General features: G+C 43.1%; 4 protein-coding genes, 1 non-coding gene and 3 pseudogenes across 13 annotated transcripts; 3 read left to right on the top strand and 5 right to left on the bottom strand.

Annotated features, from left to right (window-relative positions):
* Positions 1-3788: 3788 nt before the first annotated feature.
* On the bottom strand, positions 3789-124446 carry SAXO1 (stabilizer of axonemal microtubules 1). 2 transcript variants are annotated; one of them, XM_077966040.1, is made up of 5 exons: positions 124074-124446; positions 121430-121527; positions 26433-26612; positions 17242-17444; positions 3789-5190 (listed from the first exon to the last, which is right to left on the bottom strand). In XM_077966040.1, the coding sequence occupies exons 3-5, from the start codon at positions 26453-26455 to the stop codon at positions 4187-4189; spliced, it is 1230 nt and encodes a 409-aa protein (XP_077822166.1). In that variant the 5' UTR covers positions 26456-26612; positions 121430-121527; positions 124074-124446; the 3' UTR covers positions 3789-4186. The 2 variants fall into 2 exon arrangements, with proteins under 2 accessions (XP_077822166.1, XP_077822167.1); XM_077966041.1 differs by lacking the exon at positions 124074-124446 and adding an exon at positions 123882-123996.
* Positions 61912-77395, bottom strand: LOC144334782 (uncharacterized; annotated as a pseudogene).
* LOC712769 (26S proteasome regulatory subunit 6A pseudogene) lies at positions 104825-106298 on the top strand (annotated as a pseudogene).
* RRAGA (Ras related GTP binding A) lies at positions 124137-125898 on the top strand. The gene is given in 1 exon segment (NM_001194800.2): positions 124137-125898. A coding segment is annotated over 1 exon segment (942 nt). The 5' UTR covers positions 124137-124527; the 3' UTR covers positions 125470-125898.
* Positions 125899-130598: 4700 nt separating this feature from the next.
* Positions 130599-179025, bottom strand: HAUS6 (HAUS augmin like complex subunit 6). 2 transcript variants are annotated; one of them, XM_001109504.5, is made up of 17 exons: positions 178633-179025; positions 172188-172283; positions 169527-169605; positions 168380-168512; positions 163988-164135; positions 161566-161631; positions 161211-161259; positions 157320-157493; positions 156628-156821; positions 153680-153806; positions 152075-152177; positions 145007-145088; positions 138439-138505; positions 137941-138123; positions 135012-135147; positions 132884-133924; positions 130599-131314 (listed from the first exon to the last, which is right to left on the bottom strand). In XM_001109504.5, the coding sequence occupies exons 1-17, from the start codon at positions 178758-178760 to the stop codon at positions 131253-131255; spliced, it is 2868 nt and encodes a 955-aa protein (XP_001109504.4). In that variant the 5' UTR covers positions 178761-179025; the 3' UTR covers positions 130599-131252. The 2 variants fall into 2 exon arrangements, with proteins under 2 accessions (XP_001109504.4, XP_028690971.2); XM_028835138.2 differs by having other exon boundaries at positions 178926-179025.
* LOC114672908 (small Cajal body-specific RNA 8) lies at positions 138581-138711 on the bottom strand. Its single transcript, XR_003723437.2, has one exon.
* On the top strand, positions 149308-149406 carry LOC114672885 (U6 spliceosomal RNA; annotated as a pseudogene).
* Positions 179026-184471: 5446 nt separating the features above from the next.
* On the bottom strand, positions 184472-218370 carry LOC712661 (perilipin-2). Of its 7 annotated transcripts, XM_077966035.1 has the most exons (10): positions 218221-218370; positions 211497-211626; positions 205730-205781; positions 205447-205642; positions 201394-201476; positions 198855-199140; positions 197641-197822; positions 195972-196106; positions 193996-194286; positions 184472-185144 (listed from the first exon to the last, which is right to left on the bottom strand). In XM_077966035.1, the coding sequence occupies exons 3-10, from the start codon at positions 205757-205759 to the stop codon at positions 185010-185012; spliced, it is 1338 nt and encodes a 445-aa protein (XP_077822161.1). In that variant the 5' UTR covers positions 205760-205781; positions 211497-211626; positions 218221-218370; the 3' UTR covers positions 184472-185009. The 7 variants fall into 7 exon arrangements, with proteins under 7 accessions (XP_077822161.1, XP_077822162.1, XP_077822160.1 ...); XM_077966036.1 differs by lacking the exons at positions 211497-211626; positions 218221-218370 and adding an exon at positions 207246-207550; XM_077966034.1 differs by lacking the exons at positions 211497-211626; positions 218221-218370 and adding an exon at positions 207289-207550.
* Between the last annotated feature and the right edge of the window lie 25907 nt (positions 218371-244277).

The raw sequence follows: 244277 nt of genomic DNA, 5'->3' as shown, positions 1-244277 counted from the left end.
AATGACATCATGAAGAAATCAGGAGGAATGACCTCAAAGGACAAGGGATTTCAAGAAACCTGAAGAAGGCAAGAGGTGAATGCTGGAGTGATGACTGACAAATGTATAAGAGGAAGCCACAGCCTGGAATGAAGACACTGCCAGGGAGCTGGAGCTGCAGGGAGTGGGGTCCGTAGAAGCTGGTGGGGCTCAGGATTCGAAATGACAGGTACCACAGAGGGCAGGGGAGCAAGCGGTGCTATAAACATGGGCATCACTGACAAGGGACCTATCCTTCCCCATCCTCCAACCACTGTCCAGCACAAGAGCTTGAAGCCAAGCCAAAAAAGGAGACTCATCTTTAAAGACATTGATTCCTGAGAAAATGCAGCCAGCAGTAGACTGAAGAGTACTTTAAGCTGATTTGGTGCTATATTCAGACCTTAACGGGGAAGGGGGTTGAAAAGCGAATTCCTGATCCCCCTCAAAAAGAAGGCAAAGTACCAGAATCTCCACCCACACAGGTGGCCCCAGTGTAACGTGAACCAAACAACAAGCCCCACCCTGGTCACCTAGCCTGCTGACAGGATGGCAGACCTGCCCACAGCCTGAGGTAGTCAGATACCACCATCTTAAGAGGACTGCATGCCCAACGGATGCCCCTGGCCACCATACCCTAAACCAGCAGACCACTTCCAGCCAGCCCAGGGCTCCACACAAAGCCCACTCTTCCCAGCCAATCAACCTCACTAGAGAATGTCCTTTCCTCTGATGGAAAAGAATTCACTATCTTTCAGTTGTAAAAGCTCAACTCTCATTTTCTGCCCCAGAACCTCATCCCCAAGAACCTACTCGATCCTGCATTGAAAGTTTTCCTGCATAGCTATAAAACTTTTTGCCTTGTGTTCTATTATATTAATATCTTTGACCTCTAGTCATTTTTATTTAATGGCACACCTAAAGTTTTGGGAACCCTGGGCTAGGGTAGGTGATTAAGCTCCCACTTCATTCTCCTAAGTGGACAATATGCAATATAAGCATGTGCACACATTTTTGAGAGAAGACTACATGTTTGAAGGTTTCCCATTGTCAGATTTGTTGAATGAGATCATACCAGGTATAGGGCAGTGCGTGCACATGTGTGTGCGTGTCCTTTCATCACAGAGCCTTTTACCCGCAAACTCAATATGGAAGCACAACACACAGACCTGCTAAGAAGGTGCTCAGATGAGAAATGAGGAGAAAACCAGTGCCCCATCTGCTCAGCTCCTCTTTCCTCCTCGTGGCCCAGCTGCTTTCTCAAACCAGATTTCTAGGAAACACAGTTAGCAACCCTGACACAAAACAACTAAAGACTAATTTACCTGTATAAGGAAAAAACACATATATTTTATTTTGTAAAATACATAAAATAAAAAATGAGCAGTTATCCTTACCTGCACACTTGTAAACACTGACTGATGAAATCATAAGTAGATTCAGCCAGTTTCAGTTCAGCAATTGTCTTCCTCATCCTCATCTACATTTAATGAGAGTTAACTGTGAGTCAGAGCTAAGTGACTGACGTATACACTATCAATCAATACAAACAGCAAAACCATGAAGCCAGGATTGCTATTATCCACATTTTCACACACTGAAGAATTTGACCAAGCTCTCATAGCTTGTGGTGGCAAGGGCCAAGGTGCAAAACCAGGTCTGGACTCCAAAAACCATGCATGCTCTTCACTACCATGTTTCACAAGGCCCCAAATAGGCGCTTTGTATTTTTTTTTTCTGTATTTTCTAAGTGTTTTACTTGTATTAATCACTTTCATAATATTAAGGACATTTTAATTTGGAAGCCAAAAAAAAAAAAAAAAGAAAATAGGTAGTAGGGGGAGAGTTGGTTTCTTAAGACCAAGAGGAACAGGCAAGGAAGGGATGCTGTAGGGCGGCCTCTCCAGCCTGGGGTCACCATGAAGATGGCCTCATTACAAAGGCAGAGCTCAGACAAAATTCTTCACTCCAACAGGGTCTGTGATCCTCGGTCAGCCAGTCAATCCCATCCTTGAGCTTCCTCCCTTCCTGGCAATTGATAACATTAGGAAAGCTTATTAGCCTTGATGTTACCAAACACTGTCATATAATTATACCGAGAGGCGAGAAACGGAGGGTGTATGAGAACCAAAATTCCTCATCTGCCAAAACAAATCATGTCTAAAGTCGATGAATCAGCACATAGCAGTATATGCATATTATTTAGGAATGTGAATAGAAGTATTATCAAAATAGATAATTTAAAGCTGTTCTCTCTGGGGAAATATCAATGGGGGAAGGCTAAGCAGCTGGGACATAAGAGATTGCTGTATTTTTATAAGCATTTTAGCACTATTTGGCTTTTCAAATCAAGTGTCAATTTTTTTTTGATTTGTTAAAACAAAGTAGTAATAATAAAACTTACCCTTCTTAGTGTAATCCTTTAGCTTAATGAACTCCAGTAGGCTCAGACAGAATGTGGTTTGATGTAGTTTGTGGAGCCAGGAGATCTGAGACACAGAAGATGGGAGGTGCCTGGTGTTGTGGAAGAGCCATGGGTCAGAAGACCTGGATTCTGACCTTGGTTCTGCTGCTCTGTGCTGTGTGGCCTTGGGAAAGGTGATTAACCACTCTGAGCCTCTCTACCCCTAAAGGCAGGCACTCAGACCCCATACAAACCAATGAGAGGATTAAATAACATAGATGCCAACCCAACAATGAAAACAAAGCTCATGGTGAGGATGCAAGGTATGGGGACCTGTGAGGCCTGCGTCAGGTGGGTGACAGCCATGGAAAGACAGAGCCCTAGATAGAAAGGAACAGACCCCTGGCCCCTCCACCAGGCCCTGAGCCCAAGCCCAAGGCTCCAGACATGAGCTGAACTCCCCTCACCTTCTCCATGCTGCTCCCAAGTTCCCTGAGACCAGGAAGTGTATTTTAGGCTTCTGTGAACTAGAGAGAGTCAAGTGTCCCAGACTGAAGTCTGCATCCCTCTGTGAGGCTCACGCAGACCCATGAGCTCATCTAACTGGCACAAAGTCTTTCCTCAATTCTGCCCAATTAAAAACAAAATCTGCAAGTTAATTGGCTGTATGGGACCCTCTTTAACAAAGTCCCTCCTCAATTTTGCTCAATTAAAAAAATATAAATAAAATAGCTTTAAATTACTTGGCCTTAGAAACAAACGTGGTAAAAAACCTTAGGCTCAAGAGAGAAACTCCAGGGTGGAATCTGGCTCACCACTGGGTCTAACTTTGCCACAGGTCTGGTCACAGCTGTCATTTTAGGACAAGCACATCCAGGCTCTCCAGAAACCAGGCCAGCCTGGGGCAATTTCTTCCAGGCTCTGAGCATTTAGAAGAGCCCACAGCTTTTGCTCACAGCTCAAGGACCAGGTGTTGACTGCCTGCTTGCCAAGGCTGCTTTTTCTCCCTCCTCTCCCTGGAATCATAGCCTGTACTGGCTTGGGGTTGGGGAGAGGTCTGGTAGGTTCATGCATCCCTGCCTCCCTTTCTTTCCCTCCATCACCTGTGACCAAAGACATCCACACCCCATCGAACAGCAGTATTCTTGCTGGTATGTCATGCAGTGAAGAGGTAGAAGGATGCTTTGTGAAGCAGCCCTGCACACAGAGAACCCAAAACAAGACACCAGACCAGGCCCAAGGCACCTCCACCAATACTGACACACAGTGGGGATGCTAACGTAAAATTTCCCAAAGGTCCCAAGCAATACAGACTAATGTCTGCACAGCCAGCACATGGGTGTAAACACACAGAGCTACAGATTCATTCCCCCCAAAATAAAATTTATTCTTTGGTGCTTCATACTTGGCAAGGGTTAATCATTATGTCCGTTCATACAATGATTAAATTAATAAAATACATCTGGATTAGAGAAAACCTCAGAGACCAATTTTGATTCCATAAGCACAAAGTAAAGAACCTGAAACGGAGTGGGGATGCAGTAAAGGAGAAGTTAAGGGGCGTTAATTAGCCGGTGATTAAATGTCATTTTCCCTGAGTCAAGTAATTCTCATTTTATTCAAGTGCTCTGGAAGTGGTGAAGGTTTTTTTTGTTTTTTGTTTTTTTCTGTCATTTTAGGGAATTCTTTTTTTGTCCAACAAATAATTCTCAGTTGTCTGCTTTTAAAAGTACTGTGTAATTTCTAAATTACAATTTTTCAAAATCAGGCTGACACTTCCAACTTCCTCTGGCTGGGGTTTTCTGAATCATCCACAGAAAGATGGCTGCTCTGCTGAGAGCCTGCCTGGGAAACCGGCTTGTATATCCTGTGCCCCAAAGCATCCACTTCCTCAAAGGTGTAGCCAGGAGGCTCAGGATATGAAGCTAGGCACCTGCTCATTTCCTTGGGAGTAAAGCTGATGGTGTAGGTGGTCTGGCCTTCCACAGGGACATTTCCTCGAGGGCCAGACCAATGAGGCTTACAGCTTTTGGTATTGATAGGCGGGTGGGGCACATAGTGGGCCCGAGTGGTGGTCAGGCAGTCCAAGGGCTCGGTGGGAAAGTCCAGCTGGGGAATGGGCTTGACTGGCTCTGTGCGCATGCTGGACCACTGCTTGTAGTCATCCTTGGTGGTGGAAGAGCCTTCAAAGCGACCGCTTTTCCTAATCTGAGGTGCAGGTCGGCAGGACCGAGCTGGGACACCCTTAGGGTATGTGTAATGGGCCTGCACTGTTGTCAGAAGATCCATGCTGTCTTCAGGAGGGACGTAGGTGATGGGAGCTTTGGAGAACATCTGGGGCGTTGGCCAAGCTTGGTACTTATCTCGAAACTCAGTGGTGTTAGAGAAAGGCATGTCTAGCCCAGGGGGCCTGGCTAGAGGTTTCAAGCTCTTAGCAGGCTCACCCATCAGGCCCCGATAGGATTGTTTATGAGTGGTAAGGCTTTCAAAGGGGATTTCACAGGGCCTGAACTTCTCTGCTTCGTGCACAAAGCGCTTCTCCACGGGGTGGGCCACGTAGCTCATCTTGTAGTTAGTCACATCCTCCAAGGGGATGTTACAGAGCTTTGGCATGGCCAGAGGTTTACAGCTCACAGTCTTCACAAGGCCTTTTATGGGGTAATCGTCCTGGTGTGTGGTCCTATTATCAAACCTGACTGATGCTGGCTGGTATTTGTGTTCCAGACGAAGTGGCTGTCGCCTTGGTTGGTTCCAAGGCAAATAATCAGCTGAAATTAAAGCAGAAGAGGTAATTAATAATAAATCAAGTCAACCAACTTGCATATATTCTACAGAGCCCGAAGGTCATAAGCCAGTCTCCAATGAAGTAGTCTTTGAGACAAAGGAACGACAGAGCACATCCCTGCTACCACTTGATATAGTGGGATAGGCAATTCACAACCCACCACTGGCGGGCCACCAGCCAGACGAACCAGGCCTACCTGGTCATCTGTGGGGTGACAGCCCACTGTGACCCTGTAATCCTCACATCTAATCCACATATATCAAATATGCTACTCCAAAGGAATAGGGCATTGTATTGGCTGGTGAGAGAAAAGTGGCTGCCACTTGTATAAAACTTATTACATAACAGGCAGTGTTCTAAGTGCTTTATATATCAACTCACTTAATCTTCAGACTGTCCTAATAAGGTGGGTACTATCAATGCCAGTTTTATAGATGCAGAAACAGATGCACAGAAAATGAGAGAATTTGTCCCAGCTCACTTGGCTAGAAGTGAAAAAGCACAAATGCAAATTCAGACCCAGAGCCCACGATCTGACCCACTCTACTCTCTGGTTCTAACAATTAAGGAATACCAACTACATGTCAGTCAATTGTGCTCAAGTCTTTCCATACATGATCTTGTTTCATCTTCACAATAACCCTTTGTGATGGGCATGATTCTCTCCATTCTACAGATTTCTAAAACAAGGCTCAGAGGAGCTAAGAAACTTGCCCGAAAGTCACATGGCTAGCGAGTTAAGTTGGAATTTAAACCGTATTGTTGACTCCAAAGCCATGTTCTTCTGATACCTCATATCACACACTTAAGGGCATTATATTTCCAGATAGAGTAAAGGTGAAAGAAAAAAATAAAGGGAAGATTTGCAGGAGGAAAAGAACTTCAGAATGTTTGAAGAATGAAAAGAATTGGCCATTCTAGATGTCCATCTCAAGAGGAACCTCTGCTGTGGGGCTAGAACTGCCAACACAAAGGGAGGCCTGGACTCCAAGGAAATATGCAGTAGAGATGGCCTCCAGGCATCTTGAGGACCAGACACTGTCTTCAGACAGCACTGTAAGCCTTTGAAACTGACTTTATCACACAGACCCTCAGGGCCAGCACTAAGACTGAACGTCTAGGTAAGAAAAATGGGACGACAAACCATGTGATTCAACTGCCTTGGCACTGCTGGTATTCTTTCAAAATACTTGACTGACATCCAAGACCTAGGTTGCCCCACTGGGCCCCATAAATTACCAGGTTTAAAGTAGCGCTAGTGAGCCCTCTAAATCTATAGGGAATTCTCTTGCTTACCACTTTACAAAAGGTTAGAAAAAAAAGCAGCTTCCGAGGAGCCTTAGGTATGTACACCAACACTAGTGGAGTCCACAGGCACAATTTGTAACAGCTTTATTGAAGTCTAATTTGCATAATGAAACATACCATCTTAAGTACACAATTTAGTGACTTTTATAGAGTTGTATATCCATCACCAAAATCCAGTTATAGAGTATTTCCATCATGCCAAACATACCAATTATCTTCATTTGTAGTCAGTCTTTACTCCCATCTCCAACCCCAGGCAACCATTAATTTGCTCTTGGTCTCTGTATCTGTGCATTTTCTGGACTTCTCATATAAATAGAATCACCCAATATGTAGCATTTTGCATCTGGCTTCTTTCACTTAGTGAATGTAATTGAGGTTCATCCATATTGTAGCTTGTATCAGCAGTTTACACCTTTTTATTGTTGAATATTACATGATACCAAATTTTGTTTATCCATTCACCAATTGATGGACACTTTGAGTTGTTTCTATTCTTTGGCTATTATAAAAAAATTCTGCTATGAGCCTTTGTCAAGAAGTGTGTGAACATATATTTTCATTTCTCTTGGGTAGATACTAAACTGAAATTTCTAGATTGTATGGAAAAATCTTATCTTTAGCTTTTTTTAAAAGATACTGCCAAATGTTCTCAAAGTGAAGAAGTAGATGTGCCATTTTACATCCCACCAGCAATGTATGAACATTCTCACTTCTCCATGTCCTCATCAACACTTGTTACCATCTGTGTTTTTAAATTATTGTAGACATTCCAATGGGTATTTAGTAGTATCTTGCAGTGTCATTTACATTTCTCTAATGACTAATGATGTTGAGTATCTCTGCATGTGCTTGTTAGCTCCTCATGTGCTTTCATTGGTAAAATATTGAAATATTTTGCCCATTTTAAAATTAGATTCTCTTATTGAGTTTGCATATTCTTTACATATTCTAAATACAAATCTTACACCAGGTATGTGATTTACAAATATTTTTTCCAAGTCTATCACTTCTCTTTTCATTTTCTTATTATTTTAACAAAACACTCACCTGACACCTGACCCTTTTCATTTTCTTAATGGTTTCTAAGTGCCCAAAGGTTTTGAATTTCAATAAAGTCCCATATATAATATCTTTAATAAATCATGCTTTTGATGCCATATCTAAATTATTTGTCTGTCCCAAGATATCATAGATTTTTCTCCCATGTTTTACTTTGAAACATTTATAGTTTTAGCTATTACATTTAGGTTTTTGACTCTTTTGAGTTTGGATGAGGTAATTTCATCTTTTTGCATGTGGATATCCAACTGTCCCAGCACCATTCATCAAAAAGACTATCCTCTCCCACACTGAAGTGCCTAGGCACCATTGTGAAAAGTCAGTCACAATAGGCACAAAGGCTTATTTCTGTACTCTCAGCTTAGTTGCATTGGTCATTTTACTTGTCTTTATGTCAGTATAACTGTCTCAATTGCTGTAGCTTTATAGTAAAGTTTTATAATCAGGAAGTTTAAGTTTTTCAACTTAGTTCTTATTTTTCAAAAATACTATCAGCTATTCCAGTTTATTTTGATTTCATACATAAAACCTAAAATTACTTTGCCAAGTTCTAAAAAGGAAAAGGAGTCTGCTGGAATTTTGATAGGAACCGCATTGAATCTACAGATCAACTTGGGACAACCCTACCTTAATAGTACTGAATCTTCCAATCCATGAACACAGAATGTCCACCATTTTTGTTCAGATTTTAATTTCTCCCAGCAATGTTTGGTAGCTTTCAGCATACAAGACTTGCACTTGTTTTTTTACATTTTATTCCAAGTATTTTATTTATTTTGAGGCTATTAGAAAGAGAACAGTTTTCTTGACTCCACTTTGACTGTCCATGCTAGAATATAGAAACAATTGATTTTTATATATTGTTTAGTACTGACATCTTGCTGAACTCATTTATTAGTTCTGGTAATTTTTGTGGATTCCTTTGAGTTATCTGCACACAGGATCATGTTGTCTGAGAATAAAGACAGCTTCGCATTTTCCTTTCGAACCTGGATACATTTACTTGTCTGCTTGCTTTTCTTACATTATTGCACTAGCTAGAACCTACAATACAGTATTGAGTTGAAGTGGTGAAAGCTGACATCCTAGCCCTTGTTCTCAATCAGGGGAAGCCATTTACTCTTTCACATTAAGTATGATGTTTTACAAGTACAGATTTTTTTGTGGATGCCCTTTATCAAGCTGAGGAAGTTTCCTTCTACTCCTAAGCTTGTTGAGAGCTTTTATGAATGTTGAACTTTGTCAAATGCTTTCTCTCAACCAAGTGGCTTTTTTCTGTTACTTTATTAATGTGGTATATTAATTGGTTTTCTGATGTTACACCAACTTTAAATTCCCAGAATCCCATAGTTTTATAAATATTGAGTCTGTAACTGTCTTTTAAAAGAAAAATTACCTTTTTAATGATTTAAGAATAAAACAAATAAAAGTATATATTTAATACATAATTACATTTACCAGTATGCTTTATTACTTTTTATAATATACTTTATGACTTTTGTGCTGCCATCTGGTATCATTCCCTTTTAGCCTGAAGGATTTCTTTTCGTACTTCTTGCAAGCTAGGTAGCTGTAACTTATCTCCATCTTTATCTGGGAATGTATTTTGCCTTCATTATTGAATCATAGTATCATTAGATATGAAATTCTTGGAGGATAGACTTTTTTCTTTCAGTACTGTGAATATGCAATCAACTGCCTTCAGTCCTCCATTGTTTCTGAAGAGAATTTAGCCATTAATAATGTCATTTTTGGGCCAGGCGCAGTGGCTCACGCCTGTAATCCCAGCACTTTGGGAGACTGAGGCGGGCAGATCACGAGGTCAGGAGATCCAGACCCTCCTGGCTAACATGGTGAAACCCCATCTCTACTAAAAATACAAAAAATTAGCTGGACGTTGTGGCGAGCACCTGTAGTCCCAGCTACTCAGGAGGCTGAGGCAGGAGAATGGCGTGAACCTGGGAGGTGGAGCTTGCAGTGAGCCGAGATTGCACCACTGCACTCCAGCCTGGGAGACAGAGCAAGAATCCAGCTCAAAAATAATAATAATGTCATTTTTCTGTACGTGATGAGTCATTTTTTTGCCTCTTTCCAAATCTTTGTTTTTGGCTTTCAACAAATTTGACTACGTTGTGAATAGATGTGGATCTCTTTGTACTTATTCTATTTGGGTTGTGCCATTTGAATGTATTAATACACATTTTTCATAAAATTTGGCAACTTTCAGCAATTAATCTAACATTTGTCTGCCCCCTTCTCCTTTTTGGGCCATCATTATGAGTATGTTAGTACACTTTATGGTATTCCATGAGTCTGAGTTTGGACTTTTCCCTTAATTTTTTTCTGTTCTTCAGATTGGGAATCCCTATTGAACTATCCACATTTTTGCTGATTTTTATACCAGTTCAAATCTGCTGTTGAGCCCCTCTAATCAATTTTTTATTTTAGTTATTGCCCTTCCAACTCGAGTTTTCATTTGGTTCTTTAATATTTCCCATTACTGATATTCTCTATTTGATGAGCAATTGTCATACTTTTATTTATTTAAACATGCTTTCCTGTTATTCTTTGAACATATTTATAATAGCTACTTTGAAATATTTGTCTGCTAGGTCCAACATCTGGGATCCTACAGAGATACTTTTTGTTGACTGCTTTTTCCCCTCCATTCATGGGTCATACTTCCCTTTTTCACGTCTTACAATTTTTTTGTGTAAAACTCAACACTTTAGATAATATGCTGCAGCAACTCTGGATTCTGATCCCCACTGGGAGTTGGTTTTACTTGTGTTTAGTGGCTTACCTGCACTAATTCCATAGAGTCTTATCTTCTCTGCAGCGTATGGCCACTGATATTTTTGTTCATTTTTTTCTTTTTAATCTGTTTTTGTTTTTACTTTGTTTGTTTGTTTTGAGATGGAGTCTCGCTCTTGTTGCCCAGGCTGGAGTTCAGTGGCACAATCTTGGCTCACTGCAACCTCCACCTTCCTGGGTTCCAGTGATTCTCCTGCCTCAGCCTCCCAAGTAGCTGGGATTATAGGCACCCACCACCACACCCAGCTAATTTTTTTTTTTTTTTTTTTTGTATTTTTACAAAAACAAACAAAACTTCCTGACCTTGTGATCCGTCCACCTGGGCCTCACAAAATGCTAGGATTATAGATGTGAGCCAACATGTCTGACTTCCTAAGGGTCACTCTGTCAGCATAGTTTAGTGGTCAGCCATGACTGGTCAGAAGTTAAACTTAAGAACTTTAAGCCAGTAAGGCATTCACACTTTGCCAATGGAACTGTGTGTGGGTTAGGAAAAACACATAGAAAGATCAGGCAGTTTATAAGTCTGATTTGGCTTTTACTTCCTACTGGACTTTCTCATGTCTTCCCTGCACAAGAACTAGGCCTAACCAGGGATGATTAAGGATGATGAGTTGATAGATGGGCTCCTTTCTGATTTCCCTTGAGCCTGCACACAGCCTTGCCCATGTGCACAGCCTTCCAGACTACTCAACCAGAGATGATGAGTTGATAGACGGGCTCCACTCTGATTGCCCTTGAGCCTGCACACAGCCTTGCCCATGTGCACAGCCTTCCAGACCACCAGGAACACATATGAGCTTATCAAGATCCACTGTGCCTATCTCATTCTCTGGATCTCCCTTCTTAAATTCCTAGCTGGTTTGCTGGTCTGTTGGTTGCCACAACTAGCACTGCAGCCTCAGACTAACTCAGAAGTTGTCTTCCCTGATTTCTTGCCATTAAGATCACTGCTGTTTTTATTGAAACCCCTGGGTATGCACTGTATTCCCAATCAAGTCAGGCCCCACTGACAGCAGAGCTGCTTGTTTCCACAGACTAGCCTGCTCAGGCAGAGCCACTACACAGATGCAACAGTGGGGGTGGGGATGGGGTGATGGAAGCAGCCCCAGAATAAAGCATCACAGACGCCTAGTGTTAATAACCAAGGTGCCATAGTTTTTCTTTAATAAATGCTTCTCAATTTTTTGCATACCAGTGGTTGATTCCCAGAGTCTAGAAATGGTTGGTTTTCACCATTTTGTCCAGTTTTGTCATTGCTTTTTGGGAAGAGGATTTGCCAAGCTCCTTACTCCTCCACTCCAGAAGTCCTGATATCTACCCCCACCACCCATCCCCCAGCACACTCTTCAGTTTATTTTAGGCTGATAATACTACCAACTATTTATCCAAAATTGGCTTCATCTTAATTGAAAATCTACTCTTTCTCCAAGAGCTATTAATGGCTCTATCTGCATCTTGAAAGCATTAGGGGGCCTTGGAGGGAACCATCTTGCTGAATATAAACCACATGTTTCCTCCCCACCCCCGCCCCCAGACTCTAGGCCTCACTTAAATGGAGGCATCTACCTGTAGAAACCTACACACTGCCTCAAGGTACTTGGGAGTGGGGAGGACAGGGCTTTTCTGGCTCTCTTCTGTGATGGATGAAGTGTTAAGAAAACAGGTTTCTAAGCTCAAAGTTGCCTCATGTGATTTCTGATACCCAACAATATAGTTGAAACCACATTGTTATCCAAGACTCCCGACTTCCTCCACCCAGCATTTATTACCAAAAACCTCCACAGGACCCTGAAAAACCTCAGAATTTCACATGACAAACTATTCACACGCCAGTAAAGCCCTTCAGGGCCAGAGTGTCATGTGGGTAATTGGCAAGAACTTCTTTAAAACGGATTCCATTCAATAATGTGCCTTAAAAAAAAAAAAAAGCTAAACCTAAAGCTGAGCATCAAGTAATTACACTCTCAATCTTTCCAATTGCACAGTGTTTTGAAAATGTCACAAATTACAACCAAATGCTGCTAAAGCATATTTTATTGGTGGTTTTCTGGACCCCAGTAAAGGTGCTGGCCATAGAGTGAAAAGGGGAAAAAAAGATTTCATATTTTTTCTGTGGAACAAATGTAAGCAGAGTATATAGACAAAATCTAGATGGCAACCATTGAAACATGTATTTAATAACCTTGGTCTTTGGTTTCTTTTTGGGTGGTGGAGGAGGAAGAGAATCAATGTATGGTCATAAAACACGAACATTGTTATGGAAAAGACTTACTAAAGCAGCAAATTTTCACAAGGCACAAACAAGTCACCCAAGGGGTGATATACCAAGAGATAAGGGTGTGACCCCTCACAAATGCATGGGGTTATTAAGGACTGATCCAACCACATGGTAAGTGGCATGGGCCTTCTCAATCCTCACTTCTGCTCCTGGCCAGGACCCATTGGGTAATAGCCTGGATAGGGATTTGTGTAGATGTTCCAACCTCTGTCACCTGGAGCCCTTGTAAACAATGGTTCAGAACCATTCACCCACTGATTCCCTCACTTGACACAACACCCTTGTAAACAATGGTTCAGAACTATTCATCCATTGATTCCCTCACTTGACACAACACCCTTGTAAACAATGGCTCAGAACCATTCATCCACTGATTCCCTCAGTTGACACACTTTGTTGTGTTATCCCCTGTGTTTGATGATGGGAATACAGATGTTGGGCATTTAAGGCAGTTTGGGAAGCCCTTCCATCACAGGTGAGTGACAGAACAAATAAACCACTTCAACTAATAGAATGTAAGTATTTGCTATAGTCTGAATGTGCCCCAAAATTGATGTGCTGAAACTCAATCCCCAATATTGTGGTATTAGGAGGTGAGGCCTTTTGGGAAATGATTGCATCATGAGGGCTCCACCTTCACGAATGGATTAGCACTGCTATACAATGGCTAGAGGGAGCCAGCCGAGGCCCTTTTTTTCTTCTGGCTTTCACCACATGAGGACACAGCAACAAGGCACCATCTTGGAAGCAGAGAACAGACCCTCACCAGACACCAAACCTGTCAGCACCTTGATCTTGAACTTCCCAGCCTCCAGAACTGTGAGAAATAAATGTCTTATTTATAAATTATTCAGTCTCAAGTATTTTTGTTATAGCAGCACAAACGAACTAAGAAAGTAGTATTCACAAAAAAAATCTCATAAGACACACATGTTGCTAACTGGTACCTATAGGTTCATCTAACTATAAATATGTTTCCTTTAGCTACATACTGATTTGTTTTAAAATCGGAATTGCAGAGGAAAATATGAAATCCAACCTCAAATGCACATGTTCCAAGAACAAAAACCCTGTCCATCTATGCATGCCTGGTTCTGAGCAGTCCAGTTGAGACTTGACTGGTGTTCATTTATCAACTCTGTTTAAGTAGGCAAGCAGTTAACAGGTACCAGAAGTTTGAGGCAAGTGAGAAAGAAAATAGGATTTTCTCAATTTTAACTTTGTCAGTAGGGAAGTCAGCCATTATATTAGTCAGTTCTTGCACTGCTATAAAGAAATGCCTGAGGTTGGGTAATTTATAAAGAAAAGCAGTTGAACTGGCTCATGGTTCTACAGGATGTACGGGAAGCATGGTAGCATCTGTTTCTGGGGAGGCCTCAGGGAGTTCTACTCATGGTGGAAGGCAAAGCATGAGAAGACATCTTACACGGCAGGAGCAGGACAGAGAGAGTGAGTCGGGAGGTGGGGAGGTGCCACACGCTTTTAAACAATCCTAGGAGAACTCACTCACTATACAGTACTAAGGGGGTAGGGGGGTGCTAAACCATTAGAAATCACCCCCATTATACAATCACCTCTCACCAGGCCCCACCTCCAACACTGAGGATTACAATTTGACATGAGATTTGGTGGGGGCAGAGAGCCAAACCCTGTCAGCCATGATTCAGTTTAAGCTGTGGAATATTCACTCTTCTGTAGTTTGAAGAGGACAGCCTGAGATGTAGCTATATGGACAAAGGGAGAGACAGGGGAAACTGGCAGTGAAAGAGATTAAAGAGTACTGGTGGGGTGTGGTGGGGTGCGTGCATGCATGTGTTTGTGTGTGTGTGTGTGTGTGTGTATGTTGAGTGGTAAGTAGTTTCCTGGGGATAAGTAGGGAGGACTTCTCTTTAAATACTACATGTAGACCTCCTCCATCCTTGCCAATCCCCAAGACAAGTAAGGAGCATTTTTCACTCGCGGACCTCTCCCTGCACCTAGGGAAAGGTGGAAGACAAGGAACTGAACTGACAGGCAGGAGCTCTGAAGAGTCTCTCCCTGTACAAAGATTCATAAACCAACAGGGCACACAAAGACAGTGTAGAGGAGAGGTGAGTCCGCCACTGGATGTGCCCTATCAGAGTCCCTTATCCCCTCCACCAATGGTGGAAAGCGCTTACTGCAGTTTCATTCCTCTATCCCACTTGCTCAATGTCTGTGGTGCCTTATTTCTGGTCTTCTTGTAAACACTGGATTAAAAGGGAGAAGAATGCATTCAGTAGAGGCAAAAGTGCCCCCCAACACCCTGCCCATGGTCATACACCTGGTTGTATGGACTACCTGTGTAGTGCCTGCTGTGAGAGGGTAATTGGCAAAGAAAAAGACAAACAGATTCCTGCCCCTTGGAGCTTACAGCCTGGCCATTATAGGAAGCATTAAAAGTACACAATGAATGACAAGACAGGGGAGTGCAAGGCACCCATATAGCATCCAGTCTGACATAGGGAAGGGCTCAGAATGTGATCTTTCAGCTGCTAGCTGAAAGGGTAAGTGCTCGATCAAGGAAGCAGAAGGATTCTATGTAGAAGACATCACATGTGCTAAACAAATGCCCTGAAGCAGAAAAGAAATGTAGGAAGGGACCTGAAAGAAGGCCCTGAGGCTGGAGCAGATGGGCTTAGACATCAGGACCTCCAAGGCATCAGAGGAGGCAGTCAAGGTTTGGGTTTTTATCATAATAGGATCATATGATTTGATAAAATAATGATTTTATCAAATGATTATCTGAGGAGTTTCATACACAGGAGAGGTCAGATCAGATGGCCATGTTTAGAAGACTGCTCTGCTCCCTTTCTGTGGAAAATGGGTAAGAGCTGACAAGACTGGATATATGCTCAGGTGTGTGCCCAGGTATAGACATGCAGAAAACAGGATTACGGCTTTGCCAGGAGGAAATAGCAAAAGGGCTGAAGAGAGAGGGAGTCTTGGCTATCAGTAGCAGATGGGCTCCAAAGATAGGCCATGGAGTAGACTCCGTGGGGGGGGGGACAGACACAGGAGGGGCTGGTGGTAAGAGGGAGGGTTGAGATGTCAATGGACTGGAGGTCCCAACAGGGCCAAGGACTAGCATGGTGGGAGGAGATAAGAGGACAAGCTCAGAGGACAGGATGCCAATGTGCACAAAGGCTTCAGAAGTGGGGCCATTTCGGGGTATGATAACATTCAGAATATTAATCAGTTTTTGTACTGCTGACAAAAGGTGGCTCGACCAAAAGTAGCCATGGGTGAGTGTTAGAGGAGGAAGCTAAAGAAAATAAAAGGGCAGAGCTCAGATTGCTGAAGAGGCCCATGCCAATCCAGTCCTCAGTTCCTGGAAGACTCAGAGAAACTCAACTAGGCACAGGGTCCTCCAGGATGACAGAATTAGAGGCCCTTCTAGGAGCTCACATCCCTCCAACCTCACTACCTCCACCACCATCTTCACCCTAAATGCTTGGCTTGACTAAAGAAAAGTGGCCCCCTCTCTTCACAGCATTGAGAGGTCTGTGAACTGTTTAGCATGTCCTCCTAGGGCAAAGGTGGGTATCATAAGCATGAGTTATTGATGACAAACCTGGTCTCCAGTCTCATGGTCTCAGTCTTTGCAGCTGAGCTCCATAGAGTGGCTGTCTGCTAGCACAACACATATGACCACATATCCTGTCTCTCCGCTAGGCCAGAAAGTCGAGGGCAGGCCATTATGCTTCCTTCAGTTTCTAGGACCACACCTCGTAGGTAATATCAATAGATACTCAATAAAGAAAGAAGCAATCCTGTTTATATAAAGTTCAAAACTGGCAAAACTAATTTAAGGTAAGGTATTAAAGGTTAAAATAACGGTTACATTCTCGTTGGGGAGGGTGACAGAAATGGGGTAGTAATGTTATATTTCTTGATCTGGGTACTGTTTACATGGATTTGTTCAGTGCAAATTTATTGATCTGTATAATTATAAATTGTATACTTTTCCATATGCATGTTACATTTTGATATATTTTTTAAACACGTGAATGATATATTTTTTAAACACGTGAATGAATCAATCACTTAATCAGTGGTAGAAACTAACTTAGCTTGAACTTGAAATGCTTCCCCCAATATAGGATTCAAACTGCAAGCTAAGGCAGGGGTTGGCAAATATTCTGTATAAGAGCCAGGTATTAAGTGTCTTATGTCTCACAGAATGTGGTGTCTCTGTCAACAACTACTCAACTTTGCTACTATAGTGCAAAAAGTAGCCATTGATACTGTGTAAGTGAATGAATATGGCTGTGTTCTAATAAAACATGAACACTGAATTTTGAATTTTATATCATTTTCACAGTCCTCAAATGATAGCCTTTTGATTTGTTTTTCAATTATTAAAAAAAAAAATGTTTAACCTTTCTTAGCTCTCCAGCTATACAAAAACAGGCTGCTGGCCAGATCTGGTCCGTAGGAAGTAGCCTGCCAACTCTTGCACTAAGTGACTTTGCACATTAAACACGTTTCCTGGCCCGCACACAGGCTCAGCCTGTCCTTCCCCCAATCTGCCCCTCTGTGCTCTCCCACCTTTATAAGTAGGCAAATACTCCATCTTGTTGCTATATGGATATTTACTGTCCCGAGGTTTGATGGGGTCCACTCGACAGACAGTGTAGGGATTGTAATCTTTCTTATACGTCGTGAGCAAATCCATATTCTCTTCACTTGGGACGAACTGGTCATACTGGTGGGCCTTCACTGGTGCCACTTTGTGAGGCCCAAAATCTCTCCTGTAAGGAAGCAAGTGCATGCTGTTGGGGTCCTTGGCTTGCAATAAGGCTTATGTTTTCTGCTCAACCCAACTCTATAAACATTTGCTGAGAAGTCATGTTCTACTCTACCTGCCTTCCCCGCTCCCCTGAACTGTTTCTCCTCTATTTCCCACCTTCGGGAAGGGTACCATCAATTATGTCTCACCCAACTCAGACACCTGTACACATCTTTGACCTCCTTTCCTCACGGCCCCAGAGCCTATCATTCACCAATGCCCCTCCACCCCATTGGTTTTTCTTTCCCCTTGGTCCAGACCCTGACCATTTCTCACTTGGATCAGGTAACAGCCTGCCACCTGAGCTTCCTCCTTCATCCCTACCACTTCTATTCAATCCCCATAATGTGGCCAGAATAAACTCTCTAAATAGAAATCAGATGGCTTTCCCCAGTTTAAAACTCTTCCAGGCAAAATTCAACTTCCTAGAATAATTTATAAGCCTTTCTGGACCTGGCTCCTGCCTTACTCACCCTTGTCTCTCACTATCCCCACCCCACCTGAGCACCCTGCACTCCAACCACAATGTCACTACTTCTACTCCTGCGCTCTCCACCTTCCTTCCACCCAACCCCTTCATTGTGGAGCTAACTTCCTTTCAGGTACCTCCACCACCTTCTCTGTGTTCCCAAAAGCTTCTCCTGCTAATGTTTATCTCCTTCTTCTGCTTAGCCTACAGAAAACCCAGAAGAGGAAAATAGCGAAATAATTGGAGACCCTAAGTCCTTCATTTCTCTGCTATCTGGTGTCAGCGCCCGCATTATTTCAGGGAGTACCAAAACAACAGGATCGAAAAAGTATAATGGTCTTCGCTAAACAGGAAGCAGTCCCTCTCCAAAGTATCCCAGATAAAAAGGCCCAGATGCTCACTGCAATGCCCACCAGGAACCGCCCTAAGGAGCCAGGGCTTAGCTCAGACTTGTGTTGCCCTCCAGGGCACTCGCAACTTCCCACCTCTCAATGCTAACATTTCCCTCTGAAGGGTGTCTGCTTCACACAACGAACTGTTTTTGCCTGGAACCCATTTATTCAACCGGACAAAGGGAGGTTAGATTTTCCCTGATGGTGCTTGCCAGAACAGCCCTGTCAAGGGAAGGGGAAGGTTTCCGGACAGGAAAACATTAGGCCCAAACACCAATAAAACCCACTTCCCGGCCAAAATCTGGAGCAGCATTACTGAGCCATGCTTGACTAGCAAAGGTAACACGCTCCACTGTAACCTGTCTTGCGTGAATTATACACATGATTGTCAGTAAACCCGAACCGGGTCCTGAAAATGCTTGGTGGGATGGGAGGAGGAAGTTAGGAAGCAGGAGAATTAGTCTCTCTAGGGCTCTAAGGAGGAAATGGGAGATGCTTCAGTTGAACTCCCCTAACACCCTCTGGGTAGATTTAAAAATATATCTTAGCAGCAGTTATAGGACATTCAGCCTGGACTTCCTTTGTAGGGGCCCTGCTGTTAGCCTGAAGTGTCTGGAAGCTGACTGTGTATATCGGGGCTTATGGAGGGAATGGACTGAACAAGAAGCCAAGGGTCAGCTCCTATTATCTACTGTTCTCAATGAACAAGTACTACACCCTGGTGTCTATTCAGCACTAAACCAATTGTAACAGGGAACTAAGAGGGTAAGTCCTTAGGCTACAAAGACAAATGGAAATGCCCAGAAAACTCCATCTGAAAACCAGCTGAGTGGAAAGGGACTCTTGGTCAGAGAGTGTACATTCTAAAGGGAGTGCTCCCAAGGGAAGTTGAGCTCTCCTCACTCCCAGAAGGGATGGACAGATTTCAAGGCAGCCTGAGACCACACATTCCTAAACCCTTATAAAAGCCTGTGTTCCGTGATGGCTACCTAAGCCTGCACCCTATTCATTTCCAGGGAGTATCAGGAGGTACCAAGGGCAAGCAATGAGGAACAAAGCTGGGTGCCTATGGGTGCCTGAGCTGCTGCACTGAGCCCACCCAACCTCAAAGCACCTAGGAATGCTTTCCAGCTGTAAGCCTGCCACTCTCGGGGACCCTGCACCCAGAGTCGATGGCAGGCTCTTCTTCAGTTACTCTGACCAAGAGGACCAGCTTCCTCTCAGGGATGCCACAAAAACCTCCCTTCAAAGGCTGCCAGCCTCTTGAAAACTAAAGCACATTTACTGCCCATCTCCCACGGCTTCTACTGGAAAAGAGCAGACAAAAGCCCACAACCAAATTCACCAGTTCACAGACCATTCTGAAATTGGTTTCCCGAAGACAAAAGCCAATCATCTTTTCCAGTAGAAAATGTAAGTTCCTTTCTAAGTATTCCTCTATGGTTTAATTTATTGATCAGCTATAACTAAGGCAAATGACTACGGGGGGGTGGGGGGAGGCAATATCTACTTCTTAAGAGAAGAAAAATTTTAAAGTTTGACTTTTTTATAACCTACCTAAACATAGTTACTGTGGCTCAGGAGTGAATTTAATCAGAATTTATGTGTTTCCTCATTATGTTTTTATGTTGAGAACATTCACTGAAACCTGTCATTAACCACAACATAACTGCATGTCCCCAATCACACATAATCTTATAGCTTTTAAATTCACATAAAAGAAAAGTCTATATTTTAGTCTTCCCAGAATTGCTCAAACTAACTAGCTTTTCTTTTTAAGAACACTGGATCTCCCCTCTCTTTCTGTGGTACATTTCCCAGTCTCTGTGCACATGTGACGTGAACCAAGAAAAAGAAACTGGTGAGAGAAGTAAGTTTCTTTTTGGTAAGTAGCTATAAAAGTTATAGAGTAGGGAAGGCCAAGAGTTAAACTCAGAGTTAAGTGAAAGGTTGGAGTGGTCCTGCTGGGGAAGTCATAACAACTTGACTTCAAATCATTTGGCAAAGCTGAAGAAAGGTGTTTGACAAGACTCCGACAAAAGGAAAGAGGAAATAACCTAACAGTGAGCTAGGGTCCCGAGCCTGCAGTGGGAAATGAAGATTTTCACCATGACAAAAGGGCCATGCATCACATTTTTAAAACCTGTTTTTAATGTTTATTTATGCAAACTTCAAGATTTGTTAGTGTATCCAAGTAATCAATTATATTAAAATGGAATCCATCTTAAAAGGAGTTCCTCCTCTTGGCCAAAGCCAACCTCTCTCACCCCTGCCCTCTTTCTCGGGAACCTCATCTATAGACCATCTCCTAGGCCATGCTTTTCTCTCTTCCTCCCTACTGCCTCCTTTCTCCACTGAGTGTTATCTCCCAGCTTTAAAGGTAAAGAGCAAAATAAGACACAATCCTCACTGGGCTCCATTCTCCTCCGGTTTTCCCTTCTCTCTTCCAGAAAGTGTTGTCTACAAGTACAGACTTGCCTTCCTCTCCTCATGTCCCACCCATCAAATCTGATTCCCCTAACTCCTGGATACTCCAAGCATCACTTGTTTTCCAGACCCAACCACTGCTTCTCATCCTTATCCTACTGGGCTTGTTCAAAGCATCCATCCTCTCACTCAGTTTTTCAATTCTCTCTCCCTTGACTTCTGCGATACCACTCCTCATGATCTTTTCTCCATCTCCTCCATGGGGTTCTGCCCTTTGTCAGTTGATTTGACTTTGTCACTTCTACAGGTAATTCTCAAACTTCCCAATGTCAAAAGGCACACTTCTAGAGAAACCATTCTCCCATCCTAGGCAGCTTGGGGAGTCCATCCCAATGTGCTGCAAAAGATCCTTGGCTGAATCACAGGGCTTGATTCATGCCCCTGGTCCTTATGGGACACAGAGTCTGCCTTACCTTCACTATAACAGATGGGATTCCAAGCCCATGCACTCCAGCATCCAAGTTACATAGCACCTGTCTTCTCCTCTGCCCTCTGAGCCCCTCAACTCCTACTAAGGCTGAGGCAAATATCTGTCACCACTTCATATAAACTCCAGACAAACTATTTCAAATGACGTTAAAGCTCTAAAAAGGTGGATTCTGGAGAGAGCCAACAGGTGGAAGCAGAAAATGGCACTGTTTGAGGCTTCATTGCTTAATTTTCCATTAACTATTTAAGATTCAAAGCTTCTAGCCTAAAGGTCAGCTCCACTCTGTGCCAGGCAGGGCAACTAAAAGGCAGATCTCTATTGATTATCTTTTCTTGACTACAAAACCAGAGGGCTGGCTGGGCATGGTGGCTCATGCCTGTAATCCCAGCACTTTGGGAGACCGAGGCAGGCGGATCACCTGAGGTCAGGAGTATAAGACCAGCCTGACCAACATGGAGAAACTCCATCTCTACTAAAAATACAAAATTAGCCAGACGTGGTGGCACACACCTGTAATTCCAGCTACTTAGGAGGCTGAGGCAGGAGAATCACTTGAATCCAGGAGGCGGAGCTTGCGGTGAGCCCAGATGGTGCCACTGCATTCCAGCCTGGGCAATAAGAGTGAAAATCCATCTCATAAAAAAAAAAAAAAAGAGAACCAAGTTTGAGGCAACCACAGTTGCTGGAAAATGGTAAAGAAACCTGGAAATGAGAGAGCCAAAGACAGGAAGCCCTAAATTCTGTACATAAACTGGGCCCAAATCTCTGCATGACCTCACATATATGGGGTAGATTTCAAGCTAAAGAACTCAAGTGAGATTTGAGCTGCCAGCCAAGACACAGAATTTGCATTGTAAATCAAATCAGGTTACCTGACTGCCAAAGATAAAAACACTTTTTAGAGCAATGCATACAAGTATCTAAGGTGTCCACAACATAACAACATTCTTACTGTACAAAAATCAACCCAAAATCTGACCCATGCTCAAAAAAAAAAAAAAAAAAAAAAAAAAGATAATTATGGAGACCAACTCCAAGCAGACCAGACATTGGAATTAGCTGACACGGGTTTTAAAGTAGCTTTTTAAACCATGCTCAATAAGGAAAGTAAAGTAAGGCCATAATGAATTAAAAGATAGGAAATCAGGTAAAATAAATAGAAACTAGATAAAAACAGAATCAAATGCAAATTCTAAAACTGCAAAATATGTGAAGTAGAACATTCATTGGATGGGCTTAAATCACAAAATGGAGATAAGGGAGAAAAAGTTGGTGAAGTTTAAACTAGATTAATAGAAACTATCCAATCTGAAGAACAGAGGAGGGGAAGAAAAGACTGGGGAAAAGAAATGAATAGATCATCCATGAAAGAAAAATTACTTGAAGAAATAACGGCCAAAATGTCTACAAATTTAATCAGAAATACAGCATAAACAATTCAAAGGCTCTGAGATTGCCCAAGCAAGTCCAGTGCCGAGAACTCTATCTGCATTGTGTTCACACTAATTCTCAGGCCCAGGCTATGGAGGCTAAGTATATGCCCAGAGGTACAGCTCTGAGTAGGAGAGTCAAGTATCTATTTGAACAAATATATATATATATATATATACAAAATTCAATGGGTAGTGCAAGACTCAAGCCTGCTACTAACTCTCTTGTTTCTTTCCTGACCTTTGGAGAGGATACCAAATGCCCTTTCTCTCTTAGCTCTTCCCTCCCTTACTCTCCTTGGTTTACCAAGCAGTCTTGTCAATAAGTGATAGAGTTGATGCTACCAATTCCCTGCCCTCTGCCTTTCAGCCACACCCATCGAGTCTGAACTCAATTCTATCTCCTCACTCTGTGCCTCCATTCCACTCTACCCATGGTCCCACTCCCTTTAGGATAAAGGTCCAACACCATTGAAGACTCACCTCTTTCTTCCGATGCTGTTCATTTTGCCCATCTTTAGGGAGCTGGCTTAGCTAACAGAATGTCTCAAATTGGGTTCCCAGTGTTTTACATGTCACCATGCTGATGGGGAAATGAGGCTTGAAGTGCAAACCTCTTACTCATAAATTGATCTCAGGTCTATCTGAACTAAAGGCAGATTCTACACCAGAGAATTACCAAGGGCTGCAAGAAAGAGTTTCACACTAAAAATGCCTGGAAATCACAAGCATTCCCCTCATGGCACCTGCTGTAAATCCCCAAGATTTATGGTCAGTAAGAGTTGTGTGCAGCTGTAATCATGCCTCACGCTGGGATGATAACCTTTCCAGAAACCAGGTGTTTTTTTGTGTGTGTGTCTGGGCTTAATCACCAAACTCAGCAAAGCCCTGGACCACGTGACTTTTTCGTTCAGCAGGTGGGAGCCTCACGTCCAACATCAGAAACTAAGCAAGGTCAATGTTTAGATAAAGAAGTGGGTGGGATGTTCCAGTAATAAGAGTTCTAAGAGCAGAGGGGTGACGACAATCCGTGCAGACACAGGGGTATGCAGACACGGGGCTGCCGCATCCCTTCCCCTGTAAGCCTCCAGGGAAACACCAGATGGTAGCTTCCCTACATTTCCTGACAGTGGCATAATTTTGTTCTCAATCTACGAAAAATAGTGCCCGTCATGGCAGGCACAGGGTGGAGAAATAATGAAATTGTGGTAGAAAAGAGAACACAGATGTCTTCTACTCATTTCCCCCTTACTTCTCTTTTTAGGGTAGGAAATAAAAAGAGATCCATATCTGCTCTTTTTCCTCCCTGTGTATAACCTTGATCCTGCCACTTTTTCTTTTTAAGGCCCTTATGTTCATTAACAGCTTATTTTGGAAATTCTTGCACAGTCTGCTTTCCCCTACTTTAGCCACACTTGAGGTACATGATATTCATTGTTACTCTGGCTCCGGGAGAGGCAGAGGGGCCTTCTGGGTGATATGTTTATTGTTGTAAGTGACACAAGGCAAGGATAATTTAGGACAGGTCAGAGGGTAAGTTTTTGTTTAGCGAAGCACCATCAGGAGGAGGGAGGCTATCTGGAGTTGCATCTGGGGGCCTCAGAGCTAGGTGCTGGGGCAGGGCTTCCGCCCTAGACCAAGGGTTTGTCCTCATTCTCCTAAGCTTTGGGCAGCTAACAAAGCAACCTGCACCAACCAACCTTCAAATCATCCCCGTCTATACTTTCAGAATAGGAAATATATCAATGTCTGAAGCCAACTAGACATCTCACAAAGTGTTCTTCATTTCCTGCAAACTGGATATAAAGAGATAAAAAGACCCACCCCTGGAGACCGAACAAGATATTTGCAAGCCACCCCTCAGTACTACTCTTATCCTTTCCTACTGATTACATGTCCCTTATACAGGTGCCTAGGACTCTTACTCGGTGTTGACCAGGGCTTCCTAAAACAAAAGCAATGCTCAGAAATGGTTCACACTTCTTATTATGGTCTTCAGATTCTCAGAGACAAAGAATACTGTTTTCCTGGCAAAATGAAGCCCAAACTTTAGTGTTCATATTGTTTAATAAATCATAGGTTGAAAAAACAGCTGCATAAACTACAATGTTTTAATACATCAGGACCCAGAAACACTGTTTAAACCAAATCATTTAAGATGATTTGGAACACTCTGTTTAACCAGAGTGTTCCAAAACAGAAACACTGTTTAAACCAAATCATTTAAGATAAATGGTTAGAATAAACATAATCATCTGGCCTTAGCAATATAGCAAAACCTTATCTCTACAAAAAGTTTAAAGAATAGTTGGGCATAGTGGCCCATGCCTGTAGTCCCAGCTACTAGGAGACTGAGCGGGGAGGATCACTTGAGCCCAGAAATTCAAGGCTGCACTGAGCGATGCACACCATTGCACTCCAGCCATGGCTACAGAAGGAAACCTTGTTTAAAAAAAAATATTTTTAAAAAGTGGCCTGATTCAACTCAAGCATCAGACAAGGCCCTCAACTCCCTCTCATTCTCAAGCCCCTGTCCAGTGGTTTCCACTAAGCTCAGGAATCCTTTGGCTCCATTTCTCCCATTGTGGGTGCTCCTACCCCATTACCCAGACATGGACTTCCTGTGGATTTAGAAGATGGCAGTGTTGTGTAGAGAAGAGTACCTCCAACTCACAGTCTCAAGAGATGTTTCCAGTCCTATTCTGGAGCAAACCTGAAGGCAGAATGAATTAGAATGGTTCTGCTTCACCTAAACCATCTGGGACCTTTACTAGCACAAAATTATGAACCAAAGGGGAACAATAGGAAGAAAAGTCACCAAGTCTGAGGCACTGATGTGCAAGCACTGTGCTGGAACAGTCAACATTCACCATCATCTCCACCTCACAGCAACCCTGCCCTTTACAGGGATGAAGAACAGGGAAGGCAGAGAACACATCAATCTTTCAGGGCTCAGCTGAGGACAAAACTATACAATCTGAGACTTCCCAACTGCACTCAAAGATGTTTCTGCTCTACTAGATCACCAGTCACAAGTCACTCACTGAGTTGTCCACAGCAGAATCTGCAAGAGCCTTGCCTGTAGAACAACTCTGAACTGACAACTTTTCTGCACCCCCTCAGTACAAACACCTCTGCAACACTAATATACTGAACTGTGTGGCTCAGCCTCCGCACAGAACTAAACAACCTTAGTTTGGGAGTCAATAATAATTTAAAAGAAAAACATTATTTGTTCACATTTCTTGAAGAACATTCAGGAGAACCCCAATTCAAAATTTACAGCATAATCTTAAGGGGAAAAAAAAAGCTTACTTTTTCTCTATTGCCAAGTTCTCTTTCACCACCACCACCACCACCCACCACCTACCCAAGCTGGCCTGGAGCTTTTCATGTAACAAAGCCCAAAACTTGCTTTTCAGCAACATCCCCCACTCTTTCCATCCCTTAAATATTTTTCTTAACCTCCAATCCTTTATTATATAAATTAATCCAGCCTTTCCCCACCCTTTACTTCAGCAAGCAAGAATCCTTTCTCTTTAACAGAAAATTTGGAACAAACTGAGAAGGCTCATAAATGCAGGATTTTCTCTCAGAGACATAGTACATTAAGGCATTAATATTACATGCTGATACTGCATATTAATACATTAGCACTACACATTAATATTATACGTTAGCACAGCATGTTACTACATTAGTGTTGTATGTACCTGCATACATTAACACTGTTTGCCCTCACCTTGATGTAGTCAGGCCTTCCATTGGTATAGACCCTTTCTGGTATTCCCGCCTTGGCTTGAAGGACTCTCTGGGCAGGTAAGAGTGATAGCAAGGGTAGTTCTCGGTATATTCGGAGAGAAGACATGGTTTCTCTGTTTTATCATAAATCTTGGTAGGGAGATGTGGACAGTGATGCCGCCTATAAAAGACACAGAGTTAGGCTGATTACCTTCTTGGGAGAAATAAATTCAATTTGATAAGAGTACTTCTGCCAAATGTGACTCAGACTGCAAAATCATACGACTGCCAACACTGAAGACCAGAATTCAACCCTTACTTTTTTCCACTAAACTATGTGAAGTGGCCAGAATATAAAGGTAGTCTGTAACTACAATTGGTTAATAAAAATTCCTTGGATCACAGAATTACACACAAGCTGTTACAGATGCCACATTGCTTGTGTAAGCATGGAAATAATTCCATACTATAACAGAGAAATGGCTGTGTCCCCAGGCTCTCCGAGTGCCACCCAGCTGCCTCAGGTCCTCCCCTGAGGTCTCCCAACAGCCCAGGAATTCAGGGCTTACTACTGACCCAACAGGGTGCTCTAAGGCTCTCCAATAGGGCCAGCCAGTGTCTTTTCTAACTGGTTGACTCCTGAGTCAACTCAGAATATCATCAGTGTACACAAATGACATCATTTAAAGCAAAACCACCTTAGTTCTGAGTCCACCAAACACCACCGACTATGTGAAACCACTTTCACATCGAAAGTCTCCCTCATTCATTCTTTCAGGTCTCACCTCAGTTATTACAGCCTTAGAAAGACTTTCCCCAATCATCTTATACCCAGGAACCACCTCGCCGTTGCACCCTGTCTCCCCACCAATCTTCCCTGCGTGTGCACATATTTTCTCCCATCACCCTGCGTGTGCCTGTCCCATCACTTACAGCTACCTGTGATTGGCATGTCTGTTGGTGAGTTTGTTTATTGTCTCATCTGTCACGCTCAGGGCCTTTATCAACCTTGTTCACTGCTACACTGTACATGTACATTGTACATTTTTCAACCTTGTCCACTGTTCATTGTACATGATGTACATCTCTATGTATCATATCCTGAATTTTTCATTCAGTAAATATTTACTGTATACTAGCACATTCAGTAAATATTTATTGAATGAAAGACTGTGTGCATAAGTGAATGATTAAATAAAATTTATGCCCAGGGATGAATTGAACAAATGATAAATAGATAGTATTTAGCAGTTATAATTTATAGTGAGTTTTTCCATTTTACATGCTTGGTAGTAAATGAAACTTACTTACTTACCACTTACAGCTGGACTGAGGCAGCTGTTAAAGCTGTCAAAAACTAAGTGAAGGCAGTTAATCAATTTTGTATATGCCCACATACAATCTTCACAATCCAGCTGGGATCCCTCTCATCATTAGGCACCAGCACATCAGCAAAAACTCCATGCTGGTGTTTTCCAACTTAGCTACCTTCAGGAATGGCATAGAATTGTTTTCTCATTTTCACACTGAACTGATTTTTAATCACAGAAACTAAAATGCAATACTTTGGGGCAGTACATGGGGGAAGGGAGATAAAATCAGAGAAAGAAACCAAGAACTCCCCACTGCTCTAATGTAAAGCTATTTTCCAGGCAACAGCTGGCATGCTGCTCCTGTTAGTAAGTTCAACCTTTTATATAAATATTACTGCCACCACTGTTGTTACTATGTACCTCTCTTCAATCTACTCCCCAGAGAAAAATCATCAACACCTGTACTGTTCCTATGGCTAGAGTTGCATATTAACAAGTACCATTACAGATATCCCTACTTATTTTCTTCTCACCTATAGATTTGTTATCAGAAATGCCTTAAGATGGCATGAAATTGCCTCATTTACTTTTTATTTGTATTGTAAAAGCAGTATTGATTCATGGTAAATATTTTAGATATTCCTCATCATTGACAAGGAAATCTTTCACAAATATGCCGTCCTTATAGTATGAATATCTAAATTTCACAATGTTAAATACAATAGGTAAAAGTTTGGTTTTTCTTTTTCAGAATGCACATTCTTGGCATTTAATGTACAAAGCTATGTATTTCTGTTATACACCTTTAATAAAATATCTCCTAATTGTTGGCACATAAATTGAGTGCTTTAAAGTATCTTCTGTACATTCAAGAGATAAATTGTTATGTGTGCATAGTAAACAACCCATCTCCCACAGTAGATACATGTTAAGTATTATTGCCATTTTTGTGCTCACAATCAGTCCAACTACCTGAGATCTCAATTTGAGCCAACCAGTACCCTATCTTTTTAGGATTCCTACAAACCTCAAATCAAAAGCCAAGAAGCACTGGCTACCAAAAATACCTCTGCATGTATATTTTATTCACCCACACTCTAAAAGAAAAGTCAAGATTTTATTCAGGATAACTTAGTTTCAGGCACTTACAATAAAACAGGCTCCACAGGCAGAGTGGTATTTTCCCTTTTCAGTGCCCCTGTTTTTTAAACTGGTAAAACTACTTTCATATAACCCCCTTTCCATATTGTTACTTTTAAAAAATGTAACACACTATAAGGATTTATTCCAAAAGAAAAATACATTTAATGGCAAAATACTGCAATATGATCGGCATCATGAAAGGTGATTTCAGTAGAGCAACAAGCTTCTACCCAGACATTGATGTTCCATTAAATGGAATCATATCAACATATTTATAGAGCAGACTTTGACTTATTGCTGGTTAACTGAAACCTTGTCTCACTTTGAAATATCAAAAACTCTTATGCAAAAATAAATGTTTCATTGCCTGAGTGTGCTCATGGAGTCATCTCCTTTCCCTACCTGCACCATGAACGCCCTGAATACCCCTCTCAAGATACCCAGCACCATGTCTTCTCACTGGTGATCTACCCAACCCTCATTAACCAGGAATCCCTCAAGGATAAAGATCAAGTCCGACATCTTTTTGTTTTGGAAGCTAGCCAATATTATATATGTATTTAATAGATGGATGAATGGTGTATAAGAGGATGATCTGCTGAAAGAAAGATATCTAGAAGTTATCAAGAAACAGAAAATAATTCGTTCTAACGTTAGTAGAGTCAAAAAGGTAAAGACAGATTTCTCAATGTTTAAGAACCAATTACTATCTAAAGAAAGTTTGTAGAATTGCCCTGCCTAGGGTATTTAAAAGGAAGCCTGGAAGCCGTGATCCAAAGAACTGAAACTGCTTCAAGCTCTGTGATACTTGTGTCATTCCAAGAGCTCCCCTCACCACCTTGCTCAGGTACACCCGCAAACAAACCCAGACGGAGCCATAGGCCAGGAAGGAAAAGGGAGAGAGGAGGTTTATCTAGCCTACCAGAACAGAACTCTCTAAAGTCTTTCCACTCAAGAATTCACAATTCCCAGGGGTCAAAGGACATAACACTGACTTTCTGATACTTGGAAGAGAAAGTAGTAGAGACCTTACGATGGAACCCAGAAATAATTAACAATACTTGATTCTGAGCATTGGCTCCAAGCTAGAATCATAGAATTTTTTTTTTTTTTTTTTTTTTGGACAAGGTCTCACTCTGTCATCCAGGCTGGAGTGCAGTGGTGCCATCACAGCTCACTGCAGCCTCAACTTCCTAGGATCAAGCAATCCTCCCACCTCAGCCTCCCAAGTAGCTGGGACCACAGACATGCAAAACCATGCCTGGGTAATTTTTGTATTTTCTGTAAAGATGGGGTTTCACCATGCTTCCCAAGCTGGTTTTGAACTCCTGAGCTCAAGCAATCCACCTACCTCAGCCACACAAAGTGCTGGGATCACAAGCATGAGCCACCACACCTAGCCTAGAATCACAGAATTTTTAAATGGAAAGGGGGCATAGGGAATATCTGTTCTAGTATCTCCATTGTGTTATGTAGATGAAAAATCTGAAGTTCAGAATGGTGTACGTGAACCAATCATAGATATAGGATAGGTGTTTATCACTTCCAAATGACCAGGTACACTTCCTGACATACAATGAGCTCAAGTCATCTATGACTCTCAAGCAATCCTAGAATGGATAACAGAACTTTAAGAATGTAACAACTGCACTGGTACACCGGTAAGAAAAAAAAAGTTAAAAAAAAAAAAGAAGAAGAAGAATATGTTCCTCTAGAATAACATCATCCAATGGAAATACAATGCAAGCCATGTCATATATGTCATTTTTAATTTTCTATTATAGTAGCTATATTAGAAGGGTAAAAAAAGCCAGGCATGGTGGCACCTGCCTATCGTCCCAGCTGCTCAGCAGGCTGAGGAGGGTGGATCGCTTGAGTTCAGGAGTTTAAGGCTACAGTGTGCTATGACTATGACTGGGAATAGCCACTGCACTCCAGCCTGGGAGACGTAGTATCTCTAAAAAAACTAAAGCTTTTAAAACAGGTAAAAAGAAGCAAGTGAAATTAATGTATTAATGTTTCGTTTAACCCAATATACCTAAAATATCATTTCAACATCCATTTAAAAATTATTAATGAGATATTTTACTTTCTTACTATACTTCAAAATCCAACGTGTCTTGTACATTTCTTTCAGTTCAGACCAGACATATTCCAAATGGTCAACACATACAACAGATAGGTGCAAATGCAACCAACTAGCAGTCACTGCCTGAGCGCTATGCTGGAAAGATTAAGAGGCTACCACCAAGTTTAGTGAAAAAGACTACCTTGATCAATTAAGCCATGCCTGCCAAAACCCTGGGTTAGGACAGGGGGTGGGGTGAAAATCTGTGCAGGAAGGGAAAGGAAGAGAAGAGAATTCTGATGGAAATGTCCACAGGCTGTTGAACATGATGACTTGTAGAATCACACGTTTGGAAGACATCTGGAACAACAATGAAGCCATAAAAATATGAATTGGAAAGTGCAGATCTAAAATTCGAAGGTACAGACAAAAGAAACGCAAGCACTTGGGTACTGGAAGTTTTCTCTAAAAGTGTAGGAAAGATAAAGACACTAAAAAATATTTTTTGTTGATTAATACAATATCCGTCTCTTTCTTAAAATCTCTCTGACCTGTCTTCATATGACATAATCATAGTCATTAAAACAAATAAAAAATAAAGCAGTTTTTCTGACTTCCTTAATTCATCTCCATCTATAGCACCAAGTTTCAGTTTTATGCACTTGGAACACTAGCTGCAGCTGCTCACTTTCCTGCCACTCTCACTTTTCTCTGTCTTCAAGGCCCATCTTCAATGCTACCACTACCACCCCTGACTCCCCACAAAGCTGCTGAAGATCCCATGACACAGTTACTGGCTGTGACTCTTCTGCTCAGAGTGTGCATGGGATTATGTCCCCACCTCTTCTTCTACTGCACAGCCTTGCATGATCCTCTACTTTTAAACGTGTGTGTGTGTGTGTGTGTGTGTGTGTGTGTGTGTGTGTGTGTGTCTTTTAGAGACAGGGACTGACTTTGTCACCAGGAGTGGAGTATAGTGGCACAGTCATAGCTCACTGAAGCCTCAAAATTCCTGGGCTTAAGCAATCCTCCCACCTCAGCCTCCCGAGTAGCTGGGACTACAGGCATGCACCACTGTCCAACTTGGCTAATTTTTTTATTTTTTGTAGAGATGGGGTTTTGCCATGTTGCCCAGGCTGGTCTCAAACTTCTGGGCTCAAACAATCCTCCTGCCTCGGCCTCTCAAAGTGCTGGGATTATGGGTGTAAGCACCATGATCAGTCTCAACTTCCATGTTAAGAATTTTCTTGGCTGCAAACAAAGCTATTCATCAAAACAAACGCATGACCATTCTCCCTGCCACCAACTGGAAGCTTGAACAGTAGCTGGTATAACATGACTTTGGGCTTTTCAAACATATGAACTTTCAGTAGTTTTTTAGAATCTAATCTATAAAAAGGGCAGCATCTTGTAGGATACTCATGACTTGTCTTGCTTTCACCAGTCTTCTGGATCCCCTTCTGAGCCTAGCCTGATGTGGGCAGTGAAGAGGGTTCTCCTTCACTCGAGGAGGCAGGGTGCATAGTGGAAAGGGGCTCGGAGGCAGGAAGATCTGGTTTACAATCCTAGCTCTGCTACTGACTACTTGCGTAACACTGAGAAAGCCACTTAACTCCTCTGAACTTCAATCTTCTCCTCTTTAATCTGCAGATAACAATTTCTACTTATGTGGATGAAACCAGGTACTGGAGTTCAAATGCCTAGCCCTGTCCAAAGCAAGCACGCTGTAATTAATAGGCTAATTTATGGAACAATTACCATGCACCACACAGGCTAAGAGTTTTGTATACTATTGCATCTAATCTTCACAGCAATGCAATGGGCAAGGCACTATCATCACCATTTTACAAATAGGAAAACCAGTGCTAAGAAGATGTTATCCTGCTTAAGGCCACATAACCAGAAGGTGATGAAGCCATGATTGGACGCCCAGGTCAGCCTGATTTCAAAGCCTATGCTTTTAAATCACAGCCGTACATAACGTGGCTTGATGGATTGCCAGCCTGTACCAAATCTCTTTTCTAGCTGCTCTGATAAACCTAAGGGCAATCAATAAATAGTCTGTTTGCCCTTCCAAGTTCCCTCAGCTACACTCAGAATCTTCCAAGACATTCTCCTCTTTCCCACTGAGCGTAAAAATATCCCAATACAAACCAACAAATAGATATAACTCCACTCCTCTTTAAAATTCTGATTTCCTACAGCACTTTCTTTGCTGCTTAAACAAGAGTGTCATTAGATAAAGTAACAGTGGTAATAACCAGGGAAATAAAGAAAATGGAATGCTAGATCTAGGAGAACCCTAGAGACCAGCCAGCCCTACTGCTTCATTATACAGATGTGGATGCTGAGTTACTGCCCAAGGTCACACAGCTGGTCAGCAGCAGCCTTCACCCCAGGGCCCAATCACCTCCCACATGCCTGACTTCCACTTACAATCCAATTTCAAACCCAAAGTTCAGACTCTTAAAGGATTTGCAGCCCATTTTTCCTTTTACCCAGTAGTTAAGAGCTTGTGACCTGTCACAGCTGCTGTGCAAGGGAGGAAAGCAGTGCAAAAAATACATTCTCCATCTAGGAGAGGGGAAGCTACCCAGGATCGCCAAACACCAAGTCATAAAAGTCATCCTTCCATGCTAATAGCTTAGAATGATTCTAGGCTGCCTGGAATCGCAAAAACTCTGGATGCTACAGGCAAGGCCTTCTCAAAGGAGGATCTATGTCTCTGGAATGGTGTTTTGTCTTAACAACCCCACAATCCAATTAGCCTCAGGGAAAGAATAAAGCCCACACTTTTCCTAAAGTACATTTGTGTTTACCTGCAGTGCTTTATCAACTTTTAAAATATTTATTCACTAAAAGTTGTTCTCTTTTATTTATGATAGATCCGGAGGCCAAAGGACAAGTGAGAATAGTTTTGTGAATTGCAAACTAAGACAACTTTTGGACATAGATATACTTTACAGCAATCTTGAGGCAAGATACCTCACACTTTCTACCTACACCTTGTCTATTAAGATCTTTAAAGAATCAGAACAGTATGAGAAATCTGAATAACTCTGGCTTATACCCCACTCATGGTGCCAGTGAAATGATCAAGGATCATAAACCAGAACTTAGCCGGGTGTGGTGGCTCACGCCTGTAACCTCAGCACTTTGGGAGGATGAGGCAGGTTAATCACTTGAGGTCAGGAGTTTGAGACCAGCTTGGCCAACATGGTGAAACCTCATCTCTACTAAAAATACAAAAATTAGCCAGGTGTGGTGGTGGGCACCTGTAACTCCAGCTACTCGGGAGGCTAAGGTAGGACAATCATTTGAACCTGAGAGGCAGAGGTTGCAGTGAGCTGAAATGGCGACACTGCACTCCAGCCTGGGCGACAGAGGGAGACTCCCTCTAAGAAAATAAATAAGTAAACCAGAACCTCTGACAAGGACTAACCCCTCAGGCAACTAGAAATTGGGTAACAGAAAGCAGGGCCAACCCCTGAAATATAAGTCAGAGAAAAGCAACCTTAATGGTTATCTGGTACACATGTAACAAATAGGTGCAAATGATACACCAACTAGTAGTCACTGCCTGAGCGCTACGCTGGAAAGATTAAGAGGCTACCACCAGGTTCAGTGAAAAAGACTACCTTGATCAATTAAGCCACGCCTGCCAAAACCCTGGGTTAGGCTAGGGGGTGGGGTGAAAATCTGTGCAGGAAGGGAAAGAGAAGAGAAGAGAATTCTGATGGAAATGTCCACAGGCTGTTGAACATGACGACTTGTAGAATCACACGTTTGGAAGACATCTGGAACAACAATGAAGCCATATGAATGAAGTTGCCAGAACAGAAGAGGAAGGAATAAAAACAAAACCTTGGAGAAACCATATTTGCAAAGAAGGAAAATAAGTTTCTGGGGGGAAAACTGACAAAAAGTAAGAAAACTCTGTCACAGGGATCAAATAAAGAAAAGACTTCTACATGTTCGACAGTTTGATGCCACAGAAGAATCAAAAGTCATGAGGGCTGGGAAAAAGACATCTTATTTGGTGGCTAGAAAACAGCTTTAGTAGAGCAGCTGGGATGGGACCAAGGACTCAATGCTGAAGAAGTGATGCTAGAGACAAAAGACCATGATTCTGAAAAATCTGGTGGTGAAAGCAGCAAGAAATTACCCAGGAGGTACTCAAGAAATGTTAACGCTGGGGTGGTCATCATGGGGTAGTGGGTGGAAGAACTAAAATCAGATCACCTTGCAAATATAGAGGAACAGCTTCACAGATAGGAATACTCTGATGAACAAAAATAATTGGTGGAGAAAGAGCCTGGACTGGCAAGAAGGCATGATTAAAGAGGGCAGATGGATGATATTAAAGAGACATCTTGAGAGGGGAGAGAAGAATCAGAGCGAGGTCTGCTGGCCTCAACCCAGGGCATCTACAGACAGAGAGAGCACGAGGCAGGACTAGAAGCTAGGAAGAGATTCAAGGTGTGGTTCATGCCTGTAATCCCAGCACTATGGGAGGCCAAGGCAGGTGGATCACCTGAGATCAGGAGTTCAAAACCAGCCTGGACAACATGGTGAAACCCCATCTCTACTAAAAATACAAAAATTGGCTGGGTGTGGTGGTGGGCATCTGTAATTCCAGCTACTTGGGAGGCTGAGGCAGGAGAATCACTTGAGCCTGGGAGGCAGAGGTTGCAGTGAGCCAAGACCGTGACATTGCACTCCAGCCTAGGCAACAAGAGCAAAACTCTGTCAAAAAAAAAAAAAAGATTCAAGGTGTGTACAGGGTACTCTAGGGAGTGTGCTGAAAGGGATGTTAAAGAGTTGCAGACTAGATTCCAGGAGTAGTAATGCCAAGGAGAGGCCCTGCTGGACCCATCTGTCCCAGTGTTGGGACTTTGATCAGTAGAAATGCAAGGCTAAGGACAGGTGATGGCAGGTGCTGATTAGAGGAGCCCTGTTGGAATGGGCAAGCAGGCGTCAGGCTGAGTGGGCAGGAGGGATGCCAGCAAGAGCCAGAGCTAAGGGATGGGAGAAAGCAGCAAAGGATATGTTCAGTGGCTACTGGAGAGCACCTCATGGGCTCTTCCGGCCCCTCCCACCTTGGCAATCAAAAGGTAAAAGAATTTCTTCTGTGAAAAAATATTTAGATTAATTACAGAAACCTCTTCAAGAAGGTACAATTGGTCAAGGCATCCCTGGGAGGCATGGGGTAGGATTTTGGCAATGGCCTCATCGCCTCAGAGGGAGACACAGAAAGAAACATGTCTGCAACTCTTTCAATTCTTGGAGAGCCAATCCTCTGAGGAAAGGAAGGTGCAACTCTGGAATGTTCTAACTCTGCACTACTCCTTTTTATGAGGCCCGGGGAACACTCTGCCTGAAAGCCTATTCTTAGCCTTCCCTATTACTTCCTTGAAGTTTGATTTCAAAAATCCCTCCTACCAGGTCTTCCTGGACCCCCTGGCAAGTCTATATTCATGTTACTCTTCCCCACACTCACACACCACACACTTGCAGCCCCTGCTGAGAGTCTGGCTTCCCCACAGCGGGGGGTTCATGTACCACTGCCTCAGTGCATGGCACACGATGGGCACCATGATTGCGGAAAGCATGCAAAAACAGAGCAAGCTCATAGATGGGTCAGGGTCAGTTTTGTTCACTGGATTGCGGCCTGCCCCAGCAGCAAACTTGCAAACTGAGAAAAAAAACCCACCAGCTAGATTCCTATACATGTGTCCTGTGTGGCACTTCCTAAATGAACGAAAGGTGGAAACTGGATATAAAAACAAATCCCTGAACTTCAACCCTATCTCTCATACACATACATAATTTGAGCTAGATTATAAACCTAAATATAAGAGCTAGAATTATAAAGCTTTTAGAGGAAAATATAAGAGAATGTCTTTATGATTTGAAAGAAGGCAAAGATTTCTTAGATCCCAGAAAGTAATAACCATAATGGAAGGAATTGGTAAATTAGACATTTATCAAAGTCAAATACTTCCACTCATCGAAAGATATCATTGAGAAAATAGATAAGCCACACACTTGGACACAATGTTTGCAAAGGGCTGGTATCCAGGATATAGAAAGATCATCTACAACGGAGTAATAAAGAAAACCGAAAAGCTAGGCAAAGATTTGAATATACATATCACAAATATATACAAATGGCCAACAAACATATACAAAAATGCTTAACATCGTTAGTAATCACAGAAATGCAAATTTAAACCAAAATGAAATCCCACAACACATAGACCAGAATAGGTAAAATGAAAAAGAAAAACAACAACAAAACCTACTGTTGTTAAAGTGGAGAAACTGAAATTCTCACACATTATTGGTGACAATGTAAAATAGTACAACCACTTTAGGAAAGTATGGAGGTTTCTTATCCATTACTAGGTGTTTATCCAAAAGAAATAAAAACCATATATTCACAAAAAGAGTTGGATAAGAATGTTCACAGAAGCTCATTCATAAAACTGAAAAGGAGAAACAGCCCAGGTGGTCCATCAGTAGGAAAGTAGATAAACTGTGTTATTATCATTCAACAGGATACCACTCAGCAGTAAAAAGGAATGAACCACTTGCACAACCACAACAGCATAAACGAATCTCAAGAATATTTTGCTGGCTGGGTGTGGTGCACTCCTGTAATCCCAGCACTTTGGAAGACCAAAGTGTGCAGATCCTTTGAGCCTAGGAGTTTGAGACCAGCCTGGGTAACACAGCAAAACCCTGAATCTACAAAAAAACATACAAAAGTTATCTGGGTGTGGTGGCATGTGCCTATAGTCCCAGATACTTGGGAAGCTGAGGCAAAAGAAACACTTGAGTCCAGAGGACTGAGGCTGCAGTGAGCCATGTTCACCCCACTGCACTCCAGCCAGGACAACAGAGCGAGACCCTGTCTTAAAATTAAAAAAAAAAAAAAATTGCTGAAAGAATTAATCAAAAGAGTACACACTTTATGATTTAATTTATATGAATTTCTAGAACAGAAAAACTAATCTTTAGTGAGAAAAAAAAGTCAGATCAGGGGTTCCCACTGAGAGTGAGAGAAGGCAGTGAGGGCGAAGGGGCATGCAGAAACGTCCTGGAGCACTGGCAGTGTTCTTCATCTTCATAGGCACTTGGGTTAAATAGGCACATGATTTTGTCAAAACTCAGCAAGTGCACCTCAAGATTTGTTCATTAAATGCTGTTTCTTGAAAAAGAAAAAAACAATTATTGAACTGTAGTTAAGAAAACAAATCCTAAAGTATTTAAAGGAAAATTTTACTTGATCTCTTATTTACTTTGAAATTCTTTTTCTTTTTTTTGGAGGCGGTTCTTGCTCTGTCAGCCAGGCTAGAGTGCAGTGGTGCAATCACGGCTAAGTGCAGTCTCAACCTCCTGGGCTCAGGCCATCCTCCTGCTTCAACCTTTCCAGTAGCTGGGACTACAGGCATGCGCCACCATACCTGGCTAATTGTTTTTTGTTTTATTATACTTTTAGTTCTGGGATACATATGTAGAACATGCAGGTTTGTTACATAGGTATACATGTGTCATGGTGGTTTGCTGCACCCATCAACCCGTCATCTACATTAGGTATTACCCCTAATGCTACCCCTCCCTTTGCCCTCCACCCCTTAACAGGCCCCAGTGTGTGATGTTCCCCTCCCTGTGTCCATGTGTTCTCGCTGTTCAACTTCCACATATGAGTGAGAACATGCGGTGTTTGGTTTTCCGTTCCTGTGTTAGTTTGCTAAGAATGATGGTTTCCAGCTTGATCCATGTCCCTGCAAAGGACATGAAATCATTCTTTTTTATGGCTGCATAGTATTCCATGGTGTGTAAGTGCCACGTTTTCTTAATCCAATCTGTCATTGATGGGCATGTGGGTTGGTTCCAAGTCTTTGCTATTGCGAATACTGCTGCAATAAACATACGTGTACATGTGCCTTTATAGAATGATTTATTAATCCTTTGGGTATATATCCAGTAATGGGATTGCTGGGTCAAATGGTATTTCTGGTTCTAGATCCCTGAGGAATTGCCACACTGTCTTCCACAATGGTCAAATTAATTTACAATTCCGCCAACAGTGTAAAAGCGTTTCTATTTCTCTGCATCTGTTGTTTCCTGACTTTTTAATGATCACCATTCTGACTGGTGTGAGATGGTATCTCACTGTGTGTGTAATGGCAAGATCATCGCTCACCTCAATCTCCACCTCCTGGGTTCAAGTGATTCTCCCACCTCAGCCTCCTAAGTAGCTGGGATTATAGGCATGTGTCACCACACCTGGCTAATTTTTTTTATTTTTAGTAGAGATAGGGTTTCTCCATGTTGATCAGGCTGGTCTTGAACTCCCGAACTCAGATGATCCGCCTGCCTTGGTCTCCCAAAGTGCTAGGATTACAGGCATGAGCCACCACACCCGGCTCTCATTGTGATTTTGATTTGCATTTCTCTAATGACCAGGGATGAGCTTTTTTTCATATGTTTGTTGGCTGCATACATGTCTTCTTTTGAGAAGTGTCTGTTGACCCACTTTTTGATGGGGTTGTATTTTTCTTGTAAATTTAAGTTCCTTGTAGATTCTGGATATTAGCCCTTTGTCAGATGGATAGATTGCAAGAATTTTTTCCCATTCTGTAGGTTGCCTTTTCACTCTGATGATGGTTTCTTTTGCTGTGCAGAAGTTCTTTAGTTTAATTAGCTCCCATTTGTCAGTTTTGGCTTTTGTTGCCATTGCTTTTGGTGTTTTAGTCATAAAGTCTTTGCCCATGCCTATGTCCTGAATGGTACTGCCTAGTTTTTTTTCTAGGGTTTTCATGGTTTTAGGTCTTACGTTTAGGTCTTTAATCCATCTTGAGTTAATGTTTGTATAAAGTGTAAGGAAGAGGTCCAGTTTCAGTTTTCTGCATATGGTTAGCCGGTTTTCCCAACACCATTTATTAAATAGGGAATCTTCTCTCCATTGCTTCTTTTTGTCAGGTTTGTCAAAGATCAGATGGTTGTAGATGTGTGGTGTTATTTTTGAGGCCTCTGTTCTGTTCCATTGGTCTATATATCTGTTCTGGTATCAGTACCATGCTGTTTTGGTTACTGTAGACTTGTAGTATAGTTTGAAGTCAGGTAGCACAATGCCTCCAGCTTTGTTCTTTTTGCTTAGGATTGTCTTGGCTATACAGGCTCTTTTTTGGTTCCACAGGAAATTTAAAGTAGTTTTTTCTAATTCTGTGAAGAAAGTCAATGGTAGCTTGATGGGAACAGCATTGAATCTATAAATTACTTTGGACAGTATGGCCATTCGCACAATACTGATTCTTCCTATCCATGAGCATGGAATGTTTTTCCACTTGTTTGTGTCCTCTCTTATTTCCTTGAGCAAGTGGCTTGTAGTTCTCTCCTTGAAGAGGTCCTTCACATCCTCTGTAAGTTGTATTCCTAGGTGTTTCATTCTCTTTGTAGCAATTGTCAGTGGAAGTTCACTCATGATTTAGCTCTCTAATATTGGTATATAGGAATGCTTGGGGTTTTTGCACATTGATTTTATATCCTGAGACTTTGCTGAAGTTGCTTATCCGCTTAAGTTTTGGGGCTGAGACAATGGGGTTTTCTAAATATACAATCATGTCATCTGTAAACAGAGACAATTTTACTTCCTCTCTTCCTAACTGAATACCCTTTATTTCTTTCTCTTGCCTGATTGCCCTGGACAGAATTTCCAGTACTATGTAGAATAGGAGTGGTGAGAGAGGGCATCCTTGTTTTCTGCTGGTTTTCAAAGGGAATGCTTCCAGTTTTTGCCCATTCAGTATGATACTGGCTGTGAGTTTGTCATAAATAGCTCTTATTGAGATACGTTCCATCAATACCCAGTTTACTGAGAGTTTTTGAATTTTGCCGAAGGCCTTTTCTGCATCTATTGAGATAATCATGTGGTTTTTGTCATTGGTTCTGCTTATGTGATGGATTACGTTTATTGATTTGCAAATGTTGAACCAGCCTTGCATCCTAGGGATGAAGCCAACTTGATTGTGGTGGATTAGCTTTTTGATGTGCTGCTGGATTCGGTTTGCCAGTATTTTACTGAGGATTTTTGTATTAACGTTCGTCAGGGATATTGGCCTGAAATTTTCTTTTTTCGTTGTGTCTCTGCCAGGTTTTGGTATCAGGATGATGCTGGCCTCATAAAAGGAGTTAGGGAGTCATCCTTCTTTTTCTATTGTTTGAAATAATTTCAGAAGTAATGGTAAAAGCTCCTCTTTGTACCTCTGGTAGAATTCAGCTGTGAATCCGTCTTGACCTGGGCTTTTTTTTTGGTTGGTAGGCTATTAATTACTGCCTCAATTTCAGAACTTGTTATTGGTCTATTCACGGATTCCACTCTTCCTAGTTTAGTCTTGGGAGAATGTATGTTTCCAGGAATTTATCCATTTCTTCTAGATTTTCTAATTTATTTGCATAGATGTGCTTATGGTAGTTTGTATTTCTGTGGGATCAGTGGTGATATCCCCTTTATCATTTTTGATTGTACCTATTTGATTCTTCCCTCTTTTCTTATTAGTCTGGCTAGTGGTCTACTCTGTTAATCTTTTCAAAAAACCAGTTCCTGGATTCACTGATTTTTTTGAAGGGTTTTTCATGTTTCTATCTCTCTCAGTTCTGCTCTGATCTTAGATATTTCTTGGCTTCTGATAGCTTTTGAATTTGTTTGCTCTTGCTTCTCTAGTTCTTTTAATTGTGATGTTAGGGTGTTGATTTTAGATCTTTCCCACTTTCTCCTGTGGGCATTTAGTGCTATAAATTTCCCTCTACACACTGCTTTAGCTGTATCCCAGAGATTCTGGTACGTTGTCTCTTTGTTCTCATTGGTTTCAAATCACTTATTTATTTCTGCCTTAATTTCGTTATTTACCCAGTAGTCATTCAGGAGCAGGTTATTCATTTTCCATGTAGTTGTGTGGTTTTGAGTGAGTTTCTTAATCCTGAATTCTAATTTGATTGCATTGTGGCCTGAGAGACTGTTATGATCTCCGTTCTTTTGCACTTGCTGAGAAGTGTTTTACTTCCAATTATGTGGTCAATTTTAGAATAAGTATGATGTGGTGCTAAGAACGTATATTCTGTTAATTTGGAGTGGAGAGTTCTGTAGGTATCTATTAGGTCCACTTGGTCCGGGGTGAGTTCAAGTACTGAATATCCTTGTTAATTTTGTCTCATTGATCTAATATTGACAGTGGGGTGTTAAAGTTTTCCACTATTATTGTGCGGAAGTCTAAGTCTCTTTGTAAGTCTCTTAGAACTTGCTTTATGAATCTGGGTGCTCCTGTATTGGGTGCACATATATTTAGAATAGTTAGCTCTTCTTATTGCATTGATCCCTTTACCATTATGTAATGCCATGGTCTTATTTGATCTTTGTCGGTTTAAACTCTGTTTTATCAGAGACTAGAATTGCAACCCCTTTTCTTTTTCTTTTTTTTTGTGTGTGTGTGTGTGTGTGTGTGTGTGTGTGCGCTTTCCATTTCCTTGGTAGATCTTCCTCCATTCCTTTATTTTGAGCCTACGTGTGTCCTTGCACGTGAGATGGGTCTCCTGAATACAGCACACCGATGGGTCTTGACTATCCAATTTGCCAGTCTGTGTCTTTTAATTAGAGCATTTAGCCCATTTACATTTAAAGTTAATATTGTTATGTGTGACTTTGATCCTGTCATTATGATGCTAGCTGGTTATTTTGCACATTAGTGGATGCAGTTTCTTCATAGTGTCAATGGTCTCTACATTTCGTTATGTTTTTGCAGGGGCTGGTACCGGTTTTTCCTTTGCATATTTAGTGCTTCTTTCAGGAGCTCTTGTAAGGCAGGCCTGGTAGTGACACAATCCCTCACTATTGGCTTGTCTGTAAAGGCTTTTATTTCTCCCTCACTTACGAAGCTTAGTTTGGCTGGATATAAAATTCTGGGTTGAAAATCATTTTCTTTAATAATGTTGAATACTGGCCTCCACTCTCTTCTGGCTTGTAGGGTTTCTGCAGAGATCCACTATTAGTCTGATGGGCTTCCCTTTGTGGGTAACCCAACCTTTCTCTCTCAGTGCCATTTGCATTTTTTTCCTTCATTTCAGACTTGGTGAATTTGATGATTATATGTCTTGGGGTTGCTCTTCTCATGGAGTATCTTTGTGGTGTTCTCTGTATTTCCTGAATTTGAATGTTGGCCTGTCTTTCTAGGTTGGGGAAGTTCCCCTGGATAATATCCTGAAAAGTGTTTTCCAACTTGGTTCCACTCTCCCCATCACTTTCAGGTACACCAATCAAAAGAGGGTTTGGTATTTTCATATAGTCCCATATTTCTTGGAGGTTTTGTTTGTTTCCTTTCATTCTTTTTTCTCTAATCTTGTCCTCACGCTTTATTTCATCAAGTTGATCTTCAATCTCTGATATCCTTTCTTCCACTTGATCGATTTGGCTATTGATACTGGTGTATGCTTCACCAAGTTCTTGTGCTGTGTTTTTCACCTCCATCAGGTCATTTATGTTGTTTTCTAAACTGGTTATTCTAGTTAGCAGTTTCTGTAACCTTTTATCAAGGTTCTTGGCTTCCTTGAAATTGGGTAGGAACATGCTCCTTTGGCTTGGAGGAGTTTGTTATTACTCACCTTCTGAAGCCTACTTCCGTCAATTTGTCAAACTCATTCTCTGTCTAGTTTTGTTCCCTTACTGGTGAGGGGTTATGATCCTTTGGAGGAGAAGAGGCATTCTGGTTTTTGGAATTTTCAGCCTTTTTGCACTGTTTTCTCCTCATCTTCATGAATTTATCTACCTTTAGTCTTTGATGTTGGTGATCTTTGGATGGGATTCTTATGTGGGCATCCTTTTTGTTGATATTGATGCTATTGCTTTCTGTTTGTTAGTTTTCCTTCTAACAGTCAGGCCCCTCTTCTGCTGGTCTGCTAGAGTTTGCTGGAGGTCTACACCAGACCCTGTTTGCCTGGGTATCACTAGCAGAGACTGCAGAACAGCAAAGATTGCTGCCTGCTCCTTCCTCTGGAAGCTTCATCCCAGAGGGGCAACTGCCAGATGCCAGCTGGAGCTCTCCTGTATGAGGTGTCTGTCTACCCCTTCTGGGAGGTGTCTCCCAGTCAGGAGGCATGGGGGTCAGGGACCCACTTGAGGAGGCAGTCTGTCCCTTAGCAGAGTTCAACAGTTGTCCTGGGAGATCTGCTGCTCTCTTCAGAGTTGGCAGGCAGAAACATTTAAGTCTGCTGAAGCTGTGTCCACAGCCACCCCTTACCCCAGGTGTTCTGTCCCAGGGAGATGGGAGTTTTATTTATAGGCCCCTGACTGGGGCTGCTGCCTTTCTTTCAGAGATGCCCTGTCCAGAGAGGAGGAATCTAGAGAGGCAGTCTGGCTACAGCAGCTTTGCCACACTGTGGTGGGTTCTACACCCAGTTCAAACTTCCTGGTGGCTTTGTTTACACTGTAAGGGGAAAACTGCCTACTCAAGCCTTAGTATTAGTGGATGCCCCTCTCCCAACCAAGCTTGAGTGTCCCAGGTCAACTTCAGACTGCTGTGCTGGCAGCAAGAATTTCAAGCCAGTGGATCTTAGCTTGCTGGGCTCCATGGGGGAAGGATCTGTTGAGCAAGACCACTCAGCTCCCTGACTTCAGCCTCCTTTCCAGGGGAGTGAACAGTTCTGTCTCACTGGTGTTCCAGGCGTCACTGGGGTATGGAAAAAAAAAAAAAAAAAAAACTCCTGCAGCTAGCTCAGTATCTGCCCAAACAGCTGCCCAGTTTTGTTCTTGAAACTCAGAGCCCCAGTGGTATAGGCACACAGGACAATCTCCTGGTCTGCAGGTTGGGAAGACCATTGGAAAAACGTAGTATCTGGGCCAGATAGCACTGTCCCTCACGACACAGTCCCTCACGGCTTCCCTTGGCTAAGGGAGGAAGTTCCCCAACCCCTTATGCTTCCTGGGTGAGCAACGCCCCACCCTGCTTCTGCTCATCCTCTGAGGGCACAGCCACTGTCTAACCAGTCCCAGTGAGATGAAGTGAGTACCTCAGTTACAAATGTAGAAGTCACCTGCCTTCTGCATTGGACTCGCTGGGAGCTGCAGACTGGAGCTGTTTTTATTCGGCCATCTTGCCAGTCTTCCCTTTTTTGTTATTTGTAGAGATGAGGTTTCCTCGTGTTGCCCAGGCTGGTCTCAAACTCATGGGCTCAAGCTATCCACCTGCATTGGCCTCCCAAAGCACTGGGATTACAGGTGTGAGCCACTGCACCCGGACAGAAATACATTTTTAAAAGATGCATGGATAATGGAATGAATAGATGTAGAGATGTGTCAATGTTATGATAGAATCTAAGTGACAGATACGTAGCCATTCACTTTTAAATTCTCTTAAGTGTGTTATACACTTGAAGTTTCTCAAAGTAACATTTTGGGGAGAAATAGACAGTGAAAAAAGTTTTCTAAAACGCCTTGGATTTTTTGATGCGATAGATAGTGGCAACATGGTTCAGAAAATGTCTGTTTTTTTTTTTTTTTTTTTTTTTTTTGAGATGCAGTTTCGCTTTTGTTGCCTAGGTAGGAATACAGTGGCATGATCTCAGTTCACTGAAACCTCTGCCTCTCAGGTTCAAGTGATTCTCCTGCCTCAGCCTCTCGAGTAGCTGGGATTACAGGCACATGCCACTACACCTGGCTAATTTTTGTATTTTTAGTAGAGATGGGGCTTCTCCATGTTGGCCAGGCTGGTGTCGAACTCCTGACCTCAGGTAATCCACCCACCTCAGCCTCCCAAAGTGCTAGGATTACAGACGTGAGCCCCTGCACCCAGCTAAAAATGCCCCTACTTTTAGAGAAGCATAATAAGGTAGGTAGGGGTGAAAAACATGGCTGGCTGGGATTGATGCATGACTGGGATTGATGGATGAACCCAATGTGGCAAAACCCTGATCACTGTTGATGCTGGAAATGAGACACATGGGGGCCCACTCTGTTCTCTTTTTGCAGTTTTTTTTTTTTTTTTTTTTGGCCAAATTAAGGAAATATGAATACAAATCCCTAAGCAGTGGGGCCTACATGAAACAAGCATGTATCTGCTTAAGTAAGAGCTTCCCTTGAGGCTAATAGGCTTTAGTCCAACCACCTGGATATAACAAGATCTTGATTTAAGCTAATGATAAATGCAGAGCCAACAACCAAAGGAAGCGTCCCTTCTCACACTCTGAAGTTTGTGTCAGCTGCAGTAGGCTTGTTCCCACATGGCCTTTTAGTGTCCTCCAGCCAAAAACCAGCAAGCTCACTTGATTGGAGTTTCACTCTCTTCCCAAGCAATCTAGGACCCTGTGAATTTCGGACAAAACCCAACAGCTGTGCTAAACAAATCTTTCCAAGGCTCTCTTCCAGGCATTGCAAAAAAAAAAAAAAAAACCCAAAGCCCCTCTAATCCCTATTTTAAAACAGTAACTGTTCGTGACCCACTATCTCACCCCTACCCAAGACTGGGTTGCTTGCACAGCACACTGTAGATTACTTTTATCACAGCATTAATTCCACAATATTAAAAAATGCTTTTTTATCACCCAAACTAGATTCCTTGGTGAGAAAGGGGGTATCTTGTTCACTATTATATAAACAGCTAAGCACATTGCCTGGAACACCTACACACTTAATATTTTTGGATGAACAATTTGTGAAACACACAGTTTCTAGAGCTTTGCTATACAGTCTTATCTTATTCTTTCTGCAGCCCTGAGAGCTAAGCAGGGCAGAAATTATTACTTCTGCTACAGCTGCCGCCATCACCAATATCCCAGATGAGGAAGCAAGGCCAATGGGGTTAAGAACCTGCTCAATATCATAGAACAGTCCATTTTAAAACCAGGGCTAATGCCTCTTTTGCTGACTCCTAAAAGGATGTTCTTTTCATTACATCTCATTCCTTTCTGAGGAAAATTCAACTTGATCTCTCAGAATATAAGGACACTCCTCTACCCATAAGCACAGAGCTTGGAGTTGGGGATTGTATGGCCTCTGCCTTACTAAGCTTGCAAGTGGATGGGACCCAGTGAGCGTGGCTGATACTTGGAAAGTAGGGAGTGTAAACAGCTGGATAAATGCCACCATCCATATAGCCCCAGATGTTTGGCTTGATGTGTGAATATGTTAAATGTCTCATAAAATTAATTGACGTAAAAATGACAACAGTTATGCTATACACCATGTTAATTTCAACTAGCCAGCTGACATCAACCACTCAACATGTATTAATCTGCTTCCTCATTTTTCCCTCCACAAGTCCCTTTCCTCATCCTGCATAAATAACAATCAAGTGCTGTGTGTTCACTGCCCCTTTCTTGGGGATGCTTAGGTATTGGCGAGGATTACCCTCAGCTGTCACCTTCGAGGTCAGATTAACCCCAAGCAGCTCATAAAAGATTCCTCCTCTCCTCTCCTAGCTTCAAGTTCAGGCAAAGAACTGGAAGTTCTGGATGAGTCTTTAAACAAACACTGGCCCTAGGCTGTGGTCGCTGCCACTGCTCCCTACCCAAATCTATCTACACGCATATGAGACACAGCCCTAGAGTTGTGCTTTGTGTCTCAGCAGGTGAACTGGCGACAACTTGAGTGGGGCCAAAAGGCCCAAAGGAGAAGATTCCTGGAACAGTTGCATTTCATCTCCTTCAAGAGACTGTCCCAGTGTCCCAACAGTCTCTGGGGTACAAGCATGCGTTTTATGACACGGATGGAATTACTGGAAGTCCTGGAGTCCTCAAGTGCCTTCTGAATTACTATTGCTACGCAGCTTCCCCGGCATTTCAATGTTTTTAGTTGTCCCACTGCCTTGAGCCCCAAAACTTAGCCCAAGGTCTCTTAGCCTCCATGTCAGGTTTTCAGTGCCAAAGTCTCCCTGCGTTAAGGCTTCAGGAGTCTTTCCTTCTCTAAGCGTGGCCCTGTCTCATGCTGCAGGTAATGAGGAGGATAAATGGGTTCCCCTGGGCTTCCCTGTCCCCTCACCCCCAACCCCAGTCTGACCTGCACCAGCCCTCCTACCCAACCCATACCTTTTCCTACCTGAACAGCTACCAAAGGGAGTGATTTTGTCCCGAGTGGGGCCTTTCTGCAGCAGCAAGTGGTGGAGCAAGATGTGCAGACAGGAAGATCCTGACTTGATAGCCAATGCCGAATTCAACTGAGCAGCGAGGATTTTCCCCACTGCTTGTAAGCTGCCAAAACTGAATATTCCCCATGCCCCACTGCTGCTTGCTTCAATTCTCCAAACTTTCAGAATTCCAACAGATAACCAAAATCTCAACTGTCGCATCTTCCATCAAAATGTACCAGTGCTAATCTATATTTTCTGTCTCTATGGAGCTTTTCAAAATAGGAACCAAATCCCCTATAATGTCACTAAAGCAAAAGAAAGATAATTTAAACAATGAATGGCATGATTTTAGAAAAAATGTCCTCATTTCACTACGCCTGTTTCTTTGACTACCAAAAATATTCTTCAACAAGCATGTGATTCTTAGGGACCTAACTCACTGTTATAAGACACCCCCTACTTTCCAAAACAAGTAGGAGGCTGGACTTCAAGTTTGATTATTACCACAGCTGAGCAGCTGGAATGAAATTACTTCCCTGTGCTGTGTGTTCATAATTCGGTATGTCAAAGTTGTCTCTGATTTCACTAACGATTTTTTTCTCTACTTTTCCTCAGATGTTTAGCCCAAAGGGAAAATTTTTAAGTTACCCCTTTCCAACTGTACTTTTTCAATATATTCTCACTGGAAATTAAAATTTACAGATAGTGTAAAACGCACTCCTTCAATAAAATATAGCAATGTAAAATGTTAAAGGTAACCCACTCTCACCCCCAAATATCCTGTTTTATATTGATTCACTAGTAATCAATAACAAAAGAGCCAGGTTTTGCTTTTGTTACTTGACAAACACAAGAAGATTTCTAGTATAAAGAACAACGTTGGAAAAATTGTACTTTTGGTTTATATGTTTTCACTGAAGTCAGAACTTGTTAAACCCCTTGGGCTTCTGGAAGAATGCAGAGGATTTAAAGAGCATTTCCTACTGGACCTCCCAGATGCTGGCAAAGTTCAAGGGAATGAAGAGGTGTTAGGAGAAAACAGGCAGGGCATTCATTCCATTTTTTATTTCTGGTAGAAGATAGCCCTTCTTTACAAAAAATAAGATTCACAAAAATAAAATTCTCAGCTTACTCTCATCTTTGCAAAGTAGCCATCTTCTTGTTCTCATCTCAAATTACTGAAGAAACAAACACCATACGTTTCTATTAGACTGGCTGGAGACTGCTCTCCATGAGACCTTTGCCCTTTTGTTCATAAATGTATAGAATTTGTGCACCAATACATTTGTACAACTTCAATGATAACAATATGAATATTCGACATTTGCATTGACTGTGTGGCAGGCACAGTTCTTACCTGTTTATCTGTATTATCTCAATCTTTACAACCTTATTAGAACAGAAGGTCTACAAAAAAACTCAAAACCTGACGTGAGTCATGCTACACAAACAGTCTAGGGCTACAAAGGACCCTCATAGAACCAGATCAGACACAGAAGGGCATTCAAGAGGAAGTGGACCTGGAGTCTCCATCTCTGAGGCTCTAAGAAGCCCAAGGTACCAACAGCAGGGCCTCCTCCAGCTTCTACAAAATTCCATCTCTTTCCTTATGCTCTCCTCTTTGCTATTCCTTTGTCCAGCCCCTACGTCTTTTTCTCTTCTTTGTGCCTACACTGCACTAAGCCTCGAGTCCTTCTGGGTCTGAGGCCATGGCCATTTCCAACCTGGAGTACACATGGGGAGGCAAAGGCCATTCCCGAAAGCAGTGGCAGCAACCTCAGGTACTCAGGATCCCACCCTCTGCCACCAGACAAAGGAAAAGTGAAAAAAACACTCCCCACAGCCCTCTCACTGACTAAAATCAGGGCATAAAGCCACCCCCAGCTGCACAGGGAGCTGCAAAATCAAAGGTGTGGAGTCAGAACACCGGAAAATAGGCAAGAGAAATGGGGTTGGGAAAGTAGTTCAAGTGACCACCCAACAGAATCTGTTCTCAAAATGAGTCAACAAAATAATGTGTTATTTATTTATTGTCAGTGTCGTACAGGTAGTTACCATGTAAAGGTTGGTGAAAACTCTAATGGAATGATAACTGGTTTTAATTATGCATAAAATGAGCTTTGTGCATATTTATGTACAACTGCACACTACTAGAGAAGAATCATCTAAAGTACCAGCACCTTTAAAGTGGCATTCAATACAGTTGCCATACAGCTGCACATCTCAGCAGAGTTGTAGACGGGTATCATAGGACACTGCATGCCAAATGAAATTTCAGAAACACATAGGTAGATAGGAATGATTTCTCTAGAGTGTTGCCTTGTATTATCTCTAGAGCACACACACAGCAATCTCAAACAAAATGAAACAGCCAAAACCCAGACGTGTCTTGCCATTGTTATCATCATTACACATCCTGGTTAAATGGCTCTCATGTGCCTGGTGCTGCACTGGTAAGACAAACTGGGTGCCTCATCTGTCAACTAATTCCAGACCAGAGTTTCTTTCAGCTCATCTGGCTACTTAAGCAGGTATCCCTGGTATCTGATCCCTTTCCTCTGCAGCTTTCCAAAGCTACTCACTTGAGTGAAAAGAGACAAAAATCTTCTCAGATACAGAAAGTGCTTGGTCTTACCTATTATATCCTGATCCCGGTAATCCCTGTAATATTCACAAGTTAAACAATGTACCATTTTGTCTTTTCATGTATTTGCCCACTTATTCATTCATCCATATGACATTCGCAAAGCTCTTGTTATATGCCATGTACTGTGTTGGGTAATAATTAGAAAGAAAGATAATGTACATATTTCCTTGCCTTAAAGGAACTCACCTACCACGACCCATCTTCCCTTCTTGACATTGGTGCTCAGTATCTAAAAACTCGGGGTCCTTATGTCTTATGTTGGTGGCAGTGTGCCCTTATGGCCAAGGAAGCAGACAGTAAGGGGTTGTAGGTACAATGGGGCAGAAGAGGCATCCAGAATAGCTAGGAAGATTGGTTATGTTTTACAAATTAGTAAATATATTCAAAATAGAAGAAGCCGGGTTCTCATCCTCAAAATCTATTTCTAAACATGGAAAGAAGAAAGCTAGAAAGACCTCTGGAATGTTGAAATGGAATTTGAAGTATTGGTATGAACTGATGGGTTTTTCATATACATGCACAGGTATGGAAAGAGTTATTTTCCATGTGTTTGTGTGTATTATGTATATGTGCACATTGATATGCACGTTGGGTTGTGTATCTATATAGAAGCAACAAACACAGTGAACAATCAGACCTTGGTTTCTAAATATTAACCTCAAGTAAAAGGAGGCAGAGCTGTTAGAAAAAAGTTTGACGGTTGAGGTAGAGAAATACAAGATGAGCTTGGAATATCTTGTGTCAGAAAGTCAGGAAATGCTGAATGGATAAGGAACATATGTCAAAAGGACACGGGAGACAGCTGGAAGGAGCTCAAACGGAATAATGTGAGCATTAAAATAAATGATGATAGTAATAGGTTATAACCCACTGAACAAAATAGATCAATGAGTACATACTAAGATATATATATGTGTGTGTATATATATACGTATATATATACACATGTATAAATGGGGGAGAAGAGAAAGCTCTTTCTTACAGAATGCCAAATAATAAATGTAGAAGAAATGATTAAAATAAGCCATCACCATTTGGCAACCATGGTGGTGACAGTGGTAGATTCAGGTGGATTCATTCAACCATGGATGGATGCTAAGGCTGATGGGTAAAGTTTTGGTAAGAAACAGGATATTGGTATAATATCAGAATCTCTCTCCATCATAATAAGATACAAAGGGAACATGGTGATTTTACAGTGGAGAAATCTGGCAGACCCTCAACCTTGACCATATGATCAAGGTTGGCATCATCATGACCGTGTAGGTGTGGCTAAGGAGCAAAAAAGTGGGGAGGCTTCAAAGGCAGTAATACTTGAATCAGGTGTTGAAGGATGAGGCAGCCATGGAGAAACAACAGGCAAGAGATTTCCAGTGGAAGTTGGGCAGATGCAAAGCCATGCTGGAGTGACAGCACGGGTGCTGGGGAAGCGGAGAGGGTGCAGGCTGGGGAAGGATAAATAGTTCTGGACAGGTAGACAGAAACCAGATCAAGAAGAGTCTTATGGACCATGCTTAGAAGTTCAGACCTTGTCCTCTTAGTGATGAGGTGGCACACCTGCTGCTACTACCACTCTGCACATATATCAGACATGTCTATCATAGCACTTTATGCACTTCAGAGAGCACAAACTTCAGACACCCCTGCCAATTGGCACCTGAAATTGAATCATTTGCCCTCCCTACTCCAGGCAATGAGGAGGTTTAGAGGATTTTTAACAGGTGGCAGGTATGATTTGCACTTGTGTAACAAAGCTAGACCCTGACATCAGTGTCAATGGATCAAAGGATAAACTCTAGGCATAGTGACAAGTGAGAAGGCCTCCACAGCAGTCCTATGCATTGTACAAATGACAGCATACAAATTTATACATACACTGCATAAATGAGACCATACAAAGTCAGATTTGGTTCAAACCCCATGCTTTTCTCTAGCCATTATCAGAGCACATATTATGGTGGAGGGAGCACATAAAACATTCTTTGAACAAGAAAACCCAAGGCCCAGCAGAAGCTGAAAATTGTGCTGAGGGAAAAGTGAGACCCAAAAGAAAGAACGGCAGCTCAAGTGGAGCAGACAGACCAAGAGAGATGTAAGTTTCACTCACCCTGAAACTCCACACAAACACAGTTGCGAACTAACACAGCAGTACTTCAGCACCTTGGTGCTACTAGACTACTTATCTTTCCCTGCCATACTTAGGTGCTCACTGAAAGATTATCATCCAAAGGTAATCCAGTCACAGTGCCTATGTCTTAGGAAAAAACATAACATTCCAATATTTAAGTTAAAACACATAGATATGCCCATGTGTGCACACATATGACATAATTAGGAAGCACTCTAAGCCAGGTTATGGGCAAAAAAATTGTTCTCTTGGGTTTGAGGAGCAGTTGAGTACTAAGAGTAGAAAGAACTGCATGGAACTGGGGTTCATCTCTTCTCTAGGACTGAAAAATGTGAGGGCTGGAAAAGGTGGTCTTTTCTAACATAATAATGCCGACTCCTAACTTCCCTCTCAGCAGAAAATAGCAGAGAGATCTGGAAGCGAGCTCTTGCTACAAGCACAAGCAAGTCAGGCTAAATCCTTCTGCGTGCAGGTCTGTGAGGGTAGCAGCTCATGTCGTGGCCAGAAACTTGGTAATATGATTGAGAAAACTAAAAACACATTGTAAGTGAAGTCCTGGGGTGCATACAGCATTCTGCTTTAAGATGCTGACTGTTTTTGAAATAAAACTTTAAAACATGCCATAAAAAGCAACTATTCCTCTGGGGAAAGAGTGGCCTAAAGTGTCTTTGATTGTAACTATGGGAAAGACTTTCATCCGCACTCTTTACGAGGTTAATTGTAACTCTCCCCCAAGCTCAGGGATGCTTTCCTGAGTCTTGTGGTTGTAATCTTACACGTTGCATGATAAACTTTCATTTTCCAATGAGGACATTCCAAAATGTTAAAAGTCATGGCTCCAAAAGCAGTCAAATGAGTGAAAGCTGATAAGAAACTGGTTTAGCTAGTGCACACATGCACACGTGTGCACACAGCCTGCTATCCTCCAGCTACACCAAGTCAAAGTCCTCAAGCTTCATCAGGAAGGACCCCACAAAACCACAAACCAAAACAAATGTGAAGCACTTAGCACAATGCCTGGCACATGAAAAGCCTCACTAGCTCATGGCTGTTATCATCATCATCTTATCCTTTTTCTTCATTATTGCTAATGAATTATAGCTCAGTATTTAGCTGTCACTGAGAGAGATTTATTCCATCCAATGAGGTCATCTTCATGGACTATATAACCACTGAAACATCCCTATGGAATCCTGCTGTGGTTGCCTTCTTTTATAAACTGGCATGAGACAGTTATAATAAATTTGTTGCCTGTAACAGAAACCCCCACCATGCTGATTTCCACAATTCTTTCACATACAAAACCTCAACTGAAAACTGTGGTTCATACTTTCTTCTCAGATGCCAATAGGAATTACTGCCATACTTTAGTGTCTCCCTTATAGCAGGCTCACTAGTAATAATTTTATTACCATGTGTAGATCATTTACCATATGCTGGGCATACTGCTAATAATGGCTTTTTTCCTTATTAACTTATTTCGTCTTCATTACAACCCCATCAGATGCTGCTGCTATTATTCTCAGCTACCATAGGAGGTGTCTGTCTAAGGCTTACAGAGCTTAAATCATCCAAGATCTTTCATTCAGTGAGATACACAGCTGGGCCGGGCATGGTGGCTCACACCTGTAATCCCAGCACTTTGGGAGGCTGAGGCGGGCGGATCACGAGGTCAGGAGATCAAGACCATCATGGCTAACACGGTGAAACCCCTTCCCTACTAAAAATACAAAAAAAATTAGCCAGGCATGGTGGCGGGTGCCTGTAGTCCCAGCTACTCGGGAGGCTGAGGCAGGAGAATGGTGTGAACCCAGGAGGCAGAGTTTGCAGTGAGCCAAGATTGTGCCACTGCACTCCAGTCTGGGCAACAAAGCAAGACTCCATCTCAAAAAAAAAAAAAAGAAAAAGAAAAAGAAAAAGAGATACACAGCTGGTAAGGGGTGGAACACAAACTTGAAGTAAGTGTTTCTGAATGTAAAGTTCATGTTTATGTTTTCCACTAGATTTTAATTACTAAATAAAGGATTCTTAACTTGGGTTCCTTGAACTTCAGGGGACCCATGAGCCTCTTGGAATTGTATGTAAAATGGCATGTGTATGTACACGTTTTCCTCAGAGAAAGTCCACAACTGCAGGCGTGGTGGCTCACGGCTGTAAATTCCAGCACTTTGAGAGGCCATGGCAGTGGATCACTCAAAGTTGGGAGCTCCAGACCACCCTGGGAAACACGGCAAAACCCTGTCTCTACCAAAAAATACAAAAATTTACTTGGCATGATGGAGCGTGCCTGTAATGCCAGCTACTCGGGAGGGCTGAGGTGGCAGAATTGCTTGAACCCAGGAGGCGGAGGTTGCAGTGGGCCTAGATCATGCCACTGCACTTCAGCCTGGGTAAGAGAATGAGACCCTGCCAAAAAAAAGAAAGAGGAAAAACACGAAAAAGTCAAAAACGATTGTTCTAGACTCAGGTGGAACTAGATCTTATCATTAAATTCTGTGTCACCATTCCCCTCATTGCCCCTAGCACTCAAAAGCAGTACCTGGTCATAGTATGTACTCAACTGCCAGCTCTCCAATTGACCAAATTCTCTTCTCCGATCCTTTCTTGGATCCACCCCCAACCCCACAATGGAAATGCAATGAGAGTGATGAATTTGTTTTAAGGCCGCATTTCAAAGCCATGCACGTGTGACAGCTCCTAGCAAGCTTCCCAAAGCTCAACCTTTCACAGCCACTCACATTGTGAAAGAGCAAACAGGACCTTGTCCTGCCTTCTCACCCCAGAAAACCAAACATCTGCTTATTCTGGCCTGAAGAGCTCACCTGCTGGGGAGGAGATGCCCAGCTTGGAATAGCACAGCACATCTGGCCCTTCCTGCCTGAGCTCAAACTCCATTTTCAGGGTCAGCTGTCAAGTAATCTTCTGCTTTATAAACAATCTCACATTTTAATAAGAACCATTGTGCAAGGTGAGCTTTTGAAATAAGGTTAGTTTTCAGTCTGCAGCTGCACTTGCAGATGCCCCACTTTCTAACTGAACCCTGTGGAAGGGCTATGAAAATAATTGCCCATTATTGCATTTTTGGCATGCCCACTGTGCAACAGGCACTGTTCTAGACGCATACATCCATCATCCAAAATTTGCAAAATAACTTAGGCAGATATTATCAACAGTTTGCAGATGGAGAACCTGAGTCCTGTCAGAGAAGTCAAAAAATCTGCTCAAGAGCCAAGATCTAACCCCATGTTGAGCAGACACCAAAACCCTATACATCTCCAACTCTTCATGGGCTCCCACTTTCTCATGGACCTGAAGTTACTCTCTTTTCAAAGAAAGTTTACTCCAGTTGAAAAATAAGAAAGACTCCAAGGCCTCAGCATCTTAGTAGCTGCAAAGGAATATTTCAGAACACTCTACTAAAATGGGATAACATCAAATTTTTGCTTTTACTCTTCACAAATAAAGGTAAGAAAACTTAGATTATATACATTGAACCTGTTCTAGTACCTCATTGAAAGTCATGTTTGAATGTCTACTATTCAATTATATACAGCAACTATAGGTCCAAAGCACTAGGCTAGACAATATGAAAAAACCCAAGAACGAGATAGACTTGCAGCCTCCCCCGACAAATAGATTTCCCGATTAACTGAGCAGATTATTATATAAATCGTTAAATATACTACTAAAACAAGTGGAAGAATTCCATAGCATGCTAAGTGGACCTCAAAGGAAGGAAATAAGGACATACTTGTTTTCATGTGAGGATAGGAAAATGTGTAATAAACTCAGCCTTTGTGAGGAAATTTCACCAGAGCTGAGAATGGTCAGATTTTACACCTCAGGCATGACTGGACAATGGTGAATGTAGGTATCTGTGCAAAGACAGGGATTTGAGCAAAGGCTCAGTTTGGAGAAGGCAGGGGGCACTTGGTGGGACAGTCCAGAGCCTTTGGCCTAGGGATATGCATGAGGCTGAAAATCACACCAGGAAGGGCTGACTCAGCTGCTGACTTCAGACTCTGGATTGGGAGTGATCTGACCAGCCCTATTTTCCAAGGAGACTATTCCAGCAAGAATGCATGGGCTGAGAGGATAACAGCATAGAACTGGAGCCAGCAGAGTGGCCCATATCTATAATCCCAGCTACTAGGGAGACAGAGGCAGGAGGATGGCTTGAGCCTAGATGTTCAAGGCTGCAGTAAGCTATGATTGCACTACAGCCTGGGCAAAAGAGAGAGACCTCATTTTTCTTTTTTTTTTCTTTTTTTTTTTTTTTTTAAAGAGTGTAGAAGTGGAGAAACCAATGACAGTTGTCTGGCTATGAGATGATGAAGGCCTACACTAAAGTGTGAAAAAGAGAAAATAAAGAGACATTTCACCAGGACTTAGTGACAGACTGTACTGGGCGAGTGAAAGAAAGGGAAACACAGCCTGGTGGTATAACTTTCTGAAATGGGGTGTTTAGAAAGGGAGTCTACTTGAGAAAGGAAAGGAGCTCAGGTTTTTGAACATGCTGACTTGCTCAAGTGTTTATTCTTCATGATTAACAAATTAGAATAATTAAAAAGCTGAATTTAGGCAGAGGCCTGAAACCTAGGTTATTCTAGAGTCATTTTCACGCTGTGAGACCGCTGAGCTCATTCATAAAGCTCTGTTTCTGGCACCTTTTGACAAACTCCCAGACTCCACGGTAGGAATTTGGGCGCTGCTTGGAAGTGTGTGTTGAAGCACACAAATCAGAAGTGTACTGGGAGGTGGCAGATGGCTGTGGTAGGTCATATTTGGAATCTGTAGTTTGAAAGGAAGCTTCAGGAGATGAAGAAGTTGAGTTTTAGCAGCTCATTAATCCTCCAGACTCACCAAAACTGGTATGTGACTTCCTTCATAAGGAAGGCCTTGCCAGAAGGAGAATGTTTTGTCCCAGCTCTGAGCAGCAGAGCGGGGGAGGGGGGGAGGAGGAGGGGGAGGGGGGAGGAGGGGGAGGGTGTGCACCAGGCTGGAGCTAAAGAAACGTTTCAGACTGGCTGGGCCCTGTCTGCCTTCTGGGATTTTTCAGATATACTAGCTCTCTTTAGTTTCCGGGCAAGTCACAAACTTTTTAAATCCTGTATTTCTTATAATATTAAATAATAGCACTACATTTGCTGTGTGGGAGGAGGGGCATATTTTTTAAAAACTGGAAAAAAAAGAAAAGAAAAAAAAGCCTGGAAAGCACAGAAGGGTATAAGGAAAATAAAAACTCATCCAGAACCCTCACCACTCATCCATCAGTTAACATCTTAGTATATTACCTTCCATTCTTTCCCATCTGCATTTTTTACATTTTTACATAAAGGGAGATTTTCACCTTTAAAATGTGCTTATCCTGGTAGAGCATTATCTAAGAGCTAAGGAATAAATTGACTCATGGACTTTTGAAATTCAAATCTGACCAGCTGCTAGCCCAATACCTGACAGCAAAGCAGGTGTAAAGTGTTAAACCAACTTCAAAGTCTTTCCTAGGAACCTCTGGAAATAAATCTGAAGACCTCTACAGGAAATCACTTTAACAGTAGTGCTTCTAGGTTATTTCTTTGTGATTGTGATAATTAAATACCTTGTTAATGGAAAGAAGGGAAAGGAGGGAAAGAAAGGAAGAGAAAGCCCCTACCCACCCCCACTCTTAGTTATAAAATACTTTCTAATAGTCTCATAACAATACTTTCATGTCTATTAAATTTCAAAGCTGGTCCACACCAATTTCCAAACAGGTCTGGAAACTGAGGCAAGTGATTTATCTAAGGTCATACTTGTGGTTGGTGGCAAAGCAAACACTAGAACTCAGGCTTCCTCCTGACCCTTACCCCCTTTTTCCAGAGGGGCCCCCTGAGCAGATCCTCTGGTTAAGAGGCCAGGCTAAAGCCCCTCACACAGAGCTCAGAGCCCTCACGACATCAATGTCATATTAGTGATTTTGGCCACTTCACTAAGCCAGCATGCAGAAACAAAAATCCACTCTCCCTTTCTGTGCCTCTGTATCTTTCTAATATACTGTTAGAACAGACATTCACAAAAGGGGGTGATAACTCCTGAGGGCCTGGAATGTGCCAGGAGTTCTGCCAAAATGCTCTCACTTTGCATCCTCACAGCAGGCCCACAGGGATCAGGAGTCCTACCTTACAAGTGAAAAAAAAAAAAAAAAAAACCTAAACAGAGGGGCTCAGCAATTTGCCCATGGTCCCACAGGAAGTGCCAGAACCAAAATTCCAATTCAGCTCTACCCAACTCCAAAACCCTTTTCCTCTACATCTTGCCACACTCAAGTTTAAAGGCATTTGGCTCTTGTAGCCTGGGTGAGCCAGACCCTGACACAAGAGAATGAAGAAAACCCCATCCCAGCACAGACTCCTCGCTCTCTAGGCCTCCCAGACCACACAAGAGCAACCAGTACCCTTGACAGCCCCTTACATGCTTCACTCCATGTTCTCCCTCCATTCTGAGAACCTTAGATCTTCACTCACCAGAGTGACCTGCAGGGTAAGAACGCACAGCCCCTCCACCCAGCTCAGCCAAAACCTGCCACAATCCTCAATACTAAGATTCCAACCAATGAAGATACAGTTGCCCCCAAATTTAGAGATAATGCAAACCCATTGGCCATTAGTCCCAGGCACCAAGACAAGAAAACATCACACGATAAAACAGCCTGATGAATTTCAATGTCACATTTCTTGGAATTCCGTGGCAATTTTTATTGGGTAATAAAATTCAATCCCCAGAGAAGGTGTACAAGGGAGCCCGAATCTGGGGCTCCGCCAGGAGCTCTGACACATCAGGGCAGGCAACCAGTCTCCTAGGAAAAGCTCTGCAAACTACAATGAAACACACAAAATGAAAGAGCCAGGGATAAGAGCTGCTGCCTCCAGGGTCTTGTGTCACTGGATGACTTCCAACAGAGTCACCATGGCAGAAAGGTTACTCTGAGCAGACCTTTCCTTCTGGTGACTTTGTATATAATGTCAGTTGGGAGGGAGAGCAATAAGCTGAGGCTGACCGAACTACTCAATTAGTTTTTCACTCAGATAACTTCTTTACCAAAGCCATTACATTCACCTATGTTAACTCACTGGATGTAGAAACGTCTGCTTTTGAATATAATGGCTTTTGAAGACTTGCTGAGCAAAATACCTTGGAAATCTTACCTTAATTCATTCATTGAATTTCTATATAGCAAGCCTGTGATCATTTATGGAGATACAAACTAAAAGCTACAGTCTCAGACTTCAGAGTCCAATCAGGAGAAATGAGTATTTATGCTACAAGGTAATTGTTTTGATAGATGTATTTTATCAAGCTCAGTGTGAGCACTAAGGATGCTGGGCACCTAAATCAGCAGAGGAAATCAGGAAGGGCTTCAAAGATGAGGTGACACTTGGGCTGAGTAGAGTTAGCCAGATGGACCATTAGCAGAAAGGTTATTCAAGGATGAAAAAAAGGAGATAAAAAAAAAAAAGGAGCAAAAACACCAAGTGTATTAGTCCATTTACACACTGCTATAAAGAACTACCTGAAACTGGGTAATTTATAACCTAGAGAGGTTTAATTGACACACAGTTCTGCAATGGCTGGGGAGGCCACAGGAAACTTAAAATCATGGCAGAAGGTGAAGGGGAAGCAAGGCATGTCTTACGTGGCAGCAGGAGACAGAGCAAGGCGGTAACTGCCAAACACTTTTAAAGCATCAGATCTTGTGAGAAGTCACTCACTATCATGAGAACAGCATAGGGGAAACCACCCCATGATCCAATTACCTCCCACCAGATCCCTTCCTCGACATGTAGGGATTATAATTCAAGATTAGATTTGGGTGGGGACACAGAGCCAAACCATACCAAAAAGTTTTTATAATATTCTAAATCCTTTGTTACTTCAACAATGTTCACTGCTTTCACCAGAAGTAGATTCCATCTCAAGAAACCACTCTTTGCTCATCCATAAGAAGTAACTCCTCATCCATTCAAGTTTTATCATGAGATTGCAGTAATTTATTCATGTCTTCAGGGTCCACTTCTAATTCTAGTTCTCTTGCTGTTACCAGCACAACTGCAGTGACTTCCTCTACTGAAGTCTCAGAGCCCTCAAAGTCATCCATGAGGGTTGAAATCAACTTCTTCCAAATTCCTGTTAATGTTGATATTTTGACCCCACTCCCACGAATCCCCACTCCACGAATCAATCCTCACCTCTTTCAGCCTTCACAGAACTGAAAAGAGTTAGGGCCTTGCTCCGGGTGTTAGGCTTTCGCTTAAGGGAATGTTGTAGCTGCTAAAACTTTCTCCGTATCAGCGATAAGGCTGTTTGCTTTCTTATCATTCGTGCCTTCACTGGAGTAGCACTTTGAATTTCTTTCAAGAACTTTTCCTTTGCATTCACGACTTGGCTGTTTGGCATAAGAGGCCTAGCTTTCAGCCTGTCTTGCCTTTCAATATGCCTTTAACTAAGCTTAACTGTTTCGAGCTTTGATTTAAAGTGATAGAGGTGCGACTCCTCCTTTCACATGAGCACTTAGAGACCACTATATTGTTATTAATTGCCCTAATTTCAATATTGTGTCTCAATGAATAGGGAGGCCCAAGGAGAGGGAGAGAGATCCGAGAATGGCCGGTTGGTGGAGTAGTCAGAACACACACATATTTATCAGCTGTTTGCTGTCTTATATGGGCATGGTTCATGGCACCCTAAAAGAATTAAAACAGTAACATCAAAGGTTATTGATCACAGATCACCATAACAGACATAACAATTAAAAAGCTTGAAATATTGTGAGAATTAGCAATATGTGACAGAGACATAAAGTGAGCACATGGTGTTGGAGAAACAGCAGACAGAATTCAACACAGGGTTACCACAAACCTACATTAAAAAAACACAGTATCTGCAAAGTGCCATAAAGCACAGCACAGTAAAACAAGATACGCCTCTACACACAGTGTAGCAATCGGAGCTAGCTAGGTTGTACACAGAGGTGAAAGCCATTTTTTTGTTGGCTTTTTCTAAATAGAACAGCAATGGACTGGAGTTACAGGGCTCCTCGACTGTACTCTCCTGGCAAAGCTGCCCGAGGACGGGCAGAGACCCAGCACCTCACGATGGAGCCCAAGGGCCTCTGCAAGGAAAGGAGGTGAGAGCAGGCAGAGCCACCACTCCGCCTCCCTTGCCCTTTCTGTTCCGGCAGCTGCATTCCAAAGACTAATGAGAACAAGGTGCAACATGGTTTAACAATTTTGATACATTCCTTAGCAAAACATAATTTCTTTAAAAACACATCGACTGCATTACAGTGACTCCATCAGGCAAGACACATGTCAGGGAAAAAGCATGAGAAAATTTGGCAGGTATGTCTAACGTGTCAATAAATTAAACGAAGTTTATTTTCACAAAACCAAATGGTCAGACTTGCTCATGGTTTCCTACCAAGAAGTAAGAATTACTCCCTAGAGACAGTAATCAAAGCACAATTAGACCAGGCCTGGAATTCTTTTAAATATACTATCCTTTCCTCACACATGATTGTACTTTCATTCTTAGCAGAGATCCTTAACTCAAAGAAATACTAATGGGCTTTTCTAGCTTTGGGTCTTTCTGTGATAATATGCAATCATAACACAGATTTAAAAAAAAAAAAAAAAAGCAATTCATTTACAGCTACTACTACATATCCCTTACAATGTGTCCATTCATTTATTCATTTAATAAATAATGGCACAGCCTGTTGGGTTGGTCTCTTTCATATACAGACAAACAGAAAAACTTTTTTTCTTAATAATGTCAAAATGTTTTAGCCCCTGGGCAGGAATTTATCACTGTTAGGATATTCCATTAAGGTCCTATTTGAGTAAAAGTTTTTTTAATAAAATGAAACTATTGTAACAGGATAACTCTATATTTTCAAAATGTAGTAAATGGTCAAAGAACAGAGAGACCAATGGAGGAAGGTAGACACAACTTTAAAACAAACCAGTTTTAAGATGAATGATAGTATTTGCCACAGCAAATAAAATGGGAATTTGATCCTATGAAAAGAAGTGACATTTTTCCTGTAGCATAACAGAACTCAAGTAGTCTTTTCCAAAAAAAAAAAAAAAGAAGAAGAAGAAAGGTGCCTCACTACATCTACGAAGACTGAAAATAAAGTTTACCTGAAAATATCTACAAAATTCCAGAAACATTCAATAGTAGGAAGCAAGGGGGCAAAGGGTGTCACACACAGTTGTGCAGGTTGTATACTGCACAAGAGTGACACATCTAAGAGGGCACTGCTCACTTCAAATACATTGTTAGGTTGTATATTTATTTTGACAATGTTTCAAGGGACAACAGCAAAGGGCATTCTTTTAATAAAATCAGCATGACAATTTTCTGACAAATGGAAGTAAAATGTATTGAGGAAGGGATGCCTGTTTCCAATTTGCACAAAGACTTCATGTGGGCTAGCCATGTCCCAAATAAAGAAATTATGGTTAATATACAACACAATTCAGGTGATTCCTTGGAACAAATTGCTGCATCGAATCAACTTTTCAACCCAATGCTTTGCACACAAGCATTCCATGAATGTTTATTAAATAAACAAAAAACCAGCAAGGTGATTGTCAGGCACAGTCCTCTCAAGTGATTAACAAGGATGTTACCGGAGACACTGTCATGATTTCATTGCTATAGAAGCCAATTATCTCAGCACACAGAAGAACTGGAAGACTTCAGATCACACCCCTTCACCCAGGGAGAGTCACATGTTTTCTCTCCCTCTTCCTCATACTCCAAGAACAAACTCCAAGATGACAGAACTGCAGGATAGCAACAGTGCTGATCACGTAGTCATGGCACAAAGAGAGCCTTTGATTTTGCATGATTAATAAATCTTCATTATAACTGAGATTTCAGAGTTTATTTGCGACTGCAGCATAGACTAGTATTACTTTACTAATATGCTAAGGCAAGGAAATACGATCCAGTTTTTCCTTTCCACGTGATTTCCTCAGGTAGTCCACCTGCTCAGCCTCCTGTGACTTCCTGTATTCAGTAATATTATGAGGGCAAGAGTGTGGGTAAACAAGAGCAAAAACTCAAGTCTCTTCCTTGGGCCTGGTATGGTAGCCCATGCCTGTAATCCCAGCACTCTGGGAGGCTGATGCAGGAGGATTGCTTGAGCTCAGGAGTTCAAGGCCAGTCTGGGCAACAGATGGAGACTCCACCTCTGCAAAAAAAACGAATTAGCTAGGCGTGGTGGCACATGCCTGTCGTCCCAGCTACTTGGAAGGCTGAGGTGAAAGGATTGCTTGGGCCAGGGAGGTTAAGGCTGCAGTGAGCTGAGATGGCACCACCTCACTACAACCAGGGCAACAGAGTGAGACCCTGTCTCAAAAAAAAAAAAAAAGAAAAAGAAAAAACAAACAGCTCTTCCTCTCTACATCTTCATAACTGAAGACCGAAGTCTTCTATGAGGACTCCACATTTTCAGGCTTTGTCATGGTTCCCTTCAAGGGTGATCCCAACTTCTTTAAACACTACTCTAAGATCCCTGAAATAATTTTACTAGCATCTGCTTAACTACAGAGAAAACAGCAGACCCTTATGGCTTATTTGAAAAAGCACAGAATGAGGAGTCACAGATTTTAGTTTGAGTTTTGCAACTTCCTAGCCACAAAGTGACTCTGAAAGTGAGTATCAGCAATAAAAAAGCATTTATCAGTGACAAACAGCACAGAATCCTCTGTGAGCATCAGTGTCCTACTCTTCGAAAAGGATTACATAATGAAACAAGTGAAAACGCTGTGAAACAGAACATACAAGAATAAAGAAATATTAACAACAAAAAGCATCCATTCAAATTTCCCTAGGTATCCAGAGCTATGAGTCACCCAAACCCCTAAATGTCCTTCCAAATCCTAAGGTGAGCAAAAGCGTTCCCAATTAGACATGCGGGAATGTCTTTATATGTACGTATTATGCTAAGCTATATGCACAAGGCTAATAAAATTTCAACTTACATCTGTATGGCATTCTACAGTTTATTAAGTTCTTTCATATACATTAAATCATGGCAAAGCTGTGCATTTTATATGTTGAATGTATATTTTATAAAGCACTTGGGCCCTTTGGATAATCAATGTATGCACTATATGCATGCCTATTGTATGCAACAAGGAGTATAATGCTATTATTTTAAATTATTACAGTGATGTAAATTGCAGTATCTTTACTTTTATATTAGTAACCACATATATGATTTATATGATGCTGAGCACTTTGTCAAGAATAAAACCCCTAATTAAAACTGGACTCCTATGGGAAAATATGATTCACTTTATAATGATTCACTTTACATTGACTTCCAGATCACACAGCAACCCAAATCATGGTGTACCTGAGCACAGTTTGTGAAAATAATTATTAATCAGAGGGGAGTATAAAAACCTTTGGGAACTACCCCTGTGTTGTGACCTTTCCCCTATAGGATGTATGCTTTTTTATTTTAGTAAGAAATAAGATCATTTTACTTTAAAGGGATCAAAAAAAGTTATAGAATGAGTTATATTGGTCAAAATAGGGTATGACTGATCTCTCCTATCATGTGTCATTACTTGGAAAATGGCAAATATCCCACCTCCTTTTAATGGCATCATCTGAGAGTGGCTTTGAGACTAGCAAATTAGCAAAACAAATAAAATGATGCCAAAACAGAACATTCGATGCCTCTTTCTTTTCCTTCCCTATTGCTTTTAAGTCAAACTGAAGACCAGTCTCCTACATCTGATACCAAGTGACTAATTCAATTAAGCTCAAACTGAAGTTCTGTTTTATATAGAGATTAATACTGTCTGCATTGATGTTTACAAAAAACCTTTGAAATTTTTTTGGTATATTGATGTTATCTGAAGCCCAAGTGCTCAAATAGCCATAGTTACTAATGCAGATTTATCATAGAGAACTTCAAAAATATACATTTAATGTATACAGATGACCAATTCATACAGAGCATGAGCTAAAGGAAAATTTACTTTTTTAGCTATCGCGCGCGCGTGCACACACACACACACACGCGCACACACACACCCATCTCGTGATACTTCATTCTTCAAATGTTTCGTACTTTCAGGCTTTTTAAAAAATAATAATAATAATAAACAACTCATAAGTTATACAATCACAAAAAAAGCTAAGAAGTCATACATCAAATTCACTTCAGACCATGTGGAAATAAAGTTTTTAATCCGAACTGTGTCACTCCAAGTGGGTTCTCAGCATGTAGGTGGCAGGCAGCTTTTCATGGTGTACAACTTGAGGGACATAAGCTCTTTACCTGTCCAAAAGGAACTGCAATATCACGAGTGAAGTGGCCAACATTTCAGCCATTGCTCTTACAGATTGTAACCACTGAGGAACGAGGGAGATGAGAGAAAAGGAATTAACCTTTGTTGAATATGCACCACATCAAAAAGGAGTTTCCTTACCTATGTTATCTTACTTGAACCATAAAACTGCCTCTTGGGCAGGTATTGCCACCTTTATTTTGCAAAGGAGAGAGAACAGATGTTCCAAAGGATTGAGCAATTGGCCCAGTGCCACATAGGTATGCTCAGTGGCAGGCTGAAGCCACATTTGATTTCGGTGCTGCGTACACTGCACACACCAAGCAGGAGCCATGGACGTTTTTTTCCCCTAACAACTACCAAATAATCCACACCCTACTTCCTATAGCCTATAATGACAGGCATTTAAAAGCAAGAAAATCAATATATTCAAAGGGTTTAACAAAAGCTCCCAGTTAAAATGGCAACTCCAGAGAGACCAGGGCTCAGCCAGTCAACACACATTAACTCATGACAATGGGACAATTTTACAGATATGACTTGTTTGTTGCTGAGCACTTTGTCAGGAAATTAAACCCCTAATTAGAACTAAATTCCTAGCAGGGCACAGTGGCTCATGCCTATAATCCCAGAACTTTGGGAGACCAAGGTAGAAGAATTGCTTGAATCTCAGAGGTTGAGGCTGCAGTGAGCCATGTTTGCACCCCTACACTCAAGTCTGGGTGACAAATATGATTTGCTTTACAACAGGGGTCCCCAACCCCTGGGCCATGGACCAGTACCAATCCATAGCCTGTTAGGAATCAGGCTGCACAGCAGGAGGTGAGCGGCAGGCAAGCAAGTGAAGCTTATTCTGTATTTACAGTCACTCCCCATTGCTCACATTACCACCTGAGCTCTGCCTCTTATCACATCAGCAGCTTCATAGGAGTGCAAACCCTATCAGTGAACTGCACATGCAGGGGATCTAGGCTGCATGCTCCTTATGAGAATCTAATGCCTGATGATCTGTCACTGTCTCCCATCATCCCTAGATGGGACCACCTTGTTGCAGGAAAACAAGCTCAGGGCTCCCCATTGATTCTACATTATGGTGAGTTGTATAATTATTATATATTACAATGTAATAATGATAAAACTAAAGTGCACAAGGCGGGGCATGGTGGCTCACGCCTGTAATCTTAGCACTTTGGAAGGCCAAGGCAGGTGGATCACCTGAGGTCAGGAGTTCAAGACCAGCCTGGCCAACATGATGAAACTCCGTCTCTACTAAAAACACAAAAATTAGCCATGCATGGTGGTACACGCCTGTAATCCCAGCTACTCAAGAGGCTGAGCCAGCAGAGTCACTTGAACCTAGGAGGCAGAGGTCGTAGTGAGCCAAGATTGCAGTACTACATTCCTCCAGCCTGGGCAACAGAGCAAGACTGATACATGTACACGTATGTTTATTGTGGCACTATTCACAATAGCAACAACTTGGAACCAACCCAAATGTCCATCAATGATAGACTGGATTAAGGAAATGTGGCACATATACACCATGGAATACTATGCAGCCATAAAAAAGGATGAGTTCATGTCCTTTGCAAGGACATGGATGAAGCTGGAAGCCGTATCTCTCAGCAAAGCATCACAAGGACAGAAAACCAAACACCGCATGTTCTCACTCATAGGTGGGAACTGAACAATGAGAACACCTGGACACAGGGAGGGGAACATCACACCCTGGGGCCTGTCATGGAGTGGGGGCATGGGGAGGGATAGCATTAGGAGAAATACCTAATGTAAATGATGAGTTAATGGGTGCAGCAAACCAACATGGCACATGTATACCTATGTAACAAACCTGCACGTTGTACACATGTACCCTAGAACTTAAAGTATAATAAAAAAAATTAAAATTAAAAAAGTGCACAATAAACGCAATATACTTGAATCATCCCCAAACCATCTCCTGCCCCTACTCACCAGTCCGCAAAAAAATTGTCTTCCACAAAACCATTCCCTGGTGCCACAAACTTGGGGGAATGCTGTTTTACACTAAGATTTTGAGATCTTATGGCCACCAAAACCTGACTGAAGAGGCTTCTGTAAAAACTCAAGAGACTACTAAGTTTAAAAGCGATCCAGGATGAGGAAGTCAGAGTCTATGGATGATAACATTGAATGAATGCTATTTTTTAACATCTATCCCAAAATGCCAGGCACGATTTAATCCTGAGAACCCCCCAATGAGATAGGTGCAATTTGTCACATCATCCCATTCTACAGATAAGGAAAATAAGGCTGAAAAGATTTATAAAGTTGCCTACTCCCCACTACATATCACTTTCCCAGGGCTGCCATAACAAAGTCCCAGAAACTGGGTGGTTGAACCAGAAGTTTATTGGCTCACAGTTCTAGGGGTTAGAAATCAATAATCAAGGTGTCAGTTCCTGTGAGGGCTGTGGGGGAGATTCTGTTCCATGCCTTGCTCCAAGCTTCTGAGAGGCTCAGGCGTTCCTTGGCTTGTAGCTGGGATTCTCCGTGTCTTCACATTGTCTTCCATCTGTCCATGTCTGTCTCAGTGTCCAAATTTCCTCTTTTAATAAGGATGCTACCCATGCTGGACTAGGGCCCACGCTAATGAGCTCATGTTACCTCAACTACCTCTGTAAAGACTCTTTACCAAATAAGATCATATTTGGAGGCTGGAGCATTAGGACTTCAACATCTTTTGAGGGGGTACAATTCAATCCATAACACACAGCTAGGAAGTGGTCAGGCTGCATGCAGTTAACCACTACTCTATAAACCTGGCACCTCCTCAGGGAAGTCAAGGTGAAGGGCAGAGGACCTCCAAGTGACAGAGTTTAGAGACAGACGTGGGCAGACTGGAAGCAGAAAGAATGAGGGAGATGGCTACCATCTCATGAGTATGTATATTCTAATGACTTAAGAGCAATTTTTTTTTTTTTTAGACGGAGTTTAGCTCTTGTTGCCCACGCTGGAGTGCAATGGTGCAATCTCGGCTCACCGCAACCTCCACCTCCCAGATTCAAGCAATTCTCCTGCCTCTGCCTCCAGGGTTCAAGCAATTCTCCTGCCTCAGCCTCCAGAGTAGCTAAGATTACAGGCATGCACCACCACACCCAGCTAATTTTGTATTTTTAGTAGAGATGGGGTTTCTCCATGTTGGTCAGGCTGGTCTCGAACTCCCAACCTCAGGTGATCCGCCAACCTCGGCCTTGCACAGTGCTGAGATTACAGGCGTGAGCCACCATGCCCAGCCAGAACAATTTTTTTTTTTAAGTTCTGGGATATATGTGCAGAGTATGCAGTTACGTTATATAGGTATATGTGTGCCACGGTGGTCTGCTGCACCTATCAACACGTCATCTAGGTTTTAAGCCCCACATGCATTAGATATTTGTCCTAATCCTCTCCATCCCCGTGCCCCCTACTCCCCGATAGGCCCCGGTGTATGTTGTTACCCTCCCTGTGTCCATGTGTTCTCATTAAGAACATTTTAAACAATTACACCTCACATCTGTTGAGGGCTCATCCACGATCATGCCTGCTATGTGGCCAGCACCGTGCTAATCCTGCCGAAGCTACAGGACTCAGCCTCAGCCTCTGCCTTCAGTCAGCTTTCCTTCTCATGGCTCAGCCAGCTTGGAGGGTGAGAAGGTGCAGACATGTCCCATGTCATCAACAGAGTGAAAGACATCACATCAAAGACTGTACAGGAGAGGTACGTTACAGTACACTATGAAAATACAGAGGAGCACAGCTTATTTCCATTCCAGACGGCTTCAAGAGAGAACAGGCTCTGCTGTGGGTAGGATTTCAACAGAAAGGGGGTATAAGGTAAAAACACAGAAGTCAAGGGGAACCAACACTCATCAAGACCTTCATATGGAGACCCTAGGCTGGGGCGTTCTTATGTAAGGTACCATATTCAATCCTTAAAGTCACCCTGTGCCATCAATATTATCCGCAATTTACGAGAGAAGCAGCTAAGGCTTGGGAAATTCCAGGGAGGGGTAAGTCCAGAATCCTAACCCCCAACTCAGCTGAAAAGCCAGAGGTCTTGGATACCACAGAACTCAGGTACCTGGCTCTCCAGAGGTTGAAAAGAAAGGCGAACCTACACTATGAGTTAAACCAAATCAACTTAACCATTTCTGACACTAAAACAAATGCGAAAGTATGGCCCAGAATGAAAACATTAGAGAATCCTTTTATCAAAAAATATCACGTCTGCTCAAATTTACTGCTGTAAAATAAAATAGGTTACTGTAGCCAAAATACAGGAAAAATTCAGAAAGGTGTCAAGTGGTCATGTTTAAAAATGGAAGCAATCATGCCGCCAGTAAGGGTAGCTATGCATATGTGGGTGTGTTTGTGTATGTGTTTTCACATGTACATTTTCTCCCTTAAGCCACTAAAACCTTAGGAAAATTTTATGACAACAATGTGCCATGTACGTAAAAGATGGATGGGTTAAAGTTACTGTTTTCTTAGGATCTGTCTGGCATTTGACAGCCATGCACCAGTGCACTATCTGGAAAGATTTAGGACTTCTGCTGTAAAATTATTTATTAGTTGTTATTTATACTACGTGCTCACTGGCAGACCACCCAGTGCTGTAACAATAAAAGCAGTCACGCTGCATCTTTCCAAAACAAGCAAAAGACCAAGAGGGCTGCCTCTGGGTGTCACCACTGAAGGATGTGGCTTCCGGCAGGGAAGTATGTTAAATGTTTTGAAGGTGCTGCAATCCTAACAGAGACCCCGGGAAATGGAAACCGCCTGGGCTCAGCAGGAGCACTCTGCTCGGGTAAATCGGCCTCCTCTCCTGGCCTCAGTTGTCATCTACAAAAGGAAGACCTGCCCCCAGAGTCCCTAAGATCCCTTTCCCTCTGAATTCTAGACTGTAAAAGACTGAAAGCTATTAGCAGTTCCACACTAACCCCCAGGATGCAATCTGGGGCTAATCTCAGTGCCTGGGGGACTCAGGATCTGACACGCTACCAGCATCTCCTCTACATCCCAATTGGACCTGTTAGTGAGCTAACAAGACATGTTTGAACATTCTTAAAGGCCTCAAAAGAAAAGTTCCTTGCGCAATGTTTAACTTTATTAAGTATGTCAAGGTTGTGGTTCCATTAGACCATCCAAGAAGAGCCTGTGTTTTTCTTTTTGCAATGTAGAAAATAACTATAAAATGTCACACTTCTACTACTTATGCTTATTTAAATAAATAAGCACCAAAAATAATTAATAAAGCAAGATTCTCCCTCCCTTTCCTCCCCCTCAAAAATACCTTTGGGGATTTTTAATTATTTCCCTGTCTAAAAACTTAACCCAACGCAGACACGCCAATATCCTCTTCTATAAGTACACAGGATTATTCCATATTAATCCCCTCCTTTCTGGCGATCAGTATCTATCTCTCTCTCTCTCTCTCTCTCTCGCAGGCTAAAGCTGGCATCAGCCAGTCTCGCTTGTGCGATAATTAACTCAGGGAGCTTTCCAGTGGTCTTAGGTTAGCCTCCTAATTTTTCCAAGGCTGAAGTAACCCAAAGCGGTTAAAAAGTTATCTGTCCAACCACGGTCACCTAGGCTTACTGTCTGAAGTAGAATTTGTGATTCCAAGCCCTGCTCCTCTCCCACTAAAGAAGAATGTTCTCCTGGCTTGCAAGAAAGAACACAAGGGATACTGCTGCTACTCCCTTTTTTAAGCCTTACTCCTATTTACAATTCCTAAACCTGGCTGCATCCCAGTCACTTCCAGGGACCAAGTCCCACCCCCAAGCCTGATGAATCTACTCACAGAATCTACAGTTTTTTCAAAGTCCCCCCAAATAATTCAGGTTTAGAAATTACTACACATTCTACATACTACATTTTGTATTTGTACCAAATACAAAAATAAACAAAATAAAAAGAACACAATATAGAGAACTTTAATAATATTTTTCCTTTCCAAAAGTTTTATTGCATAGGCTGGGTGTGGCGGCTCACACCTGTAATCCCAGCACTTTGGGAGGCCACATCGGGAGGATCACTTGAGGTCAGGAGTTTGAGACCATCCTGGCCAACATGGTGAAACCCCATCTTACCAAAACTACAATTAGCTGGAAGTGGTGGTGCATGCCTGTAATCCCAGCTATTCGGGAGGCTGAGACAGAAGAATCACTTGAATCCAGGAGGCGGAGGTTGCAGTGACCCAAGACCATGCCACTGCACTCCAACCTAGGCAACAAGAGTGAAACTATATCTCAAAAAATAAATTAATTAAAATAAAATAAAATAGGCCGGGCACGGTGGCTCACACCTGTAATCCCAGCACTTTGGGAGGCCAAGGCAGGTGGATCATGAGGTCAGGAGATCGAGACCAGCCTGGCTAACATGGTGAAACCCTATCTCTACTAAAAAGACAAAAAAATTAGCCAGGCGTGGTAGCGGGCACCTGTAGTCCCAGCTACTCGGGACGCTGAGGCAGGAGAATGGCGTGAACCCGGGAGGCGGAGCTCGCAGTGAGCCAAGATCACGCCACTGCACTCCAGCCTGGGCAACAGAGCGAGACTCTGTCTCGAAAAAAAATAAAAATTAAATAAATAAATAAGGTTTTATTATTTTTTTTTTTTTTTTTTTTTTTGAGACGGAGTCTGGCTCTGTGGCCCAGGCTGGAGTGCAGTGGCCGGATCTCAGCTCACTGCAAGCTCCGCCTCCTGGGTTCACGCCATTCTCCTGCCTCAGCCCCCCAGGTAGCTGGGACTACAGGCGCCCGCCATCTCGCCCGGCTAGTTTTTTGTATTTTTTTAGTAGAGACGGGGTTTCACCAAGTTAGCCAGGATGGTCTCGATCTCCTGACCTCGTGATCCGCCCGTCTCGGCCTCCCAAAGTGCTGGGATTACAGGCTTGAGCCACCGCGCCCGGCCAATAAGGTTTTATTATATAAATTTCCAAACATATTCAAAAGTAGAAATCATTTAATGAATCCCCAAATAAGTATCATCTATTCCTCACAATTATCCAGATTTTGCCACACTTGCTTTATCAATCCCCTTTTCTTCTTTGCTGCAGTATTTTAAAGTCAGTCCCAGAAATCATCCTTACATACAGCCATCCACCACTTAATGACAGGGATACATTCTGAGAAATGCATCAGTGAGCAATTTTATCACTGTGCAAACATCTCAGAGTTGACTTACACAAACCTACATGGTGCAACCTGCTACACACCTAGGCTATATGGTATAACCTATTGCTCCTAGGCTGTAAGCCTGTACAGCATGTTACTACACTGATTACTGTAGGCAATTATGTACCTAAGCATACAAAAGGCCAGTGAAAATACAGTATTAAATCTTACAAAACCATCATCATATATTCAGTCTTTTGTTAACCAAAATGTCCTTATGCAGCACATGACTGTACTTCAATATGCATCTCTACAAAAAAAAGCATTTGACACAATTCAGCATCCTTTCTCGATTAAAAAAAAAACACTCACTAAACTAGAAATAGAAACGTCATAACACGATAAAGGCATGGATGAAAAACTCACAGTGGACATCATACTTAATGATGAAAAACTGAAAACTTTTTCCTTAAGATCAGAAACAAGGATCCCCACATATACAACTCCTATTCAACATAGTATTGAATGCTCTAGCCAGAGAAATGAGGCAAGAAAAAAACCTAGTAAAAGGCATCCAATTGGAAAGGAAGAGGTAAAATTATCTCAGTTCACAAATGACATGATCTCATATGTATAACCCTAAAAAAAAAAAAAAAAAATCTAGGCAAATTTAGGAGGCACTTCCAAGATGGCTGAATAGGAGCAGCTCTGGTCTGCAGCTCCCAGTGAGACTGACGCAGAAGATGGGTGATTTCTGCATTTCCAACTGAGTTACCTGGTTCATCTCATTGGGACTGGTTGGATGGCGGGTGCAGTCTATGGAGGGCGAGCCAAAGTAGGGTGGGGCATTGCCTCACCTGGGAGCACAAGCGGTCGGGGGATTCCCCTTTCCTTACCAAGGGAAGCCATGAGTGACTACCTGGAGGAACCATACACTCCTGCCCAAATACTGTGCTTTTCCCACAGTCTTCACAACCAGCAGACCACGAGATTCCCTCCCATGCCTGGCTTGACAGGTCCCATGCCCACGGAGCCTTGCTCACTGCTAGCACAGCAGTCTGAGATCGACCTGGGATACTGGAACGTGGTGGGAGGAGGGGCATCCACCATTGCTGAGGCTTGAGTAGGTAGTTCTATGCTCATGGTGTAAACAAAGAGGCAGGAAAGCTCAAACTGGGCAGAGCCCACCACAGCTTAACAAGGCCTACTCCTCTCTAGATTCCACCTCTGGGCACAGGGCATATTTGAACAAAAGGCAGCAGACAGCTTCTACAGACTTAAACATCCCTGCCTGATAGTTCTGAAAAGAGCAGTGGTTCTCCCAGCATAGCATTCAAGCTCTGAAAACAGACTGCTTCCTCAAGTGGGTCCCTGATCCCCGTGTAGCCTGACTGGGAGACACCTCCCAGTAGTGGCTGACAGATACCTCATACAGGCAGGTGCCCATCTGGGATGAAGCTTCCACAGGAAGGATCAGTCAGCAATATTTGCTGTTCTGAAGCCTCCGCTGGTGACACCTAGGTGAACAAGGTCTGGAGTGGACCTCTAGCAAACTCCAACAGACCTGCAGCTGAGGGGCCTGTCTGTTAGAAGGAAAACAAACAGAAAGGAATAGCATCAACATCTACAAAAAGGACATCTACACCAAAACCCCATCTGTAGGTCACCAACATCAAAGACCAAAGGTAGATAAAACCACTAAGATGGGGAGAAACCAGAGCAGAAAGGCTGAAAATTCCAAAAACCAGAACGCCCCTTCTCCTCCAAAGGAATACAACTCCTCACCAGCAAGGGAACAAAACTGGATGGAGAATGACTTTGATGAGTTGACAGAAGTAGGCTTCAGAAGGTCAGTAATAACAAACTTCTCCCATCTAAAGGAGCATGTTCTAACCCATCACAAGGAAGTTAAAACTTTGAAAAAAGGTTAGATGAATGGTTAAGTAGAACAACCTGTATAGAGAAGAGCTTAAATGACCTTGTGGAGCTGAAAACCACAGGAGAACTGCATGAAGCATACACAAGGCTCAATAGCCAATTCGATCAAGCAGAAGAAAGAATTATCAGCAACTAAAGATCAAATTAATGAAATAAAGTGAGAAGACAAGATAAGAGAAAAAAGAGTGAAAAGAAATGAACAAAGCCTCCAAGAAATATGGGACTATGTGAAAAGACCAAATCTACATTTGATTGGTGTATCTGAAAGTGACGGGGAGAATGGAACCAAGTTAGAAAACACTCTTCAGGATATATCCAGGATAACTTCCCCAACCTAGCAAGGCAGGCCAACATTCAAATTCAGGAAATACAGAGAATGCCACAAAGATACTCCATAAGAAGAGCAACCCCAAGACACATAATTGTCAGATTGACCAAGGTTGAAATGAAGGAAAAAATGTTAAGGGCACCCAGAGAGAAAAGTCGGGTTACCCACAAAGTGAAGCCCATCAGACTAACAGCAGCTGTTTCTGCAGAAACCCTACAAGCCAGAAGAAGGGGCCAATATTCAACATTCTTAAAGAATTTTCCATCTAGAATTTCATATCCAGCCAAACTAAGCTTAATAAGTGAAGGAGAAATAAAATCCTTTACAGACAAGCAAATGCTGAGAGATTTTGCCACTAGGCTTGCCTTACAAGAGCTCCTGAAGGAGGCACTAAACACTGAAAGGAACAACCAGTACCAGCCATTGCAAAAACATGCCAAATGGTAAAGACCATGGAAGCTATGAAGAAACTGCATCAGTTAAGGGGCAAAATAACCAGCTAGCATCATAAGGACAGGATCAAATTCACACATAACAATATGAATCTTAAATGTAAATGGGCTAAATGCTCCAATTAAAAAACACAGACTGGCACACTGCATAAAGAGTCAGGACCTATCAGCGTACTGCATTCAGGAAACCCATCTTATGTGCAAAGACACACATAGGCTTAAAATAAAGGGATGGAGGCCAGGCGTGGTGGCTCACACCTGTAATCCCAGCACTATGGGAGGCTGAGGCCGGGGGATCACAAGATCAGGAGATCGAGACCGTCCTGGCCAATACGGTGAAACCCTGTCTCTACTAAAAAAACACAAAAAATTAGCTGGGTGTGGTGGTGGGCACCTGTAGTCCCAGCTACTCAAGAGGCTGAGGCAGGAGAATGGTGTGAATACGGGAGGCCGAGCTTGCAGTGAGCCGATATCACGCCACTGCACTCCAGCCTGGGGGACAGAGCGAGACTCTGTCTCAAAAAATAAATAAATAAATAAATAAAGGGAGCCGTCTGGGATCTGGGGAGTGCCTCTGCCCGGCCACCGCCCTGTCTGGGATGTGAGGAGAGCCTCTGCCCAGCCGCTGCCCCATCTGGCAAGTGAGGAGTGCCTCTGCCTGGTTGCCCTGCCTCTGGGATGTGAGGAGTGCCTCTGCCCAGCTGCCCCACCACCTGGGAAGTGAGGAGCGCCTCTGCCCAGCCACCATCCTGTCTGTGAAGTGAGGAGAGCCTCTGTCTGGCCGCCACCCCATCTGGCAAGTGAGGACCGCCTCTGCCTGGCCACCCAACTGACTGGGAAGTGAGGAGCGCCCCACCCCCACCCCCCGGCTGCCCACCGTCTGGGAAGTGAGGTGTGCCTCTGCCCAGCTGCCACACCGTCTGGGATGTGAGGAGCGCCTCTGCCCATCTGCCGCACCAACCGGGAAGAGAGGAGCCCCTCTGCCCTGCCACTGCCCTGTCTGGGAAGTGAGGAGTGCCTCTGCCCGGCCTCCGCACCGTCTGGGATGTGAGGAGCGCTTCCACGCAGCTGCCCACTGTCTGGGACGTGAGGAGTGCCTCTGCCCACCCACTGCCCTATCTAGGAAGTGAGGGGTGCTTCTGTGCAGCTGCCGCCCCATCTAGGAAGTGAGGAGGACTTTGCCCAGCCCCGGCATCATCTGGGAAGTGAGGAGCGCATCTGCCCGCCCGCCCCACCGCCTGGGAAGAGAAGAGCACCTCTGCCCCACCGCTGTGCAACCCTCCAAGTGTGAAGTGACAGCCTTTTGTGTGATCTTTCTGCCCTCCCCAAGTTTGCATTTTTGACATTAAAGTTTACTTTTTAATTAAAAAAAAAAACTAAAAAATTAAAGGGATGGAGGAAGATCTACCAAGCACATGGAAAGCAAAAAAAAAAAAAGGCAGGGGTTGCAATCCTGGTCTCTGATAAAGCAGACTTTAAACCAACAAAGATTAAAAGACACAAAGAAGGCCATTACATCATGGTAAAGAGATCAATTCAGCAACAGCAGCTAACTATCCTAAATATATATGCATCCAATACAGGAGCACCCAGATTCATAAAGCAAGTCCTTAGAGAACTACAAAGAGACTCAAACACCCACACAATAATAATAGAAGACTTTAACACCACACTGTCAGTATTAGACAGATTGAGACAGAAAATTAACAAGGATATCCAGGACTTGAACTCAGCTCTGGACCAAGCGGACCTAATAGCCATCTACAGAACTCTCCACTCCAAATCAACAGAATATACATTCTTCTCAGCATTACATCACACTTATTCTAAAATTGACCACATAATCAGAAGTAAAACATTCCTTGGCAAATGTAAAAGAATAGATATCACAACAAACGGTCTCTCAGACCACAATGCAATTGAATTAGAACTCAGGATTAAGAAACTCACTCGGCCGGGCGCGGTGGCTCAAGCCTGTAATCCCAGCACTTTGGGAGGCTGAGACGGGCGGATCACGAGGTCAGGAGACCGAGACCATCCTGGCGAACACGGTGAAACCCCGTCTCTACTAAAAAATACAAAAAATTAGCCGGGCGAGGTGGCGGGTGCCTGTAGTCCCAGCTACTCGGGAGGCTGAGGCAGGAGAATGGCCTAAACCCAGGAGGCGGAGCTTGCAGTGAGCTGAGATCCGGCCACTGCACTCCAGCCTGGGGACAGAGCAAGACTCCGTCTCAAAAAAAAAAAAAAAAAAAAAAAGAAACTCACTCAAAACCACACAACTACATGAAAACTGAATAACCTGCTCCTGAATGACTACTGGGTAAATAACAAATTGAAGGCAGAAATAAAGATGTTCTTTGAGGCCGGGTGCGGTGGCTCATGCCTGTAATCCCAGCACTTTGGGAGGCCGAGGTGGGTGGATCACAAGGTGCAGAGATTGAGACCATCCTGGCTAACACGGTGAAACCCCGTCTCTACTAAAAATACAAAAAATTAGCCGGGCATGGTGGCGGGTGCCCGTTGTCCCAGCTACTCAGGAGGCTGGTGTGAACCTGGGAGGCGGAGCTTGCAGTAAGTGGAAATCGTGCCACTGCACTCCAGCCTGGGCAATAGAGCAAGACTCCATCAAGAAAAAAAAAGAAAGAAAGAAAAGATGTTCTTTGAAACCAATGAGAACAAAGATACAACACACCAGAATCTCTGGGACACATTTAAAGCAGTGTGTAGAGGGAAATGTATAGCACTAAATGCCGACAAGGGAAAGCAGGAAAGATCTACAATCAGCACCCTAACATCACAATTAAAAGAACTAGAGAAGCAAGACCAAACAAATTCAAAAGCTAGCAAAAGGCAAGAAATAACTAAGATCAGAGCAGAACTGAAGGAGATAGAGACACAAAAAACCCTTCAAAAAAATCAGTGAATCCAGGAGCTGGTTTTTTGGGAAGATCAACAAAATAGATAGTCCACTAGCCAGAGTAATAAAGAAGAAAACAGAGAAGAATCAAATAGATGCAATAAAAAATGATAAAAGGGATATCACCACTGATCCCACAGAAATACAAACTACCATCAGAGAATACTATAAACACCTCTACACAAATAAACTAGAAAGTCTAGAAGAAATTGATAAATTCCTAGACACATACCCCCTCCCAAGACTAAACCAGAAAGAAGCTGAATCTCTGAATAGACCAATAACAGGTTCTGAAATTGAGGCAATAATAGCCCACCAACCAAAAACAGTCCAGGACCAGACAGATTCACAGCTGAATTCTACCAGAGGTACAAAGAGGAGCTGGTACCATTCCTTCTGAAACTATTCCAAACAACAGAAAAAGAGGGACTCCTCTCTAACTCATTTTATGAGGCCATCATCATCCTGATGCCAAAGCCTGGCAGAGACACAACAAAAAAAGAGAATTTTAGGCCAATATCCCTGATGAACATCAATGCAAAAATCCTCAATAAAATACTGGCAAACCGAATCCAGCAGCACATAAAATGCTTATCCACCATGATCAAGTTGGCTTCATCCCTGGAATGCAAGGCTGGTTCAACATATGCAAAATAATAAATGTGATCCGTCACATAAACAGAATCAATGACAAAAACCACAGGATTATCTCAATAGATGCAGAAAGGGCCTTCAATAAAATTCAACACCCTTTCATGCTAAAAACTCTCAATAAACTAGGTACTGATGGAATGTATCTCAAAATAATAAGAGCTATTTATGATAAACCCACAGCCAATATCATACTAAATGGGCAAAAACTGGAAGCATTCCCTTTGAAAACTGGTACAAGACAAGGATGCCCTCTCTCACCACTCCTATTCAACACAGTATTGGAAATTCTGCTAGGGCAATCAGGCAAGAGAAAGAAATAAAGAGTTTTCAATTAGGAAAAGAGGAAGTCAAATTGTCTCTGTTTGCAGATGACATGACTATATGTTTAGAAAACCCCATCATCTCAGCCCAAAACCCCCTAAGCTGATAAGCAACTTCAGCAAATCTCAGGATACAAAATCAATGTGCAAAAATCACAAGCATTCTTATACACAAAGAACAGACAAACAGAGAGCCAAATCATGAGTGAACTCCCATTCACAATTACTACAAAGATAATAAAATACCTACGAATACAACTTACAAGGGATGTGAAAGACCTCTTCAAGGAGAACTACAAATCACTGCTCAATGAAATAAAAGAGGACACAAACAAAGGAAAAACATTCCATGCTCATGAATAGGAAGAATCAGTATCATGAAAATGGCCATACTGCCCAAGGTAATTTATAGATTCAATGCTATCACCATCAAGCTACCATTGACTTTCTTCATAGAATTGGAAAAAACTACTTTAAAGCTCATATGGAACCAAAAAAGAGCCCGCATTGCCAAGACAATCCTAAGCCAAAAGAACAAAGCTGGAGGCATCATGCTACCTGACTTCAAACTGAACTACAAGGCTACAGTAACTAAAACAGCATGGTACTGGTACCAAAACAGAGATATAGACCAGTGGAACAGAACAGAACCCTCAGAAATAACAACACACATCTACAACAATCTTATCTTTGACAAACCTGACAAAAACAAGCAATGGGGAAAAGATTCCCTATTTAATAAATGGTGCTGGGAAAACTGGCTAGCCATAAATAGAAAGCTGAAACCAGACTCCTTCCTTACACCTTAAACAAAAATTAACTCAAGATGGCCTAAAGACTTAAACATAAGATCTAAAACAATAAAAACCCTAGAAGAAAACCTAGGCAATACCATTCAGGACATAGGCATGGGCAAAGACTTCATGACTAAAACACAAGAAGTAATGGCAACAAAAGCCAAAATCAACAAATGGGACCTAATTAAACTAAAGAACTTCTGCACAGCAAAAGAAACTATCATCAGAGTGAACAGGCAACCTACAGAATGGGAGAAAATTTTTGCAATCTATCTATCTGACAAAGGGGTAATATCCAGAATCCACAAAGAACTTAAATTTACAAGAAAAAAACAAACAACCCCATCAAAAAGTGGGCAAAGGCTACAAACAGACACTCCTCAAAAGAAGACATTTATGCAGCCAACAGACATATGAAAAAATGCTCATCATCACTGGTCATCAGAGAAATGCAAATCAAAATCTCAATGAGATGCCATCTCATGTCAGTTAGAATGCCATTCACTAAAAAATCAGGAAACAACAGACGCTGGAGAGGATGTGGAGAAACAGGAATGCTTTTATACCATTGGTAGGAATGTAAATTAGTTCGACCATTGTGGAAGACAGTATGGTGATTCCTCAAGGATCTAGAACTAACAATCCCATTACTGGGTATATACCCAAAGGATTATAAATCATGCTACTATAAAGACACATACACACGTATGTTTATTGCGGCACTATTCACAATAGCAAAGAGTTGGAACCAACCCAAATGTCTATCAATGACAGACTGGATAAAGCAAATGTGGCACATATACACCATGGAATACTATGCAGCCATAAAAAGGATAAGTTCATGTCTTTTGCAGGGACATGGATGAAGCTGGGAACCATCATTCTTAGCAAACTATCACAAGGACAGAAAACCAAACACAGCAGCTTCTCACTCATAAGTGGGAGTTGAACAATGAGAACACTTGGACACAGGTCAGGGAACATCACACCCTGGGGCCTGTCATGGAGTGGAGGGTAGGGGGAGATATAGCATTGGGAGAAATACCTAATGTAAACAACAAGTTGATGGGTGCAGCAAACCAACACTGCACATGTATATCTATGTGACAAATCTGCACATTGTACACATGTACACTAGAACTTAAAATAATGAAAAATGCAAATTTAACTCGAAAAAAAATTCTAAAAACTGTTTGAACTAACGAATGAACCCAGGAAGGAGGCGTAGGGTACAAAACCAACATGCTAAAGTCAGGTGAATTTCTGCTCACTAACAATGACAATCTGAAAATAAACAATTTCATTTACAATAATGTCAAAAAGAATACAACACTTAGGAATAAATTTAACCAAGGAAGCGAAAGACTTTCACATTCAAAAAACTACAAGACATTGCTGAAAGAAATTAAAGATGACAAATAAATGGAAAGACACCCCATGTCGATGGACTGGAAGTCTTAATACTGTTAAAATGACAATATTACCCAAAGTGATCTACAGATTCAATCAAGCTCTATGAAAATCTGTGGCCTTTTTGGCCGAAAATCCTTTTCCGAAGTTCATATTGAATCTCAAGAGACCCAAAACAGCTGAAATAATCTTGGAGAAAAAAAAATGACAAAGTATAAAGACCCACACTTCCTGATTTCAAAACTGATTACGAAGCTACGTAATCAAAACAATACTAGCATAAGGACAGACATATAGACCAGTGGTATAGAATAGAGCCCAGAAATAAACCCTCACATATATGGTTAAGTGATTTTCAACAAAGGTATCAAGACTATTCAATATGGGAAGGACAGCCTTTTTTAACAAATGACGCAGGAAAAGTTGGATATCCACATGCAAAAGAATGAAGTGGGACCCTTACCTAACACCTTGTACAAAAACTGACTCAAAATGGATCAAAGACCTAAGCATAAGAACTAAAACCATACAGACGCCGAGAAGAAAACATAGGAAAAATCATGACATTGGATTTGGCAATGATTTCTTGGCTATGACATCAAAAGCACAAAACCAAAAAAAAGCAAATTGGACTTCATCGAAATTAGAAACTTCTGTGTAAACAACACTATCGAGACAGTGAAAAGGTAAGCTACAGACTGGAAAAAAGTTTGCAAATCTGATAAGGGATTAATATCCAGAATATGTAAGAATTCCTACAACCCACGAAAAACAAAACCAATTTTAAAATGGCAAAAACAAAAAACAAACAAAAAAAAACCCACCTTGAGTAGACATCTCTCCAAAGCAGGTATACAAACGGCAAAAAGGACATGAAAAGATATTCAATATCGCTAGTCATTAGGGTAACTGCAAATCAGAATCACAATCAAATACCACTTCACACCCATTCGGACGGTTATTATTTTAAAAAAGAAAGGGAAGTGTTGGCAAGGCTGTAGAAAAATTAGAATCCTAGTGCTGGTGGGAACGTAAGATGGCGTAGCCTCTGTGCAAAACAGTATGATGGTTTCTCGAAAAGTTAAACATAGAATTACCCTATGATCCACCAACTCTACTTTCAGGTATATATATCCAAAAGAATTGAAAGCAGGAACTGAAACAGATACTTGTAGACCAATCACAGAAGCATTATTCCAATAGCCAAAAGCAGAAACAACTCAAATGTCCATCAACAGATAAACGGATAAACAAAATGTGGTGGTAAACACATACGACAGATAATTCAGTCTTAAAAATGTCCATCAACAAATAAACGGATAAACAAAATGTGGTGGTAAACACATACGACAGATCATTCAGTCTTAAAAAGAAATAAAATTTGGATGCATGCTACAACATGAGTGAATCTTGAAGACAAATAGGTAAGTGAAGTAAGTCAGTCACAACAGAAAAAATATTGTATGTCTCCACTGATGAGGTACCTGCAATAGGCAAATTCACAGACAGTAAGTAAAATAAAGGACACCAGGGCAGGATGGGAGGGAGGGGTAATGGGAAGTTATTTTTGTTTAAACAGGTACAGAGTTTGTCTGGGATGATGAAAAAGTTCTGGAAACAAATAGTGGTAACAGCTGCACAACATTGTCAATGTTTTGATATCACAGAATTGTACATTTTGAAACTGGTTAAAATGAGGCCAGGTGTGGTGGCCCATGCCTATAATCCTAGCCCTTTGGGAGGCTGAGGCGAGAGTATCACTTGAGGTCAGGCATTCAAGACCAGCCTGGCCAACATGTTGAAATCCTGTCTCTACTAAAAATACAAAAATTAGCCAGGTGTGGTGACATGCACCTATAATCCCAGTTACTCGGGAGGCTGACGCAGAAGAATCACGTGAACCTGGGAGGCAGAGGATGCAGTGAGAGGAGACTGCACCACTGCACTCCAGCATGGGTGACACAGCGAGATTCCATCTCAAAAACAAAAATAAAAAAATAGACCGGGTGCTATGGCTCATGCCTGTAATCCCAGCATTTTGGGAGGCCGAGGCAGGTGGATCACAAGGTCAAGAGATTGAGACCATCCTGGCCAACATGGTGAAACTCCATCTCTACTAAAAATACAGAAATTAACTGGGTGTGGTGGTGCACGCCTATAATCCCAGCTACTCGGGAGGCTGAGGCAGGAGAATCGCTTGAACCCGGGAGGCAGAGGCTGCAGTGAGCCAAGATCGTGCCACTGCACTCCAGCCTGGTCAAAGAGCAAAACTCCATCTCAAAAAAAATTTAAAAATAAATTGGTTAAAATGTTAAATTTTAAGTTACATTTGTATCACATTTAAAAAAACAAAAAAGTTCAACTTTTTAAAATACAGACTTTTTTGGATCTAGTAATATATCTTTAAACACTTTAGAATCTGTGACCTGAAAACTAAGTCTGACTCACTTCTTTTAAAAGTTCAGATTCTCCTTCCCTCTGTGCCATTCCAGAGTGTTACCCTAGGTAACCAACTTCTGTTTAGAACAGCAAAACATTACTTTCTTTTCTTAGGACTCATTTCTACAATCATCATCTAAAATCAGGAGTCAACAAACTATGGCCTTCGAGCCAAATTCAGCTTGCTACCTGTTTTTCTACAGCTTATGAGCTAAGAATGATTTTTACATTTTAAAATAGTTGAAAAATTAACAGGGATATTTCATAACACGTGAAAATTGTATGTAATTTCCATTTCAAGGTAATAAATTAAGTTTCATTGGAACACAGCATGCCTGTTCTTTTATGTATTGTGTATGGCTACTTTTGTACTACAAAGACAGACTTGAGTAGCCACAACACAAGGGAAACCGTCTGCAAGTCCTCAAATATTTACTACCAGGTCTTTTTTTTTTTTCGAGACAGGGTCTCTGTCACCCAAGCTGGAGTGCAATGGCGCCGTCTCAGCTCACTGTAGCTTCGACCTCCCGGGCTTAAACCATCCACTCACCTCAGCCTCCCAAGTAGCTGGGACTACAAGTGCATGCCATCACAACTGGCTAATTTTTGTATTTTTAGTAGAGACAGGGTTTCACTATGTTGCCCAGGCTGGTGATCTTGAACTCCTAAGCTCAAGCGATCTGCCCACTTTGGCCTCTCAAAGTGCTGGGATTACAGGCCTAAGCCACCGTGCCCAGCCTACCTGGTCCTTTATAGAAAAAGATTGGTGATTTCTGATCTAAATGATCAACTTGGAAAAGGACAAACTGCAATGTGAAATTCCACCGAACTTCCCTTTGAGCTAACACTCAGTTGTTATTTTTAAAGATCCAAACAGTATGGCCATTCTCAGATTGAACTGACCTTTACTTTCACAAATCAAAATGAAGATTTCTGGAAGGAGCAGAAAGCTATTTTGAAGCCCATGGTAAGAAATTGAGGGTGAACAGTGGAGGAGAGAGGCTTGCCATATTTGAAGAGTTGAGTGATTATGGCAGAAAATGCTAGATACCTACCCCAATATTTATCTTCCTCTTTTTCTTTAGCAAAAGAATCCCCAAATAACTGTGCCAGCTAGAAAGTCTTCTATGATACTTCCGTGAGGTCTCCTTAAAGTGTGTGCATGTGCTGTCATACTGACCCCACTCAGTCCGACTATGATCAGACACTGGATAAGAAACAGGACAAATCACAAAGGAGAAGGAGGGGACCCCCAGTCACTTCAGGGGACTTTTTCCAAGGGCAGGTCCAGGAGCAACTGTGTCCGGCAAACACACCTGTTCTCTGGGAGTTCTCTGGGAGCTCTTTTCAGCATGCATGCAACTTAGCAACTCAGCGAGGGGAAAGCTGATCACAGCACTGGAAGTTCATTAATCACCAGATTGAAAGCAATTGATCATCCAGCTAATTGATGGGTCAATTTAGTCCAAACTCATTCATAGATGCAGCAAATTATTATTTCCAAAATTGTCTAGTTTGCTTTCAAATAAACAAAGATAATTTATTTTAATCAGTACTCCCACACAGCAACAGCAGACAGAATTAAATCTGTCTTGCCTATAATTTTCCTTCCCTGTGTTCATGGAATAAAAACTACGCAAACAAGATTGGACTAAAACTATTTTCTGTATTTTTAGAGTAAAAAAAAAAAAATCTTCACATTGTTTTTCAAATCTGCCAAATTTTTTTTAAAAATTTAATCCCAGCAGAGCTAAGAAAGGTAAAAAGGGAGTTTCAAAACTAAGTCACCCCAACCATCACAGCAGAAAACCTTCCAAGCTGAGGTTAATATTTAAGCATGGGGAGTCCTGCCACTTCTGCGATTGCAGCTCCAGTTGAAACTAAAAACTCAACTAGAAATACCCAGAGATATAGCCATGATGACATAAACAGCTCAAAAAGAAGCCCCCAAGTTATAAGATGTGGCAAAAAGGGGGAAGCTGCAGATGCTTTTTTGGCTCTGTGCAAACTCCCGAGACCCCAGGTGGAAACTGTGAAGTAATAGAAGCAATTTGGTATTTAAATCTTTGCAGAAAGGAGTACACAGAATGAAATGGAACAAGCATCAGGGAAAATGGAGATTTCTTGTGGTGTGATTCCCTACGTGGAAGCACTTTGCCTACTAAAACAGCTGTGAGAAATCCTGACATGCTTACACTCTTTCATTACCAAAGCCAGTCAGATTTTCCTTTACTCATGCAATTTCCATCACCTCGAAAAGAATATTCACCTTCAAAAGAGGTGAAGTCCATCAAAGTTTTGGGGTTTTCTTTTAAACAATTTTTTTTGAGACAAGGTCTTGCTCTGTCACCAGGCTAAAGTGCAATGGCACCATCTCTGCTCACTGCAACCTCCACCTCCTGGGCTCAAGCGATCCTTCCACCTCAGCCTCCCAAGTACCTGGGACTAAAGATGCATACCACCATATCTGGCTAATTTTTTTGTATTTTTTTGTAGAGACGGGGTTTTGCCATGTTGCTCAGGCTGGTCTCGAACTTCTGGGCTCAAGACATCCACCAGTCAGGCATCACGCTACTTGACTTCAAACTATACTACAAGGCTACAGTAACCAAAACAGCATGGTACTGGTACCAAAACAGAGATATAGACCAATGGAACAGAACAGAACCCTCAGAAATAATACCACACATCTACAGCTATCTGATCTTTGACAAACCTGAGAAAAACAAGAAATGGGGAAAGAATTCCCTATTTAATAAATGGTGCTGGGAAAATTGGCTAGCCATAAGCAGAAAGCTGAAACTGGATCCTTTCCTTACTCCTTATACAAAAATTAATTCAAGACGGATTAGAGACTTAAATGTTAGACCTAATACCATAAAAACCCTAGAAGAAAACCTAGGTAATACCATTCAGGACATAGGCATGGGTAAGGACTTCATGTCTAAAACACCAAAAGCAACGGCAACAAAAGCCAAAATTGACAAATGGGATCTAATTAAAGAGCTTCTGCACAGCAAAAGAAACTACCATCAGAGTGAACAGGCAACCTACAGAATGGGAGAAAATTTTTGCAATCTACTCATCTGGCAAAGGGCTAATATCCAGAACCTACGAAGAACTCAAACAAATTTATGAGAAAAAAACAAACAACCCCATCAAAAAGTGGGCAAAGGCTACAAACAGACACTCCTCAAAAGAAGACATTCATACAGCCAACAGACACATGAAAAAATGCTCGTCATCACTGGCCATCAGAGAATTGCAAATCAAAACCACATGAGATACCAACTCACACCAGTTAGAATGGCAATCATTAAAAAGTCAGGAAACAACAGGTGATGGAGAGGATGTGGAGAAATAGGAACACTTTTACACTGTTGGTGGGATTGTAAACTAGTTCAACCACTGTGGAAAACAGTGTGGCGATTCCTCAAGGATCTAGAACCATAAATACCATATGACCCAGCCATCGCATTACTGGGTGTATACCCAAAGGATTATAAATCATGCTGCTATAAAGACACATGCACACATGTTTATTGTGGCACTATTCACAATAGCAAAGACTTGGAATCAACCCAAATGTCCATCAGTGACAGACTGGATAAAGAAAATGTGGCACATATACACCATGGAATACTATGCAGCCATAAAATAGGATGAGTTTGTGTCCTTTGTAGGGACATGAGTGCAGCTGGAAACCATCATTCTCAGCAAACTATTGCAAGAACAGAAAACCAAACACCACATGTTCTCACTCATAGGTGGGAATTGAACAATGAGATCACTTGGATATGGGAAGGGGAACATCACACACCAGGGCCTATTATGGGGAGCGGGGAGGGGGGAGGGATGGCATTGGGAGTTACAACTGATGTAAATGACGAGTTGATGGGTGCTGATAGGTGCAGTACACCAACATGGCACATGTATACATATGTAACAAACCTGCACGTTGTGTGCATGTACTCTAGAACTTAAAGTATAATTAAAAAAAAAAAAAAAAGAGATCCACCAGCCTTGGCCTCCCAAAGTGCTGGGATTTCAGGCGTGAGCCACTTTGCCAGGCCTACATTTTTAATCTTGAAACAAACAAACAAACAAACAAACAAAACCTTATGTAAAAGTTGAGACCTAGTAAGGTTTATTTTCACTTACCTGCACCTTACCCTTCCCAGGAGGTTCTAAACCTCCTCAGGTAACCAGTGCCACGTGTAGTAGAGGGGTGACCCTGGCACGCGGTCATGGCCACGTTTTTAGGGCCGGAACCCACATTTCCTGCATGCTTCTGAATCAGTCTTTCCATCAGTCTCCCTTCTGATGGGAAATAAAAGATAATCCAGGGGCTATTTGCTATTTCTTTACACACTTCTGGTCCTACTAAACAAATACCCCATATAACCAGGTTCCATATTTCTAGGAAAAAAAAAAAAAAAAACCCTATAGTCTTTTAGAACCTGGCCAAGAATGTTAGGAGCAGAAAGATCCTGACCACCCAAAACACTGAAGTTGTCCCAAAGCCTTTACATATGAGTCCTGGTACAGGCCCTTCTGTACTCTCTCCTCCTTTATACAGAAATATATTATTTGGCTAGCTGACTCTCGAGAATAGAAGCAACTAATTTTAAAAATAGGGGTTAAAAAAGACAATTACAGGCAGGTAAACTTTTCAAAGAAATCAAGAAAGTATACAACAGTATTCTAGGAAATTTTCTTTCCATGTGATTACCAGGGGCAGTAAGGAGGGGAAACTTTTCCTTTCTCAATAGGACCACATAAAGGAAAGCTTCTGTTAGACCCAATTACTATAATTAAAACCAAATATTGAACATTTAACTATATGCCAGGCTCTACATTAAGTGCTTGACATACATTACCTCATACAATCAATCTTTTCAACATTCCCATTTTACATATCAGGGAACTAAGGCCCAGAAAGGTTTTAAAAAGTTCACATCTGTCTAACCCAGAGTGTCTTCTCTAACCTCTTCACTACACTATAGTATCCTGCATTGCTTTCCAATTGTTTTATATAGCTGTTTCAGTTGCATAGATTTTAAACTCCCTAAAAAAGTAAAAATTAAGTCTTCTACTTATCCTAAGAGCACCCTAAACCTAAGCCAAGTTCAGAGCACTAAAAAAGCTTTTAAATACATGTGTGACTGAACTTCAGTATCAAATAATTCATTTTCTAACTGTCCTATTTCTCCTATCAAACGACCTGCTGAGGCATTTGAGCCCACTGCCACTTTCTAATGAGGAAGGCAAGAATGGGCACAACCCCACAGTGTCACTAAACACTCATGACCTGCTTCATCCCTTGTACTGGGAACCCGAAGGCCATAGATGACTTAAACAAAACATGGCTGAAGGAGACATGCCCGGTGCACATGCAGATTGCCCACTAAACTGAGTGCATGAATAAAACTTATCCAAAGTTCTTATAAGCATCCAAGTTCTTTGTGTGCCCAGAGCTAAGCCCTAAATTGTAGGGCCCAAGGCTAAGTCAACATCCTAACTATAGGCAAATTGGTGGCAACTAGGGTCAAAACTAGGATTCAGATAGATAGATACATAGATTCAGTATTAGTTTTACCTAAGGGAATATGGCTATGTTATTCAACCCAAACCGATGAAAAAAAATTACCAGTTTTAACAACCAAAGCCAGTTTTTAAATAACTCAAAATCTAACTATGCCACCTATGAACCACTTCAGCTCTTTCTTCCTCCCTCCTCTTTTTTCTCAAATTTCCATATTCTTACTAAACCATTTCAACTTTACCAGTATGAAGAAGAGATTTTTGATTTTTTTTTTTTTTTTTTTTTTTTTTTTGAGATGGAGTCTCGCTCTGTCACCAGGCTAGAATGCAGTGGCACAATCTTGGCTCACTGCAACCTCTGCCTCCTGGGTTCAAGCAATTCTCCTGCCTCAGCCTGCGAGTAGCTGGGACTACAGGCACATGCCACCACACCCGGATAATTTTTTTATTTTTAGTAGAGATGGGGTTTCTCCATGTTGGCCAGGATGGTCTCGATCTCTTGACCTCATGATCTGCCCACCTTGGCCTCCCAAAGTGCTGGGATTACAGGCGTGACCACCGCACCCAGCAAGGATAGATTTTTTTTAACAAGAGAGGAAAAAAGATGAGGCAAAGAGATGTTTGTTTTGTTTTGACCAAAGGCAAACAAAGAGGGAAAAAAAAGACAGAGAAAATAAGATTTAGAGCCTTTTTCATTCATCTATACCTACTTACCATCTGGGGGTTAAGAGCTAGTTTTATTTTCTGAAATCTTTGCGATCTCTTTAGGAGCAGTCAGAGTGCTAAGGAGCCTCACCCCTAATCCTCCCCAAATCCTTAGGCCTGAATTATTAAAATAATTTGTAATAGATAAGTATAAATAGGACGTGGAGTGAAAAATGCTACATGTGAATGTAATCAACTCTGTGGTGTTGGTGTATCTAAAGATACGTAAATGTGGCACGAACCATATGGGGGACGGTGGGCACAGAGTTATATGGGCCACTCTACCGAGGTACCTACAAGCACTGTCTGGATAAGGAGGCCTAGCAGAGGGGCTCAACCCATCCAGTCCCTAATCTCAGAAGGATACATCAGAACACCACGGCAGGACCTCAAACGTGCAAATGGCAGCATTCCTCTTTCTTAGAACTCGGACAAGCAACTTGTGATTATATTTTGGCTCCTACTTTTAATTTTTCTAAACAGAAAGTACACTGTGACCAGCAAAAATGAGTTTCTAGACACCCTCAGTAGATCTGTCTCATTCTAAATAAATTGGCATTTCAGTTTACACAGCAGTCTGTATTAGCCAGGGTAATATTAAGGGAGGCGCTGTGGAGTTCAGGGGCTGCTCTCACAGGGTACTGACAAAAATCAAGATTCTGTACCAACAAAAAGCACCATCAAGTAATGCTAGGCTGTGAGGTTGTTTCTACAGGTCACGCTTTTCTCTAGAAACAACCCTGCCTCATCAGGCCTCTGCCAACCTTCCACAACCTCCACCTAGGCTGAAGGTGGCTCCAGACGCTACACACAGGCACCTCTTGCATGCCTTTTCATCAACCTGGCCTTCCAGATAGATCCTGGAGGGGAACCACACCAAAAAAAAAGAATTTGTGAAAGACCAGTACAAGGCATAAGGCATGCCAATTCAGCACACAAAATGCAGGTAGGTGCCTAAAGATCTTCACCACTGGGTGGGTAACAAGTCAAGCTATAATAGCAGATTGTGCAATGCCAGTCCCTTTTACTTTCTTAGAGATTAGATTGCCCTCTTGTGGGAAATAGGAAGGTAAAATTTCACAGTATTTCCCCCTATCTTTTTCCATGATGGCTATAGATAGAACGCATCCTGTCTCAGGGCAAGAGCTGACCATTAGCATTTAGGAATGCAGTCACAATACTGTCATGTCTTTTGATTTTTCAGAAGAAACTAGAAGTATGGATTTTTTATTTTATTTAATTTTATTTATTTATTTATTTATTTTTGAGACAGAGTCTGGCTCTGTCACCCAGTCTGCAGTGCAGTTGTACAATCTCTGTTCATTGCAACCTCTTCCTCCCGGGTTCAAGCGATTCTCCTGCCTCAGCCTCCTGAGTAGCTGGAATTACAGGCATGAGTCACCACGCCTGGCTAATTTTTGTATTTTTAGTGGAGATGGGTTTTCACCATGTTGGCCAGGCTGGTATCGAACTCCTGACCTCAGGTGATCCAACCGCCTTGGCCTCCCAAAGTGTTAGGATTACAGGCATGAGGCACTGCGCCCAGCCCAGATATTTAAAACGCATGAGATTTTACATGTTACCAACCAATATCCACTCTTTAGAAAAAAATATTTAGCAGGCACCCAGTTCGTGAGCTGGGCATGTTAGTCTGTAACAGAGTCTGGTGAGTCTGAAATACAGGTTGTCAGTATAGTTAATAACAAGGTGTGAGTAAAGTTAGTATACAGAGAGTTAAGCGTCCTCCACATAGTTTGGTGAGCCTGGAACACAGGCAGCATGGTGGGGAATGACAGGGAAGGTAGACTAGGGGCTTAAGGGTAGACTTTGTTCTATAATCAATGGAGAACTATCAAAGTCTTTAAATTGGCAAAATCACCAGGTACGGTGGCTCACACCTGTAATTGCAGCACTTTGGGAGGCTTAGGCAGGCAGATCACTTGAGGCCAGGAGTACAAGACCAGCCTGGTCAATGTGGTGAAACCCCATCTCTACTAAAAATACAAAAACTTAGCCAGGCGTGGTGTTGGGCGCCTGTAATCCCAGCTACTCCGAAGGCTGAGGCACAAGAATCCCTTGAAACTAGGGGGCAAGGTTGCAGTGAGACGAGATCACGCCGCTGCACTCCAGCCTGGGCAATAGAGCAAAACTCTGTTTCAAAAAAAAAAAAACTTAATTAAATTTTAAAAATAAAAAATAAATTGGCAAAATTACCCGATCAGAGTTTTAGAAAAATTGCTGTTAGAAGTATCATTGACTAGCCCCAGATAAAGCAGGAGTGAAAATAGAAACAAGTAGCTCAAAGAAGCCACCAAACATACTTCAAAACTACAAGATGCTTTGTCAGTGGATGGGATCTTCTTTCACAGATTTAAGACTTCCTCTGAGAGGGGCTTAGAGGCTCAGGAGGTCCACAGCTTTGTCACAGGTATTACCTACCTGTTGTCTCCTCCATCCCTGGAGAACAACCAGAATGTTGGACAACATCCAATCATAGAGGCTCTACATGAAAAATAAAGTCAGTGCCGCTGAGGTTCAGTGTTCCCTCTTTATCCTGGGGTTAGGAAGTCAAGACCGTAAACAAGACCACTCAAGAGACCTGGGACATCAGGAAAGCATAGAAACCTCCCTGAGAGGCTTCTCTAATACTTAAGCGGGTGGAGAGTAAAAGGTCCTTTCCTGAAAAAGATATAAGGCAAATCAGAGCTCAAAACAAGAGAGAGTACTTCCTGCTGATGATGATGAAGGGCGATGAGTGCTGGTGTCATGTGTCAAAGCTGGTTCCACAAAACCCCTTCCAAAAAAGCCTAAGAACAGACAGCATCTTTACCTTGCTTCTTTTTAATCGATGAATAGAAAGATTTGGAAGTCTTAAAACTGTATCCCTTCCTATGTCAACCAACCTGGAGTACAATGGCAGATCATGGCTTACTGTAGCCTCAAGCTCCTGGGTTCCAGCAATCCTCATTCCACAGCCTCCAGGTAACTGGGACTACAAGTGTGCACCACCATGCCTGGCTAATTATTTTTGTTTTTTTGTTTTTTGTTTTTGAGACAGAGTCTCATTCTGTCACCCAGGCTGGAGTGCAGTGTTGTGATCCCTGCTTATTGCAAGCTCTGCCTCCCGGGTTCAAGTGATTCTGGTGCCTCGGCTTCCCAAGTAGCTGGGATTACATGCGTGTACCACCACGCCCGGCTAATTTTTGTATGTTTAGTAGAGACAGAGTTTCACCACGTTGGCAAGGCTACTCTCGAACGCCTAACCTCGAGTGATCCACCCACTTCTGCCTCCCAACGTGTTGGGGATTACAGGCGTGAGCCATTGCACCCGGCCCATTTATTTATTTATTTGTTTGTTTGTTTTTAAGAGACTGAGTATCACTATGGTGCTAGTGTCAAATTTCTGGCCTCAAAAGATCCTTCTGCCTCAGCCTCCCAAGTTGCTGGGATTACAGACATGAGCCATGGCACCCAGACACATTTCTTTAAAAAAAAAAAAAAAAAAGGCCGGGCGCGGTGGCTCAAGCCTGTAATCCCAGCACTTTGGGAGGCCGAGACGGGCGGATCACAAGGTCAGGAGATCGAGACCATCCTGGCTAACATGGTGAAACCCCGTCTCTACTAAAAATACAAAAAACTAGCTGGGCGAGGTGGCGGGCGCCTGTAGTCCCAGCTACTGGGAGGCTGAGGCAGGAGAATGGCGTAAACCCGGGAGGCAGAGCTTGCAGTGAGCTGAGATCCGGCCACTGCACTCCAGCCTGGGCGACAGAGCGAGACTCCGTCTCAAAAAAAAAAAAAAAACAAAAAAAAAAACACGCATCTTTATGTTTTGGGGGTTGACACTCAATGAAGTAGCCGTGTGTTTTTTAAAGTGTGGTCCATCACCCACCGGCATCTGAGTCACCAAGGTTGTCAAAACTTGCAGATTCCTGGGCCTCAGACCCACAGAATTAAAATCTATGAAGTAGGGACCAGAAATCGGCCTCCTTCAAACAGTTCTCCAGTTGATTCTCAGGTACAATGAAGGCTGAGAACACTGAAGATTCAGACATTCACATGCAGGGGAAGGGGACCATCATGAGAAAAGCTTTGTCACTCTCCAAGGACAATAATATAATATCCATTCCTGTGATAAAGCCATTAATGCAAGGCTATGAAAGCATAACCCAGCCAGGCGTGGTGGCTCATGCCTGTAATCCCAGCACTTTGGGAGGCCGAGGCAGGTCTCATGAGGTCAGGAGATAGAGACCATCCTGGCTAACACGGTGAAACCCTGTCTCTACTAAGAATACAAAAAAATTAGCCAGGCGTGGTGGTGGGCGCCTGTAGTCCCAGCTACTCAGGAGGCTGAGGCAGGAGAACGGCGTGAACCCAGGAAGTGGAGCTTGCAGAGAGCCAAGATCGTGCCACTGCACTCCAGCCTGGGCGACGGAGCAAGGCTCTTTCAAAAAAAAAGAAAAGAAAAGAAATTAGCTGGGCATGGTGGTGCATGCCCGCAGTCCCAGCTGCTCGGGAGGCTGTGGCAGGAGAATCACTTGAACCCAGGTGGTGGAGGTTGCAGTGAGCCGAGATTGCGCTACTGCACTCCAGCCTGGGTGAGGGAGCAAGACTCCATCTCAAAAAATAAATAAAAGCATAACCCACGGCTTGAGAATGCTTCTAGCCCAGTGATTCTCAACTGGGGTTCTCAAAACTGAGGTCAATTTTGACCCCAGGAAACATATGGCAACATGCAGACACATTTTTGATAGTCAAAAGTGGGGTAGGTGCCACTGGTATCCAGTGGGTAGTGGCCAAAGATACTGCTAAACACCCTACAATGCACAGGACAGGCCCCACAACAAAAATGCCCATTGGTGCCACAGATTAGAAACCATGCTGTAGCCTAAGTTGAGCCTTTTCATAAATGAACACAGAAATGTAAACAAACATTATTTTTAGCCAGCCATTTTCTTTTAGCTACCTAACATCTGAATTTTTTTTTTTAAGCTACCTAACATTTTTTGAGGTGCCTTTCATTTGATGAATTCCCACCACATTCATCTTGTGGCAGGCAGTGCTCACCTGCCACTACAGAAACCAAGAAGTGAGGCACCCCTCCCACTCCCCACCCTTCTTCTGTGAGGCCTGAGCATGTGACCAAGGCCTGGCCGGTAAGAAGCTCCCCTCTGCAACTTTAATGTAGACCAATAGGACCTGGCGAGGTGGCTCATGCCTGTACTCTCAGCACTTTAGGAGGCAGAGATGGGCAGATTACTTGAGCCCAGGAGTTTGAGACCAGCCTGGGCAATACAGTGAGACCCTGTCACAAGGCAAAGGCAGAAAGAAAAGAGAAAGAGATAGAAAAGAAAAAGAAAAAAAAAAAAAAGGCCAACTGATGCCAAAAAATCTAGAGTGACACTGGAGAATACAAGCAGAGGGACAAGAGTTGAAAAACTACCTATTGGGTACTCTGCTAACTTCCTGAGTGACAGGTTCAACCGTACCCCAAACCTCAGCATCACACAACATACCTTCATAACAAACCTGCACACTTGCTCACAGAATCTAAAATAAAAGATGAAAAAAGAATTTTTTTTAAAAAACTGGAGTGACAGTGAAGAACTCATTCTACAGACAGGGACACTGGCAGCACCAGGACATGGCCAGTGACAACTGTTGCAGATACAGCATGCTGCTCCAGAGCAGCCCTCAGCAGCCGGCTCACCAGTCTCTGCAGAGTGATTTGGGCTGTGGCTCTGGTCTCCTGACCTCTCCTGTACCTGTCCATATTCCAACCTTGCCTCTCCACACTTCTGCAAACTGCCCCACAGCCTTCTTCTTAAACAAGCCAGCGTCCATTTCAGTTACTTCAACCAAGAATCCTGAATAATATAACCATTCCAGGAGCTTTCCCTAGTCCATCATTTAAAAATATCCACGCCTGGTGGCGGGCGCCCGTAGTCTCAGCTACTGGGGAGGCTGAGGCAGGAGAATGGTGTGAACCCGGGAAGCGGAGCTTGTAGTGAGCCGAGATTGCGCCACAGCACTCCAGCCTGGGTGACACAGCAAGACTCCATCTCAAAATTAAAAAAAACCCACGGAACTATTCTCCATGTTTTCCCTTTTTATTGTACTGCATCATGTAAAGTTATTTATGATTCTTCAAATTCTTTTTGGGGAAGAAAAGCCTCTTAAAATTCACTTCTAGATAGAGCAGTGGAAGAGAAACAGGAAGGCTTGATTCATGTAAGTGTCAGAATTTCAGGAACTGCCATGGTTGGCAGGAAGGTGCAAAGAAGGCTTCCAAGACCAGAACCCAGTTTAGGAAAGGCTCCAAGATGGGTGTGAAGTGGGACATCTTAGAGAGCAACATGGGTCATTCCAGCTTTGCAACGGAACATGTTTCAAAAGTCAGTACACGGCTGTTGGAAGCCTGAAATACATTTCTCACAACGTATTGCTTCACGTCATGGCTAGAGTCCCAGGCTAGCCCACAAAAGCCTCCTTAACGTGAACTGCTACATGCAGACATAATCAGGGAAGTTGTGGAAGCAACAGATGAAGCTTTTTAATACACTACCCAAAAGTTATCCAACGGCTCTCAGGAAAGCAGAGGCACCAGGTAAAAAGGCAGATTCAGTAGGAGCAGTGCTTAGAGACAGGATGCTAAAGTCTGGTTATGTGCTTTATATGTTAAATATAGATGCCTTAAGAAGTCTCTTAATTTTCTTGTTTTTTCCGGGTGCATATGGATCTCAGCTTATTTTTCCTATCACATGTACCCATAGTTCTCTGTAAGAGCTTCTCAAGTCCAATAATCATATTAAAATAAATAATCTTCTTTGCTGAGACATTAATGACAAAAAAAAAAAAAAAGGCTCTTCTGTCTTTCCAGAAATCTGGGTTTCTAGTGTTGAAAGTGACCCTAGAGATAATTTTGTTAAACCTCCTGTCCAATGCCAGAGCCCTTTCCATAGCATCTCACAGACACACACCCAGCTCAAGGGTCAGAAAAATTCTATTTTGGCCAGACATGGTTCGCTCGCACCTGTAATCCCAGCACTTTGGGAGACTGAGGCGGGTGTTCAGCTTGAGGTCAGGAGTTCAAGACCAGCCTAGCCAAAATGGCGAAACCCCACCTCTACAAAAAATACAAAAATTACCCAAGCATGGTGGTGCGTGCCTGTAATCCCAGCTCCTTGAGAGTCTGAGGCAGGAGCAATCACTTGAACCCTGGAGGCAGAGGTTGCAGTGAGCCCAGACAGCACCACTGCACTCCAGCCATGGTGACAGTGAGACACTGTCTCAAAAGAAAAAAGAAAGAAAAAGTAGACCAATTCAGTTTCTTATGGTTCTAACTGCTACAAAATTCTTTATTAGTATTGACCCCAAATCCACATGGGTTTTGGTTCCACATTCTGAACAATCTAGAACAAGTAAAAGCCCTCTTCTATAGACTACAGCATTGGAATACTAGGTTATTATCCATCTATCTCCTGCTGTTGTCAAGTTCAAGTTTTCTCACTTTCAGAATGCATTCCCCATAACCTGGCCATCCTGGTCACCAGCAGGTATACCAAAAAAATAAAAAGTGTCCACATGGAAGAGCATCTTTCAGTTGTGGTCTGACAAGGCAAAAGTCCAGTGAAGTAATTACATCTGCTAACCTGGACACTCTAGCTCCATTTAGCATGAAACTAAGTTAATGCTTCTTCACAGCCACATCCTACCATCAGATCACATAAAACTGTAGCTAAGTAAAACCCCAAGACCTTTTCACAAACTGAAAAGGCCAAGATAAACCACCTCCATTATGACTATGTATAATTGATTTTTCATCCCAAATGTCAAACTTCATGCTTACTCTTGCTAAGTTCCAGCTTGTTTGGGGCCCAGCATTTCAGCCTGTCAAAATAATTTTTTTTGTTTTTTTGAGACAGGGTCTTACCCTGTTTCCCAGACTGGGATTCAGTGGTGCGATCTCAGCTCACTGCATCACTGCAACCTCCGCCTTCAAGGCTCAAGCCATCGTCCCACCTCAGCATCCCCAGTACCTGGGACTACAGGCACGCACTACCCATAACCAGTTAATTTTTTGTTGTTGTATTTTTTGTAGAAACAGGGTTTCACCATGTGGCCCAGGCTGGTCTTAAATTCCCAGGCTCAAGATTTGCCTACCTCAGCCTCCCCAAGTGCTAGGATTACAGGCGTGAGCCACTGGGCCTAACCAAGATAATTTTGAATCTTCATTCTGTCATCTATTATGCTTCCTATGTTCTTCTCATTTTGTGTTCTCAGCACATTTGATAAGGGTGTCTTCTGTGTCTTCATCCACGTTTTGATTAAAAATGAACAAGACAAAGCTAACAAGAGAGTTCTAGGGCATGGGGATATTGTTCCAGTATCACTAACAATGGTGATATTGTTCTAAGCAGGTAAAAAGCAATCCGTTGACACTCTTTTGGCCTGCTTGTTCAATGACCTGGGAATCCACCTAGCCTAATACTATCATCCAACCCATCTTTCACTAACTGTATCCACAAGGATATCTTGGCAAGAATCTTTGGAAGGCTAATTTTTTCCTCTTATTTTCTTCCTATCTACATCCTTATAACCTAAAACAGCTCTCCTCTAGCTGCCCAGTTTGTTCTATGTAACCCCACTCCTCCTGGTGCTCAGCTTATTAGACCACAGGAGACAGCCTGATGCCAGAAGAGCCACCTGTCACAGGCTGCACCCAACCAGGTGCTCTTTTCTTTGGAATTTGGAAACAGCACACTAAACTCTTCAGTTCTCTGAAATGAGAAGCGGTATGATGCTAGGGCTGGGGCAACCACAGCCAGCCAACATGCAGAGGAAGTCAGAGTGCCCAGAAGAAAACAGATCAGACACTCTAAGAGCCATGAGGTCCAAGAAAGACACATACTACCAACTAGCCATTCAATTCTGGAGAAGTCAGGAAAACATCTGTCCACCTTCAGGTCTGTGCCCCATGTCCCCTTTTCCCTGACTTCTCTGGAGGTCACCAGCTGAGGCCAGAGAAGACCTCTGCAGACACCTTCAGGGCCCTGACATGGAAGTTGTCTGGACCTGGAAAAACACCAGTATAGATGGTGGGAACCTCACTGCCTGAGGATCACTGATTTTTGAAAGTCTAGAGATGTTAAAGGTTCACAAGGCTTATAAGTAATTAAATCCAGGACTGCAATTCCAACAGTCATTGCATGTTCTTCCCCTAATATTACTCGCTGCCCTCCCATTTGAAGCAAGATAAAAGAACAAAGTATTCAATTGATTCTGCTCTTCATTTGGAGCTGTTGTTCACCGATGGTATGTAGATTTTCTTATTTGGAAAAGACTTGAAATGCATCATACTTGAAAGAGAAATTGGACTGTTATGGGGAAAGCTTGTGATTTTTTAAAATAGTTACTGCATAACGTAGTTTATAAAAGTTAGTTATTGACCAGCACTGGGAGCAACTTAACTGATTTTTTACATTACAAACCCAATTTGTTAACATTAGAATGAGGGGCTTTTGGATTGTCTAGATATTTAAAACATAAGGATGTATTTTGCTTAGTGGCTAATTTGACAGTCATTTAGAAACACTGTTCTTTCCTTTTAGAGAAACAACCAGAGAAACTTCAAAGTTTCTTTGAACAAGATGGTAAAGACAAAAAAAAAAAAAACAGTATAGTAGGGTATGCTATGCAGGGAGTTTGTCTTTAATCCCCAGAGTCATTGAATACTTACAAAGTTCTAAACTGAATAGCAACTTAACCTTATTGTTTGTTAATGTCAGTCTGAACTCACAAAGCCTAATAAATGCTAGACTCAAATGTAGACATCCCAGAAAGGGCAGAGAGCCTCCCAGAGTATAAAGAGCACATGAAGTCTTTGCAGACCATTCTTATCATCCAAATTTAATCAAGCCTCCCAAACACCAGATTACATCCCCCTGAGTTAATTCTTTGAGGGCATTTTGTATTACCTACAAGTTAGTAAACAAACGTAACTCTCTTCTCTAGAGTACCAGTTCCACAGAGCTTCTGGCAGGATCTCCCACTCAGACTCAAGTGTTCAGGCAAGTATGCTTCCTCAGGCTTCATTGCCTAGAACACAGACCTTTATGCTTATTTAGTAACATCTACCTATGCCTTACTGTGGATGTTATAGTTCTATAACAATATAACATTATTCTACCTGCGTATTTAATACTGATTCAATCCCCTCAATAACTCTGTGAGTCAGGTTCTATCTCCATTTTACTGATGAGAACACTGAGATACACGGAAGCAGAAACTTCACTGTGAAATGGTTCAACATGACACAGCTAGGGAGTGGAAAGGCTGGGATTTGAACCAAGATAGTCTGGCTCCACAATCTGCACTTGGAACCTCAATACTCTGCCACTTCTCATAGTAAATCATGACTTAATCATTTGTTGAATCAAGTTAATAAAAAGGACAAGAATGGAATGGAGATAAAATATATTTAATGAAGTATTAGCAAACTACAAATCCACTCAGAAAAACCAAAACATTAACAGATTTAAAGTCAACCTAATTCAGATATTGGGCATTTCTGAAGAAGCAAGAAGGAAAGAAGGAAAAAAAGAAAGGAAAGGAAAGGGGAGAGGAGAGAGGAGGGGAGGGGAAGGGGGGAGGGGAGGAGGGGGGAGGGGAGGAGGGGGGAGGGGAGGGGAGGGCAAGGGAGGGCAAGGGAGGGGAAGGGAGGGGGAGGAAGAAAGGGAAGAAGGGAGGAAGGAAGGGAGGAAGGGAGGAAGGAAGGAAGGAAGGGAGGGAGGGAGGGAGGGAGGGAGGGAGGAAGGAAGGAAGGGAGGAAGGGAGGGAGGGAGGGAGGGAGGGATAGATAGAAGGAGGGAGGGAGGGAGGGAGGGAGGAAGGGATAGATAGAAGGAGGGAGGGAGGGAGGGAGGGAGGAAGGGATAGATAGAAGGAGGGAGGGAGGGAGCCAGGCACAGTGGCTCACACCAGCACTTCAGGAGACCGAGGCAGGAAGATTGCTTGAGCCCAGGAGTTTGAGACTAACCTAGGCAACATAGTGACATCTCATCTCTGTATTTTAAAAAAGAAGAAGAAAAGAAATTCTACTCTTTTAAGGCTTTTTTGGGAGGGGAGAAGACTGTTTTATCTGTTTTACTATCAGCTCAAAATCCATCCATGGCTCTTTGCTGGTGAGTTCACATTCTGAGACATGTAAGGGTCCCTCTGCAACTTGCCTCCAGCAAGCTTCTGGCACAATCTCCTGGCAGGCTCAAGTGCTCCGGTGGCCATGATGTCTTCCATGTCTCTCTGACAGCCATGCCCTGCAGCAGAGGCAGTCTCACTCACCTCCAACACACCCTTTTCCTCCAGGGCCTGTGCTCCTCTCCCACCTAATCCTCACACCAACCTTAAGAATAAGGTATTGTTATCCCTACTTTACAGAAAGATAAAATGGTTTGCATATGCTCCCACAGTTAAAAAGTGGCAGAGCCAGCATTTGAAACCAGGCAGTCTGACTCCAGCTTCACTTTCTTCATTACTTCTCCATCCTAAAGCCTTCCTCGGCTACCCGCTCCCAAAGTGCCTCTCCCACTCCTCACATCCTACATCACTTGTTTTATTGGTCTCATTCATCTAAGGGTAGCTATTTCCGCCTCTCCACCACCCATCCCGAGACATGTCATCTTTCCAAATAAACTGTAAATCACTTGAAGGTCAGTAATAAATATTTTAATAGCGATGGAGGGAATGATGTTTAAAACTGCCCACTACAGAACAGAATTAGAACATGTTACTCTGAACGGATCCATCATCAGACTATAAGGTCAAATAGATCATATTTACTGCTGTAATTTGAATATGAAGTTGTACTCTAACAATATCTGAAATATGACATATACCCATTTGTACTCATTTTATAAGGTGAAAGGTATTTATGAACAATTAAACATTAATTCTGATATCAAAGGCCATTTTTAAGGAGCATAACATACTTAACATGAAAAGTACATGAAATCTACAATAAAAATTCAATCTTTTTTTTTTTTTTTTTTTTTTTGAGACGGAGTCTTGCTCTGTCGCCCAGGCTAGAGTGCAGTGGCCGGATCTCAGCTCACTGCAAGCTCCGCCTCCCGGGTTTACGCCATTCTCCTGCCTCAGCCTCCCGAGTAGCTGGGACTACAGGCGCCCGCCACCTCGCCCGGCTATTTTTTTTTTTTTTGTATTTTTTAGTAGAGACGGGGTTTCACCGGGTTAGCCAGGATGGTCTCGATCTCCTGACCTTGTGATCCACCCGTTTCGGCCTCCCAAAGTGCTGGGATTACAGGCTTGAGCCACCGCGCCCGGCTAAAAATTCAATCTTAAAGTGAAAGTTTTTCTTTTTTTTTTTTTTCTTGGCATTTCTATCTGGATTCTGCTAAAGATAAGTCATCAGCAAGTATCTGTTAAAGGCTGTTCTTTGTCTCTTTTTTCCTTAATCAGAATTTATGAAGTCAATTTTATTTAAATTAAAAATAAGAATTCTTCTTAAAACATGTAATATCAAACCAAGTCCTCAATTTTTTTTTTTCCTTCCTCTTAATTTGTAACAGAGACTCTAAGAAAATAAAATCTAAGGTTAAGGAAATTTCCATCAATGTGAAGAAAATATTTTCCAAAATTAAAATAACAAGTTCCTCCCTGGTTAACATAGCTGATTTAAGTTGCAGATACATGGCTGCCCCTGAGATCACCTTCCTCTGCAAGCTTTGTGAAAGGGCCAAATCCACATCCTTTTCAGCAATTTTTGAGTCCTCTATGGGACTACCTTTTTTTATGAAATGCTGCACATACTACCAATGCTTCATAAATATTTCATGATACATTACCCAGTCCTGGAATTTCCTGCAAGATTGCACAAAATCTTTAAAATTGTGCACTGTAAGCCATAAAATAATCAGATATAAAAGTAAGCTCTATCAATCCCTTCATTAACAATTTTTTTACAAGAATTTTAGAAAAAGCAGTGTTACTACATTTTATTCTCAGGAGTAAGATTCGCTATTTATATTACTTTACTAAAAGGCTTTTAGAATTACACTTATTTTTTTATATCAGATACTATTTTCTCAGTTGGACAAGAGCCTTCTTATGGTACTCTACAGTCAAAAATGGCCCATTGTGGGAGTTGGGGGCACTAATTAAGTTGGTTAATGGATACAAAAATACAGTTGGATAAAAGAAATAAATTCTAGTGTTCGATAATACAGTAGGGTGACTATAGTTATAATTTGCCATATATTTCAAAATAGCTAGAAGATTATTTGTAAGGTTCCCAATACAAAAAAATGATCAATGTGTGAAGTGACTGATATGCTAATACATGTTATATGCATATATCAAAATGTCACTTGGACCCCAGAAATATGTACAATCATTATGTATCAATTTTTTAAATGGTCCAGTGTGACTCAAAAATAGACTGGACTGTAAATTTTAACACCTAGCACAGTGTCTGATACCCAGTAAAAGATGAATAAAATTTAATTGATTGACCTAAATTGTGCCTGAAGCTTGACAAAACGTGTTCCCATATATTAAAATTAATCTCAATGTTTCTATTTCCTCATCTGTAAAATAGAGCTAGAGACCGCTAAGATCCCTTTCAGCTTTAAAAGGCTGATTAACATTTTACTTTATCTACAGCAGCCCTGCCTTGTGCCACCCACTCCCCACCAAACCATAGTTTCAAATTTAGTCATCTGGGAAAGAACAGCTCAATAGACTGAAAACATCCCCAGGGAAAAGACAGGCTAAAATCAAGGAATCGACTTTCCAAACTAAGCAATGCTTCCCATGTTGAGGGACTCACAGTAAGATATTAATATATGGGAAAATATTTTTTGAATTTTCAAAATACTGTAAAGATGGAAGGTGGTCTAATATTATAAAACTCTGGGCCAGGAGTGGTAGCTCACACCTGAAGTCTCAGCAGTTTGGGAGGCTGAGGTGGGTGAATCACAAGGTCAGGAGTTCAAGACCAGCCTGGCCAACATGGTGAAACCCTATCTCTACTAAAAAAACAAAAACTAGAAGAGAAGATGGCGACGGTGTGGGATGAGGCCAAGCAAGATGGAACTGGGGAGGAGGTGCTCAAGATGTCCATGGAGATCATACACACACACAGCTTCTGGACAGTGAGATCAAGATCATGAAGAGTGAAATGTTGAGAGTCACCCACAAGCTCCAAGCCATGAAGGACAAGATCAAAGAGAACAGTGAGAAAATCAAAGTGAACGAGACCCTGGTGTACCTTGTCTCCAACGTCATCAAGCTCCTGGATGTTGATCCCAATGACCAAAAGGAGGATGGTGCCAATATTGACCTGGACTCCCAGAGGAAGGGCAAGTATGCTGTGATCAAAACCTCTACACGACAGAGGTACTTCCTGCCTGTGATTGGATTGGTGGATGCTGAAAAGCTAAAGCCAGGAGACCTGGTGGGTGTGAACAAAGACTCCTATCCGATCCTGGAGATGCTGCCCACAGAGTACAACTCGCGGGTGAAGGCCATGGAGGTGGATGAGAGGCCCACAGAGCAATACAGTGACAATGGGGGCTTGGACAAGCAGATCCAGGAACTGGTAGTGGCCATTTTATTGTCAATGAACCACAATGAGAAGTTTGAGAACCTGGGGATCCAACCTCCAAAACGGGTGCTGATGTATGGGCCCCCAGGGATGGGAAAGACTCTCCTGGCCTGGGCCTGTAGGGCACAGACTAAGGCCACCTTCCTAAAGCTAGCTGGCCCCCAGCTGGTGCAGATGTTCACTGGATGGTGCCAGGCTAGTCTGGGATGCCTTCGCCCCGGCCAAGGAGAACGCGCCCTCCATCATCTTCACTGATGAGCTGGATGTCATAGGCACCAAGCACTTTAACAGTGAGAAGTCCGGGGACAAGAGGTGCAGAGGACGATGCTGGAACTTCTGAACCGGCTGGATGGCTTCCAGCCCAACACCCAAGTTAAGGTAATTGCAGTCACAAACAGGGTGGACATCCTGGACTCCGCCCTGATCCGCTAGGGCCGCCTGGACTGCAAGATCGAGTTCCCAATGCCCAACGAGGAGGCTCAGCCCAGAATCATGCAGATACACTCCCAAAAGATGAACGTCAGTCCTGACGTGAGCTATGGAGAGCTGGCCCGCTGCACAAATGGCTTCAATGGGGCCCAGTGCAAGGCTGTGTGCGTGGAGGCGCCTATGATCACACTGCGCAGGGGTGCCACGGAGCTCACCCATGAGACCTACATGGAAGACATCCTGGAGGTCCAGGCGAAGAAGAAAGCCAACCTACAGTACTACGCCTAGGGCGCAGCAGGCCAGCGCCAGAATCGCGGCTGAAGTGCGAAATAAAAGATGGTTTAGAGGCAAAAAAAAAAAACAAAAAACCGAAAAATACAAAAATTAGCCGGCTGTAGTGGCGGGTGCCTGTAATCCCAGTTGCTGTGGAGGCTGAGGCAGGAGAATGGCATGAGCCCGGGAGGCAGAGGCTGCAGTAAGCCGATATCGCACCATTGCACTCCAGCCTGGGTGAGAGAGCAAGGCTCCGTTTCAAAAAAAAAAAAAAAAAGTTATAAAACTCTGAAGGGTAGCATTTTTTCAATAACAGGAAATGCTGGGGATAATCAGATGCAATTGGAAGCATTATACTCCCATATACAAGTTATTCTATTCAAAGCACTCCCCCACCATGTGGCTTCTGAAGTCAAGATAATTAAGTGGTACATTACTTTCAAAAAAATTTGTAGATGCTGGCCTTACTGTATTTCTACAAACCACAAATACTTTGCTTATTTGGTGCTGATCATGTTGAAAATAGAATATTATGACATTTTATGGTAATAATTCCAATCGCAAGATTTTGATCATCAAGGAAAGGAGTAGTGTTGTTATGGAGGCAAAGCCTTGAGCTCGAAGCAGTAAAATACATCTGATTTTTTTTAGCCCAGCAAAGCTCATTACAAAGTTTTACCAGTGGTTGGAATCTTTAAATTTAGACATTTGAAACACTTTTCACTTTGTAATCTGTCATCTATTCCGAAAGGCATACCACTTTCCTGAGTTCTGCTAGACCCTAAACTCTAATTGCTCATTTTAGAAAACTTAAGATAAATCTATTTAAAAATAAAATAAAATCCAGAACTCCAAAGATTTTGCTTTTCCATTTAGGCTGATTTGTTTTAACTCGCAGTGAGAATTGATCAGGAAAAGTTTGCCATCTTGTGGCCAAATATAAGAACTTGCTCCAAGAGAGTCACCCATTGGTGGCTTTTCCCTAGCAGCCTTTGGCAGCTGCTCCTGCAGACGGACACCTTATTCAGGCCTCTGAGCATCTCTAGAGCCCCCTCACCAACAAGTACAATGTCCTCAAAAGTTAAAGTTGAAAGGACATTAAAGAATTATTTGCTCAAAAAAAAAACTTTGGAAGAAGAGAATGTGGGAGAGAAGGGGGAATAAATGTGCCTCTCTCCCTCCCTGGCAGCCCTGAGGGTCTCCACAAATCTCCAGTGATGCACTCAGGAACCCCGGTCTCCCCCTCCCACTCAAGGGCGCTGTCTCCGACTTCTTCACACACTCTTGTCCTCCAGACTTCCCATCACTTTTTCCCAGGACCTCAGACTGGAAAAGCCAAATACAGACTTCCACCGCTTAGAAAATACCTATAAAATTCCTCACTCCATCCCAACCAGTCACTGAGTGGATTTAATTAGAGTGGGAGAGATCAAGAGTTCCAAGATAATGAGACTCAAGATCAGTGTTGTCCAACAGAACTATCTGCAGTGATGGAAATACTCCATACCTGCATGGGCCGGTATGGGAGCTACTGAGCACTTGAAAGGTGGCTTGTGCAGTTGAGGAACTGAATTTTTAGTTTTATTTAACTTTCATTTATTTAAATGAAATTGCCACAGCTGGCTACCATACTGGACAGAACAGCTCTAAATCTTACTTTCCTAATCCAGTCCAGCATGTTATGACCTTGACAAACAAAAAACGCAATCCATTCATTCAAAAACATATGCATCGGCTGTTATAAAGAAAACAGTATGTTGCTGTAACACGATGCACACACAAAAATAGAAAATATCTGTTTTCCCAGCGTATATATAATTAATCAAGGATATAAAGCATGCTGATGCATAATTAGAGGATGAGAACACAGGGAGCGGGGTTCTTCTTTGATAGGGAGCCACAGGGCTGGGTTAATGGGGAACTTGCAAGTGAAACAGGACCTTACAAGTCCAGCAGGAGGAGGGAACATAGGTATTTTAGAGAAAGGGCAAGGGTAAGGATCCGAGAGGGGAGATCCGCAGGTCCGCTCGGGATGCCAAGAAACCTGATCCAATTCAAGGTGCAGTTTCATGTAAGGGAATCATGGGAGAAAAAAACTAGAAAGGTACTTTAGGACCAGTTTCCAAACATAAAAATGAGAGAACCAGGGGGGTTATAACGGGAATAAAAGGGAAGAGACCAATTAAAGAAAGATTATAATGGAGGAGGGACCCAGACTTTAGAAAAGACTCATATGTGCCAGGCATGGTGGCTCATACCTGTAATCCCAGCAATTTTGGAGGCCAAGGTAGGTGGATCATTTGAGGTCAGGAGTTTGAGACCAGCCTGGCCAACATGGTGAAACCCCGTCTCTACTAAAAATACAAAAATTAGCCCAGCATGGTGATGGGTACCTGTAATCCCAGCTACTTGGGAGGTTGGGGCAGAAGAATCGCTTGAACCCAGGAGGCAAAGGTTGCAGTGAGCAGAGATCGCACCACTGCATGACAGAGTAAGACTCCACCTCGAAAAAAAAAAAAGAAAAGAAAAAAGAGATTCAATGCTGTGGTTGAGGAAGAATAAGAGATGATTCAAAATTTTCACCCAGGGTGAATAGAAGATTGCTGGCACCATGAATGGGGCAGATACCAGAAGAATGTTTGAAGGTTGCTGAAGCTGAGATTAATGAGACAGATGGATCACCAAAGCGCTTTGAGAAGGTGACAATGAAACTGGAATTCAGAAGACAGGAGAGACTACTGGCTGAAACCATAAAGTGGAGGAGAAAATACAGGATGAGGAAAGAAGAAAAGGAGAAAAGACACAAGAACAGACCCTGCTTCCAATGGAAAGTGACTCCTTGGCAGGGACAGAATGAGAACAGAGTCAGAGAAGGAACACCCGAATGAGTTATACCCCTACTGCAGGGGCAGGAGGGAGACTTCTCACTACATATGCTCTGCATCTCTTAATGAGCATTCTGCCTTCCTACCTAGACTGCACGCTGTGCAAAGATGGAGATTATGTCTTATACATTTCAATCCTGATGCCTAGAACAATGCAGGACACAGGAAGGTAATGTAAAGGGTCCCAGGAGAAAGAAGGCCTTAGAGGCAGGGCATAGTGGCTCATGCCTGTAATCCCAGCACTTCGGGAGGCCAAGGTAGGCAGATCACCCAAGGTCAGGAGTTCAAAACCAGCCTGGACAATATGGTTGAAACCCTGTCTACTAAAAATACGAAAATTAGCCAGGCATGGTGGCATGTGCCTGTAATCCCATCTACTCAGGAGGCTGAGGCAGGAGAATCACTTGAACCCTGAGGCGTAGGTTGCAGTGAAGCGAGATGGCACCACTGCACTCCAGCCTGGGCAACAGAGCGGGACACTGTCTCCAAAATGAAAAAAAGAAAGAAGGCCTTAGAAGAAAAGGTTTTGCTGGGTAACATGTAGTCCTAGACTATACACTGCTCCGGCCCCACTTAACAAAGCTCAAAAGCAAGACCCACATTTGTACATGTTCTAGTTCAGTGAGTCCCAGTCCTAGCAAATGGTCAGAATCACCTTTAGACAGTTGGCAGGACCCACCCTGAGATTATAAATTCAACGGCCTGAGCAACTGATAGTTTTCAAACTCCCTGTGTGATTCTAATCAGCAGCCAGAGTTGGGAACCATGCATTGATGCCAGAGATGTAGAAGGTTGCTGATCCAGTTTGTAGAGTGCCCTTTAATTATCCACACTACTGATACCATTTTTATCTGCATGTGTCATATTTGCCCTTTTTTCAGATTTCAGGACACTAACATATTACGCACAGTCCATGTACCAGGACTCACGTACATGATCTTAACTCTTATCATAGTCCTATGAGGTAGGTATTGTTGGTACAGATGAGGCACCTGTGACCGAGAGTTTATTTACCAATCCAAGATCCCACAATTAATGACAGCCCAGGAGAACTGACCTCAGAACCCTCTTGCCTGTTGCTCCTCTGCTGCCCACTCCCTGCCCCAGCCAAGCAGAAACCCAGCTGTCCTGGGAAGCAGGTAGAAGGAACATCTAAGAGATCATGTGAGAGACAGCAGACCAGTCAGCCCGTGGGACTCTGACTAAAGCCCATGATTTCCCCCAGGACCACCTTTACTGTGCTTCCACCCAGACACGCTCCTTAAAGGTGAGAAGAGAGACCTGGCCAGGCCAGGCGACTGTGAAAGTAATGTTTTCATTATTCTCATTCAACTCTACACAATGTGGAAACAAGTTTTACTAATACCTTATACTTCTTTGACAAAGTAACAATCTCTCTGAATGAGAAATTCAGTTACACTACAGGAATTCTCCTCCCATCCTATCACTTTCCCAAAAGGAGCAAGACTGGTCCCACTGGGCCAGGTGTTCTCCCTCCTTGGCTGACACTTTCTGGGCTTCAGGGAAGGGAGTGCAGGCTGCCTGGCCACGCCCATTTCAGCCTTCCTGCAGTTCTGAAGTGAAGCGGCACAGAAGGCCCAAAAACAGCCACATTTGCCAGAACTGATGTTGCATCTGCGGGCACAATGCTAGTTGACAAAATTGTGGCCTAAAAAACGTGACAAGTGAACGAACCCACCGTGATGCCGCCTGATGAAGCAGCTGGGGGAGGCTTCCCTTCCTCGGGAGTCTGAAAGCCCAGGCTCCCCCAGCCTTGCCCTGAGCACAGCCACCTTACCCGCATGAGCACAGTTCACAGATGCACTTTGTCTTCATAGCGGCCATCCTGAGGCCCTGACGTCCCCTCAGAGCATCGCCAGCCGCAGCCGACTCCTGGACCCCAACCACCTGGCTTGGGGCACGCCCAGGCTCGAGGGCCTTGGCAGGTGTTCTGTTTACTCGAAGGAAAATTTAAGTGGCCCTTTTGCAATGTCCTGTCGTCTGTTGCCCTCCTGGAGCTGGCCTAGCGCGTGGGAGCAGCCAGGGAGACCTCACCCTGCATGCCACCGCCCCAGCCTCCGCAGCCCAGACTCAGGCACCTGGAGCTGCTGACTGGGCCCCAGGAAGCTGCGGGGTCCGTGCCCAGGTAGCCTCTGTGATGTCGCCAGGACCAGGAGGGGCACACCTCAGGTGACAATTACATCACAAGAGCCGTTTGTGAGGTCGGGAAGCTCCCAGCAACTCACTGGCAGGCCCAGGACGGGGGTTCCCCAGTGGACCTTGGAGAAACCTGGAAAAGGTGGAAGTCACTAGAAAGCTTCTGGTGCAGTAAATGGTCACACGTGCAGAAAAGATGAAAACTCCCTCACCATCACTTTGGGTGGCATTTGCTGTCTCTAGGATCCATGGTGCCCCCTCTTAGGGGAATACAGCCTTTGACTTCCAAAAGGCTTGCCTTGAATAGGGTTTCCAGATCTTCCTGTGGAAACCTAAGCCTTTGGCTTCAGATGTCTGTTAGAATTGCTCTCACCCACAGACTGAAGAACACAGCGGTTTAAGAGAGCCCAGGCCTTCTCTGCTCAGGTGGGTTCTCAATCACTTCTCCAGGTGCTGGTAATGATGCCTTGAAGCAGACGCGCTCAAATTTTAGTGGGCATCAGGACCACCTGGCTTGATGAAAACCAGATTGCCAGACCCCACCCCCATAGTTTCTGATTCACTGTTTCTAGGGTAGGCCAAGGACTTCTATTTCTTACAAGCTCTCAAGTAATGCTGGTTCTGCTGGGCCAGGGACCACACTTTAAGAACCACAGCTTTTGAGATTCCTTTACACCCCCTGAAATAGTGTTTCTTCCGCTTACCTGGTCCCGAGAGCACACCCCCAACCAGAAGGCTCCCCTGCATCAAAACCTCTAGTCCAGGAATCTAGCTTCAACAAGAAGCCAGGTGATTCTGGTCATGAAGCAAGTTCCAAAGACACTGCTCTGGCCAGTTGTTTGGACTTAAACCATTTTGGCTTCCTGCTTATGGGAAATGGGAACTTAAAGTATTGACAATCTTTATGCTTGTTTTTCTTTCCTATGCTTCCTAACTCTTTCCATTCATTTTAGTGAATGAGCCAGTCAGAGGCATCTTGGACTGCAAGACACTTAATATTCAGAGGGTTTTTTGGTGTTTTTTTTTTTTTTTTGGTTTTTAGGTTTTTTTCTTCAATATTAGGCTCTAGAATAGAGGTCAGCAAACTATTGTCTGCAGGTTGGCCACCTGACTCTATCTGGCCATTGAGCTAAGAATGGTTTTCATATTTTTTAATGGTTGAAAAAATTAAAATAATACTATTACATGACATATGAAACTTACCTAAAATTCAAATTTCAGTGTCTATAAATAAAGTTTTGAATTTTTTCAAAAAATTTGTGTAAACATTCCTGATTTTGCCTCTCGGCCCACAAAAGCTAAAATATTCACTATCTGACTTTTTACAGAGAGAGTGTTCCAACCCCAGGTACAGAAAGTCAACAAGGTAGATTCAGACAGGAGCAAAGCTTATTGATCATTCTTCAGAACAGTGGGTTGGGAAGCTGCTGCTTGCCTTCCCAGTAGGAAGTCAGAACGCTAAAGGGGACAATGGAAACCTGGCCAGACAAAAAACAGGTGGGAGCTGTTGGAAGTCAAAGCAAAGCCTGCATGCCATCCATCGCCATTGACAGAGAACATCACAAAGTCCTCACAGAGGAAATAGAGTGCTGGACACCAGCCTTCTCTTGATGGCTGCCTAAACGTTATCCATAAATCTTTCAGCAGAAGAATGCCTGTTCATTATCCCTGCCATTCAAACTGCCCTTGTGGGTGGCCACCTTGTCAACAATCACGGTACTCCCTACTTCCCCTATCCATGCCCTCAATAGAGGGTAGAGATCTAGAACGATGAAAATGGTGTGGATAAAAGCCTCAACAATGATATATCCAAAGATGCAGTGCTAGACAGTAGGGACAACCTCCCCTCACCTAGTTACACTTACTGTCCATTTTTTGTTACATCCAGCCAACCTTACCCTGACCCATCTGATACGGTTTGGTTCTGTGTCCCCACCCAAATCTAATCTTGAATTGTACGCCTGTAATTCCCACATGTTGTGGGAGGGACCCAGTGGGAGATAGTTTGAATCACGGGGGCGGTTTCTCCCATACTGTTCTTATGGTAGAGAAGAAGTCTCATGAGATCTGATGGTTTTATCTTCATTTTTTTCTCTTGCCACCCACCATGTAAGAAGGGTCGTCCGCCTCCCACCATGATTCTGAGGCCTCTCTAGCCATGTGGAACTGTAAGTCCAATTAAACCTTTTTATCTTCCCAGTCTCAGATATGTCTTTATCAGCAGCGTGAAAATGGACTAATGCAGTAAACTGGTACCAGCAGAGTGCGGTGCTGCTAAAAAGATACCCAAAAATGAGAAAGCAACTTTGGAACTGAGTAATAGGCAGAGGTTGGAACAGTTTGGAGGGCTCTGAAGAAGACAGGAAAATGTGAGAAAGTTTAGAACTTCCTAGAGACTTGCTGAATGGCTTTACCCAAAATGCTGACAGCAATATAGACAATAAAGTCCAGGCTGAGGTGGTCTCAGATAGAGATGATGAACTTGTTGGGAACGGGATCCAATTTTCATTTACTTCTTAATATGGACATCTTTGTTTAGTATTCTCCCTAAAATTTTTTAGTAAAATTAATACATAGTGGTGCTGCACAATTTTTATTCTGTGGCCTTATAACTCACCCAACCCCAAACTTATTGCTATATACCATCTGAAAAGCAACTCTTTACAGAACATTGTTTAAAGTGGTGAGATCACACCACTGCACTCCAGCCTGGGCAAGAGAGCAAGACCCTGCCTCAAAAGAAAAAAAAAGAAAAGAAAATATTAGCAAACTGAAACCAGCAACATATAAAAAGGATTAAATACCATGACCAAGAGGGGTTTATCCCAAGAATACAAGGTGGTTTTAATATTGAAAAACCAACTGTGGTTAAATGTTATTGCTGGTGCACTGCTTTATTTAATGTACTGTGGAACAAAATAAGGGTATTGTTGGGATGTGATTATGATAACTCTAGGCTTTTAGCTCTCCTCAAAGTTTGAAGTTAAAAAAATGTTAAAAGACGTGAGTTAAACTTAATGTGTATGATGTGATTTAGCTATGCAGAAAATATTTAAGTTGGATGTACCTGTTTTATGTACATCTACTGTACTTAGTCCCTCAAAGTTTAGTCCCTTATTAGTTTCTCAGTGTTCAAGTTACCTTGAGAAAGGCCATGCTTAGAGAACTGGATTTCTCCTTTGAGAACTTTTAGTATGGTTTGAAGAAATCAAGTGAGAAAGGAGTATGCTGAATATGCAATAATTTACTTCTACTGAGTGCTGCATTTTAAGAACCTAGATGAAACGAGTAGTTGGTTGGCTTTGTTATGTTTTTTGTCTTTGAAAGAGATGTATGTCTTGGAATTCACTTTTTTTTTGAGACGAAGTCTTGCTCTTGGCCCCCAGTCTGGAGTGCGATGGTGCGATCTCAGCTCACTGCAACCTCCACCTCCCAGGTTCAAGCAATTCTCCTGCCTCAGCCTCCCAAGTAGCTGGGATTACAGGTGCCTGCCACTATACCCAGCAAATTTTTGTATTCTTAGTAGAGACAGGTTTCACCATGTTGGCCAGGCTGGTCTTGAACTCCTTACCTCAGGTGATCTGCCCGCCTCGGCCTCCCAAAGTGCTGGGATTACAGGTGTGAGCCACCGCGCCTGGCCTGGAATTCACTTTTTAAATGTTATATTCCAACCTTATATGTTCCTTATATCTTATATTCAAGGTGCAGTGCACTGTGAATCTTTTATTTAAAAAAAATTGCAGGTGCTTTTATGTATAATTTGAATTATGCTAAATGAATTGTTTTTGTACTTAAGCATTGTAATCCAAAAGATAAGGGTAAAGTTTACATGCTTTTCAAAAATTTTTATTAAGAAATAGCAAATGAATGGTTTAGGATTTCAAATACTGATACCCTCCCAAGACATGAGCATTTGGGGAAGTCAAGCACCTAATACAACTCATTTAGCATGGGTGAAATTTGATTAAAGATGATAGAAAATTTTTTAAAAAAGAAAAAGGGCTGAGCACAGTGGCTCTGGGAGGCTGAGGCACGTGGATCACTTGAGGCCAGGAGTTTGAGACTAGCCTGGCTAACATTACAAAACCCCGCCTCTACTAAAAATACAAAAATTTAGCCAAGCATATTGGCACACACCTGCAATCCTAGCTACCTGGGAGGCTGAGGCATGAGAATCACTTGAACCAGGGAGGCAAAGGTTGCAGTGAGCAAGCTGGCGCCACTGCACTCCAGCCTGGGCAACAGAGTGAGATTCTTTCTCCAAAAAAAAAGAAAAAAGAGAGAGAGAAAGAAAGAGGCCATAAAACTATATATTATACGATTCCACTTATATGAAGTTTCTTGAGAAGGTAAATCTATACAGTCAGAAAGCAGACCAGCAGTTGCCTGGGTCTCAGGGTAGATCTACCAGCAGAGATCAAATGCAAACAGGGACAAGGGAACTTTGGGGGATGGTGGAAATACTCTAAAATTGAGTGGTGGTAACAGAACTATATACTTACATAAAATAAATGAATTTTCTAGAATTAAAATTATACCTCAATAAAGCATTTTTTTAAAATCTTGCAAAAATTCCCTTTCAGAATAAAGGGCATCCAAATTGAAAAAGAAAAAAAGTCAAATTATCCTTGTTTGCAGATGATATGTTCTTATATTTGGAAAAACCTAAAGGCTTCACCAAAAAACCTTTAGAATTGATCAACAAATTCAGTAACATTGCACGATACAAAATCAACCTACAAAATCAGGAGCACTTCTACATGCCAACAGTGAACAATCTGAAAAAAATGTAAAAAGTAATCCCATTTACAATAGACACAAATAAAATTAAATACCTACGAATTTACTTAACTAGGGAAGTGAAAGATCTCTACAATGAAAACTGTGAAACACTGATGAAAGAAACTGAAGAGGACACGAAAAAGTTGAAAAATATTCCATGTATATGGATTGGAAAAATCAATTTTGTTAAAATGTCCATGCCACCCAAAGCAATCTACAGATTTAATGAAATCCTTATGAAAGTACCATGACATTCTGCACAGAAATAGAAAAAACAATCCTAAAATGTATATGAAACCACAAAAGATTGAGAATAGCCAAAGCTTTCCTGAGCAAAAAGAACAAAATTGGAGGAATCACATTACCTGACCTCCAGTTATACTACAGAGTTATGGTAACCAAAACAGCATGGTACTGGCATAAAAACAGACACACAGACCAACAAAAGAGAAAAGAAAATGCAGAAACAAAACCATACATCTACAGTTAACTCATTTCAACAGAGGTGCCAAGAACATGCATGGGGTAAAAACAGTCTCTTCAATAAATAGTGCCGGAAAAACTGAATATCCATATGCAGAAGAAGGAAACTAGACTCCTATCTCTTGCCATATACAAAAATAAAGTCAAAATGGATTGAAGACTTAAATCTAAGACCTGAAACCATGAAACTATTACAAGAAAACATTGGAAAACTCTCCAGGACATTGGTCTGGACAAAAATTTCTTGAGTAATACCCCACAAGCACAGGCAACCAAAGCAAAAATGGACACATGGGATCACATCAAGTTAAAAAGCTTCTGCACAGCAATAGAAACAATCAACAAATCAAAGAGACAACCCATCGAATGGGAGATATTTGCAAACTACCCATCTGATAAAAAATTAATCAGAAAATATAAGGAGCTCAAACAACTCTATGGGAAAAAATCTAATAATCTAAATTTTTTAATGGGCAAAAGATCTGAATAGACATTTCTCAAAAGATAACATACAAATGGCAAACAGGCATATAAAAAGGTGCTCAAAATCATGGATCATCAGAGAAATGCAAATCAAAATGACAATGAGATATCATGTCACTCCAGTTAAAATGGCTTTTATCCAAATGATGGGCAATAACGAATGCTGGCGAGGATGTGGGGAAAAGGGAACCCCTGTACACTGTTGGTGGGAATGTAAATTATTACAACCATTATGGGGAACAGTTTCGAAGTTCCTTAAAAAACTAAAAATGGTACTATCATATGATTCAGCAATCCCACTGCTGGGTATATACCCAAAAGAAAGGGAACCAGTATATCAAAGAGATAGCTGCACTTCTGTGTTTGTTGCAGCACTGTTCACAACAGCCAAGATTTGGAAGCAATCTAAGTGTCTATCAACAGACAAATGGATAAAGAAAATGTGGGCCGGATGCAGTGGCTCACACCTGTAATCCCAGCACTTTGGGAGGCCGAGGTGGGCGGATCACCTGAAGTCGGGAGTTGGAGACCAGCCTAACCAACATGGAGAAACCCCGTCCCTACTAAGAATACAAAATTAGCCAGGCATGGTGGTGCATACCTTTAATCCCGGCTACTCGGGAGGCTGAGGCAGGAGAATCTCTTGAACCCAGGAGGCAGAGGTTGCAGTGAGCTGAGATCACGCCATTGCACTCCAGACTGTGCAACAAGAGCAAAACTCTGCCTCACTAAAAAAAGAAAAAAAAAATGTGGCCAGGTGCAGTGGCTATAGCCTGTAATACCAGCACTTTGTGAGGCCAAGGCGGGAGGATCACTTGAGCCAGGAGTTTGAGACCAGCCTGGGAAATACAGCAAAACCCTGTCTCTACAAAAAATACAAAAATTAGTCAGGCATAGTGGTGCACACCTGTAGTCCCAGCTACTCAGGAGGCTGAGGTGGGAGGATCACTTGAGCCTGAGAGGCAGAGGTTGCAGTGAACCAAGACTGCACCACTACACTCCAGCTTGAGCAACAGAGCAAAACTCTGTCCTCCCAAAAAAGAAAATGCGGTACATATACACTATTCAGCCATAAAAAAAGAATGAGATCCTGTCATTTGCAACAACATGGATGGAACTGGAGGTCATTATGTTAAGCGAAATACGCCAGGCACAGAAAGACAAACTTCACATGTTCTCACTTATTTGCGGGAGCTGAAAATTAAAACAATTGAACTCATAGACACAGAGAGCAGAAGAATGGTTACCAGAGGCTGGGAAGGATAACAGGGGGGTTAAGGGGGAAGTGAGGATGGTTAACAAGTACAAAAAGTAGTTAGAAAGAATGAATAAGACCTAGTAGGGGCCAGGCACGGTGGCTCACACCTGTAATCACAGCACTTTGGGAGGCCAAGGCGGGCAGGTCGCTTGAGCCCAGGAATTCAAGAGCAATCTGGGCAACATAGTGGGATCCCATCTCTACAAAAAATACAAAAATTAGCCAGGCGGCCGGGCACGGTGGCTCACACCTGTAATCCCAGCACTTTGGGAGACTGAGGCGGGTGGATCACGAAGTCAGGAGATAGAGATCATCCTGGCGAACACGGTGAAACCCCGTCTCTACTAAAAATACAAAAAAATAGCCGGGCGTGGTGGCAGGCACCTGTAGTCTCAGCTACTCGGCGGGCTGAGGCAGCAGGATGGCGTGAATCCGGGAGGCGGAGCTTGCAGTGAGCCAAGATCATGCCACTGCACTCCAGCCTGGGAGACAGAGCGAGACTCCGTCTCAAAAAAAAAAAAAAAAAAAAAAAAAAATTAGCCAGGCATGGTGGTATGTAAATGTAGTCCCAGCTACTCGGGGACACCAATGTGGGAAGGATTGCTTGAGCCCAGGAGGTAGAAGCTGCGGTGAGCAGTGATCACAACACTGCACTCCAGTCTGGGCCACAGAGTAAGACCCTGTCTCAAATAAAAAAACAAAAACAAATAAGCAAACAAAAAAGACCTAGTATTTGATAGCACAACAGGGTAATTATGGTCAATAATTTCATTGTACATTCAAAAATAACTAAAAGAGTATAATTGGGCCTGGCACAGTGACTCATGCCTGTAATCCCAGCACTTTGGGAGCTGAGGCAGGCAGATCACCTGAGATCAGGAGTTCGAGACCAGCCCGGCCAACATGGTGAAACCCTGTCTCTGCTAAAAATACAAAAATTAGCCAGGCGTGGTGGCGGGTACCTGCAATACCAGCTACTTGGGAGGCTGAGACAAGAGAATCACTTGAACCTGGGAGGTAGAGGCTCCAGTGTGTCAGGCCACTGCACTCCAGCCTGGGCAATGGAGTGAGACTTTGTCTTAAAAAAAAAAAAAAAAAGAATATAATTGGATTGTTTGCAACACAAAGGATAAATGCTTGAGGGGACGCATACCCATTTACCATGATGTGATTATTATGTACTGCATGCCTGTATCAAAGTATCTCATGTACCTCATAAATATATACACCTACTATGTACCCACAAAATTTCAAAACAAAAAAACTTTTCAATTCCCTTTCGGTATTACTTACTATCGAATTATTATTATTCCATTTGAGCATTTTAGATTAAGATCTCTCCTACTTCCAAGCAAGCGAGCAGACTGAACACATGCAATTATCTTTCTCCAGAATCCCACAAACATGAGAGAAATAGGATGAGATGGCAAGAACAAAAACGGGGTAAGAGATCATAAAACCAAAATTTTTGGAAGCAGGAATGCACAAGCAAGAATGGTAACTGACTTAGCTGACTCAAGAAAACTGAACCTTAGCCAATAGTAGGGAAAGACAAGGAGCAACATTTTTACCACAGAACCTCCAAATGATTCAAGAGTCGGTAGCATCAGTGAGAGCAGAGATTGCACTAAAAAAGGAGGGATTGTTTGAAGAGCCCTTTAAGATGCAATTAGACTTACAGATCCCCTCGCAATTTCACATAGCTGGGCAATTGCCCGTCTCTCATCTAAGACTAGCAGTTTTTATTCCCTGCCAAGAGTAAAACAGGGGGTCTCTGGACTAGGGAAACACCAGAGACACTGAGGACTGGATATCATATTGTAAACAGGATTAAGTTGGCCTATAAACTGAGTATTAGCAAACTAGCTTTCTTCTCCCACTTAGTAACCAGAATGCTATTTATCAGGCTTATACTCACCCCATCCCAGTAGAAGAATCGTGGGAGAATCTAACCAGCCAAAAGGAACAGGTCTAAAGGTGGCAGGCGGCAAGACTTTCTTCAAAGAAATGGCCCAGTCATTTCAATGAACCTGATAGTCTTCAGTGCTACCCACGGGTTTTAAATAACTTTAAATAGGAGCAGACAACCACTGATCACTGAACAAATGAGTAAAGTTTCTAACATGAAAATGCTCTATGATTTCCATAAACTACAGCAAAGGCCATTTTTGAACTTCTTTTACTGCCGGGCGCGGCGGCTCACCAACGTGGAGAAACCCCATCTCTACCAAAAATACAAAAGTAGCCGGGCGTGGTGGCGCATGCCTGTAATCCCAGCTACTCGAGAAGGGTGAGGCAGGAGAATCGCTTGATCGTGGGAGGTGGAGGCTACGGTGAGCTGAGATCGCGCCATTGCACTCCAGCCTGGGCAACAAGAGTGAAACTCCGTCTCAAAAAAAGAGAGAGAGAGAGAGAGAGAGAGAACATACAAACAAAAGAAACTTGGAAGAAACCAAGACTAAACAGGATAAAAACTTTTATTAATGTTACTATTATCCTCAGATAGATAAAAGAAGATATTTAATCCATGAAAAAAATAATTTTATGTTTTTAAAAAGAACAATTAGAACAGCCTGTGGAAATTAAAATATGATATTAAAATTTAAAACTCTGGCCAGGCGCGGTGGTTCAAGCCTGTAATCCCAGCACTTTGGGAGGCCGAGACGGGCGGATCACGAGGTCAGGAGATTGAGACCATCCTAGCTAACGCGGTGAAACCCCGTCTCTACTAAAAAAACACAAAAAACTAGCTGGGCGAGGTGGTGGGCGCCTGTAGTCCCAGCTACTCGGGAGGCTGAGGCAGGAGAATGACGTGAACCCAGGAGGCGGAGCTTGCAGTGAGCTGAGATCCCGCCACTGCACTCCAGCCTGGGTGACAGAGTGAGACTCTGTCTCAAAAAAAATATATAAATAAATAAATAAAATAAAATAAAATAAAATTTAAAACTCCAAAGAGTTGGAAAATTAAGATGAGAAAATTCTCCTGGAAAGTAGAACAAAAAGACAAAAATAGAAAATAAGAAAGGTTTACCCAAAAAATACTTAAAAATTAGGCAGGGCAGGTGCAGTAGCTCACGCCTGTAATCCCAGCACTTTGGGAGGCAAGGCAGGCGGATCACCTGAGGTCGGGAGTTCAAGACCAGCCTGACCAACATGGAGAAAGGAGAAACCCCGTCGCTACTGAAAATACAAAATTAGCCAGACAAGGAGGCACATACCTGTAATCCCAGCTACTTGGGTGGCTGAGGCAGAAGCATCGCTTGAACCCAGCAGGCGGAGGTTGTGGTGAGCTGAGATCATGCCATTGCACTCGAGCCTGGGCAACAAGAGCAAAACTTCGTCTCAGGAAAAAAAAAAAAAAAAATAGGCATAGTGGCACACACCTATAATCCTACCTACTTGGGAGGCTGGCATGTGAGGATCCCTTGAGCCGAGGAGATGGAGGCTGCAGTGAGCTATGATCTCACCACTGCACTCCAGCCTGGTTGACAGAGAAAGACCCTGTCTCTAAAAATAAATTTTAAAATTTTTTTAAAAAAGAAAAGAAGGCCAGGCGCGGTGGCACACGCCTGTAATCAGCACTTTGGGAAGCTGAGGCGGGCAGATCACTTAAGACCAGGAGTTTGAGACCAGCCTGGCCAACGTGGTGAAACCCCGTTTCTATTAAAATTCAAAAATTAGCCAGGCGCAGTGGCAGGCTTCTGTAATCCCAGTTACTTGGGAGGCTGAGCCAGGAGAATGGCTTGAACCTGGGAGGCGGAGATTGCAGTAAGCCGAGACAGTGCCACTGCACTCCAGTCTAGGCTACTGAGCAAGACTCCGTCTCAAAACAAAAACAAAAACAAAAAATGTATAAAACTTAGCCAGGCATGGTGGTGAAGGCCTGTAGTCCCAGCTACTTGGGAGGCTGAGGCAGGAGAATCTCTTGAACCCGGGAGGTGGAGGTTGCAGTGAGCCAAGATCGTGCCACTACACTCTAGCCTGGGCAACAGAGTGAGATTCTGTCTCCAAGAAAAAAAAAAAAAAGAAAGAAAAGAAAGAATACATTAGAGGAGACTCCATAAAATGTGATATCCAGACCTTAGGAATATTCACATGAGAGAATAGAGGAAATACATCATCAAACAATTCAAGAACATTGTTCAGAATTCAATGGCATGGTTTCCAAATTAAAAGACACATTGGAGGGTCCAGCACAATGCAAATTTGAGCTCAACAATGCCAATTATCATTAAATTTCAGAACACTAGAATAAGGAAATTTTGAATATGTTTTTAGAGAGGAAAGAATAGATCAAAACCAAGAAGCAGGCATCAGACTACTGGCAGCTAAAAGATGATGGAGCAACAGAGCAATGCCTCCAAGACTCTAAGGAAAAATTATGTCCAACCAATCAAGTGTGAGGGTAAAAACAAAGAAAATTTCAGACATCCAATGTCTTGAAATTTTTACTCTCCTCATACTTTTTATCTGGAAGCTATTGGATCATGTGTTCCACCAAATGAGCCAAAAATGAGAAGATGTGAAATCAGGAAAAAGAATACCCAACTCGAAAGAATGGGGAAGGGAAACCCCAGAATGGTGGTGAAAGATAAGAAGGCTCCAGAAGAGATATCACCAAGGAGATGAAATTGAATACACTAAGAGGAGATTTTCCACATACTATATTGTATTATGGAATTTCACTCTATGATTTCCATAAACTACAGCAAAGGCCATTTTTGAACTTCTACTGTACATGTTAACAGTAGGAATTTTTTTTAATAAATGAAAGAATGGAATACCTGAATTTGTACAGTACAGTATACACTTTGAAAAGGGCTTTAGGCCAGGCACGGTGGCTCATGCCTGTAATCCCAGCAATTTGGGAGGCCGAGGCAGGTGGCTCGCTTAAGGTCAGGAGTTCAAGACCAGCCTAGCCAACATGGTGAAACCCCGTCGCTACTAAAAATACAAAAATTAGCCGGGGGTGGTGGCAGGTGCCCATAATCCCAGCTATTTGGGGGGCTGAGGCAGGAGAATCGCTTGAACCCAGGAGGCGGAGGTTGCAATGAGCTGAGATCATACCACTGCACTCCAGCCTGGGCAACAGAGCAAGACTCCATCTCAAAAGAAAAAAAAAGGACTTTAAGGTAGATATAGAGGCTTCAGTATCCTGATGACTCTCATTCATTCTGTATGAACGATACTGGAGGACACTGATTCTCTTATCTACTTGAAGACTAAGAGCAGAATCACATTATGCTTTTAGAGGGGCACAGGGTGGCCTATTGTTAGGCAAATAGACTGCAGTCAGACTAAAACCAAATTCCATTTCATCATTTAGTATATGTGTAACTTGGTCAAGTGACTTAACCTCTCTAACCTTTGATTCCCTCACTTGAAAATAGGGTTATTAATTCACAGGGTTACTGTGAGGATGGAACTAATGCATGGGATTCCATATTATCGTTTCCTCGAGCTTTGGAATTCTAATTATAAATTCTAAACTCTGAGATTACGGGAAAAGCAGATGTGAGAAAGGAATTAAAAGCACCAACTGGAAGCCAGGATGTCTCTCAAGAGGGACTCGCTATCGTCTAGCTGCGCAGCGGTGGGCAATCGCTTAACTTGTCTAAGTCTCACTTTCCGCATCTGCACATTCTCCATCTGCCCTGCCCCTGTACTCACTGGGCCAGGGAACCTGGGGAGGCCTAAGCGGACTGGGAAGTTAGGCTTTCCCTCCACTTCATCAGTCGGCTGCCCCTGCGGAAACCCGCCCAGCACACCTCGCTCCTAAAGCCAGTTGCGGTAGTGGTGGTGGGTGGGGCTTTTTTTTGGCCACCAGAGGGCAGCATTTCCCCCTGCCAACCATACACGTACCCCTAGCAACCGCAAACCCAGCTGCAACAGAACAAAAGACCGCAGTCCTTGGGCTTCCCTTCCATCTTAGGGCTCACGCTGCCCGAGTTGGGTTTCATTAGAGTAGCAGCTTTTCAAAGCTCGTCGGGCAGGAGCGGCGGAGCGACGGAGCTCTCGCGAGATCGCCGCCGGAAGTGGGTGGTGGCGGGGACGCAGCGGTTCCCTCTCCGGAAGGCAAGCGCATCTCCCAAGCCGTTGCTACCGACAGCCGCAGGCGCTCCCTTCTGAGGAAGAGCCAGCCCCGCTGCGGCCTCTCCAGCCCCGGGTTCGCGCTCTCGCCTCTCCTGCCTGCCCAGCTGCGCGGCGGAGCGGAGCGAGGCACCGCCTGCGAGTCTCCGGCAGCCCCCGGACCCCTCCCTCGGCGCTGCGTGTAGGCCGCGCCCTCAGGCCCAGTCCGCGGCGGCCCCGGCGGGTGATGCCAAATACAGCCATGAAGAAAAAGGTGCTGCTGATGGGGAAGAGCGGGTCGGGGAAGACCAGCATGAGGTCGATTATCTTCGCCAATTATATTGCTCGCGACACCCGGCGCCTGGGGGCCACCATTGACGTGGAGCACTCCCACGTCCGATTCCTGGGGAACCTGGTGCTGAACCTGTGGGACTGTGGCGGTCAGGACACCTTCATGGAAAATTACTTCACCAGCCAGCGAGACAATATTTTCCGTAACGTGGAAGTTTTGATTTACGTGTTTGACGTGGAGAGCCGCGAACTGGAAAAGGACATGCATTATTACCAGTCGTGTCTGGAGGCCATCCTCCAGAACTCTCCCGACGCCAAAATCTTCTGCCTGGTGCACAAAATGGATCTGGTTCAGGAGGATCAGCGCGACCTGATTTTTAAAGAGCGAGAGGAAGACCTGAGGCGTCTGTCTCGCCCGCTGGAGTGTGCTTGTTTTCGAACGTCCATCTGGGATGAGACGCTCTACAAAGCCTGGTCCAGCATCGTCTACCAGCTGATTCCCAACGTTCAGCAGCTGGAGATGAACCTCAGGAATTTTGCCCAAATCATTGAGGCCGATGAAGTTCTCCTGTTCGAAAGAGCTACGTTCTTGGTTATTTCCCACTACCAGTGCAAAGAGCAGCGCGACGTCCACCGGTTTGAGAAGATCAGCAACATCATCAAACAGTTCAAGCTGAGCTGCAGTAAATTGGCCGCTTCCTTCCAGAGCATGGAAGTTAGGAATTCCAACTTCGCTGCTTTCATCGACATCTTCACTTCAAACACGTACGTGATGGTGGTCATGTCAGACCCGTCGATCCCTTCTGCAGCCACTCTGATCAACATTCGCAATGCCCGGAAACACTTTGAGAAGCTGGAGAGAGTGGATGGCCCCAAGCACAGTCTTCTTATGCGTTGAATATTGCCAAATGCTCTTTCTGAAAATGCTGAATTGCCTTTTTTTGTTTGCATCCTTTATTTTTAATATTCATAATGTCGTGTGCTTAAAAGTGGGCTTTGAAGTGTGTGCTGCTTACTCCTTTCATCTTTCTCCCCGGCTCCCCAGTCTTTAAACATTGGACGCTATTTACTCGGCTACCCAGTAGAGCTTTGAAGCTGGCCTTTCTGAGAAGTTGGTATGATGTAACACTAAAGTAGGTGGTTCGTGTGTGTTCTCATTACCTGGTTATAATAGATATGCACATCAAAGCCTTTACCAGTATCTCCTGTATTCCGTATCAGATTGCAAAGATGGAATGTTACTATTTTATCAGTAAGGTATTAAAATGCATTTATAAATTCTTCTTGGCTTCATTCCTGAATAAACGTGTTAGCAATTTAAAACATGGCCTTATTTGAAATAACTCGAAAGTGCTTAATATGTAAATCTAAAGATTCTGACTGCGCACAAGTATTGCTTGACTGGCAAATTTGATTCTGTGAGTTTAGCCCCCAGCATTTTAGTGATGTTTGGTAACAGCTGTAGAAGTGCTTATGCTATGGACTCAAGCTAGACCACTTGAGTTAGTATTCTGGTCCCTTCACTTACTAGCTCTGTGAACATGAGCAAGTACTTAATTTCACTACACTTGTTCCTTCATTGGTAAAATGTGGGTCAGAATACTACTTTATAGCCAGGTGTGGTGGCTCACACCTGTAATTCTAGCACTTTGGAAGGCTGAGTGGGAGGATCACCTGAGACCAGGAGTTCAAGACCGGCCTGGGCAACATAGTGAGACCCTGTCTCTACAAAAAAAAAAATTTTTTCATTAACTAGGCATAGTGGTGGGTGCCTACAGTCCTAGCTACTTGGGAGGCTGAGAAAAGAGGATTGCTTGAGTCCAGGAGGTAGAGGTTGCAGTGAGGTATAATTGTGTCACTGCCCTCCAGCTTGGGTGACAAAGCAAGACCCTATCTCAAAAACAGCAAAAAAAAAAAAAAAAAAAAAAAAAAACACCACTTGAAAGGATGTTTAAAAGGATTAAATTCAACATGGTATTTAGGAACGGTGCCTAGCGCATAGCGCGCATAGCGTCCTGTGTTAACTACCATTACCATCTACTGAGCCATTCTTCCCCAATTTACTGGATGTGAAACCTATTTGAATATTTGATCCCTTACTAAATGTCAGGTGTTCTTAAGCACGTGTGCATTTATCTTACTGAATCCTCACAACCTATGTGGTAGGTTACTTTGATCGCTATTTTAACAGATGAGCAAATTGCTATGACCTTATTAAGCTCATACAGCTAAACCCAGGCAATCTGACTACTGACTCTCCTCATCATTACACCCCATTACTTCCATTGAAAAGTTAACCGTAAGAGTCATAGCTTTTTATTTTGTTGTTGTTGTTGTTGTTTCTTTGAGACGAGTCTCACTCTTTTGCCCAGGCTGGAGTGCAATGGCGTGATCTCACTGCAACCTCCGCCTCCCAGGTTCAAGCCATTTTCGTGCCTCAGCCTCCCAAGTAGCTGGGACTACAGGCATGCACCACCACGCCCAGCTAATTTTTGGTATTTTTTAGTAGAGATGGGGGTTTCACCACGTTGGCCAGGCTGGTCTCGAACTACTAACCTCAAGTGATCCGCCCATCTCAGCCTCCCAAAGTGCTGAGATTACAGTCGTAAGCCACTGCACACGGCAATTTTTTTGTTCTTATAACTTGCACAGATCAGCACTGATGGGTCTTAGCTTTTTAAATGTGTATTATTCCTTCATATAATTCTGAATTTACATACTGAGTAAGCTGAAGCCCAGGAAGCTAAGTGACCTTCCTCAAGGAATAGGGTTTCACTCGTTTTGGGCAAGATCACTTTCCCATTTGCATTTCTCTGGAAATTGGATAATACTGAACCAGATTCTTGGATCACCTACTTTTAAGAAAGGATTTTGAGGTTCCTAATTTGGATTGGCAATGTGTAGTAAAATGGGCAAACAGATCTAAAATGTCCCATTCCAGTTCCAGCAATAGCTGCCTTATGAATTGTTTGAAAAGAAAGCTAAGTATTTTAGAGCCAAGAGACCTGTGATCAACTCTAAGCCTCTCATTTTACACCCGAGGTGCTATCTTTGTATGGACAGTATATATAAGTGATAGGGCTTTAGAATTTCTAAGGCTTTATAAAATTATTTAATATTTATTAAACCCTTTCTAGCAGCAGATGTGGATGACACTACTTATGAAGAGTAAGAAGCTATTCAGGTGTAATTTATAAAAAGTACCTAATTAGGGCCATTGGCAATACATTAGTGTAAAGACTCCATATGAGAAAAGTGACAGTATAGATATTACTTTAAAAATTCATTTTAAAATACTACGTACAGTAAATCTAGTAATTAAAATGGAAGTAACAAAACATGTTTACCTGAATCACTGAACCTCTCAAATGTGTTGATCAGGTTATTAATATACCTTTATATGTGATCATCTTAAGGTTTGCAGGGGCATAGTTCTTTTTGATATTATACAGGAAATTCCAGAGCCAGATAGTATAAAATATTTATTGAAAACAACAGTATTTAAAATATTTACAAAGACTCCCATAGAGGATTCTCAAATATTTTCAACTTAGGATGTGGACTTGCTATTCACGGTGCCTAAAGAAAAAGGTGATCTCTAGAGCAACTATGTATCTGCAACATAAAAGAAACATTTACTTCAATACTTCTACATTGAGGAAAACGTCATTAAACATATTTCAATTTTAGTACACTCACAGTAGGAAGATAATAGTCTGCTTTTACACAGATCTCCAGAATTCCTGTTTTTTCTTTAGATAAATTTGACTTCATAGTCAAGAGACTCATGGTAAAGAAAAGGTTTCAAAATACTCGTATTTTTGTTTTCAGTTCAATTTCCCCCAATTGTTAACTTCAGCTATTCTTTATTCCACTTGATGACATTTTTCATGTTTAGCAACATTATATGGTGGTTCTCTTTAAACATTTAAAATAACTAGAACATTTTAACATTATCTCAGGTTTCAAGCTGATGTAGAAGTCAGTTTATACACCTTTGTATCTTACAAACAGTGAACAAAACAGTACATTCTATATAATGTCTGATATGAATGTAATGAGAAATCCACTTACAGTAATGAATTAGCCCTCTTTACCATTTATTCCATGATATAGGAGGCAAACTAAACAATTCCAAAACTTAAACAATTGATAAAGATGACACATGGCCTTGGGGTATCTGTGTGTGAATACATACTCCCGACACACATTTACATAGGTGTGTATGTATGTATGTATGTATGTATGTATATATTGCTATAACTAGAGAGACCACATGCAACCATAAAAAATATATAATAAAATCAATTAGTGGGACATAAAATGAATAAAAAGTTAAGATACCATAGGAGATTTCAGAGAAGGAATAGGCACATGGATATAAAAAGCATGGATTAAGACTTCAAGGTGGAAGTGACATTTTTTCTGAGGCTTAAAAGAGAGCTGTAATTGTGGTAAACCAGTAGAGGAAGGCAAGGTATTCCTGCTTCAGAAAAATTGTAAACCAAGACCCCTAAAGACCCATGCTCACTGAAGCATTTCAGTAAAAAAAAAAGGGAGATTACAGTGGAAGGGGGAATAGAAGAAATCTGCTACAGGGGAACTTACATGCCTTTAAATTTGAACTCTGTTTTAGAATTAACAATGAACCATTAGTGGAATTTTAGGCAAGGAAGTGACCCAATCAACACAGTTCTTAAGATCAAAAGGTAACTATGCAGGAGATATTGGATAGGGAAAAGGCTGCAGGCAAAAAGCCGCAATCACTTTGGTTTAGGAGAAGAAAGTGACAGATCTGAGATATTTTTTGTTTATGTTACTGGCATATGAAGAACAGGAAAGAATGCCAAAAACTTTCAGCCTATCACAGGTATAACTCAACAACGTGATTTTTACAAATCCAAAATGTCTACAGACATTCTACTCATTTGATTCTCAGTAATTAAGGGTTTCTCAGACTTGAGTGGCGAACTTGAGCTTCCCTATCGATAGTTAACAATCTCTACTGAAGTATATACGTAACAACATACCTGCTTCTTAAAAGTACCACAGGGTTAAATGTGAATCTCTATTTCCTAGCGGCAGTTCTCAAACTTTCTTGAGCTTAAGAATTACTAGGGAAGCACATTTAAAATATAATTAAATGAAATAATACACATTAAGTGTCTAGCAATGGCCTTGGCACTTCTGCAGATGCTGATATGATAGCGTTACATGCTAAGATTTTCAGATACTGAGTTTTCTTAAAGCAGACTAAAGGTTTCCCCATAGACCTGCATAGTCCCTGATTTGTTTTATTAACTAATAAAAGAAAACAGCAACTTAGAAGATTTTTTTCTTCTCCTTTTCCATTGCAAAGAAGGTAGTTACATGTGCTTCATTTTGTCTTTTCTCACAAAAAGATGAGTCTTCACACTGGGACAGCACAAACAACTTAGAGAAAGGCAGTCCAAGATAAATGAAGAGAGATGAACTATTAAGCCATCTACTTCCATAAATTTCCCCTCCACCTTCTTTCCTTGCCAGTTTTTTGGGGGCTAGTGGACAAGATTTTGATGGTTGTGAGATGGGGACTACAAAGGGTATTGTAGGTACTATCACCCTTCCAGTGCCTGTTCCATTCCTCCTGGTTCACAGAGGGCAATAGTATGTGTTCACTTGGATGCTAGACCCAAGTCTTTTTCTAGGCAGGGCACCTGAAGGAGTGAGGCAGGAGACTACAAGTGTGACAAGTTATTTAACTCTAGGTTCAGTTTTCTCAAGTTATTGTGGGGCTATTCTGTAGGGACTGAGGAATTTTGATGGTTGTTCCTTGTTCCTTTCTCTCAACAGGGAGTACAAAATAACCCAACAACAATAAAACAGACTAATGAAAATTTTAATTTATATTTTTGTTAAAATATAAAAGTAGGATTAAGTTAAATTATCAAAGTCTAAATTAGACTAAATATAAATGTTATACAACCCACTGAATGGATTTATAGTTTGACAGTGTTCCTTACACGTGTCTACTCATCTTCTTCCATCTTTTTCCTTTTTTTAAATCATTCTGCCCCAGTCTTCACTTAATCATCACATGCACTTTATTCCACCAAACATCACTTCTCAGGATCATTCTACTTGAATAATCATTAAGCTTGTTTAGAGCTTTTCCAGTCTTAAAATTTGTCATCTTGACTACACATCCCAAGGTACTACTTTTCTCACTTTTTCTGGTCAGCCAGAATGTTCCATAAAGAAACAATAAAAGTTGTATAGTTCTCTACGATGAAAGATTAGTATATTCAATGGCTATTAACCACTTAGTGAACATACAACAAAAACTACTCATCCTTATATTCACTGACTGAAGTTATAACATAAGAAATTAGTTACACTACTACTTTGTCATTCACTTAATGCTTACAAGATTACTCAAGAAATCAAAATGGCTTCCCATTGCTTGACGTTTGTTTTCCAAATACTTCATATTTCAATCTCATATACCTACAAAGAGAAAAAATCCAAACATACTTTCCTTACCTAAAAATATTAAAGAAGGCTAAAAGGCATTTGGAATTTTTTTAAAACTTTGAAAAACAGTGTTACACTTCCAACATGTATTTAAGTTATAATTCAGTTTCTATCCCGTGGCATAGCTTCAATTTAAGTGCATCATAGTTATATTAAATAGGTATGTCTTCATCTTGTCAAGTCAGATGGTGGTTCTTTTGCATCAAGGCTCTTATTCAAAATGTCTTCTTCTGCAAATTGATTTTTAAAACAAAGTATAAGCAAACATTACAAAGAAAAATAAATAGAACAGATTCCAAGCAGTAGCAAATTTTAGTCGAGATAAAAAGTTCATAGTTTTGCAAATACTCAATTATGATAAAATTATCATTATTCTCACCAAAGTACTCTCTTTCTCCAGAGATCAATACATTCCTCCTAGAATACTTCTTTTTTTTTTTTTTTTTTTTTTTCTGTGACAGGGTCTTGCTCTGTCACCCAGGCTGGAGTGCAGTAGTGGCGCGATGGCAGCTTACTCCAGCCTCAAACTCCCAGGCCTAAGTAATCCTCCCACCTCCGCCTCCTGCGTACCTCGGACCACAGGCATGTGCCAACATGCCCAGCTAATTTTTTAATTTTTTGTAGAGACATAGTCTCCCTGTGTTGCTGAGGCTGGTGTCGAACTCCTGGGTTCAAGTGATCCTCCCATCTAGGCCTCCCAAAGTGCTGGGATTGCAGGCGTGAGCCACTGTGCCCAGCCAAATACTTTTCAATATAGCAGTCAGTGTATAACTATTATGGGCAAATCAGAGTGATACGTAATGAATCTGTATCACCAGATCCTTATCTCTCCTAATGAGCTACAAGAGCGATTTTTTTAACCTTTTATGAGGAAAACATTCAAACATACAAAACTGATGAAAACTATGATTAACTCAATGTATCCATCACCTAGCTTCAATAATTATTAATATTAACTGTTATGAACTGAATTAATACCCCATTGAAGTTCTAACCCCAGTAACTCAGAATGTGACCTTATTTGGAAATATGGTCATTACAGATACAATTAGCTAAGTAAGATGAGGTCATACTGGAGTAGGGTGACCTCTTAAGTAGCTAATATGACTGTGTCCTTATAAGACACATACACACACAAGGGAAGAATACCATGTGACAATGGAGGCAAAGATTAGAATTACACTGCCACAAGCCAAGGAATGCCTGGTGCTACCAGAGGCTAGAAGAGGCAAAGAAAGATCCTCTTCTAGTGGCTTCAGAGGGAACATGGCCCTGTCAACACCTTGATTTTGGACATCTAGCCTCTAGAACTTACTGTCTTCAAAGACAATAAATTTCTGCTGTTCCAAGCCACCCACTTTATGGTGCTTTGTTATGGCAGCCCTAGGAAACTAATACACTGACCTGGCTTCTTTTATTTCTACACCCCACTCCCAGATACTACACCATTACAGTAATGATATTTAAAATTGGGTTTCTCAAGTTTTTAAAAACCACCTTCCAGTGGGCAAGATTTTGATGACAACTACTTTTCAGTTATTTGTATTATAAAAGCAGTAAGTTTCAGGTTGGGGGGGCTTTTTTTCCCACCCCTGTCTCAAATCAATTGTAACTACATATACATAAACAGAGATTCTGAAAGGACCTTTACAGTGAGGGATCATTCCCCTCAACCTAAATGAAGGAAGGAGGAGCACATTAACAATAAAGGTCATGCAGCATCCATTGTGTACTGGTTTTATCAAAAGTTGAGAGAAAACTTCAACAGGTGAATATGCATAGGTCTAGTTAAACCTTACCTTTTAAATTAGGTAGTTCTCCAAGACTACATGATATTGTGGTCCTCAATCTTTGTTCCACTGGAGAAAACTTAATTAGTGGTGAAAGAGACCGTTTTCTTTCACCGATGGACATGGGTAAAGATGTCTTTGTATGGTCAGTATGCAAATCACGGGTGTCCAAAAAGTTAAGCACATCATCTGTTTGTACATTTTGGGGAGTAGGGCTCAATTCTGGTTTGTGTCTTTCGGGTGTTTGGGAATTCGAGAGGTAAGATTCTTCCCCTTTCTTGGAAAGAGATTTCTTCAGAGCCTCGTATCTACTGCGAAGAGCCTGTATATTGAAGTCTGATTCTGGAGTAGTCTGTCTCCCTCCCACAACATTTTCTAGAAGAATGCCACCATGCATAGGACTATTTGGCTCCAGTTTAAAATTGGCCTCTGAACTACTGGAACTATTAAAACTTAGGTGACCAACTTCTTCCGGAAGAGTTTCGTGTAATATGCCAAAATCATTATCTTTAAAACTCTTAGAACTAATTCCACTTGATAGCTGAAAAGAGTTCCACAACATAGTTTTATTTGTGGAAGGTTTGTTACAAGAAACTTCTAAGTGGTCCAATATTTTCATAAACTCCTCTTCACTGCCACCCATCACATCTATCCTATTGCCAACAGCTGGGGAGAATGTCTCCATTTGGCTAGTTTCTGAAAGCTTGGTGAAGGCTAAACATTCCAAATCTTGCTTGCAAATTACTTTCTTATTTAACAAATCTGACTGACTTTGTGTTGGTGGTTCATCTATGTGACTGGTCAGCACAGGTTTCTGAGGCACACACTTGCAATCTGAAACAACTTTCTCTTCAGTCGAACGAGACTGGCCAAAATCTGACACAGTGGTTTCTAAGAGAAAATCATCCATGCTAAATTCTCTTTGACTGTGCAACACAGGTAATGATTCTGGCAATACTTCTCTATGTTCAGCATCCATTTGAGTTGGTTCTGCAGTTCTGTTTTCTTCCATTTCAATAGCTTTTCTCCATGAGCTCCTAATTTCAGTTACTACAATTAAAGGGGAGAAAAACACAATTTACTAACATTCCCAAACATAGAGCATGCAATGAATCATATTATTTCTAACACTGAAGATAAAGCTCGACTCAGTATGTGTTCCATAAATATACTGGTTGGATGACAAGGCTCCACAATGTAACCAATCCCAACATCAAAGAACCCCATCTCCAACTGATCACACACAAATAAACACATAGAAAGAGAGTTGTTCTTAAAATGTGCATCAATTTTTACGCAGCACATATGAATTACATGTATTAAAAAGACCTTTTCTTGTCCATCTAAGCCACAGTTTGGCAAACATTTTCTATAAGGACCAGATAGTAATATTTTAGGCTTTGCAGGTCATCCATTCTGTCAACTACTTAACTCTGCCATGATAGCATGAAAGTAGCCATAAACAATGTCAACAAATGAAAATGCTTATGTTCAACATAATTTTATATACAAAAACACACAAGGTGGGGCCAAATTTGGTTCATAGGCTATAGTTTGCTGACCTAGGCTGTGGCTCAGTCCAAACTGAATTATATCAGCAGCAGAACAGAAATTATTTAGTTACTCAACCAAGATGATGTGCCTACCTAAGGACACCAATATCAGAACTTTGCCTACACAAATTACAAGTTATAGCAAAAAAGGTATTGGGCAGTTTGACTCATTTGGGAGGGGTAAAGACCTCCGCACACATGGTTTATGGCTAATGCTTCTGGTTGATGACTGGCAGAACACAGCCTATGTACTCTATAAATACGTGGATCACAGGTCAGACCAGGAGGCAAGAGATTTTTTTTTAAATGCTCAAATAAGATCTTTCTAGATAAAAGCAAAGTAAACAACAAAGACAAAATTGTATGTTATCAAAATTTTATATCTCTATATACTGAGTACACTAAAGGCACAAAATACTGCTAAAAGACTGTTATGTGAGAATGCCCACACTTAGTATGTCGAGTACAACAGCATAAATAAAGAACCATTGGCAACTAAGCTAAAAAGATCTGTCAGGTCATGGTTCTAACAGTGGTTATGTCAAAGAAACAAAAGAGAGTAACAGAAAGCATTATTAACTTACTCAAGTTTTCTGGAGTTCGGGGAATCTGATTCCTTGTTAAGAAGGGGTTAGAACCCAGAGAGTCAATTAGTTCCTCTAATTTTATTTCATTTCCTTCAGAGAGTTGTGGTGAATCAGATAAAACTGCTCTGGCAATCTAAAACAGAAAAGAAAAACTAAAGCAAAGATTACCAAGCCCATTGGTAAAGCAAAGATTACCAAGCCCATTGGCAGAATGCAACAAAACCCCTGATAAGGATAATAAGCACTTCACAGTCAGCAGCCCCTCCCATTGCAGACAACACAAAAAATAAACAACAAAGAAGTTCCCAAACAACTCTGTATAGACCATCTAGGTACAATCCTGTAAAATGAAACACTGAAGTATTTCCTCATCTTAAATGGATAGCCCATTATAAAGGAGAGAAGAGATAAGAACCTTTACACCGGGAAGATTTAGGGGCAGTTCCAATTCTGCAGTGACCTAAGCTGCTGTCCAACACAACTGTAAGCTTGCCAGCTCTGTATTCACTAAAATGACTAGTTTTAAAGGAAGCAGACTCTTCTCAATTATAATCAATTTGCACAGCAACACCTCTATTAAGAAACAGAATCATTCTGACAACATACCTCTTCACCAGAAACCTCATTATCAGATCTAAATTACTGAAAAAAGTATAGGTACATTCTAAAACAGAAACGTATCCAATATCAAAATAGTGCTCTCTATTAAGTATCAATAAAACTGAAAAAGAAAAAACATGCAAATTAAAAACTCTGCCCCCGACATCACTAAAAAATAAACTTCTGGAAGCCATAATTAAATTGGCCCAAGAGGCCGGGCATGGTGGCTCACGCCTGTAATCCCAGCACTTTGGGAGGCTGAGACAGGTGGATCACTTCAGGTCAGGAATTCGAGACCAACCTGACCAACACGGAGAAACCCCATCTCTACTAAAAATACAAAAGGAGCTGGGCATGGTGGTGCATGCCTGTAATTCCAGCTACTTGGTAGGCTGCGGCAGAAGAATCGCTTGAACCCGGGAGGCGGAGGCTGTGGTGAGACGAGATGGCACCACTGCACCCCAGCCTGGGCAACAAGTGCAAAACTCCGTCTTAAAAAAATAAAATAAATAAAATAAAAAATACAAATAAAATTGGCCCATAGAAAAAAAGGGCTTCTCCTTCAAGAAAACAGAGTGCTTCTGGAATTCAAACACTAAATATCCCCTGTCATAAATACTCTTAAAGAAAATTAATTTTACTTTCAGAGCTTCATGAAATTTTAAGACTTTCCTCTTCTATCTGATCCCATTGCTAATATAAATTCTTTTAATCAGAAAATGTGTTTTTCCTTTCAAAATTAGGAAAGTAAAAAAGACTAACCATCTTTTCTTTAGTGTAGAGTCAATGAAGAGAAACAAAAGAACTTTAGAGATTTAAAAGTACTTAAGGACCATGAAACTAGACCTGTTACAAACAAGAAAAATGACTGACATCCAGTCAGGCATGGTGGCTCATGCCTGTAATCCCAGCACTTTGGGAGGCCAAAGCTAGAGGATCACTTAAGGCTACGGGTTTGAGACCAGCCCGGGCAAAAGAGTGAGTCTCCAACTCTACAAAAAATAAAAAACTTATTAGCCAGACAAAGTGGTGCACGCCTATAGTCATAGCTATTTGGAAGGCTGAGGTGGAAGGATCCCTTGAGCTCAGGAGTTTGGGGTTACAGTGAGCTATAATTGCAAAACTGCACTCCAGCTTGGGTGACAGAACAAGACCCTGTCTTAAAAGAAAAAAGAAAAATGTCTGACATTCAGTTCTCTTATTTGGACAATGCTCATTTAGTTTGATCGGGAATGCAATAAAGGAGGGAAGTCTAATACCTGAATTAATATCCACTAAACCAAATTTTTTTCAGTCTCTCAGGAATAAAAAGTAACACTAATTTTCTGGCTGCTTAACCAAATCCAAGCAATGCTAAAGCATGTTATGGGAAATGTATTAAAAATAACATTAACAAATAACTTCAGAATTTAACTTGCGTGAACTGAGTTCTGTAATGCTGACCAATGGTAGCACTGTGTGGTCACTTACCAGTGAAAAGCAGAATAGTGTTAAGGGATGGGGCTGGTTAGGAAAATCAAGTTCATTAACAACAATGCATCTAATCACTTTTGAAATATTTTAGACAGCAAAAAGAACAAAACCTACACTCAGTGATATGATATTGCAACGTGTTCTAATATTCAAAAAAAGAGGAAACTCAGCTAAGCAACAAACAACACTGACAAAGTATTTTAATAAAGTATAAACCCTGGGTACATTTATCTAACTATGTAATGGTTAATCTCCAAAATTTCTCAAATGTATCATTTGTATACTTTCAGGTAATGTTTAAAGAATGGGAAGTGGGTTCTGCACCACAGTTGTAATATTAACTAAAAAAGTTTATATTGAATCTATTCTCACTTTGGAGGAAAACGAATTTTGCTTTAACCATAATTTTTATTATCCTTAGCCTTCTTTATCCCATATTACCTCAGGTAATCAATAATTAACTGTATTTCGCTTAGGATCCCAACACCATTGAGAAAATACTTGTTTTTGATTTTGTTTTTTGAAACAGGGTCTCAGTCTGTCACTCAGGATAGAGTGTAGGGATGCAAACACAGCTCACTGCAGCCTCAATAGCCTGGGCTTTAAGTGATCCTCCACCTCAGCCTCACCAGTAAGTAGCTGGGACTTCAGAGACGTACCACCATGCTCAACTGGTTTTTTTTTTAACTTTTTTGTAGAGATGGGTTTCACCATGTTGCCCATGCTGGTCTCGAACTTCTGGGCTCAAGTGTTCCTCTGCCTAAACCTCCCCAAGTGTTGGGATTACAGGCATGAGCCACTGTGCCCATCTAATAACTGATATTTAAGTATACTCATTATAGTCTTTTCTCACCTCTTCTACCAGATGATCTTGCTCTTTTTGAAATGGATCACTTTTTTTAGCTGGCAGAGACCCTCCAAATGTACTACTCTCTGTATTCGTTGCAACATCTGATAATGGAGAATTTTCCACTTCAAATTCTGGTATTTTCTTAGAAATTGCTTCATTTTTTTCTTTGGGAGTTATCTTTGTGTCCTGAAGAAGACAGATATGTAATGTTAAACCCTTAATAATCATGGCTGATCTTGAAGCTTTCTTCATTAGCAGTTCACTGGTTATCAGGAACCTATAAAAGGTTAACATTATTGTGAAATTGTATGTCACTGGCAGAATTAACTAATTCCAATATTCCCACTTAGCAATAAGGAATATATAAGTAGATAGGGTACAAAATATACAAATATTAGAAAATGTAAAAACAGACATTAAATTTAACTGTGGTATCAAAAAAATAAATAATATTTTATAATTTAGTATGGCTAGAATTAATTGAGACATTTTAAAATATACCTTTTCAAGTAGTATAACACTGTTTCTATCTGATGATGAAACTGACTGCAACAAGAAAGAGGCAGGGCTAAAAGGGAAAAAGACAACAAATCCAAGTTATAACGAGGAAAGAATTCCATTCCCTTTACAAGTCTACTCTAAAATCTGTCTGCCCCGTATCTGTCCGTTACGATTTCACTCAATTCGTCCCGGTCATCAAAAGGCAGTTCATTCTAGGGAGGCATGGTGACAAGCAGAGCAGTATTTCAGCCCAATTTGTGTATCAGCCTCCCAATTATGAAGACTTTACTTACCACATACTGAGTCAAGAATATGTTGATTTGAAAGAGTTAAATGACAATGAATACTCCACAACCTGAACACAGGTTAAAAACAGATTCAAAACAGAATTGCATTATTATAATGTCACAGGGTCCAAATCACAGTTTCTTTGTAGCAGATCCTTTTTTTTTTTTCTGAGACGGAGTTTCCCTCTTGTCGCCCAGGTTGGAGTGCAATGGTGCGATCTTGGCTCACCACAACCTCCGCCTCCCAGGTTCAAGCGATTCTCCTGCCTCAGCCTCCCGAGTACCTCGGATTACAGGCATGCACCACAACACCTGACTAATTTTGTATTTTCAGTAGAGACAGGGTTTCTCCATGTTAGTCAGGCTGGTCTCAAACTCCCAACCTCAGGTGATCTGCCCACCTTGGCCTCCCAAAGTCCTAGGATTACAGGTGTGAGCCACCACACCTGGCCCAGCAGAGACTTATTTTTAAGATACTTTTGATACTTCATATCCAAAATCAATTTCTCATATGCTAAATTTTACTCTACAGCAAACATGTTACACTTTCACAGTAACGTCATAAGGTTAGAGTTTTAGTTTGCCGCATTCTGTTATATTTCTTAATCTTTTGTATTCCCTTGCCCTTTTGGATAAATATTAAAACTTTATGCAGCTATTCATGCTAATTATAAAATGTTATTAAATTTAAAAATCTTCAAAGAAGTGGTAACTTTTTTACTTTGATCTTAAAAACCTTTAAAAGTTAAAAGCCTAAAGCTTTTCTACTCTAGTTAATATAAGACAGGATTATCAAGACCACTTTCAACAACATGCATGTTGGTACTTTCCTTTCTTCTTATAACTAGAAGTACAAAATTAATAGCATTGCAAATATTTTATATCATAGTAAATGTAATTTTCAAACTTTTTCAAATATGCACTCTTAAGAGTCTTTGTCTATGTTCCAAACATAATTCAAAATCACTGCAATCACTCAAGCTTCAACATAGCATTGACAAAATATAACCCAGATATCAAAGGCAAAGGATTGATCATCTACTAGATTTTGGGGTCTTACATTAAAATTATCACAAAGCCCCCTGAAACAGAGCCAGCAATCTATGGCCCAATGCCACTAAGGTGCCACCACCACAAGAAGGTAAGGACAAAGGCTATGTCCTTCCCTAAGGCTATTCCCAGAGACTAACACAGTGGTTGGTAGTACAACACATACATGTTAACTGTTTGATGAACTGATGGAATCGATGAGTAAATGCCACTTGAGAATGGGGTTCTACAGGTGACAAGTGTTTCCATTTGAATGATTCTTATGGCAGAGAACAATGGAAACATTCTGTACCCTCCCCTCTCTCATTTCTGAACTGGCAACATGCTATTAAGCCTGCTAACATCGTAATCTAAGACAACTTTAAAGCAGCCCTGGCTCAGTCTGTATACTTCATCCATTTGCCATGCCAAGATTGAGGCCCATGAAATTCTAACACTGTAACAAAACAAAGAAAAGACGGTGATCCCATTGTGGAAATTTATCCTAAGGGAAGAACATAGAGGAAAAAAGAGGAACACACTTTTTATAGTAGTAAAAAATAAAATTGAGAGAAAATTCAAATCTAAAAATAAATGCAGTGTTACAAAGCTATTATCAATGAAAATTGGTAAATATGTTATTTAAACATACAGCCAAAAAAATCACAACCATTTATACTATGTTAATGTTTTAAAATTTGGAGCTGGGCGTGGTGACTCACACCTGTAATCCCAGCACTTTGGGAGGCTGAGGCAGGTGGATCACCTGAGGTCAGGAGTTCCACCAGCCTCGCCAACATGGTGAAACCCCGTATCTACTAAAAATACAAAAATTAGCCAGGTGTGGTCATGGGTGCCTGTCATCCCAGCTATTTGGGAGGCCGAAGCAAAAGAATCGCTTGAACCCAGGAGGTGGCAGTTGCAGTGAGCCGAGATCGTGCCATTGCACTCCAGCCTGGGCAACAGGAGCAAAACTCCGTCTCAAAAATAAATAAATAAAATTTTGTACTTTAGAATTTTGCATTTTAAAATTTGTATTCAGATTGTATCCATCCTTCGATTACAGCTTTTTGGTTTTTTTTGAGACAGACTTTCACTTTGTCGCCCACGCTGGAGTACAGTGGCGGGATCCTGGCTCACTGCAACCTCCATCTCCTGGGTTCAAGCACTTCTCCTGCCCCAGCCTCCTGAGTAGCTGGAATTACAGGTGCCGACCACCACACCCAGCTAACTTTTGTAGTTTTAGTAGAGACAGGGTTTCACCCTGTTGGCCAGGCTGGTCTCAAACTCCTGACCTCAGGTGATCTGCCTGCCTCAGCATCCCAAAGTGCTGGGATTACAGGCATGAACCACCATTCCCAGCTAGAGCTAAATTTATATATGGTGGTATACAAAGCCTAGAAAAGTACTTGGCGGGGAAAAATGTTACAAGTGATTCCTTAAAAACTTTAACCAATTATTTCTCATTTTTATTTGCTGTTGTTGTTATATCAATAATTAGGAGAAAAATAAAAATAGAAACTATAAAAAGAGAAAGATATGAGACTAGAACTCAATTTCTAACACAAATGATGTTTAGCTGGCATGTATGCAAGATCATACTGCCCTCCTTGTCTTTGAAATGTGGTATAGGAGAAAACATAGAAGTTAGATGTCTAGAACAACAGCATCATTACCATTAGAAATATCATGGAACCCACCCACCCACACACACACACAGACACAGACACAAAAAGCCACTGCAAAGAAAGCTAATGCTCACAGTGTACAGCAAAGGCATCACCAATTGCTGAATTCTGGTTTTAAGTATAATGCAGCCTCCATGAGCTCACTCTGATCAGAAGCAGAAATGAAAGCCAGGCAAGGTGGCTCACGTCTGAAATCCTAGCATTTTGGGAGGCCGGGGTGGGAGGATCACTTGAGCTCAGAAGTTTGAGACCAACCTAGGCAACATAGTGAGACTTCATCTCTAAAAAAAAAAATTAATTAGCTGGGTGTGGAGGCGCATGCCTGCACTCCTAGCTACTTGGCTAGCTGAGATGTAAGGATCACTTGAGCCCAGGAGATCAAGGCTGCAGTGAGCTGTGATTGCACCACTGCACTCCTGCCTGGGTAGCAGAGCAAGACCCTTCTCAAAAAAACAAACAAAAAAAAAGCCAGCAATGAGATTTATGGAAAAGACTACATATCTTTTGGTATCCGTGAATGACAACTGCATGTGATAGGGCTAATAACACTCTAAAAACTACATTCTTTCCATTTTTTTAGTTGAATGGTTATATTGATCATATCCACATATGAATTTCCCAGTTAACTACATTGTTACTGATAAAAGATGATGTATTGCAGATAAAACAGTGTAATTGCTGAACTACATGCAAAAAAGGTATTCTTTTCTTTCATTAAGTACAGTCCATCTACGTTACATATTACTGATGGAACATTTAACTACATATACCTTTAACAGTGAAGAATTCTGAGCAGACTACTTCCATGTCCCAGGAACTTAGCTTTTCACAGTCCTTCTGTTCTGTCCCGCTATCTAGCAATAATAATCTTTCATATCCCATTAACCATTTATCCCTCACCACTAAGCCTTCCCCTTCCTCCCTTCAATATCTCAAATCTGTAATTAAAATAATCAGAATATAACTAAAAGATCCAGGAGCTTAGAAGACAGATATGGAAATCAAAGTATATCTAATATAAGTTATTTTTCCTATATTAAGAGTTTCCATTTGAACTAAATTATTAGGGATTGAGTTTCTGGCTCCTACAGAATTCTGAGAGTATCTTGGTACAAAATTCTTCAAAAAAAGAATCTTTTTTTTTCTTTCTTTCTTTTCAGATGGAGTTTCACTCTTGTTGTCCAGGCTGGAGTGCAATGGTACAACCTCAGCTCACCACAACCTCTGCCACCCGGGTTCAAGCAATTCTCCTGTCTCAGCCTCCCAAGTAAGTAGCTGGGATTAGGCATGCACCACCACACCCAGCTAATTTTTGTATTTTAAGTAGAGATGGGGTCTCACCATGTTGGTCAGGCTGGTCTCAAACTCCTGACCTCAGGTGAGCCACCCACCTCAGCCTCCTAAAGTGCTGGGATCACAGGCATGAGCCACCGCACCCGGCCCAAAAAAAAAAAAGTATTCTGAGGTTTAATGGGGTTCATGAATAAAATCTGCTATCTGTATTAATCTAGTATCCCCATCAATCTGTAGTACAGCAAAACACCTTAATCAAAATATTTAATTTGCTCTCAAGGAAAGACAAAATCAAAAACTTAATTGAGTTTAGGAAGCACCAATCATACCCTCCCCCAGCCTGCCATAAAAAGAATTCTGATATGAGTGTACAATGGGTAGGCCAGTAACTTTACTATCTCTTCAACACCAGGTCCTCACGGAAGATTTCATTATTTTTCTTTAGGCACTCAAAAAATTAACATCAAATCCAGGCAGACTAAAACATAGTTCTTCCACAACTAGTCCTGACTGCTATGAACTAGATCACTGCAGAACCAATTACCAATAACTCAATTTCACAAAAAAAGGCTTAACTTTGGTTAGTGTTACAGTTTTCACTAAGACCATATAGAATGATGAGTGCTTCAATTCATTTAAAATTTAGGATTTTCTTTTATAATTTTCCTAAGTATTTTACTTTCATCTGTCCCTCATCTACTTGGGAAAGTTGTAATGAAAGACACCTATGTAGGTTAAAAAAACAATAAAACAAAAAAACCCAAATACAGGAAAGTTTCTTCGTGTTTGATTGCTACTTAATAATGCTTAATTTCAATAAAGAACTAATATGTTCCCCAATCGGATTACAAACATTTAGTTCACAGATTTTTTGCTCATAAAATCTGTAATCAGTCCAAAATGGGATAATAGAGAAAAAAAAAAAAAGGCAATAAAGAAAATAGGAATATTACTGAAGGAAGTTAGAACAAAATTCGGTTTTTTCATATGTTAAATCTGGTAGTTACAGTAAATCAGAAGTTTTCCAATTTTTTTTTTAAGCATGGAACTCTTCTTACCAAATAGTTTACCAAACACCCCAATGTATAAAATATATAAAAGAGCAAGTTGCCCAGGCTAACGTAGGAAAAGGTTGGACCAGCCACGGGTTACGTTACATTCATCCACAGCACCAAATGGCACTATAGGATATAGTCTGAAAACTATCTGGACAAGATGATCTCAAAGGCCCCCAAACACTTGAACTTAGAGTAGTTTCAAAAAAGTTCACATACATAAAAAGGCAAAAACTCCCAAATTTGCATTAGATAATTTCCAAATAATCCCCATGAAACCCAATATTTAGATAAAGAATAGAAGGGGAAAAAATACCCATTATCATAAATTTTGGATCTTTTCTGAAAATGTGGGTCTATGGTAGAAAAATATTGTCCAGTTAAAAGGGCAAAATTGGCCGGGCGCTGTGGCTCACATCTGTAATCACAGCACCTTGGGAGGCCAAGGCAGGCAGATCACCTGAGATCAGGAGTTCGAGACCAGCCTGGCCAACATGGTGAAACCCCATCTCGACTAAAAATACAAAACTTAGCTGGGCGTGCTGGCAGGCACCTGTAATCCAGCTACTCAGGAGGTAGCTTGAACCCAGGAGGAGAACCGTTTGAACCCAGGAGGCAGGGAGGTTGCAGTGGGCCAAGATCGCGCCATTGCACTCCAGCCTAGGAGACGAGAGCAAGACTCCGTTTCAAAAAAAAAAAGGGGGTGGGGGGGCAAAATTATGCACTATCCCAGAGTAAGTAAGATTGGAAACTGTTTTAAGATGGGAACAAAATTAATATAGAAAAAAATAATATAAAAATCAATTTTGGGTCAGGCATGGGGGGTAATGACCATAATCCCAGCACTTTGGGAGGCCCAGGCAGGAGGATCACTTGAGGCCAAGAGTTAAAGACTAGCCTCTGCAACCCAGAAAGACCACACCTTTTGTTTTTACTTTTAGAACAGACAAGGTCTTGCTATGCCTGGACTGGTCTAGAACTCCTGGGCTCAAGCGATCTTCCCACCTCAGCCTCCCAAAGTGCTAGGATTACAGGAGTGAGCTACTACATCCAGTGACTGGTGCATTTTTACAATCCTCTTGTAAGACAGAAAAGTTCTCCAAGTCCCCATCCAACCCAGAAGTCCAGCTGGCTTCATCTCTCAGTCCCATCTCTATTTTTTATAAAATAAGAGTTTTTTTAAATGTTTAACAAAAGAAAATCAAATTTGTTTTACCTGTTGGCTAGATCATGTAGAGCTCCCAAGGTATTACTGTCTCCTCTGCAAACATTTTCTTGGTTATGTTGCTTATGTGTATCTAAAGAAAATTAAAAATTGATTACTCTTTAATTAGGTTTGTACATTCTAACATTCAAGGATCCCTTGAAATTCTAGAACAACTTCTAAACAGAAGAAAACAGAAAAACCAAAACACGAACACTAATAGGAAAAGATAATTATTCAATTGATAAGTGTAAAGTGATGAGCAGAAAAGTAATAGAGAATATCTAGCTTTTATAAAAGAAATGATGACTAATACTAAAACAAGTTTCTCAAAGAGTAAGAATCCATAATTCCCCAGTGTTACATGCTTCATGTTTACATACATAGATCATGAGATTATCACAAAAGCCAGCAAGGCCAAAAAGTTACAGTCTTAGCATATTTCAATGCACATTTATGATATCAGTCAACCTACATAATTATTCTTCAACCTATGACTGAATAACTACATGCTACTACCATACCCACATGCTACTACCATACCAACAATGGGAGAAAGAAATGAAAGATGGAGAGGTTGCCTCCGAAGAGTCAGTCTAGGAAAGGATAGTGATGTGTCAAGTGTTGTTATACTTCTACAGTATTATGACACAAGTATATACAGAGTTTAAGGAGGCAGAGGAGAGACATCCAGCCCAGACTGCGGAGTGGGAAGAAGGCATGAAGGTACTGAGGGAACGAGGTACAAGCTACTATGATGGAGCACAGGATACATCCAGTGGAAGCATGGTGAAATAAGACTGATGAAGAAAGCCATGGCTGGATTACAGAAGATCTGATATTCCAAGGGCTTGACCTCTTTCAACATGTTACCTTCTGAAAGGCTTTTCCCAGTTGTATGTGTCCAAAGTGGAACAGAATCCATAATGAAAGAAGATGACAACATGAAAACCAGGCAGTTACAGAAAAGAAGTAAGTAAGGATTAGAGAGGTAAAAAGTATATATCTATGACTACTAAATACTAGACAGACAGGTCAAAAAGCAAATTAAACATAACTAAAAGATAATCAGTGAGTTATAGGAGCGATCTAAAGAAAATACCTAGAATGAAGGCATGAGATACAAAAAAGTTGTAAATATGAATGAGAAGTTAAAAGATACGAAAGACAGAATCAGAAGTCCCAACAATAGGAGTTTCAGAAGGAAAGGATCAAAAGAATAAGACATAAAGTAATATTTTAAGAGATATTGGCCGGGCGCGGTGGCTCAAGCCTGTAATCCCAGCACTTTGGGAGGCCGAGACGGGCGGATCACAAGGTCAGGAGATCGAGACCATCCTGGCTAACACGGCGAAACCCCGTCTCTACTAAAAACACAAAAAATTAGCCGGGCGAGGTGGCGGCGCCTGTGGTCCCAGCTACTCGGGAGGCTGAGGCAGGAGAATGGCGGGAACCCGGGAGGCGGAGCTTGCAGTGAGCTGAGATCTGGCCACTGCACTCCAGCCTGGGCGACAGAGCGAGACTCCGTCTCAAAAAAAAAAAAAAAAAAAAAAAGAAGAGATATTGGTGAATAAGTTTCTAAAACTGAAGATACGAGCTTTCAGAATAAATAAGCACACACAAATCCCAAATAGGCTAAATAAAACAAAACTACATTTAGATATATCCTAATGAACCTGCGTAATACAAAAGAAGAATATTTTCTTTTTTTCTCTTTTTTTTTTTTTTTTTTTTGAGACAAGTTCTTGCTTTGTCACCCAGGCTGTGTGCAGTAGCACAATCATGACTCACTACAGCCTCGATTAACTGGGCTCAAGTGATCCTCTCACTTCAGCCTCCCAAGTAACTGGGGCCACAGGTGCGTGACACCATGCCCAGCTGATTTTTTGTGTTTTTTCTGTAGAGACAGTGTCTCACTATATTGCCCAGGTTGGTCTCCTAGGCTCAAGCAATCCTCCTGCCTCAGCCTCCCAAAGTGCTGGGATTACAGGTGTGAGCCACCACGCCCAGCCAAAGAAAAATCTTAAAAGCAACCAGAAATCAAAAATTAACTAACTATAAATGGGCCGAGCCCAGTGACTCATGCCTGTAATCCCAGCGCTTTGGGAGGCCAAGGCAGGAGGATCACCTAAGGTCAGGAGTTCGAGACCAGCCTGGCCAACATGGTGAAACCCCGTCTCTACTAAAAATACAAAAGTCAGCTGGGCATGGTAGCACATGCCTGTAATCCCAGTTACTTGGAAGCCTGAGCTAGGGGAAGAGCTTGAACCCAGGAGGGAGAGGTTGCAGTGAGTGGAGATCATGCCATTGCACTCCAGCCTGGGCAACAACAGTGAAACTCCCTCTCCAAAAAAAAAAAAAAAGAAAAGAAAAATTAACTAACTACAAATGGGCCAGGTACGATGACTCACGCCTATAATCTCAGCACTTTGGGAGGCCAAGGCATGCAGATCACTTGAGGTCAGTGGCTCAACATGGTGAAACCCCGTCTCTACTAAAAATACAAAAATTAGCTGGATGTGATGGCACATGCCAGGAATCCCAGCTACACGGGAAGCTTAGGCAGGAGAATTGCTTGAACCTGGGAGGCAGAGGTTGCAGTGAGCTGAGATCATGCCACTACACTTGAGCCTGGGTAATAAAGACTGTCTCAAAAAAAAAAAAAAAAAATTAACTAACTACAAATGAATGACAATTAGACCAACAGCAAAAAGCCTCAAAAACAACAGAAAACAATGAGATCATATCATCGAAGTCTCAAAGAGTGCCAATCAATCTAGAATTCTATATCCAACTAAACTATCATTCAAAAATTAGTGAAAATGAAGACATTTTCACAAAAAGACTGAGAATTTTACTATTCAGAGTTCAAGAACTAAGCATATACTTTGACATACACTTCTCAAAAGGAGAACAAAAGAATAGACCAAAAATGTCACCAATCATGTTGCTCAATTTAAACACAGTAATTGTTAAAAACAATTTTTATCAATGTCATTAAAAAAAGACAGGCATTATTCTAGAATAAAAGTTACTAAGAATAAAACAATCACATGTAATGAACTAACCCTCTCTGGATCCTGTTTTGAAAAGTACAAACATTAGCGGGCGCGGTGGCTCACGCCTGTAATCCCAACACTTTGGGAGGCCGAGGCGGGCGGATCACGAGGTCAGGAAATCGAGACCATCCTGGCTAACACGGTGAAACCCCGTCTCTACTAAAAATACAAAAAATTAGCCAGGCGAGATGGCGGGCGCCTGTAGTCCCAGCTACTCGGAGGCTGAGGCAGGAGAATGATGTGAACCCAGGAGGCGGAGCTTGCAGTGAGCCAAGATGGTGCCACTGCACTCCAGCCTGGGCGACAAAGCAAGACTCCGTCTCAAAAAACAAAACAAAAAAAAAAAAAACGAAAAGTACAAACATTAACAAAGAACCTTTTGGAAGATAATTTTTTAAATTTCATTTATAAACTTTAAAAAAGAGGAAGAACAATATTACATATTATTTATAGGTCTATACATAGGTAACAAATTTATTTTATAAACATACATCAGACTAAAGATTAGATTCAGAATAGTGATTACCTCTGTGAAATCAGTAAGGAAGGTGAAGAAAGGTGGATATCTAAGGATTAACTATATATGTACATTTTAAAAAACCTAAAGTGAATATTGCAAACCTTTGCCAAAAAGGTGTTTAATAAACAAGTATTTATAATATTATTCTCTGTACTTTTCAATATGCTGAAATATAATTTTAAAAAACATTTTTAAAGTAAATTAAGATGCAATATGAAAGGTACAGGAAGGCAGAAATGGTTGTTTTACCACAAAAAATATAATGTTTAAGTAGCCCAGCTCAGATCAAGGTTCTATACTAGGAGAAAAAAAAGGGGGGGACTCCCCAGAGTACCACTTCCAACTGGACTTCCTAAATGGACACATTTTCCCTCAGTGTAAAGGCAAGTAGAGAAACCTCCAAATGGACATGAGAATTTCATAGATTCGAAGGGGTAAACTAACCCTGGTGAGAGTGCAAAAGCCCTTTCCCAACTGAAATGAAAACACAACACAATGCGAAGAGCTCTGTTGACTAGTGGATTTGAAAAAAAAAAAAAGAGAGAGAGAGAAATAATTCAAAAATAAAAAATAAAAATAAAAGAGTTAAAAACGAAGCCAAGAGCTATCAAAAGAATTCTACCATAATTAAGGACTGTCCACAGCCACCATGGAACCAGAATGCTCTATCTGAAGCTCCTCTTCATTTATCAAACCATGCAGCCTTTTATTTTTTTTAAGAGACAGGGTCTCATGCTCACTTCAGCTGCACATATATTAAAATTGGAACAATACAGAGATTAACATGGCCCCTGAGAATGGATAACACTAATTTTTAATTTTAAAAAAAATTTGAATTTAAAATTTAAGAAAAAGGGCCAGGTGCGGTGGCTCACACCTGTAATCCCAGCACTTTGGGAGTCTAGGCAGGCAGATTGCCTGAGCTCAGGAGTTTGAGACCAGCCTGGGCAAAACGGTGAAACCTGATCTCTACTAAAATACAAAAAATTAGCTGGGCGTGGCGGCGTGTGCCTGTAATCCCAGCTACTGGGGAGGCTGAGGCAGGAGAATTGCTTGAACCCGGGAGGCGAAGGTTGCAGTGAGCCGAGATCACACCACGGCACTCCAACCTGGACGACAGCGTGAGATTCTGTCTCAAAAAAAACAAAAAAACTTAAGAAAAAGAGAAAGAGAGAGAGAGGGTCTTACTCTGTTGTCCAGGCTAGAGCATTGTGCAGTGGAGCAGTAATAGCTCATTGTGCCTTGAACTTCTGGGCTCAAATGATCCTCCTACCTCAGTCTCTTAAATAGCTAGGACTACAGACACATACCACCATGCCTGGCTAATTTTTCATTTTTTGTAGAGACTGGGTCTCACTATGTTGTCCAGGCTGGTCTCGAACTCCTGGGCTTAAGCAATCTTCCACCCTCAGCTTCCCAAAGTGCTGGGATTATAGGTGTGAGCCACTATGCACAGCCCCATGCAGACTTTTCTATGTCTTCTCTCATGGTTGCACCTAAACTGAGCCTTGCTCTCTGGTCTATAATCTTTCCCAACCAGTGTCCTCCCCAAATACACCTGACTCTCAAACCATTTACCTATCCCAGTGATTGAGTCCTGTGCTAACTGCTGTCATGACCTTTCGCCTGAGTGAACTACAGCCTACAACTATTACCTGCTCCAATTTGGCTGTATAATTTGTTTTTTATTCATTCATTCCTTATCTATCCTCTATTTACTGAACCTAATTGTCTTGTACACATGTGCTAATTAACACAGGTTAATTATTGTACTATTCTTTCATGTTAAAAAAAAATTGTGAGCTTCCACAAAAAACCTGTACAGAATGTTTATAGAAGCATTATTCATAATAGCCAAAAGGTGAAAACAACCCAAATGTCCATCAACAGACGAATGGATAAACAAAATGTGGTAGAGGCATACAATGGCATATATTCATAAAAAAGGAATGCAATACTGACTGATACATGCTACAACTTAGATGAACTTTGAAAACGCTATGCTAAGTGAAAGAAGCCAGTCACAAAAGTCTATATATGATATGATTCCATCCATATGAAAATCCAGAACAGGGAAATCTGGAGACAGAAAATATCTTCGTAATTGCTTTGAACTGGAGAAGTGAAGGGGGATTGGAGGTTAATAGCTAAAGGGTATGAGGTTTCTTTTTCAGGTGATGAAAATGTTTACAATTGTGATGATGGTTACACATATTTGTGAATTTAGCAAAAACCAAGAAATCATACATTTTCAATGAGTGAACTGTATGATATATGAATTATAACTCAACGAATCTGATTTTTAAAAATTGAAGGCTGATACATGCTACAAGATGTAAAAAACTTGAAAATACTGTACATGTGGTGCCTCACACCTATAATCCCAGCATTTCGGGAGGCCAAGGAAGGAGAATTGCTTGGAATCAGTTCAAGAAAACATTGTGCAAAGTTAAAAACAATGCAAGTGAAAGAAGCCAGAAACAAAAGGCCTCATATTATATGATTTCATTTATATGAAATATCCAGAACAGGCAAATCCATAGACATAAGAAGTACATTAATGGGCTGGGCGCAGTGGCTCACACCTATAATCTCAGCACTTTGGGAGGCCAAGACGGGCAGATCATTTTAGGTCAAGAGCTCAAGACCAGCCCGACCAACATGGTAAAACCCCGTCTCTACCAAAAATAAAAAAAAAAAAAATTAGCCAGGTGTGGTGGCACATACCTGTGATACCAGCTACTCAGGATGCTGAGGCAAGAGCATTAATTGCTTGAACCCAAGATGGAGGGTGCAGTGAGCTGAGATTGCACCACTGCATTCCAGCCTGGGCAACAGAGCAAGACTCCATCTCAGGAAAAAAAAAAAAAACAAGTACATTACTGGCTGCCAGGGACTAACGGGGAAAATGGAAGTGACTGGTTAATGGGTTAGAGGGTTTTTTTGAGATGATGAAAATATTCTGGCTGCTGGGGCTCAGTGGCTCACACCTGTAATCCCAGCACTTTGGGAGGCCGAGACAGGTCAATCATTTGAGCCCAGGAGTTCAAGACCAGCCTGGGCAATACAGTGAAATCCCATTTCTACAAAAAAAAAATTACAAAAATTAGCCAGGTGTGGTGGCGCACACCTCCAGTCCCAGCTATGTGAGAGGCTGAGGTGGGAGGATCACTTGAGCCTGAGGTAGTCAAGGCTACAGTGAGCTGAGATTGTGCCACTGCACTCCAGCTTGGGCAACAGAGTGAGACCCTGTCTCAAAAAAAATCAAAGATAAAGTTCAGAAACTAGATAGTGATGATGACTGCACAACACTGTAAATGTACTAAATGCCACTGAGCTGTATACTTTGCAATAACTGAAACTGTGAATCTTAGGTTACATGCATTTCACCACAATAAAAAAAAATGGAGGAAAAAGACAAGAAATATAAAGAACTATTATAATAATGAAAAAGAATGACAGAAAGGAGGTTTCAAAGAGAAAAACAAATAAATAACCAACCTGGAAGTGAAGCAGGATACTGACAAAGAATACTCTTTGCATATACTTCTTCTGAGGCAGGATCAAATGAAAGGGGAGACATTGGTGGTAAAAGATCTACAGACTTAAAACAGAAAATTCACAATTTTGAAGTAAACATATTTGCTAACTACTACAATAACAATGCTGAGTTAATCTATGAATAGATTATTTTCTCCCTAAGAAAGACAGAATTACCAAGCATGTATCAGATAACTATTTTTATTTGTTTATTTTTCTTAAAGACAGGGTCTCACTCCCTCGTCCAAGCTAAAGTGCAATGACATTATCATAGCTCACTGCAGCCTCAAACTCCTGGGCTTAAGCAGTCCTCCCACCTCAGCCTCTTGAGTAGCTAAGCCTACAAGGACATACCACAACACCCAGTTTTGGGGGTTTTTCTTAGTAGAGAAGGGGTCTCACTATGTTGTCCAGGCTGGTCTCCAATTCCTGGCCTCAAATGATCCTCCTGCCTCAGCCTCCCAAAACAATGGGATGACATGTGTGAGCCACCATGCCCAGCCCTATAACTATTTTTAAAGCAAAGTACAACATTAGGAGCAAGGGGGATTACTTAGTTCTTGAATTTCTCAAACATCACAGTACTTCACATCAAGAGGAGTCTTGCTTTCTGGTTGGGCACAGTGGCTCACGCCTGTAATCACAGCACTTTAGGAGGCAGAGGTGGGTGGATCACCTGAAGTCAGGTATTCAAGACCAGCCTGACCAACATGGTGAAACCCCATCTCTACTGAAAATAAAAAAATTAGCCGAGCATGGTGGCAGGCACCTTTAGCCCCAGCTACTCGGGAGGCTGAGGCAGCAGAACCACTTGAACCTGGGAGGCAGAGGTTGCAGTGAGCTGAGATCGTGCCACTGCACTCCAGCCTCGGCAACAGAGCAAGACTCCGTCTCAAAAAATAATAATAATAATAATTGTTTTCCTTTTAATACAATCCTTCAAATCTAAAAATATTAACTGTAAATGACAACAGCAACTTATGGATATTATATTATATATATATTTAGAAAAATTACAGAAACCATAACATAGAAACTTTAGACTCAAATGCAAAGATGACATACATACAACATTTCTAGGTCATTCATAACACAATAAATTCACAAATTGCCATTTATTAAACTATTCTCCAAAGGGCAAATTGGCTGAGTGCAGTGGCTCACACCTGTAATCCCAGTACTTTGGGGAGGCCGAGGCAGGAAGATCACTTGAGTCTAGGAGTTTGAGACCAGCCTTGGCAATGCAGGGAGACCCTATCTATAAAATTAAAGAAAAACTTAGCCAGGCTTGGTGGTGCACACCTGTAGTCCCAGCTACTCAGAAGGCTGAGGTGGGAGGATTGCTTGAACCCGGAAGTTCAAGGTTACAACAAGCTATGATCATGCCACTGTACTCTAGCCAGCTATGATCGTGCCACTGTACTCCAGCCAGCTATGATTGTGCCACTGTAGTCCAGCCAGCTATGATCATGCCACTCTACTCCAGCCTGGGCAACAGAGCAAGACACTGTCTCAAAAAAAAAAAAAGTGGGGCGGGGAGAACAGGGGCAAGTCAACATTACTTACTGGAGTCCAACCTTTAATTAGACTGAAAGGAGACAAACCAAGAAATTCTTTCCACTTTTTATGCCATTCTCCTTGCTTTTCAACAACAGATTGTCTTATAGTTGTGAGATCATCTCTTATCCTATACCTATAACAGCATAAAAAAACTTTATTCAACATATGAAGATACAAAAAAAGCACTGAGTCAAATTTAAGAAAATAACAATAGTTGTAGAGAAGTGGAAGGAAATGGAACTGAAAGTTCAATCAATATACCACATAAAAATTAACTTCTCACAGGTGAATATTCAGAACCTAAAATACCTTTCTCTTTTTATGACCATAAAGAAGGCAGGGAGCAGTGTCTCATGCCTGTAATCCCAGCACTGTGGGAGGCCAAGGCGGGCGGATCACCTGAGGCCAGGAGTTCAAGATCAGCCCGGCCAATGTGGTGAAACCTCGTCTCTACGAAAAATACAAAAATCAGCCACACAGGCTGGGCACGGTGGCTCACGCCTGTAATCCCAGCACTTTGGGAGGCCGAGGCAGGTGGATCACGAGGTCAGGAGATCGAGACCATCCTGGCTAGCATGGTGAAACCCTGTCTCTATAAAAATACAAAAAACTAGCAGGGTGTGGTGGCGGGTGCCTGTAGTCCCAGCTACTTGGGAGGCTGAGGCAGGAGAATGGCGTGAACCCGGGAGGCGGAGCTTGCAGTGAGCCGAGATCACGCCACTGCACTCCAGCCTGGGCAACAGAGCGAGACTCCGTCTCAAAAAAACAAAAAACAAAACAAAACAAAAAAATCGGCCGGGCGCGGTGGCTCAAGCCTGTAATCCCAGCACTTTGGGAGGCCGAGACGGGCGGATCACGAGGTCAGGAGATCGAGACCATCCTGGCTAACACAGTGAAACCCCCTCTCTACTAAAAAATACAAAAAAACTAGCCGGGCGAGTTGGCGGGCGCCTGTAGTCCCAGCTACTTGGGAGGCTGAGGCAGGAGAATGGCGTGAACCCAGGAGGCGGAGCTTGTAGTGAGCTGAGATCGTGCCACTGCACTCCAGCCTGGGCGACAGAGCGAGACTCCGTCTCAAAAAAAAAAAAAAAAAAAAAAAAATCAGCCACGCGTAGGAGTGGGTGCCTGTAATTCCAGCTACTAAGGAGGCTGAGGCAGGAGAATCACTTGAACCCAGGAGGCAGAGGTTGCAGTGAGCCAAGATCATGCCATTGCACTCCATGCACTCCAGCCTGGGAGACAAGAGTAAAACTCTGTCTCAAAAAATATATATAAATAAAAAAATAAATAAATAGTTTTAAAAAAAGTTAAAAAAAAAAAAAAAATCAAAAAGAGGCCGCGTACGGTGCCTCACACCTGTAATCCCAGACTCTGGGAGGCCGAGGCGGGTGGATCACGTGAGGTCAGGAGTTTGAGACCAGCCTGACTAACATGGTGAAACCCTATCTCTACTGAAAAACAATAATAATAATAATAATAATAATAATACAAAATTGGCCGGACGCGGAGGCGCGCCCCTGTAATCCCAGCTACTCAGCAAGCTGAAGCAGGAGAATCACTTGAAATTAGGAGGCAGAGGTTGCAGTAAGCCGAAATCGTGCTATTGCGCTCTAGCCTAGGCAAAAAGAGGGAAATGCCGTCTCAAAAGAAAAAAAAAAAAAAAAGCAATAATATATCTATTACTCTATTTTATTTATTCTTTTTTTTTTTTTTTTTTGAGATGGAGTCTCACTCTCTCACGCAGGCTGGAGTGCAGTGGCGCAATGTCAGCTCACTGCAACCTCCTCCTCTCAGGTTCAAGTGATTCTCCTGTCTCAGCCTCCTAAGTAGCTGGATTACAGGCAAATGCCTGGCTAATTTTTGTCTTTTTGGTAGAGACAAGGTTTCCCTATGTTGGCCAGAATGGTCTTGAACTTCTGACCTGAGGTGATCCACCTACCTCAAGCCTCCCAAAGTGCTGGGATTACAAGTGTGAGCCACCACACCCAGCTACTCCATTTATTTTTAAAATAGAATTTCTTCCTTGCTCTAAACTTGAGTAGGACTTTCACTCCCACTCTCTGTCCATTCCTATAAGCATACCATACTTTCTATTCTTTCTGCTCAATTAAAAAACTGTTCAAGTGGCTGAGGCAGGCCGATTACCTAAGGTCAGGAGTTCGAGACCAGCCTGGCCAACATGGTGAAACCCCATCCCTACTACAAATACAAAAATTAGCCAGGCGTGATGGCACATGCCTGTATTCTCAGCTACTCGGGAGGCTGAGGCAGGAGAATCGTGTGAACCCGGGAGATGGAGGTTGCAGTCAGGGGAGATCATGCCATTGCACTCCAGCCTGGGCAACAGAGCAAGACTCTGTCTCAAAAAAAGAGGCCGAGCTTGGTGGCTCACACCTATAGTCCCAGAACTTTGGAAGGCCGAGGCGGGTGGATCACCTGAGGTCAGGAGTTCGATACCAGCCTGACCAACATGGAGAAAACCCATCTCTACTAAAAATACAAAATTAGTAAGGTGTGGCGGCACATGCCTATAATCCTAGCTACTCGAGAGGCTAAGTCAGGAGAATCACTTGAACCCAGGAGGCAGGGGTTGCAGTGAGCCAAGATCGCACCATTGCACTCTAGCCTGGGCAACAAGGGCGAAACTCCATCTCAAAAAAAAAAACCTTTTCTAAGGCCCAGTTTTATAATTAGACCCAACAAAAGGAAAACTACAGAAAAGCTAAAATTATTTCATAAAAAAATTATCATTCAGGGCAAATCATTCATCCCACTAATTTTCCTTTTCCTTTCTGCTTCACATGTATCTCCAAGAGTTGATTATGTAAGGTTTTTGAGTACTAGAATTCTCATACTTGTTTGCCAAAGCTGAAGAGCTATTAAAGTTATACGAGTTTTGTTAAGAAAACCACCCTACTCCTCCCACAGTAAAATAACAGATCTTTTTAGAGTACCTCATATGCTTCAGATCTGATAATCTTTCCTTCTGAAATTTGGTCTCTTTTTCAAGGTAGTGAAGGTCTACCGTCAATCTTGCCTCATCAGCCTGACAACGTTCATATTTCATCACTTTCAAGACTTCATTTAATAACTGAATAACTGTTAAGAGGTTCAGTTTTCCAGCCTCATAAACATTTCCTATGTGCAACTAAGGAATCAGGAGGAGAAAAAAATTGGTGAACTATAGGTTATTATAATAATAAACTATTACATAAAAATACTTATGTTTTTTATCATTAAAGTTTATCTGAAAGAAAAGAGAAAGGCCAGATGCGGTGGCTCACGCCTGTAATCCCAGCACCTTGGGAGGCCGAGGGGGGTGGATCACCTGAGGTCTGGAGTTCAAGACCAGCCTGACCAACATGGAGAAACCCCACCGACTAAAAATACAAAATTAGCTGGGCGTGGTGGCACATGCCTGTAATCCCGGCTACTTGGGAGGCTGAGGCAGGACAATCGCTTGAACCCAGGAGGCGGAGATTACAGTGAGCCAAGACCATGCCACTGCCCTCCAGCCTAGGCAATAAGAGCAAAACTCTGCCTCAAAAAAAAGAAAGAAATTCTGAAAGCAGAAGAACACTGCAAGAAAATATACAATTACATCACAAGAGTTTTCTCAAAAGCTTCCTTAATATCAAATGCTTACCTGAAACATTTGTTTCTCAATCTTGTCAAGTAAGAGCCTTGGAATATTAATAGCAACATCAGTTCCATCTAAAGCATAATATTGGTTAACAAGACTAAGGACCGAACTAACAACTTCTCTCTCTTTTTCCAAAAACATGAGCGTTTCATTCACTGAAGCCCACAAAGACCGAACCTTTGGAAACAAAAAGAAAATATTAAAGTTCGCACATAATCCATATATATATTTTTTAAATGTAAATATATGTTCACTCTTAGTAACAAATTTCCTAGAATGATTTCTAGTAAGAAAATTAAATAATTATACTTTCATAGTTTAAAACTCCCTTTGGATTTTATTTCCAAAGGAAATTTTTGAAAAATGTATCAGGAGAATCTAGCTCACTATAATTTTCAAACAAATCTAAGAATTTTTTTGTTTTTAGAGATGGGGTCTTACTATGTTGCCCAGACCAGACTCAAATTCCTGGGCTCAAGCAATCTTCCCACATCAGCCTCCCAAGTAGCTGGGACTAAAGGCATGCACCACTGCACCCAGCTCCAAATCTAAGAAATCTTATGCAAGATACAGTTAGCCTTTTCTATATGCTGACATGTAATCAATCTACCAAAGATCATTTGGGGAGAAATAATTTTTAAAATTTCTCAAGAGAAGCCAGGCGCGGTGGCTCACACCTGTAATCCCAGCACTTTGGGAGGCCGAAGTGGGCAGATCACAAGGTCAGGAGATCGAGACCATCCTGGCTAACACAGTGAAACCCCGTCTCTACTAAAAATACAAAAAATTAGCCGGGCGTGGTGGCGGGAGCCTGTAGTCCCAGCTACTCGGGAGGCTGAGGCAGGAGAATGGCGTGAACCTGGGAGGCTGAGGGTGCAGTGAGCAGAGATCGCGCCACTGTACTCCAGCCTGGGGGACAGAGTAAAACTCCATCTCAGTAAAAAAAATAAAAAAATTTTTCAAGAGAAAAAAACTACTACATCTCAATTTTAAGTCATTCAGTTTGAGGAAGTTAAAGTGTGGGAAATTATGCCTCATTAAAAACAAAAAATCTTAGGCATATACTAATCTATATTCATTAAAATTGATATACAAGAATATTTAGGCAGGCACAGTGGCGCATACCTGTAATCCCAGTTACCCAGAAGACTGAGGTAAGAGGATCCCTTAAGCCCAGGATCCTTGCAAAAAAAAAAAAAAAGAATACTCATAGAATGTCTGTTTGTAATAATCAAAAAGTAGAAACAATCCAAAGGTCCATCTACAGTAAAAAGGGTACACTGGTGCTATGTCCATAAAATAGAACACTAAGCAGCAATGAGAATAAACACACTATGATTACACACAATAGCATGGATAAATACCATAAACAATGTTGAGCCAAAGTCAGACACAAAAGAATATATTCTATATACTCGCATTTATATGAAGCTCAAAAACAGGCAAAACTAATCTTTAGTGTAACACGTGAGGGCACTGTTTCCCCATGGGGGGAAACAGTGTAAACTAAACAGGTTCAAGGAGGATTCTAGGGTGCTGGTAACATTCTATTCCTTAAACGATATTGGTTACATGGACATGTTCACTTTGTGAAAATTTGTCAAGCTATATACTTATGAGTTACACATTTCTTGTATATACGTTATGCTTTAACAGAATTTACAAAAGAGGCAGGGAGGTGGAGAAATATAATTATACACATGTTCTTCCTGTATGATAAAAATACAGTATTAAATATCTCTAATTAGTTCACTTTTTTTTTCCTTTTTTCTTTTTTTTTTTTTGAAACAGGGTCTCATTCTGTCACCCAGGCTGGAGTGCAGTGGCACAATCTTGGCTCACTGCAACCTTTGCCTCCCAGGTTCAAGTGATTCTCGTGCCTCAGCCACCCAAGTAGCTGGGACTACAGGAGAATACCACCATACCAGGCTACTTTTTTTATTTTTGGTAGAGACAGGGTTTCACCATGTTGGCCAGGCTGGCCTTGAACTCCTGGCCTCAAGTGATCCGTTGTCCATCTTGGCCTCCCAAAGTGCTCGCAGGTGTGAGCCACTGTGCCCCCACCTCTTTTTTTTTTTTTTTAAGACGGGTCTCGCTCTGTTGCCCAAGCTGGAGTCCATTGACACAACAAGAGCACACTGCAGCCTTGAGCTCCCGGGCTCAAACAATCCTCCTGCCTCAGCCTCCTGAGTAGGTGAAACTATAGGTGTGTGCCACCCTAAGTATCTCTGACATGTTGCATGGCAAGGTAAAGCTGTTCCCAAAGGAACACTCATTGGCTAGCAGTCTAGAGGTCTCACAGGATGGCATTTCCTTGATGAATCTGTAATTATCTAGGATCTGGTTCTCAGATTTTCCAAGTCTAGATTTTTATCTTGTCAAGGGCTCAAAGTTGACTGTACTCAGAGAAAACAAATATGAACCAAACTCAGAAGAGACTGCTGTGAAAACTTTAATAGGTTCTGCAAATTATTTTAATTATATAATTTGCAATAAGAGATTCACTAAATGGAAAATACCATGAAGGAAGTGACTTTGCCTTGCCTGTTCTCCTCATTGTTTTGGCCCTAATATCTACAAGATACCTAGCACATATCAGATATCAATAAGCATTCACTGAATAAAAATATTTCCTTAAGAGGGCGCTCACCTTTACAAGTGACAATGTGCCTTGGAAGCCAAATTTATACCCACAGCAGCTTGGCGTGGCAATCACAGAATCACAATAAAGAGCTTGAGAGAAATTTTATCCAAAAAAAAAAAAGAAAACCTAAGAAAATACTTAACTCACATCAAAGTCAAACTCTGGAGGTCTCAGATCATTTTCATTTGTCAGAATCCTCCCTCCTGCCAAACCAGCCTCATTTTAATTCCTCATTTTCCTTTCATACTTAACATCTCCCTGCAGTTAACCCATTTTACTTAGATAAATTAATACCACTGACAAGTATAACCTTGTAACTGACAAGGTTATACTACAATCAAGCAGAGCTTTTTGTACTGGGGTGGAGAATTTTTAATTAATCATATCTAAAAACCCTTTTGAATATAATTAAGCTTATGAATTATAAGTTCATTTTTCCATTATATTCAAGTGTTTTAAAGGCACTCCATTAATATCTTTATACATACGACCTATGAGTTTAAAAAAAGAAAAAAGTAATAGTACTATAAAAAGAAATGGGACCGGGCGCAGTGGCTCACGTCTGTAATCCCAACACTTTGGGAGACCGAGGCAGGCGGATCACCTGAGGTCAGGAATTTAAGACCAGCTTGGCCACCATGGTGAAATCCTGTCTCTACAAAAATATAACAATTAGCTGCACATATTGGCATGCACCTGTAATCTCACCCACTAGGGAGGCTAAGGTAGGAGAATCGCTTGAACCCAAGAGGCGGAGGTTGCAGTGAGCCCGAGACCATGCCACTGCACTCCAGCCTGGGAGAGTGAGACTCCATTTCAGAAAGGGGAGGGGAAGGGGGAGGGGAAGGGAGGCTGGGCGTGGTGGCTCATGCCTGTAATCCCAGCACTTTGGGAGGTCAAGGCGTGCAGACCATCTGAGCTCAGGAGTTCAAGACCAGCCTGGCCAACATGGTGAAACTCTGTCTCTACTAAAAATACAAAATTAGCTAGGCGTGGTAGCGCATGCTTGTAATCTCAGCTACTCAGGAGGCTGCGGCAAGAATATCACTTGAACTCAGGAGTCGGAGGTTGTAGTGAGCCAAAATCTGTTGTACTCCAGCCCGGGCAACAGAGCGAGACTCCATCTCCAAAAAAAAAAAAAAAAAAAAAAAATTGTGCTAAATAGACTATAAGAGTCCCACCAACTGAGCAAACACTGCATATCACAGAATTTTAAAAGATTAAATTTCTCCTTTTATAAGTTGTCTCACCTTTTGAATTTTTTCTTCTATATTACTGTGGTCATCATAGGGTTCCATTCTAATAAAAATTAAATAACCTAGTTAGTCACATGAAAAATCACATGGCAATTTAATATCCAAAGAGCTAATCAGTGCAAACCCACCCACCAACAACCACCCCAACAAAAAATAAAATTTAATCTGAAAGCGATAATAATTTATTAGAAGAACTGGACTAGCAGTCATAACTATGCTCTAATCCTATCATCATCTGGCTATTGATATATTATTTTAATTAATGTTTGTGGGAATCTGTTTTCTCACCTGTAAAATGCAAATGCTAAACTAGTCTCTAAGGCAACTTCTAGCTCTAAAAGTCACTTACTTCTTTATTTGGTTTTCCAGTCCTACACATTCAGATCTCAAGTTTCGTACCTGCTTAACTGATAATCTGCAAGAAAACATACAAAATGACAACTATAATACCATTACAATTAATTAGTATAGCCCACTTCTCTATTTTCCCTTTGCATATCCTTGATCAAGGCCTCTGGGTACAGCCACCAGCAAGCTAAAGGACTCTAAACTCTCTTTATCACACAAGTGATTCAACATACAGGCTCCTACTGAGATGGACCTAGGACTCGTAGGTTAGTATACCCTCTCTGATTAGAATGATGGAGGTTAGTAAGACGACTCTGCTCTTATCCTTATCTCACATACCCAGGGGATAAATTTAAATGTTATCTAATACAGTCAGGCAACATTTCAGTTAATTTCAAAGGATTCTATAGCTTTAGTAAAATACAACAAAGCATTCTACAAAGTTATCCTACTGTAATTGTCTACAGTTGCAAAAAAGAAATTAGGCCAGGTGTGGTGGCTCACACCTGTAATGCCTATATTTTGGGAGGCTGAGGCAGGAAAGTGGCTTCAGGCCAGGAGTTTGAGACCAGCCTGGCTACAAAGCAAGGCCCTGTCTCTACAAAAAAATTTTAAAATTAGCTGGGTGTGGTAGCACACGCCTGTACTCCCAGACATGGCAGGAAGATCACTTGAGCCCCTGAACCTAAATATAAAATAGCATTAAGTGGTTTTAAAAAATGATGACTACCTACCTGAAAGAATATCTACTTAACGAAATACCCACTAATCGGACTAATGGACATTAAAAGTAATATACTGGCATGGTGCAGTGTCTCACACCTATAATCCCAGCACTTTGGGAGGCTGAGGTGGGTGGATCACCTGAGGTCAGGAGTTCCAGACCAGCCTGGCCAACATGGCAAAACCCCTTCTCTACTAAAAACTACAAAAATTAGCTAGGCATGGTGGCATGCGCCTGTAATCCCAGCTACTTGGGAGGTTGAGGCAGGAAAATTGCTTGAACCCGGGAGGGGGAGGTTGGAGTGAGCCAAGATTGTGACACTGTACTCCAGCCTGGGCAACAGAGCGAGACTCCATCTCAAAAAAAAAAAAAAAAAACATGGTAATACACTATGGCAATATGGAAAAATTTACAGAATGAAATATCAAGACAAAAAAGGATATGAAATAAAATAAACACTACAATTACAACTTTAAAATATATTTCCATATTTACAAAGCACATAAGAAAAGTGAACTTTTTCGGCCGGGCGCGGTGGCTCAAGCCTGTAATCCCAGCACTTTGGGGGGCCAAGATGGACGGATCACGAGGTCAGGAGATCGAGACCATCCTGGCTAACATGGTGAAACCCCGTCTCTACTAAAAAATACAAGAAACTAGCCGGGCGAGGTGGCGGGCACCTGTAGTCCCAGCTACTCGGGAGGCTGAGGCAGGAGAATGGCGTAAACCCGGGAGGCGGAGCTTGCAGTGAGCTGTGATCCAGCCACTGCACTCCAGCCTGAGCGACAGAGCGAGACTCCGTCTCAAAAAAAAAAAAAAAAAAAAGAAAAGAAAACTGAACTTTTTAAACTAAAGTGGGACGGGCACAGTGGCTCACACCTGCAATCCCAGCACTTTGGGAGGCCAAGGCAGGTGGACCACTTGAGGTCAGGAGTTCAAGACCAGCACGGTCAACATGGCAAAACCCCATCACTACTATAAATACAAAAAAGAAAATGAGCCAGGCGTGGTGGTAGGCGCCTGTAATCTCAGCTACTCAGGAGCCTGAGGCAGGAGAATCATTTGAACCCAGGAGGTGGAGGTTGCAGTGAGCCAGGATTCCACTACTGCACTCAAGCCTGGGCAACAGAGCGAGACTCCATCCCAAAATAAATAAATAAATCAATAAATACAGTGATCTTTTCTTTTTCTCTAAACTTACATTTATAGTATGCCTAAAGTTTTAAAATATTTTATGCAGAAGTTATCTGACTATAGCCACAGTGGCTCATGCCTGTAATCCTGACACTTTGGGAGGCTGAGACAGGCAGACTGCATGAGCTCAGAAGTTCGAGATCAGCCTGGGCAACATGGTGAAACCCCGTTACTATTAAAAACACAAAAATTAGCTGGGAATGGTGGCCTGCGCCTACAATCCCAGGTACTCTGGAGGCTGAGGTGGGAGGATGACTTAAGCCTGGGAAGCAGAGGCTGTGGTGAGCCGACATCACACCACTGAATTCCAGCTTAAGAGCCTAGGTGACAGAACCAGACCCTGTCTCAGATAGGGAAAAAAAAAAAAAAAAAAAAAGTTATCTGACTTTAAAATGGAAAAATAATCACCAGGGTTTTGAGGTAGGCATGGATTATTTCTGCTGACATTATATTGGTGACATCTGTTCAAAAGAAAGAAATTATTTTCTATCAAGGTACTACTTACTGCGCATTTTCCTGATATTTTTGGGTAACACAATCTTCTCTTTGCAAAATTTGTAAAAATCTGCTACGTGCGAAATGGCATCTGGCAATGCATTTGTGCAAGTCCTGTGGTTTTATGTTAAATGTCTCTACAAAATGATGAGAAGAATCTACACGGAACACAATTAAGATTATAGAAAACAGGCTGGTCTGATAGTAGTGGGTTATCAGAATTGAACACTAGTGTCACTAACATTGATGGTATACAATCTCCCACTGCTAAATTTGATTGACTTTTTAAAAAAGGAAAACAGATTTACAAGCTAATAAATACCAAAAATGTTGAATTTTAATATTAAGAAATTAACATCATGTAACTAACAACTCCCCAAAAGCTAGTATACCATAAATATATAACAATACAACTAACGTTTTGTTTTGGTATTTGGGGCTGTTTTTTTGAGACAGGGTCTCACTGTATTGCCCAGGCTGAAGTGCAGTGGCACAAGTATAGCTTACTGCAGCCTCAACCTTCTGGGTTCAAGCAGTCCTCTCACCTCAGCCTCCACAGTAGCTGAGACTACAAGTACATACCACCATGCCCAACTAATTGTTTTTTTAGTATTTTTTGTAGAGACTGGGTCTCAAGGTGTTGCCGAGGCTAGTCTTGAACTCCTGGACTCAAGGGATCCTCCTGTCTCAGTCTCCCAGAGGGCTGGGATTACAGGCCACCACACTCAGCCCGACACAACTAATGTTAATGGAAAGTAAGATGACCTTTTTTTAAGGCAGGCAACTAAAAAAGATTTCTAAAGGTGAGTTATTTTACACAATTAAAAATTTTCGGAGGGCATCTACCTAAAAACATTCTTATTATAATTTGAGACGTCTAGAAATACATTTATATCTATAGTGTATTTATTTATAGATATCTCTTTTTTTTTTTTTTTTTTTCTGAGACGGAGTCTTGCTCTGTCGCCAAGGCTGGAGTGCAGTGGCCGGATCTCAGCTCACTGCAAGCTCCGCCTCCCGGGTTCACGCCATTCTCCTGCCTCAGCCTCCCGAGTAGCTGGGACTACAGGCGCCCGCCACCTCGCCCGGCTAGTTTTTTGTATTTTTTAGTAGAGACGGGGTTTCACTGTGTTAGCCAGGATGGTCTCGATCTCCTGACCTCGTGATCCGCCCGTCTCGGCCTCCCAAAGTGCTGGGATTACAGGCTTGAACCACTGCGCCCGGCCAGATATCTCAAATTATAATAAGAGCTACTTTGCTTCCAAAAAGAATATTTTTTTTCTTTTTTTTTTTTTTGAGACGGAGTCTCCCTCTGTCACCCAGGCTGGAGTGCAGCGGCGGGATCTCAGCTCAATGCAAGCTCCTTCTTCCGGGTTCATGCCATTCTCCTGCCTCAGCCTCCTGAGTAGCTGAGACTACAGGTGTCCGCCACCAAGCCCAGCTAATTTTTTGTATTTTTAGTAGAGACGGGGTTTCACCGTGTTAGCCAGGATGATCTTAATCTCCTGGCCTCATGATTCGCCCGCCCTGACCTCCCAAAGTGCTGGGATTACAGGCGTAAGCCACCGTGCCCAGCCACAGAACCTTTTAACAAAGGAAGAAAGTCAATATAAAAAGGTAAGAGAGGATCACATCATCTCCACTGCTGCCATCAGTTTACTTTTCCTCCTAGTAAGACAATAGGACAGGATAACCAAATAAAACCACTGTTCATTTCTCAAATAATTATTCACTGTGTTACTAAAAACCAAAGTAGACCTGAGAATAACCCATATAAATATTTCAGAGTTCAGGTTTTTACCTGTAATAAATCCTACTTTAACATGGCTCAATACAACAAAAACATGAGTATTCTGAAAATCAGGGACTTCCACAGTGCATTAACGTTGCTTATCCAGGTCCTAGTATTGCCTCAGAGAAACCACCAGAATTTGCCGGGCATGGTGGCTCATGCCTGTAATCCCAGCACTTTGGGAGGCTGAGGCGGGCGGATCACAAGGTCAGGAGTTCGAAACCAGCCTGGCCAACATAGTGATACCCCATCTCTACTAAAAATACAAAAAAATTAGCCAGACATGGTGGCGTGTGCCTGTAGTCCCAGCTACTCAGGAAGATGAGGCAGTAGAATCGCTTGAACCCAGGAGGTAGGGGTTGCAGTGAGCCGAGATCACACCACTGCACTCCAGCTTGGGCAACAGAGTGAGACTTCGTCTAGGGAAAAAAGAAAAACAAAGAAATCATCAGAATTACTAAATATTTAACAAGAAATGAGTTTACCGAATTTAGAAGTTACCTAGAGACTGAACATTTTGACTGAATTGGTTTAAATCCAGAAATAGGACAATCCATGCTTACAAGTCTTATGCCTTATTAAATCCAAACATGCATATTTTATATAAAACAGTTTGTATTACATGTAATTGGGGCAGATCATCCACTAGCAGAAAAATTGGAAACATTCTCATATTACATTTGAAATCCTGGCACTTTGGGAGGCTGAGGTGGGAGGATTACTTGAGACCAGGAGTTCAAATCAAAACTAGCCTGGCCAACATAGGGAGACGCACCCTATCTCTAAAAAAAATAAAATTTTTTTTTTGAGACTGAGTCTGCTCTATTGCCCAGGCTGGAATTCTGTACTACAATCTTGGCTCACTGCACCCTCTGCCTCCCAGGTTCAAGCAATTCTCGTGCCTTAGCCTCCCCAAGTAGCTGGGATTACAGGTGCCCACCACAATGCCCAGCTAATTTTTGTACTTTAGTAATGATGGGGTTTCACCATGTTGGTCAGGCTGGTCTTGAACTCCTGACCTCAAGTGATCTGCCTACCTCGGCCTCCCAAAGTGCTGGGATTACAGGCATGAGCCACCACACCCAGCCAAAAAATAAACATTTTTTTTTAAGTACAAATTGCTCTTAAACATGAAACAATTTTCAACCTCACTAATAAGAGAAATACAAATTAAAACTATACTGAGATCCCACTGTAACCTATCAGACTGAAAAGATTAAAGTATCTGGTCACAGGCCGGGCGCAGTGGCTCACGCCTGTAATCCCAGCACTTTGGGAGGCCAAGGCTGGCGGATCACGAGGTCACGAGATCAAGACCATCCTGGTTAACACGGTGAAACCCCGTCTCTACTAAAAAATACAAAAAATCAGCCAGGTGTGGTGGCAGGCGCCTGTAATCCCAGCTACTCGGGAGGTTGAGGCAGGAGAATGGCGTGAACCCAGGAGACAAAGCTTGCAGTGAGCCGAGACCACGCCACTGCACTCCAGCCTGGGCAACAGAGCGAGACTCGATCTCAAAAAAAAAAAAAAAAAAAAAGGTCTGGTCACATACTATGTTAATGAGCCTTTAGGAAAACAGACATTATCCATACACTAGTGATAAAAGTATCAATTGTCGCCAGGAGCGGTGGCTCACGCATGTATGTAATCCCAGCACTTTAAGAGGCCAAGGCAGGAAGACTGCCTGAGCACAGGCATTCAACACCAGCCTGGGAAATATGGTGCAACCCCAGTATTAAAAAAAAAAAACAAAAAAGGCCGGGCGTGGTGCCTTATGCCTGTAATCCTAACACTTTGGTGTAATCCTAACACCTTGAGAGGCCAAGGCGGGCAGATCACCTGAAGTCAGGAGTTTGTGACCAGCCTGACCAACAGGGAGAAATCCCATCTCTACTAAAAATACAAAATTAGCCAGGCGTGGAGGCGCATGCCTGTAATCCCAGCTACTCAGGGGGTGAGGTAGGAGAATCGCTTGAACCCAGGAGGCAGGGGTTGCAGTGAGCCGAGATCACGCTATTGCAGTCCAGCCTGGGCAACAAGAGCAAAAACTCCGTCTCAAAAAAAAAAAAAAAAGCCAGGCGCATCAGCTTACGCCTGTAATCCCAACACTTTCAGAGGCCCAGGTGGGCAGATCATCTGAGGTAAAGAGTTCAAGACCAGCCCTGGCTAACATGGTAAAACCCCGTTTCTACCAAAAATACAAAAAATTAGCCAGGCATGGTGGCACACACCTGTAATCCCAGCTACTCAAGAGACTGAGGCAGGAAAATTTCTTGAACCCGGGAGGCAGAGGTTGCAGTGAGCTGAGATCATGCCATTGCACTCCAGCTTGGGCAACGAGAGTGAAACTCTGTCTTAGAGGAAAAAAAAGGGAAATGTTTCCCAATCCTTGTATTAGAACACAATAAAAAAACATAAATAGTAACTATGTTCATTATGAGAAGATTTCAAAGTACAGTTCCAGTAGAATATTAACCATTTCCTTTTTGGGGTACATTAATGTTTTAACTTATCTTGCTTTTACTAAGATCTCTTCATGATTTAAAAACTGTAAAGAACAATAAAAATTTAAGAATCAAAACAAAAAAGTATTTTATAAGTTGAACTTACTTTTAGCATTGGATTTAATATATTTCATTGCAACAAATCTTGCAAAATGATACATCAGATGAATAAACTTAGGACCACCAGGAGAAAGAAATAGTGAACCAACAACTTGAGGAAAGCTACTTCCACATTCACCCTATGAAGAAGAGAAGTAAGATGATTTGAAGATTTTGTTAACAAAAACTCTTACATTTACATCATACTATTTTTGTTAAAGGGTGTGACAGTCTTGCAATAGAAGTCCCACATTTTCATGAGCACTATGCTACAGGTTGGCATGGGGTTCCCTAGTACCTCTTCATAGCACAGTGGCTTGGACATGTCCAACTCTGCAGCAGAGTACAAAACAGTCCAAGGGGGTAAGCCCCCAGCCCACTGTCTCCTCATCATACTGTTTTTGAAGCATAAAAGAATTTGATCAGGACTGGGTGCGGTGGCTCATACCTGTAATCCCAGCATTTTGGGAGGCCGAGGCAGACAGATCACTAGAGGTCAGGAGTTCAAGACCAGCCTGGCCAACATGGTGAAACCCCATCTCTACTAAAAATACAAAAGTTATCTGGGCATGGTAGTACATGGCTGTAATCCCAGCTACTCAGGTGGCTGAGGTGGGAGAATCGTTCAAACCTGGGAGGCAGAGTTGCAGTGAGCCAAGACTGTGCCATTGCACTCCAGCCTGGGTGACAGAACAAGACTCCATCTCAAAAAAAGAAAAAAGAAAAAAGAATTTGATCAGAATTATTCCATTTAAACCACAAGTTAAACGTTGTGGGTTTTGGTTTTTCTAAACTCTATGTGGACCTGGTAAGAAAAAACAATTATAATGATACAGACACAATCATTGATACTATCTGGGGAAGCAAACTAAAATAATATACAGTTGAAAAAGTTTTCTTTAAACAAAAACTGTGCTATAAACTCTCAGGAAGTCTAAAACCTATTTTCAGTGCACCTGGCCAGCAAAGCTGGTTTCTTCGAAATACATAGAATCCCAACCAAAAACCATCAAAGAAGACTATTTTAACTAGTATTTCCTTGCTTATACTGATAGCATTAAAGCATTAAAAAGATTTCACCTCTAAAAAGTTAAAGAGTTAAAGTAGTTTTTAACTTCTTAAAGTCTGTATCTTCTAACAAAAAGAATACTTACAGAAATCCTTTTTATCCATTCACAGCAATGTTTTCGGAATTCAGTATCACTTTTTTGGTCAAATGGGGGCCAACAAAATCTGGAAAACAAAAATAAAAGCATTAGGACTATGCACAACAAGAGCCAAAAAAAAAAAGCCTCAGCAAATTTTTTAAAAATCAAACTTATTGCCAGGCGCAGTGGCTCGTGCCTGTAATCTCAGCACTTTGGGAGGCCAAGGCGGGCGGATCACAAGGTCAGGAGATCGAGACCATCCTGGCTAACGCGGTGAAACCCCGTCTCTACTAAAAAAATACAAAAAAATTAGCCGGGCGTGGTGGCGGGTGCCTGTAGTCCCAGTTACTCAGGAGGCTGAGGCAGGAGAATGGTGTGAACCCGGGAGGCGGAGCTTGCAGTGAGCCGAGATTGGGCCACTGCACTCCAGCCTGGGCGACAGAGCAAGACTCTGTCTCAAAAAAAAAAAAAAAAAACTTATTTCTACTACCAGAAATATTAACACATGGCTGGGCGTGGTGGCTCACACTTGTAACCCCGGCACTTTGGAAAGCCAATGCAGACAGATCGCTTGAGGCCAGGAGCTCGAGACCAGCCTGGCCAACATGGAGAAATCCCGTCTCGACTAAAAATAAAAAAATTAGCTAGGCATAGTGGTGTGCGCCTATAGCCCCAGCTACTCAGGAGGCTGAGGCACGAGTACTGCTTGAACCCAGGAGGTGGAGTCTGCAGTGAGCCAAGATGGCATCACTGCACTGCAGCCTGGGTGACCCTGTCTCAAAAGAAAAAAAAAAAAAATTAAAGTGAAATGAATTAAAGTTAACATTCTTAAATAACAGATAGAGAGACACCAACCTGTGAGAAATTGAATTTTTTAATTTATAAACATCTAAAGGATTGAGTTCTGTTTCATACAAACAACTAAAATGTATTAAATGAGGGAATGAACAGCTATAAGAATTGCTGAAAATCAGCTAAAGACAACAATCTCAACGGATCCACTGGACTAGTGCATAAAGATAAATAAATAAACTAGTAAATTAAGCCTGAAAAGAAATAGTAATCTTGCGGGACAGAAACATAAACAGATATATATGAAGAGGACAAAAAATGGCATACAAGAGCATGACTCCTAGAGATAATCCTTATCATACTGTGGGTGCTATTGCTTTGTGGCTAAACAAGACAGAAAAACATGAAAAAGAAAATTTTGCTTCAACTTTGGTCAAGAATATTAGGGTTTAAAATTTACCTACTGCTTTCCTTTCAGTCAGGTTTTTCCAAATTTTTATTCTGAGGCATAATTATTTAAGGCCTCACTTTTTCTATAACTACATTCAGTATTTGCAGAAAAAACTGAGCATGCATAGGGAATAAAAAGACTAAAAGGCTAGAATGTCAACAGTGATACTCAGTGGTTGACGGGTTTCAAAACAATTTTTACATTTTCCTATATTTTCTGAATTACTTAAAATGAGCCGTAATGTTGATAATCAGCAAAAAAAAAAAGTAAAAATCTATTTTTGTTTGGACAGAAGAAGCTGCTCTATACCTTAATAATAGGGAATTCCAAAAAATGATCCAAACATACCTATTCTCCTGCACACTCAGAACTTTAAATGAAAGCAAAATATTCAAAATAGATTATCAAAAATGAAAATAATGCCCTAAGCAATAGATCTACTTGTTGCTTTCCTATATAAAAGATTGAAGGCACAACATAAATATCAAAAGAAATTTGAACCCTTTTTTAGATAGCAGAAACACAAATCACATGCAAAATAACTTAGAACTGAGACTAGTGGGTGTTTACATTTTTATCTCCTTCTTAAACAACAGCATACAACAAAAGAGTAAATGTATTAGGAATGATTTTTCCCTACAGCAAGTGATGCTTTAATATATCACTGAAAAAAGTAAGGATTTACAGAGAACCATGTAGACAAAACAACACTGCCTATAGGAAAAGTAGTAAGGCATACAGTACTAAGCAAAAAAAAAAAAAAAACAGGGCAAAATCAAGTTCATACAGATTGATACCAGTTAATTGTGCTGCTAACAATAATTTGCTTAATTATTAAGACCATAAAGAAAATGTTAAGAATTATATAAAATAAAAACTATATTACCTATAAAATACACAATGATTTTAAGATATGTACCAAAGAAAAACGTCACCCAGATTTATAAAGATTAAGAATTAAATGTATAAGACTCAAACCTGAATTTTGTAATATTCATTCAAAACATCAGTCAAAGGCCAAGTTGAAATTCTGGCTTATGCTGGGTGTGGTGGCTCACACCTGTAATCCCAGCACTTTGGGACGCCGAGGCGGGTGGTTCACCTGAGGTCAGCAGTTTGAAACCAGCCTGACCAACAAGGTGAAACTCCATCTCAAATAAAAATGCAAAAATTAGCCAGGCATGGTGGCAGGCACCTGTAATCCCGGTTACTCGGGAGGCTGAGACAGGAGAATTTCTTGAACCTGGGAGGCAGAAGTTGCAGTGAACCTAGATCGCGTCACTGCACTCCAGCCTGGGTGATGGAGTGAGACTCTATCTCAAAAAAAAAAGAAAAAAGAAAAAAGAAATTCTGGCTTATATCAAAACACAGTCCATTTTCAAATTTGGAAAGACACTTAAGAAAATGAAATTATTTTTCCTTACTTGAAAACTTCTTTGGTGAGAGACTGGTCCAGAACTTGAAACAAAAAATAAGAAACTATATGAAAGGCATCACGGTTCAGCTTGTCAAACATGTTCCTAGTGGTTAAAAATGAAATAGAAATAGAAAAAGAAAAAGAAAATGGTTAATAAACCAAACATCATCAAAAGCTAAGTAAGAGTTCGACACAAATTAATGTTTTCATTCTCTTCAGGAAGTCAAGGCAAATTAATTTTTCTCATTCATGTACATTTTATAACCAGTTAAGAAAAACATGCAAGCTTTCATTTTCTAATTCTCAAATCACAGATTCAATATAAGACTGGCAGAACTGGCTTTAATGAAAACACTCTACAGAAAAGGAAGGAAAACCTAATTCGAGAGAGAACCATGCCTTATAATGGTAACAACCTACATTAACTGAATAACAGTAAATAGTTAATATTTATTAAGAGTTTCCTATTTGCCAAGCATTCTTCTAAGCCTTCTACAAGCAGTAACTTAGCTAATCTTCACTACTATCACATACTATCTACTTTAACACAAATTATTTTATTTAATCCTAATGACACTAGATAGTAGTTTATCTTCATTATACAGATGAGGAAACCTAAATTTAGAGGTTAGAAATTTGCCCAAAATCACTTAACCAGAAAGTAGAAAAGCACTGATTTGAAATATGTCACCTCACCCTAGAGTCCAGGGTCTTCACTACTAGATTTTTATTCCCAGAACCATCTTTATAACATAACGCTGGCATTAGTTTTTATTGTTCCAATTACCCTAATTAATCAAAACAAAGCCTTAAAAAAAAAAAAGTGAAAACAAAACAAAAAAACACTAAACCCTTTAAGAAATGTCACACAACTATAAGGAATCAAGAGTTAACTTAAACGGAAAAGCATGAAATTTACTTCCAAAAAATCAAATCAAGTGAATTTCTGACTTAGGATTACCATTCTCTTGCGTAAGTTCCTATGCCTATCCATTTGTCAAACAACACTTTTGTTCTTAGAATGTCTCTACTCTTCAAGTAACACAAATGAAGTTCCATCTATCCTACTTCCCTACCATCTCTCAAACCTGTTGTCTTTTCATAAAGTACCTTGCTCTCTTCTCTTTGACACTTATTATAATTTGTAATAAGACATTTGTTGAAGGTTTGTTCCTTCACTAGACTAAAACACTGTAAGGGGGCGGGTGCAATGGCTCACACCTGTAATCCCAGCACTTTGGGGGGCCAAGGCAGGCAGATCAAGAGGTCAAGAGATCGAGACCATCCTGGCCAACATGGTGAAACCCCATCTCTACTAAAAATACAAAAATTAGCCAGGTGTGGTGGCGTGCATCTGTAATCCCAGCTACTCAGGAGGCTGAGGCAGGAGAATCGCTTGAACCCAGGAGGCAGAGGTTGCAGTGAGCCAAGATCGCACCACTGCACTCCAGTCTGGTGACAGAGCGAGACTTCGTCTCAAAAAAAAAAAAAAAAAAAAAAAATTCTGTAAGGGAAAATTTATATCTATTCTGTTTACCACTGCATAGCCAGGTCCAATACTGTGGTCAATAAATATTTGTTGAATGAACAAATAAATGAATCACCTCTTTTTATTCCTACTGCCACTTTAGTTCAGGCCTAGATAACTAACTGCAAAGCCCTTCTTCCCCTTCTATCCATTCTCTGTAATGCAACCATATGATTTTTCCAAACTGCAAACCTTTTGGGCAAATATCTTGGAATGGATTGCTGAGTCATATATTAAGCATATGTTTAACATTTTTAAAAAATGGAGCCGGGCCTGGTGGCTCACGCCTGTAATCCCAGCACTCTGGGAGGCTGAGGCGGCTGGATCACCTGAGGTCGGGAGTTCGAGACCAACCTGACCAACATGGAGAAACCCCATCTCTACTAAAAATACAAAATTAGTGGGGCATAGTGGTGCAAGCCTGTAATCCCAGCTACTCCGGAGGCTGAGGAAGCAGAATCTCTTGAACCCAGGAGGCAGAGGTTGCAGTGAGCCGAGATCACGCCACTGTACTCCGGCCTAGGCAACAAGTGCAAAACTCCATCTCAAAAAAAAAAAGAAAGAAAGAAAAGTGGTCATACCAGTTCAGGCTCATAGAAACAAAAAACTCATAAACTGCAAACCAAAGAGAACGTGTATGTACAAAATATAAGTGAATAAAAAATAATGGGTTTTTTTCTTTTTTGTTTTTAAGAGACAGGGTCTCACTCATGTTACCCAGGCTGGAGTACAGCGCTACCATTATAGCTCGCTGTAGCCTCAAACTCCTGGGCTCAAGCAATACTCCCACCTTGCCCTCCCAAAGCACTGGGATAACAGGTGTGAACCACCATGTCTAGCCTAATTGCTTTTTTAAGAGACAGGGTCTCACTATGTTGCCCAGGCTGGTCTCAAACTTCTGGCCTCAAGCAATCTCCCACCTCAGCCTTCTAAGCAGCTGGATTTACAGGTGCATTGAGCAATTTTAAAAGTAAATTTGGCAGGGTGCAGTGGCTCATGCCTGTAATCCCAGCACTTTGGGAGGCCGACGTGGGAGGACTACTTGAGCCCAGAAGGTCAAGATCAGCCTAGGCAACACAGTGAAAACCTATCTCTACAGAAAGAATAGAATTAAAATTAGCCGGCCAGGCGTGGTGGCTCACGCCTGTAATCCCAGCACTTTAGGAGGCCAAGGCAGGTGGATCATGAGGTCAGGGGTTCAAGATCAGCCTGGCCAAGATGGTGAAACCCTGTTTCTACTAAAAATACAAAAAAATTAGCCAGGCATGGTGGCAGGTGGCTGTATTCCCAGCTACTCGGGAGGCTGAGGCAGAGAATTGCTTGAACCAGGGAGGCAGGGGTTGCAGTGAGCTGAGATCGCACAACGGCACTCCAGCCTGGGCAACAGAGCAAAACTCCATCTCAAAAAAAAAAGAATTAAAATTAGCCAGGCATGGCAGCAGGCAACTGTAATTCCAGCTACTTGGGAGGCGGAAGTGGAAGGATCACTTGAGCCCAGGAGATGGAGGCTGCAGTGAGCCACATTCAGGCCACTGCACTCCAGCCTGGAAGACAGAGCCAGATTATCTCAAAAAATAAAAACAAAAAAGTAAATTTGATGCCACATCCATGCTTAAAGCATTTAAAGAGCCGGGCACGGTGGCTCACACCTGTAATCCCAGCACTTTGGGAGGTCGAGGCAGGTGGTCGGGAGATTGAGACAATCCTAGCTAATATAGTGAAACCCCGTCTCTACTAAAAAAATACAAAAAAAATTAGCCAAGCGTGGTGGCAGGCACCTGTAGTCCCAGCTACTCGGGAGGCTGAGGTAGAAGAATGGAGTGAACCTGGGAGGCAGAGCTTGCAGTGAGCTGAGATCATACCACTGCACTCCAGCCTGGACGACAGACAAAAAAACAAAATAAAATAAAATAAAGCATTTAAAGGGGACATGTGTTACAAGATGGCGAATCTTGCAGAGAAAAGGAAATGCTTGTACCTTGTTGGTAGAATGCAAAGTAGTACAGCCTGGCCAATGTGGCAAAACCCTGTCTCTACTAAAAAATAGAAAAATTTGCTGGGCACGGTGACAGGTGCCTGTAATCCTAGCTACTCAGGAGGCTGAGGCAGGAGAATTGCTTGAACCCAGGAGGCAGAGGTTGAAGTGAACCAAGATTGCGACATTGCACTCCAGCCTGGGAGACATAGCACACTCTGTCCCAAAAAAAAAAAAACTAAAATTGCCAAAACACTGCAGAGAATGACGCAGTGACAATGAGAGCCATTCTCAGCGGAACTCTGGAAAAGCTTCAGACTTCTCCACCAGTATAGAGAAAATGTGACTGTGCTATGGGCCATCAAATCATGTGAAACAAATAATACATGAACCTGATAAATGCTATATGCTTGTAGTCAATTTTTTTTTTTTTCCCCGGAGACTGAGTCTCCCTCTGTCACCCAGGCTGGAGTGCAGTGGCCCGATCTAAGCTCACTGCAACCTCCACCTCCTGGGCTCAAGCCATTCTCCTGCCTCAGCCTCACCAGAACCTGGGACTACAGGCGCACGCTGCCACGCCCGGCTAATTTTTTTGTATTTTAGTAGAGATGGGGTTACACCGTGTTGCCCAGGCTGTTTCCGAACTCCTGAGCTCAGGCAATCCGCCTCCTCGGCCTCCCAAAGTGCTAGGATTACAGGCACGAGCCACCACGCCAGGCGGTACTCAATTTTTAGAAAAGACTGCTAGACAGGCCGCTACACACGTTAATAGTAACTTCTCAAAAATAATTACCAAGCAAAACTTAATTACAGTTGTAAATCTTGACAGAAAAAATACAGCCAAAACAAGTCAAGAGGGGGAAGGCAGAGGAGGAGGAAGGAAATCTTATAATAGCTCAGTTCATTGTGAAATTATGGTAGGAATCAAAAGAGATTGATGAATCAAGAAATAGAGGTCGCTGGGTGCGGTGCCTCACGCCTGTAATCCCAGTACTTTGGGAGGCCGAGGCGGGTGGATCACCTGAGGTCAGGAGTTTGAGACCAGCTTGACCAACATGGTGAAACCCCGTCTCTACCAAAAACACAAAAATTAGCCGGGCGCAGTGGCGGGCACCTGTAATCCCAGCTAGTACGGAGGCTGAGGCACAAGAATCGCTTGAACACAGGAGGAGGAGGTTGCAGTGAGCCGAGATCGTGCTACTACGCTCCAGCCTGGGCGACAGAGCCAGACTCCGACTCAAAAAAAAACAAAAACAAAAACAAGGAAAAAACCACAGCCACAGTCAGGCATGGTGGCTCAAGCCTGTAATCCTGGCACTTTGGGAGGCCGAGGCCGGCGGATCATGAGGTCAGAAGTTCGAGACCAGCCTGGCCAATGTAGTGAAACTCATGTCTCTACTAAAAATACAAAAATTAGCCGGACATGGTGGCGGGCGCCTGTAGTCCCAGCTACTCAGGGGGCTAAGGCAGAAATCACTTGAACCCGGGAGGCGGAGGTTGCAGTGAGCCGAGATCGCGCCACTGCACTCCAGCCTGGGCGACAGAGCGAGACTCTGTTTAAAAAAAAAAAAAAAAAAAAAAAGCCTCTAGAAGAACTGAAAATATGTAATTTACAAAAATATAACAGATTGAGGAGAATAGAAGATGGCCAATGTATCTATCCCAAATTCCCCTTGGCCTACAGTGGGAATGATGAAACAGAGATACTGGCTAAAGTTGATAAAACATAGAAATAAAACAGAGTTATTTACAGTGGGTTATTAGGAGAGATCCATAACCTTAACAGAAGTGGAAAAAGTAGGGAAGGGGCTTTTACTTTCCATACTTTTCATTAAAAGGGTATTAGTTTTTTTTTTTTTTTTTTTTTTTTTTTGAGACGGAGTCTCGCTCTGTTGCCCAGGCTGGAGTGCAGTGGCCGGATCTCAGTTCACAGCAAGCTCCGCCTCCCGGGTTCATGCCATTCTCCTGCCTCAGCCTCCCGAGTAGCTGGGACAACAGGCGCCCGCCACCACGCCCGTCTAGTTTTTTGTATTTTTTTTTTTTTTTTTTTTTTTTTGAGATGGAGTCTCGCTCTGTTGCCCAGGCTGGAGTGCAGTGGCCAGATCTCAGCTCACTGCAAGCTCCGCCTCCCGGGTTTATGCCATTCTCCTGCCTCAGCCTCCCGAGTAGCTGGGACTACAGGTGCCCGCCAACTCACCCGGCTAGTTTTTTGTATTTTTTAGTAGAGACGGGGTTTCACCGTGTTAGCCAGGATGGTCTCGATCTCCTGACCTCGTGATCCACCCGTCTCGGCCTCCCAAAGTGCTGGGATTACAGGCTTGAGCCACCGCGCCCGGCCAGTTTTTTGTATTTTTTAGTAGAGACGGGGTTTCACCGTGTTCGCCAGGATGGTCTCGATCTCCTGACCTCGTGATCCGCCCGTCTCGGCCTCCCAAAGTGCTGGGATTACAGGCTTGAGCCACCGCGCCCGGCCAGGGTATTAGTTTTTAATACCTTCTCCGTTGTTTTATGCTAACTCCAGCATGCCTTACTAATTCAAAAATTAAAAATTATAAAGTTAAACCACCTTCAAAGGCTCCCTTGAGTTCAAAAGGCATTTTGTACGTAAGATTCCCCTGCTCTTCCACTACTACCCGCCATCCCTCCCACTACTCCACAGACCACCCCTCCACCACCTAGGCAGAATTAAGCTGTCCCTCCAGTTTTGCACTCTGCCCATCTGCAGACTTTGCACTCGCCTACAGATCGCTTCCGGCACTCTTCCATTATTTACTGTCTGCCTCTGCTACTAGGCTGGCAGCAACTGGGAGTAGGAACTTTGGAGTCAATGCCTGGCACAGAGTAACCGCTCAACCAATTCTGATTAATCAACCTCCGGGGTATACAAAAGGGCAAGGCCGGGATCCCCCGGCTCAGGCTCCCTCGCCCCGACAGCCCCGGCCTCCTTACACTCCGAGATGCGTGTGCGACACGATCTTTCCGCAGGCAATGGTTGCCGGGCCTGGCTCGAAGCCGAGCGCCTGCAGATACATCCAGAGATGCTCCTTCTCGAAAGCGGTGACCGAAGCCGAGCTCATCCTCGCGGTAGGCACGGCGGCTGCGAAGAAAGAAAGCGCAAACCCAGGGGACTCGGAGGGCCCTCAAGATCCCTCCCTACGGTCAGCCTGAGGTCGCGGCGGTCCTTCCATTGCCAAAGTCTGCTCCTTTCTCGCCCCGAGCCATTTCGCCTCAAAGGGACTTACATCCTCCGGGAAACTGAGCTTCTAACGGTAGTGCGGGCACAACTGCCTCAGCAAAGCCACCACAAACCGAGACTCCCGCCCTTAAGGAAGAGCAGTATGCGCCTGCGCCGCCAGTCTTCCGAAGGAGGAGGGACTTCCCGGAAGGACTATATCTCCCGCCATGCCATGCGCCCTTCTCTCCTCCCTTCCGGTCATGCCCAGCCAAGAAACTACCAAGACCCACGCGGCATTGCGCGGCCAGCGAATTGTTCTGCGCTTGCGTAACGGCTATCTTGCCCAGATCCTCGGGTCTTCGGGATTTTCTGATTGTTGGTGTGTGGGGTTCATTTGCTTGTGTATGCTAGTTGTTACGTCACATAAAAGCCATAAATGGAGCACTGTACCTCGGTGTAGAGAGAAGAAGCATTGGTTCCATCCTCCGCTATGCTCACTGTGACTCTGATCAAGTCACGTAATCTCTGAGCCTCATTTCTGTCATTAGCGAAATCTATGCCCTCAAATACTAGAATACTAGATGCTCCTTTGCCTGCTTTAAATGAAATCTGGCTCCCTACTCCCCCTGCAGCCTTTTTTTTTTTTTTTTTTTTTTTTTTTTGAGACGGAGTTTCGCTCTTGTTGCTCAAGTTGGGGTGCAGTGACAAGATTTCGGCTCACTGCAACCTCCGCCTCCCGGGTTCAAGCATTTGTCCTGCCTCAACCTCCAGAGTAGCTGGGATTAACAGGCGTCCACCACCACGCCCGGCTAATTTTTTGTATTTTTAATAGTCTCTGAAAGCACAATAGAGACAGTTTCACCATGTTGACCAGGCTGGTGTCGAACTCCTAACATCAGGTTATCCGCCGTCCTCGGCCTCCCAAAGTGTTGGGATTACAGGCGTGAGCCACTGCGCCCGGCCGCCTGCAGTTCTCTTAACTGACGGCTGTTGCCTACCACAAACCCCATAGACAACAGGGCCTCGAAATGGATTGGGTAACCTGCTTTTAAGTCTCATTGCTACCTCTGGCAATTATTGCCTCCTGCCTCACTAAAACCACCTTAATAAAAAGAGGCCAGGCACGGTGGCTCAAGCCTATAATCCCAGCACTTTGGGAGGCCAAGGTGGGTGGATCACCTGAGGCGGGGAGTTCAAGACCAGCCTCACCAACATGGAGAAACCCGGTCTCTACTAAAAATACAAAATTAGCCTGGCGTGGTAGCGCATGACTGTAATCCCAGCTCAGCTACTCGGTAGGCTGAGGCAGAAGAATAGCTTGAACCCAGGAGGCAGACGTTGCATTGAGCCAAGATCCTGCCACTGCACTTCAGCCTGAGTGACAAAGTGAGACTCTGTCTCAAAAAAAAAAAAAAAAAAAAAAAAAGAGTGAGAGGAGAGAGAGAGAGAGAACCCACCAAGTTGCCCAGGCTGGGCTCGAACTCCTGGGCTCAAGCGATCTGTCCACCTTGGCCTCCCAAGGAATGAGCCACCGCGCCCAGCCTAAAACCACTTTTTGAAGTTTATGCATAGCTTTTCACTGTGGAGGTCATTGTAAGATCTCTGATTCCATTCTGGTGGTGCAGCCTGTGGTCCAGTTGCGCAGGAGGCTGAGGTGGGAAAATCATGTGGGCCCTGGGAAGCTGAGGCTGCAGAGAGCTGTGATTGCACGATTGCACTTCATTCAGCCTAGTGACAGAGCAAGACCCTTCTCCAAGCAAAAGAACAGCAACAAAAAAAATCTCTGACTCCTGTCAACAAAGAGTCAAACTCTGTAAAATTGTTACCGGTAAAAACAGAGTCTTGATCCAGACCCAAAGAGCAGGTTCTTGGATCTTGTGCGGGAAATAATTTGAGGTGAATCACAGAGCACAATGAAGGAAGGAAGTTTATTGGAAACTACTCCGTTGAAGAGCGGAGCAACCTCAGAAAGGAGGCGGAGGAACACACGGTCCTTTGTTACTGTCTCTACTTATGAGAAACTATAAAGAGCTGTAATTAAACTTGGAATGCGCAGATGTGCTCACTAAAGGTGGGGCTATTGTGCTTTCAGAGACCATTAATCTTTCAACCTATGCTTGCTCATTAACATCATCTTTAAGTAAAGTTGGCTGCTCTTTAGAGCATCTGGACATTCTGCAGGATTGGTGGGAGATGTCCTGTATGGCCATAAATATTCTGTTATTATAATTGGTGGCAAGCTTAGAATGTGGCTGTTTTTAGACCATAAGCATTAATTTTATAGGAGCCTTGTAAGTGCCTAACTAGTTTAAGATGGAGTCACTTGAGTCATGTTTTATTAAACCAGAGGCCTGGAAAGCAGGGGTTCCTCTAACAAAATATTTAAAGAAGTTTATTCTGAGCCAAATATGAGTGACTATGGCCTGAGGCACAGTCTCAAGAGTTCCTGAGAACATGTGCCCCAGATGGTGGGGCTATAGCTTGGTTTTAGGGAGACATAAGACATCGATCAATACATGTAAGGTATACATTGGTTCTGTACAGAAAGGTGAGGCAACTCAGAGTGGAGGGTTCAGGTCATAGGTGGACTCTAAGATTTTCTGATTGGGGCGGGCATGGTGCCTTACGCCTGTAATCCCAACACTTTGGGAGGCCGAGGCACTTGAAGTCAGGAGTTTGAGACCAGCTTGGTTAACATGGTGAAACCCCGTCTCTACTAAAAATACAAACATTAGCCAGGAATGGTGATGCGCACCTGTAATCCCAACTACTCAGGAGGCTGAGGCAGGAGAATCGCTTAAACTCAAGAGGCCAAGGTTGCAGGGACCTGAGATCGTACCACTGAATTCCAGCCTGGGTGATTCGGTGAGACTGTCTCAAAACAAAAAAAAACAACAACAAAAAAGATTTTCTGGCCGGGCGCGGTGGCTCAAGCCTGTAATCCCAGCACTTTGGGAGGCCGAGACGGGCGGATCACAAGGTCAGGAGATCGAGACCATCCTGGCTAACCCGGTGAAACCCCGTCTCTACTAAAAAATACAAAAAACTAGCCGGGCGAGGTGGCGGGCGCCTGTAGTCCCAGCTACTCCGGAGGCTGAGGCAGGAGAATGGCGTGAACCCGGGAGGTGGAGCTTGCAGTGAGCTGAAATCCGGCCACTGCACTCCAGCCTGGGTGACAGAGCGAGACTCCGTCTCAAAAAAAAAAAAAAAAAGATTTTCTGATTGCTATTGGTTGAAAGAGTTAAGTTACTATCTAAAGACCTAGAATCTATAGAAAAGTGTCTATCAAGATAAGTGGTTGTGGACACCAGGGTTAGTATGAAGTCTCATAGGTGGCCACTCAAAAGTACTAGAAGCTGGGTGTAGTGGCTCATACCTGTAATCCCAACACTTTGGGAGGCTGAAGCTGTGGATTGTTTCAGCCCAGGAGGCAGAGGTTGCAGTGAGCCCACATCATGCCACTGCATGCCAGTCTGGGCAACAGTGCAAGACCCTGTCTCAAAAAAAAAAATTTACGCTAGACACAGTGGCTCGCACCTGTAATCCAGCATTTTGAGGGGCCAAGGTGGGCAGATCACCTGAGGTCAGGAGTTCAAGACTGGCCTGGCCAACACGGTGAAACCCAATCTCTACTATAAAGACAAAAATTAGCCAGGCATGGTGACAGACGCCTGTAGTCCCAGCTACTTGGGAGGCTGAGGCAGGAGAATTGCTTGAACCCGGGACGGAGAGGTTGCAGTGAGCTGAGATCACATGCCATGCCACTGTACTCCAGCGTGGGTGACAGAGCAAGTATTGGATTCTCAGTTAATCTCTTCAGGATGGGGATGGCCTGCCAGGGGAAAGATCTACTTATTGCAATAGAGATTCTATTTATGTATTTATTTATTTATGAGATGGAGTCTCACTCTATCACCCAGGCTAAAGTGCAGTGGTGCCATCTCGGCTCAGTGCAACCTCTGCCTCCTGGGTTCACGTAATTCTCCTGCCTTGGCCTCCCAAGTAGCTGGGATTATAGGCATGCGCCACCATGCCCAGCTAATTTTTGTATTTTTAATAGAGAAAGGGTTTCACCGTGTTGACCAGGCTGGTCTGGAACTCCAGACCTCAGGTGATCTGCCCGCCTCGGACTCCCAAAGTGCTGGGATTACAGGTGTGAGCCACCGGCCAGCTTCTTTACAGATGTAGATTTCCCCCCATAAGAGACGGTTTTGAAGGACCATTTCAAAATATAACAAAGAAACATATTTTGGGAAAAAATATTTTAATTTCCTTCTTTATCTGTCAATGTTATGCCAGTCAAGTTGGAAAGTAAGCTGGGTTATATAGGCTTAAACAAAACCCATCTGATGAGATTTTTATGACTTGTAGGACATGACTCCCCAAGTTCTATAGATAGGAATTTGGACAAGAAAGAAAAAAGGTCAGAGTTTACTCCTCACTCACTAGGCCTCATTCTAAGATTTGGCAGCTAGGCGCAGTGGCTCATGCCTGTTAATTCCAGCACTTTGGGAGTCCAAGGCAGGAGGATTACTTGAGACCAGGAATTCCAGGCTAGCCTGGTATTCTCCCGCCTCAGCCTCCTGAGTAGCTGGGATTACAGGCATCCGCCACCACACCTGACAAATTTTTGTATTTTTAGTAGAGACAGGGTTTCACCATGTTGGCCAGGCTGTTCTGGGGCTCCTGACCTCAAGTGATCTGCCCGCCTTGGCCTCCCAAAGTGTTGGGGTTACAGACGTGAGCCACCATGCCCAGCCCAATCTTTTTAAGGTTTTTTGTTATAGAGAGAAGGTCTCACTATATTGCCCAGGCTGGTCTGGAACTCCTGGGCTCAAGTGATCCTCCCACCTTGGCCTCACAAAGTGCTGAGATCACAAGTGTGAGCCACTGCCTCCAGATTGCTTCTACAATTTACTCCCTTAATTAATACTTCTTTTTTTTTTTTTTTTTTGAGATGGAGTCTTGCTCTGCCACCCAGACCAGAGCGCAGTGGCATGATCTTGGCTCACTGCAACCTCTGCTTCCTGGGTTCAAGCGATTCTTCTGCCTCAGCCTCCTGAGTAGCTGGGATTACAGGCCTGTGCCACTACAACTCGGCTAATTTTTTTTTCTTTTTTTTGTATTTTTAGTAGAAACGGGGTTTCACCATGTTGGCCAGGCTGGAAACTCCTGACCTCAAGTGATCCACCCACCTTGGCCTCCCAAAGTGCTGGGATTATAGGCAACTAATACTTAATGTTGCTTTGTGCCAGGCACTGCTCTAAGCTTTTCATAAATGTTAACTGTTTAATCTTCATAGCAAACCTAACACTATTCCTGTTTTAGTGATGAAAAAAAATGAGGCATAGAGAAATTAAGTAACTTGCTCAAGGTCACACATAAGTGGCAGAGTCAGATTAGAAACCAGAGTCTGAGCCCTTACCCATCATGCTATGCTTCCTCCCAGTTGACCTGCTTTTAGTCACATGCCCACCACTAGGCTAAGGGAAAGCAAAAACCTTGACCACTATACCCACTGAGACCTTCAAAATAAGCATGAATGAATCATGGGAGACCAAAAGACAACAAATGTTCACTATACCAGAGGGAAAAAAAATCATGAAGTCAAGATTATACAGCCCAATTTTTATTGTAAGTATTTCAGCAATTAAACTTTAAATAATTATATTAAATGATATATGACACAGAACTAGGATCTCTTACAAAAGTTTAGATGAGAGTGTCATTGCAATTAAGACCAATATAGCCAAAAAACTAGATTAACACTCTTCAAAGTCACGGGAATAAAAACAGGAAGTTTAATGTAATGCAAATTGCATATTCAACCTAAAGGGGTATTTTTTTTTTTTTTTTGAGACGGAGTCTCGCTCTGTCGCCCAGGCTGGAGTGCAGTGGCGCCATCTCGGCTCACTGCAAGCTCCACCTCCCGGGTTCACGCCATTCTCCTGCCTCAGCCTCCTGAGTAGCTGGGACTACAGGAGCCCACAACCGCGCCCGGCTAATTTTTTTTGTATTTTTAGTAGAGACGGGGTTTCACCGTGGTCTCGATCTCCTGACCTTGTGATCCGCCCGCCTCGGCCTCCCAAAGTGCTGGGATTAGAGGCGTGAGCCACCGCGCCCGGCTAAAGGGGTATTTTATTGTTGTTAGTTATTCAACATTTTGCCCTGAGAGGACAGGGTCATTAGCATGTGAATGATTTGATCCGTTCTCCTCTTCCAAAGCTATAATATCTGGAATCTCATCCGTCTCAGATGTCAAGTCTATGGTGGTGAAATCAAGTACCTGTAAAAGAAGAATCTTGGATATTGAAACAAACACTGATGAAGCAGAGTTGTCAGGTCCATTTGAGCTCATGGAGACTTTAGTGCATGTAGGTGAACCTTGCTTTGTCCATAGCTGTGTTTTTGAAAAGATGTTTGTGGTCTTATTCATGCAATTCCCTCATACTATAAAAGCACTAAGGAAAACTTTTAAAAAGGAAACTAACTAGTGGTGGAACCTAGTCAATGAAGGCTTTTTTAAAAATACCAGATATATAGCATTTCTTGTTATTTCTCGTTATTCTCGTTATTCAACTATTAATCTATTACTTTCTTAAAATCCATAATACTTTTCCATAAGCAAGTGTCTAGGGAAATGTCTAGCAACTGAGGAAACAAAAGGTCTTTTTATGGTTGAAACAGCCATCACAAAACCCCACCTCTTCCCTACACAGGAAAGCCTTTAGGGACAAGAAACTCTATCAAATTTTATTTTATGTACAATTTTGATAAGCTAGGTAATGTTTCTTAGCAAACAACAGATTAAAACAAGAAAATTAAGGCCGGCCATAGTGGTTCACGCCTGTAATCCCAGCACTTTGGGAGGCCAAGGTGGGTGGATCATGAGGTCAGGAGATCAAGACCATTCTGGCTAACACAGTGGAACGCTGTCTCTACGAAAAATACAAAAAATTAGCTGGGCGTGGTGGCATGCACCTGTAGTCCCAGCTACTCAGGAGGCTGAGGCAGGAGAATCACTTGAACCTGGGAGCAGTGAGCCAAGATCGTGCCATTGCACTCCAGCCTGGGCGACAGAGTGAGACTCTCTCAAAAAAAGAAAAAAAAGAAAAGAAAAATTAACAACATATAACATATTACTAAAGGCTAGAATCTTGATAGTGGAGGGAAAAAAAACAGCTAATTACCTAACAGGAAAAAGAGCTAACAGCAACTAAAATCCCTCAAAAAGACTGGGCGTGGTGGCTCACGCCTGTAATCCCAACACTTTGGCAGGTGGATCAGGAGGTCAGGAGTTCAAGACCAGCCTGGCCAAAATGGTGAAACCCTGTCTCTACTAAAAATACAAAAATTAGTCGGGTATAGTGGCAGATGCCTGTAATCCCAGCTTCTCGGGAGGCTGAGGCAGGAAAATCACTTGAACCCAGGAGGCAGAGGTTGCAGTGAGCCAAGATTGCACCACTGCACTCTAGCCTGGGTGACAGAGCAAGACTGTCTCTGAAAAAAAAAAAAAAAAACCCTCAAAAAATAGAAGGAAAGAGGGAAATTGGGGAGTCATTGTGGGGCTTTTTTGTTTTGTTTTGTTTTAAACGGAGTTTCACTCTGTCCCCCAGGTTGGAGTGCAGTGGCGTGATCTCAGCTGACTGAAACCTCAGCCTCCCTTAGGCCAGGCGCGGTGGCTCACGCCTGTAATCCCAGCACTTTGGGAGGCCGAGGCGGGCGGATCACAAGGTCAGGAGATCGAGACCACGGTGAAACCCCGTCTCTACTAAAAATACAAAAAATTAGCCGGGCGCGGTTGTGGGCGCCTGTAGTCCCAGCTACTCAGGAGGCTGAGGCAGGAGAATGGCGTGAACCCGGGAGGCGGAGCTTGCAGTGAGCCGAGATGGCGCCACTGCACTCCAGCCTGGGCGACAGAGCCAGACTCCGTCTCAAAAAAAAAAAAAAAAAAAAAAAAAAAAAAAAAAAAGAAACCTCAGCCTCCCAGGTTCAAACCGATTCTCCTGCCTCAGTTTCCCGAGTAACTGGGATTACAAGCGTGTGCTGCGACCATGCCCAGCTAATTCTTATATTTTTTAGTAGAGATGGGGTTTCACCATATTGGCCAGGCTGGTCTCGAACTCCTGACCTCAAGTGATCCACCCTTCTTGGCTTCCCAAAATGCTGGGATTGCAGGCGTGAGCCACCGCACCTGGCCTGGAGTTATTGTTTAATGGGTACAGAATTTGTGCTTAAGATGAATATAACAGCGATGGTTGTATAACATTGTGAATGTGCTTAATGCTACAGAATTATACATTTAAAAATTGAAAAAATGGAAAATTTGACACTGGATTTCGGTTTTGTTTGTTTTGAGATGGAGTCTCATTGTCACCCAGGCTGGAGTGCAGTGGGGCAAACTCGGTTCACTACAACCTCCACCTCCCAGGTTCAAGTGATTCTCATGCCTCAGCCACCCAAGTACCTGGTATTACAGGTGTGTGCCACCACACCCGGCTAATTTTTGTATTTTCAGTAGAGATGGGATTTCACCATGTTGGCAAGGCTGGTCTTGAACTCCGGACCTCAGGTGCTTCATTCACCTTGGCTTCCCAAAGTGCTGGGATTACAGGCATGAGCTCCTGTGCCCCACCAGCTCTACTATCTTTTATATGACACTCTCAAATGGCACTTTCATAAAATCCATACCAGCTAAAAACCTAGAAAGCATATTCTGTATCAAGACTCCCTTGTGAGATTCAAAACCTTTCATTATATTATATTTCATATCATATCTCTAATCTGCAGGCCCAGTTTAAGCAAGTAAAACCTGAGAAGAATCCCAGGCAATTCTCTCTACCTCCCATTGCAAACATTTTCCTTTTGACTGCCTGCCTATCGCTTCACTTAGTCATCTTACTGACAATCTTAACAATTTTTTTTTTTTGAGATGGAGTCTCGCTGTCACCCAGGCTGGAGTGCAGTGGTGCCATCTTGGCTCACTGCAACCTTCGCCTCCCAGGTTCAAGCAATTCTCATGCCTCAGTAGCTTGAATTACAGGAGCAAGCCACAATGCCCAGCTAATTTTTGTATCTTTCGTAAAGACGAGGTTTCACCTTGTTGGCCAGGCTGCCCTTGAACTCCTGGCCTCAAGTGATCGGCTGACTCGGCCTCCCAAAGTGCTAGGATTACAGGCATGAGCCACCGCACCTGGGCAATCTTAACAATTAAAGATGTACTGTGTTAATCAGCAGTTTCATCTGTCAAACTCAACAAAGTGCTCCCTCTCACCACCAATTGAGAGTATAATTTCCTGATTCAGTCTTTTCCTTCCGAGCATTCTATTCCCGACTCTCAGCTTAGGATGGTTAGTTAGAGGTCCTTAACCCTCACCAGTCCTAAAAATATGACCTGGGTCTAGCCCAGTGAGGGTCAAATTAATACCACTTTTTTTTTTCAGGAGTTGATAATTTCTAAAACTAAAGTTTTATAAGTTCAGTTCTAAAGAAGTTCATTTTGGGGTGGAAGGAGCAGGGTAGCATCAGAATCTCAAAAGGTAACCAAGAAAGATACCATAAAACAAGTCTTTGGCTTAAGTTGACCTTGAGCCCTGTATCTTATGAAAACCAAATTTTAGTTTTTTCCTTTTCATTTCATTAGTTGTTTCTTTCCTGCAGCCTTAAACTCCTGGGCTCAAGCAATCTTCCTGTCCCAGCTACCTGAGAAACTGAGACTATAGGTGCATACCACTAGGCCCAGTTTCATTAGTTCTTTAATACCTATAAACTGCCTTTTCAAAGTGGATATATTTTCCTAACCATGAGCTGGTATTATATACTCACACCTGAACTGCCAAGTTAAAGATACTACATGTCACTGTCCCACAGATGCTGTCCCCATGCTTCTAGTGCAAATTAAAAAAACACATCCCCATCCTCAACACTCACTTCCATCTGTTGAGGCAACATTAACTTAATAGATGAGAAAACTAAGGCTCAGTGATTAATGGCCAATGCATCATGTTCCTTTGCATTTTTGCATAGGACAAACTAGAAAGACTATGTTATTATTACAGGCAAAGGAAAAAATGTTCTTGAACCCTCCCTGAGGCACATCATGCCAGGTTTCATGCAGTCATATGTTTACGAACCTGCCATGGTTACATACTGTGTCAGCCTTAGTATTTTCCCTCAAAAGAACTGTTTTCTGGAGGAAAACAAGTCTGTAAAACCAAAATTTTCTGCCAGTTTATGCAACAATGAAGCTGCAAGATGTGAGAACACAGACCAGGTTCAGTAGCTCATGCCTGGAATCCCAGCACTTTGGCAGGCCGAGGTGAGTGGATCATTTGAGCTCAAGAGTATGAGACCAGCCTGGGCAACATGGTGAAACCCCACCTTTACAGAAATACAAAAATTAGCCAGGTGTGATTGTGCATGCCTATGGTCCCAGATACTCAGGACACTGAGGAGGGAGAATCGATTAAGCCTGGGAGGCGAAGGTTGCAGTGAGCCAATCTCACTACAGCACTATTGCCTGAGCAATAGAGCAAGAGCCCATCTAAAAAAAAAAAAAAATTCCGGCCGGGCGCGGTGGCTCAAGCCTGTAATCCCAGCACTTTGGGAGGCCGAGACGGGCGGATCACGAGGTCAGGAGATCGAGACCATCCTGACTAACACGGTGAAACCCCATCTCTACTAAAAAATACAAAAAACTAGCCGGGCGAGGTGGCGGGTGCCTGTAGTCCCAGCTACTCGGGAGGCTGAGGCAGGAGAATGGCGTAAACCCGGGAGGCGGAGCTTGCAGTGAGCTGAGATCCGGCCACTGCACTCCAGCCTGGGTGACAGAGCGAGACTCCGTCTCAAAAAAAAAAAAAAAAATTCCAGAACACCACAAATCCTGAGACATGTTGACAAATGAATGAAATACATATAGACACAAACTTGAAACACAAAGACAGACAGCAAAACCATGACCAATGTGCACAGCTCACGGCAGAAAGCAAGGGCTGCTGGTGCTCTTCTAGAAGCTAAGAATGGTCTACATTTTATCCTGTCCCTGCTCAGGAAGAAGAGCTTTGAGACCGCTCTTCTTTTCATAAGCTATTCAAGTAAGCACTACAATTCTTTTTTTTTTTTCTAATTTGTACTAACTTAAGTAACACACTGTAACTCTTATTAATAGGGAAACACAAAGGTGTATATTCAAGATAAGAAAGCATGTGTAGTCAGGCATGGTGGCTCACGCCTGTAATCCCAGCATTTTGGGAGGCCGAGGCGGGTGGATTACCTGAGGTCAGGAGTTTGAGACCAGCCTGTCCAACATGGTGAAACCCCATCTCTATTAAAAAGACAAAAAATAGCCAGGAGTGGTGGCACACGCCTGTATTTGGGAGGCTGAGGGCAGAAGAATAGCTTGAACCTGGGAGGCGGAGGTTGCAGTGAGCTGAGACCACACCATTGCACTCCAGCCTGGGCAACAGAGCAAGATTCTGAATCAAAAAAAAAAAAAAATTAAGAGCCAGAGGCCTAGAAAATGCCAGTCACTGGGAACAGGGAGGCAAGTGAGTGAATAGGCTTTATCCTGGAAACCCATACATCACAAAAGTTCATCCTTCCCAGAAACCAGAAGCTCCTTATCTGCAAAACAAATCCTAGGGACTTCCTACCTACCCTCCAACTCAACTCACCTGTTTATTAATTTCTAGAGTTACACTGAGGAGAAAAAATTTGTAACTTGATAAAAAGCTTTTTTTTTTTTTGAGACAGGGTCTCACTGTTGCCCAGGCAGGAGTGCAGTGGCAAGATTTCAGCTCACTGCAACCTCCACCTGCCTGTTTCAGGGGATTCTTGTGCCTCAGCCCCCGAGTAGCTGATATTACAGGTGCATACAGCCATGCCCGGCTAATTTTTGTGGGTTTTTTTGTTTTTTTGTTTTTTTTTTTTGAGATGGAGTCTCACCCTGTCGCCGGACAGGGTGGAGTGCAATGGCGCAATCTCGGCTCACTGTAACCTCCACTTCCCGGGTTCAAAAGATTCTCCTGGCCGGGCGTGGTGGCTCAAGCCTGTAATCCCAGCACTTTGGGAGGCCGAGACGGGCGGATCACGAGGTCAGGAGATCGAGACCATCCTGGCTAACACAGTGAAACCCCGTCTCTACTAAAAATACAAAAAATTAGCCGGGCGAGGTGGCGGGCGCCTGTAGTCCCAACTACTCGGGAGGCTGAGGCAGGAGAATGGCGTGAACCCGGGAGGTGGAGCTTGCAGTGAGCTGAGATCGCGCCACTGCACTCCAGCCTGGGTGACGGAGCGAGACTCTGTCTTAAAAAAAAAAAAAAAAAAAAAGATTCTCCTGCCTCAGCCTCCCGAGGAGCTGGGATTACAGGTGCACGTCACCATGGCCAGCTAATTTTTGTATTTTTAGTAGAGATGAGGTTTACCATGTTGGCCAGGCTGGCCACTGTTGGCCACTCCTAACCTCGTGATCTGCCCACGTTGGCCTCCCAACATGCTGGGATTACAGGCGTGAGCCACCACGCCCGGCCTAATTTTTGTGTTTTTAGTAGAGACTGGGTTTCACCCTGTTAGCCAGGCTGGTCTCAAACTCCTGATCTCAAGGGATCCATCCATCTCGGCCTCCCAAAGTGCTGGGATTACAGGCATGAGCCACCGTGCCTGGTCCATAAAAAAGTTTAATAGACTCATTCATACCAAAGGAGCATGTAAAGTTATGTGCTGCTTCCTCGTTTTCATGGAGATAAAGGGGTGAACCAGGATAGAAAGAGACGAATTTGAGTTAGACTTCAGTTCTGCTGAGGGCAGCCCTGCTTACCTTTTAGCAGGGACAGCCAGAAGCATGTAGCTCTATTTCACACCCTTTTCGTTCTTTTTTTTTTTTTTTTGAGACGGAGTCTGGCTCTGTCGCCCGGGCTGGAGTGCAGTGGCTGGATCTCAGCTCACTGCAAGCTCCGCCCCCCGGGTTTACGCCATTCTCGTGCCTCAGCCTCCCTGTAGTAGCTGGGACTACAGGCGCCCGCCGCCTCGCCCGGCTAGTTTTTTTTTTTTTGTATTTTTTTAGTGGAGACGGGGTTTCACCGTGTTCGCCAGGATGGTCTCGATCTCCTGACCTCGTGATCCGCCCGTCTCGGCCTCCCAAAGTGCTGGGATTACAGGCTTGAGCCACCGCGCCCGGCCTTGTTCTTTTCTTTTTTTGAGACAGTCTCACTCTGTCGCTCAGGTTGGAGTGCAATGGCAAGATCTTGGCTCACGGCAGCCTCCACCTCCCAGACGCAGGGGATTCTCCTTCCCCAGCCTCCCAAGTAGCTGGGATTATAGGCACACACCACCAGGCCAGGCTAATTTTTGTATTTTTTGTAGAGACAGAGTTTCACGTTGTTGGTCAGGCTGGTGTTAAACCCCTAACCTCAGGTGATCTGCCTGTCTCGGCCTCCCAAAGTGCTGGGATTACAGGTGTGAGCCACAGTGCCGGGCCTATTTCACAAGTTCTGAGACTCACTTTTAAAAACTAGTTTGACATATTGCATATGCATGATAAGGAGATTCAGGATAGTTCCTAAATAACCAATGTTGAATGGACTAGAAGTCTGGATACTATAGGCAGGAGGTAAGAAGAACCTTTGTCGGCCGGGCGCAGTGGCTCACGCCTGTGTCAAAAAAAAAAAAAGAACCTTTGTCTACAGGGGGCTTAAAGTCTTTTTACTTCTAATTAGTCTCACATGGTCTTCTATATGTACCTCCCCAACAACAACTGAGGTTAGTGACTTTCTCCCAAAATAACAACACAGTAAGTAAAGTCCAGCTGAGGCTGGACACTGAAGAATCTCTCTTTAGGACTCACACTTTAACTGGTTCCCTGGCAAGAAATGCCCAGTGACTTTACATGACACTGATTTAAATAATCACTTGCTTCCTTTCAGCTCTGATTCCTTTTCAGTAAGGTAGTCAGACATGATTAGGACATTTTACTGGTTTAAAAACAGGCCAGGCGCGGTGGCTCAAGCCTGTAATCCCAGCACTTTGGGAGGCCAAGGCGGGCGGATCACGAGGTCAGGAGATCGAGACCATCCTGGCTGACATGGTGAAACCCCGTCTCTACTAAAAAATACAAAAAACTAGCCGGGCGAGGTGGCGGGCGCCTGCAGTCCCAGCTACTCAGGAGGCTGAGGCAGGAGAATGGCGTAAACCCGGGAGGCGGAGCTTGCAGTGAGCCGAGATCCGGCCACCGCACACCAGCCTGGGCAACAGAGCGAGACTCCGTCTCAAAAACAAACAAACAAACCAACCCACTCACAGGGGTCCAGTAAGTTGGCAAACAAAGAGGGCCAACTGTCACCTAGTAAAATTTGAGTATGCACATCAGCTTTTAGTTTTTTTTTAATCTGTTATCAAGCATCCCATTTTTAACATTAGCCTTCCAATGTTCTCACTCTGCCAAATTCCCCAACAGGCCAACTGAAATTCATGTATGTATAATAACTCTGTCATGCAGGTTAAGCAGCTCTACGAAAGCAACACACAAAGCATATGGAACAAACAGCATGTAACTTGTCTATCCTGCAGTGAATTTTATTGAATTCAAACGTAGTATTATTCCTATTTGAGAAATAAAAAGCTAAAATCAAGTTTTACAAGTAATCATCATGAGATAAACCAGTGAAGAGGACTTTTCAGATCATACCAGAGCTGACACCAGTTTCTACCCCAGCCCACATGAAGATGTTTTTATTCAATACAAACAGGAACAGAGGCAACACAGTGGCCACAGAATGAGAACGTAAGTGCACTTGAATTTTTTCTGAGTTCTGGCTATAGGCTCTGACAAGCCTAGCATTCTTTTCTTACCAGGTGAACAGAATCATCTGCTAATGCCAGAAACTTTAAAGCTCTTAATTCAGCTAGAAACAACTATAATTGAGGGCCTTTTTACTAGCTTCTTGCTTCCCAATTTAGGGTTGCCTAGCAAGTTAATTTCAACATAACAGGTCATCTGCCTGGCCACATCATGCACTAGTGCAGGGGCAGGTTTAATGAGTTTTGTGCTCAGATCGCTGGGTCTCCTGGCTGCTCTTGTCCATCTCTGCACCTTGGTCCTGAGCATTCTGAGACTCAGTCAGCTGAGGATAAAAGGGACCTACCAGCCAGTTGAGGGGCGTGTTGTTAACAAGATAATCCATCACATCATCTAAAGATTCCTTCATTTTCTGCAGCTGCCCCTTGCTAGAAGTGAGGAGGCTGTCAGACACTTCCTTAAAGGAGGCAGCACTGCGGAACACTGAGTAGATGTCGCCTGCCATCACCCCCATGTGCTTGGCCTGATCTTGGATGTTCTGCGGTACACCTTGGATGTTGGACAGCAGGTTGTGGCACGTGGTCTGGAGCTGCTGAGTCAGGTTGCGGGCAATTTCAAGAGTACGTGACTCAATGTGCTAAAAATAAAACTTAAAATTAGCAGTGGATCCAGCAGTGCTATGTTAAGTTAGTTCAATGACAGTAAGCTGGTTATGTGGCCACCACATATATGGATTCTTCGGCTTTTAAAAATCCTCATTACAATGCCGAGTGCAGCAGTATTATTCACATTTCATAGATGTGGATATAAGCTTAGAGTTTAAGTAGATGGCTTCAGTTAACAACTGGAAAACAGCTGGGTAGGGATTCGAACTAGTGCCTGAGTCTCCAAAGTTCATCATCTTAAACTGAAGAAACATATTAGGTAGGGGAGACCCAAAAGAATGGAAATGTACTTCATTCTAGTAATGTAATATATATATTCCCTCCTCAAATAAGATGACAAGACATGCTCCTTGCAGGAGATGGAGACCATCTTGGCCAAAATGGTGAAACACTGTTTACTGACTTCAGAGCTTTTGGGAAGCAAAGAACCACTTTCTAGGACATTTCCTAGAATATCCTAGAGGATATTTCTTTCTGTTTTTTTTTTTTTTTTTTTCTTTTTTTCTTTTTGAGACAGGGTCTCAGTCTGTCTCCCAGGCTGGAAGGCAGTGACACAATCATGGCTCACTGCAGCCCTGACCTCTTGGCTTAGGTGATCCACCCACCTCAGCCTCCCAAGCAACTAGGACTACAGGTGCACACCACCACGCCCTGCTAATTTTTGCATTTTTTGTAGAGATGGGGGTTTCACAGTTGCCCAGGCTGGTCCTGAATTCCTGGGCTCAAGTGATCTGCCTGCCTTGGCCTCCCAAAGTGCTGAGATTACAGGTGTGAGCCATTGCACCCAGCCAAGATGCTATGTCTTCTCTCCAGAACCTTAGTCACCTTATTGCCCTTTCACTTAGTTTATTCACCCATTAGTTCTCAGTTTACCATTCATCTCTTCCAGGAAGCAATGTGACTCACCTACCCCTACTCCAAGGCTGCCTGAGATAGTCTTCCCATATATTTTCTTTTGTTTTTTGAGACAGAGTCTTGCTCTGTTGCCCAGGCTGGAGGGCAGTGGTGTGATCTCGGCTCACTGCAACGTCTGACTCCTGGGTTCAAGCGATTATCCTGCCTCAGCCGCCCGAGTAGCTGGGACTACAGGCACGTGCCACCATGCCTGGCTCATTTTTTGTATTTTTAGTAGAGACAGGGTTTCACCATGTTGGCCAGGATGGTCTCGATTTCCTGACCTCATGATCTGCCCACCTCGGCCTCCCAAAGCGTTGGGATTACAGGCGTGAGCCACCGCGCGCGGCCAATAGTGCCTGTATTGATGCTGTTAAAAAACAACCGGACTTGGCTACTCTGAGCGTACTGCCTATGGGATAGCCCTCTTCTGCAAGGAGCATTGGAAAAAAAAAAAAAGGCACAATAGGACAGCATGGCTGGCTGTATCCCCTGTTATTCTGTACCCATTATGAGGGCAAGGCCTATGTTTCTCATTTAGTTGTATCTCACTTGGGGCATATGTATACTCATAGGTTGTTAGATAAAATTATTCCCTGCCTAGTTTTGCTTTTCTGCCACATAACTAGCCACCTATGCACATGGTATCGTTCAACCTTTTGATACAGAAGAGTATTCTAAGACATAGTATGGAAGAATTGAAATGAAAAGTCTGACAAGAACTTCTTCAGAAATCAGCGAATGACTGTCCCAGTCATCTTACCTCAGCACAGTGGGACTCATCAGTATCATCGTATCCAATGCTCCTTTTCCACTCCACCCATGAGAGGTAGAGCTTATCCTGAGCATCCTGAATTTTCTGATTGGCACTATGCACATTCTTCCTGGCAAATTCAATCTAGACACATTGAAACAAGACAAAGGAACACGCAAGTCAGATATTCATGTTAGCCCATTTGCAGATGTATGATGTAAATCAGGCAATATAAAAACTAAGAATTGGCCGGGCGCGGTGGCTCAAGCCTGTAATCCCAGCACTTTGGGAGGCCGAGGCGGGCGGATCACGAGGTCAGGAGATCGAGACCATCCTGACTAACACGGTGAAACCCTGTCTCTACTTAAAAAAAAATACAAAAAACTAGCCAGGCGAGGTGGCAGGCGCCTGTAGTCCCAGCTACTCGGGGGGCTGAGGCAGGAGAATGGCATAAACCCGGGAGGCGGAGCTTGCAGTAAGCTGAGATCTGGCCACTGCGCTCCAGCCTGGGCGATAGAGTGAGACTCCGTCTCAAAAAAAAAAAAAAAAAAAAAAAAACTAAGAATTTCCTGGAGTTGAATGAGATCTATTCCTGCTATCATTGTTATTTATTATCAGTATGTGTAAATTAACCAAGCAGTAATAGCTCTTTACTGCCTCTAACTGTTAAATCACTGACTCCAAATTTACCTCCAGTTTAGCACAGGTAAAGTAACGAAAAAAAAAATTTTTTTTTTTTTTTTTTTTGAGAGAGTCTCACTCCATCACCCAGACTGAAGTGCAGTGGAGTGATCACAGCTCCCTGAACCTCCGTCTCCTGGGTTCAAGCAATTGTCCTGCCTCAGCCTCCTGAGTAGCTGGGATTACAGGCATATGCCACCATGCCCACCTAATTTTTGTATTTTTAGTAGAGATAGGGTTTCACCATGTTTGCCAGGCTGGTCTCGAACTCCTGACCTCAAGTGATCCGCCTACCTTGCCCTCCTAAAGTGCTGGGATTATAGGCATGAGCCACCACGCCCAGCCAGCAACTAAAATTTAATGTGCACATGAGTAAAGGATGTTAGAATTACAAAACAGAAAGGAATTTGACCTTCCTCTTCCCTGTTGCCAACCACCTATTTCCCCTTCAAGGAAGAAATGGTTTTCTTATGGCAGTACAGAATGGTACATACTGTTCTCTAACTTGGCAACCTTTAATGGCTACAGTAGTCTATTGTGATATATCAATTTAATTAGTCCTGTTAGTGGATGTCCATTGTTATAGTCTCTTGCAACTTTAAACAAATAAACACATCCGAAAGATAAAAAGTAAAAAACTGCTCGAAGAGTGGGTATGTTTGTAACTTTCCTAAAACTGTCTCTTGAATCAGTCCCTTAGAGCAAGAGCTGTGTAAGTGTGGTTCTTTTTCTACACCGTTGCCAACAGCCACATTTCCTGTGTGGCAGGACAAGAGAGATGTTGGTACTTGACCCCTCAGAGCGAGATTAGCATTACTTCATATATTTCAGCTATTTATACTTCCTTTTTCTGTGAGCTGTCTTCATATTCTTTGTCCAGTTTTCTATTGGGTTGTTCAAGTAACAGTGAAATTCTTGGATTTTGTGATTACATTAATTCTTGGTCCTAGAGATAAATGAACCCACTTCAGATACCTTAAAATAAAGTTTTACTCACCAGGTGAACAGTAGAATGGAGCTGAGAAATGGTCTCTTGGCTTTTTTGCTTAGCTTCTTTAACCCTGCTGAGAGCCTGCTGGTAGGCACGGGAGCGAAGCTTGGTAGATAGGGATCCCAGTCTAACATAATAACTTGGCTTCTGAACGACATCAAATCCTTCAACTTTTTTTGCTTCTTTTTCTGAAGTTAGAAATAAGAGATAAAAAAACTTAAGGGATCACAGCGACAACTGATATGGCCTGGACTCAAACCTGGGTCTTGACTTTCTTACTTCTACCCAATCACTTAGCAATCATGTAGTCATTTTTCCAAGACTGCTCATGTCTGCTGCTGGACTTGACTACCCTGAACATATTACTGTATCTGCTACACACTGCATGCATCTACACGTATTTTCCACTAGAGTAAACTGCCCTTTTTTTTTTTGGAAACAGCGTCTTGCTCTGTTGCCCAGCCTGGAGTACAGTGGCGCAATCTTGGCTCACTGCAGCCTCAACCTCCCAGGCTCAACTGATCCTCTCACCTCAGCCTCCCGAGTAGCTGGGAATATAGGAACAAGCCACCACGCCCAGCTAATTTTTGTGTTTTTTAGGGTTTCTTCATGTTGCCCAGGCTAATCTCAAATTCCTGAACTCAAGTGATCTGCCTGTCTCAGCCTCCCAAAGTGCTGGGATTATAGGCATGCACCATTGTGCCCAGCCTACAGTGAACTTGAGCGGCATGATACCTGGCACACATTACCTAATGATGATTCTTTGTAATGAGGATTTTATAAAGCAATCCATTTACAGAAAATATTTTTCAAGGCCAATTTTTGCTAAAGTTTGAAAACTTACTATGTACAATTCAATGTGAACTTTATGATTGCTTTAGGAAGGAAAATCTATAAAGGCAAAAAGATTAGTGGTTGCTCACATCTGTAATCCCAACACTTTGGGAAGTCAAGGCAGGTGGATCATTTGAACCCAGGAGTTCGAGATCAGCCTGTGTAACATAGTGAGATTCCATCTCTATAAAATTAAATTAAATTAAAAAGGATTGACTGCAAACAGGCATGAGGATCTTTTGGGGTAGCAGAAGTATTCTAAAACTGTATTGCGGTGATGCTTGCACAACTGTGTAAATTTAGACTAAAGATAGGAGTGTATGTCAATGAAGCTGTTTAAAAAAGATTTAATATAAAACAGTATTTGAAGATAAAATTCCAGTTACCTAGTTCTTCCTCAGTGAGAGGGAGGTACTGTTCTACCAACAGCTCTGATTTGGTGAGTGCATTTTCTACGCCACTGTTCACGAGCTGCATCATCCGACTCCCCAATACTGTGTTAATGCTGCCACTGACCACAGACTTGGTCTTCTCCACACTGCCAGTCACTGCCCCTTTGGTCTTGTCCATCACCCCTGTGATCGTGCTGGCCACAGAATCCTTGGCCCCAGTCACGGTAGTCGTCACAGCATCTTTTGCCCCAGTCACAGCACCTTTGGCATTGGCAACAATCTATAAGTTGAAAAGCAGATCCCTTGGCTGGTGAGAAACATGAGCACAAGGACATACTCAAGGTCTTAGCTAAGGCAGCACAGGTGAAGAGTTAAAGGAATCTAGTCCTCTCATTCTAGCTTTAGGTCTTGGGCAAGTCACTAAGAGTTGATGAGCCTGAATTTCCCTATCAAGTGTATCTGCCCTACCTGCCAATCCTTGGGAATTGCTGGAGGAGCAAATGAAGTAAACAGATATGAAATCTGTCTGTTTGCCAAGGCTGCAGTGAGCCGTGATTGTGCCACTGCACTCAGCCTGGGTGACAGAGCAAGACCCTGTCTCAAAAAAAAAAAAAAAAAAAGAAGAAAAAAAGAAAGAAAAGAAAAGAGAAAAGAAAAGGTAAGTTATATAGCTTATTTCAAAGTCACATAATTTCAGAAAGGAAACTGAAGATCAAACTAAACCTGGCCCTCAGGGTGTTATTAGTATGCAGTTATTATACATGGCCAGCATGGTGGCTCACGCCTGTAATCCCAGCACTTTGGAAAGCTGAGGCAGTTGGATCACCTGAGGTCAGGAGTTCAAGACCAGCCTGACCAACATGGTGAAACCCTGTCTTTACTAAATACAAAAAATTAGTCGGGCGTGGTGGCACATGCCTATAACCCCAGCTACTTGGGAGACTGAGGCAGAAGAATCGCTTGAACCCATGAGGTGGAGGTTGCAGTGAGCCAAAATTGCACCATTGCACTACAGCCTGGGCAACAAGAGTGAAACTCCATCTCAAAAACAAACAAACAATAAAAAAAAAAATAGCTGGGTGTAGCGGGGCGTGCCTGTGAACCCAGCTACTAGGGATGCTGAAGCAGGACAATTACTTGAAGCCAGGAGGAAGAGGCTGCAGTGAGCCAAACTTGTGTTGGTAACACAAGTCACCAACATTTAAAGAAAATATTCAAAATGGAAAATAGCTCTCACCATTAGCATAGTCTCAAGCAATGTAAGTGAAAAATTTAAAAGATTTGCACAAGCATTCTAAAGGCTATACACTAAACTTATCTATAGTTGTGAACCACATAACATTTTGGTCAGCGATGGACCACATATTCGATGATAGTCCCAAAAGATTATAATGGACTGCCCTATAACAGGTATACCTTTTTTTTTTTTCACTGTACCTTTTCTACGTTTAGATACACAAATACTTATCATTGTGTTATAGTAGTCAATGTAGTCATGCTGTGCAGGTTTGTAGCCTAGAAGCAAGCAACAGGCTATATACCATACAGCCTAGGTATATAGCAGGTTATACCATGAGTCCCTAACCCCCGGGCCATGGACCATTACCAGTCCATTACCAGTCAGAGGCGGTATTAGATTCTCATAGGAGACCTAACCCTAACCCTGTGAACTGTGCATGCGCATGCGTGCAGTTGTCTGCTCCTTATGAGAATCTAATGATAAATATAGTACACTTGAATCATCCCAAAAACACCACCCGCCCCCTGCCGATCCATGGAAAAACTGTCTTCCACGGAACCAGTTCCTGGTGCCAAAAAGCTTGGGGACCACTGGGCTCTACCATTTAGGTTAGTGTGAGTATACTCTGTGATGTTTACACAATGGTAAAATCACCTAATGATGCATTTCTCAAAACATATTCCCATCACTAACTGACAGATGACTGCATTTAGATTATGAAAAGACACAGAGCTATATTTTTCCCTAACTGGTATCCTTTTGTGCCATTCTGTATTCTTAATTTGAAACAAAATTTTAGGACATTATCTGAATCAAAGGATCACCAGGACAGATGAGCCTATCATTTTTGTCAACACTGGCTAGCTATCCCATGTGGATGGTAGTTCCTGGCAGCATTGTACAAGCCAGGTGAGAAAAGTTTATATATATATCAACTCTGCATTTATTTAATACCACAAGAGAATCAGTTACTCTGCATTTATTTAATACCACAAGAGAATCAGTTACTTGAGACAGCAATTTCATCTACAGGAGCAAAGACACAAATTGATAGACACCACACTAAAAGTTTTCTAATCCAAAGGAGGTTAGTTCTTCTCTGCTTCATAGATACAACTTGACAACAGTTCAGGAAGTAAGGAAGCGGCTATTATTTTTCAAACACACATCCAGATCCAGGTTGGGAAAACAAGTTAAGTATTTGCCTATTTGTGGTATGTACAGCTTGTGCTAACAGATAGAACATGAAAACATGTGAAGTGTCAAGCCTCAGCACTTTTGTCCCAAGCTCACCTGAGTTGATGGCTGATTCAGAATAGGCAGTCTCTCCTCAATCCTGTCTAGCCCCTTACAGGCATAGATATTGGCAACTGCAACTAGAATCACAAATGGGAAAATGTTAATGTAGTACTGTAGGTGTAGAATGAACACACATTACCATACCTTATACTTTTAGCCTTATTTAAAAAATGGTAAGAATGGGCCAGGAGCAGTGGCTCACACCTGTAATACCAGCACTTTGGGAGGCTGAGGCGGGCGGATCACAAGGTCAAGAGATCGAGACCATCCTGGCCAATGTGGTGAAACCCCGTCTCCACTAAAAATACAAAAATTAGCTGGGCGTGGTGGCGTGCGCCTGTAGTCCCAGCTACTCGGGAGGCTGAGGCAAGAGAATTGCTTGAACCCGGGAAGCAGAGGTTCCAGTGAGCCGAGATCGTGCCATTGCACTCCAGCCTGGGTGACAAAGCGAGACTCCATCTCAAAAAAAAAAAAAAAAAAAAAAAAAAAGGCAAGAATGTTAATCTTATACAACAGAATGCATTGCCTGGTTTCTCTAGCTCTGACAGAAAGAGGCCTGGCAAGTTGCTGGCAACTCTCTTCTACAGAAAAGGAAATATGGGGGTATGAGGGAGGAGCAGGCAGAGGCAGAGGCAGTGACAGGACAAACAGGAAGCTGGCTCTGAAGCTTCTTCCTCATCAACTGGCCCCTAATGTTAATGCCAAGAGTATCCAGGCTTTCCCTGAACTCTCATTCAGAGAATAAGGTATCTGGAAACTCTCTTAAAGTTGGTATTCCCGAGCCAGTTTAATCCCTACCTACACTTACTTCAGCACATGTCAGTGTATTTGGGGTTCTCACTAGGAAAGAGTATGCTAAGACCACCCTGGATCTCCCTAACAAGGGAGATTTTAGTGTGAGCTTCCCACTAAGAATACCAAGCCAAGTACAAGCACCAAATTCATTTAGGAAGTAGCAGAGTTGGAATGGCTGGTCTCTAAAGGCTCCTTATAATCCTACAAGTCCCTGGCTTAACCATTTGAAAGAATGATTTAAATCTTTATGCAAAAGCAGTTCGCGATGTGGAGACACTGGAGCCTCCATACAGTGCTGGTGGGAATGTAAAATGGTACAGCTGATTTGGAAACAGTCTGGCAGCTCCTCAAAAGCTTAAATACTTATTATATAACTCAGCAATTCCACTCCTAGGTATATGCCAAAAAAACCTGAAAACATATGTCCACACAAAAACTTGTACACAAATGTTCCTAGAAGCATTATACATGATCTCCAAAAGTAGAATGAACCCAAACATCCATCAGTTGAAGAATGAATAAAATATTGTCTGTCTAGACAGTGAATTACTATTCCACAATAAAAAGAGATGAAGTACTGATATGATGTGACAAGATAGATTAACTCTGAAAACATTATGCTCAATGAAAGAAGCCAATCACAAAGATGAAGGGGTGGCCTGCCCCTCCACACCTGTGGGCGTTTCTCGTCAGGTGGAACAAGAGACTTGAGAAAAGAAAGAGACACAGAAACATAGAGACATAGAGAAAGGAAAGTGGGCCCAGGGGACCGGAGCTCAGCATACAGAGGACCCACGCCAGCACCGGTCTCTGAGTTCCCTCAGTATTTATTGATAATTATCTTTACCATCTCAGAGAGGGGGAAGTGGCAGGACAATAGGGTCACAGCAGGAAGAAGGTCAGCAGAAAGACATGAATAAAGATCTCTGTGACCTGAGTAAGTTTAAGGAAAAGTGCTGTGCTTTGATGTGCATATATGCAAACATCTCCATAAACATTTTCAGTGCATAAAGAGCAGCATTGCCTGCTAGCACGTCCCACCTCCAGCCCTAAGGTGGATTTTTCTCCTATCTCTTTTCTCCTATCTCAGTAAATAGAACATATAATTGGGTTTCATTCCATTGCCTAGGGATGGGCAGGAGACAGATGCCTTTCTCTACCTCAACTGCCAAGAGGCCTTCTTTCCTCTTGTACTAGTCCTCCTCAGCACAGACCCTTTACGGGTGTCGGGGCTGGGGGACGATCAGGTCTTTCCCATCCCATGAGGCCATATTTCAGACTATCACATGGGGAGAAACCTTGGACAATAACTAGCTTTCCTAGGCAGAGGTCCCTGTGTGTAGTGTTTGTGTCCCTGGGGACTTGACATTAAGAGAATGGTGATGACTTTTAACAAACATACTGCCTTTGGGCACTTGTTTAACAAAGCACATCCTGCGCAGCCCCAAATCCACTAAACCTTGAGTCACCACAGCACATGTCTCTGCAAGGACAGGGTTGGGGGTAGGGTTACAGATTAACAGCATCTCAATGGCAGAAGAATTTTTTTTTCTTTTTCTTTTTTTTTTTTTTGAGACGGAGTCTCGCTCTGTCGCCCAGGCTGGAGTGCAGTGGCGCGATCTCGGCTCACTGCAAGCTCCGCCTCCCGGGTTTACGCCATTCTCCTGCCTCAGCCTCCCGAGTAGCTGGGACTACAGGCGCCTGCCACCACGCCCAGCTAATTTTTTTTGTATTTTAGTAGAGACGGGTTTCACCATGTTAGCCAGGATGGAAGAATTTTTCTTAGTACAGAACAAAAATGGAGTCTCTTATGTCTACTTCTTTCTATATAGACACAGTAACAGTCTGATCTCTCTTTCTTTTCCCCACAAAAAAGCCCACACATTTTATGATTTCATTTATAAGAAATATCCAGCATAGGCAAATCTATAAAGACAAAGTAGATTAGTAGCTGCCTCAGGGCGGTTGGAAGGAAATGGGGAGTGACTATTAAGTATGACAGTATGAGATTTCTCATGGAGTATGAGATTTCTATTTTTTATTTTGGTAAAATATACATAACAAACTTCACCATTTCAACCATTTTTAACCGCGCAATTCAGTGGCATTAAGTCCATTTACAACATTATACAACCATCACCACTATCCATTTCTAAAACTCATTCACAGCAGGGCATGGTGGCTCACACCTGTAGTCCCAGCACTTTGGGAGGCCGAGCCGGGCGGATCACCTGAGGTCAGGAGTTCCAGACCAGCCTGGACAACATGGCGAAACCCTATCTCTACTAAAAATACAAAATTAACTGGGCATGGTGGTGTATGCCTGTAATCCCAACTACTTGGGGAGCTGAGGCAGAAGAATCGCCTGAGTCCTGGAGGCAGAAACTGCAATAAGCAGTCTCAAATTCCAGGCATCAAGCGATCCTCCCATCTAGGCCGCCCAAAGTGCTAGGATTACAGGTGTAAGCCACCATACCCGTCCTCTGGGGGATTTTTAATTAAAGGATCATAAACATCTGCCAATGCTATGAAACAGGCCTTCTATGGACAGGCACGGTGGCTCATGCCTGTAATCCCAGCACTTTGGGAGGCCAAGGTAGGTGAATCACAAAGTCAGGAGTTAAGCCTGGCCAATATTGTGAAACCACGTCTCTACTAAAAATACAAAAATTAGCTGGGTGTGGTGGCGGAAGCCTGTAGTCCCAACTACTCAGGAGGCTGAGGCAGGAGAATCGCTTAAACCCAGCAGGCAGAGGTTGCGGTGAGCTGAGATCGCGCCACTGTGCTACAGCCTGGGCAATAGACCGAGACTCCATCTCAAAAAAAAAAAAAAGAAAATAAAAAGAAACGGGCCTTTTATGGTAATGAGGGTCACCTGAAAGTTTCTAGGTAGAGGCAGAGTATACCCCAGGAAAGGCTAAGGAGTTCTGGATGTTACTGCTGTGAGCTCAGGGGCTCACCACTGACCAGTGTCTTGACTGCATCTTGAAAAATCACCATCCTGGCTAACACTGTGAAACCCCGTCTCTACTAAAAATGCAAAAAATTAGCCGGGCGAGGCGGCGGGCGCCTGTAGTCCCAGCTACTCGGGAGGCTGAGGCAGGAGAATGGCGTGAACCCGGGAGGCGGAGCTTGCAGTGAGCCGAGATCGCGCCACTGCACTCCAGCCTGGGCGACTAAGCGAGACTCTGTCTCAAAAAAAAAAAAAAAAAAAAAAAAAAAAAAAAAAAAAAAAGAAAAATCAGAACTCACTTTGCGGCTCTAGCTTCTGGATGATGGGCAGAGCACTGGTCATGGCCACGGAGGTGATGGTCTTCACGCCCTTCTCTGCCATCTCACACACAGACTTCAGGTAGGGATATTGGTCCTTTGTACTGAGATAGGCTGAGGACATGAGGTCATACGTGGAGCTCACCAAGGGCAGGTTGATCACCCGAGTCACCACACTCTGCAATCAAAGTAGGGAGGGTGTGCTTATTAATGTCTCAAAACACAAGAGGAGAGAAAGTAGGCAAAGGCTACTAGAAATTCATACCGGTTGTGGATCAACTGCAACGGATGCCATTTTTCTTCCTGGAGAAAGAAATCTGCAGAAAAGAGACTTATTTCAGAACACTGGGATGACTCCCAAATTCATTCCCCAACCCAGGCAAATGCTGATTTCAAGTAGAGAAAAATTCAGGGTGAGTTCCCTGTAGTCTTCTGTACTTCTTTCCTCTCTCCAGCTCTCAGAGTCCTCCTCCTGAAGGACCCACACCCACACAACCCCACTCCCTTCTTTGAGGCAAGGTTTCAGAGCTTATGTGTGAACTTGCAATACTCAGGAGGGAGAAGCAAAGTTGTTGACAAACTTGTTTTGTTTCTCTGTCAAGATAGAGAGATGCCTTTTGAAGGGCAGTATCTGTTGACAAAAATGCTAGCCAAGTTAAAACCCAGGTTCAGACTAAGAGATTTCAGGCAGAAGACATCTTGGTCAGCCGGGATTCTTGTGGGGATCAAGTGGGAACGCTTTGCAGGGACGTAATAAAACTTCCTTGTGAAAGGACGGAAGCTAGCCGGGCGCGGTGGCTCAAGCCTGTAATCCCAGCACTTTGGGAGGCCGAGACGGGCGGATCACGAGGCCAGGAGATCGAGACCATCCTGGCTAACACGGTGAAACCCCGTCTCTACTAAAAAATACAAAAAACTAGCCGGGCGCGGTGGCACGCGCCTGTAGTCCCAACTACTCGGGAGGCTGAGGCAGGAGAATGGCGTGAACCCGGGAGGCGGAGCTTGCAGTGAGCTGAGATCCGGCCACTGCACTCCAGCCTGGGCGGCAGAGCGAGACTCCGTCTCAAAAAAAAAAAGAAAGGACGGAAGCTAGTTTAGGGGAGACTACGCAGAAAGAGAAGCACTTCACGACGCCTTTAAACGTCATCTTAGCATCCCCAAAGCCCATCCCCACACAAAGCCGACTGCGGCAGGAGCTGGGAGGGAAAGAACCTGCTTGCTGTCGTCCGTGCCTGAGCCAGCCAGCTCACCCTCCCTTCGCCAAGAACGGAGCCGCCACTACTCTGAAGGCGGAAGACGCGCCAGTGTCGGTATCCCACTCCCATTGTGTATTCATAAAATGTGTACCCATAAAATGCGGTTTTCGGGCTGGGAGCAGTGGCTCACGCCTGTAATCCCAGCATTTTGGGAGGCCAAGGCAGGTGGATTGCTTGAGGTCAGGAGTTCAAGACCAGGCTAACCAACATGGTGAAACCCCGTCTCTACTAAAAATACAAAAATAAGCCAGGCGTGGTGGCGGGCGCCTGTAATACCAGCTGCTCTGGAGGCTGAGGCAGAAGAATCGCTTGAACCCGGGAGGCGGAGTCATTGCACTCCAGCCTGGGCGACAGAGGGAGACTCCGTCAAAAAAAAAAAAAAAATGCGGTTTTCTAACGCGTTTCCCTTTCGATAATGTCCCTTCGACAAATGTTAATTGTTTCCCCACAACCACCCAGGCAGGCCAAGGGACACTTGATAGCAATCGCCCTAAATCTGTTGGCAGGAAAGAAGCCTCAACTCACAAAGGCAAGGGTCGAAAGCGCGGGTTCAGGAGACCGCCCCTACCCGGTCAGGATCTGGAAACCGCGAGGGGAGCGGAGGGTCTCGGACCACCACCCCCGCGTCCCGTCCACCTTAGAGCCCCGTGGGGAGCAAGCAGTGGCCCCGAGGCCTCGGGGAGCCCCCCACCCCAACTGGGCGCCGCTGGGGACCTCGGGCCGGCTCGCTGGGGCGCCGAGTGGGCACGCACTCACCGACGGACTGCAGTGAAAGGCAGAGAGCAGGCGCGTCCCGAAGGCGACTCCGGCTGCTACCACCCGGTCAAAGCGTGGGGCCCGCGGGCGCCCGGGCTATAAACCCCGCCTCGCCGCCCCTCCCCGAGCCTCCGCAGCACGTGACCCGCGGCAGCACGCCCTGTCCTACCCCGAGTGTCACCCTAGGGCACGTCCCGGCGCCCTCCCCCAATGCCTGCCCTCCTAGAGGGGTGGGGGCCCGGTCGGGGTGAGAGGGTGTGTTGCCTGGGTGAGGGGCCCCGCCGCGGGGAGAAGAGCCTGTCGGGAGCGGGGCGGGGGGAGGCCCAGCCTGGGGAGGCTGGGATTTGGAGGTAGCCCTGCCTGGAGTCGGGGCGCTGCCTGTGGTCGGGGTACTGACAGGCCCGGGGCAAATGGGGATGGCACCCAGGCTGGCTTTGGGGTTTTGAAAAATGCAAACAAATTAACACCGACTTGTTGAATGGCGTTAGTCCTCAGAATAGAACTCTTTAAAAATGGAAGCGGTGGGCCGGGCGCGGTGGCTCAAGCCTGTAATCCTAGCACTTTGGGAGGCCGAGACGGGCGGATCACGAGGTCAGGAGATCGAGACCATCCTGGCTAACACGGTGAAACCCCGTCTCTACTAAAAATACAAGAAAATTAGCCGGGCGAGGTGGCAGGCGCCTGTAGTCCCAGCTACTCGGGAGGCTGAGGCAGGAGAATGGAGTGAACCCGGGGGGGCGGAGCTTGCAGTGAGCCGAGATCGCGCCACTGCACTCCAGCCTGGGGCACAGAGCAAGACTCCGTCTCAAAAAAAAAAAAAAAAAAATGGAAGCGGTGGCTCACGCCTGTAATCACAACACTTTATGAGGCTGAGGCGAGAGGATCTGTCGAGCCCAGGAGTTCCAGATCAGCATGTCGAAATTTTTTTTTTTTTTAAATTTTTAAAAATAGCCCAGCGTGGTGTCGCGCGCCTGTGTCCCCCAGCTACCTGCGAGGCTAAGATGGGAGGATCGCTTGAACCTGGGAGGTCCAGGCTGCAGTGAGCCGAGATCGCGTGGCGCTGCACAGTGGCTTCTACGCTGTTATTTTTAGCGAACTAATAACCTTTAAAAGTTTTGTGGAGGCTGGGCACGGTGGCTCACGCCTGTAATCCTAGCACTTTGGGAGGACGAGGCGGGCGAATCACCTGAGGTCAGGAGTTCGAGCCCAGCCTGGCCAACATGGCGAAACCCCATCTTTCCCAAAATACAAAGAAAGGAGCCCGGCGTGGTGGCGCGCGCCTCTAGTCCCAGCTAGTCCCGGCTGTTTGGCGGGGTTGGGGGCGGGGGATGGGTGGCTGAGGTGAATCGTTTGAGCCCAGGTGGTCGAGGCTGCAATGAGTCGAGATCGCGCCACTGCACTCCAGCCTGAGTGACAGAGTGAGACCCTGTCTAAAAAAAAAAAGAAAAGAAAAAGAAAAGACTTAACTCCAGATCACTCCAGAATGATAGCTTCGTAGGCTTATGTGAGATAGGCAACTTTATATGTGCAGAGTTATGCACTGTTTTCCAAAGACAACTTAAATCGTCTTCTGAGTCCCAGTTGTGCTTTTTGTTTGTTTGTTTTGTTTTTTTCTCGTGTAAAATGCACGGATTTGGAACCAGATTATTTGAGCAGACAAGTTGTGCCACCGCCTGAGGCCAGGTAGGGCTCGTGGGACTTCCTCCCCCGTGAGTGACCAGGGATCTCCAGATGAAGCTGTCTGGCTTCGCCCCACCCCCCATCCCCCGCACGCGGCTCGCAGGGAGGGTACAGCAGAAGGGAGGGTTGGGAGGTGGGAGGCGAGCAGGCGCTGGCGCCGCGAGTCCGCCCCCTGAGGAGCCCACAGCGCTGGAGTCCCAGGGAATGGCTTTGTGAAGCTTTGGAGTTGCAACTGTAGGAAACTCTCAGAGGCTTTTACCCCAATTTGTTTTCTGTTTGTTTGTTTTGTTTTTTTTGTTTGTTTTTGTTTTTGAGATGGAGTCTCGCTCTGTCACCAGGCTGGAGTGCAGTGGCCCGATCTCGGCTCACTGCAACCCCAGCCTCCCGGGTTCAAGTGATTTTCGTGCCTCAGCCTCCCGAGTAGCTGGGACTACAAGCGTGGGCCACCACGCCCAGCTGATTTTTGTATTTTCAGTAGAGAGGGGGTTTCACCATGTTGACCAGCATGGTCTCGATCTCTTGACCTCGTAATCCGCCCGCCTCGGCCTTGGGAAGTGCTGGATTACAGGCATGAGCCACTGCACCCGGTCTACCCCAATTTCTTAACCAAACTTGCATGCACACAGATACTGTTGATCATATCTAAAGCTCCAAACAGACCCATTAAAATGATATCCCTTATACCATTATACCTGAATATATAATGGTCCTTACTTGGCAAGAAAAAATACAGTATTTTTCCCCCACCTCCGCACATGTAATTCAAAATAAAATATAAAACTAAGCCATAAATACTAAACCATAAAATAAGTGTTACGAAATCCAAAAAAGTTCTCGTTTGGGTTTTTTCCTATGTTGCCATCTTCAGTGTTTTAAGCAATCAAATTATTACATTTTTCTTTTCTTTTTTGTGTTCCGGGGCTGTTTGTTCCCTAAGCAAATGTTTGCTCTGCTTATTGGTAATCCATCCCTGCTCTAATGACCTCTTATTTTGCATCAGAAGACTCTTGCCCTTTCACCTACAAAATGCCTCTATCTTTTCCTTTTTTGTTTTAAACCTGTGAGTCATTTCCTCACTTAAGGCTAAGCAAGCTTCTTTTTGCTTTTATTTGCCTGTGAAGCAGAGGGCCCCAGGGACTAATTTTGGGAACAAGAGACTCTTCAAGCCCACAAAGGATGAAGCACACCAAATTCTGCACCCCCAACTCTTTTTCAGCTTCATGAGTCTGAGAACATGAAACCAGTGGCAAGAATAACACCCAAGGTGAGATGCATAGTGAAGCAAACAAAAAAATTTTACCCTAGACTATACTTCTTTCACATATTTTGAGATGGCTGTTCAGAGGACCTGCAAGCGGAAGTAGTCCTATGAAGCTGTTTTTGTTTTTTTTGTTTGTTTGTTTTTTGTTTTTTTGTGGGAGAGGCTTGCAATATACAGAGAAAATCTGCACTGATGCAGCCAGGTGCTCTCTGAGGCTTTCCCTTGTCCAGATATAGGAAAGGTTAGTGGAGAGTCTGACACCTTTAAAGGTCTGAAAGAAACATTAACCATCTATTCTCTCCAATGGCTACTACCTGTGAGGTTTCATCTACATAAGTGGTCCCCAACCTTTTTGGCACCAGGGATAGGTTTCATGGAAGACAATTTTTCCATGGACCAGGGCAGGGGGATGGTTTTCAGGATGAAACTGTTCCACCTTAAATCATCAGGCATTAGATTCTCATGAGGAGCCACAACCTAGATCCCTTGCATGTGCAGTTCACAATGGGGTTCTTGCTCCTAAGAGAACCTAGTAACAGCTGCTGACCTGACAGGAGGCAGAGCTCAGGCGGTATTGCTCACTCACTCGCCACTCACCTCTTGCTGTGCGTCCCTATTCCTAACAGGAATGTAAATGGCCACAATGTAAATGGCCCAAAGTTTGGGGACCCCTAATCTACATAATGAGATGACTTTTGCTAGCCAAGTTTCCATTTCTGTCTTGCCACTAAATCCTGATTTACCACCATTACCTGTTTTGGGGCATTCTCTGAGCCCCCAAAATTTGTGTAACCTCAGGAGTGGTATATAAGCTTCTGAACCCACTGAGAGGTGGAGTAATTACTCTGTGGTTCCCCCACATGCCCAATAATACATTTACGTCTTTTTATAATAATACATTTACATCTTTTTATAATAATACATATACATCTTTTCTCCTGTTAGTGTGCTTTTTGCCAGCTGATTTTTCAGTGAACCTCCAGAGGACAAAGGGGACGTTTTTCCTTGGCCCCTGCGGTAGGTTGCCATTAGATAAGGTGTGTGCAGTGTGGCAGTCCTGGGGAGTGGCAGGACATTACCATGGATTTGGCGAACTTGAGATTCTTGGAGGTTTTCAGGGCTTTGTTTGGTTCCCTCCAGGATTCAATTTACCGTCATTCAGGATCTGGCTCCTGTCTCTTTCTCACCAGCTTCTTCTCTGGACTTTACCTATGTGAAAGAAAAATAAATCTTGGGACCCCCAAATCACTAAGCCAAAGGGAAAAGTCAAGCTGGGGATGTGTCACACAAACCTGCCTCCTATTCAAAGATAAGCTACATAAGCCAGGAGCAGTGGCTCATGCCTGTAATCCCAGTCCTTTGGGAGGCTGACGCAGGCGATCACTTGAACCCAGGAGTTTGAGACCAGCCTGGGCAACATGGTGAAATCCTGTCTCTACAAAAGATACAAAAATTAGCCGGGTGTGGTCGCATGTGCCTGTAGTCCTAGCTACTTGGTGGGCTGAGGTGGGAGGATCGTTTGAGCCTGGGTGGTCAAGGCTGCAGTTGGGGACTGCTATAATGGAGACACTGCACTCCAGCCTGGGTAATAGAGTGAGACCCTGTCTCAAAAGAAAACAAAACAAAAAAGCTACATACCGCCCTCATAATTTGCCCACTAGGAAATTCCTTGTGGGCCCTAAGATCTTTACCCTAAAACATTTCTGTTGAATTTCATCCTCACACTGTAAATTGATAGCTTATATTCACAGGGGTGAGACATAGGACAGAACTCAACATCATCTCTCAGCTCACCTGAGACAAATTAAAATCTAATTGCTTCCTCTGGCCTATGTTTATTTTATCGTATGTAAAAATGCAGATTCACTGAGCTAGATGAATGCATGACTATTCCTCTACCCCCCATCTCACATGTCAATGGCTAACCAAAGACTCAAAGGAATGCAACCATTTGCCTCTTATCGGCCCACACCTCTTAAAAATTTCTCCTCTCCCCAGTATCCACTCCTTTACCCTTTAGATATTGAAACCCTCAAAATCATCTTTGGAGAAAGGCACAGACCTGCCTCCCATGTGTGTGTCCTTAGCCTTTGCAAAATAAACTTCTAAATTGATTGAGTCCTGTCTCAGATACTTTGGCGTTGCACCTGTCTTAAACTTTAAGCTCTAGTCACACAGATTTACTTATAGTCCTTTGAACACATCCTAGTATAGGATTCCTGTGTGTCATCGCTCCTACTGTCTCGACCTTGTTCACTGGGAATTTATCCCTCAAATGCAGCTGATCTCGGCTCACTGCAAGGTTCACGCCATTCTCCTACCTCAGCCTCCCGAGTAGCTGGGATTACAGGCGCCCGCCACCTCGCCCGGCTAGTTTTTTTCTTTTTTTTTTTTGTATTTTTTAGTAGAGACGGGGTTTCACCGTGTTAGCCAGGATGGTCTCGATCTCCTGACCTCATGATCAATAGAACCAGATATCCTCTCAAAAAAAAAAAAAAAAAAAAAAGAACAACTCCCTCAACACTCACAGACACACACACACTTCTTCCCCCACACACTACTGAAGCGGCCATTGCAAAATTGTAACTGAGACAGTGAAAGAGATCTGACCTAACCAACTCCATCTTGCTTCTCACCTCCAAGCTGTCCTTGTTCACTCCTGGGTGTAGGCTGAACTAACTTTGGGAGGAACTTAGTTTATAGTTTAGAGGTTTTTTTGTTTTGTTTTATTTTGTTTTTTTGATACATTGTTTTGCTCCTGTTGCCCAGGCTGGAGTGCAGTGGTGCAATCTCGGCTCACGGCACCCTCCACCTCCTCAGTTCAAGCGATTCTCCTGCCTCAACCTCCGGAGTAGTTGGGATTACAGACATGTACCACCACGCCCTGCTAATTTTGTATTTTTAGTAGAGATGGGGTTTCTCCGTGTTGGTCAGGCTGTTGGCAAACTCCTGACCTCAGGTCATCCACCTGCCTTGGCATCCCAAAGCGCTGGGATTACAGGCGTGAGCCACCATGCCCGGCTATAGTTTAGAGTTTAAAGCAAAGATGATAACACCCCTTTCCCAAAACAAACCCCCTTCTTGCCTAGGGATTAGACTGCCTTTATAGAACTCTCAAATTAGCCGCAAGATTACAAATTATGGTTTAGGGCCGGGTGCGGTGGCTCACGCCTGTAATCCCAGCACTTTGGGAGGCAGAGGCAGGTGGATCATGAGGTCAGGAGTTCAAGACCAGCCTGGCCAAAACGGTGAAACCCCATCTGTACTAAAAATACGAAAATCAGCCGGGCATGGTGGCGGGTGCCTGTGATCCCAGGTACTCAGGAGGCAGAGGCAGAGAATCGGCTGAACCTGGGAGGCGGAGGTTGCAATGAGCCGAGGTTGTGCCACTGAACTCCATCCTGGGCAACAGAGCAAGACTCTGTCTCAAAAAAAAAAAAAAATTATGGTTTAGGAGTCATGAAACTGGAGCCTACATGACTCTGACCCTCTTCAAATTGCTCCTAGGAATAACATCATCTAAATTTTAGGTTTAATGTAAAACCTAAAACCAGTGCTTAAAGTATTTTGCAGATCCTGCACTTGATGGATCAGCTGGCACAACCTAGATCGATAAACTAGCTCATTTGATCTTATAGCCCTCCCACCCCGGAACTGACTCAGTGCAAGAACATAGCTTCGACCCCTATGATTTCATCTCTGACCTGACCAGTCAGCACCTCCAGATCACTGGCTTCCCCTACCCACCAAATTGTCCTTAAAAACCCTGATACCTGGGGGGCCAGGCACGGTGGCTCATGCCTGTAATCCCAGCACTTTGAGAGGCCGAGGCGGGCAATCACCTGAGGTCGGGAGTTCGAGACCAGCCTGACCAATATGGAGAAACCCTGTCTCTACTAAAAATACAAGAATTAGCTGGGCATGGTGGCGTATGCCTGTAATCCCAGCTATTCAAGAGGCTGAGGCAGGAGGTTTGCTTGGACCTGGAAGGCGGAGGTTGCAGTGAGCCGAGATCACACCATTGTACTCTGGGATAGCTGCCTCTGCAGTTTTGTTGGAGGCAAGTGCTGTTGCTAGCCACGTTTGGGAAAAAAAACAAAAAACAAAAAACAATAACCCTGAAACCATTTTTTTTTTTTTTTTTTTTTTAGAGGCAAAGTTTCACTGTGTTGTCCAGGCTGGCCTCAAACTCTTGGGCTCAAGCTGTCCTCCTGCCTCAGCCTCCCAAATAGTTAGGATTACAGGTGCAGACTTGAGAAGCCATGGACAGCTCAGGCTTGGCTTCCTTCATTTTTGTGAAGATGCCTGATCCTTTCATTTCTGAGTCCTATTTTTTGAGAGCCAGTAGGAAGTAGGAGTAGGAGAAAAGGAGTGAATTTTAATATATTAGTATGTTAATTTTGTAAAGAGAACTGAGCTAAAATTTCAGGAATAACTTAACTATTATATTCACTGTCTACCTCAACATCCCAGCTCTGGAATTGCATTTGGCAAATATTCTTTTCTTAGGCTGGCTTCTGACAGGGCTAATATTAGTAGTTCTTAATGACTCAAAAACAACTGAGGGAGTTAGGGGAACTCTGACTTTACCAATCAATGCCAGTGTATCTCACTCTCTGAGTTGGCAGAGTGAAATCCTCAAGGTCAGGATTAATTTTTGTCATCCCTGGATGAGTCATTTCTTTTATCTGGGCCAATTACTCAAAGTTCCACATTCAATTTAATATTTCATTAAAGAAAAATCCAAAAGGCTTCACTATGTGAAGGCAGAGGGTTGGTTGCATCATGATTTCCAAAGTTTAGCAAACATGTGATTACCACACTACTTATAAATGTTATAAAATCCATCAAGAATTCAGAATTTGTCTTCTAAAATGTAAGGCTGTATTGATGTCAAGTTAGCCTGATGTAATTTTAACAGATCTCTAAAACAAACACAAAATCATCTGATTGAGGCATGCAAAGAGGCAGAGAAAAATAAAAGAAGAAACAAAAAACAAATCAATGCGGGTCTGGTGGCTGACGCCTGTAATCCCAGCACTTTGAGAGGCTGAGATGGGCAGATCACTTGAGAGGTCAGGAGTTTGAGACCAGCCTGGCCAATGTGGTGAAACCCCATCTCTACTAAAAATACAGAAATTAGCCAGGTATGGGCTCTCATGCCTGTAGTCCCAGCTACTGGGGAGGCGGAGGCAGGACAATTGCTTCAAACTGGGAAGCAGAGGTTGCAGTGAGCTGAGATCATACCACTGCACTCCAGCCTGGGCGACAGAGCAAGACTCTGTCTCAAAAAACAAAAACGAAAACAAATCAATCTGTCTTTGAAGTTAGAGCACTGCAATGAAAAAATAAAAAAGGTTTGCGATACAAAGTTATGCTGTAAGAATGGCATCTACCATAGCAACATCACTTTTCTTTTTCTTTTTTTTTTTTTTTTTGAGATGGTGTTTCACTCTGCTGCCCAGGCTGGAGTGCAGTGGCACGATCTCGGCTCACTGCAGCCTCTGCCTCCTGGGTTCAAGCAATTCTTCTGCCTCAGCCTCCCGAGTAGCTGGGATTACAGGTGCCTGCCACCACGCCCCGGCTAAATTTTTGTGTTTTTAATAGAGATGGGGTTTCACCATGTTGACCAGGCTGGTCTCGAACTCCTACCTCAGATGTTCTACCACCACCCCCCCCACTCCTCCCAAAGTGCTGGGATTACAGGCATGAGCCATCACATCCAGCTGTCACTTTTCTTTTTTATCTTCTTTCCTTTTTTTTTTTTTTTTTTTTGAGACAGAGTCTTGCTCTTTTGCCCAGGTTAGAGTGCAATGGTGCAATCTCAGCTCACTGCAACCTCCACCTCCCGGGTTCAAGCAATTCTCCTGCCTCAGCCTCACCAGTAGCTGCTACTATAGGCGTGTGCCACCACATCGGCTAATTTTTTGTATTTTTAGTAGAGACGGGATTTCACCATGTTAACCAGGATGGTCTCGATCTCCTGACTTCATGATCTGCCTGCTTTGGCCTCCCAAAGTGCTGGGATTACAGGCGTGAGCCACCGCGCTCAGCCTGAAACATCACTTTTCTAAGCTTCCAGAAATGTTCATGCTTGGGCTTTAGCAAATGAAATCACTCTAGTCTACTGTCAGAGGAGAAGAAACAGTCTATTGTTCTGAAACTGAAATACAGATCAGCCATGAATCTGCCCTCACTGACATTCATCACTCAGATTCTGATTAGATATAACTAACGGAAATGGAATACGAACTCAGAAACACTCTGCCACCCCTCCACTCCCGATATTAACACATCTCAGGCTGGCTTTATAGGTCTACAGATGTAACCCTGGAAATGTAGAATAGCTAAATCCAAATGTCTCTAGTTAACCAAGAGCTCTTGATTTTTTTTATTTAAGACAGAGTCTCACTCTGTCACCCAGGCTGGAGTGCAGTGACACAATGTCGGCTCACTGCAATCTCCACCTCCTGGGTTAAAGTGATTCTCCTGCCTCAGCCTCCTGAGTAGCTGGGATCACCAGCGCCTGCCACCATGACTGGTTAATTGTTTTTTGTTTTTGTTTTTGTTTTTGTTTTTGAGACAAGGTTTCACTCCGTCGCCCAGGCTGGAGTGCAGTGGCGTGATCTCGGCTCACCGCAACCTCCACCTCTTGGGTTTAAGCGGTTCTCCTGCCTCCCGAGTAGCTGGGACTACAGGCATCTGCCACGGTACCCGGCTAATTTTTGTAATTTTAGTAGAGTTAGGGTTTCGCCATGTCGGCCAGGCTCACCATGTTCTTGACAGCTCTCCACCAGGTGAGCATATGAGGCTCATAACCAGTTCTTATTTATTTAATGGAGGGCGGGGGAGATTCTGATTGGGGTAGTCTCAGACTGAACTAAATTTTAATATATTCATGTTAGATAAATGATCTGGCTACCTAATAACACAATTTCCTATGAAAGATAAAAATCAAGAACTGAAGACTATTTCCCAGAAAAGGAATAGCAGTGATTTTATTACATTTATTCTTTCTCTCTTCCTCTTGTACCCACACATACACACAGATTGGGACATACACTCCAAACTGCCAAGGAATCTGTTTGTGGTGCAATTTTTGGAAGTCAAAGATATTGCACATTTTAAGTCACAACCTGGCTGGGCACAGTGGCTTGTAATCCCAGCACTTTGGGAAGCCGAGGCAGGTGGACGACTTGAGCTCAGGAGTTGGAGACCAGCCTGGGCAACATGTTGAAACTCTGGCTCTACAAAATATACAAAATCAACTGGGTGTGGTGGCATGCACCTGTTTTCCCAGCTACTCAGGAGGTTGAGGTGACAGAATGGATTGAGCCTGGGAGGTGGAGGCTGCAATGAACCAAGACTGCACCACTGCACTCCCTCCTGGGTGTCAAAACCGTATCCTGTCTCAAAACAAAACAAAACAAAACCGACACAATCTGCTTCAAAATCAGAAAGCATGCCATCTCAAGAGATATACCAAATAATTGGCAATGGTGATCTGGGATAGATGGGCAGGGATCGTAAAAAAAACTTTCACACTTTTCATATTATGTATCTCTTATAATGTTGGAAAATGTTTAGTGAGCCTATATTTCTCCTTTTGTAAGCAGAAAGTATAACACAGAGAATTTTTAAAAACAAAAGCAGCACGTCACATCTCTTAGCAGTGGACCACATACTACCATCATTCACTTCATGCCGGACTTCTTGTGATAGTTGTGCCTGTTCATGAGAATCCCTGATTCACAATCTCCAAGCAGCTGTGAGGGTCCCTGAAAAGATTTGGCAGCTCCTTACCAGTCCTCTGAATGGGCAGAAAATCATGCATGCAGTCCAGGCATGGTGGCTCACAGCTGTAATCCCAGCACTATGGGAGGCTGAGGCGGGTGGACCACAAGATCAGGAATTTGAGACCAGCCTGGCCAACATGGTGAAACCCTGTCTGTACTAAAAAAAACACAAAAATTAGCCGAGTGTGGTAGTTTGTGCCTGTAATCCCAGCTACTTGCGAGGCTGAGGCAGGAGAATCGCTTGAACCCGGAAGGCTGGGGGTTGCAGTGAGCCGAGATCGCACCATTGCACTCCAGCCTGGGTGACAGGGCAGGACTCGTCTCAAAAAAAGAAACAAAACAAAACAAAACCAAAAAAATCACACATGCAGATACAAATCTGGGACAAAATAGAAGCCCCTGGGCTTCCTTTCCTTGTAACCTTTTCCCTCAGGTCTGTCAGGACTGTCTTCACCATCAGAATGAGCAATTTCCCTGTAAGTCCTCACCTATCTTCTCACCCCCATGTGCCTTTTGTTTATGGTTGATTTCCCAGGTCTCTCTGCAAATGGCTAAGGGACACACAGGTTTAATCTGGTATTGACTGTCAGCACTAACAAACCTCATGCTTAGTGAAAGATGTGCTTAGAACTGAACTGCTAGGTAGAGCCCTAAAAATATGTGGAGGAAGAATGTTGAAGATGAGGTGGGGAACTTTCGCGCTTTTGGGCATGGAAACCATTTAGCATAGTGCACATTGGCAGGATGTCAAGAACCTGTTTTCCAAGATGCCCAAAAGAATAATATACTGTATTCGAGGAGGCCCTGGCAAGTGTGCAGCCCTGTATTGGGTAACATTAGGGGATCAATAGAGGTAAAATTCATGACCCCTCGGCCGGGTGCAGTGGCTCATGCCGGTAATCCCAGCACTTTGGGAGGCCAAGGCAGATGGATCATGAGGTCAGGAGTTCAAGACCAGCCTGGCCAACATGGTGAAACCCCGTCTCTACTAAAAAATACAAAAATAGCCAGGCGTGGTGGCATGCGCCTGTAATCCCAGCTACTAGGGAGGCTGAGGCAGGAGAATCTCTTGAACCCAGGAGGTAGAGGTTGCAGTGAGCTGAGATCACACCACTGCACTCTAGCCTGGGCAACAGAGCAAGACTCTGTCTCACAAAAAAAAAAAAAAAAAAAAAAAAATCATGACCCCTGCTCTTGAAGAGTCCAGAATATATAGTTAGTAACTGAGATATCTGTTGTAAAGAGGCAAGGCAATACTGTTCTCTCTCTTTCTCTCTCTCTCTCTCGTGCGCGTGCGTGTGCATGTGTGTAAAGTACTGATTCCTTACTACGCCGACTCAACAAGACCAGCTCATCACCAGTTTGCTACATAGACAAGTTCCTTGAAGACATTCTTCATGTCTTCACCAAGTCACGTACTGCTGCCCAAGCCTTCCCTTTCCTGTGGCCCTCTGGCGTTGGCACACTCTTCCTCGTCTCTAGCCACGCTTGCTGTCTCTGTGGGGACGCACGAGCAGAAGGGCTGCTTTCACATACCTCAGCTTACCCCAGTTGCTTCAAACTACTCTCCACCTCCCTTGCTTGGTAGCCTTTCTTCCATGCATCACTTCAGTGTCAGCCACTGCTAGATTATTAGCCCTTGAGGGCTCCTGCTTTCTTTTCCAGCCAAGCACACTTTAGAAAGAAAGCCCTAATTGTTCTGACAAAACGTTCTGTTCAACCAGAATGAACTCATAGTGGAATCCTGGGAACTCAGGCAAACAACTATTGCCAATCAGGTTGCTGCCAGCCAACTCCAAGAACAGTCTAGAAGTAAGAGCCTGCTGATTGCTCTGCCTCCTCCCACCCTATGTCAAATGATGTCCTGCTCACAGCTGACAATGTCTCCATTCTCCTGGTGACACCTTTGACCAGCATGTGCGGGTTGATGACATTCCTTGCCAAGCCACAAGGGCCACCTGCAAATGGTAATTCTCCTGGCCTGAGTAAGTTCCCAGAACCCCTAGGTTGGCCATATAATTACAAACTCCAGAGCGTTAATAAAGAAAAGGAAAAGTGAAGTGGCTCATGCCTGTAATCTCAGCACTTTGGGAGGCTGACACATGAGGACTGCTTTAGCCCAGGAGTTCCAGACCAGCCTGGGCAACATAGTGAAACCTCATCTGTATAAAAAAATTCAATAATTAACCAGGCATGGTGGTGTGTGCCTGTAGCCTGTATTCCCAGCTACTAAAGAGGCTGAGGTGGAAAGATCGCTTGAGCCTGGTTGCAGTGAGCCAAGATCGGGCAACTGCACTCTAGCCTGGGTGACAGAGCAAGACTCTGTCTCAAAAAAAAAAAAAAAGAAGAAAAAAGAAAAGTGGAGTGGACAATGTGGCAGGACACATTATTTTACAAAGAACAACAACAACAAAAATACCTTGAAGTCTTCATAAACACTAAATAGCCAGGTTTGGGCCGGGCATGGTGGCTCACACCTGTAATTCCAGCACTTTGGGAGTCTGAGGTGGATGGGTCACTTGAGGTCAGGAGTATGAGACCAGTCTGGCCAACATGGTAAAAGCCTGTCTCTACTAAAAATACAAAAACTAGGGTCCGTCACAATGGCTTACACCTGTAATCCCAGCACTTTGGGAGACTGAGGCATTTAGACTACCTGAGGTCAGGAGTTCCAGATCAGCCTAGCTAACATGGTGAAACCCTGTCTCTACTGAATATACAAAATTAGCTGGGTGTAGTGGTGCATGCCTATAATCCCAGCTACTTGGGAGGCTGAGGCAGGAGAATTGCTTGAGCCCGGGAGGCGGAGTTTGCAGTGAGCCAGGATTGCACCACTGCACTCCAGCCTGGGCGACAGTGAGACCTCATTAAAAAAAATAATAATAATACAAAAACTAGCTGGGCATGGTGGTGCACACCTGTAATCCCAGGGCTCGGGAGGCTGAGGCAGGAGCATTGCATGAACCCGGGAGGCAGAGATTGCAGTGAGCTGAGATTGCCCCACTGCACTCCAGCATGGGCAACAGAGTGAGACTCCATCTCAATAATAATAATAAATAGCCAGGCATAGTGGCATGTGCCTGTTGTCCCAGCTACTCATGAGGCTGAGGCAGGAGAATTGCTTGAGACCAGGAGTTTAAGAGTGATCATAGGCGATCACAGTGCTGTCATGCACTATGATCACACCTGTAAACGGCTACTGCATTTTGGCCTGGGCAACACAGTGAGAACCTGTCTTTCTCTTTTTTCTTTTTTTTGCAGGGCAGACAGGGCCTCACTCTGTCACCCAGGCTGGAGTGCAGTGGTATGATCTCAGCTCACTACAACCTCTACCTCCCAGGTTCAAGCGATTCCTCTGCCTCAGCCTCCCAAGTATCTGGAAGTACAGGCATGCACCACCATCCCCAGCTAATTTTTTGTATTTTTAGTAGAGACAGGGTTTTACCATGTTGGCCAAGCTGGTCTTGAACTCCTGGCCTCAAATGATCCATCTGCCTTGGTTTCCCAAAGTGCTGGGATTACAGGTGTGAGTCAGTGTGCCTAGTCAATTGTTATTTCTATGCCTATGTAATATGCCACACAGAATCACATGTATATGTAAATATTTTTAATAAAGTATGCAAAATGATAAACTGGTAGAAAAAAAGATTTGCCTATCTAATGACTCAAGTTGAAATTAATTTCTGAAGACAAAGACAATATATTGCAGCGATTACAAGCATACCTAGAATCACCCAGATCTATGTTTAATGCCAACATAGTATTCAACTTGCAGGAAATGCCTCTAAGAGAAAATGGGAAGGAGCCAGGAGAGGCTGGCAGGCCCATCAGACTGCGATACAGACCTCAACCCAAGTGAAGAAGAGAGGAAAGGAGGGAAAGGTGGGTAGAAGCACGTTACGTTACAGTGTATTCTAAGGAAAGTTCAGCGAGGCTGCGGGAGCATTGCAGTCATCAGAGGAGTCCCATATCTCCAAAGTATCAGCCTGCCTTAATATCCCTGCCACACTTTGTCACTGGCTGGAAGTAGCCCATGGGTGCGTGGCCTCGCTCACACGTGGTGATGGAGTTCAGAAGGCAGCAGGGGCCCTCAGTCAATTGCTCCCTGCAGTTGGAAGGATATCTGAGCGGTGTGTCTCATGGTCACCACACTCAGTTTTCCTCTTTAGTAAGACAGGACAAAATCCTTGCCCACTTGCCATCCAGAGAAATTGGATGACTCAGAGAAGGCAATGTCTATAAATACTTTGTAAACTTTAAGTATGGAACATGTAAAATATTCCTGACACAGGACTATGCCCCAGTTGTGACGTGTAGCTCTTCACTCCCTATCTTTGTCTACATCCTTTAACATACACCTACTAGACCTCCAGTCTGCCTCTGGCTATACAACCTAGATACTTCGTGAGCTCAGCCTGACTGGAACGCAGGAATGGAAAATGCAGTCCTTTGGCTCATAACTAAAAATGTCCTCAAATAGATCGAGTCAGCTGGCTGTGCACAGGTCAATTCAGCCTCATTATGTACCACTTCAATGAAGCTGGACGTTGACCTCTTTGATAACCAAGGGTCATGCACAGCAAATTCTGCAACTTAATGATTAAACTGCTTGGAAGAGAGGCAAACTATTAGACTTTGAGACCTCTACGTTTTGATTTTGATTTTATTTATTTTGAGATGAAGTCTATCTCTGTCACCCAGGCTGGAGTGCAGTGGCGTGATCCTGGCTCACTGCAACCTCTGCCTCCCAGGTTCAAGCAATTCTCCCGCCTCAGCCTTTCAAGTAGGTGGGATTACAGGCACCTGCCACCACACCCAGCTAATTTTTGTAGTTTTAGTAGAAATGGGGTTTCCCCATATTGGCCAGGCTGGTCTCAAGCTCGTGACCTCAAGTGATCTGCCTGCCTTGGCCTCCCAAAGTGCTGGGATTACAGGTGTGAGCCACCATGCCTGGCTATAATTTTATTTATTTTTGAATAGGTAGTAACACATGATCTGACATGCAAAACTTACAAAAAAGAATATAGTGAAAAGCCTCCCTTCCATTCTGTCGTCTACTCACAAAGTTCTCCCTCCCTGGAGGCAATCACTGCTATCTTTTCTTTTCTCTCTTTTTTTTTTTTTTTTTTTTTTGAGACGGAGTCTCTTTCTGTTGCCCAGGCTGGAGTGCAGTGCAGTGGCAATATCTCGGCTCACTGCAACCTCTGCCCCCCAGGTTCAAGCAATTCTCCTGCCTCAGCCTCCCAAGTAGCTGGGATTACAGGTGCCCGCCACCACACCTGGCTAATTTTTGTATTTTTAGTAGAGACAGGGTTTCACAATGGTGGCCAGGCTGGTCTTGAACTCCTGACCTCAGGTGATCTGCCTGCCTCGGCCTCCCAAAGTGCTGGGATTACAGGCGTGAGCCACCATGCCTGGCCCTCAGAAATATTTTACGTGTATTTCTGCCTCTGAAATAATTTATAAAACTGCTAAAAGAATGTCCCTTAGAGAGTAACTACTGTTCAGGCTGGGCTAATGTTATTTACATTCCTCTATTTTACTCTAATTTGTCTAATTTCAACCTTATTTGGAAGCATATTTTTTTCAACATTTCACTATGAAGATTTTTCAAACATACAGGAAAGTTGAAAGAATTGTTCAATGGGGCCGGGTGCGGTAGCTCATGCCTCTAATCCCAGCACTTTGGGAGACCAAGGTGAGCAGATCACTTGAGATCAGGAGTTTGAGACCAGCCTGGCCAACATGGAGAAACCCCGTCTCGACCAAAACTACAAAAATTAGCTGGGTGTGGTGGCAGGCACCTGTAATCCCAGCTACTCGGGAGGCTGAGGCCGGAGAATCGCTTGAATCCCAGAGGCAGAGGCTGCAGTGAGCTGAGATCACACCACTGTACTCCATCCTGGGAGACAGAGTGAGACTCCATCTCAAAAAAAAAAGAAAGAATTGTTCAGTGAACACTCCCACTCCCACCACCTAGATTCTGCAATGACTAATTTGCTACATTTGCTTTAGGTATTGTTATTATTATTCTCATTTTACCGCTGATGAAACTGTGTCTTGTTGCAAAAGCTCTAATGCTATCTTGCTTAATCTTTTTTTTTTTTTTTAATTATTCCAGCATCTAAACCAAGGTCCAAAGAGATTAACGTTCCCTGAGAAGAATTTAAATCCAGTTTCTGTGTCTGAATATGGTCTGTAGATAAGCCCCAAAGAACACAAGTTCTCTTTTTCACTTGTAATTTCTCTATCCTTTGGCCCTTATCATTCCACGTGGTGCTATTCTCCCTAACAGTTTAACCTCCCTCAGCTGACCTCCTTCTTCTTGAAAGTGTGGTAGTTTTTAGACATGTGCGGGAAGCCGACCAGGAATCCCAGCCGACTCATCTGTTTTTATCTCAACGGCCTACGTGGACGACCACTTTTCTACTCACAGTGTGGTTCACAGATCAGCAGAATTACCTCATAAATGCATAGTATCAGGCTCACCCAGACCTATGGAATGAGAATCTGACATTTCACAAGATTCCCAAATGATTCCTATGCACATGCCACATCATTACAGTCTCACTTCAGCCACAGTTAAAAGGAGCCCAATGTGATTTGCTGGTCATACATGGGGGGGAAAAAAAAAGGCAGTAGTTCATGACATTTATCTTGGCCAGGCGTGGTGACTCATGCCTGTAATCCTAACACTTTGGGAGGCCAAAGTGGGATGATCACTTGAGGCCAGGAGTTCGAGTCCAGCCTGGGCAACAAAGCAAGACTATAAAGAAAAATAAAGACATTTATCTTAAAAACAACCCTTTCCTTCTTTGTGTTTTTCACATCTCATTTGCCTCTTTACTCCCTTTCTTCACAACCTGTAATTCCACTTACTGAGCCCCTGCTCTGTATGCTATGTATGAGGAACATTATTCCTAACCCTCAGAGCATTACAGAAGATATTTTATTCCTAATTTACAGACGAGGCTCAGAGGATTAGAAATTCACCTAATGTTAAACAGTTGTAAATATTAAGCATGTTCTTTTCCAAGACCTGCTGCTCTCTTGCTGCTGTAAAACCATGTCTTTCCAAACTCTGGCAATTGCCTCAGCCTAGACCTTGCCCACTTGGGCCAGAGAGCTTATGTCTGCCTGTCATACAAGGCTTGTGGACTTGTCTCTCAAGCCTCTTTCTCATGTCTTGTTCACTGCTAGTTGATCTGGATCTTGTTCTTTTAGCTCCCAGGCATCAACCAGGTGTTCTTATAATCTAAGAACTTAGGTAACACTTGTGCATTGTAAAGATAGCCTCCCACAGACGGTGAGAGGAGGTGGGAGTGAGAAGATGACAGACAGGTGAAGAAATATTTAGTGAGGTAGGATGCACTCTGCCAGGGCATGCCCCATTTCAACCTAAATAAAGAGCTCAAATAGCTGCTGTGGATATGGTATCATGCTAACGCCTGTTCTGGGTACAGAGATCTACAAAATGTGATTCCTGCCCTTAATAGGGATAATTAATCCAGCTGGGGAGTTAGAACATGCACACATAAAAGCCCCATGAACAAAGTACAGCAGGAACATAGAAGAGTGGGTGGTGAAATAGATGATTCTGCGTGGTGAAATAGATGATTATAAAGAGCGTGGGATGGGAGGCAGAGAGCCTCCCCAGGCAAGGGGAGAATGTGCAGAAAGAGAAGGAAGGAAAAGCACCTTTGGGGAGTCTCCTGCACAGAGCCCTGGGTGGCTGATGCAGAAGGTATGTTAGATTAAGGAGGATGCTTGGGATTGGCTCACAGGGAGTCAGTGAAGATTGATAAGTAATGTGATCAGAAGTGGACAGTTCGGTTACTACTTTGGCAGAGAATGTGGATCAAAGCAGACAGTGACTAGATTGAGGGAGGTGACAGATTCATACCTAGAATGAAACTCAGAGAACTGGTAGACAAGCAGCTTTCAAACTTTTTGGCCCTGAAACCCTTTGTGCAAATGAAACCTTAGCCATTGTAAACAAATAGATTAAAGCTAAATTGCTCTGGTTGGAATAAATGGGAGGGAAGAACTGAGCTCTCTCCTCCCTCTCATTTCTTTCTTTCTCTCCTAGTGGATTTTGAAGGGGTTTCTTGTATGAAAATCAATGATCAAAGGACTTAGCAAACCGCAACCAGCTCCTGCCTGCCACCTGTTTTTGCAAATAGAAATCTATGGGGATACAGCCATGCCTCTTTGATTTCATATTGTCTCTGCCTGCTTTCATGTTACAATGACCAAGCTGAATAATCAGGACAGGGAAACCCCATGGTCCACAAAATTGAAAGTATTTGCTATCTGGCCCTTTAAAAACAAGGTTTGCCAACCTCCCATCTAGGGCTTTGTTACAATGCACAGGTGTTACCTATGTTCTTGGTCTGTGGTCTAAGTGTCATCCTTAGACACCAGCACATAGTGTCCCGCTGTGCACAGATAGCTCAGGGTGGTGAAGGTTGATTTGGGAGTCATTTCGTTGGAGTTAGCAGTTAGGAGTTGTGTGAGATGGCTTATGGTCAAGGGAGAGGGTCCAGAAAGAAAAGAAAGGAGGTTCTGAGAAAACCTTAAGTAATGGCTAGATTTAGAGAACAGGCTGAGAGAATCACAGGAGAAACCACTGGGAAAAGTACCAATTCTCATTGATGCCAGAAAATTATGACAACTTGAAAGCCTTTTCTTTCTCTTTCTCCTTCCTCTTTCTCCTCCTCCTCTTCCTCTTCTTCTCTCTTCCTCTTCTTCTTTTTCGAACAGGATCTCTCTCTGTTGTCCAGGCAAAAGTGCAATGGCATGATCATGGCTCACTGCAGACTTGACTTCCTGGGTTAATCCTCCCACCTCAGCCCTCAAGTAGTTGGGACCACAGGCGCACACCACCACACTTGACTAATTTTTTTTGTTTGTTTGTTTGTTTGTTTGAGATGGAGTTTTGCTCTTGTTGCCCAGGCTGGAATGCAATGGTGCGATCTCAGCTCGCTGCAACCCCAGCTCCCCCGGTTCAAGAGATTCTCCTGCCTCAACCTCCCCAGTAGCTGGGATTACAGGCATGTGCCACCACGCCTGGCTAATTTTGTATTTTTAGTAGAGAGGGGGCTTTTCCATGTTGGACAGGCTGATCTCGAACTCCCAACCTCAGGTGATCTGCCCACCTTGGCATCCCAAAGTGCTGGGACTTTTTTTTTTTTGAGACGGAGTCTCGCTCTGTTGCCCAGTGTGGAGTGCAGTGGTGTGATCTCGGCTCACTGCAACCTCTGCCTCCTGGGTTCAAGCAATTCTCCTGCCTCAACCTCCTGAGTAGCTGGGACTACAGGCACAAGCCACCGTGCCCGGCTAGCTTTTGTATTTTTAGTACAGATGGGGTTTGTTGGCCAGGCTGGTTTTGAATTCCTGACCTCTGGTGATCCACTCACATTGGCCTCCCAAAGTGTTGGGATTACAGGCTTGAGCCACTGTGGCCAGACATCTGACTTTTTTTTTTTTTTTTTTAACTTGACATAAATGTCAGGAAAGTTACTACGCAAACTTGAAAAATGAATGAACACCCTTTCATAATCCCAACCTTTATGTGCCTGATTTTTACTCTGTATATCTTGCAAAAGGCCTACCGAAATATGCTTTCACGATTGTTAATTACTTTTAAGATACAACATTCTGATTACTGAGGTTTCCTCAAAGCAATTTTTTTTGTTTTCTTTTTTTTTTTTTTGAGACATACTTTTGCTCTTATCACCCAGGCTAGAGTGCAGTGTTGCAATCTCAGCTCACTGCAACCTCCGCCTCTGGGTTTCAAGTGATTATCCTGCCTCAGCCTCCTGAGTAGCTGGGATTACAAGTGCCCCCCACTACACCTGGCTAATTTTTGTACTTTTAATACAGACAGGGTTTCAACATGTTGGCCAGGCTGGTCTCAAACTCCTGACCTCAGGTGATCTTCCCACCTCGGCCTCCCAAAGTGCTGGGATTATAGGTGTGAGACACTGCGCCCAGGCGCAATTTTCTACCATGGTTGTTTTACTAATGGCTTCTTTTTTTCTTTTTCTTCTTTTTTTTTTTTTTTTTGAGACGGAGTCTCGCTCTGTTGCCCAGGCTGGAGTGCAGTGGCCGGATCTCAGCTCACTGTAAGCTCCGCCTCCTGGGTTTACGCCATTCTCCTGCCTCAGCCTCCCAAGTAGCTGGGACTACAGGCACCCGCCACCTCGCCTGGCTAGTTTTTTGTATTTTTTTTTTTAGTAGAGATGGGGTTTCACCGTGTTAGCCAGGATGGTCTCAATCTCCTGACCTCATGATCCGCCCATCTTGGCCTCCCAATAAAGTGCTGGGATTACAGGCTTGAGCCACCGTGCCCGGACTTCTTTTTCTTCTTTCTCTACTGTAAGCCTGAGTCATTTACCAAGTGTTGAATATTCCAAAGGTAAATCATTAACAAGATGATGTTATGATCGATGTTACCCTCATGTGCTCCCAAGAACAGTTTTTTCTTTTATTTATTTATTTGAGAGACAGTCTAACCTTGTCATCCAGGCTGCAGTGCAGTGGTGCCATCATAGCTCACTGGAGCCTTGACCTACTGGGCTCAAGTGATTCTCCTGCCTCAGCATCCTGAGTATCTGGGACTACAGAGGCAAGCCACCATGCCTGGCCAATTTTTCATTTTTTGTAGAGATGGAGTCTCACTATGTTGCTTAGGCTGCTCTTGAACTCCTGCCCTCAAGTGATCCTTTTGCCTTGGCCTCCCAAAGTGCTGGGATTACAGGCATAAGCCACTGCCCCCACCCTCCCAGAACAGTTTCTTAATGGTATACAAACTGTAACTCCAGGCTGGGCGCAGGGGCTCATGCCTGTAATCCCAGCACTTTGGGTGGCCGAGGCGGGCAGATCACGAGGTCCGGAGATTGAGACCATCCTGGCTAACAGGGCGAAACCCTGTCTCTACTAAAAATACAAAAAATTCACCGGGCGTGGTGGCACTTGCATGTAGTCCCAGCTACTCGGGAGGGTGAGGCAGGAGAATCCCTTGAACCCGGGAGGCAGAGGTTGCAGTGAGCCAAGATCTCACTCCAGTCTGGGCAACACGGCAAGACTTCATCTCAAAAAGAAAAAACAAAACAAAACAAAAAAAAACAAACAAACTGTAGCTCCACTGATTTTTACCAATGATCTTTCCAGATTAGTACTGTCTGGTTGAACTTTCTACAGTGATGGAAATGCCCTGTATCTGTGTTGCTCATATACTAGCTGCCAGCCAGATACAGCAATTGAGCACTTGAAATGTGAATAATGTGGCCAGGCGTGGTGGCTCACGCCTGTAAACCCAGCACTTTGGGAGGCCAAGGCGGGAGGATCACCTGAGGTCGGGAGTTTGAAACCAGCCATATCCAACATGGCGAAACCCCGTCTCTACTACAAATACAAAAATTAGCTGGGTGTGCTGTAATCCCAGCTACTCAGAAGTTGAGGCAGGAGAATTGCTTGAACCCACGAGGTGGAGGTTGCAGAAACCTAAGTAGAACATGCAAAGGGATATAGAAATGAAATAGTGTCAGTTCTCAATCTCAAGGAGCCTACCTTCTACAACAGATTATAAACAGCAAAATGTACTACATGGGGGATAGAATGTGACCTACAGAGAGAATCAGATATACCATGCCTTGAGGACACAGCTGAAGGAGCAGCTCATTTACAGTCAGAGTGGCAGGAGGAATGAGGTCAGTGTTGCAAGGAAGCTCTCACAAAGCGGGTGGATTTGGAGCAAGGTCTTTAACCTCAGCTTCTTGGGAGGCCGTCGTATGTAGATCGCTTGAGCCCAGGAGATCAAGTCCAGCCTGGGCAACATAGCAATACTGTCTCTTAAAAAAAAAAAAAAAAAAAGTCAGGGTGTAGTGGCTCACTCCTATAAGCCCAGCACTTTGGGAGGCCAAGATGGGTTGATCACCTGACATCAGGAGTTCAAGACCAGCCTGGCCAACATGGTGAAACCCCTTCTCTACTAAAAATACAAAAAATTAGCTGGACATGGTGGTGGGTGCCTGTAATCCCAGCTACATGGAAGGCTGAGGCAGGAGAATCATTGGAACTCGGGAGGTGGAGGTTGCAGTGAGCCAAGATCGTGCCACTGCATTCTGGCCTGGGCGATACCGTGAAACCCTGTCTCCAAAAAAATTATTTATTATTTTTAAATGTAATTTAATTTTTTTGAGATGATTTCTTGTTCTGTCTCCCAGGCTGAACTGCAGTGGTGTGATGTCGGCTCACTGCAACCTCTGCCTCCTGGACTTTTTTTTTTTTTTTTTTTGAGGCAGAGTGCACCAGGCTGGAGTGCAGTGGCGCGATCTCGGCTCACTGCAAGCTCCGCCTCCCGGGTTCGCGCCATTCTCCTGCCTCAGCCTCCCGAGTAGCTGGGACTACAGGCACCCGCCACCGCGCCCGGCTAATTTTTTTTTTTTGTATTTTAGTAGAGATGGGATTTCACCGTGTTAGCCAGGATGGTCTCGATCTCCTGACCTCGTGATCCGCCCGCCTCGGCCTCCCAAAGTGCAGGGATTACAGGCGTGAGCCACCGCGCCCAGCCACCTCCTGGACTTAAGGGATTCTCTTGCCCCAGCCTCCTGAGTAGCTGGGATTATAGGCGTGCGCCACCATACCTGGCTAATTTTTTTTATTTTTAGTAAAGACGGGATTTTGTAACGTTGGCCAGGCTGGTCTCAAACTCTGGACCTCAAATGATCTGCCCACCTCTGCCTCCCAAAGTGCTGGGATTACAGGCATGAGCCACCATGCCCAGCCAAAAAAAAATTTTTTTAATAAAAAAGTGAAATGGAGATAATAACAATAGAGCCCACCTCGTGAGAGTATTATCTAAAGGGCTTAGAACAATACCTAGCATGTGGTAAGGACTCTACCAATATTATTATTGCTGTTTCCACAAGATGAAAATTATAGACCATTGCTGTATTTTATGGGTGAGATAGAAAAAGGAGTTTTGGCCAGTTGCAGTGACTCACACCTGGAATCCCAGAGTAGTGGGAGGCCGACGTGGGTGGATCATTTGAGGTCAGGAGTTTGAGACCAGCCTGGTCAACATGGCTGAAACCTCATCTCTATTAAAAAATACAAAAAATTAGCTGGGCATGGTAGCGTGCGCCTGTAATTCCAGCTACTTGGGAGCCTGAGGCACAAGATTCGCTTGAACCTGGGAGGCAGAGGTTGCAGTGAGTAGAGACTGATCCACTGCACTCCAGCCTGGGTGACAGAGCAAGACTCTGTCTCGAAAGAAAGAAAAGAAAGAAAGAGAGAGAGAGAGAGAGAGAAAGAAAGAAAGGAAGAAAGGAGTTTTAACTTACACGTATTTGCTAATGTCTATGAAGTGTTTAGATATCTCAAAATCAATGAAGTAAAGAGGATTATTAGACCCACGTGCAGTACTGTTAATAATTTCAGGGAATCAGCTATCTAGGTGAAAGTTCACAGGGGAGTACATGTCATTGTAACGCAAATTAGACCAAAGTCAGGAAGTGACAGTTACTGAGTCATTTATCTATCTTAAGACCAGTAAGCCTCTTAGCACCACAAAGTAGATGTAACATTTTAACAGGAAATGACTCCAATCTAGAGCAAAGTTAGTCCCATGCACAGTGAAAGGTTGTGCAAGACAAAAATGATCTGTGCTACGTGTCACACATGATCAGGTGGCATATTGCTCAAGATGCTGACATGCAATCCGTCTTTGCAAGAGTCAGATCATTGTCTCACCTTAGGAAAGGCTTTCCATGTGCCCTACACAGACACTTTCCCCTTCTGGGATGCTTCTTAAAGTACATTCACCTTAACTTATAAGCAAAGGAAATCTTTCTCAGGTGGTCTGAGTTTATTATTTCCTTTTCTAGACTCTGTGATCAGGGTTATCTGTGTGTGGATGAGGTTCCCAGAGAGGATTGCTGGAGGACATTGAATGTTTATGAATTTCACAGGTATTCAAGAGTGGTTGCACCTGGAGCTGGGAGCTGAGCATCAGGAATATTAAAACATAAAGTATGCTCATAAAATTGAGACGAGTGGGCCAGGCGCAGTGGCTCACACCTGTAATCCCAGCACTTTGGGAGGCCAAGGTGGGCGAATCACCTGAGGTCAGGAGTTCGAGACCAGCCTGACCAACATGGAGACACCCCATCTCTACTAAAAATACAAAATTAGTGCAGCATGGTGGCACATGCCTGTAATCCCAGCTACTCGGGATACTGAGGCAGGAGAGTCGCTTGAACCCAGGAGGCGGAGGTCGAGGTGAGCCAAGATATCACCACTGCACTCCAGCCTGGGCAACAAGAGTGAAATTCCGTCTCAGAAAGAAAAAAAAAAAATGAGAGTAGTTAGGAAGAATCATCTTCTCAAGTCAATTAACAACATATTGGGAGGCAGTGTGGTGCCACAGTTTAGTGGCTTTACACTCAGATTTGGTTTATAATACCAGCTTCACCTTTGCAAAATGCCATATGTACAAGGTAATTCACAGCGGCATTGTTTACAATAAAAAATGACTGGAAAGATACTAAATGTCCATCAGTAGGGAACTAATTAAATAAATTATGGGTATAACAATGTGGAAAGCTGTCCAAATGGAAAAGCAAGATACAGAGCAGGGTATAAATTGTTACCCTTTGTAAAAAAATAAAACGGGGGCAGGGGAATTTTTTTTTTTTTTTTTGAGACAGGGTCTTGCTCAGTTGCCCAGGGTGGAGTGCAGTGGCATGGTCACAGCTCACTGCAATCTCTGCCTCCTGGGTTCAAGCAATCCTCCCCGCTCAGTCTCCCAAGTAGGCTATACCAGCAGGTACCATCATGCCCAGCAAATTTCTTTCATTTTTAGTAGAGATATGGTCTCACTATGTTGTTCAAGCTGGTCTCAAACTTCTCAGCTCAAGTGATGCTCCCACTTTTGAAAGGACACAAAGATAGATGTGTACCCGCCCCCCACCCGCTACACCCTTGTTCTGCTCTCTAATCTTTGCACATACCAGAGATTTCATAAGTTCTGTGAGTACCTGGTTTTCTGCACGTACCAGAGATTTTGTTTTGCACATACCAGAGATTTTGTAAGTTCTGAGGCAAGGTCACAAGACGTGTTTAAGTAAGATAAACTCTTGCTGCCATAAACCTGCTCTCCCGCCTCAAAGTTTGAACCAAAATATCAGAAATGGCGGGAACCAATCATAGCTAGCCAAATCGCCTTGTTCAAACACTAGCCAATCATATATCTGATTTGTATAATAACTCTATGCCCACTTTTCTTAGACTATATAACACTGCTCGGAGCTCAGTGGGGGAGCTCTCCTGCCCGTCTCGTTTCACGAGCGAGGGAGAGTTCCAGGTTCGAACCTGTAATAAAGATCCTTGCTGCTTAGCTTTGACTCTGGACTCTGGTGGTCTTCTTCCGGGAATAAACGGTCTGGGCATAACACTTTGACTTCCCAAAGTGTGGAAATACTTACTTCATAGCTGCTTGTTTAGGAAGTAAAGTATCTCTGGAAGGGTATTGAAGAAGTTAGCAATGCCGATTGCAGTGGCTCACGCCCATAATCCCAACACTTTGGGAGGTTGTGGCAGGAGGATCACTTGAGGCCAGGAGTTCAAGACAAGCCTGGCCAAAAAGATGAAACCGGTCTCTGATAAAAATACAAAATTGGCCGGGCACGGTGGCTCACTTCTGTAATCCCAGCACTTTGGGAAGCCAAGGTGGGCAGATCACAAGGTCAGGAGTTCGAGACCAGCCAGACCAACATGGTGAAACCCTGTCTCTACTCAAAATACAAAAATTAGCCGGGTGTGGTGGCACACACCTGTAATCCTAGTTACTTAGGAGGCTGAGGCAGGGGAATCACTTGAACTTGGGAGGTGGAGGTTGCAGTGAACTGAGATGGTGTCATTGCACTCTAGCCCGGGTGACAGAGCGAGACTCCGTCTAAAAAAAAAAAAAAATACAAAATTAGCCAGATGTGGTGGCACATGGATGAGGCAGGGAATCGCTTGAACATGGGAGGCGGAGGTTGTAGTGTGAGCCGAGATCTGGCCACTGCACTCCAGCCTGGGCAACAGAGTGAGACGCTGTCTCAAAAAACAAAAAAAGATTAAAAGAGAAGCTTCATGTATTTTTCAAATTTGAACTATGACTGTCACCTGCTCAAAAATTTAAAAACAACCATTTTTAAAGAAAAGGTAAGGAGCATCTGGTAACAACTTACAAAAAGAAAAAAAAGAATCCCAGCTTTCTGGCTGGGCACAGTGGCTCATGCCTGTAATCCCAGCACTTTGGGAGGCTGAGGCGGGCTGATCACTTGAGATCAGGAATTTGAGACAAGCCTGGCCAACATGGTGAAACCCCATCTCTACTAAAAATATAGAAACTAGCCTGGTGTTGTGGCATGTGCCTGTAGTCCCAGCTACTCTGGGGGCTGAGGTGGGAGGATCGCTTGAACTCAGGAGGTCAAGGCTGCAGTAAGTTATGAATGTGCCACTGTACTCCAGCCTGAGCAACAGAATGAGATGCTGTCAAAAAAACAAAAAAAGAACCTCAGCCTTCCTTTTTACTAGCTTTGCATTCATGGACAAGTTATTTAACGTCCACAGGACTCAGTATCCCGTTGTATTAATGTGCCTATCACCTAGGTTTGAGTGAGGATTAACTACTAATGTGCATTAAAACATTCAGTATTATATAGCCAGGCGTGGTGGCTCATGCCTGTAATCCCAGCACTTTGGGAGGCTGAGGCAGGTGGATCACCTGAGGTCAGGAGTTTGAGACCAGCCTGGCCAGCATGGTGAAACCCGGTCTCTACTAAAAATACAAAACTTAGCTGGGCGTGGTGGCGTGCACTTGTAGTCCCGGGGCAGAAGAACTGCTTGAATCTGGGAGGCAGAGGTTGCAGTGAGCCGAGATTGTGCTATTGCACTCCAGCCTGGGTGACAGAGTGAGACTCCGTCTCAAAAACAAACAAACAAAACTTTAGTATTAGTATTATATTTACATTAGTGATATCATACCTCACTCACAAATAATAAATATATATTAGCTACAAACAATACATTTTAAAGATTCTGGGGCCGGGCATGGTGTCCCATGCCTGTAATCCCAGCACTTTGGTAGGCCGAGGAGAGCGGATCACCTGAGGTCAGGAGTTTGAGACCAGCCTGACCAACATGGTGAAACCCCAACTCTGCTAAAAATACAAAATTAGCCGGGCTTGGTGGCACATGCCTGTAATCCCGGCTACTCAGGAAGCTGAGGCAGTAGAATCACTAGAACCCTGGAGGCAGAGATTACAGGGAGCCAATATAGCCCCATTGCACTCCAGCCTGGGCAACAAGAGCAAAACTCTGTCTCAAAAAACAAACAAACAAACAAACAAAAAAGAAACAAAAAAAATCATTATGGTCAAGAAGGCACTATTGAGAGGTGACAAAGATATATGCATATATGGAAGATATATACATAACATAAATCCCCACTGTAGTTATCAGTAACTCCACTCTTGTTTCTCTTTTTCTTCTTTTTTTTTTTTTTTTTTGAGATGGGTTCTTACTCTGCCACCCAGGCTGGAGTGCAGTGGTACAGTGATGCAATCGTGGCTCACTGTAACCTCTGCCTCCCGGGCTCAAGCAATCCTCCCACCTCAGCCTCCCAAGTAGCCGGGACTATAGGTCCATGACACCATGCCCAGCTAATTTTTGTATTTTTTGTAGAGACGGGGTTTTGCCATGTTGCCCAGGCTGGTCTCAAACTCCTGGCTTCAAGCGTTTCTCCTGCCTTGGTCTCCCAAAGTGCTGAGATTACAGGTGTGAGCACCGTGCCCAGCCACTAACTCCACCCTTCCAACAGTTCAAGCCAAAAATCTTGGCATCATCTCTGAATCCTCTCTTTCTCTCATACCCCACATTAAAGTATCAACAATATCTGTTGATATTATTTTTAAAATATTTCCAGAATCCAAACCCTTCTCACCACTTCCTTCTATACCACCCTGGTCCAAAACATCATCCTTTTTTTTTTTTTTTTTTTTGTGACAAAATCTTGCTCTGTCACCCAGGGTGGAGTGCAGTGGTGTGATCTTGGCTCACTGCAACCTCTGCTTCCCAAGTTCAAGCGATTCTCCTGCCTCAGCCTCCAGAGTAGCTGGGATTACACCACGCCTGGCTAATTTTTGTATTTTTAGTAGAGAGAGGGTTTCACCATGTTGGTCAGGCTGGTCTTGAGCTCCTGACCTCAAGTGATTCACCCACCTCAGCCTCCCAACATGCTGGGATTACAGGCATGAGCCACTGCACCTGGCCTAAAGCATCATCTTCTCTTGCCTGATCTTCTACAATAGTCTCTTAATTATAGAATCCCCATCTGCCACCTGGCCCCCTGTGGAAAAATTCATCTTTTTTCCCATACTTGTATATAATTGATATTGTTTGGGTATATGTCCCCACCCAAATCTCACATTGAATTGTAATCCTCACTCTTGGAGGAGGGACTAGGTGGGAAGTGATTAGATCATGGGGGTGGATTTTCCCTTTGTTATTTTTGTGATACTGAGTTCTCACGAGATCTGTTTTTTGTGTTTTTGTTTATTTTTTGTTATTATTTTTTGAGACGCAGCCTTGTTCTGTCACCACGCTGGAGTGCAGTGATGTGATCTCAGCTCACTGCAACCTCCGCCTCTGGGGTTCAAGCAATTCTCTGCCTCAGTCTCCCGAGGAGCTGGGATTACAGGCATCTGCCACCATGCCCGGCTAGTTTTTGTATTTTTCGTAGAGGCAGGGTTTCACCATCTTGGCCAGGCTGGTCTTGAACTCCTGACCTTGTGATCCACCTGCCTTGGCCTCCCAAAGTGCTGGGATTACAGGTGTGAGCCACCACGCCCAGCCGAGATCTGGTTGTTTACAAGTGCATAGCACCTCCTGCTTTGCTCTCTTTTCCTCTGCTCTGGCCATGTAAGACATGCCTCCTTCCTCTTCACCCTCCGCCATGATTGTAAGTTTCTTGAGGCCTCCCCAGTCATGCTTCCTGTACAGCCTGCAGAATAGGGAGCTAATTAAATTTCTTTTCTTTATAAATTACCCAGTCTCAGGTAGTTCTCTATAGCAGTGTGAGAACAGACTAATACAATAGTTTTGTTTTTCTTATTTTTAAAAATTTCAACTTTCATTTTAGATTTAGGGGGTACATGTGCAGGTTTGTTACATGGGTATATTGTGTGATGCGAAAGGTTTGGGGTGCTATTGAACCTGTCACCCAAGTAGTGAGCATAGTATCCAATAGGTAGTTTTTTTTCACTCCCTCCTCTCTCGTAGTCCCCAGCATCTATTGTCTCATCTTTATGTCCATGTGTAACCAATGTTCAGCTCCCACTTATAAGTGAGAATATGTGGTATTTGGTTTTCTGTTTCTGCATTAATTTGCTTAGGATAATGGCCTCCAGCTGTATGCATGTTGCTACAAAGAACATGGTTTCATTCTTTTTATGGCTGCATAGTATTCCAAGGGGTGTGTGTGTGTGTGTGTGTGTGTGTGTGTATTTCTTTTTTTTTTTTTTGAGACGGAGTCTCGTTCTATGGCCCAAGCTGGAGTGCAGTGGCACGATCTCGGCTCACTGCAACCTCCACCTCCTGGGTTCAAACAATTCTCCCTGCCTCAGCCTCCCGAGTAGCTGGGACTATGGGCGCATGACACTACACCCAGCTAATTTTTGTATTTTTAGTAGAGACGGGTTTCACCATATGGCCAGGCTGGTCTCGAACTCCTGACCTTGTGACCTGCCCACTTCAGCCTCCCAAAGTGTTGGGATTACAGGCGTGAGCCACTGCGCCCGGCCTTCCATGGTGTATATATTTCTTTTTTTTTTTTTTTTTTTTTTGAGACGGAGTCTCGCTCTGTCGCCCAGACTGGAGTGCAGTGGCCGGATCTCAGCTCACTGCAAGCTCCGCCTCCCGGGTTTACGCTATTCTCCTGCCTCAGCCTCCCGAGTAGCTGGGACTACAGGCGCCAGCCACCTCGCCTGGCTAGTTTTTTGTATTTTTTAGTAGAGACGGGGTTTCACCGTGTTAGCCAGGATGGTCTCGATCTCCTGACCTCAAGATCCGCCCGTCTCGGCCTCCCAAAGTGCTGGGATTACAGGCTTGAGCCACCGCGCCCGGCCTGGTGTATATATTTCATCTTTTCTTTATCCAGTCCACTACTGATGGGCACCTTTTGCCAGAGTCTTTAAGGGTTTTCTAGGTATAGAATCATATTGTCAGTGAAGAGAGATAATTTGACTTATTTTCCTACTTGGATGCATTTTATTTCTTTCTTTGGCCTGGTTGCTCTGGCTAGGACTTCCAGCACTATGCAGAATAGGAGTGGTGAGGGAGGACATCCTTGTCTTGTTTCAGCTCTCAAGGGGTATGCTTCCAGCTCTGGCCCGTTCAATATAATGTTGGCTGTGGGTTTGTTATAGGTGGCTCTTATTATCTTCAGGTATTGAAATTCTATTCTTTAAACGGCATCACTGAATCCTTTGTTCAAAAAACCCTTCAGAAATGACTCAGCTCACTCACAGAAAAATCCAAGGCTTTACAACATGATCCCGCACCACTTGCTTCTTTGATTTGAACTCCTACTCTTCTTCCCTTTACTAACTCCAGTTGAATCTCGTATGGGCCTCCTTGCCATCTCATGAGCATGCCAAGGTAGGAGATGGTAACACATATCTCAAAAAAGGAGAGCTCAAGCCAAAAAAAGATTTATTAAGAATATGAAGATTTGTGCAACACAATTAAAACAGCTCCTCAAATGACCTACATAGAACTATGAAACTAAATATTAGAGAAAAAAACATACTTTTCAAGCACAAAGGATTATTTAACAAAACGGACAAGGTACTAAGCCAAAAGAGAGGTCTCCTGAAATTAAAAAGTCAATATTATATAGACCAGATCCTCAGATCAGAATACAATAAAGTAAAACACTGATAACAAAAAGATAATTTAAAAATGAACTAGAAAAGAATAATAGTTCAAAAAACAGCAAACCACCCATATTTATGCAGTCTTTGACTTTCAAAAGGGCACCAAAGCAATCCAATGAGTAAATGAAAGTAATTCAATAAATTATGCTGCATATCCTTATGGAAAAAATAAATCCCTTCCACCAGCTCATAACACAAAAAAGTCATTTTGAGATAGATCATAAACCTAAATGTAAAGCTAAAACCATAAAGCTTTTAGAGGAAACATGTGAAAATAACATCTTGACTTGTGAATAGGGGAAGGTTTGAGAAAGTAGTAGACTTCATCAAAAAGAAATACTTTTGGTTACCAAAAGCCACCATTGGCTAGGCATGGAAGGCTGGGGTAGGAGGATCACTCGAGTTCAGCCTAGCTTGGGCAACATAGGGAGACCCCATCTCCACAAAAAACAAAATAAAATTAGTGTGGCATGGTGGCACGTGCCTATAGTCCCAGCTACTTGGGAGGCTGAGGTGGGAGCATCTCTTGAGCTCCGGAATTTGAGGCTGCAGTGAGCTGTGGTTGCTTCACTGTACTCATCCTGACCGACAGAGCGAGACCCTGTCTCAAAAAACCAAAACCCAAACAAAACAGGCTGAACGCAGCGGCTCATGCCTGTAATCCCAGCACTTTGGGAGGCCAAGGCAGGCGGATCATTTGAGGTCAGGAGTTTGAGACCAGCCTGGCCAACATGGTGAAACCTCCTCTCCACTAAAACTACATTAATTAGCCGGGTGTGGTGGCGAGGCTCTAGTGCCAGCTACTTGGGAGGCTGAGGCAGGAGAATTGCTTGAAGCTGGGAGGCAGAGACTGTAGTGATCCGAGATCATGCCACTGCACTCTAGCCTGGGTGACAGAGTGAGACTGTCTCAAAACAACAATAAGCCATCTTTTTTTTTTTTTTTTGAGATGGCGTCTTGCTCTGTTGCCTAGGCTGGAGTGCAGTGGTGAGATCTCAGCTCACTGCAACATTCACCTCCCAGGTTCAAGTGATTCTCCTGCGTCAGCCTCCCGAGTAGCTGGGATTACAGGCACCCACCACCACACCTGGCTAATTTTTATATTTGCAGTAGAGATGGGGTTTCACCATCTTGGCCAGGCTGGTCTTGAACTGCTGACCTTGTGATCCACTAGCCTCGGCTCTCAAAGTGCTGGGATTACAGGTGTGAGCCACTATACCTGGCCATTTATTTTTTATTTTTTATTTTTTTTGAGACAGTGTCTCGCTCTGATGCCCAAGATGAAGTGCAATGGCTCGATCTCGACTCACTGCAACCTCCACCTTGCAGGTTCAAGTGATTCTCCTGCCTCAGCCTCCTGAGTAGCTGGAATTACAGGCACATGCCACCACGTCTGGCTAATTTTTGTATTTTTAGTAGAGATGGGGTTTCACCATTGTTGGTCAGGCAGTCTCGAACTTCAGATCTCGTGATCCGCCCACCATGGCCTCCCAAAGTGCTGGGATTACAGGCATGAGCCACTGTGTCCAGCCCAACAAGCCACCATTAGGAAACAGATGCAAGCCACACACTGGGGAAAAATTATTAACAAAATATATATCAGATAAGGTTCCAGTATCCAGGATATATGAGGAATTCCTACAACTGAATAATAAAAAGACAACTCATTTTTTTGAAAGGGAAAAATATTTGAACAGATACTTCACCAAAGTAGGTATGTGGCTGGCCGTGGTGGCTCACGCCTCTAATCCCAGCACTTTGGGAGGCCGAAGCAGACAGATCACCTGAGGTCAGGAGTTCGTGACCAGCCTGGTCAACATGGCAAAACTCTGTCTCTACTAAAAATACAAAAATTAGCCAGGCATGGTGGCACACACCTGTAATCCCAGCTACTTGGGAGGCTGAGGCAGGAGAATCCCTTGAACCCAGGAGGTGGAGGTTGCAGTGAGCCGAGATTGTGACACTGCACTCCAGCCTGGGTGACACACACACACACACACACAAATAATAATCATAATCAAAAGAAGATATGTGAGTGTCCAGTAGCACATGAGAAGATGGTCAACATCATTAGTGTTCAGGGAAATGCAAAGTAAAAACTGAATGACATACTACTACACACCCACCAGGATGGCAAACTTTTTTTTTTTTTTCAGATGGAGTCTCACTCTGTCGCCCAGGCTGGAGTGCACTGGTGTGATCTCGGCTCACTGCAAGCTCCACCTCCCGGGTTCATGCCATTCTCCTGCCTCAGCCTCCTGAGTAGCTGTGACTACAGGCACCCACCACCACGCCTGGCTAATTTTTTGTATTTTTAGTAGAGACGGGGTTTCACCGTGTTAGCCAGGATGGTCTCGATCTCCTGACCTTGTGATCTGCCCACCTCGGCCTCCCAAAATTCTGGGATTACAGGCGTGAGTCATCACGCTTGGCCTCAAACATTTTTTAAATAGTGAAGATGTGGAGCACCAAAAGCTCATAGACTCATTAGTGGTCATTAAAACTTAAAAGTATTTTAAGAAAAACTATTTGTGACTTTCCTCTGAATTTTCTTCATGTCTATCAACATACACTACAGGCAGGCAAAGAGGAAAAGGATGGGGGCAGCGGGAAATGTGAATCACAGGAAAAATGGAAAAAGTTTTCCAAGGATAGAGGTGAAACAGAGAGAAAAATAATGAGAGGAAAGTAAATAATAGAGACAAGAGGTAAAAAGTAGGAGGCAGAGGCAAACTGTGAGCTACAGAAGGAAGAGGCAGTTAGGAAGAGAATAGACATGTGAAGCCAAAGAGTAAAAATGAGATGATATATAAAGCGCCTAAAATAGTGCCTGGCATATAGGATTACATAATATTCAAATACAGTTATTAACTAGAAATCAGAGGGAAAAGTAAAATAAATGCCAAGTATTCGATAACTGCTTTTTTTTTTTTGAGACAGAGTCTCACTCTGTAGTCCAGACTGGAGTACAGTGGTGCAATCTTGGCTTACTGCAACCTCTGCCTCCCAAGTTCAAGTGATTCTCCTGCCTCAACCTCCCAAGTAGCTGGAATTACAGGTGTGGTCCACCATGCCCAACTAATATTTGTATTTTTAGTAAAGACTGGGTTTCACCATGTTGGCCAGGCTGGTCTTGAACTCCTGACCTCAGGTGATCTACCCACCTCGGCCTCCCAAAGTGCGGAGATTACAGGTGTGAGCCACTGCGCCCAGCCGATAGCTGCTTATTGAATAAATGTTTAGATGCCCCAGTGATGCATAAAGTACATTGGTTATATAAGTGTTCTGTGCTATATTAGCATTGTAATATTGCTAACGTTAGTTTCCCTCAATCCCATAGTTCTATTTCTATCTTAATTTGAGCCCGTTATTGTTTTAGGTCTATTGTTGAGGCAGCAAGGAGTATTCAGGATGTAATTTGGTTTCTCATTTCCTGGCAACAATCACGTGAGAGGCAAATGAGAGCCTTTTGCTGAAAGGCTTTTTAAATCTGTAGTAATGAGAACAATATTAAGTAATCCACTTGTGGATAAATAAAAGTTGCAATGCTATAATTCAATCTTCATTTGATGAAACCAAAGTTCATTATGAAACCATAATTACACTCAAGATTCTGTACTGAGGCAGTGCTTGGTGACTGATGCCTGTAATCTCAGCACTTTGGGAGGCCGAGGCAGGAGGATCCCTTGAGCCCAGGAGTTTGAGACCAGCCTGGGCAACATAGGGAGACCCTGTCTCTATCTTAACAACAACAACAAAAAGATTCTGTACTGAAAAGTGGTGTAAGGTTGGAACACTTCCTGCATGGGAAAGTTGCAGGTGATGCCTGAGTTTCCCTGTGCAGGTTGTGAAACATACAACCAATTAAAAATTGCTTTATGGCCAGGCGCGGTGGCTCACACCTATAATCCCAGCACTTTGAGAGGCCGAGGCAGGCGGATCACGAGGTCAGGAGATCGAGACCATCCTGGCTAACACAGTGAAACCCCATCTCTACTAAAAATACAAAAAATTAGCCAGGTGTGGCACGCTCTTTTAGTCCCAGCTACCTGGGAGCCTGAAGCAGGAGAATCGCTTAAACCCAGGGGGCAGAGATTGCAGTGAGCCAAGATTGTGCCACTGCACTCCAGCCTGGGCAACAAAGCGAGACTCAGTCTCAAAAAAAAATTACTTTAAAGCACTCCTCAAGTATAAATAAATATCAGCATTCTTTTTTCTTTCTTTTTTTTTTTTTTTGAGATGGAAATCTCGCTCTATCGCCCAGGCTGGAGTGCAGTGGAGTAATTTCAGCTCACTGCAACCTCTGCTTCCTGGGTTCAAGCAGTTCTCCTGCCTCAGCCTCCTGAGTAGCTGGGATTACAGGTACGCGCCACCATGCCTGGTTAATTTTTGTATGTTTAGTAGAGTCGGGGTTTCACCATGTTGGTCAGGCTGGTCTCAAACTCCCGACCTCGTGATCCACCCGCCTCAGCCTCCCAAAGTGCTGGGATTACAGGCGTGAGCCACTGTGCCCAGCCAATATCAGCATTCTGAAAAATGAAGAGGACTGAAGGTGGTGAGTGCCAGGACATTTTTCTTCTCTGAGACGAAAGAGAGATACGGCAAAGGATGCCAATTTAACGATAAGATGCCTAGTGTGGTTGGTTTAGGACTACCCACAGGTGTTTGGCAGTGTACGTCAGACTTTAATCACCCACCTGCCAGTTGTCATACTTCACATCACCCCTCCAGGTCAGCATTTCCCTTCCCTGACTCGAGTCTGCCAAAAATGCATTCGTGCTACTTTTGTTATCCTTCTCATGCCAAATCTTATCAGTTTATTAGCCTAGGACCTGGAGCAGGGAGCAGTAAGTTTGGAGGATCACTTGAGCCCAGGAGGTCAAGGCTGAAGTGAGCCATGATAGTGCCACCACACTCCCGCCTGGGTGACAGAGTGAGACTGTGTCTCACAAAAAAAAAAAAGAGAGATCTCTAAACTGTCTTCTATTAACAGTAATCATAAACCAGTGTACACTCCCACTAAAAATATATGAGAATGCCTATTATTCTAAACCAAATATCTTATCAGAACTGT

The sequence above is a fragment of the Macaca mulatta genome, chromosome 15 (genome assembly GCF_049350105.2).
Source record: "Macaca mulatta isolate MMU2019108-1 chromosome 15, T2T-MMU8v2.0, whole genome shotgun sequence".
NCBI lineage: Eukaryota > Metazoa > Chordata > Mammalia > Primates > Cercopithecidae > Macaca > Macaca mulatta.
This window is presented reverse-complemented; position numbering and strand designations above follow the sequence as displayed.

Coding starts and splice junctions, on each gene's coding strand:
- HAUS6 (XM_001109504.5), bottom strand. CDS start 178,760: ATGAGCTCGGCTTCGGTCACCGCTTTCGAGAAGGAGCATCTCTGGATG. Junction 157,494..161,210: donor TAGAAGAAAAAATTCAAAAG/GTGAGACAACTT, acceptor TTGTTTCCAAAG/GTTCGGTCTTTGTGGGCTTC. Junction 152,178..153,679: donor TAATTAAAGGTTGGACTCCA/GTAAGTAATGTT, acceptor TTCTGTTTTAAG/TCTGTAGATCTTTTACCACC.
- LOC712661 (XM_077966035.1), bottom strand. CDS start 205,759: ATGGCATCCGTTGCAGTTGATCCACAACCG. Junction 199,141..201,393: donor TGAATCAGCCATCAACTCAG/GTGAGCTTGGGA, acceptor TTCAACTTATAG/ATTGTTGCCAATGCCAAAGG. Junction 196,107..197,640: donor TCCATTCTACTGTTCACCTG/GTGAGTAAAACT, acceptor CAATGTGTCTAG/ATTGAATTTGCCAGGAAGAA.
- SAXO1 (XM_077966040.1), bottom strand. CDS start 26,455: ATGGAAGGCCTGACTACATCAAG. Junction 17,445..26,432: donor GAAGGCCTGACTACATCAAG/GTGAGGGCAAAC, acceptor GCTTCCTTACAG/GAGAGATTTTGGGCCTCACA. Junction 5,191..17,241: donor GTATTTGCCTACTTATAAAG/GTGGGAGAGCAC, acceptor CTTTAATTTCAG/CTGATTATTTGCCTTGGAAC.